This window comes from Petromyzon marinus, unplaced genomic scaffold, assembly GCF_048934315.1.
Source record: "Petromyzon marinus isolate PM22_M1 ecotype Great Lakes invasive population unplaced genomic scaffold, UKy_Petmar_22M1.pri1.0 PM_G_Scaffold_4, whole genome shotgun sequence".
Taxonomy (NCBI): Eukaryota; Metazoa; Chordata; class Hyperoartia; order Petromyzontiformes; family Petromyzontidae; genus Petromyzon; species Petromyzon marinus.
Window position 1 is genome coordinate 5,994,516 of NW_027422983.1, and position 288,358 is coordinate 6,282,873.

Consider the following 288,358-nt stretch of genomic DNA (forward strand, 5'->3'; position numbering starts at 1 on the left):
CTAAGTTGCTGAAATAAGCCTATTTAATAAGCCTATTTAATAAGCCGAAGTTGCTGAAATAAGCCTATTTAATAAGCCTATTTAATAAGCCTATTTAATAGGCCTATTTAATAAGTCTAAGTTGCTGAAATAAGCCTATTTAATAAGCCTAAGTTGCTGAATAAGCCTATTTGAAAGCCTAAGTTGCTGAAATAAGCCTATTTAATAAGGCTATTTAATGAGCCTAAGTTGCTGAAATAAGCCTATTTAATAAGCCTAAGTTTCTGAACTAAACCTATTTAAAAAGGTATACTTAATAAGTCTAAGTTGCTGAAATAAACCTATTTAAAAATGCTATTTAATAAGCCTAAGTTGCTGAAATAAACCTGTTTAATAAGGCTATTTAATAACATAAGTTGCTGAAATAAGCTTATTTAATAAGCCTAAGTTGCTGAAATAAGCCTATTTAATAAGGCTAGTTAATAAGTCTAAGTTGCTGAAATAAGCCTATTTAATAAGCCTAAGTTGCTGAAATAAGCCTGTTTAATAAGTGTAAGTTGCTGAAATAAGGCTATTTAATAAGACTAAGTTGCTGAAATAAGCCTATTTAATAAACCTAAGTTGCTGAAATAAGCCTATTTAATAAGCCAATTTATTGAGCCTATTTTATAAGCCTATTTATTGAGCCTATTTAATGAGCCTATTTATTGAGCCTATTTAATAAGCCTATTTAATGAGTCTATTTAATAAGCCTATTTAATAAGCCTATTTAATATGCCTATTTATTGAGCCTATTTAATAAGCCTATTTATTGAGCCTATTTAATAAGTCTATTTAATAAGCCTACTTAATAAGCCTATTTAATAAGTATTTAATGAGCCTATTTAATAAGTCTATTTAATAAGCCTATTTAATAAGGCTATTTAATAAGTCTAAGTTGCTGAAATAGGCCTATTTAATAAGCCTAAGTTTCTGAATGAGCCTATTTAATAAGCCTAAGTTGCTGAAATAAGCCTATTTAATAAGTCTAAGTTGCTGAAATAAGGCTATTTAATAAGCCTAAGTTGCTGAAATAAGCCTATTTAATAAGCCTAAGTTGCTGAAATAAGGCGATTTAATAAGTCTAAGTTGCTGAAATAAGCCTATTTAATAAGCCTAAGTTGCTGAAATAAGTATATTTAATAAGCATAAGTTGCTGAAATAAGCCTATTTAATGAGTCTAAGTTGCTGAAATAAGCCTATTTAATAAGCCTATTTAATAAGCCTATTTAATAGGCCTATTTAATAAGTCTAAGTTGCTGAAATAAGCCTATTTAATAAGCCTAAGTTGCTGAATAAGCCTATTTAATAAGCCTAAGTTGCGGAAATAAGCCTATTTAATAAGTCTAAGTTTCTGAAATAAGGCTATTTAATAAGCCTAACTTGCTGAAATAAGGCTATTTAATAAGTTTAAGTTGCTGAAATAAGCCTATTTAATAAGCCTAAGTTGCTGAAATAAGCCTATTTAATAAGGCTATTTAATGAGCCTAAGTTGCTGAAATAAGCCTATTTAATAAGCCTAAGTTTCTGAACTAAGCCTATTTAAAAAGGTATATTTAATAAGTCTAAGTTGCTGAAATAAAGCTATTTAAAAATGCTATTTAATAAGCCTAAGTTGCTGAAATAAGCCTACTTAATTAGGCTATTTAATAAGCCTAAGTTGCTGAAATAAGCCTGTTTAATAAGTGTAAGTTGCTGAAATAAGGCTATTTAATAAGACTAAGTTGCTGAAATAAGCCAATTTAATAAACCTAAGTTGCTGAAATAAGCCTATTTAATAAGCCTATTTAATAAGCCTAAGTTGCTGAAATAAACCTTTTTAATAAGCCTAAGTTGCTAAAATAAGCCTATTTAATGAGGCTATTTAATAAGTCTATTTAATAAGCCTAATTAATAAGCCTATTTAATAAGCCTATTTAATAAGCCTATTTAATATGCCTATTTATTGAGCCTATTTAATAAGCCTATTTATTGAGCCTATTTAATAAGCCTATTTATTGAGCCTATTTAATAAGCCTATTTATTGAGCCTATTTAATAAGCCTATTTAATAAGTCTATTTAATACGCCTATTTATTGAGCCTATTTAATAAGCCTATTTAATAAGTCTATTTAATAAGCCTATTTAATAAGCCTATTTAATAAGCCTATTTATTGAGCTTACTTAATAAGCCTATTTAATAAGCCTATTTATTGAGCCTATTTAATAAGTCTATTTAATAAGCCTATTTAATAAGCCTATTTAATAAGTATTTAATGAGCCTATTTAATAAGTCTATTTAATAAGCCTATTTAATAGGCCTATTTAATAAGTCTAAGTTGCTGAAATAAGCCTATTTAATAAGCCTATTTAATAGGCCTATTTAATAAGCATAAGTTGCTGAACTAAGCCTATTTAATAAGCCTAAGTTGCTGAATAAGCCTATTTAATAAGCCTAAGTTGCTGAAATAAGCCTATTTAATAAGCATAAGTTGCTGAAATAAGGCAATTTAATAAGCCTAAGTTGCTGAAATAAGCCTATTTAATATGCCTAAGTTGCTGAAATAAGGCTATTTAATAAGTCTAAGTTGCTGAAATAAGCCTATTTAATAAGCCTAAGTTGCTGAAATAAGTATTTTTAATAAGCATAAGTTGCTGAAATAAGCCTATTTAATGAGTCTAAGTTGCTGAAATAAGGCTATTTAATAAGTCTAAGTTGCTGAAATAAGCCTTTTTAATCAGTGTAAGTTGCTGAAATAAGCCTATTTAATAAGCCCAAGTTGCTGAAATAAGCCTACTTAATTAGGCTATTTAATAAGCCTAAGTTGCTGAAATAAGGCTATTTAATAAGCCTAAGTTGCTGAATAAGCCTATTTAATAAGCCTAAGTTGCTGAATAAGCCTATTTAATAAGCCTAAGTTGCTGAAATAAGCCTATTTAATAAGCCTAAGTTGCTGAATAAGCCTATTTAATAAGTCTAAGTTTCTGAAATAAGGCTATTTATTAAGCCTAAGTTGCTGAAATAAGGCTATTTAATTAGCCTAAGTTGCTGAAATAAGCCTATGTAATAAGGCTATTTAATGAGCCTAAGTTGCTGAAATAAGCCTATTTAATAAGCCTAAGTTTCTGAACTAAGCCTATTAAAAAAGGTATATTTAATAAGTCTAAGTTGCTGAAATAAACCTATTTAAAAATGCTATTTAATAAGCCTAAGTTGCTGAAATAAACCTGTTTAATAAGGCTATTTAATAAGCATAAGTTGCTGAAATAAGCTTATTTAATAAGACTAAGTTGCTGAAATAAGCATATTTAATAAGGCTATTTAATAAGTCTAAGTTGCTGAAATAAACCTTTTTAATAAGCCTAAGTTGCTAAAATAAGCCTATTTAATGAGGCTATTTAATAAGTCTATTTAATAAGCCTAATTAATAAGCCTATTCAATAAGTCTATTTAATAAGCCTATTTAATAAGTATTTAATGAGCCTATTTAATAAGCCTATTTATTGAGCCTATTTAATAAGCCTATTTATTGAGCCTATTTAATAAGCCTATTTATTGAGCCTATTTAATAAGCCTATTTATTGAGCCTATTTAATAAGCCTATTTAATAAGTCTATTTAATAAGCCCATTTAATAAGCCTATTTAATAAGCCTATTTATTGAGCCTATTTAATAAGCCTATTTAATAAGCCTATTTATTGAGCCTATTTAATAAGTCTATTTATTGAGCCTATTTAATAAGCCTAAGTTGCTGAAATAAGCCTATTTAATAAGCCTATTTAATAAGCCTATTTGATAGGCCTATTTAATAAGTCTAAGTTGCTGAAATAAGCCTATTTAATAGGCCTATTTAATAAGCATAAGTTGCTGAACTAAGCCTATTTAATAAGCCTAAGTTGCTGAATAAGCCTATTTAATAAGCCTAAGTTGCTGAAATAAGCCTATTTAATAAGCATAAGTTGCTGAAATAAGGCAATTTAATAAGCCTAAGTTGCTGAAATAAGCCTATTTAATATGCCTAAGTTGCTGAAATAAGGCTATTTAATAAGTCTAAGTTGCTGAAATAAGCCTATTTAATAAGCCTAAGTTGCTGAAATAAGTATTTTTAATAAGCATAAGTTGCTGAAATAAGCCTATTTAATGAGTCTAAGTTGCTGAAATAAGGCTATTTAATAAGTCTAAGTTGCTGAAATAAGCCTTTTTAATCAGCGTAAGTTGCTGAAATAAGCCTATTTAATAAGCCCAAGTTGCTGAAATAAGCCTACTTAATTAGGCTATTTAATAAGCCTAAGTTGCTGAAATAAGGCTATTTAATAAGCCTAAGTTGCTGAATAAGCCTATTTAATAAGCCTAAGTTGCTGAATAAGCCTATTTAATAAGCCTAAGTTGCTGAAATAAGATATTTAATAAGCCTAAGTTGCTGAAATAAGCCTATTTAATAAGCCTAAGTTGCTGAATAAGCCTATTTAATAAGTCTAAGTTTCTGAAATAAGGCTATTTATTAAGCCTAAGTTGCTGAAATAAGGCTATTTAATAAGTTTAAGTTGCTGAAATAAGCCTATTTGATAAGCGTAAGTTGCTGAAATAAGCCTATTTAATAAGGCTATTTAATGAGCCTAAGTTGCTGAAATAAGCCTATTTAATAAGCCTAAGTTTCTGAACTAAGCCTATTTAAAAAGGTATATTTAATAAGTCTAAGTTGCTGAAATAAACCTGTTTAAAAATGCTATTTAATAAGCCTACATTGCTGAAATAAACCTGTTTAATACGGCTATTTAATAAGCATAAGTTGCTGAAATAAGCTTATTTAATAAGCCTAAGTTGCTGAAATAAGCCTATTTAATGAGGCTATTTAATGAGCCTAAGTTGCTGAAATAAGCCTATTTAATAAGCGTAAGTTGCTGAAATAAGCCTATTTAATAAGGCTATTTAATGAGTCTAAGTTGCTGAAATAAAGCTATTTAATAAGTCTAAGTTGCTGAAATAAGCCTTTTTAATCAGCGTAAGTTGCTGAAATAAGCCTATTTAATAAGCCCAAGTTGCTGAAATAAGCCTACTTAATTAGGCTATTTAATAAGCCTAAGTTGCTGAAATAAGCCTATTTAATAAGCGTAAGTTGCTGAAATAAGGCTATTTAATAAGCCTAAGTTGCTGAAATAAGCCTATTTAATAAGCCTATTTAATAAACCTATTTGATAGGCCTATTTAATAAGTCTAAGTTGCTGAAATAAGCCTATTTAATAAGCCTAAGTTGCTGAATAAGCCTATTTAATAAGCCTAAGTTGCTGAAATAAGCCTATTTAATAAGTCTAAGTTTCTGAAATAAGGCTATTTAATAAGCCTAAGTTGCTGAAATAAGCCTATTTAATAAGTCTAAGTTTCTGAAATAAGCCTATGTAATAAGCCTAAGTTGCTGAAATAAGCCTATTTAATAAGGCTATTTAATGAGCCTAAGTTGCTGAAATAAGCCTATTTAATAAGCCTAAGTTTCTGAACTAAGCCTATTAAAAAAGGTATATTTAATAAGTCTAAGTTGCTGAAATAAACCTATTTAAAAATGCTATTTAATAAGCCTAAGTTGCTGAAATAAACCTGTTTTATAAGGCTATTTAATAAGCATAAGTTGCTGAAATAAGCATATTTAATAAGGCTATTTAATAAGTCTAAGTTGCTGAAATAAACCTTTTTAATAAGCCTAAGTTGCTAAAATAAGCCTATTTAATGAGGCTATTTAATAAGTCTATTTAATAAGCCTATTTAATAAGCCTATTTAATAAGCCTATTTAATAAGCCTATTTAATATGCCTATTTAATCAACATTATAATAAGCCTATTTAATAAGTCTATTCGCCTATTTAATAAGTCCATTTAATAAGCCTATTTAATAAGCCTATTTATTGAGCCTATTTAATAAGCCTATTTAATAAGCCTATTTATTGAGCCTATTTAATAAGTCTATTTAATGAGCCTATTTAATAAGCCTAAGTTGCTGAAATAAGCCTATTTAATAAGCCTATTTAATAAGCCTATTTGATAGGCCTATTTAATAAGTCTAAGTTGCTGAAATAAGCCTATTTAATAAGCCTAAGTTGCTGAATAAGCCTATTTAATAAGTCTAAGTTGCTGAAATAAGCCTATTTAATAAGTCTAAATTTCTGAAATAAGGCTATTTAATAAGCCTAAGTTGCTGAAATAAGCCTATTTAATAAGTCTAAGTTTCTGAAATAAGCCTATTTAATAAGCCTAAGTTGCTGAAATAAGCCTATTTAATAAGGCTATTTAATGAGCCTAAGTTGCTGAAATAAGCCTATTTAATAAGCCTAAGTTTCTGAACTAAGCCTATTAAAAAAGGTATATTTAATAAGTCTAAGTTGCTGAAATAAAACTATTTAAAAATGCTATTTAATAAGCCTAAGTTGCTGAAATAAACCTGTTTAATAAGGCTATTTAATAAGCATAAGTTGCTGAAATAAGCTTATTTAATAAGACTAAGTTGCTGAAATAAGCATATTTAATAAAGCTATTTAATAAGTCTAAGTTGCTGAAATAAACCTTTTTAATAAGCCTAAGTTGCTAAAATAAGCCTATTTAATGAGGCTATTTAATAAGTCTATTTAATAAGCCTATTTAATAAGCCTATTTAATAAGCCTATTTAATAAGCCTATTTAATATGCCTATTTATTGAGCCTATTTAATAAGCCTATTTATTGAGCCTATTTAATAAGCCTATTTATTGAGCCTATTTAATAAGCCTATTTATTGAGCCTATTTAATAAGCCTATTTAATAAGTCTATTTAATACGCCTATTTATTGAGCCTATTTAATAAGCCTATTTAATAAGTCTATTTAATAAGCCTATTTAATAGGCCTATTTAATAAGCCTATTTATTGAGCTTACTTAATAAGCCTATTTAATAAGCCTATTTATTGAGCCTATTTAATAAGTCTATTTAATAAGCCTATTTAATAAGCCTATTTAATAAGTATTTAATGAGCCTATTTAATAAGTCTATTTAATAAGCCTATTTAATAGGCCTATTTAATAAGTCTAAGTTGCTGAAATAAGCCTATTTAATAAGCCTATTTAATAGGCCTATTTAATAAGCATAAGTTGCTGAACTAAGCCTATTTAATAAGCCTAAGTTGCTGAATAAGCCTATTTAATAAGCCTAAGTTGCTGAAATAAGCCTATTTAATAAGCATAAGTTGCTGAAATAAGGCAATTTAATAAGCCTAAGTTGCTGAAATAAGCCTATTTAATACGCCTAAGTTGCTGAAATAAGGCTATCTAATAAGTCTAAGTTGCTGAAATAAGCCTATTTAATAAGCCTAAGTTGCTGAAATAAGTATTTTTAATAAGCATAAGTTGCTGAAATAAGCCTATTTAATGAGTCTAAGTTGCTGAAATAAGGCTATTTAATAAGTCTAAGTTGCTGAAATAAGCCTTTTTAATCAGCGTAAGTTGCTGAAATAAGCCTATTTAATAAGCCCAAGTTGCTGAAATAAGCCTACTTAATTAGGCTATTTAATAAGCCTAAGTTGCTGAAATAAGCCTATTTAATAAGCGTAAGTTGCTGAAATAAGGCTATTTAATAAGACTAATTTGCTGAAATAAGCCTATTTAATAAGCCTAAGTTGCTGAAATAAGCCTATTTAATAAGCCTATTTAATAAGCATAAGTTGCTGAAATAAGCCTATTTAATAAGTCTAAGTTTCTGAAATAAGGCTATTTATTAAGCCTAAGTTGCTGAAATAAGGCTATTTAATAAGTTTAAGTTGCTGAAATAAGCCTATTTAATAAGCGTAAGTTGCTGAAATAAGCCTATTTAATAAGGCTATTTAATGAGCCTAAGTTGCTGAAATAAGCCTATTTAATAAGCCTAAGTTTCTGAACTAAGCCTATTTAAAAAGGTATATTTAATAAGTCTAAGTTGCTGAAATAAACCTGTTTAAAAATGCTATTTAATAAGCCTACATTGCTGAAATAAACCTGTTTAATACGGCTATTTAATAAGCATACGTTGCTGAAATAAGCCTATTTAATGAGGCTATTTAATAAGTCTATTTAATAAGCCTATTTAATAAGCCTATTTAATAAGCATATTTAATAAGCCTATTTAATACGCCTAAGTTTCTGAACTAAGCCTATTTAAAAAGGTATATTTAATAAGTCTAAGTTGCTGAAATAAACCTGTTTAAAAATGCTATTTAATAAGCCTACATTGCTGAAATAAACCTGTTTAATACGGCTATTTAATAAGCATAAGTTGCTGAAATAAGCCTATTTAATGAGGCTATTTAATAAGTCTATTTAATAAGCCTATTTAATAAGCCTATTTAATAAGCCTATATAATAAGCCTATTTAATACGCCTAAGTTTCTGAACTAAGCCTATTTAAAAAGGTATATTTAATAAGTCTAAGTTGCTGAAATAAACCTGTTTAAAAATGCTATTTAATAAGCCTACATTGCTGAAATAAACCTGTTTAATACGGCTATTTAATAAGCATAAGTTGCTGAAATAAGCTTATTTAATAAGCCTAAGTTGCTGAAATAAGCCTATTTAATGAGGCTATTTAATAAGTCTATTTAATAAGCCTATTTAATAAGCCTATTTAATAAGCATATTTAATAAGCCTATTTAATACGCCTATTTAATAAACATATTTAATAAGTATTTAATGAGCCTATTTAATAAATCTATTTAATAAGCCTTTTTAATAAGCCTATTTAATAAGTCTATTTAATAAGCCTATTTAATAAGTCTATTTAATAAGCCTATTTAATAAGCCTATTTAATAAGTATTTAATGAGCCTATTTAATAAGTCTATTTAATAAGCCTATTTAATAGGCCTATTTAATAAGTCTAAGTTGCTGAAATAAGCCTATTTAATAGGCCTATTTAATAAGCCTAAGTTGCTGAAATAAGCCTATTTAATAAGCCTAAGTTGCTGAATAAGCCTATTTAATAAGTATTTAATGAGCCTATTTAATAAGTCTATTTAATAAGCCTATTTAATAGGCCTATTTAATAAGTCTAAGTTGCTGAAATAAGCCTATTTAATAAGCCTATTTAATAGGCCTATTTAATAAGCCTAAGTTGCTGAAATAAGCCTATTTAATAAGCCTAAGTTGCTGAAATAAGCATATTTAATAAGCCTAAGTTGCTGAAATAAGCCTATTTAATAAGTCTAAGTTTCTGAAATAAGGCTATTTAATAAGCCTAAGTTGCTGAAATAAGCCTATTTAATAAGTCTAAGTTTCTGAAATAAGCCTATGTAATAAGCCTAAGTTGCTGAAATAAGCCTATTTAATAAGGCTATTTAATGAGCCTAAGTTGCTGAAATAAGCCTATTTAATAAGCCTAAGTTTCTGAACTAAGCCTATTAAAAAAGGTATATTTAATAAGTCTAAGTTGCTGAAATAAACCTATTTAAAAATGCTATTTAATAAGCCTAAGTTGCTGAAATAAACCTGTTTTATAAGGCTATTTAATAAGCATAAGTTCCTGAAATAAGCTTATTTAATAAGCTTATTCAGCAACTTAGGCTTATTAAATGGGCTTATTAAATAGGCTTATTTCAGAAACTTAGGCTTATTAAATAGGCTTATTCACCAACTTAGCCTTATTAAATAGGCTCATTCAATACTTATTAAATAGGCTTATTAAACAGGCTTATTAAATAGACTCATTAAATAGGCTCAATAAATAGGCTTATTAAATAGGCTTATTAATTAGGCTTATTAAATAGGCTTATTAAATAGACTTATTAAATAGGCTTATTAAATAGGCTCAATAAATAGGCTTATTAAATAGGCTTATTAAATAGGCTTATTAAATAGGCTTATTAAATAGGCTCAATAAATAGGCTTATTAAATAGGCTTATTAAATATGCTTATTAAATAGACTTATTAAATAGGCGTATTAAATAGGCTTATTAAATAGACTTAGTAAATAGCCTCATTAAATAGGCTTATTTTGGCAACTTAGGCTTATTAAATAGGTTTATTTCAGCAACTTAGACTTATTAAATAGTCTTATTAAATAGGCTTATTAAACAGGCTTATTAAATAGACTCATTAAATAGGCTCAATAAATAGCCTTATTAAATAGGCTTATTAATTAGGCTTATTAAATAGGCTTATTAAATAGACTTATAAAATAGGCTTATTAAATTGGCTCAATAAATAGGCTTATTAAATAGGCTTATTAAATATGCTTATTAAATAGGGTCAATAAATAGGCTTATTAAATAGGCTTATTAAATATGCTTATTAAATAGACTTATTAAATAGGCGTATAAAATAGGCTTATTAAATAGACTTATTAAATAGCCTCATTAAATAGGCTTATTTTAGCAACTTAGGCTTATTAAGTAGGTTTATTCAGCAACTTAGGCTTATTAAATAGGCTTATTTCAGCAACTTAGGCTTATTAAATAGGCTTATTTCAGCAACTTAGACTTATTAAATAGGCCTATTAAATAGGCTTATTAAATAGGCTTATTTCAGCAACTTAGACTTATTAAATAGGCCTATTAAATAGGCTTATTAAATAGGCTTATTAAATAGGCTTATTTCAGCAACTTAGGCTTATTAAACAGGCTTATTAAATAGGCTTATTTCAGCAACTTAGGCTTATTAAATAGGCTTATTTCAGCAACTTAGACTTATTAAATAGTCTTATTTCAGCAACTTACGCTTATTAAATAGGCTTATTTCAGCAACTTAGGCTTATTAAATAGCCTAATTAAGTAGGCTTATTTCAGCAACTTGGGCTTATTAAATAGGCATATTTCAGCAACTTACGCTGATTAAAAAGGCTTATTTCAGCAACTTAGACTTATTAAATAGCCTTATTTCAGCAACTTAGACTCATTAAATAGGCTTATTTCAGCAACTTATGCTTATTAAATATACTTATTTCAGCAACTTAGGCTTATTAAATAGGCTTATTTCAGCAACTTAGGCTTATTAAATAGGCTTATCTCAGCAACTTAGGCTTATTAAATAGCCTTATTTCAGCAACTTAGACTTATTAAATAGGCTTATTTCAGCAACTTAGGCTTATTAAATAGGCTTATTCAGCAACTTAGGCTTATTAAATAGGCTTATTTCAGCAACTTAGGCTTATTAAATAGGCTCATTCAGAAACTTAGGCTTATTAAATAGGCTTATTTCAGCAACTTAGACGTATTAAATATGCCTATTAAATAGACTTATTAAATAGGCTTATTTCAGCAACTTAGACTTATTAAATAGGCCTATTAAATAGGCTTATTAAATAGACTTATTAAACAGGCTCATTAAATAATTATTAAATAGGCATATTAAATATGCTTATTAAATAGACTTATTAAATAGGCTCAATAAATAAGCTTATTAAATAGGCTTATTAAATAGGCAAAAAATAGGCTTATTAAATAGGCTTATTAAATAGGCTTATTAAATAGACTTATTAAATAGGCTTATTAAATATTTATTAAATAGACTTATTAAATAGACTTATTAAATAGGCTTATTAAATAGGCTCAATAAATAGGCTTATTAAATAGGCTCAATAAATAGGCGTATTAAATAGGCTCATTAAATATTTATTAAATAGACTTATTAAATAGACTTATTAAATAGGCTTATTAAATAGGCTTATTAAATAGGCTTATTAAATAGGCTTATTAAATAGACTTATTAAATAGCCTCATTAAATAGGCTTATTTTAGCAACTTAGGCTTATTAAATAGGTTTATTTCAGCAACTTAGACTTATTAAAGAGCCTTATTAAATAGGCTTATTTCAGCAACTTAGGCTTATTAAATAAGCTTATTTCAGCAACTTATTCTTATTAAATAGCCTTATTAAACAGGTTTATTTCAGCAACTTAGGCTTATTAAATAGCATTTTTAAATAGGTTTATTTCAGCAACTTAGACTTATTAAATATACCTTTTTAAATAGGCTTAGTTCAGCAACTTAGGCTCATTAAATAGCCTTATTAAATAGGCTTATTCAGCAACTTAGGCTTATTAAATAGCCTTATTAAATATGCTTATTTCAGCAACTTAGTCTTATTAAATAGGTTTATTCAGCAACATAGGCTTATTAAATAGGCTTATTCAGCAACTTAGGCTTATTTAATAGGCTTATTTCAGCAACTTAGGCTTATTAAATAGGCTCATTCAGAAACTTAGGCTTATTAAATAGGCTTATTTCAGCAACTTAGACTTATTAAATAGGCCTATTAAATAGGCTTATTAAATAGGCTTATTTCAGCAACTTAGATTCATTAAAAAGGCCTATTAAATAGGCTTATTAAATAGACTTATTAAATAGGCACATTAAATACTTATTAAATAGGCTTATTAAATAGACTTATTAAATAGGCACAATAAATAGGCTTATTAAATAGTCTTATTAAATAGACTTATTAAATAGGCTCAATAAATAGGCTTATTAAATAGGCTTATTAAATAGGCTCAATAAATAGGCTTATTAAACAGGCTTATTAAATAGGCTTATTAAATAGACTTATTAAATCGGCTTATTAAATAGGCTCAATAAATAGGCTTATTAAATAGGCTCAATAAATATGCTTATTAAATAGGCTCAATAAATAGGCTTATTAAATAGGCTCAATAAATAGGCTTATTAAATAGGCTCATTAAATACTGATTAAATAGGCTTATTAAATAGACTTATTAAATAGACTTATTAAATAGGTTTAATAAATAGACTTATTAAATAGTCTTATTAAAAAGGCTTATTAAATAGACTTATTAAACAGGCTCATTAAATACTTATTAAATATGTTTATTAAATAGGCATATTAAATAGGCTTATTAAATAGGCTTATTAAATAGTCTTATTAAATAGGCTTATTAAATAGGCTCAATAAATAGGCTTATTAAATAGGCTCAATAAATAGGTTTATTAAATAGGCTCAATAAATAGGCTTATTAAATAGGCTCATTAAATACTTATTAAATAGGCTTATTAAATAGACTTAATAAATAGACTTATTAAATAGGCTTATTAAATAGACTTATTAAATAGGCTTATTAAAAAGGCTTATTAAATAGACTTATTAAATAGGCTCATTAAATACTTATTAAATATGTTTATTAAATAGGCGTATTAAATAGGCTTATTAAATAGGCTTATTAAATAGGCTTATTAAATAGGCTTATTAAATAGACTTATTAAATAGCCTCATTAAATAGGTTTATTTCAGCAACTTAGACTTATTAAATAGCCTTATTAAATAGGCTTATTTCAGCAACTTAGGCTTATTAAATAAGCTTATTTCAGCAACTTATGCTTATTAAATAGCCTTATTAAACAGGTTTATTTCAGCAACTTAGGCTTATTAAATAGGCTTATTTCAGCAACTTAAACTTATTAAATAGCCTTATTTCAGCAACTTAGGCTTATTAAATAGCCTTATTTCAGCTACTTAGACTTATTAAATAGGCTTATTCAGCAACTTAGGCTTATTAAATAGCCTTATTAAATAGGCTTATTTCAGCAACTTAGACTTATTAAATAGGTTTATTCAGCAACTTAGGCTTATTAAATAGGCTTATTCAGCAACTTAGGCTCATTAAATAGGCTTATTTCAGCAACTTAGACTTATTAAATAGGCCTATTAAATAGGCTTATTAAATAGGCTTATTAAATAGGCTTATTTCAGCAACTTAGGCTTATTAAATAGGCTTATTAAATAGGCTTATTTCAGCAACTTAGGCTTATTAAATAGGCTTATTTCAGCAACTTAGACTTATTAAATAGCCTTATTTCAGCAACTTACACTTATTAAATAGGCTTATTTCAGCAACTTAGGCTTATTAAATAGCCTAATTAAGTAGGCTTATTTCAGCAACTTGGGCTTATTAAATAGGCTTATTTCAGCAACTTATGCTGATTAAAAAGGCTTATTTCAGCAACTTAGACTTATTAAATAGCCTTATTTCAGCAACTTAGACTTATTAAATAGGCTTATTTCAGTAACTTATGCTTATTAAATATACTTACTTCAGCAACTTAGGCTTATTAAATAGGCTTATTTCAGCAACTTAGACTTATTAAATAGCCTTATTTCAGCAACTTACACTTATTAAATAGGCTTATTTCAGCAACTTAGGCTTATTAAATAGGCTTATTCAGCAACTTACGCTTATTAAATAGGCTTATTAAATAGGCTTATTTCAGCAACTTAGGCTTATTAAATAGGCTTATTCAGCAACTTAGGCTTATTAAATAGGCTCATTCAATACTTATTAAATAGGCATATTAAACAGGCTTATTAAATAGACTCATTAAATAGGCTCAATAAATAGGCTAATTAAATAGGCTTATTAATTAGGCTTATTAAATAGGCTTATTAAATAGACTTATTAAATAGGCTTATTAAATAGGCTCAATAAAAAGGCTTATTAAATAGGCTTATTAAATAGGCTTATTAAATAGGCTTATTAAATAGGCTTATTAAATAGGCTCAATAAATAGGCTTATTAAATAGGCTTATTAAATATGCTTATTAAATAGACTTATTAAATAGGCGTATTAAATAGGCTTATTAAATAGACTTATTAAATAGCCTCATTAAATAGGCTTATTTTAGCAACTTAGGCTTATTAAATAGGCTTATTTCAGCAACTTATGCTTATTAAATAGCCTTATTAAACAGGTTTATTTCAGCAACTTAGGCTTATTAAATAGCATTTTTAAATATGTTTATTTCAGCAACTTAGACTTATTAAATATACCTTTTTAAATAGGCTTAGTTGAGAAACTTAGGCTTATTAAATAGGCTTATTTCAGCAACTTAGGCTCATTAAATAGCCTTATTAAATAGGCTTATTTCAGCAACTTAGGCTTATTAAATAGCCTTATTAAATAGGCTTATTTTAGCAACTTAGACTTATTAAAACGACTTATTAAATAGACATTTCAGCAACTTAGGCTCATTAAATATGCTTATGAAATATGCTTATTTCTGCAACTTAGACTTATTAGATAGGCCTATTAAATAGGCTTATTTCAGCAACTTAGGCTTATTAAATAGGCTTATTTCAGCAACTTGGGCTTATGAAATAGGCTTATTTCAGCAACTTAGACTTATTAAATAGCCTTATTTCAGCAACTTACGCTTATTAAATTGGCTTATTTCAGCAACTTAGGCTTATTAAATAGCCTTATTAAGTAGGCTTATTTCAGCAACTTGGACTTATTAAATAGGCTTATTTCAGCAACTTACGCTGATTAAAAAGGCTTATTTCAGCAACTTAGACTTATTAAATAGCCTTATTTCAGCAACTTATACTTATTAAATAGGCTTATTTCAGCAACTTATGCTTATTAAATATACTTATTTCAGCAACTTAGGCTTATTAAATAGGCTTATTTCAGCAACTTAGACTTATTAAATAGCCTTATTTCAGCAACTTAGGCTTATTAAATAGCCTTATTAAATAGGCTTATTTCAGCAACTTAGACTTATTAAATAGGTTTATTCAGCAACTTAGGCATATTAAATAGGCTCATTCAGCAACTTAGGCTCATTAAATAGGCTTATTTCAGCAACTTAAACTTATTAAATAGCCTTATTTCAGCAACTTAGGCTTATTAAATAGCCTTATTTCAGCTACTTAGACTTATTAAATAGGCTTATTCAGCAACTTAGGCTTATTAAATAGCCTTATTAAATAGGCTTATTTCAGCAACTTAGACTTATTAAATAGGTTTATTCAGCAACTTAGGCTTATTAAATAGGCTTATTCAGCAACTTAGGCTCATTAAATAGGCTTATTTCAGCAACTTAGACTTATTAAATAGGCCTATTAAATAGGCTTATTAAATAGGCTTATTAAATAGGCTTATTTCAGCAACTTAGGCTTATTAAATAGGCTTATTAAATAGGCTTATTTCAGCAACTTAGGCTTATTAAATAGGCTTATTTCAGCAACTTAGACTTATTAAATAGCCTTATTTCAGCAACTTACACTTATTAAATAGGCTTATTTCAGCAACTTAGGCTTATTAAATAGCCTAATTAAGTAGGCTTATTTCAGCAACTTGGGCTTATTAAATAGGCTTATTTTAGCAACTTATGCTGATTAAAAAGGCTTATTTCAGCAACTTAGACTTATTAAATAGCCTTATTTCAGCAACTTAGACTTATTAAATAGGCTTATTTCAGTAACTTATGCTTATTAAATATTCTTACTTCAGCAACTTAGGCTTATTAAATAGGCTTATTTCAGCAACTTAGACTTATTAAATAGCCTTATTTCAGCAACTTACACTTATTAAATAGGCTTATTTCAGCAACTTAGGCTTATTAAATAGGCTTATTCAGCAACTTAGGCTTATTAAATAGGCTTATTAAATAGGCTTATTTCAGCAACTTAGGCTTATTAAATAGGCGTATTCAGCAACTTAGGCTTATTAAATAGGCTTATTAAATAGGCTTATTTCAGCAACTTAGGCTTATTAAATAGGCTTATTCAGCAACTTAGGCTTATTAAATAGGCTCATTCAATACTTATTAAATAGGCTTATTAAACAGGCTTATTAAATAGACTCATTAAATAGGCTCAATAAATAGGCTTATTAAATAGGCTTATTAATTAGGCTTATTAAATAGGCTTATTAAATAGACTTATTAAATAGGCTTATTAAATAGGCTCAATAAAAGGCTTATTAAATAAGCTTATTAAATAGGCTTATTAAATAGGCTTATTAAATAGGCTTATTAAATAGGCTCAATAAATAGGCTTATTAAATAGGCTTATTAAATATGCTTATTAAATAGACTTATTAAATAGGCGTATTAAATAGGCTTATTAAATAGACTTATTAAATAGCCTCATTAAATAGGCTTATTTTAGCAACTTAGGCTTATTAAATAGGCTTATTTCAGCAACTTATGCTTATTAAATAGCCTTATTAAACAGGTTTATTTCAGCAACTTAGGCTTATTAAATAGCATTTTTAAATATGTTTATTTCAGCAACTTAGACTTATTAAATATACCTTTTTAAATAGGCTTAGTTGAGAAACTTAGGCTTATTAAATAGGCTTATTTCAGCAACTTAGGCTCATTAAATAGCCTTATTAAATAGGCTTATTTCAGCAACTTAGGCTTATTAAATAGCCTTATTAAATAGGCTTATTTTAGCAACTTAGACTTATTAAAACGACTTATTAAATAGACATTTCAGCAACTTAGGCTCATTAAATATGCTCATGAAATATGCTTATTTCTGCAACTTAGACTTATTAGATAGGCCTATTAAATAGGCTTATTTCAGCAACTTAGGCTTATTAAATAGGCTTATTTCAGCAACTTGGGCTTATGAAATAGGCTTATTTCAGCAACTTAGACTTATTAAATAGCCTTATTTCAGCAACTTACGCTTATTAAATAGGCTTATTTCAGCAACTTAGGCTTATTAAATAGCCTTATTAAATAGGCTTATTTCAGCAACTTAGACTTATTAAATAGGTTTATTCAGCAACTTAGGCATATTAAATAGGCTTATTCAGCAACTTAGGCTCATTAAATAGGCTTATTTCAGCAACTTAAACTTATTAAATAGCCTTATTTCAGCAACTTAGGCTTATTAAATAGCCTTATTTCAGCTACTTAGACTTATTAAATAGGCTTATTCAGCAACTTAGGCTTATTAAATAGCCTTATTAAATAGGCTTATTTCAGCAACTTAGACTTATTAAATAGGTTTATTCAGCAACTTAGGCTTATTAAATAGGCTTATTCAGCAACTTAGGCTCATTAAATAGGCTTATTTCAGCAACTTTGACTTATTAAATAGGCCTATTAAATAGGCTTATTAAATAGGCTTATTAAATAGGCTTATTTCAGCAACTTAGGCTTATTAAATAGGCTTATTAAATAGGCGTATTTCAGCAACTTAGGCTTATTAAATAGGCTTATTTCAGCAACTTAGACTTATTAAATAGCCTTATTTCAGCAACTTACACTTATTAAATAGGCTTATTTCAGCAACTTAGGCTTATTAAATAGCCTAATTAAGTAGGCTTATTTCAGCAACTTGGGCTTATTAAATAGGCTTATTTCAGCAACTTATGCTGATTAAAAAGGCTTATTTCAGCAACTTAGACTTATTAAATAGCCTTATTTCTGCAACTTAGACTTATTAAATAGGCTTATTTCAGTAACTTATGCTTATTAAATATACTTACTTCAGCAACTTAGGCTTATTAAATAGGCTTATTTCAGCAACTTAGACTTATTAAATAGCCTTATTTCAGCAACTTACACTTATTAAATAGGCTTATTTCAGCAACTTAGGCTTATTAAATAGGCTTATTCAGCAACTTAGGCTTATTAAATAGGCTTATTAAATAGGCTTATTTCAGCAACTTAGGCTTATTAAATAGGCGTATTCAGCAACTTAGGCTTATTAAATAGGCTTATTAAATAGGCTTATTTCAGCAACTTAGGCTTATTAAATAGGCTTATTCAGCAACTTAGGCTTATTAAATAGGCTCATTCAATACTTATTAAATAGGCTTATTAAACAGGCTTATTAAATAGACTCATTAAATAGGCTCAATAAATAGGCTTATTAAATAGGCTTATTAATTAGGCTTATTAAATAGGCTTATTAAATAGACTTATTAAATAGGCTTATTAAATAGGCTCAATAAAAGGCTTATTAAATAGGCTTATTAAATAGGCTTATTAAATAGGCTTATTAAATAGGCTTATTAAATAGGCTCAATAAATAGGCTTATTAAATAGGCTTATTAAATATGCTTATTAAATAGACTTATTAAATAGGCGTATTAAATAGGCTTATTAAATAGACTTATTAAATAGCCTCATTAAATAGGCTTATTTTAGCAACTTAGGCTTATTAAATAGGCTTATTTCAGCAACTTATGCTTATTAAATACCCTTATTAAACAGGTTTATTTCAGCAACTTAGGCTTATTAAATAGCATTTTTAAATATGTTTATTTCAGCAACTTAGACTTATTAAATATACCTTTTTAAATAGGCTTAGTTGAGAAACTTAGGCTTATTAAATAGGCTTATTTCAGCAACTTAGGCTCATTAAATAGCCTTATTAAATAGGCTTATTTCAGCAACTTAGGCTTATTAAATAGCCTTATTAAATAGGCTTATTTTAGCAACTTAGACTTATTAAAACGACTTATTAAATAGACATTTCAGCAACTTAGGCTCATTAAATATGCTCATGAAATATGCTTATTTCTGCAACTTAGACTTATTAGATAGGCCTATTAAATAGGCTTATTTCAGCAACTTAGGCTTATTAAATAGGCTTATTTCAGCAACTTGGGCTTATGAAATTGGCTTATTTCAGCAACTTAGACTTATTAAATAGCCTTATTTCAGCAACTTACGCTTATTAAATAGGCTTATTTCAGCAACTTAGGCTTATTAAATAGCCTTATTAAATAGGCTTATTTCAGCAACTTAGACTTATTAAATAGGTTTATTCAGCAACTTAGGCATATTAAATAGGCTTATTCAGCAACTTAGGCTCATTAAATAGGCTTATTTCAGCAACTTAAACTTATTAAATAGCCTTATTTCAGCAACGTAGGCTTATTAAATAGCCTTATTTCAGCTACTTAGACTTATTAAATAGGCTTATTCAGCAACTTAGGCTTATTAAATAGCCTTATTAAATAGGCTTATTTCAGCAACTTAGACTTATTAAATAGGTTTATTCAGCAACTTAGGCTTATTAAATAGGCTTATTCAGCAACTTAGGCTCATTAAATAGGCTTATTTCAGCAACTTAGACTTATTAAATAGGCCTATTAAATAGGCTTATTAAATAGGTTTATTAAATAGGCTTATTTCAGCAACTTAGGCTTATTAAATAGGCTTATTAAATAGGCTTATTTCAGCAACTTAGGCTTATTAAATAGGCTTATTTCAGCAACTTAGACTTATTAAATAGCCTTATTTCAGCAACTTACACTTATTAAATAGGCTTATTTCAGCAACTTAGGCTTATTAAATAGCCTAATTAAGTAGGCTTATTTCAGCAACTTGGGCTTATTAAATAGGCTTATTTCAGCAACTTATGCTGATTAAAAAGGCTTATTTCAGCAACTTAGACTTATTAAATAGCCTTATTTCAGCAACTTAGACTTATTAAATAGGCTTATTTCAGTAACTTATGCTTATTAAATATACTTACTTCAGCAACTTAGGCTTATTAAATAGGCTTATTTCAGCAACTTAGACTTATTAAATAGCCTTATTTCAGCAACTTACACTTATTAAATAGGCTTATTTCAGCAACTTAGGCTTATTAAATAGGCTTATTCAGCAACTTAGGCTTATTAAATAGGCTTATTAAATAGGCTTATTTCAGCAACTTAGGCTTATTAAATAGGCTTATTCAGCAACTTAGGCTTATTAAATAGGCTTATTCAGCAACTTAGGCTCATTAAATAGGCTTATTTCAGCAACTTAGACTTATTAAATAGGCCTATTAAATAGGCTTATTAAATAGGCTTATTAAATAGGCTTATTTCAGCAACTTAGGCTTATTAAATAGGCTTATTAACTAGGCTTATTTCAGCAACTTAGGCTTATTAAATAGGCTTATTTCAGCAACTTAGACTTATTAAATAGCCTTATTTCAGCAACTTACACTTATTAAATAGGCTTATTTCAGCAACTTAGGCTTATTAAATAGCCTAATTAAGTAGGCTTATTTCAGCAACTTGGGCTTATTAAATAGGCTTATTTCAGCAACTTATGCTGATTAAAAAGGCTTATTTCAGCAACTTAGACTTATTAAATAGCCTTATTTCAGCAACTTAGACTTATTAAATAGGCTTATTTCAGTAACTTATGCTTATTAAATATACTTACTTCAGCAACTTAGGCTTATTAAATAGGCTTATTTCAGCAACTTAGACTTATTAAATAGCCTTATTTCAGCAACTTACACTTATTAAATAGGCTTATTTCAGCAACTTAGGCTTATTAAATAGGCTTATTCAGCAACTTAGGCTTATTAAATAGGCTTATTAAATAGGCTTATTTCAGCAACTTAGGCTTATTAAATAGGCGTATTCAGCAACTTAGGCTTATTAAATAGGCTTATTAAATAGGCTTATTTCAGCAACTTAGGCTTATTAAATAGGCTTATTCAGCAACTTAGGCTTATTAAATAGGCTCATTCAATACTTATTAAATAGGCTTATTAAACAGGCTTATTAAATAGACTCATTAAATAGGCTCAATAAATAGGCTTATTAAATAGGCTTATTAATTAGGCTTATTAAATAGGCTTATTATTAAATAGGCTTATTATTAAATAGGCTTATTAAATAGGCTCAATAAATAGGCTTATTAAATAGGCTCAATAAATAGGCTTATTAAATAGGCTCAATAAATAGGCGTATTAAATAGGCTCAATAAATAGGCTTATTAAATAGGCTCATTAAATAGACTTATTAAATAGGCTTAATAAAAAGGCTTATTAAATAGACTTATTAAAAAGGCTCAATAAATACTTATTAAATATGTTTATTAAATAGGCGTATTAAATAGGCTTATTAAATAGGCTTATTAAATAGGCTTATTAAATAGACTTATTAAATAGCCTCATTAAATAGGCTTATTTTAGCAACTTAGACTTATTAAATAGGTTTATTTCAGCAACTTAGACTTATTAAATAGCCTTATTAAATAGGCTTATTTCAGCAACTTAGGCTTATTAAATAAGCTTATTTCAGCAACTTATGCTTATTAAATAGCCTTATTAAACAGATTCATTTCAGCAACTTAGGCTTATTAAATAGCATTTTTAAATCAGCAACTTAGGCTCATTAAATAGCCTTATTAAATAGGCTTATTTCAGCAACTTAGGCTTATTAAATAGGCTTATTTCAGCAACTTAAACTTATTAAATAGCCTTATTTCAGCAACTTAGGCTTATTAAATAGCCTTATTTCAGCAACTTAGACTTATTAAATAGGTTTATTCAGCAACTTAGGCTTATTAAATAGGCTTATTAAGCAACTTAGGCTTATTAAATAGGCTTATTTCAGCAACTTAGGCTTATTAAATAGGCTCATTCAGCAACTTAGGCTTATTAAATAGGCTTATTTCAGCAACTTAGACTTATTAAATAGGACTATTATATAGGCTTATTAAATAGGCTTATTTCAGCAACTTAGACTTATTAAATAGGCCTATTAAATAGGCTTATTAAATAGGCTTATTAAATAGGCTTATTTCAGCAACTTAGGCTTATTAAACAGGCTAATTAAATAGGCTTATTTCAGCAACTTAGGGTTATTAAATAGGCTTATTTCAGCAACTTAGACTTATTAAATAGCCTTATTTCAGCAAATTATGCTTATTAAATAGGCTTATTTCAGCAACTTAGGCTTATTAAATAGCCTAATTAAGTAGGCTTATTTCAGCAACTTGGGCTTATTAAATAGGCTTATTTCAGCAACTTACGCTGATTAAAAAGGCTTATTTCAGCAACTTAGGTTTATTAAATAGGCTTGTTCAGCAACTTAGGCTTATTAAATAGGCTTATTTCAGCAACTTAGGCTTATTAAATAGGCTCATTCAGAAACTTAGGCTTATTAAATAGGCTTATTTCAGCAAATTAGACTTATTAAATAGGCCTATTAAATAGGTTTATTAAATAGGCTTATTTCAGCAACTTAGACTTATTAAATAGGTCTATTAAATAGGCTTATTAAATAGACTTATTAAATAGGCTCATTAAATACTTATTAAATAGGCTTATTAAATAGGCGTATTAAATAGACTTATTAAATAGGCTCAATAAATAGGCTTATTAAATAGGCTTATTAAATAGGGTCAATAAATAGGCTTATTAAATAGGCTTATTAAATAGACTTATTAAATAGGCTTATTAAATAGGCTCAATAAATAGGCTTATTAAATAGGCTCAATAAATAGGCTTATTAAATAGGCTCAATAAATAGGCTTATTAAATAGGCTCAATAAATAGGCTTATTAAATAGGCTCATTAAATACTTATTAAATAGGCTTATCAAATAGACTTATTAAATATACTTATTAAAAAGGCTTATTAAATAGACTTATTAAATAGGCTCATTAAAAAGGCTTATTAAATAGCCTTATTTCAGCAACTTAGGCTTATTAAATAGCCTTATTAAATAGGCTTATTTCAGCAACTTAGGCGTATTAAATAGGCTTATTTCAGCAACTTAGACTTATTAAAAAGGCTTATTTCAGCAACTTAGGTTTATTAAATAGGCTTATTCAGCAACTTAGGCTTATTAAATAGGCTTTTTCCAGCAACTTAGACTTATTAAATAGGCCTATTAAATAGGCTTATTAAATAGACTTATTAAATAGGCTCATTAAATACATATTAAGTAGGCTTATTAACTAGACTTATTAAATAGACTTATTAAATAGGCTTATTAAATAGACTTATTAAATAGGCTTATTAAAAATGCTCATTAAATACTTATTAAATGTGTTTATTAAATAGGCGTATTAAATAGGCTTATTAAATAGGCTTATTAAATAGGCTTATTAAATAGGCTCAATAAATAGGCTTATTAAATAGGCTCAATAAATAGGCTTATTAAATAGGCTCAATAAATAGGCTTATTAAATAGGCTCAATAAATAGGCTTATTAAATAGGCTCATTAAATACTTATTAAATAGGCTTATCAAATAGACTTATTAAATAGCCTTATTAAATAGGCTTATTAAATAGACTTATTAAATAGGCTTAATAAAAAGGCTTATTAAATAGACTTATTAAAAAGGCTCATTAAATACTTATTAAATATGTTTATTAAATAGGCGTATTAAATAGGCTTATTAAATAGGCTTATTAAATAGGCTTATTAAATAGGCTTATTAAATAGACTTATTAAATAGCCTCATTAAATAGGCTTATTTTAGCAACTTAGACTTATTAAATAGGTTTATTTCAGCAACTTAGACTTATTAAATAGCCTTATTAAATAGGCTTATTTCAGCAACTTAGGCTTATTAAATAAGCTTATTTCAGCAACTTATGCTTATTAAATAGCCTTATTAAACAGATTTATTTCAGCAACTTAGGCTTATTAAATAGCATTTTTAAATCAGCAACTTAGGCTCATTAAATAGCCTTATTAAATAGGCTTATTCAGCAACTTAGGCTTATTAAATAGCCTTATTAAATAGGCTTATTTCAGCAACTTAGACTTATTAATTAGGTTTATTCAGCAACTTAGGCTTATTAAATAGGCTTATTAAGCAACTTAGGCTTATTAAATAGGCTTATTTCAGCAACTTAGGCTTATTAAATAGGCTCATTCAGCAACTTAGGCTTATTAAATAGGCTTATTTCAGCAACTTAGACTTATTAAATAGGACTATTATATAGGCTTATTAAATAGGCTTATTTCAGCAACTTAGACTTATTAAATAGGCCTATTAAATAGGCTTATTAAATAGGCTTATTAAATAGGCTTATTTCAGCAACTTAGGCTTATTAAACAGGCTAATTAAATAGGCTTATTTCAGCAACTTAGGCTTATTAAATAGGCTTATTTCAGCAACTTAGACTTATTAAATAGCCTTATTTCAGCAAATTACGCTTATTAAATAGGCTTATTTCAGCAACTTAGGCTTATTAAAAAGCCTAATTAAGTAGGCTTATTTCAGCAACTTGGGCTTATTAAATAGGCTTATTTCAGCAACTTACGCTGATTAAAAAGGCTTATTTCAGCAACTTAGGCTTATTAAATAGGCTTGTTCAGCAACTTAGGCTTATTAAATAGGCTTATTTTAGCAACTTAGGCTTATTAAATAGGCTAATTCAGAAACTTAGGCTTATTAAATAGGCTTATTTCAGCAAATTAGACTTATTAAATAGGCCTATTAAATAGGTTTATTAAATAGGCTTATTTCAGCAACTTAGACTTATTAAATAGGTCTATTAAATAGGCTTATTAAATAGACTTATTAAATAGGCTCACTAAATACTTATTAAGTAGGCTTATTAACTAGACTTATTAAATAGACTTATTAAATAGGCTTATTAAATAGACTTATTAAATAGGCTTATTAAATAGGCGTATTAAATAGACTTATTAAATAGGCTCAATAAATAGGCTTATTAAATAGGCTTATTAAATAGGTCAATAAATAGGCTTATTAAATAGGCTTATTAAATAGACTTATTAAATAGGCTTATTAAATAGGCTCAATAAATAGGCTTATTAAATAGGCTCAATAAATAGGCTTATTAAATAGGCTCAATAAATAGGCTTATTAAATAGGCTCAATAAATAGGCGTATTAAATAGGCTCATTAAATACTTATTAAATAGGCTTATTAAATAGACTTATAAAATAGACTTATTAAAAAGGCTTATTAAATAGACTTATTAAATAGGCTTATTAAAAAGGCTTATTAAATAGCCTTATTTCAGCAACTTAGACTTATTAAATAGGCTTATTTCAGCAACTTAGGCTTATTAAATAGGCTTATTCAGCAACTTAGGCTTATCAAATAGGCTTATTAAATAGGCTTATTTCAGCAACTTAGGCTTATTAAATAGGCTTATTCAGCAACTTAGGCTTATTAAATAGGCTCATTCAATACTTATTAAATAGGCTTATTAAACAGGCTTATTAAATAGACTCATTAAATAGGCTCAATAAATAGGCTTATTAAATAGGCTTATTAATTAGGCTTATTAATTAGGTTTATTAAATAGACTTATTAAATAGGCTTATTAAATAGGCTCAATAAATAGGCTCATTAAATAGGCTCAATAAATAGGCTTATTAAATAGGCTCAATAAATCGGCTTATTAAATAGGCTCATTAAATACTTATTAAATAGGCTTATTAAATAGACTTATTAAATAGACTTATTAAATAGGCTTATTAAATAGGCTTATTAAATAGGCTTATTAAAAAGGCTTATTAAATAGGCTTATTAAATAGGCTCATTAAATACTTATTAAATAGGTTTATTAAATAGGTGTATTAAATTGGCTTATTAAATAGGCTTATTAAATAGGCTTATTAAATAGACTTATTAAATTGCCTCATTAAAATAGCGTTATTTCAGCAACTTAGACTTATTAAATAGGCTTATTCAGCAACTTAGGCTTATTAAATAGCCTTATTAAATAGGATTATTTCAGCAACTTAGGCTTATTAAATAGGCTTATTTCAGCAACTTAGACTTATTAAAAAGGCTTATTTCAGCAACTTAGGCTTATTAAATAGGCTTATTCAGCAACTTAGGCTTATTAAATAGGCTTTTTTCAGCAACTTAGACTTATTAAATAGGCCTATTAAATAGGCTTATTAAATAGACTTATTAAATAGGCTCATTAAATACTTATTAAGTAGGCTTATTAACTAGACTTATTAAATAGACTTATTAAATAGGCTTATTAAATAGACTTATTAAATAGGCTTATTAAAAATGCTCATTAAATATTTATTAAATGTGTTTATTAAATAGGCGTATTAAATAGGCTTATTAAATAGGCTTATTAAATAGGCTTATTAAATAGGCTTATTAAATAGGCTCAATAAATAGGCTTATTAAATAGCCTCAATAAATAGGCTTATTAAATAGGCTCAATAAATAGGCTTATTAAATAGGCTCAATAAATAGGCTTATTAAATAGGCTCATTAAATACTTATTAAATAGGCTTATCAAATAGACTTATTAAATAGCCTTATTAAATAGGCTTATTAAATAGACTTATTAAATAGGCTTAAAAAAAAGGCTTATTAAATAGACTTATTAAAAAGGCTCATTAAATACTTATTAAATATGTTTATTAAATAGGCGTATTAAATAGGCTTATTAAATAGGCTTATTAAATAGGCTTATTAAATAGGCTTATTAAATAGACTTATTAAATAGCCTCATTAAATAGGCTTATTTTAGCAACTTAGACTTATTAAATAGGTTTATTTCAGCAACTTAGACTTATTAAATAGCCTTATTAAATAGGCTTATTTCAGCAACTTAGGCTTATTAAATAAGCTTATTTCAGCAACTTATGCTTATTAAATAGCCTTATTAAACAGATTTATTTCAGCAACTTAGGCTTATTAAATAGCATTTTTAAATCAGCAACTTAGGCTCATTAAATAGCCTTATTAAATAGGCTTATTTCAGCAACTTAGGCTTATTAAATAGGCTTATTTCAGCAACTTAAACTTATTAAATAGCCTTATTTCAGCAACTTAGGCTTATTAAATAGCCTTATTTCAGCAACTTAGACTTATTAAATAGGCTTATTCAGCAACTTAGGCTTATTAAATAGCCTTATTAAATAGGCTTATTTCAGCAACTTAGACTTATTAAATAGGTTTATTCAGCAACTTAGGCTTATTAAATAGGCTTATTAAGCAACTTAGGCTTATTAAATAGGCTTATTTCAGCAACTTAGGCTTATTAAATAGGCTCATTCAGCAACTTAGGCTTATTAAATAGGCTTATTTCAGCAACTTAGACTTATTAAATAGGACTATTATATAGGCTTATTAAATAGGCTTAATTCAGCAACTTAGACTTATTAAATAGGCCTATTAAATAGGCTTATTAAATAGGCTTATTAAATAGGCTTATTTCAGCAACTTAGGCTTATTAAACAGGCTAATTAAATAGGCTTATTTCAGCAACTTAGGCTTATTAAATAGGCTTATTTCAGCAACTTAGACTTATTAAATAGCCCTATTTCAGCAAATTACGCTTATTAAATAGGCTTATTTCAGCAACTTAGGCTTATTAAATAGCCTAATTAAGTAGGCTTATTTGAGCAACTTGGGCTTATTAAATAGGCTTATTTCAGCAACTTACGCTGATTAAAAAGGCTTATTTCAGCAACTTAGGCTTATTAAATAGGCTTGTTCAGCAACTTAGGCTTATTAAATAGGCTTATTTCAGCAACTTAGGCTTATTAAATAGGCTCATTCAGAAACTTAGGCTTATTAAATAGGCTTATTTCAGCAAATTAGACTTATTAAATAGGCCTATTAAATAGGTTTATTAAATAGGCTTATTTCAGCAACTTAGACTTATTAAATAGGTCTATTAAATAGGCTTATTAAATAGACTTATTAAATAGGCTCATTAAATACTTATTAAATAGGCTTATTAAATAGGCGTATTAAATAGACTTATTACATAGGCTCAATAAATAGGCTTATTAAATAGGCTTATTAAATAGGGTCAATAAATAGGCTTATTAAATAGGCTTATTAAATAGACTTATTAAATAGGCTTATTAAATAGGCTCAATAAATAGGCTTATTAAATAGGCTCAATAAATAGGCTTATTAAATAGGCTCAATAAATAGGCTTATTAAATAGGCTCAATAAATAGGCTTATTAAATAGGCTCATTAAATACTTATTAAATAGGCTTATTAAATAGACTTATTAAATAGACTTATTAAAAAGGCTTATTAAATAGACTTATTAAATAGGCTTATTAAAAAGACTTATTAAATAGCCTTATTTCAGCAACTTAGACTTATTAAATAGGCTTATTTCAGCAACTTAGGCTTATTAAATAGGCTTATTCAGCAACTTAGGCTTATCAAATAGGCTTATTAAATAGGCTTATTTCAGCAACTTAGGCTTATTAAATAGGCTTATTCAGCAACTTAGGCTTATTAAATAGGCTTATTTCAGCAACTTAGACTTATTAAATAGGCCTATTAAATAGGCTTATTAAATAGGCTTATTTCAGCAACTTAGGCTTATTAAACAGGCTAATTAAATAGGCTTATTTCAGCAACTTAGGCTTATTAAATAGGCTTATTTCAGCAACTTAGACTTATTAAATAGCCCTATTTCAGCAAATTACGCTTATTAAATAGGCTTATTTCAGCAACTTAGGCTTATTAAATAGCCTAATTAAGTAGGCTTATTTGAGCAACTTGGGCTTATTAAATAGGCTTATTTCAGCAACTTACGCTGATTAAAAAGGCTTATTTCAGCAACTTAGGCTTATTAAATAGGCTTGTTCAGCAACTTAGGCTTATTAAATAGGCTTATTTCAGCAACTTAGGCTTATTAAATAGGCTCATTCAGAAACTTAGGCTTATTAAATAGGCTTATTTCAGCAAATTAGACTTATTAAATAGGCCTATTAAATAGGTTTATTAAATAGGCTTATTTCAGCAACTTAGACTTATTAAATAGGTCTATTAAATAGGCTTATTAAATAGACTTATTAAATAGGCTCATTAAATACTTATTAAATAGGCTTATTAAATAGGCGTATTAAATAGACTTATTACATAGGCTCAATAAATAGGCTTATTAAATAGGCTTATTAAATAGGGTCAATAAATAGGCTTATTAAATAGGCTTATTAAATAGACTTATTAAATAGGCTTATTAAATAGGCTCAATAAATAGGCTTATTAAATAGGCTCAATAAATAGGCTTATTAAATAGGCTCAATAAATAGGCTTATTAAATAGGCTCAATAAATAGGCTTATTAAATAGGCTCATTAAATACTTATTAAATAGGCTTATTAAATAGACTTATTAAATAGACTTATTAAAAAGGCTTATTAAATAGACTTATTAAATAGGCTTATTAAAAAGACTTATTAAATAGCCTTATTTCAGCAACTTAGACTTATTAAATAGGCTTATTTCAGCAACTTAGGCTTATTAAATAGGCTTATTCAGCAACTTAGGCTTATCAAATAGGCTTATTAAATAGGCTTATTTCAGCAACTTAGGCTTATTAAATAGGCTTATTCAGCAACTTAGGCTTATTAAATAGGCTAATTCAATACTTATTAAATAGGCTTATTAAACAGGCTTATTAAATAGACTCATTAAATAGGCTCAATATATAGGCTTATTAAATAGGCTTATTAATTAGGCTTATTAAATAGGTTTATTAAATAGACTTATTAAATAGGCTTATTAAATAGGCTCAATAAATAGGCTCATTAAATAGGCTCAATAAATAGGCTCATTAAATAGGCTCAATAAATAGGCTTATTAAATAGGCTCAATAAATAGGCTTATTAAATAGGCTCATTAAATACTTATTAAATAGGCTTATTAAATAAACTTATTAAATAGACTTATTAAATAGGCTTATTAAATAGGCTTATTAAATAGGCTTATTAAAAAGGCTTATTAAATAGGCTTATTAAATAGGCTCATTAAATACTTATTAAATAGGTTTATTAAATAGGCGTATTAAATAGGCTTATTAAATAGGCTTATTAAATAGGCTTATTAAATAGACTTATTAAATAGGCTTATTAAATAGGCTCAATAAATAGGCTTATTAAATAGGCTCAATAAATAGGCTTATTAAATAGGCTCAATAAATAGGCTTATTAAATAGGCTCAATAAATAGGCTTATTAAATAGGCTCATTAAATACTTATTAAATAGGCTTATTAAATAGACTTATTAAATAGACTTATTAAAAAGGCTTATTAAATAGACTTATTAAATAGGCTTATTAAAAAGACTTATTAAATAGCCTTATTTCAGCAACTTAGACTTATTAAATAGGCTTATTTCAGCAACTTAGGCTTATTAAATAGGCTTATTCAGCAACTTAGGCTTATCAAATAGGCTTATTAAATAGGCTTATTTCAGCAACTTAGGCTTATTAAATAGGCTTATTCAGCAACTTAGGCTTATTAAATAGGCTTATTTCAGCAACTTAGACTTATTAAATAGGCCTATTAAATAGGCTTATTAAATAGGCTTATTTCAGCAACTTAGGCTTATTAAACAGGCTAATTAAATAGGCTTATTTCAGCAACTTAGGCTTATTAAATAGGCTTATTTCAGCAACTTAGACTTATTAAATAGCCCTATTTCAGCAAATTACGCTTATTAAATAGGCTTATTTCAGCAACTTAGGCTTATTAAATAGCCTAATTAAGTAGGCTTATTTGAGCAACTTGGGCTTATTAAATAGGCTTATTTCAGCAACTTACGCCGATTAAAAAGGCTTATTTCAGCAACTTAGGCTTATTAAATAGGCTTGTTCAGCAACTTAGGCTTATTAAATAGGCTTATTTCAGCAACTTAGGCTTATTAAATAGGCTCATTCAGAAACTTAGGCTTATTAAATAGGCTTATTTCAGCAAATTAGACTTATTAAATAGGCCTATTAAATAGGTTTATTAAATAGGCTTATTTCAGCAACTTAGACTTATTAAATAGGTCTATTAAATAGGCTTATTAAATAGACTTATTAAATAGGCTCATTAAATACTTATTAAATAGGCTTATTAAATAGGCGTATTAAATAGACTTATTACATAGGCTCAATAAATAGGCTTATTAAATAGGCTTATTAAATAGGGTCAATAAATAGGCTTATTAAATAGGCTTATTAAATAGACTTATTAAATAGGCTTATTAAATAGGCTCAATAAATAGGCTTATTAAATAGGCTCAATAAATAGGCTTATTAAATAGGCTCAATAAATAGGCTTATTAAATAGGCTCAATAAATAGGCTTATTAAATAGGCTCATTAAATACTTATTAAATAGGCTTATTAAATAGACTTATTAAATAGACTTATTAAAAAGGCTTATTAAATAGACTTATTAAATAGGCTTATTAAAAAGACTTATTAAATAGCCTTATTTCAGCAACTTAGACTTATTAAATAGGCTTATTTCAGCAACTTAGGCTTATTAAATAGGCTTATTCAGCAACTTAGGCTTATCAAATAGGCTTATTAAATAGGCTTATTTCAGCAACTTAGGCTTATTAAATAGGCTTATTCAGCAACTTAGGCTTATTAAATAGGCTAATTCAATACTTATTAAATAGGCTTATTAAACAGGCTTATTAAATAGACTCATTAAATAGGCTCAATATATAGGCTTATTAAATAGGCTTATTAATTAGGCTTATTAAATAGGTTTATTAAATAGACTTATTAAATAGGCTTATTAAATAGGCTCAATAAATAGGCTCATTAAATAGGCTCAATAAATAGGCTCATTAAATAGGCTCAATAAATAGGCTTATTAAATAGGCTCAATAAATAGGCTTATTAAATAGGCTCATTAAATACTTATTAAATAGGCTTATTAAATAAACTTATTAAATAGACTTATTAAATAGGCTTATTAAATAGGCTTATTAAATAGGCTTATTAAAAAGGCTTATTAAATAGGCTTATTAAATAGGCTCATTAAATACTTATTAAATAGGTTTATTAAATAGGCGTATTAAATAGGCTTATTAAATAGGCTTATTAAATAGGCTTATTAAATAGACTTATTAAATTGCCTCATTAAATAGGCTTATTTTAGCAACTTAGGCTTATTAAATAGGCTTATTTCAGCAACTTAGGCGTATTAAATAGCGTTATTTCAGCAACTTAGACTTATTAAATAGGCTTATTCAGCAACTTAGGCTTATTAAATAGCCTTATTAAATAGGCTTATTTCAGCAACTTAGGCTTATTAAATAGGCTTATTTCAGCAACTTAGACTTATTAAAAAGGCTTATTTCAGCAACTTAGGCTTATTAAATAGGCTTATTCAGCAACTTAGGCTTATTAAATAGGCTTATTTCAGCAACTTAGACTTATTAAATAGGCCTATTAAATAGGCTTATTAAATAGACTTATTAAATAGGCTCATTAAATACTTATTAAGTAGGCTTATTAACTAGACTTATTAAATAGACTTATTAAATAGGCTTATTAAATAGACTTATTAAATAGGCTTATTAAAAATGCTCATTAAATACTTATTAAATGTGTTTATTAAATAGGCATATTAAATAGGCTTATTAAATAGGCTTATTAAATAGGCTTATTAAATAGGCTTATTAAATAGGCTCAATAAATAGGATTATTAAATAGGCTCAATAAATAGGCTTATTAAATAGGCTCAATAAATAGGCTTATTAAATAGGCTCAATAAATAGGCTTATTAAATAGGCTCATTAAATACTTATTAAATAGGCTTATCAAATAGACTTATTAAATAGCCTTATTAAATAGGCTTATTAAATAGACTTATTAAATAGGCTTATTAAAAAGGCTTATTAAATAGACTTATTAAAAAGGCTTATTTTAGCAACTTAGGCTTATTAAATAGGTTTATTTCAGCAACTTAGACTTATTAAATAGCCTTATTAAATAGGCTTATTTCAGCAACTTAGGCTTATTAAATAAGCTTATTTCAGCAACTTATGCTTATTAAATAGCCTTATTAAACAGGTTTATTTCAGCAACTTAGGCTTATTAAATAGCATTTTTAAATCAGCAACTTAGGCTCATTGTATAGCCTTATTAAATAGGCTTATTTCAGCAACTTAGGCTTATTAAATCAGCTTATTTCAGCAACTTATGCTTATTAAATAGCATTATTAAACAGGTTTATTTCAGCAACTTAGGCTTATTAAATAGCATTTTTAAATCAGCAACTTAGGCTCATTATATAGCCTTATTAAATAGGCTTATTTCAGCAACTTAGACTTATTAAATAGGCTTATTCAGCAACTTAGACTTATTAAATAGGTTTATTCAGCAACTTACGCTTATTAAATAGGCTTATTGAGCAACTTAGGCTTATTAAATAGGTTTATTCAGCAACTTAGGCTTATTAAATAGGCTTATTCAGCATCTTAGGCTTATTAAATAGGCTTATTTCAGCAACTTAGGCTTATTAAATAGGCTCATTCAGCAACTTAGGCTTATTAAATAGGCTCATTCAGCAACTTAGGCTTATTAAATAGGCTTATTTCAGCAACTTAGACTTATTAAATAGGCCTATTATATAGGCTTATTAATTAGGCTTATTTCAGCAACTTAGACTTATTAAATAGGCCTATTAAATAGGCTTATTAAATAGGCTTATTAAATAGGCTTATTTCAGCAACTTAGGCTTATTAAACAGGCTTATTAAATAGGCTTATTTCAGCAACTTAGGCTTATTAAATAGGCTTATTTCAGCAACTTAGACTTATTAAATAGCCTTATTTCAGCAACTTACACTTATTAAATAGGCTTATTTCAGCAACTTAGGCTTATTAAATAGCCTAATTAAGTAGGCTTATTTCAGCAACTTGGGCTTATTAAATAGGCTTATTTCAGCAACTTACGCTGATTAAAAAGGCTTATTTCAGCAACTTAGACTTATTAAATAGGCTTATTTCAGCAACTTAGGCTTATTAAATAGGCTTATTCAGCAACTTAGGCTTATCAAATAGGTTTATTAAATAGGCTTATTTCAGCAACTTAGGCTTATTAAATAGGCATATTCAGCAACTTAGGCTTATTAAATAGGCTCATTCAATACTTATTAAATAGGCTTATTAAACAGGCTTATTAAATAGACTCATTAAATAAGCTCAATATATAGGCTTATTAAATAGGCTTATTAATTAGGTTTATTAAATAGGTTTATTAAATAGACTTATTAAATAGGCTTATTAAATAGGCTCAATAAATAGGCTCATTAAATAGGCTCAATAAATAGGCTTATTAAATAGGCTCAATAAATAGGTTTATTAAATAGGCTCATTAAATACTTATTAAATAGGCTTATTAAATAGACTTATTAAATAGACTTATTAAATAGGCTTATTAAATAGGCTTATCAAATAGGCTTATTAAAAAGGCTTATTAAATAGGCTTATTAAATAGGCTCATTAAATACTTATTAAATAGGTTTATTAAATAGGCGTATTAAATAGGCTTATTAAATAGGCTTATTAAATAGGCTTATTAAATAGACTTATTAAATAGCCTCATTAAATAGGCTTATTTTAGCAACTTAGGCTTATTAAATAGGCTTATTTCAGCAACTTACACTTATTAAATAGCGTTATTTCAGCAATTTAGACTTATTAAATAGGCTTATTCAGCAACTTAGGCTTATTAAATAGCCTTATTAAATAGGCTTATTTCAGCAACTTAGGCTTATTAAATAGGCTTATTTCAGCAACTTAGACTTATTAAATAGGCCTATTAAATAGGCTTATTAAATAGACTTATTAAATAGGCTCATTAAATACTTATTAAGTAGGCTTATAAACTAGACTTATTAAATAGACTTATTAAATAGGCTTATTAAATAGACTTATTAAATAGGCTTATTAAAAATGCTCATTAAATACTTATTAAATGTGTTTATTAAATAGGCGTATTAAATAGGCTTATTAAATAGGCTTATTAAATAGGCTTATTAAATAGACTTATTAAATATCCTCATTAAATAGGCTTATTTTAGCAACTTGGGCTTATTAAATAGGTTTATTTCAGCAACTTAGACTTATTAAAGAGCCTTATTAAATAGCCTTATTTCAGCAACTTAGACTTATTAAATAGGCTTATTCAGCAACTTAGGCTTATTAAATAGCCTTATTAAATAGGCTTATTTCAGCAACTTAGACTTATTAAATAGGTTTATTCAGCAACTTAGGCTTATTAAATAGGCTTATTAAGCAACTTAGGCTTATTAAATAGGCTATTTCAGCAACTTAGGCTTATTAAATAGGCTCATTCAGCAACTTAGGCTTATTAAATAGGCTTATTTCAGCAACTTAGACTTATTAAATAGGACTATTATATAGGCTTATTAAATAGGCTTATTTCAGCAACTTAGACTTATTAAATAGGCCTATTAAATAGGCTTATTAAATAGGCTTATTAATAGGCTTATTTCAGCAACTTAGGCTTATTAAATAGCCTAATTAAGTAGGCTTATTTGAGCAACTTGGGCTTATTAAATAGGCTCATTCAGCAACTTAGGCTTATTAAATAGGCTCATTCAGCAACTTAGGCTTATTAAATAGGCTTATTTCAGCAACTTAGACTTATTAAATAGGCCTATTATATAGGCTTATTAATTAGGCTTATTTCAGCAACTTAGACTTATTAAATAGGCCTATTAAATAGGCTTATTAAATAGGCTTATTAAATAGGCTTATTTCAGCAACTTAGGCTTATTAAACAGGCTTATTAAATAGGCTTATTTCAGCAACTTAGGCTTATTAAATAGGCTTATTTCAGCAACTTAGACTTATTAAATAGCCTTATTTCAGCAACTTACACTTATTAAATAGGCTTATTTCAGCAACTTAGGCTTATTAAATAGCCTAATTAAGTAGGCTTATTTCAGCAACTTGGGCTTATTAAATAGGCTTATTTCAGCAACTTACGCTGATTAAAAAGGCTTATTTCAGCAACTTAGACTTATTAAATAGCCTTATTTCAGCAACTTAGACTTATTAAATAGGCTTATTTCAGCAACTTATTCTTATTAAATATACTTATTTCAGCAACTTAGGCTTATTAAATAGGCTTATTTCAGCAACTTGGACTTATTAAATAGCCTTATTTCAAAAACTTAGGCTTATTAAATAGGCTTATTTCAGCAACTTAGGCTTATTAAATAGCGTTATTTCAGCAACTTAGACTTATTAAATAGGCTTATTTCAGCAACTTAGGCTTATTAAATAGGCTTATTCAGCAACTTAGGCTTATCAAATAGGTTTATTAAATAGGCTTATTTCAGCAACTTAGGCTTATTAAATAGGCATATTCAGCAACTTAGGCTTATTAAATAGGCTCATTCAATAGTTATTAAATAGGCTTATTAAACAGGCTTATTAAATAGACTCATTAAATAAGCTCAATATATAGGCTTATTAAATAGGCTTATTAATTAGGTTTATTAAATAGGTTTATTAAATAGACTTATTAAATAGGCTTATTAAATAGGCTCAATAAATAGGCTCATTAAATAGGCTCAATAAATAGGCTTATTAAATAGGCTCAATAAATAGGTTTATTAAATAGGCTCATTAAATACTTATTAAATAGGCTTATTAAATAGACTTATTAAATAGACTTATTAAATAGGCTTATTAAATAGGCTTATCAAATAGGCTTATTAAAAAGGCTTATTAAATAGGCTTATTAAATAGGCTCATTAAATACTTATTAAATAGGTTTATTAAATAGGCGTATTAAATAGGCTTATTAAATAGGCTTATTAAATAGGCTTATTAAATAGACTTATTAAATAGCCTCATTAAATAGGCTTATTTTAGCAACTTAGGCTTATTAAATAGGCTTATTTCAGCAACTTACGCTTATTAAATAGCGTTATTTCAGCAATTTAGACTTATTAAATAGGCTTATTCAGCAACTTAGGCTTATTAAATAGCCTTATTAAATAGGCTTATTTCAGCAACTTAGGCTTATTAAATAGGCTTATTTCAGCAACTTAGACTTATTAAATAGGCCTATTAAATAGGCTTATTAAATAGACTTATTAAATAGGCTCATTAAATACTTATTAAGTAGGCTTATAAACTAGACTTATTAAATAGACTTATTAAATAGGCTTATTAAATAGACTTATTAAATAGGCTTATTAAAAATGCTCATTAAATACTTATTAAATGTGTTTATTAAATAGGCGTATTAAATAGGCTTATTAAATAGGCTTATTAAATAGGCTTATTAAATAGACTTATTAAATATCCTCATTAAATAGGCTTATTTTAGCAACTTGGGCTTATTAAATAGGTTTATTTCAGCAACTTAGACTTATTAAAGAGCCTTATTAAATAGCCTTATTTCAGCAACTTAGACTTATTAAATAGGCTTATTCAGCAACTTAGGCTTATTAAATAGCCTTATTAAATAGGCTTATTTCAGCAACTTAGACTTATTAAATAGGTTTATTCAGCAACTTAGGCTTATTAAATAGGCTTATTAAGCAACTTAGGCTTATTAAATAGGCTATTTCAGCAACTTAGGCTTATTAAATAGGCTCATTCAGCAACTTAGGCTTATTAAATAGGCTTATTTCAGCAACTTAGACTTATTAAATAGGACTATTATATAGGCTTATTAAATAGGCTTATTTCAGCAACTTAGACTTATTAAATAGGCCTATTAAATAGGCTTATTAAATAGGCTTATTAATAGGCTTATTTCAGCAACTTAGGCTTATTAAATAGCCTAATTAAGTAGGCTTATTTGAGCAACTTGGGCTTATTAAATAGGCTTATTTCAGCAACTTACGCTGATTAAAAAGGCTTATTTCAGCAACTTAGGCTTATTAAATAGGCTTGTTCAGCAACTTAGGCTTATTAAATAGGCTTATTTCAGCAACTTAGGCTTATTAAATAGGCTCATTCAGAAACTTAGGCTTATTAAATAGGCTTATTTCAGCAAATTAGACTTATTAAATAGGCCTATTAAATAGGTTTATTAAATAGGCTTATTTCAGCAACTTAGACTTATTAAATAGGTCTATTAAATAGGCTTATTAAATAGACTTATTAAATAGGCTCATTAAATACTTATTAAATAGGCTTATTAAATAGGCGTATTAAATAGACTTATTAAATAGGCTCAATAAATAGGCTTATTAAATAGGCTTATTAAAAATGGTCAATAAATAGGCTTATTGAATAGGCTTATTAAATAGACTTATTAAATAGGCTTATTAAATAGGCTCAATAAATAGGCTTATTAAATAGGCTCAATAAATAGGCTCATTAAATAGGCTCAATAAATAGGCTTATTAAATAGGCTCAATAAATAGGCTTATTAAATAGGCTCATTAAATACTTATTAAATAGGCTTATTAAATAGACTTATTAAATAGACTTATTAAAAAGGCTTATTAAATAGACTTATTTCAGCAACTTAGACTTATTAAATAGGCTTATTTCAGCAACTTAGGCTTATTAAATAGGCTTATTCAGCAACTTAGGCTTATCAAATAGGCTTATTAAATAGGCTTATTTCAGCAACTTAGGCTTATTAAGTAGGCTTATTCAGCAACTTAGGCTTATTAAATAGGCTCATTCAATACTTATTAAATAGGCTTATTAAACAGTCTTATTAAATAGACTCATTAAATAGGCTCAATATATAGGCTTATTAAATAGGCTTATTAATTAGGCTTATTAAATAGGTTTATTAAATAGACTTATTAAATAGGCTTATTAAATAGGCTCAATAAATAGGCTCATTAAATAGGCTCAATAAATAGGCTCATTAAATAGGCTCAATAAATAGGCTTATTAAATAGGCTCAATAAATAGGCTTATTAAATAGGCTCATTAAATACTTATTAAATAGGCTTATTAAATAGACTTATTAAATAGACTTATTAAATAGGCTTATTAAATAGGCTTATTAAATAGGCTTATTAAAAAGGCTTATTAAATAGGCTTATTAAATAGGCTCATTAAATACTTATTAAATAGGTGTATTAAATAGGCGTATTAAATAGGCTTATTAAATAGGCTTATTAAATAGGCTTATTAAATAGACTTATTAAATTGCCTCATTAAATAGGCTTATTTTAGCAACTTAGGCTTATTAAATAGGCTTATTTCAGCAACTTAGGCGTATTAAATAGCGTTATTTCAGCAACTTAGACTTATTAAATAGGCTTATTCAGCAACTTAGGCTTATTAAATAGCCTTATTAAATAGGCTTATTTCAGCAACTTAGGCTTATTAAATAGGCTTATTTCAGCAACTTAAACTTATTAAAAAGGCTTATTTCAGCAACTTAGGCTTATTAAATAGGCTTATTCAGCAACTTAGGCTTATTAAATAGGCTTATTTCAGCAACTTAGACTTATTAAATAGGCCTATTAAATAGGCTTATTAAATAGACTTATTAAATAGGCTCATTAAATACTTATTAAGTAGGCTTATTAACTAGACTTATTAAATAGACTTATTAAATAGGCTTATTAAATAGACTTATTAAATAGGCTTATTAAAAATGCTCATTAAATACTTATTAAATGTGTTTATTAAATAGGCATATTAAATAGGCTTATTAAATAGGCTTATTAAATAGGCTTATTAAATAGGCTTATTAAATAGGCTCAATAAATAGGCTTATTAAATAGGCTCAATAAATAGGCTTATTAAATAGGCTCAATAAATAGGCTTATTAAATAGGCTCAATAAATAGGCTTATTAAATAGGCTCATTAAATACTTATTAAATAGGCTTATCAAATAGACTTATTAAATAGCCTTATTAAATAGGCTTATTAAATAGACTTATTAAATAGGCTTATTAAAAAGGCTTATTAAATAGACTTATTAAAAAGGCTTATTTTAGCAACTTAGGCTTATTAAATAGGTTTATTTCAGCAACTTAGACTTATTAAATAGCCTTATTAAATAGGCTTATTTCAGCAACTTAGGCTTATTAAATAAGCTTATTTCAGCAACTTATGCTTATTAAATAGCCTTATTAAACAGGTTTATTTCAGCAACTTAGGCTTATTAAATAGCATTTTTAAATCAGCAACTTAGGCTCATTGTATAGCCTTATTAAATAGGCTTATTTCAGCAACTTAGGCTTATTAAATCAGCTTATTTCAGCAACTTATGCTTATTAAATAGCATTATTAAACAGGTTTATTTCAGCAACTTAGGCTTATTAAATAGCATTTTTAAATCAGCAACTTAGGCTCATTATATAGCCTTATTAAATAGGCTTATTTCAGCAACTTAGACTTATTAAATAGGCTTATTCAGCAACTTAGACTTATTAAATAGGTTTATTCAGCAACTTAGGCTTATTAAATAGGCTTATTCAGCAACTTAGGCTTATTAAATAGGTTTATTCAGCAACTTAGGCTTATTAAATAGGCTTATTCAGCAACTTAGGCTTATTAAATAGGCTTATTTCAGCAACTTAGGCTTATTAAATAGGCTCATTCAGCAACTTAGGCTTATTAAATAGGCTCATTCAGCAACTTAGGCTTATTAAATAGGCTTATTTCAGCAACTTAGACTTATTAAATAGGCCTATTATATAGGCTTATTAATTAGGCTTATTTCAGCAACTTAGACTTATTAAATAGGCCTATTAAATAGGCTTATTAAATAGGCTTATTAAATAGGCTTATTTCAGCAACTTAGGCTTATTAAACAGGCTTATTAAATAGGCTTATTTCAGCAACTTAGGCTTATTAAATAGGCTTATTTCAGCAACTTAGACTTATTAAATAGCCTTATTTCAGCAACTTACACTTATTAAATAGGCTTATTTCAGCAACTTAGGCTTATTAAATAGCCTAATTAAGTAGGCTTATTTCAGCAACTTGGGCTTATTAAATAGGCTTATTTCAGCAACTTACGCTGATTAAAAAGGCTTATTTCAGCAACTTAGACTTATTAAATAGCCTTATTTCAGCAACTTAGACTTATTAAATAGGCTTATTTCAGCAACTTATTCTTATTAAATATACTTATTTCAGCAACTTAGGCTTATTAAATAGGCTTATTTCAGCAACTTGGACTTATTAAATAGCCTTATTTCAACAACTTAGGCTTATTAAATAGGCTTATTTCAGCAACTTAGGCTTATTAAATAGCGTTATTTCAGCAACTTAGACTTATTAAATAGGCTTATTTCAGCAACTTAGGCTTATTAAATAGGCTTATTCAGCAACTTAGGCTTATCAAATAGGTTTATTAAATAGGCTTATTTCAGCAACTTAGGCTTATTAAATAGGCATATTCAGCAACTTAGGCTTATTAAATAGGCTCATTCAATACTTATTAAATAGGCTTATTAAACAGGCTTATTAAATAGACTCATTAAATAAGCTCAATATATAGGCTTATTAAATAGGCTTATTAATTAGGTTTATTAAATAGGTTTATTAAATAGACTTATTAAATAGGCGTATTAAATAGGCTCAATAAATAGGCTCATTAAATAGGCTCAATAAATAGGCTTATTAAATAGGCTCAATAAATAGGTTTATTAAATAGGCTCATTAAATACTTATTAAATAGGCTTATTAAATAGACTTATTAAATAGACTTATTAAATAGGCTTATTAAATAGGCTTATTAAATAGGCTTATTAAAAAGGCTTATTAAATAGGCTTATTAAATAGGCTCATTAAATACTTATTAAATAGGTTTATTAAATAGGCGTATTAAATAGGCTTATTAAATAGGCTTATTAAATAGGCTTATTAAATAGACTTATTAAATAGCCTCATTAAATAGGCTTATTTTAGCAACTTAGGCTTATTAAATAGGCTTATTTCAGCAACTTACGCTTATTAAATAGCGTTATTTCAGCAATTTAGACTTATTAAATAGGCTTATTCAGCAACTTAGGCTTATTAAATAGCCTTATTAAATAGGCTTATTTCAGCAACTTAGGCTTATTAAATAGGCTTATTTCAGCAACTTAGACTTATTAAATAGGCCTATTAAATAGGCTTATTAAATAGACTTATTAAATAGGCTCATTAAATACTTATTACGTAGGCTTATAAACTAGACTTATTAAATAGACTTATTAAATAGGCTTATTAAATAGACTTATTAAATAGGCTTATTAAAAATGCTCATTAAATACTTATTAAATGTGTTTATTAAATAGGCGTATTAAATAGGCTTATTAAATAGGCTTATTAAATAGGCTTATTAAATAGACTTATTAAATATCCTCATTAAATAGGCTTATTTTAGCAACTTGGGCTTATTAAATAGGTTTATTTCAGCAACTTAGACTTATTAAAGAGCCTTATTAAATAGCCTTATTTCAGCAACTTAGACTTATTAAATAGGCTTATTCAGCAACTTAGGCTTATTAAATAGCCTTATTAAATAGGCTTATTTCAGCAACTTAGACTTATTAAATAGGTTTATTCAGCAACTTAGCTTATTAAATAGGCTTATTAAGCAACTTAGGCTTATTAAATAGGCTTATTTCAGCAACTTAGGCTTATTAAATAGGCTCATTCAGCAACTTAGGCTTATTAAATAGGCTTATTTCAGCAACTTAGACTTATTAAATAGGACTATTATATAGGCTTATTAAATAGGCTTATTTCAGCAACTTAGACTTATTAAATAGGCCTATTAAATAGGCTTATTAAATAGGCTTATTAATAGGCTTATTTCAGCAACTTAGGCTTATTAAATAGCCTAATTAAGTAGGCTTATTTGAGCAACTTGGGCTTATTAAATAGGCTTATTTCAGCAACTTACGCTGATTAAAAAGGCTTATTTCAGCAACTTAGGCTTATTAAATAGGCTTGTTCAGCAACTTAGGCTTATTAAATAGGCTTATTTCAGCAACTTAGGCTTATTAAATAGGCTCATTCAGAAACTTAGGCTTATTAAATAGGCTTATTTCAGCAAATTAGACTTATTAAATAGGCCTATTAAATAGGTTTATTAAATAGGCTTATTTCAGCAACTTAGACTTATTAAATAGGTCTATTAAATAGGCTTATTAAATAGACTTATTAAATAGGCTCATTAAATACTTATTAAATAGGCTTATTAAATAGGCGTATTAAATAGACTTATTAAATAGGCTCAATAAATAGGCTTATTAAATAGGCTTATTAAAAATGGTCAATAAATAGGCTTATTAAATAGGCGTATTAAATAGACTTATTAAATAGGCTTATTAAATAGGCTCAATAAATAGGCTTATTAAATAGGCTCAATAAATAGGCTTATTAAATAGGCTCAATAAATAGGCTTATTAAATAGGCTCAATAAATAGGCTTATTAAATAGGCTCATTAAATACTTATTAAATAGGCTTATTAAATAGACTTATTAAATAGACTTATTAAAAAGGCTTATTAAATAGACTTATTTCAGCAACTTAGACTTATTAAATAGGCTTATTTCAGCAACTTAGGCTTATTAAATAGGCTTATTCAGCAACTTAGGCTTATCAAATAGGCTTATTAAATAGGCTTATTTCAGCAACTTAGGCTTATTAAGTAGGCTTATTCAGCAACTTAGGCTTATTAAATAGGCTCATTCAATACTTATTAAATAGGCTTATTAAACAGGCTTATTAAATAGACTCATTAAATAGGCTCAATATATAGGCTTATTAAATAGTCTTATTAATTAGGCTTATTAAATAGGTTTATTAAATAGACTTATTAAATAGGCTTATTAAATAGGCTCAATAAATAGGCTCATTAAATAGGCTCAATAAATAGGCTCATTAAATAGGCTCAATAAAAAGGCTTATTAAATAGGCTCAATAAATAGGCTTATTAAATAGGCTCATTAAATACTTATTAAATAGGCTTATTAAATAGACTTATTAAATAGACTTATTAAATAGGCTTATTAAATAGGCTTATTAAATAGGCTTATTAAAAAGGCTTATTAAATAGGCTTATTAAATAGGCTCATTAAATACTTATTAAATAGGTTTATTAAATAGGCGTATTAAATAGGCTTATTAAATAGGCTTATTAAATAGGCTTATTAAATAGACTTATTAAATTGCCTCATTAAATAGGCTTATTTTAGCAACTTAGGCTTATTAAATAGGCTTATTTCAGCAACTTAGGCGTATTAAATAGCGTTATTTCAGCAACTTAGACTTATTAAATAGGCTTATTCAGCAACTTAGGCTTATTAAATAGCCTTATTAAATAGGCTTATTTCAGCAACTTAGGCTTATTAAATAGGCTTATTTCAGCAACTTAGACTTATTAAAAAGGCTTATTTCAGCAACTTAGGCTTATTAAATAGGCTTATTCAGCAACGTAGGCTTATTAAATAGGCTTATTTCAGCAACTTAGACTTATTAAATAGGCCTATTAAATAGGCTTATTAAATAGACTTATTAAATAGGCTCATTAAATACTTATTAAGTAGGCTTATTAACTAGACGTATTAAATAGACTTATTAAATAGGCTTATTAAATAGACTTATTAAATAGGCTTATTAAAAATGCTCATTAAATACTTATTAAATGTGTTTATTAAATAGGCATATTAAATAGGCTTATTAAATAGGCTTATTAAATAGGCTTATTAAATAGGCTTATTAAATAGGCTCAATAAATAGGCTTATTAAATAGGCTCAATAAATAGGCTTATTAAATAGGCTCAATTAATAGGCTTATTAAATAGGCTCAATAAATAGGCTTATTAAATAGGCTCATTAAATACTTATTAAATAGGCTTATCAAATAGACTTATTAAATAGACTTATTAAATAGGCTTATTAAATAGGCTTATTAAATAGGCTTATTAAAAAGGCTTATTAAATAGGCTTATTAAATAGGCTCATTAAATACTTATTAAATAGGTTTATTAAATAGGCGTATTAAATAGGCTTATTAAATAGGCTTATTAAATAGGCTTATTAAATAGACTTATTAAATAGCCTCATTAAATAGGCTTATTTTAGCAACTTAGGCTTATTAAATAGGCTTATTTCAGCAACTTACGCTTATTAAATAGCGTTATTTCAGCAATTTAGACTTATTAAATAGGCTTATTCAGCAACTTAGGCTTATTAAATAGCCTTATTAAATAGGCTTATTTCAGCAACTTAGGCTTATTAAATAGGCTTATTTCAGCAACTTAGACTTATTAAATAGGCCTATTAAATAGGCTTATTAAATAGACTTATTAAATAGGCTCATTAAATACTTATTAAGTAGGCTTATAAACTAGACTTATTAAATAGACTTATTAAATAGGCTTATTAAATAGACTTATTAAATAGGCTTATTAAAAATGCTCATTAAATACTTATTAAATGTGTTTATTAAATAGGCGTATTAAATAGGCTTATTAAATAGGCTTATTAAATAGGCTTATTAAATAGACTTATTAAATATCCTCATTAAATAGGCTTATTTTAGCAACTTGGGCTTATTAAATAGGTTTATTTCAGCAACTTAGACTTATTAAAGAGCCTTATTAAATAGCCTTATTTCAGCAACTTAGACTTATTAAATAGGCTTATTCAGCAACTTAGGCTTATTAAATAGCCTTATTAAATAGGCTTATTTCAGCAACTTAGACTTATTAAATAGGTTTATTCAGCAACTTAGCTTATTAAATAGGCTTATTAAGCAACTTAGGCTTATTAAATAGGCTTATTTCAGCAACTTAGGCTTATTAAATAGGCTCATTCAGCAACTTAGGCTTATTAAATAGGCTTATTTCAGCAACTTAGACTTATTAAATAGGACTATTATATAGGCTTATTAAATAGGCTTATTTCAGCAACTTAGACTTATTAAATAGGCCTATTAAATAGGCTTATTAAATAGGCTTATTAATAGGCTTATTTCAGCAACTTAGGCTTATTAAATAGCCAAATTAAGAAGGCTTTTTTGAGCAACTTGGGCTTATTAAATAGGCTTATTTCAGCAACTTACGCTGATTAAAAAGGCTTATTTCAGCAACTTAGGCTTATTAAATAGGCTTGTTCAGCAACTTAGGCTTATTAAATAGGCTTATTTCAGCAACTTAGGCTTATTAAATAGGCTCATTCAGAAACTTAGGCTTATTAAATAGGCTTATTTCAGCAAATTAGACTTATTAAATAGGCCTATTAAATAGGTTTATTAAATAGGCTTATTTCAGCAACTTAGACTTATTAAATAGGTCTATTAAATAGGCTTATTAAATAGACTTATTAAATAGGCTCATTAAATACTTATTAAATAGGCTTATTAAATAGGCGTATTAAATAGACTTATTAAATAGGCTCAATAAATAGGCTTATTAAATAGGCTTATTAAAAATGGTCAATAAATAGGCTTATTAAATAGGCGTATTAAATAGACTTATTAAATAGGCTTATTAAATAGGCTCAATAAATAGGCTTATTAAATAGGCTCAATAAATAGGCTTATTAAATAGGCTCAATAAATAGGCTTATTAAATAGGCTCAATAAATAGGCTTATTAAATAGGCTCATTAAATACTTATTAAATAGGCTTATTAAATAGACTTATTAAATAGACTTATTAAAAAGGCTTATTAAATAGACTTATTTCAGCAACTTAGACTTATTAAATAGGCTTATTTCAGCAACTTAGGCTTATTAAATAGGCTTATTCAGCAACTTAGGCTTATCAAATAGGCTTATTAAATAGGCTTATTTCAGCAACTTAGGCTTATTAAGTAGGCTTATTCAGCAACTTAGGCTTATTAAATAGGCTCATTCAATACTTATTAAATAGGCTTATTAAACAGGCTTATTAAATAGACTCATTAAATAGGCTCAATATATAGGCTTATTAAATAGTCTTATTAATTAGGCTTATTAAATAGGTTTATTAAATAGACTTATTAAATAGGCTTATTAAATAGGCTCAATAAATAGGCTCATTAAATAGGCCCAATAAATAGGCTCATTAAATAGGCTCAATAAAAAGGCTTATTAAATAGGCTCAATAAATAGGCTTATTAAATAGGCTCATTAAATACTTATTAAATAGGCTTATTAAATAGACTTATTAAATAGACTTATTAAATAGGCTTATTAAATAGGCTTATTAAATAGGCTTATTAAAAAGGCTTATTAAATAGGCTTATTAAATAGGCTCATTAAATACTTATTAAATAGGTTTATTAAATAGGCGTATTAAATAGGCTTATTAAATAGGCTTATTAAATAGGCTTATTAAATAGACTTATTAAATTGCCTCATTAAATAGGCTTATTTTAGCAACTTAGGCTTATTAAATAGGCTTATTTCAGCAACTTAGGCGTATTAAATAGCGTTATTTCAGCAACTTAGACTTATTAAATAGGCTTATTCAGCAACTTAGGCTTATTAAATAGCCTTATTAAATAGGCTTATTTCAGCAACTTAGGCTTATTAAATAGGCTTATTTCAGCAACTTAGACTTATTAAAAAGGCTTATTTCAGCAACTTAGGCTTATTAAATAGGCTTATTCAGCAACGTAGGCTTATTAAATAGGCTTATTTCAGCAACTTAGACTTATTAAATAGGCCTATTAAATAGGCTTATTAAATAGACTTATTAAATAGGCTCATTAAATACTTATTAAGTAGGCTTATTAACTAGACGTATTAAATAGACTTATTAAATAGGCTTATTAAATAGACTTATTAAATAGGCTTATTAAAAATGCTCATTAAATACTTATTAAATGTGTTTATTAAATAGGCATATTAAATAGGCTTATTAAATAGGCTTATTAAATAGGCTTATTAAATAGGCTCAATAAATAGGCTTATTAAATAGGCTCAATAAATAGGCTTATTAAATAGGCTCAATTAATAGGCTTATTAAATAGGCTCAATAAATAGGCTTATTAAATAGGCTCATTAAATACTTATTAAATAGGCTTATCAAATAGACTTATTAAATAGCCTTATTAAATAGGCTTATTAAATAGACTTATTAAATAGGCTTATTAAAAAGGCGTATTAAATAGACTTATTAAAAAGGCTTATTTTAGCAACTTAGGCTTATTAAATAGGTTTATTTCAGCAACTTAGACTTATTAAATAGCCTTATTAAATAGGCTTATTTCAGCAACTTAGGCTTATTAAATAAGCTTATTTCAGCAACTTATGCTTATTAAATAGCCTTATTAAACAGGTTTATTTCAGCAACTTAGGCTTATTAAATAGCATTTTTAAATCAGCAACTTAGGCTCATTATATAGCCTTATTAAATAGGCTTATTTCAGCAACTTAGGCTTATTAAATAAGCTTCTTTCAGCAACTTATGCTTATTAAATAGCATTATTAAACAGGTTTATTTCAGCAACTTAGGCTTATTAAATAGCATTTTAAATCAGCAACTTAGGCTCATTATATAGCCTTATTAAATAGGCTTATTTCAGCAACTTAGACTTATTAAATAGGCTTATTCAGCAACTTAGGCTTATTAAATAGCCTAATTAAATAGGCTTATTTCAGCAACTTAGACTTATTAAATAGGTTTATTCAGGAACTTAGGCTTATTAAATAGGCTTATTCAGCAACTTAGACTTATTAAATAGGTTTATTCAGCAACTTAGGCTTATTAAATAGGCTTATTTCAGCAACTTAGGCTTATTAAATAGGCTCATTCAGCAACTTAGGCTTATTAAATAGGCGTATTTCAGCAACTTAGACTTATTAAATAGGCCTATTATATAGGCTTATTAATTAGGCTTATTTCAGCAACTTAGACTTATTAAATAGGCCTATTAAATAGGCTTATTAAATAGGCTTATTAAATAGGCTTATTTCAGCAACTTAGGCTTATTAAACAGGCTTATTAAATAGGCTTATTTCAGCAACTTAGGCTTATTAAATAGGCTTATTTCAGCAACTTAGACTTATTAAATAGCCTTATTTCAGCAACTTACACTTATTAAATAGGCTTATTTCAGCAACTTAGGCTTATTAAATAGCCTAATTAAGTAGGCTTATTTCAGCAACTTGGGCTTATTAAATAGGCTTATTTCAGCAACTTACGCTGATTAAAAAGGCTTATTTCAGCAACTTAGACTTATTAAATAGCCTTATTTCAGCAACTTAGACTTATTAAATAGGCTTATTTCAGCAACGTATTCTTATTAAATATACTTATTTCAGCAACTTAGGCTTATTAAATAGGCTTATTTCAGCAACTTGGACTTATTAAATAGCCTTATTTCAACAACTTAGGCTTATTAAATAGGCTTATTTCAGCAACTTAGGCTTATTAAATAGCGTTATTTCAGCAACTTAGACTTATTAAATAGGCTTATTTCAGCAACTTAGGCTTATTAAATAGGCTTATTCAGCAACTTAGGCTTATCAAATAGGCTTATTAAATAGGCTTATTTCAGCAACTTAGGCTTATTAAATAGGCATATTCAGCAACTTAGGCTTATTAAATAGGCTCATTCAATACTTATTAAATAGGCTTATTAAACAGGCTTATTAAATAGACTCATTAAATAGGCTCAATAAATAGGCTCATTAAATAGGCTCAATAAATAGGCTTATTAAATAGGCTCAATAAATAGGTTTATTAAATAGGCTCATTAAATACTTATTAAATAGGCTTATTAAATAGACTTATTAAATAGACTTATTAAATAGGCTTATTAAATAGGCTTATTAAATAGGCTTATTAAAAAGGTTTATTAAATAGGCTTATTAAATAGGCTTATTAAATAGGCTTATTAAATATACTTATTAAATAGCCTCATTAAATAGGCTTATTTTAGCAACTTAGGCTTATTAAATAGGCTTATTTCAGCAACTTAGGCTTATTAAATAGCGTTATTTCAGCAATTTAGACTTATTAAATAGGCTTATTCAGCAACTTAGGCTTATTAAATAGCCTTATTAAATAGGCTTATTTCAGCAACTTAGGCTTATTAAATAGGCTTATTTCAGCAACTTAGACTTATTAAATAGGCCTATTAAATAGGCTTATTAAATAGACTTATTAAATAGGCTCATTAAATACTTATTACGTAGGCTTATAAACTAGACTTATTAAATAGACTTATTAAATAGGCTTATTAAATAGACTTATTAAATAGGCTTATTAAAAATGCTCATTAAATACTTATTAAATGTGTTTATTAAATAGGCGTATTAAATAGGCTTATTAAATAGGCTTATTAAATAGGCTTATTAAATAGACTTATTAAATATCCTCATTAAATAGGCTTATTTTAGCAACTTGGGCTTATTAAATAGGTTTATTTCAGCAACTTAGACTTATTAAAGAGCCTTATAAAATAGGCTTATTTCAGCAACTTAGGCTTATTAAATAAGCTTATTTCAGCAACTTATGCTTATTAAATAGCCTTATTAAACAGGTTTATTTCAGCAAATTAGGCTTATTTTAAATCGGTTTATTTCAGCAACTTAGACTTATTAAATAGGCTTATTTCAGCAACTTAGACTTATTAAATAGGCCTATTATATAGGCTTATTAAATAGGCTTATTTCAGCAACTTAGACTTATTAAATAGGCCTATTAAATAGGCTTATTAAATAGGCTTATTAAATAGGCTTATTTCAGCAACTTAGGCTTATTAAACAGGCTTATTAAATAGGCTTATTTCAGCAACTTAGGCTTATTAAATAGGCTTATTTCAGCAACTTAGACTTATTAAATAGCCTTATTTCAGCAACTTACACTTATTAAATAGGCTTATTTCAGCAACTTAGGCTTATTAAATAGCCTAATTAAGTAGGCTTATTTCAGCAACTTGGGCTTATTAAATAGGCTTATTTCAGCAACTTACGCTGATTAAAAAGGCTTATTTCAGCAACTTAGACTTATTAAATAGCCTTATTTCAGCAACTTAGACTTATTAAATAGGCTTATTTCAGCAACTTATTCTTATTAAATATACTTATTTCAGCAACTTAGGCTTTTTAAATAGGCTTATTTCAGCAACTTGGACTTATTAAATAGCCTTATTTCAGCAACTTAGGCTTATTAAATAGGCTTATTTCAGCAACTTAGGCTTATTAAATATAGTTATTTCAGCAACTTATACTTATTAAATAGGCTTATTTCAGCAACTTAGGCTTATTAAATAGGCTTATTCAGCAACTTAGGCTTATCAAATAGGCTTATTAAATAGGCTTATTTCAGCAACTTAGGCTTATTAAATAGGCTTATTCAGCAACTTAGACTTATTAAATAGGCCTATTAAATAGGCTTATTAAATAGACTTATTAAATAGGCTCATTAAATACTTATTAAGTAGGCTTATTAACTAGACTTATTAAATAGACTTATTAAATAGGCTTATTAAATAGACTTATTAAATAGGCTTATTAAAAATGCTCATTAAATACTTATTAAATGTGTTTATTAAATAGGCGTATTAAATAGGCTTATTAAATAGGCTTATTAAATAGGCTTATTAAATAGACTTATTAAATATCCTCATTAAATAGGCTTATTTTAGCAACTTGGGCTTATTAAATAGGTTTATTTCAGCAACTTAGACTTATTAAAGAGCCTTATAAAATAGGCTTATTTCAGCAACTTAGGCTTATTAAATAAGCTTATTTCAGCAACGTATGCTTATTAAATAGCCTTATTAAACAGGTTTATTTCAGCAACTTAGGCTTATTAAATAGCATTTTTAAATAGGTTTATTTCAGCAACTTAGACTTATTAAATATACCTTTTTAAATAGGCTTAGTTCAGAAACACAGGCTTATTAAATAGTCTTATTTCAGCAACTTAGGCTCATTAAATAGCCTTATTAAATAGGCTTATTTCAGCAACTTAGGCTTATTAAATAGGCTTATTTCAGCAACTTAGACTTATTAAATAGCCTTATTTCAGCAACTTAGGCTTATTAAATAGCCTTATTAAATAGGCTTATTTCAGCAACTTAGACTTATTAAATAGGTTTATTCAGCAACTTAGGCTTATTAAATAGGCTTATTCAGCAACTTAGGCTCATTAAATAGGCTTATTTCAGCAACTTAGACTTATTAAATAGGTTTATTCAGCAACTTAGGCTTATTAAATAGGCTCATTCAGAAACTTAGGCTTATTAAACAGGCTTATTTCAGCAACTTAGACTTATTAAATAGGCCTATTAAATAGACTGATTAAATAGGCTCATTAAATACTTATGAAATAGGCTTATTAAACAGACTTATTAAATAGGCTCAATAAAGAGGCTTATTAAATAGGCTTATTAAATAGATTTATTAAATAGGCTCAATAAATAGGCTTATTAAATAGGCTTATTAAATAGGCCTATTAAATAGGCCTATTAAATAGACTTATTAAATAGGCTCAATAAATAGGCTTATTAAATAGGCTTATTAAATAGGCTTATTAAATAGACTTATTAAATAGGCTTATTAAAATGCTCATTAAATACTTATTAAATGTGTTTATTAAATAGGCGTATTAAATAGGCTTATTAAATAGGCTTATTAAATAGGCTTATTAAATAGACTTATTAAATATCCTCATTAAATAGGCTTATTTTAGCAACTTGGGTTTATTAAATAGGTTTATTTCAGCAACTTAGACTTATTAAAGAGCCTTATAAAATAGGATTATTTCAGCAACTTAGGCTTATTAAATAAGCTTATTTCAGCAACTTATGCTTATTAAATAGCCTTATTAAACAGGTTTATTTCAGCAACTTAGGCTTATTAAATAGCATTTTTAAATAGGTTTATTTCAGCAACTTAGACTTATTAAATATACCTTTTTAAATAGGCTTAGTTCAGAAACACAGGCTTATTAAATAGTCTTATTTCAGCAACTTAGGCTCATTAAATAGCCTTATTAAATAGGCTTATTTCAGCAACTTAGGCTTATTAAATAGGCTTATTTCAGCAACTTAGACTTATTAAATAGCCTTATTTCAGCAACTTAGGCTTATTAAATAGCCTTATTAAATATGCTTATTTCAGCAACTTAGACTTATTAAATAGGTTTATTCAGCAACTTAGGCTTATTAAATAGGCTTATTCAGCAACTTAGGCTCATTAAATAGGCTTATTTCAAACAACTTAGACTTATTAAATAGGTTTATTCAGCAACTTAGGCTTATTAAATAGGCTCATTCAGAAACTTAGACTTATTAAACAGGCTTATGTCAGCAACTTAGACTTATTAAATAGGCCTATTAAATAGACTGATTAAATAGGCTCATTAAATACTTATGAAATAGGCTTATTAAATAGACTTATTAAATAGGCTCAATAAAGAGGCTTATTAAATAGGCTTATTAAATAGATTTATTAAATAGGCTCAATAAATAGGCTTATTAAATAGGCTTATTAAATAGGCCTATTAAATAGGCCTATTAAATAGACTTATTAAATAGGCTCAATAAATAGGCTTATTAAATAGGCTTATTAAATAGGCTTATTAAATAGGCTCAATAAATAGGCTTATTAAATAGGCTCAATAAATAGGCTTATTAAATAGGCTCATTAAATATTTATTAAATAGGCTGATTAAATAGGCTTATTAAATAGGCTTATTAAATAGGCTTATTAAATAGGCATATTAAATAGGCTTATTAAATAGGCTTATTAAATAGACTTATTAAATAGCCTCATTAAATAGGCTTATTTTAGCAACTTAGGCTTATTAAATAGGTTTATTTCAGCAACTTAGACTTATTAAATAGCCTTATTAAATAGGCTTATTTCAGCAACTCAGGCTTATTAAATAGGCTTATTTCAGCAACTTATGCTTATTAAATAGCCTCATTAAACAGGTTTATTTCAGCAACTTAGGCTTATTAAATAGTATTTTTAAATAGGCTTATTTCAGCAACTTAGGCTTATTAAATAGGCTTATTCAGCAACTTAGGCTCATTAAATAGGCTTATTTCAAACAACTTAGACTTATTAAATAGGTTTATTCAGCAACTTAGGCTTATTAAATAGGCTCATTCAGAAACTTAGACTTATTAAACAGGCTTATTTCAGCAACTTAGACTTATTAAATAGCCTTATTTCAGCAACTTAGACTTATTAAATAGGCTTATTTCAGCAACTTATTCTTATTAAATATACTTATTTCAGCAACTTAGGCTTTTTAAATAAGCTTATTTTAGCAACTTGGACTTATTAAATAGCCTTATTTCAGCAACTTAGGCTTATTAAATAGGCTTATTTCAGCAACTTAGGCTTATTAAATATAGTTATTTCAGCAACTTAGACTTATTAAATAGGCTTATTTCAGCAACTTAGGCTTATTAAATAGGCTTATTCAGAAACTTAGGCTTATCAAATATGCTTATTAAATAGGCTTATTTCAGCAACTTAGGCTTATTAAATAGGCATATTCAGCAACTTAGGCTTATTAAATAGGCTCATTCAATACTTATTAAATAGGCTTATTAAACAGGCTTATTAAATAGACTCATTAAATAGGCTCAATAAATAGGCTTATTAAATAGGCTTATTAATTAGGCTTATTAAATAGGTTTATTAAATAGACTTATTAAATAGGCTTATTAAATAGGCTCAATAAATAGGCTCATTAAATAGGCTCAATAAATAGGCTTATTAAATAGGCTCAATAAATAGGTTTATTAAATAGGCTCATTAAATACTTATTAAATAGGCTTATTAAATAGACTTATTAAATAGACTTATTAAATAGGCTTATTAAATAGGCTTATTAAATAGGCTTATTAAAAAGGCTTATTAAATAGGCTTATTAAATAGGCTCATTAAATACTTAATAAATAGGTTTATTAAATAGGCGTATTAAGTAGGCTTATTAAATAGGCTTATTAAATAGGCTTATTAAATAGACTTATTAAATAGCCTCATTAAATAGGCTTATTTTAGCAACTTAGGCTTATTAAATAGGCTTATTTCAGCAACTTAGGCTTATTAAATAGCGTTATTTCAGCAATTTAGACTTATTAAATAGGCTTATTCAGCAACTTAGGCTTATTAAATAGCCTTATTAAATAGGCTTATTTCAGCAACTTATGCTTATTAAATAGGCTTATTTCAGCAACTTAGACTTATTAAATAGGCCTATTAAATAGGCTTATTAAATAGACTTATTAAATAGGCTCATTAAATACTTATTAAGTAGGCTTATTAACTAGACTTATTAAATAGACTTATTAAATAGGTTTATTAAATAGACTTATTAAATAGGCTTATTAAAAATGCTCATTAAATACTTATTAAATGTGTTTATTAAATAGGCGTATTAAATAGGCTTATTAAATAGGCTTATTAAATAGGCTTATTAAATAGACTTATTAAATATCCTCATTAAATAGGCCTATTTTAGCAACTTGGGCTTATTAAATAGGTTTATTTCAGCAACTTAGACTTATTAAAGAGCCTTATAAAATAGGCTTATTTCAGCAACTTAGGCTTATTAAATAAGCTTATTTCAGCAACTTATGCTTATTAAATAGCCTTATTAAACAGGTTTATTTCAGCAACTTAGGCTTATTAAATAGCATTTTTAAATAGGTTTATTTCAGCAACTTAGACTTATTAAATATACCTTTTTAAATAGGCATAGTTCAGAAACACAGGCTTATTAAATAGTCTTATTTCAGCAACTTAGGCTCATTAAATAGCCTTATTAAATAGGCTTATTTCAGCAACTTAGGCTTATTAAATAGGCTTATTTCAGCAACTTAGACTTAATAAATAGCCTTATTTCAGCAACTTAGGCTTATTAAATAGCCTTATTAAATAGGCTTATTAAATAGGCTCATTAAATACTTAATAAATAGGTTTATTAAATAGGCGTATTAAGTAGGCTTATTAAATAGGCTTATTAAATAGGCTTATTAAATAGACTTATTAAATAGCCTCATTAAATAGGCTTATTTTAGCAACTTAGGCTTATTAAATAGGCTTATTTCAGCAACTTAGGCTTATTAAATAGCGTTATTTCAGCAATTTAGACTTATTAAATAGGCTTATTCAGCAACTTAGGCTTATTAAATAGCCTTATTAAATAGGCTTATTTCAGCAACTTATGCTTATTAAATAGGCTTATTTCAGCAACTTAGACTTATTAAATAGGCCTATTAAATAGGCTTATTAAATAGACTTATTAAATAGGCTCATTAAATACTTATTAAGTAGGCTTATTAACTAGACTTATTAAATAGACTTATTAAATAGGTTTATTAAATAGACTTATTAAATAGGCTTATTAAAAATGCTCATTAAATACTTATTAAATGTGTTTATTAAATAGGCGTATTAAATAGGCTTATTAAATAGGCTTATTAAATAGGCTTATTAAATAGACTTATTAAATATCCTCATTAAATAGGCTTATTTTAGCAACTTGGGCTTATTAAATAGGTTTATTTCAGCAACTTAGACTTATTAAAGAGCCTTATAAAATAGGCTTATTTCAGCAACTTAGGCTTATTAAATAAGCTTATTTCAGCAACTTATGCTTATTAAATAGCCTTATTAAACAGGTTTATTTCAGCAACTTAGGCTTATTAAATAGCATTTTTAAATAGGTTTATTTCAGCAACTTAGACTTATTAAATATACCTTTTTAAATAGGCATAGTTCAGAAACACAGGCTTATTAAATAGTCTTATTTCAGCAACTTAGGCTCATTAAATAGCCTTATTAAATAGGCTTATTTCAGCAACTTAGGCTTATTAAATAGGCTTATTTCAGCAACTTAGACTTATTAAATAGGTTTATTCAGCAACTTAGGCTTATTAAATAGGCTCATTCAGAAACTTAGGCTTATTAAACAGGCTTATTTCAGCAACTTAGACTTATTAAATAGGCCTATTAAATAGACTGATTAAATAGGCTCATTAAATACTCATGAAATAGGCTTATTAAATAGACTTATTAAAAAGGCTCAATAAAGAGGCTTATTAAATAGGCTTATTAAATAGATTTATTAAATAGGCTCAATAAATAGGCTTATTAAATAGGCTTATTAAATAGGCCTATTAAATAGGCCTATTAAATAGACTTTTTAAATAGGCTCAATAAATAGGCTTATTAAATAGGCTTATTAAATAGGCTTATTAAATAGACTTATTAAATAGGCTTATTAAAAATGCTCATTAAATACTTATTAAATGTGTTTATTAAATAGGCGTATTAAATAGGCTTATTAAATAGGCTTATTAAATAGGCTTATTAAATAGACTTATTAAATATCCTCATTAAATAGGCTTATTTTAGCAACTTGGGCTTATTAAATAGGTTTATTTCAGCAACTTAGACTTATTAAAGAGCCTTATAAAATAGGCTTATTTCAGCAACTTAGGCTTATTAAATAAGCTTATTTCAGCAACTTATGCTTATTAAATAGCCTTTTTAAATATGCTTAGTTCAGAAACACAGGCTTATTAAATAGTCTTATTTCAGCAACTTAGGCTCATTAAATAGCCTTATTAAATAGGCTTATTTCAGCAACTTAGACTTATTAAATAGCCTTATTTCAGCAACTTAGGCTTATTAAATAGCCTTATTAAATAGGCTTATTTCAAACAACTTAGACTTATTAAATAGGTTTATTCAGCAACTTAGGCTTATTAAATAGGCTCATTCAGAAACTTAGACTTATTAAACAGGCTTATTTCAGCAACTTAGAATTATTAAATAGGCCTATTAAATAGACTGATTAAATAGGCTCATTAAATACTTATGAAATAGGCTTATTAAATAGGCTTATTAAATAGGCCTATTAAATAGGCCTATTAAATAGACTTATTAAATAGGCTCAATAAATAGGCTTATTAAATAGGCTTATTAAATAGGCTTATTAAATAGGCTCAATAAATAGGCTTATTAAATAGGCTCAATAAATAGGCTTATTAAATAGGCTCATTAAATACTTATTAAATAAGCTGATTAAATAGGCTTATTAAATAGGCTTATTAAATAGGCTTATTAAATAGGCATATTAAATAGGCTTATTAAATAGGCTTATTAAATAGACTTATTAAATAGCCTCATTAAATAGGCTTATTTTAGCAACTTAGGCTTATTAAATAGGTTTATTTCAGCAACTTAGACTTATTAAATAGCCTTATTAAATAGGCTTATTTCAGCAACTCAGGCTTATTAAATAGGCTTATTTCAGCAACTTATGCTTATTAAATAGCCTCATTAAACAGGTTTATTTCAGCAACTTAGGCTTATTAAATAGTATTTTTAAATAGGCTTAGTTCAGAAACACAGGCTTATTAAATAGTCTTATTTCAGCAACTTAGGCTCATTAAATAGCCTTATTAAATAGGCTTATTTCAGCAACTTAGACTTATTAAATAGCCTTATTTCAGCAACTTAGGCTTATTAAATAGCCTTATTAAATAGGCTTATTTCAAACAACTTAGACTTATTAAATAGGTTTATTCAGCAACTTAGGCTTATTAAATAGGCTCATTCAGAAACTTAGACTTATTAAACAGGCTTATTTCAGCAACTTAGAATTATTAAATAGGCCTATTAAATAGACTGATTAAATAGGCTCATTAAATACTTATGAAATAGGCTTATTAAATAGGCTTATTAAATAGGCCTATTAAATAGGCCTATTAAATAGACTTATTAAATAGGCTCAATAAATAGGCTTATTAAATAGGCTTATTAAATAGGCTTATTAAATAGGCTCAATAAATAGGCTTATTAAATAGGCTCAATAAATAGGCTTATTAAATAGGCTCATTAAATACTTATTAAATAAGCTGATTAAATAGGCTTATTAAATAGGCTTATTAAATAGGCTTATTAAATAGGCATATTAAATAGGCTTATTAAATAGGCTTATTAAATAGACTTATTAAATAGCCTCATTAAATAGGCTTATTTTAGCAACTTAGGCTTATTAAATAGGTTTATTTCAGCAACTTAGACTTATTAAATAGCCTTATTAAATAGGCTTATTTCAGCAACTCAGGCTTATTAAATAGCCTTATTTCAGCAACTTATGCTTATTAAATAGCCTCATTAAACAGGTTTATTTCAGCAACTTAGGCTTATTAAATAGTATTTTTAAATAGGCTTAGTTCAGAAACTTAGGCTTATTAAATAGGCTTATTCAGCAACTTAGGCTTATTAAATAGGCTTATTTCAGCAACTTAGGCTTATTAAATAGGCTCATTCAGAAACTTAGGCTTATTAAATAGGCTTATTTCAGCAACTTAGACTTATTAAATAGGCCTATTAAATAGACTGATTAAATAGGCTCATTAAATACTTATGAAATAGGCTTATTAAATAGACTTATTAAATAGGCTCAATAAAGAGGCTTATTAAATAGGAATATTAAATTGGCTTATTAAATAGGCTCAATAAATAGGCTTATTAAATAGGCTTATTAAATAGGCTTATTAAATAGGCTTATCAAATAGGCTTATTAAATAGACTTATTAAATAGCCTCATTAAATAGGCTTATTTTAGCAACTTAGGCTTATTAAATAGGTTTATTTCAGCAACTTACACTTATTGAATAGCCTTATTAAATAGGCTTATTTCAGCAACTCAGGCTTATTAAATAGGCTTATTTCAGCAACTTATGCTTATTAAATAGCCTCATTAAACAGGTTTATTTCAGCAACTTAGGCTTATTAAATAGTATTTTAAATAGGCTTAGTTCAGAAACTTAGGCTTATTAAATAGGCTTATTTAAGCAACTTAGGCTCATTAAATAGCCTTATTAAATAGGCTTATTTCAGCAACTTAGGCTTATTAAATAGCCTTATTTCAGCAACTTAGGCTTATTAAATAGCCTTATTCAATAGGCTTATTTCATCAACTTAGACTTATTAAATAGGTTTATTCAGCAACTTAGGCTTGTTAAATAGGCTTATTCAGCAACTTAGGCTTATTAAATAGGCTTATTTCAGCAACTTAGGCTTATTAAATAGGCTCATTCAGAAACTTAGGCTTATTAAATAGGCTTATTTCAGCAACTTAGACTTATTAAATAGGCCTATTAAATAGACTGATTAAATAGGCTAATTAAATACTTATGAAATAGGCTTATTAAATAGACTTATTAAATAGGCTCAATAAAGAGGCTTATTAAATAGGCTTATTAAATAGGCTTATTAAATAGGCTCAATAAATAGGCTTATTAAATAGGCTTATTAAATAGGCTTATTAAATAGGCTCAATAAATAGGCTTATTAAATAGGCTCAATAAATAGGCTTATTAAATAGGCTCATTAAATACTTATTAAATAGGCTTATTAAATAGATGTATTAAATAGACTTATTAAATAGGCTTATTAAATAGACTTATTAAATAGGCTTATTAAAAAGGCTTATTAAATAGACTTAATGCATAGGCTAATTAAATACTTATTAAATAGGTGTATTAAATAGGTGTATTAAATAGGCTTATTAAATAGGCTTATTAAATAGACTTATTAAATAGCCTCATTAAATAGGCTTATTTTAGCAACTTAGGCTTATTAAATAGGTTTATTTCAGCAACTTAGACTTATTAAATAGCCTTATTAAATAGGCTTATTTCAGCAACTCAGGCTTATTAAATAGGCTTATTTCAGCAACTTATGCTTATTAAATAGCCTTATTAAACAGGTTTATTTCAGCAACTTAGGCTTATTAAATAGTATTTTTAAATAGGCTTAGTTCAGAAACTTAGGCTTATTAAATAGCCTTATTAAATAGGCTTATTTCAGCAACTTAGACTCATTAAATAGCTTATTAAATAGGCTTTTTTCAGCAACTTAGGCTCATTAAATAGCCTTATTAAATAGGCTTATTTCAGCAACTTAGGCTTATTAAATAGCCTTATTAAATAGGCTTATTTTAGCAACTTAGACTTATTAAATCGACTTATTAAATAGACATTTCAGCAACTTAGGCTCATTAAATATGCTTATGAAATATGCTTATTTCTGCAACTTAGACTTATTAGATAGGCCTATTAAATAGGCTTATTTTAGCAACTTAGGCTTATTAAATATGCTTATTTAAGCAAATTAGGCGTATTAAATAGCATTATTAAATAGGTTTATTTCTGCAACTTAGACTTATTAAATAGCCTTATTAAATAGGCTTATTTCAGCAACTTAGGCTTATTAAATAGGCTTATTTCAGCAACTTATGCTTATTAAATAGCCTTATTTCAGCAATTTAGACTTATTAAATAGGCTTATTCAGCAACATAGGCTTATTAAATAGCCTATTTAAATAGGCTTATTTCAGCAACTTAGGCTTATTAAATAGGCTTATTTCAGCAACTGAGACATATTAAAAAGGCTTATTTCAGCAACTTAGGCTTATGAAATAGGCTTATTCAGCAACTTAGGCTTATTAAATAGGCTTATTTCAGCAACTTATGCTTATTAAATAGCCTTATTAAACAGGTTTATTTCAGCAACTTAGGCTTATTAAATAGCATTTTTAAATAGGTTTATTTCAGCAACTTAGACTTATTAAATAAACCTTTTTAAATAGGCTTAGTTCAGAAACTTAGGCTTATTAAGTAGGCTTATTTCAGCAACTTAGGCTCATTAAATAGCCTTATTAAATAGGCTTATTTCAGCAACTTAGGCTTATTAAATAGGCTTATTTCAGCAACTTAAACTTATTAAATAGCCTTATTTCAGCAACTTAGGCTTATTAAATACCCTTATTTCAGCAACTTAGACTTATTAAATAGGCTTATTCAGCAACTTAGGCTTATTAAATAGCCTTATTAAATAGGCTTATTTCAGCAACTTAGACTTATTAAATAGGTTTATTCAGCAACTTAGGCTTATTAAATAGGCTTATTCAGCAACTTAGGCTTATTAAATAGGCTTATTTCAGCAACTTAGGCTTATTAAATATGCTCATTCAGCAACTTGGGCTTATTAAATAGCCTTATTAAATAGGCTTATTTCAGCAACTTAGACTTATTAAATAGGCCTATTAAATAGACTTATTAAATAGACTTATTAAATAGGCTCATTAAATACTTATTAAGTAGGCATATTAACTAGACATATTAAATAGACTTATTAAATAGACTTTTTAAATAGGCTGATTAAAAATGCTCATTAAATACTTATTAAATGTGTTTATTAAATAGGCGTATTAAATAGGCTTATTAAATAGGCTTATTAAATAGGCTTATTAAATAGACTTATTAAAGAGCCTTATTAAATAGGCTTATTTCAGCAACTTGGGCTTATTAAATAAGCTTATTTCAGCAACTTATGCTTATTAAATAGCCTTATTAAACAGGTTTATTTCAGCAACTTAGGCTTATTAAATAGCATTTTTAAATAGGTTTATTTCAGCAACTTAGACTTATTAAATATACCTTTTTAAATAGGCTTAGTTCAGAAACTCAGGTTTATTAAATAGTCTTATTTCAGCAACTTAGGCTCATTAAATAGCCTTATTAAATAGGCTTATTTCAGCAACTTAGGCTTATTAAATAGGCTTATTTCAGCAACTTAGACTTATTAAATAGTCTTATTTCAGCAACTTAGGCTTATTAAATAGCCTTATTTCAGAAACTTAGACTTATTAAATAGGCTTATTCAGCAACTTAGGCTTATTAAATAGCCTTATTAAATAGGCTTATTTCAGCAAATTAGACTTATTAAATAGGTTTATTCAGCAACTTAGGCTTATTAAATAGGCTTATTCAGCAACTTAGGCTTATTAAATAGGCTTATTTCAGCAACTTAGGCTTATTAAATAGGCTCATTCAGAAACTTAGGCTTATTAAATAGGCTTATTTCAGCAACTTAGACTTATTAAATAGGCCTATTAAATAGACTGATTAAATAGGCTCATTAAATACTTATTAAATAGGCTTATTAAATAGACTTATTAAATAGGCTCAATAAAGAGGCATATTAAATAGGCTTATTAAATAGACTTATTAAATAGGCTCAATAAATAGGCTTATTAAATAGGCTTATTAAATAGGCTTATTAAATAGGCGTATTAAATAGACTTATTAAATAGGCTCAATAAATAGGCTTATTAAATAGGCTTATTAAATAGTCTTATTAAATAGGCTCAATAAATAGGCTTATTAAATAGGCTCAATAAATAGGCTTATTAAATAGGTTCATTAAATACTTATTAAATAGGTTTATTAAAATGGCTTATTAAATAGACTTAATACATAGGCTCATTAAATACTTATTAAATAGGTGTATTAAATAGGCGTATTAAATAAGCTTATTAATAGGCATATTAAATAGGCTTATTAAATAGGCTTATTAAATAGACTTATTAAATAGGCTTATTAAAAAGGCTTATTAAATAGACTTAATACATAGGCTCATTAAATACTTATTAAATAGGTGTATTAAATAGGCGTATTAAATAGGCTTATTAATAGGCGTATTAAATAGGCTTATTAAATAGGCTTATTAAATAGACTTATTAAATAGCCTCATTAAATAGGCTTATTTTAGCAACTTAGGCTTATTAAATAGGGTTATTTCAGCAACTTAGACTTATTAAATAGCCTTATTAAATAGGCTTATTTCAGCAACTCAGGCTTATTAAATAGGCTTATTTCAGCAACTTATGCTTATTAAATAGCCTTATTAAACAGGTTTATTTCAGCAACTTAGGCTTATTAAATAGTAATTTTAAATAGGCTTAGTTCAGAAACTTAGGCTTATTAAATAGGCTTATTTCAGCAACTTAGGCTCATTAAATAGCCTTATTAAATAGGCTTTTTTCAGCAACTTAGGCTCATTAAATAGCCTTATTAAATAGGCTTATTTCAGCAACTTAGGCTTATTAAATAGCCTTATTAAATAGGCTTATTTTAGCAACTTAGACTTATTAAACCGACTTATTAAATAGACATTTCAGCAACTTAGGCTCATTAAATATGCTTATGAAATATGCTTATTTCTGCAACTTAGACTTATTAGATAGGCCTATTAAATAGGCTTATTTTAGCAACTTAGGCTTATTAAATATGCTTATTTAAGCAAATTAGGCGTATTAAATAGCATTATTAAATAGGTTCATTTCTGCAACTTAGACTTATTAAATAGCCTTATTAAATAGGCTTATTTCAGCAACTTAGGCTTATTAAATAGGCTTATTTCAGCAACTTATGCTTATTAAATAGCCTTATTAAACAGGTTTATTTCTAGCAATTTAGGCTTATTAAATAGCATTTTTAAATAGGTTTTTTTCAGCAACTTAGACTTATTAAATAGACCTTTTTATATAGGCTTAGTTCACCAACGTAGGCTTATTAAATAGGCTTATTTCAGCAACTTAGGCTTATTAAATATCCTTATTTCAGCAACTTAGACTTATTAAATAGGCTTATTCAGCAACTTAGGCTTATTAAATAGCCTTATTAAATAGGATTATTTCAGCAACTTAGGCTTATTAAATAGCCTTATTAAATAGGCTTATTTTAGCAACTTAGATTTATTAAACCGACTTATTAAATAGACATTTCAGCAACTTAGGCTCATTAAATATGCTTTTGAAATATGCTTATTTCTGCAACTTAGACTTATTAGATAGGCCTATTAAATAGGCTTATTTTAGCAACTTAGGCTTATTAAATATGCTTATTTAAGCAAATTAGGCGTATTAAATAGCATTATTAAATAGGTTCATTTCTGCATCTTAGACTTATTAAATAGCCTTATTAAATAGGCTTATTTCAGCAACTTAGGCTTATTAAATAGGCTTATTTCAGCAACTTATGCTTATTAAATAGCCTTATTAAACAGGTTTATTTCTAGCAATAGGTTTTTTTTAGCAACTTAGACTTATTAAATAGACCTTTTTATATAGGCTTAGTTCACCAACGTAGGCTTATTAAATAGGCTTATTTCAGCAACTTAGGCCTATTAAATAGCCTTATTTCAGCAACTTAGACTTATTAAATAGGCTTATTCAGCAACTTAGGCTTATTAAATAGCCTATTTAAATAGGCTTATTTCAGCAACTTAGGCTTATTAAATAGGCTTATTTCAGCAACTGAGACATATTAAAAAGGCTTATTTCAGCAACTTAGGCTCATGAAATAGGCTTATTCAGCAACTTAGGCTTATTAAATAAGCTTATTTCCGCAACTTATTCTTATTAAATAGCCTTATTAAACAGGTTTATTTCAGCAACTTAGGCTTATTAAATAGCATTTTAAATAGGTTTATTTCAGCAACTTAGACTTATTAAATATACCTTTTTAAATAGGCTTAGTTCAGAAACTTAGGCTTATTAAATAGTCTTATTTCAGCAACTTAGACTCATTAAATAGCCTTATTAAATAGGCATATTCAGCAACTTAGGCTTATTAAATAGCCTTATTAAATATGCTTATTCAGCAACTTAGACTTATTAAATAGGTTTATCAGCAACTTAGGCTTATTAAATAGGCATATTCAGCAACTTAGGCTTATTTAATAGGCTTATTTCAGCAACTTAGGCTTATTAAATAGGCTCATTCAGAAACTTAGGCTTATTAAATAGGCTTATTTCAGCAACTTAGACTTATTCAATAGGCCTATTAAATAGCCTTATTAAATATGCTTATTTCAGCAACTTAGACTTATTAAAAAGGCCTATTAAATAGCCTATTAAATAGACTTATTAAATAGGCTCATTAAATAGGCTTATTAAATAGGCTTATTAAATAGACTTATTAAATAGGCTCAATAAATAGGCTTTTAAATAGGCTTATTAAATAGGCTTATTAAATAGACTTATTAAATAGGCTTATTAAATAGACTTATTAAATAGACTTATTAAATAGGCTTATTAAATAGACTTATTAAATAGGCTTATTAAAAAGGCTTATTAAATAGGCTTATTAAATAGGCTCATTAAATACTTATTAAATATGTTTATTAAATAGGCGTATTAAATAGGCTTATTAAATAGGCTTATTAAATAGGCTTATTAAATAGACTTATTAAATAGCCTCATTAAATAGGCTTATTTTAGCAACTTAGACTTATTAAATAGGTTTATTTCAGCAACTTAGACTTATTAAATAGCCTTATTAAATAGGCTTATTTCAGCAACTTAGGCTTATTAAATAAGCTTATTTCAGCAACTTATGCTTATTAAATAGGCTTATTAAACAGGTTTATTTCAGCAACTTAGGCTTATTAAATAGCATGTTTAAATAGGTTTATTTCAGCTGCTTAGACTTATTAAATATACCTTTTTAAATAGGCTTAGTTGAGCAACTTAGACTTATTAAATAGCCTTATTAAATAGGCTTATTTTAGCAACTTAGACTTATTAAACCGACTTATTAAATAGACATTTCAGCAACTTAGGCTCATTAAATATGCTTATGAAATATGCTTATTTCTGCAACTTAGACTTATTAGATAGGCCTATTAAATAGGCTTATTTTAGCAACTTAGGCTTATTAAATATGCTTATTTAAGAAAATTAGGCGTATTAAATAGCATTATTAAATAGGTTCATTTCTGCATCTTAGACTTATTAAATAGCCTTATTAAATAGGCTTATTTCAGCAACTTAGGCTTATTAAATAGGCTTATTTCAGCAACTTATGCTTATTAAATAGCCTTATTAAACAGGTTTATTTCTAGCAATAGGTTTTTTTCAGCAACTTAGACTTATTAAATAGACCTTTTTATATAGGCTTAGTTCACCAACGTAGGCTTATTAAATAGGCTTATTTCAGCAACTTAGGCTTATTAAATAGCCTTATTTCAGCAACTTAGACTTATTAAATAGGCTTATTCAGCAACTTAGGCTTATTAAATAGCCTATTTAAATAGGCTTATTTCAGCAACTTAGGCTTATTAAATAGGCTTATTTCAGCAACTGAGACATATTAAAAAGGCTTATTTCAGCAACTTAGGCTCATGAAATAGGCTTATTCAGCAACTTAGGCTTATTAAATAAGCTTATTTCCGCAACTTATTCTTATTAAATAGCCTTATTAAACAGGTTTATTTCAGCAACTTAGGCTTATTAAATAGCATTTTAAATAGGTTTATTTCAGCAACTTAGACTTATTAAATATACCTTTTTAAATAGGCTTAGTTCAGAAACTTAGGCTTATTAAATTATCTTATTTCAGCAACTTAGACTCATTAAATAGCCTTATTAAATAGGCATATTCAGCAACTTAGGCTTATTAAATAGCCTTATTAAATAGGCTTATTTCAGCAACTTAGACTTATTAAATAGGCATATTCAGCAACTTAGGCTTATTTAATAGGCTTATTTCAGCAACTTAGGCTTATTAAATAGGCTCATTCAGAAACTTAGGCTTATTAAATAGGCTTATTTCAGCAACTTAGACTTATTCAATAGGCCTATTAAATAGGCTTATTAAATATGCTTATTTCAGCAACTTAGACTTATTAAAAAGGCCTATTAAATAGGCTTATTAAATAGACTTATTAAATAGGCTCATTAAATAGGCTTATTAAATAGGCTTATTAAATAGACTTATTAAATAGGCTCAATAAATAGGCTTTTAAATAGGCTTATTAAATAGGCTTATTAAATAGACTTATTAAATCGGCTTATTAAATACTTATTAAATAGGCTTATTAAATAGACTTATTAAATAGACTTATTAAATAGGCTTATTAAATAGACTTATTAAATAGGCTTATTAAAAAGGCTTATTAAATAGACTTATTAAATAGGCTCATTAAATACTTATTAAATATGTTTATTAAATAGGCGTATTAAATAGGCTTATTAAATAGGCTTATTAAATAGGCTTATTAAATAGACTTATTAAATAGCCTCATTAAATAGGCTTATTTTAGCAACTTAGACTTATTAAATAGGTTTATTTCAGCAACTTAGACTTATTAAATAGCCTTATTAAATAGGCTTATTTCAGCAACTTAGGCTTATTAAATAAGCTTATTTCAGCAACTTATGCTTATTAAATAGGCTTATTAAACAGGTTTATTTCAGCAACTTAGGCTTATTAAATAGCATGTTTAAATAGGTTTATTTCAGCTGCTTAGACTTATTAAATATACCTTTTTAAATAGGCTTAGTTCAGCAACTTAGACTTATTAAATAGCCTTATTAAATAGGCTTATTTTAGCAACTTAGACTTATTAAACCGACTTATTAAATAGACATTTCAGCAACTTAGGCTCATTAAATATGCTTATGAAATATGCTTATTTCTGCAACTTAGACTTATTAGATAGGCCTATTAAATAGGCTTATTTTAGCAACTTAGGCTTATTAAATATGCTTATTTAAGCAAATTAGGCGTATTAAATAGCATTATTAAATAGGTTCATTTCTGCAACTTAGACTTATTAAATAGCCTTATTAAATAGGCTTATTTCAGCAACTTAGGCTTATTAAATAGGCTTATTTCAGCAACTTATGCTTATTAAATAGCCTTATTAAACAGTTTTATTTCTAGCAATTTAGGCTTATTAAATAGCATTTTTAAATAGGTTTTTTTCAGCAACTTAGACTTATTAAATAGACCTTTTTATATAGGCTTAGTTCACCAACGTAGGCTTTTTAAATAGGCTTATTTCAGCAACTTAGGCTTATTAAATAGCCTTATTTCAGCAACTTAGACTTATTAAATAGGCTTATTCAGCAACTTAGGCTTATTAAATAGCCTATTTAAATAGGCTTATTTCAGAAACTTAGGCTTATTAAATAAGCTTATTTCAGCAACTGAGACATATTAAAAAGGCTTATTTCAGCAACTTAGGCTTATGAAATAGGCTTATTCAGCAACTTAGGCTTATTAAATAGGCTTATTTCAGCAACTTATGCTTATTAAATAGCGTTATTAAACAGGTTTATTTCAGCAACTTAGGCTTATTAAATAGCATTTTTAAATACGTTTATTTCAGCAACTTAGACTTATTAAATATACCATTTTAAATAGGCTTAGTTCAGAAACTTAGGCTTATTAAATAGGCTTATTTCAGCAACTTAGGCTCATTAAATAGCCTTATTAAATTGGCTTATTTCAGCAACTTAGGCTTATTAAATAGGCTTATTTCAGCAACTTAAACTTATTAAATAGCCTTATTTCAGCAACTTAGGCTTATTAAATAGCCTTATTTCAGCAACTTAGACTTATTAAATAGGCTTATTCAGCAACTTAGGCTTATTAAATAGCCTTATTAAATAGGCTTATTTCAGCAACTTAGACTTATTAAATAGGTTTATTCAGCAACTTAGGCTTATTAAACAGGCTTATTAAATAGGCTTATTTCAGCAACTTAGGCTTATTAAATAGGCTTATTTCAGCAACTTAGATCATTAAATAGCCTTATTTCAGCAACTTACGCTTATTAAATAGGCTTATTTCAGCAACTTAGGCTTATTAAATAGCCTAAATAAGTACGCTTATTTCAGCAGCTTGGGCTTATTAAATAGGCTTATTTCAGCAACTTACGCTGATTAAAAAGGCTTATTTCAGCAACTTAGACTTATTAAATAGCCTTATTTCAGCAACTTAGACTTATTAAATAGGCTTATTTCAGCAACTTATGCTTATTAAATATACTTATTTCAGCAACTTAGGCTTATTAAATAGGCTTATTTCAGCAACTTGGACTTATTAAATAGCCTTATTTCAGCAACTTAGGCTTATTAAATAGGTTTATTTCAGCAACTTAGGCTTATTAAATAGGCTTATTTCAGCAACTTAGGCTTATTAAATAGCCTTATTTCAGCAACTTAGACTTATTAAATAGGCTTATTTCAGCAACTTAGGCTTATAAAATAGGCTTATTCAGCAACGTAGGCTTATTAAATAGGCTTATTAAATAGCCTTATTTCAGTAACTTACGCTTATTAAATAGGCTTATTTCAGCAACTTAGGCTTATTAAATAGCCTAATTAAGTAAGCTTATTTCAGCAACTTGGGCTTATTAAATATACCTTTTTAAATAGGCTTAGTTCAGAAACTTAGGCTTATTAAATAGGCTTATTTCAGCAACTTAGGCTCATTAAATAGCCTTATTAAATAGGCTTATTTCAGCAACTTAGGCTTATTAAATAGGCTTATTTCAGCAACTTAAACTTATTAAATAGCCTTATTTCAGCAACTTAGGCTTATTAAATAGCCTTATTTCAGCAACTTAGACTTATTAAATAGGCTTATTCAGCAACTTAGGCTTATTAAATAGCCTTATTAAATAGGCTTATTTCAGCAACTTAGACTTATTAAATAGGTTTATTCAGCAACTTAGGCTTATTAAACAGGCTTATTAAATAGGCTTATTTCAGCAACTTAGGCTTATTAAATAGGCTTATTTCAGCAACTTAGATCATTAAATAGCCTTATTTCAGCAACTTACGCTTATTAAATAGGCTTATTTCAGCAACTTAGGCTTATTAAATAGCCTAAATAAGTACGCTTATTTCAGCAGTTTGGGCTTATTAAATAGGCTTATTTCAGCAACTTACGCTGATTAAAAAGGCTTATTTCAGCAACTTAGACTTATTAAATAGCCTTATTTCAGCAACTTAGACTTATTAAATAGGTTTATTTCAGCAACTTATGCTTATTAAATATACTTATTTCAGCAACTTAGGCTTATTAAATAGGCTTATATCAGCAACTTGGACTTATTAAATAGCCTTATTTCAGCAACTTAGGCTTATTAAATAGGTTTATTTCAGCAACTTAGGCTTATTAAATAGGCTTATTTCAGCAACTTAGGCTTATTAAATAGCCTTATTTCAGCAACTTAGACTTATTAAATAGGCTTATTTCAGCAACTTAGGCTTATAAAATAGGCTTATTCAGCAACGTAGGCTTATTAAATAGGCTTATTAAATAGCCTTATTTCAGTAACTTACGCTTATTAAATAGGCTTATTTCAGCAACTTAGGCTTATTAAATAGCCTAATTAAGTAGGCTTATTTCAGCAACTTGGGCTTATTAAATATACCTTTTTAAATAGGCTTAGTTCAGAAACTTAGGCTTATTAAATAGGCTTATTTCAGCAACTTAGGCTCATTAAATAGCCTTATTAAATAGGCTTATTTCAGCAACTTAGGCTTATTAAATAGGCTTATTTCAGCAACTTAAACTTATTAAATAGCCTTATTTCAGCAACTTAGGCTTATTAAATAGCCTTATTTCAGCAACTTAGACTTATTAAATAAGCTTATTCAGCAACTTAGGCTTATTAAATAGCCTTATTAAATAGGCTTATTTCAGCAACTTAGACTTATTAAATAGGTTTATTCAGCAACTTAGGCTTATTAAACAGGCTTATTAAATAGGCTTATTTCAGCAACTTAGGCTTATTAAATAGGCTTATTTCAGCAACTTAGATCATTAAATAGCCTTATTTCAGCAACTTACGCTTATTAAATAGGCTTATTTCAGCAACTTAGGCTTATTAAATAGCCTAAATAAGTACGCTTATTTCAGCAGTTTGGGCTTATTAAATAGGCTTATTTCAGCAACTTACGCTGATTAAAAAGGCTTATTTCAGCAACTTAGACTTATTAAATAGCCTTATTTCAGCAACTTAGACTTATTAAATAGGTTTATTTCAGCAACTTATGCTTATTAAATATACTTATTTCAGCAACTTAGGCTTATTAAATAGGCTTATTTCAGCAACTTGGACTTATTAAATAGCCTTATTTCAGCAACTTAGGCTTATTAAATAGGTTTATTTCAGCAACTTAGGCTTATTAAATAGGCTTATTTCAGCAACTTAGGCTTATTAAATAGCCTTATTTCAGCAACTTAGACTTATTAAATAGGCTTATTTCAGCAACTTAGGCTTATAAAATAGGCTTATTCAGCAACGTAGGCTTATTAAATAGGCTTATTAAATAGCCTTATTTCAGTAACTTACGCTTATTAAATAGGCTTATTTCAGCAACTTAGGCTTATTAAATAGCCTAATTAAGTAGGCTTATTTCAGCAACTTGGGCTTATTAAATAGGCTTATTTCAGCAACTTAGGCTTATTAAATAGCCTTATTTCAGCAACTTAGACTTATTAAATAGGCTTATTTCAGCAACTTAGGCTTATTAAATAGGCTTATTCAGCAACGTAGGCTTATTAAATAGCCTTATTTCAGTAACTTATGCTTATTTAATAGGCTTATTTCAGCAATTTAGGCTTATTAAATAGTATTTTTAAATAGGCTTAGTTCAGAAACTTAGGCGTATTAAATAGGCTTATTTCAGCAACTTAGGCTCATTAAATAACCTTATTAAATAGGCTTTTTTCAGCAACTTAGGCTCATTAAATAACCTTATTAAATAGGCTTATTTCAGCAACTTAGGCTTATTAAATAGCCTTATTAAATAGGCTTATTTTAGCAACTTAGACTTATTAAACCGACTTATTAAATAGACATTCAGCAACTTAGGCTCATTAAATATGCTTATGAAATATGCTTTTTTCTGCAACTTAGACTTATTAGATAGGCCTATTAAATAGGCTTATTTTAGCAACTTAGGCTTATTAAATATGCTTATTTAAGCAAATTAGGCGTATTAAATAGCATTATTAAATAGGTTCATTTCTGCAACTTAGACTTATTAAATAGCCTTATTAAATAGGCTTATTTCAGCAACTTAGGCTTATTAAATAGGCTTATTACAGCAAATTATGCTTATTAAATAGCCTTATTAAACAGGTTTATTTCTAGCAATTTAGGCTTATTAAATAGCATTTTTAAATAGGTTTTTTTCAGCAACTTAGACTTATTAAATATACCTTTTTATATAGGCTTAGTTCACCAATGTAGGCTTATTAAATAGGCTTATTTCAGCAACTTAGGCTTATTAAATAGCCTTATTTCAGCAACTTAGACTTATTAAATAGGCTTATTCAGCAACTTAGGCTTATTAAATAGCCTATTTAAATAGGCTTATTTCAGCAACTTAGGCTTATTAAATAGGCTTATTTCAGCAACTGAGACATATTAAAAAGGCTTATTTCAGCAACTTAGGCTTATGAAATACGCTTATTCAGCAACTTAGGCTTATTAAATAGGCTTATTTCAGCAACTTATGCTTATTAAATAGCCTTATTAAACAGGTTTATTTCAGCAACTTAGGCATATTAAATAGCATTTTTAAATAGGTTTATTTCAGCAACTTAGACTTATTAAATATACCTTTTTAAATAGGCTTAGTTCAGAAACTTAGGCTTATTAAATAGGCTTATTTCAGCAACTTAGGCTCATTAAATAGCCTTATTAAATAGGCTTATTTCAGCAACTTAGGCTTATTAAATAGGCTTATTTCAGCAACTTAAACTTATTAAATAGCCTTATTTTAGCAACTTAGGCTTATTAAATACCCTTATTTCAGCAACTTAGACTTATTAAATAGGCTTATTCAGCAACTTAGGCTTATTAAAAAGGCTTATTTCAGCAACTTAGGCTTATGAAATAGGCTTATTCAGCAACTTAGGCTTATTAAATAGGCTTATTTCAGCAACTTATGCTTATTAAATAGCGTTATTAAACAGGTTTATTTCAGCAACTTAGGCTTATTAAATAGCATTTTTAAATACGTTTATTTCAGCAACTTAGACTTATTAAATATACCTTTTTAAATAGGCTTAGTTCAGAAACTTAGGCTTATTAAATAGGCTTATTTCAGGAACTTAGGCTCATTAAATAGCCTTATTAAATAGGCTTATTTCAGCAACTTAGGCTTATTAAATAGGCTTATTTCAGCAACTTAAACTTATTAAATAGCCTTATTTCAGCAACTTAGGCTTATTAAATAGCCTTATTTCAGCAACTTAGACTTATTAAATAGGCTTATTCAGCAACTTAGGCTTATTAAATAGCCTTATTAAATAGGCTTATTTCAGCAACTTAGACTTATTAAATAGGTTTATTCAGCAACTTAGGCTTATTAAACAGGCTTATTAAATAGGCTTATTTCAGCAACTTAGGCTTATTAAATAGGCTTATTTCAGCAACTTAGATCATTAAATAGCCTTATTTCAGCAACTTACGCTTATTAAATAGGCTTATTTCAGCAACTTAGGCTTATTAAATAGCCTAAATAAGTACGCTTATTTCAGCAGCTTGGGCTTATTAAATAGGCTTATTTCAGCAACTTACGCTGATTAAAAAGGCTTATTTCAGCAACTTAGACTTATTAAATAGCCTTATTTCAGCAACTTAGACTTATTAAATAGGCTTATTTCAGCAACTTATGCTTATTAAATATACTTATTTCAGCAACTTAGGCTTATTAAATGGGCTTATTTCAGCAACTTGGACTTATTAAATAGCCTTATTTCAGCAACTTAGGCTTATTAAATAGGTTTATTTCAGCAACTTAGGCTTATTAAATAGGCTTATTTCAGCAACTTAGGCTTATTAAATAGCCTTATTTCAGCAACTTAGACTTATTAAATAGGCTTATTTCAGCAACTTAGGCTTATAAAATAGGCTTATTCAGCAACGTAGGCTTATTAAATAGGCTTATTAAATAGCCTTATTTCAGTAACTTACGCTTATTAAATAGGCTTATTTCAGCAACTTAGGCTTATTAAATAGCCTAATTAAGTAGGCTTATTTCAGCAACTTGGGCTTATTAAATATACCTTTTTAAATAGGCTTAGTTCAGAAACTTAGGCTTATTAAATAGGCTTATTTCAGCAACTTAGGCTCATTAAATAGCCTTATTAAATAGGCTTATTTCAGCAACTTAGGCTTATTAAATAGGCTTATTTCAGCAACTTAAACTTATTAAATAGCCTTATTTCAGCAACTTAGGCTTATTAAATAGCCTTATTTCAGCAACTTAGACTTATTAAATAGGCTTATTCAGCAACTTAGGCTTATTAAATAGCCTTATTAAATAGGCTTATTTCAGCAACTTAGACTTATTAAATAGGTTTATTCAGCAACTTAGGCTTATTAAACAGGCTTATTAAATAGGCTTATTTCAGCAACTTAGGCTTATTAAATAGGCTTATTTCAGCAACTTAGATCATTAAATAGCCTTATTTCAGCAACTTACGCTTATTAAATAGGCTTATTTCAGCAACTTAGGCTTATTAAATAGCCTAAATAAGTACGCTTATTTCAGCAGCTTGGGCTTATTAAATAGGCTTATTTCAGCAACTTACGCTGATTAAAAAGGCTTATTTCAGCAACTTAGACTTATTAAATAGCCTTATTTCAGCAACTTAGACTTATTAAATAGGCTTATTTCAGCAACTTATGCTTATTAAATATACTTATTTCAGCAACTTAGGCTTATTAAATAGGCTTATTTCAGCAACTTGGACTTATTAAATAGCCTTATTTCAGCAACTTAGGCTTATTAAATAGGTTTATTTCAGCAACTTAGGCTTATTAAATAGGCTTATTTCAGCAACTTAGGCTTATTAAATAGCCTTATTTCAGCAACTTAGACTTATTAAATAGGCTTATTTCAGCAACTTAGGCTTATAAAATAGGCTTATTCAGCAACGTAGGCTTATTAAATAGGCTTATTAAATAGCCTTATTTCAGTAACTTACGCTTATTAAATAGGCTTATTTCAGCAACTTAGGCTTATTAAATAGCCTAATTAAGTAGGCTTATTTCAGCAACTTGGGCTTATTAAATAGGCTTATTTCAGCAACTTAGGCTTATTAAATAGCCTTATTTCAGCAACTTAGACTTATTAAATAGGCTTATTTCAGCAACTTAGGCTTATTAAATAGGCTTATTCAGCAACGTAGGCTTATTAAATAGCCTTATTTCAGTAACTTATGCTTATTTAATAGGCTTATTTCAGCAACTTAGGCTTATTAAATAGTATTTTTAAATAGGCTTAGTTCAGAAACTTAGGCGTATTAAATAGGCTTATTTCAGCAACTTAGGCTCATTAAATAACCTTATTAAATAGGCTTTTTTCAGCAACTTAGGCTCATTAAATAACCTTATTAAATAGGCTTATTTCAGCAACTTAGGCTTATTAAATAGCTTTATTAAATAGGCTTATTTTAGCAACTTAGACTTATTAAACCGACTTATTAAATAGACATTTCAGCAACTTAGGCTCATTAAATATGCTTATGAAATATGCTTATTTCTGCAACTTAGACTTATTAGATAGGCCTATTAAATAGGCTTATTTTAGCAACTTAGGCTTATTAAATATGCTTTTTTAGGCAAATTAGGCGTATTAAATAGCATTATTAAATAGGTTCATTTCTGCAACTTAGACTTATTAAATAGCCTTATTAAATAGGCTTATTTCAGCAACTTAGGCTTATTAAATAGGCTTATTACAGCAAATTATGCTTATTAAATAGCCTTATTAAACAGGTTTATTTCTAGCAATTTAGGCTTATTAAATAGCATTTTTAAATAGGTTTTTTTCAGCAACTTAGACTTATTAAATATACCTTTTTATATAGGCTTAGTTCACCAATGTAGGCTTATTAAATAGGCTTATTTCAGCAACTTAGGCTTATTAAATAGCCTTATTTCAGCAACTTAGACTTATTAAATAGGCTTATTCAGCAACTTAGGCTTATTAAATAGCCTATTTAAATAGGCTTATTTCAGCAACTTAGGCTTATTAAATAGGCTTATTTCAGCAACTGAGACATATTAAAAAGGCTTATTTCAGCAACTTAGGCTTATGAAATACGCTTATTCAGCAACTTAGGCTTATTAAATAGGCTTATTTCAGCAACTTATGCTTATTAAATAGCCTTATTAAACAGGTTTATTTCAGCAACTTAGGCATATTAAATAGCATTTTTAAATAGGTTTATTTCAGCAACTTAGACTTATTAAATATACCTTTTTAAATAGGCTTAGTTCAGAAACTTAGGCTTATTAAATAGGCTTATTTCAGCAACTTAGGCTCATTAAATAGCCTTATTAAATAGGCTTATTTCAGCAACTTAGGCTTATTAAATAGGCTTATTTCAGCAACTTAAACTTATTAAATAGCCTTATTTTAGCAACTTAGGCTTATTAAATACCCTTATTTCAGCAACTTAGACTTATTAAATAGGCTTATTCAGCAACTTAGGCTTATTAAATAGCCTTATTTCAGCAACTTAGGCTTATTAAATAGGTTTATTCAGCAACTTAGGCTTATTAAATAGGCTTATTCAGCAACTTAGACTTATTAAATAGGCCTATTAAATAGGCTTATTAAATAGGCTTATTAAATAGGCTTATTTCAGCAACTTAGGCTTATTAAACAGGCTTATTAAATAGGCTTATTTCAGCAACTTAGGCTTATTAAATAGGCTTATTTCAGCAACTTAGACTTATTAAATAGCCTTATTTCAGTAACTTACGCTTATTAAATAGGCTTATTTCAGCAACTTGGGCTTATTAAATAGGCGTATTTCAGCAACTTACGCTGATTAAAAAGGCTTATTTCAGCAACTTAGACTTATTAAATAGCCTTATTTCAGCAACTTAGACTTATTAAATAGGCTTATTTCAGCAACTTATGCTTATTAAATATACTTATTTCAGCAACTTAGGCTTATTAAATCGGCTTATTTCAGCAACTTGGACTCATTAAATAGCCTTATTTCAACAACTTAGGCTTATTAAATAGGCTTATTTCAGCAACTTAGGCTTATTAAATAGCCTTATTTCAGCAACTTAGACTTATTAAATAGGCTTATTTCAGCAACTTAGGCTTATTAAATAGGCTTATTCAGCAACGTAGGCTTATTAAATAGGCTTATTAAATAGCCTTATTTCAGTAACTTACGCTTATTAAATAGGCTTATTTTAGCAACTTAGGCTTATTATATAGCCTAATTAAGTAGGCTTATTTCACCAACTTACGCTGATTAAAAAGACTTATTTCAGCAACTTAGACTTATTAAATAGCCTTATTTCAGCAACTTAGACTCATTAAATAGGCTTATTTCAGCAACTTATGCTTATTAAATATACTTATTTCAGCAACTTAGGCTTATTAAATAGGCTTATTTCAGCAATTAGACTTATTAAATAGCCTTATTTCAGCAACTTAGGCTTATTAAACAGGCTTATTTCAGCAACTTAGGCTTATTAAATAGCCTTATTTCAGCAACTTAGTCTTATTAAATAGGCTTATTTCAGCAACTTAGGCTTATTAAATAGGCTTATTCAGCAACTTAGGCTTATTAAATAGGCTTATTTCAGCAACTTAGGCTTATTAAATAGGCTCATTCAGAAACTTAGGCTTATTAAATAGGCTTATTTCAGCAACTTAGACTTATTAAATAGGCCTATTAAATAGGCGTATTAAATAGACTTATTAAATAGGCTCATTAAATACTTATTAAATAGGCTTATTAAATAGGCTTATTAAATAGACATATTAAATAGGCTGAATAAATAGGCTTATTAAATAGGCTTATTAAATAGGCTCAATAAATAGGCTTATTAAATAGGCTTATTAAATAGACTTATTAAATAGGCTTATTAAATAGGCTCAATAAATAGGCTTATTAAATAGGCTCAGTAAATAGGCTTATTAAATAGGCTCAATAAATAGGCTTATTAAATAGGCTCATTAAATACTTATTAAATAGACTTATTAAATAGGCTTATTAAATAGACTTATTAAATAGCTCATTAAATAGGCTTATTTCAGCAACTTAGGCTTATTAAATAGCCTAATTAAGTAGGCTTATTTCAGCAACTTGGGCTTATTAAATAAGCTTATTTCAGCAACTTACGCTGATTAAAAAGGCTTATTTCAGCAACTTAGACTTATTAAATAGCCTTATTTCAGAAACCTAGACTCATTAAATAGGCTTATTTCAGCAACTTATGCTTATTAAATATACTTATTTCAGCAACTTAGGCTTATTAAATAGGCTTATTTCAGCAACTTAGACTTATTAAATAGCCTTATTTCAGCAACTTAGGCTTATTAAATAGGATTATTTCAGCAACTTAGGCTTATTAAATAGGCTTATTTCAGCAACTTAGACTTACTAAATAGGCTTATTTCAGCAACTTAGGCTTATTAAATAGGCTTATTCAGCAACTTAGGCTTATTAAATAGGCTTATTTCGGCAACTTAGGCTTATTAAATAGGCTCATTCAGAAACTTAGGCTTATTAAATAGGCTTATTTCAGCAACTTAGACTTATTAAATAGGCCTGTTAAATAGGCTTATTAAATAGACTTATTAAACAGGCTCATTAAATAATTATTAAATAGGCTTGTTAAATAGGCGTATTAAATAGACTTATTAAATAGGCTTATTAAATAGGCTTATTAAATAGGCTCAATAAATAGGCTTATTAAATAGGCTTATTAAATAGGCTTATTAAATAGACTTGTTAAATAGGCTTATTAAATAGGCTCAATAAATAGGCTTATTAAATAGGCTCAATAAATAGGCTTATTAAATAGGCTCAATAAATAGGCTTATTAAATAGGCTCAATAAATAGGCTTATTAAATAGGCTCATTAAATACTTATTAAATAGACTTATTAAATAGACTCATTAAATAGGCTTATTAAATAGGCTTATTAAATAGGCTTATTAAATAGGCTTATTAAATAGGCGTATTAAATACCCTCATTAAATAGGCTTATTTTAGCAACTTAGGCTTATTAAATAGGTTTATTTCAGCAACTTAGACTTATTAAAGAGCCTTATTAAATAGGCTTATTTCAGCAACTTAGGCTTATTAAATAAGCTTATTTCAGCAACTTATTCTTATTAAATAGCCTTATTAAACAGGTTTATTTCAGCAACTTAGGCTTATTAAATAGCATTTTTAAATAGGTTTATTTCAGCAACTTAGACTTATTAAATATACCTTTTAAAATAGGCTTAGTTCAGAAACTTAGGCTTATTAAATAGTCTTATTTCAGCAACTTAGGCTCATTAAATAGCCTTATTAAATAGGCTTATTCAGCAACTTAGGCTTATTAAATAGCCTTATTAAATATGCTTATTTCAGCAACTTAGACTTATTAAATAGGTTTATTCAGCAACTTAGGCTTATTAAATAGGCTTATTCAGCAACTTAGGCTTATTTAATAGGCTTATTTCAGCAACTTAGGCTTATTAAATAGGCTCATTCAGAAACTTAGGCTTATTAAATAAGCTTATTTCAGCAACTTAGACTTATTAAATAGGCCTATTAAATAGGCTTATTAAATAGGCTTATTTCAGCAACTTAGATTTATTTAAAAAAGCCTATTAAATAGGCTTATTAAATAGACTTATTAAATAGGCTCATTAAATACTTATTAAATAGGCTTATTAAATAGGCTTATTAAATAGACTTATTAAATAGGCTTATTAAATAGACTTATTAAATAGTCTTATTAAAAAGGCTTATTAAGTAGACTTATTAAATAGGCTCATTAAATACTCATTAAATATGTTTATTAAATAGGTGTATTAATCAGGCTTATTAAATAGGCTTATTAAATAGGCTTATTAAATAGACTTATTAAATAGACTTATTAAATAGACTTATTAAATAGACTTATTAAATAGCCTCATGAAATAGGCTTATTTTAGCAACTTAGGCTTATTAAATAGGTTTATTTCAGCAACTTAGACTTATTAAAGAGCCTTATTAAATAGGCTTATTTCAGCAACTTAGGCTTATTAAATAAGCTTATTTCAGCAACTTATGCTTATTAAATAGCCTTATTAAACAGGTTTATTTCAGCAACTTAGGCTTATTAAATAGCATTTTTAAATAGGTTTATTTCAGCAACTTAGACTTATTAAATATACCTTTTTAAATAGGCTTAGTTCAGAAACTTAGGCTTATTAAATAGTCTTATTTCAGCAACTTAGGCTCATTAAATAGCCTTATGAAATAGGCTTATTTCAGCAACTTAGACTTATTAAATAGGTTTATTCAGCAACTTAGGCTTATTAAATAGGCTTATTCAGCAACTTAGGCTTATTAAATAGGCTTATTTCAGCAACTTAGACTTATTAAATAGGCCTATTAAATAGGCTTATTAAATAGGCTTATTTCAGCAACTTAGACGTATTAAATAGGCCTATTAAATAGGCTTATTAAATAGACATATTAAATAGGCTCATTAAATACTTATTAAATAGACTTATTAAATAGACTCATTAAATAGGCTTATTAAATAGGCTTATTAAATAGGCTTATTAAATAGGCTTATTAAATAGGCGTATTAAATACCCTCATTAAATAGGCTTATTTTAGCAACTTAGGCTTATTAAATAGGTTTATTTCAGCAACTTAGACTTATTAAAGAGCCTTATTAAATAGGCTTATTTCAGCAACTTAGGCTTATTAAATAAGCTTATTTCAGCAACTTATTCTTATTAAATAGCCTTATTAAACAGGTTTATTTCAGCAACTTAGGCTTATTAAATAGCATTTTTAAATAGGTTTATTTCAGCAACTTAGACTTATTAAATATACCTTTTAAAATAGGCTTAGTTCAGAAACTTAGGCTTATTAAATAGTCTTATTTCAGCAACTTAGGCACATTAAATAGCCTTATTAAATAGGCTTATTCAGCAACTTAGGCTTATTAAATAGCCTTATTAAATATGCTTATTTCAGCAACTTAGACTTATTAAATAGGTTTATTCAGCAACTTAGGCTTATTAAATAGGCTTATTCAGCAACTTAGGCTTATTTAATAGGCTTATTTCAGCAACTTAGGCTTATTAAATAGGCTCATTCAGAAACTTAGGCTTATTAAATAAGCTTATTTCAGCAACTTAGACTTATTAAATAGGCCTATTAAATAGGCTTATTAAATAGGCTTATTTCAGCAACTTAGATTTATTAAAAAAAGCCTATTAAATAGGCTTATTAAATAGACTTATTAAATAGGCTCATTAAATACTTATTAAATAGGCTTATTAAATAGGCTTATTAAATAGACTTATTAAATAGGCTTATTAAATAGACTTATTAAATAGTCTTATTAAAAAGGCTTATTAAGTAGACTTATTAAATAGGCTCATTAAATACTCATTAAATATGTTTATTAAATAGGTGTATTAATCAGGCTTATTAAATAGGCTTATTAAATAGGCTTATTAAATAGACTTATTAAATAGACTTATTAAATAGACTTATTAAATAGACTTATTAAATAGCCTCATGAAATAGGCTTATTTTAGCAACTTAGGCTTATTAAATAGGTTTATTTCAGCAACTTAGACTTATTAAAGAGCCTTATTAAATAGGCTTATTTCAGCAACTTAGGCTTATTAAATAAGCTTATTTCAGCAACTTATGCTTATTAAATAGCCTTATTAAACAGGTTTATTTCAGCAACTTAGGCTTATTAAATAGCATTTTTAAATAGGTTTATTTCAGCAACTTAGACTTATTAAATATACCTTTTTAAATAGGCTTAGTTCAGAAACTTAGGCTTATTAAATAGTCTTATTTCAGCAACTTAGGCTCATTAAATAGCCTTATGAAATAGGCTTATTTCAGCAACTTAGGCTTATTAAATAGCCGTATTAAATAGGCTTATTTTAGCAACTTAGACTTATTAAATAGGTTTATTCAGCAACTTAGGCTTATTAAATAGGCTTATTCAGCAACTTAGGCTTATTAAATAGGCTTATTTCAGCAACTTAGACTTATTAAATAGGCCTATTAAATAGGCTTATTAAATAGGCTTATTTCAGCAACTTAGACGTATTAAATAGGCCTATTAAATAGGCTTATTAAATAGACATATTAAATAGGCTCATTAAATACTTATTAAATAGGTTTATTAAATAGGCTTATTAAATAGACTTATTAAATAGGCTCAATAAATCGGCTTATTAAATAGGCTTATTAAATAGGCTCAATAAATAGGCATATTAAATAGGCTTAATAAATCGGCTTATTAAATAGGCTCAATAAATAGGCTTATTAAATAGGCTCAATAAATATGCTTATTAAATAGGCTCAATAAATAGGCTTATTAAATAGGCTCAATAAATAGGCTTATTAAATAGGCTCATTAAATACTTATTAAATAGGCTTATTAAATAGACTTATTAAATAGACTTATTAAATAGTCTTATTAAATAGACTTATTAAATAGTCTTATTAAAAAGGCTTATTAAATAGACTTATTAAATAGGCTCATTAAATACTTATTAAATATGTTTATTAAATAGGTGTATTAATTAGGCTTATTAAATAGGCTTATTAAATAGGCTTATTAAATAGACTTATTAAATAGACTTATTAAATAGACTTATTAAATAGCCTCATGAAATAGGCTTATTTTAGCAACTTAGGCTTATTAAATAGGTTTATTTCAGCAACTTAGACTTATTAAAGAGCCTTATTAAATAGGCTTATTTCAGCAACTTAGGCTTATTAAATATACTTATTTCAGCAACTTAGGCTTATTAAATAGGCTTATTTCAGCAACTTAGACTTATTAAATAGCCTTATTTCAGCAACTTAGGCTTATTAAATAGGCTTATTTCAGCAACTTAGGCTTATTATATAGTCTTATTTCAGCAACTTAGACTTATTAAATAGGCTTATTTCAGCAACTTAGGCTTATTAAATAGGCTTATTCAGCAACTTAGGCTTATTAAATAGGCTTATTTCAGCAAATTAGGCTTATTGAATAGGCTCATTCAGAAACTTAGGCTTATTAAATAGGCTTATTTCAGCAACTTAGACTTATTAAATAGGCCTATTAAATAGGCTTATTAAATAGACTTATTAAATAGGCTCATTAAATACTTATTAAATAGGTGTATTAAATAGGCTTATTAAATAGACTTATTAAATAGGCTCAATAAATAGGCTTATTAAATAGGCTTATTAAATAGACTTATTACATAGGCTTATTAAATAGGCTCAATAAATAGGCTTATTAAATAGGCTCAATAAATAGGCTTATTAAATAGGCTCAATAAATAGGCTTATTAAATAGGCTCATTAAATACTTATTAAATAGACTTATTAAATAGACTTATTACATAGGCTTATTAAATAGGCTTATTAAATAGGCTTATTAAATAGGCTTATTAAATAGACTTATTAAATAGCTCATTAAATAGGCGTATTTCAGCAACTTAGGCTTATTAAATAGCCTTATTTCAGCAACTTACGCTTATTAAATAGGCTTATTTCAGCAACTTAGGCTTATTAAATAGCCTAATTAAGTAGGCTTATTTCAGCAACTTGGGCTTATTAAATAGGCTTATTTCAGCAACTTACGCTGATTAAAAAGGCTTATTTCAGCAACTTAGACTTATTAAATAGCCTTATTTCAGCAACCTAGACTCATTAAATAGACTTATTTCAGCAACTTATGCTTATTAAATATACTTATTTCAGCAACTTAGGCTTATTACATAGGCTTATTTCAGCAACTTAGACTTAGTAAATAGCCTTATTTCAGCAACTTAGGCTTATTAAATAGGCTTATTTCAGCAACTTAGGCTTATTAAATAGGCTTATTTCAGCAACTTAGACTTACTAAATAGGCTTATTTCAGCAACTTAGCCTTATTAAATAAGCTTATTCAGCAACTTAGGCTTATTAAATAGGCTTATTTCGGCAACTTAGGCTTATTAAATAGGCTCATTCAGAAACTTAGGCTTATTAAATAGGCTTATTTCAGCAACTTAGACTTATTAAATAGGCCTATTAAATAGACTTATTAAATAGGCTTATTTCAGCAACTTAGACTTATTAAATAGGCCTATTAAATAGGCTTATTAAATAGACTTATTAAACAGGCTCATTAAATAATTATTAAATAGGCTTGTTAAATAGGCTTATTAAATAGACTTATTAAATAGGCTCAATAAATAGGCTTATTAAATAGGCTTATTAAATAGGCTCAATAAATAGGCTTATTAAATAGGCTTATTAAATAGGCTTATTAAATAGACTTATTAAATAGGCTTATTAAATAGGCTCAATAAATAGGGTTATTAAATAGGCTCAATAAATAGGCTTATTAAATAGGCTCAATAAATAGGCTTATTAAATAGGCTCAATAAATAGGCTTATTAAATAGGCTCATTAAATACTTATTAAATAGACTTATTAAATAGACTCATTAAATAGGCGTATTAAATAGGCTTATTAAATATGCTTATTAAATAGACGTATTAAATAGCCTCATTAAATAGGCTTATTTTAGCAACTTAGGCTTATTAAATAGGTTTATTTCAGCAACTTAGACTTATTAAAGAGCCTTTTTAAATAGGCTTATTTCAGCAACTTAGGCTTATTTAATACGCTTATTTCAGCAACTTATTCTTATTAAATAGCCTTATTAAACAGGTTTATTTCAGCAACTTAGGCTTATTAAATAGCATTTTTAAATAGGTTTATTTCAGCAACTTAGACTTATTAAATATACCTTTTAAAATAGGCTTAGTTCAGAAACTTAGGCTTATTAAATAGTCTTATTTCAGCAACTTAGGCTTATTAAATAGCCTTATTAAATAGGCTTATTCCGCAACTTAGGCTTATTAAATAGCCTTATTAAATATGCTTATTTCAGCAACTAGGACTTATTAAATAGGTTTATTCAGCAACTTAGGCTTATTAAATAGGCTTATTGAGCAACTTAGGCTTATTTAATAGGCTTATTTCAGCAACTTAGGCTTATTAAATAGGCTCATTCAGAAACTTAGGCTTATTAAATAAGCTTATTTCAGCAACTTAGACTTATTAAATAGGCCTATTAAATAGGCTTATTAAATAGGCTTATTTCAGCAACTTAGATTTATTAAAAAAGGCCTATTAAATAGGCTTATTAAATAGACTTATTAAATAGGCTCATTAAATACTTATTAAATAGGCTTATTAAATAGGCTTATTAAATAGACTTATTAAATAGGCTCAATAAATAGGCTTATTAAATAGGCTTATTAAATAGACTTATTAAATAGGCTCAATAAATCAGCTTATTAAATAGGCTTATTAAATAGGCTCAATAAATAGGCTTATTAAATAGGCTTATTAAATAGGCTTATTAAATAGACTTATTAAATCGGCTTATTAAATAGGCTCAATAAATAGGCTTATTAAATAGGCTCAATAAATATGCTTATTAAATAGGCTCAATAAATAGGCTTATTAAATAGGCCCAATAAATAGGCTTATTAAATAGGCTCATTAAATACTTATTAAATAGGCTCATTAAATAGGCTTATTAAATAGACTTATTAAATAGGCTTATTAAATAGACTTATTAAATAGTCTTATTAAAAAGGCTTATTAAATAGACTTATTAAATAGGCTCATTAAATACTCATTAAATATGTTTATTAAATAGGTGTATTAATTAGGCTTATTAAATAGGCTTATTAAATAGGCTTATTAAATAGACTTATTAAATAGACTTATTAAATAGACTTATTAAATAGACTTATTAAATAGCCTCATGAAATAGGCTTATTTTAGCAACTTAGGCTTATTAAATAGGTTTATTTCAGCAACTTAGACTTATTAAAGAGCCTTATTAAATAGGGTTATTTCAGCAACTTAGGCTTATTAAATAAGCTTATTTCAGCAACTTATGCTTATTTAATAGCCTTATTAAACAGGTTTATTTCAGCAACTTAGGCTTATTAAATAGCATTTTTAAATAGGTTTATTTCAGCAACTTAGACTTATTAAATATACCTTTTTAAATAGGCTTAGTTCAGAAACTTAGGCTTATTAAATAGTCTTATTTCAGCAACTTAGGCTCATTAAAAAGCCTTATGAAATAGGCTTATTTCAGCAACTTAGGCTTATTAAATAGCCGTATTAAATAGGCTTATTTCAGCAATTTAGACTTATTAAATAGGTTTATTCAGCAACTTAGGCTTATTAAATAGACTTATTCAGCAACTTAGGCTTATTAAATAGGCTTATTTCAGCAACTTAGACTTATTAAATAGGCCTATTAAATAGGCTTATTAAATAGGCTTATTTCAGCAACTTAGACTTATTAAATAGGCCTATTAAATAGGCTTATTAAATAGACTTATTAAATAGGCTCATTAAATACTTAATAAATAGGCTTATTAAATAGGCTTATTAAATAGACTTATTAAATAGGCTCAATAAATCGGCTTATTAAATAGGCTTATTAAATAGGCTCAATAAATAGGCTTATTAAATAGGCTCAATAAATAGGCTTATTAAATAGGCTCAATAAATAGGCTTATTAAATAGGCTCATTAAATACTTATTAAATAGACTTATTAAATAGACTTATTACATAGGCTTATTAAATAGGCTTATTAAATAGGCTTATTAAATAGGCTTATTAAATAGACTTATTAAATAGCTCATTAAATAGGCGTATTTCAGCAACTTAGGCTTATTAAATAGCCTTATTTCAGCAACTTACGCTTATTAAATAGGCTTATTTCAGCAACTTAGGCTTATTAAATAGCCTAATTAAGTAGGCTTATTTCAGCAACTTGGGCTTATTAAATAGGCTTATTTCAGCAACTTACGCTGATTAAAAAGGCTTATTTCAGCAACTTAGACTTATTAAATAGCCTTATTTCAGCAACCTAGACTCATTAAATAGACTTATTTCAGCAACTTATGCTTATTAAATATACTTATTTCAGCAACTTAGGCTTATTACATAGGCTTATTTCAGCAACTTAGACTTAGTAAATAGCCTTATTTCAGCAACTTAGGCTTATTAAATAGGCTTATTTCAGCAACTTAGGCTTATTAAATAGGCTTATTTCAGCAACTTAGACTTACTAAATAGGCTTATTTCAGCAACTTAGCCTTATTAAATAAGCTTATTCAGCAACTTAGGCTTATTAAATAGGCTTATTTCGGCAACTTAGGCTTATTAAATAGGCTCATTCAGAAACTTAGGCTTATTAAATAGGCTTATTTCAGCAACTTAGACTTATTAAATAGGCCTATTAAATAGACTTATTAAATAGGCTTATTTCAGCAACTTAGACTTATTAAATAGGCCTATTAAATAGGCTTATTAAATAGACTTATTAAACATTAAATAATTATTAAATAGGCTTGTTAAATAGGCTTATTAAATAGACTTATTAAATAGGCTCAATAAATAGGCTTATTAAATAGGCTTATTAAATAGGCTCAATAAATAGGCTTATTAAATAGGCTTATTAAATAGGCTTATTAAATAGACTTATTAAATAGGCTTATTAAATAGGCTCAATAAATAGGGTTATTAAATAGGCTCAATAAATAGGCTTATTAAATAGGCTCAATAAATAGGCTTATTAAATAGGCTCAATAAATAGGCTTATTAAATAGGCTCATTAAATACTTATTAAATAGACTTATTAAATAGACTCATTAAATAGGCGTATTAAATAGGCTTATTAAATATGCTTATTAAATAGACGTATTAAATAGCCTCATTAAATAGGCTTATTTTAGCAACTTAGGCTTATTAAATAGGTTTATTTCAGCAACTTAGACTTATTAAAGAGCCTTTTTAAATAGGCTTATTTCAGCAACTTAGGCTTATTTAATACGCTTATTTCAGCAACTTATTCTTATTAAATAGCCTTATTAAACAGGTTTATTTCAGCAACTTAGGCTTATTAAATAGCATTTTTAAATAGGTTTATTTCAGCAACTTAGACTTATTAAATATACCTTTTAAAATAGGCTTAGTTCAGAAACTTAGGCTTATTAAATAGTCTTATTTCAGCAACTTAGGCTTATTAAATAGCCTTATTAAATAGGCTTATTCCGCAACTTAGGCTTATTAAATAGCCTTATTAAATATGCTTATTTCAGCAACTAGGACTTATTAAATAGGTTTATTCAGCAACTTAGGCTTATTAAATAGGCTTATTGAGCAACTTAGGCTTATTTAATAGGCTTATTTCAGCAACTTAGGCTTATTAAATAGGCTCATTCAGAAACTTAGGCTTATTAAATAAGCTTATTTCAGCAACTTAGACTTATTAAATAGGCCTATTAAATAGGCTTATTAAATAGGCTTATTTCAGCAACTTAGATTTATTAAAAAAGGCCTATTAAATAGGCTTATTAAATAGACTTATTAAATAGGCTCATTAAATACTTATTAAATAGGCTTATTAAATAGGCTTATTAAATAGACTTATTAAATAGGCTCAATAAATAGGCTTATTAAATAGGCTTATTAAATAGACTTATTAAATAGGCTCAATAAATCAGCTTATTAAATAGGCTTATTAAATAGGCTCAATAAATAGGCTTATTAAATAGGCTTATTAAATAGGCTTATTAAATAGACTTATTAAATCGGCTTATTAAATAGGCTCAATAAATAGGCTTATTAAATAGGCTCAATAAATATGCTTATTAAATAGGCTCAATAAATAGGCTTATTAAATAGGCCCAATAAATAGGCTTATTAAATAGGCTCATTAAATACTTATTAAATAGGCTCATTAAATAGGCTTATTAAATAGACTTATTAAATAGGCTTATTAAATAGACTTATTAAATAGTCTTATTAAAAAGGCTTATTAAATAGACTTATTAAATAGGCTCATTAAATACTCATTAAATATGTTTATTAAATAGGTGTATTAATTAGGCTTATTAAATAGGCTTATTAAATAGGCTTATTAAATAGACTTATTAAATAGACTTATTAAATAGACTTATTAAATAGACTTATTAAATAGCCTCATGAAGTAGGCTTATTTTAGCAACTTAGGCTTATTAAATAGGTTTATTTCAGCAACTTAGACTTATTAAAGAGCCTTATTAAATAGGGTTATTTCAGCAACTTAGGCTTATTAAATAAGCTTATTTCAGCAACTTATGCTTATTTAATAGCCTTATTAAACAGGTTTATTTCAGCAACTTAGGCTTATTAAATAGCATTTTTAAATAGGTTTATTTCAGCAACTTAGACTTATTAAATATACCTTTTTAAATAGGCTTAGTTCAGAAACTTAGGCTTATTAAATAGTCTTATTTCAGCAAACTTAGGCTCATTAAAAAGCCTTATGAAATAGGCTTATTTCAGCAACTTAGGCTTATTAAATAGCCGTATTAAATAGGCTTATTTCAGCAATTTAGACTTATTAAATAGGTTTATTCAGCAACTTAGGCTTATTAAATAGACTTATTCAGCAACTTAGGCTTATTAAATAGGCTTATTTCAGCAACTTAGACTTATTAAATAGGCCTATTAAATAGGCTTATTAAATAGGCTTATTTCAGCAACTTAGACTTATTAAATAGGCCTATTAAATAGGCTTATTAAATAGACTTATTAAATAGGCTCATTAAATACTTAATAAATAGGCTTATTAAATAGGCTTATTAAATAGACTTATTAAATAGGCTCAATAAATCGGCTTATTAAATAGGCTTATTAAATAGGCTCAATAAATAGGCTTATTAAATAGGCTTATTAAATAGGCTTATTAAATAGACTTATTAAATCGGCTTATTAAATAGGCTCAATAAATAGGCTCAATAAATATGCTCATTAAATAGGCTCAATAAATAGGCTTATTAAATAGGCTCAATAAATAGGCTTATTAAATAGGCTCATTAAATACTTATTAAATAGGCTTATTAAATAGACTTATTAAATAGACTTATTAAATAGTCTTATTAAATAGACTTATTAAATAGTCTTATTAAAAAGGCTTATTAAATAGACTTATTAAATAGGCTCATTAAATACTTATTAAATATGTTTATTAAATAGGTGTATTAATTAGGCTTATTAAATAGGCTTATTAAATAGGCTTATTAAATAGACTTATTAAATAGACTTATTAAATAGACTTATTAAATAGGCTCAATAAATAGGCTTATTAAATAGGCTCAATAAATAGGCTTATTAAATAGGCTCAATAAATAGGCTTATTAAATAGGCTCAATAAATAGGATTATTAAATAGGCTCATTAAATACTTATTAAATAAACTTATTAAATAGACTCATTAAATAGGCTTATTAAATAGGCTTATTAAATAGGCTTATTAAATAGGCTTTTTAAATAGGCTTATTAAATAGACTCATTAAATCGGCTTATTAAATAGGCTCAATAAATAGGCTTATTAAATAGGCTCAATAAATATGCTTATTAAATAGGCTCAATAAATATGCTTATTAAATAGGCTCATTAAATAGGCTTATTAAATAGGCTCATTAAATACTTATTAAATAGGCTTATTAAATAGACTTATTAAATATACTTATTAAATAGGCTTATTAAATAGACTTATTAAATAGTCTTATTAAAAAGGCTTATTAAATAGACTTATTAAATAGGCTCATTAAATACTCATTAAATATGTTTATTAAATAGGTGTATTAATTAGGCTTATTAAATAGGCTTATTAAATAGGCTTTTTAAATAGACTTATTAAATAGACGTATTAAATAGAATTATTAAATAGACTTATTAAATAGCCTCATGAAATAGGCTTATTTTAGCAACTTAGGCTTATTAAATAGGTTTATTTCAGCAACTTAGACTTATTAAAGAGCCTTATTAAATAGGCTTATTTCAGCAACTTAGGCTTATTAAATAAGCTTATTTCAGCAACTTATGCTTATTAAATAGCCTTATTAAACAGGTTTATTTAAGCAACTTAGGCTTATTAAATAGCATTTTTAAATAGTCTTATTTCAGCAACTTAGGCTCATTAAATAGCCGTATTAAATAGGCTTATTTCAGCAACTTAGACTTATTAAATAGGTTTATTCAGCAACTTAGGCTAATTAAATAGGCTTATTCAGCAACTTAGGCTTATTAAATAGGCTTATTTCAGTAACTTAGACTTATTAAATAGGCCTATTAAATAGGCTTATTAAATAGGCTTATTTCAGCAACTTAGACTTATTAAATAGGCCTATTAAATAGGCTTATTAAATAGACTTATTAAATAGGCTCATTAAATACTTATTAAATAGGGTTATTAAATAGGCTTATTAAATAGACTTATTATAAGGCTCAATAAATCGGCTTATTAAATAGGCTTATTAAATAGGCTCAATAAATAGGCTTATTAAATAGGCTTATTAAATAGGCTTATTAAATATACTTATTAAATCAGCTTATTAAATAGGCTCAATAAATATGTTTATTAAATAGGCTCAATAAATAGGCTTATTAAATAGGCTCAATAAATAGGCTTATTAAATAGGCTCATTAAATACTTATTTAATAGGCTTATTAAATAGACTTATTAAATAGACTTTTTAAATAGTCTTATTAAATAGACGTATTAAATAGCCTCATTAAATAGGCTTATTTTAGCAACTTAGGCTTATTAAATAGGTTTATTTCAGCAACTTAGACTTATTAAAGAGCCTTATTAAATAGGCTTATTTCAGCAACTTATGCTTATTAAATAAGCTTATTTCAGCAACTTATGCTTATTAAATAGCCTTATTAAACAGGTTTATTTCAGCAACTTAGGCTTATTAAATAGCATTTTTAAATAGGTTTATTTCAGCAACTTAGACTTATTAAATATACCTTTTTAAATAGGCTTAGTTCAGAAACTTAGGCTTATTAAATAGTCTTATTTCAGCAACTTAGGCTCATTAAATAGCCTTATGAAATAGGCTTATTTCAGCAACTTAGGCTTATTAAATAGCCGTATTAAATAGGCTTATTTCAGCAACTTAGACTTATTAAATAGGTTTATTCAGCAACTTAGGCTTATTAAATAGGCTTATTCAGCAACTTAGGCTTATTAAATAGGCTTATTTCAGCAACTTAGACTTATTAAATAGGCCTATTAAATAGGCTTATTAAATAGGCTTATTTCAGCAACTTAGACTTATTAAATAGGCCTATTAAATAGGCTTATTAAATAGACTTATTAAATAGGCTCATTAAATACTTATTAAATAGGGTTATTAAATAGGCTTATTAAATAGACTTATTAAATAGGCTCAATAAATCGGCTTATTAAATAGGCTTATTAAATAGGCTCAATAAATAGGCTTATTAAATAGGCTTATTAAATAGGCTTATTAAATAGACTTATTAAATCAGCTTATTAAATAGGCTCAATAAATAGGCTCAATAAATATGCTTATTAAATAGGCTCAATAAATAGGCTTATTAAATAGGCTCAATAAATAGGCTTATTAAATAGGCTCATTTAATACTTATTTAATAGGCTTATTAAATAGACTTATTAAATAGACTTTTTAAATAGTCTTATTAAATAGACTTATTAAATAGTCTTATTAAAAAGGCTTATTAAATAGACTTATTAAATAGGCTCATTAAATAGACTTATTAAATAGGCTCAATAAATAGGCTTATTAAATAGGCTCAATAAATAGGCTTATTAAATAGGCTCAATAAATAGGCTTATTAAATAGGCTCAATAAATAGGCTTATTAAATAGGCTCATTAAATACTTATTAAATAGACTTATTAAATAGACTCATTAAATAGGCTCATTAAATAGGCTTATTAAATAGGCTTATTAAATAGGCTTATTAAATAGACGTATTAAATAGCCTCATTAAATAGGCTTATTTTAGCAACTTAGGCTTATTAAATAGGTTTATTTCAGCAACTTAGATTTATTAAAGAGCCTTATTAAATAGGCTTATTTCAGCAACTTAGGCTTATTAAATAAGCTTATTTCAGCAACTTATTCTTATTAAATAGCCTTATTAAACAGGTTTATTTCAGCAACTTAGGCTTATTAAATAGCATTTTTAAATAGGTTTATTTCAGCAAAACTTAGACTTATTAAATATACCTTTTAAAATAGGCTTAGTTCAGAAACTTAGGCTTATTAAATAGTCTTATTTCAGCAACTTAGGCTCATTAAATAGCCTTATTAAATAGGCTTATTCAGCAACTTAGGCTTATTAAATAACCTTATTAAATATGCTTATTTCAGCAACTTAGACTTATTAAATAGGTTTATTCAGCAACTTAGGCTTATTAAATAGGCTTATTCAGCAACTTAGGCTTATTTAATAGGCTTATTTCAGCAACTTAGGCTTATTAAATAGGCTCATTCAGAAACTTAGGCTTATTAAATAAGCTTATTTCAGCAACTTAGACTTATTAAATAGGCCTATTAAATAGGCTTATTAAATAGGCTTATTTCAGCAACTTAGATTTATTAAAAAAGGCCTATTAAATAGGCTTATTAAATAGACTTATTAAATAGGCTCATTAAATACTTATTAAATAGGCTTATTAAATAGGCTTATTAAATAGACTTATTAAATAGGCTCAATAAATAGGCTTATTAAATAGGCTTATTAAATAGACTTATTAAATAGGCTCAATAAATCGGTTTATTAAATAGGCTTATTAAATAGGCTCAATAAATAGGCTTATTAAATCGGCTTATTAATTAGGCTTATTAAATAGACTTATTAAATCGGCTTATTAAATAGGCTCAATAAATAGGCTTATTAAATAGGCTCAATAAATATGCTTATTAAATAGGCTCAATAAATAGGCTTATTAAATAGGCTCAATAAATTGGCTTATTAAATAGGCTCATTAAATACTTATTAAATAGGCTTATTAAATAGACTTATTAAATAGACTTATTAAATAGGCTTATTAAATAGACTTATTAAATAGTCTTATTAAAAAGGCTTATTAAATAGACTTATTAAATAGGCTCAGTAAATACTCATTAAATATGTTTATTAAATAGGTGTATTAATTAGGCTTATTAAATAGGTTTATTAAATAGACTTATTAAATAGGCTCATTAAATACTTATTAAATAGGCTTATTAAATAGACTTATTAAATAGGCTCAATAAATAGGCTTATTAAATAGGCTTATTAAATAGACTTATTAAATAGGCTCAATAAATCGGCTTATTAAATAGGCTTATTAAATAGGCTCAATAAATAGCCTTATTAAATAGGCTTATTAAATAGGCTTATTAAATAGACTTATTAAATCGGCTTATTAAATAGGCTCAATAAATAGGCTTATTAAATAGGCTCAATAAATAGGCTTATTAAATAGGCTCATTAAATACTTATTAAATAGGCTTATTAAATAGACTTATTAAATAGACTTATTAAATAGGCTTATTAAATATACTTATTAAATAGTCTTATTAAAAAAGCTTATTAAATAGACTTATTAAATAGGCTCATTAAATGCTCATTAAATATGTTTATTAAATAGGTGTATTAATTAGGCTTATTAAATAGGCTTATTAAATAGGCTTATTAAATAGACTTATTAAATAGACTTATTAAATAGACTTATTAAATAGACTTATTAAATAGGCTCATTAAATACTTATTAAATAGGCTTATTAAATAGGCTTATTAAATAGACTTATTAAATAGGCTCAATAAATAGGCTTATTAAATAGGCTTATTAAATAGACTTATTAAATAGGCTCAATAAATCGGCTTATTAAATAGGCTTATTAAATAGGCTCAATAAATAGGCTTATTAAATAGGCTTATTAAATAGGCTTATTAAATAGACTTATTAAATCGGCTTATTAAATAGGCTCAATAAATAGGCTTATTAAATAGGCTCAATAAATATGCTTATTAAATAGGCTCAATAAATAGGCTTATTAAATAGGCTCAATAAATAGGCTTATTAAATAGGCTTATTAAATAGGCTCATTAAATACTTATTAAATAGGCTTATTAAATAGACTTATTAAATAGACTTATTAAATAGGCTTATTAAATAGACTTATTAAATAGTCTTATTAAAAAGGCTTATTAAATAGACTTATTAAATAGGCTCATTAAATACTCATTAAATATGTTTATTAAATAGGTTTATTAATTAGGCTTATTAAATAGACTTATTAAATAGGCTCAATAAATCAGCTTATTAAATAGGCTTATTAAATAGGCTCAATAAATAGGCTTATTAAATAGGCTTATTAAATAGGCTTATTAAATAGACTTATTAAATCGGCTTATTAAATAGGCTCAATAAATAGGCTTATTAAATAGGCTCAATAAATATGCTTATTAAATAGGCTCAATAAATAGGCTTATTAAATAGGCTCAATAAATAGGCTTATTAAAAGGGCTCATTAAATACTTATTAAATAGGCTTATTAAATAGACTTATTAAATAGACTTATTAAATAGGCTTATTAAATAGACTTATTAAATAGTCTTATTAAAAAGGCTTATTAAATAGACTTATTAAATAGGCTCATTAAATACTCATTAAATATGTTTATTAAATAGGTGTATTAATTAGGCTTATTAAATAGGCTTATTAAATAGGCTTATTAAATAGACTTATTAAATAGCCTCATGAAATAGGCTTATTTTAGCAACTTAGGCTTATTAAATAGGTTTATTTCAGCAACTTAGACTTATTAAAGAGCCTTATTAAATAGGCTTATTTCAGCAACTTATGCTTATTAAATAGCCTTATTAAACAGGTTTATTTCAGCAACTTAGGCTTATTAAATAGCATTTTTAAATAGGTTTATTTCAGCAACTTAGACTTATTAAATATACCTTTTTAAAAAGGCTTAGTTCAGAAACTTAGGCTTATTAAATAGTCTTATTTCAGCAACTTAGGCTCATTAAATAGCCTTATGAAATAGGCTTATTTCATCAACTTAGGCTTATTAAATAGCCGTATTAAATAGGCTTATTTCAGCAACTTAGACTTATTAAATAGGTTTACTCAGCAACTTAGGCTTATTAAATAGGCTTATTCAGCAACTTAGGCTTATTAAATAGGCTTATTTCAGCAACTTAGACTTATTAAATAGGCCTATTAAATAGGCTTTTAAATAGGCTTATTAAATAGGCTTATTAAATAGACTTATTAAATCGGCTTATTAAATACTTATTAAATAGGCTTATTAAATAGACTTATTAAATAGACTTATTAAATAGGCTTATTAAATAGACTTATTAAATAGGCTTATTAAAAAGGCTTATTAAATAGACTTATTAAATAGGCTCAATAAATAGGCTTATTAAATAGGCTTATTAAATAGGCTTATTAAATAGACTTATTAAATCGGCTTATTAAATAGGCTCAATAAATAGGCTCAATAAATATGCTTATTAAATAGGCTCAATAAATAGGCTTATTAAATAGGCTCAATAAATAGGCTTATTAAATAGGCTCATTAAATACTTATTAAATATGTTTATTAAATAGGTGTATTAATTAGGCTTATTAAATAGGCTTATTAAATAGGCTTATTAAATAGACTTATTAAATAGACTTATTAAATAGACTTATTAAATAGGCTCAATAAATAGGCTTATTAAATAGGCTCAATAAATAGGCTTATTAAATAGGCTCAATAAATAGGCTTATTAAATAGGCTCAATAAATAGGCTTATTAAATAGGCTCATTAAATACTTATTAAATAGACTTATTAAATAGACTCATTAAATAGGCTTATTAAATAAGCTTATTAAATAGGCTTATTAAATAGGCTTATTAAATAGACGTATTAAATAGCCTCATTAAATAGGCTTATTTTAGCAACTTAGGCTTATTAAATAGGTTTATTTCAGCAACTTAGACTTATTAAATAGCCTTATTAAATAGGCTTATTTCAGCAACTTAGGCTTATTAAATAAGCTTATTTCAGCAACTTATGCTTATTAAATAGGCTTATTAAACAGGTTTATTTCAGCAACTTAGGCTTATTAAATAGCATGTTTAAATAGGTTTATTTCAGCTGCTTAGACTTATTAAATATACCTTTTTAAATAGGCTTAGTTCAGCAACTTAGACTTATTAAATAGCCTTATTAAATAGGCTTATTTTAGCAACTTAGACTTATTAAACCGACGTATTAAATAGACATTTCAGCAACTTAGGCTCATTAAATATGCTTATGAAATATGCTTATTTCTGCAACTTAGACTTATTAGATAGGCCTATTAAATAGGCTTATTTTAGCAACTTAGGCTTATTAAATATGCTTATTTAAGCAAATTAGGCGTATTAAATAGCATTATTAAATAGGTTCATTTCTGCATCTTAGACTTATTAAATAGCCTTATTAAATAGGCTTATTTCAGCAACTTAGGCTTATTAAATAGGCTTATTTCAGCAACTTATGCTTATTAAATAGCCTTATTAAACAGGTTTATTTCTAGCAATAGGTTTTTTTCAGCAACTTAGACTTATTAAATAGACCTTTTTATATAGGCTTAGTTCACCAACGTAGGCTTATTAAATAGGCTTATTTCAGCAACTTAGGCTTATTAAATAGCCTTATTTCAGCAACTTAGACTTATTAAATAGGCTTATTCAGCAACTTAGGCTTATTAAATAGCCTATTTAAATAGGCTTATTTCAGCAACTTAGGCTTATTAAATAAGCTTATTTCAGCAACTGAGACATATTAAAAAGGCTTATTTCAGCAACTTAGGCTTATGAAATAGGCTTATTCAGCAACTTAGGCTTATTAAATAGGCTTATTTCAGCAACTTATGCTTATTAAATAGCGTTATTAAACAGGTTTATTTCAGCAACTTAGGCTTATTAATAGCATTTTTAAATACGTTTATTTCAGCAACTTAGACTTATTAAATATACCTTTTTAAATAGGCTTAGTTCAGAAACTTAGGCTTATTAAATAGGCTTATTTCAGCAACTTAGGCTCATTAAATAGCCTTATTAAATAGGCTTATTTCAGCAACTTAGGCTTATTAAATAGGCTTATTTCAGCAACTTAAACTTATTAAATAGCCTTATTTCAGCAACTTAGGCTTATTACATAGCCTTATTTCAGCAACTTAGACTTATTAAATAGGCTTATTCAGCAACTTAGGCTTATTAAATAGCCTTATTAAATAGGCTTATTTCAGCAACTTAGGCTTATTAAATAGGCTTATTTCAGCAACTTAGATCATTAAATAGCCTTATTTCAGCAACTTACGCTTATTAAATAGGCTTATTTCAGCAACTTAGGCTTATTAAATAGCCTAAATAAGTACGCTTATTTCAGCAGCTTGGGCTTATTAAATAGGCTTATTTCAGCAACTTACGCTGATTAAAAAGGCTTATTTCAGCAACTTAGACTTATTAAATAGCCTTATTTCAGCAACTTAGACTTATTAAATAGGCTTATTTCAGCAACTTATGCTTATTAAATATACTTATTTCAGCAACTTAGGCTTATTAAATAGGCTTATTTCAGCAACTTGGACTTATTAAATAGCCTTATTTCAGCAACTTAGGCTTATTAAATAGGTTTATTTCAGCAACTTAGGCTTATTAAATAGGCTTATTTCAGCAACTTAGGCTTATTAAATAGCCTTATTTCAGCAACTTAGACTTATTAAATAGGCTTATTTCAGCAACTTAGGCTTATAAAATAGGCTTATTCAGCAACGTAGGCTTATTAAATAGGCTTATTAAATAGCCTTATTTCAGTAACTTACGCTTATTAAATAGGCTTATTTCAGCAACTTAGGCTTATTAAATAGCCTAATTAAGTAGGCTTATTTCAGCAACTTGGGCTTATTAAATAGGCTTATTTCAGCAACTTAGGCTTATTAAATAGCCTTATTTCAGCAACTTAGACTTATTAAATAGGCTTATTTGAGCAACTTAGGCTTATTAAATAGGCTTATTCAGCAACGTAGGCTTATTAAATAGCCTTATTTCAGTAACTTATGCTTATTTAATAGGCTTATTTCAGCAACTTAGGCTTATTAAATAGTATTTTTAAATAGGCTTAGTTCAGAAACTTAGGCGTATTAAATAGGCTTATTTCAGCAACTTAGGCTCATTAAATAACCTTATTAAATAGGCTTTTTTCAGCAACTTAGGCTCATTAAATAACCTTATTAAATAGGCTTATTTCAGCAACTTAGGCTTATTAAATAGCCTTATTAAATAGGCTTATTTTAGCAACTTAGACTTATTAAACCGACTTATTAAATAGACATTTCAGCAACTTAGGCTCATTAAATATGCTTATGAAATATGCTTATTTCTGCAACTTAGACTTATTAGATAGGCCTATTAAATAGGCTTATTTTAGCAACTTAGGCTTATTAAATATGCTTTTTTAGGCAAATTAGGCGTATTAAATAGCATTATTAAATAGGTTCATTTCTGCAACTTAGACTTATTAAATAGCCTTATTAAATAGGCTTATTTCAGCAACTTAGGCTTATTAAATAGGCTTATTACAGCAAATTATGCTTATTAAATAGCCTTATTAAACAGGTTTTTTTCAGCAACTTAGACTTATTAAATATACCTTTTTATATAGGCTTAGTTCACCAATGTAGGCTTATTAAATAGGCTTATTTCAGCAACTTAGGCTTATTAAATAGCCTTATTTCAGCAACTTAGACTTATTAAATAGGCTTATTCAGCAACTTAGGCTTATTAAATAGCCTATTTAAATAGGCTTATTTCAGCAACTTAGGCTTATTAAATAGGCTTATTTCAGCAACTGAGACATATTAAAAAGGCTTATTTCAGCAACTTAGGCTTATGAAATACGCTTATTCAGCAACTTAGGCTTATTAAATAGGCTTATTTCAGCAACTTATGCTTATTAAATAGCCTTATTAAACAGGTTTATTTCAGCAACTTAGGCATATTAAATAGCATTTTTAAATAGGTTTATTTCAGCAACTTAGACTTATTAAATATACCTTTTTAAATAGGCTTAGTTCAGAAACTTAGGCTTATTAAATAGGCTTATTTCAGCAACTTAGGCTCATTAAATAGCCTTATTAAATAGGCTTATTTCAGCAACTTAGGCTTATTAAATAGGCTTATTTCAGCAACTTAAACTTATTAAATAGCCTTATTTTAGCAACTTAGGCTTATTAAATACCCTTATTTCAGCAACTTAGACTTATTAAATCGGCTTATTCAGCAACTTAGGCTTATTAAATAGCCTTATTTCAGCAACTTAGGCTTATTAAATAGGTTTATTCAGCAACTTAGGCTTATTAAATAGGCTTATTCCGCAACTTAGACTTATTAAATAGGCCTATTAAATAGGCTTATTAAATAGGCTTATTAAATAGGCTTATTTCAGCAACTTAGGCTTATTAAACAGGCTTATTAAATAGGCTTATTTCAGCAACTTAGGCTTATTAAATAGGCTTATTTCAGCAACTTAGACTTATTAAATAGCCTTATTTCAGTAACTTACGCTTATTAAATAGGCTTATTTCAGCAACTTAGGCTTATTAAATAGCCTAATTAAGTAGGCTTATTTCAGCAACTTGGGCTTATTAAATAGGCGTATTTCAGCAACTTACGCTGATTAAAAAGGCTTATTTCAGCAACTTAGACTTATTAAATAGGTTTATCAGCAACTTAGGCTTATTAAATAGGCATATTCAGCAACTTAGGCTTATTTAATAGGCTTATTTCAGCAACTTAGGCTTATTAAATAGGCTCATTCAGAAACTTAGGCTTATTAAATAGGCTTATTTCAGCAACTTAGACTTATTCAATAGGCCTATTAAATAGGCTTATTAAATATGCTTATTTCAGCAACTTAGACTTATTAAAAAGGCCTATTAAATAGGCTTATTAAATAGACTTATTAAATAGGCTCATTAAATAGGCTTATTAAATAGGCTTATTAAATAGACTTATTAAATAGGCTCAATAAATAGACTTATTAAATAGGCTTATTAAAAAGGCTTATTAAATAGACTTATTAAATAGGCTCATTAAATACTTATTAAATATGTTTATTAAATAGGCGTATTAAATAGGCTTATTAAATAGGCTTATTAAATAGGCTTATTAAATAGACTTATTAAATAGCCTCATTAAATAGGCTTATTTTAGCAACTTAGACTTATTAAATAGGTTTATTTAAGCAACTTAGACTTATTAAATAGCCTTATTAAATAGGCTTATTTCAGCAACTTAGGCTTATTAAATAAGCTTATTTCAGCAACTTATGCTTATTAAATAGGCTTATTAAACAGGTTTATTTCAGCAACTTAGGCTTATTAAATAGCATGTTTAAATAGGTTTATTTCAGCTGCTTAGACTTATTAAATATACCTTTTTAAATAGGCTTAGTTCAGCAACTTAGACTTATTAAATAGCCTTATTAAATAGGCTTATTTTAGCAACTTAGACTTATTAAACCGACTTATTAAATAGACATTTCAGCAACTTAGGCTCATTAAATATGCTTATGAAATATGCTTATTTCTGCAACTTAGACTTATTAGATAGGCCTATTAAATAGGCTTATTTTAGCAACTTAGGCTTATTAAATATGCTTATTTAAGCAAATTAGGCGTATTAAATAGCATTATTAAATAGGTTCATTTCTGCAACTTAGACTTATTAAATAGCCTTATTAAATAGGCTTATTTCAGCAACTTAGGCTTATTAAATAGGCTTATTTCAGCAACTTATGCTTATTAAATAGCCTTATTAAACAGTTTTATTTCTAGCAATTTAGGCTTATTAAATAGCATTTTTAAATAGGTTTTTTTCAGCAACTTAGACTTATTAAATAGACCTTTTTATATAGGCTTAGTTCACCAACGTAGGCTTTTTAAATAGGCTTATTTCAGCAACTTACGCTTATTAAATAGCCTTATTTCAGCAACTTAGACTTATTAAATAGGCTTATTCAGCAACTTAGGCTTATTAAATAGCCTATTTAAATAGGCTTATTTCAGAAACTTAGGCTTATTAAATAAGCTTATTTCAGCAACTGAGACATATTAAAAAGGCTTATTTCAGCAACTTAGGCTTATGAATTAGGCTTATTCAGCAACTTAGGCTTATTAAATAGGCTTATTTCAGCAACTTATGCTTATTAAATAGCGTTATTAAACAGGTTTATTTCAGCAACTTAGGCTTATTAAATAGCATTTTTAAATACGTTTATTTCAGCAACTTAGACTTATTAAATATACCTTTTTAAATAGGCTTAGTTCAGAAACTTAGGCTTATTAAATAGGCTTATTTCAGCAACTTAGGCTCATTAAATAGCCTTATTAAATAGGCTTATTTCAGCAACTTAGGCTTATTAAATAGGCTTATTTCAGCAACTTAAACTTATTAAATAGCCTTATTTCAGCAACTTAGGCTTATTAAATAGCCTTATTTCAGCAACTTAGACTTATTAAATAGGCTTATTCAGCAACTTAGGCTTATTAAATAGCCTTATTAAATAGGCTTATTTCAGCAACTTAGACTTATTAAATAGGTTTATTCAGCAACTTAGGCTTATTAAACAGGCTTATTAAATAGGCTTATTTCAGCAACTTAGGCTTATTAAATAGGCTTATTTCAGCAACTTAGATCATTAAATAGCCTTATTTCAGCAACTTACGCTTATTAAATAGGCTTATTTCAGCAACTTAGGCTTATTAAATAGCCTAAATAAGTACGCTTATTTCAGCAGCTTGGGCTTATTAAATAGGCTTATTTCAGCAACTTACGCTGATTAAAAAGGCTTATTTCAGCAACTTAGACTTATTAAATAGCCTTATTTCAGCAACTTAGACTTATTAAATAGGCTTATTTCAGCAACTTATGCTTATTAAATATACTTATTTCAGCAACTTAGGCTTATTAAATAGGCTTATTTCAGCAACTTGGACTTATTAAATAGCCTTATTTCAGCAACTTAGGCTTATTAAATAGGTTTATTTCAGCAACTTAGGCTTATTAAATAGGCTTATTTCAGCAACTTAGGCTTATTAAATAGCCTTATTTCAGCAACTTAGACTTATTAAATAGGCTTATTTCAGCAACTTAGGCTTATAAAATAGGCTTATTCAGCAACGTAGGCTTATTAAATAGGCTTATTAAATAGCCTTATTTCAGTAACTTACGCTTATTAAATAGGCTTATTTCAGCAACTTAGGCTTATTAAATAGCCTAATTAAGTAGGCTTATTTCAGCAACTTGGGCTTATTAAATAGGCTTATTTCAGCAACTTAGGCTTATTAAATAGCCTTATTTCAGCAACTTAGACTTATTAAATAGGCTTATTTCAGCAACTTAGGCTTATTAAATAGGCTTATTCAGCAACGTAGGCTTATTAAATAGCGTTATTTCAGTAACTTATGCTTATTTAATAGGCTTATTTCAGCAACTTAGGCTTATTAAATAGTATTTTTAAATAGGCTTAGTTCAGAAACTTAGGCTTATTAAATAGGCTTATTACAGCAAATTATGCTTATTAAATAGCCTTATTAAACAGGTTTATTTCTAGCAATTTAGGCTTATTAAATAGCATTTTTAAATAGGTTTTTTTCAGCAACTTAGACTTATTAAATATACCTTTTTATATAGGCTTAGTTCACCAATGTAGGCTTATTAAATAGGCTTATTTCAGCAACTTAGGCTTATTAAATAGCCTTATTTCAGCAACTTAGACTTATTAAATAGGCTTATTCAGCAACTTAGGCTTATTAAATAACCTATTTAAATAGGCTTATTTCAGCAACTTAGGCTTATTAAATAGGCTTATTTCAGCAACTGAGACATATTAAAAAGGCTTATTTCAGCAACTTAGGCTTATGAAATACGCTTATTCAGCAACTTAGGCTTATTAAATAGGCTTATTTCAGCAACTTATGCTTATTAAATAGCCTTATTAAACAGGTTTATTTCAGCAACTTAGGCATATTAAATAGCATTTTTAAATAGGTTTATTTCAGCAACTTAGACTTATTAAATATACCTTTTTAAATAGGCTTAGTTCAGAAACTTAGGCTTATTAAATAGGCTTATTTCAGCAACTTAGGCTCATTAAATAGCCTTATTAAATAGGCTTATTTCAGCAACTTAGGCTTATTAAATAGGCTTATTTCAGCAACTTAAACTTATTAAATAGCCTTATTTTAGCAACTTAGGCTTATTAAATACCCTTATTTCAGCAACTTAGACTTATTAAATAGGCTTATTCAGCAACTTAGGCTTATTAAATAGCCTTATTTCAGCAACTTAGGCTTATTAAATAGGTTTATTCAGCAACTTAGGCTTATTAAATAGGCTTATTCAGCAACTTAGACTTATTAAATAGGCCTATTAAATAGGCTTATTAAATAGGCTTATTAAATAGGCTTATTTCAGCAACTTAGGCTTATTAAACAGGCTTATTAAATAGGCTTATTTCAGCAACTTAGGCTTATTAAATAGGCTTATTTCAGCAACTTAGACTTATTAAATAGCCTTATTTCAGTAACTTACGCTTATTAAATAGGCTTATTTCAGCAACTTAGGCTTATTAAATAGCCTAATTAAGTAGGCTTATTTCAGCAACTTGGGCTTATTAAATAGGCGTATTTCAGCAACTTACGCTGATTAAAAAGGCTTATTTCAGCAACTTAGACTTATTAAATAGCCTTATTTCAGCAACTTAGACTTATTAAATAGGCTTATTTCAGCAACTTATGCTTATTAAATATACTTATTTCAGCAACTTAGGCTTATTAAATCGGCTTATTTCAGCAACTTGGACTCATTAAATAGCCTTATTTCAACAACTTAGGCTTATTAAATAGGCTTATTTCAGCAACTTAGGCTTATTAAATAGCCTTATTTCAGCAACTTAGACTTATTAAATAGGCTTATTTCAGCAACTTAGGCTTATTAAATAGGCTTATTCAGCAACGTAGGCTTATTAAATAGGCTTATTAAATAGCCTTATTTCAGTAACTTACGCTTATTAAATAGGCTTATTTTAGCAACTTAGACTTATTAAATAGCCTTATTTCAGCAACTTTGACTCATTAAATAGGCTTATTTCAGCAACTTATGCTTATTAAATATACTTATTTCAGCAACTTAGGCTTATTAAATAGGCTTATTTCAGCAATTAGACTTATTAAATAGCCTTATTTCAGCAACTTAGGCTTATTAAACAGGCTTATTTCAGCAACTTAGGCTTATTAAATAGCCTTATTTCAGCAACTTAGTCTTATTAAATAGGCTTATTTCAGCAACTTAGGCTTATTAAATAGGCTTATTCAGCAACTTAGGCTTATTAAATAGGCTTATTTCAGCAACTTAGGCTTATTAAATAGGCTCATTCAGAAACTTAGGCTTATTAAATAGGCTTATTTCAGCAACTTAGACTTATTAAATAGGCCTATTAAATAGGCGTATTAAATAGACTTATTAAATAGGCTCATTAAATACTTATTAAATAGGCTTATTAAATAGGCTTATTAAATAGACATATTAAATAGGCTGAATAAATAGGCTTATTAAATAGGCTTATTAAATAGGCTCAATAAATAGGCTTATTAAATAGGCTTATTAAATAGACTTATTAAATAGGCTTATTAAATAGGCTCAATAAATAGGCTTATTAAATAGGCTCAGTAAATAGGCTTATTAAATAGGCTCAATAAATAGGCTTATTAAATAGGCTCATTAAATACTTATTAAATAGACTTATTAAATAGACTTATTACATAGGCTTATTAAATAGGCTTATTAAATAGGCTTATTAAATAGGCTTATTAAATAGACTTATTAAATAGCTCATTAAATAGGCTTATTTCAGCAACTTAGGCTTATTAAATAGCCTAATTAAGTAGGCTTATTTCAGCAACTTGGGCTTATTAAATAAGCTTATTTCAGCAACTTACGCTGATTAAAAAGGCTTATTTCAGCAACTTAGACTTATTAAATAGCCTTATTTCAGCAACCTAGACTCATTAAATAGGCTTATTTCAGCAACTTATGCTTATTAAATATACTTATTTCAGCAACTTAGGCTTATTAAATAGGCTTATTTCAGCAACTTAGACTTACTAAATAGGCTTATTTCAGCAACTTAGGCTTATTAAATAGGCTTATTCAGCAACTTAGGCTTATTAAATAGGCTTATTTCGGCAACTTAGGCTTATTAAATAGGCTCATTCAGAAACTTAGGCTTATTAAATAGGCTTATTTCAGCAACTTAGACTTACTAAATAGGCTTATTTCAGCAACTTAGGCTTATTAAATAGGCTTATTCAGCAACTTAGGCTTATTAAATAGGCTTATTTCGGCAACTTAGGTTTATTAAATAGGCTCATTCAGAAACTTAGGCTTATTAAATAGGCTTATTTCAGCAACTTAGACTTATTAAATAGGCCTGTTAAATAGGCTTATTAAATAGACTTATTAAACAGGCTCATTAAATAATTATTAAATAGGCTTGTTAAATAGGCGTATTAAATAGACTTATTAAATAGGCTTATTAAATAGGCTTATTAAATAGGCTCAATAAATAGGCTTATTAAATAGGCTTATTAAATAGGCTTATTAAATAGACTTATTTCAGCAACTTAGTCTTATTAAATAGCCTTATTAAATAGGCTTATTTCAGCAACTTAGACTTATTAAATAGGCTTATTCAGCAACTTAGGCTTATTAAATAGCCTTATTTCAGCAACTTAGGCTTATTAAATAGGTTTATTCAGCAACTTAGGCTTATTAAATAGGCTTATTCAGCAACTTAGACTTATTAAATAGGCCTATTAAATAGGCTTATTAAATAGGCTTATTAAATAGGCTTATTTCAGCAACTTAGGCTTATTAAACAGGCTTATTAAATAGGCTTATTTCAGCAACTTAGGCTTATTAAATAGGCTTATTTCAGCAACTTAGACTTATTAAATAGCCTTATTTCAGTAACTTACGCTTATTAAATAGGCTTATTTCAGCAACTTAGGCTTATTAAATAGCCTAATTAAGTAGGCTTATTTCAGCAACTTGGGCTTATTAAATAGGCGTATTTCAGCAACTTACGCTGATTAAAAAGGCTTATTTCAGCAACTTAGACTTATTAAATAGCCTTATTTCAGCAACTTAGACTTATTAAATAGGCTTATTTCAGCAACTTATGCTTATTAAATATACTTATTTCAGCAACTTAGGCTTATTAAATCGGCTTATTTCAGCAACTTGGACTCATTAAATAGCCTTATTTCAACAATTTAGGCTTATTAAATAGGCTTATTTCAGCAACTTAGGCTTATTAAATAGCCTTATTTCAGCAACTTAGACTTATTAAATAGGCTTATTTCAGCAACTTAGGCTTATTAAGTAGGCTTATTCAGCAACGTAGGCTTATTAAATAGGCTTATTAAATAGCCTTATTTCAGTAACTTACGCTTATTAAATAGGCTTATTTTAGCAACTTAGGCTTATTAAATAGCCTAATTAAGTAGACTTATTTCACCAACTTACGCTGATTAAAAAGACTTATTTCAGCAACTTAGACTTATTAAATAGCCTTATTTCAGCAACTTTGACTCATTAAATAGGCTTATTTCAGCAACTTATGCTTATTAAATATACTTATTTCAGCAACTTAGGCTTATTAAATAGGCTTATTTCAGCAATTAGACTTATTAAATAGCCTTATTTCAGCAACTTAGGCTTATTAAACAGGCTTATTTCAGCAACTTAGGCTTATTAAATAGCCTTATTTCAGCAACTTAGTCTTATTAAATAGGCTTATTTCAGCAACTTAGGCTTATTAAATAGGCTTATTCAGCAACTTAGGCTTATTAAATAGGCTTATTTCAGCAACTTAGGCTTATTAAATAGGCTCATTCAGAAACTTAGGCTTATTAAATAGGCTTATTTCAGCAACTTAGACTTATTAAATAGGCCTATTAAATAGGCGTATTAAATAGACTTATTAAATAGGCTCATTAAATACTTATTAAATAGGCTTATTAAATAGGCTTATTAAATAGACATATTAAATAGGCTGAATAAATAGGCTTATTAAATAGGCTTATTAAATAGGCTCAATAAATAGGCTTATTAAATAGGCTTATTAAATAGACTTATTAAATAGGCTTATTAAATAGGCTCAATAAATAGGCTTATTAAATAGGCTCAGTAAATAGGCTTATTAAATAGGCTCAATAAATAGGCTTATTAAATAGGCTCATTAAATACTTATTAAATAGACTTATTAAATAGACTTATTACATAGGCTTATTAAATAGGCTTATTAAATAGGCTTATTAAATAGGCTTATTAAATAGACTTATTAAATAGCTCATTAAATAGGCTTATTTCAGCAACTTAGGCTTATTAAATAGCCTAATTAAGTAGGCTTATTTCAGCAACTTGGGCTTATTAAATAAGCTTATTTCAGCAACTTACGCTGATTAAAAAGGCTTATTTCAGCAACTTAGACTTATTAAATAGCCTTATTTCAGCAACCTAGACTCATTAAATAGGCTTATTTCAGCAACTTATGCTTATTAAATATACTTATTTCAGCAACTTAGGCTTATTAAATAGGCTTATTTCAGCAACTTAGACTTACTAAATAGGCTTATTTCAGCAACTTAGGCTTATTAAATAGGCTTATTCAGCAACTTAGGCTTATTAAATAGGCTTATTTCGGCAACTTAGGCTTATTAAATAGGCTCATTCAGAAACTTAGGCTTATTAAATAGGCTTATTTCAGCAACTTAGACTTACTAAATAGGCTTATTTCAGCAACTTAGGCTTATTAAATAGGCTTATTCAGCAACTTAGGCTTATTAAATAGGCTTATTTCGGCAACTTAGGCTTATTAAATAGGCTCATTCAGAAACTTAGGCTTATTAAATAGGCTTATTTCAGCAACTTAGACTTATTAAATAGGCCTGTTAAATAGGCTTATTAAATAGACTTATTAAACAGGCTCATTAAATAATTATTAAATAGGCTTGTTAAATAGGCGTATTAAATAGACTTATTAAATAGGCTTATTAAATAGGCTTATTAAATAGGCTCAATAAATAGGCTTATTAAATAGGCTTATTAAATAGGCTTATTAAATAGACTTATTAAATAGGCTTATTAAATAGGCTCAATAAATAGGCTTATTAAATAGGCTCAATAAATAGGCTTATTAAATAGGCTCAATAAATAGGCTTATTAAATAGGCTCAATAAATAGGCTTATTAAATAGGCTCATTAAATACTTATTAAATAGACTTATTAAATAGACTCATTAAATAGGCTTATTAAATAGGCTTATTAAATAGGTTTATTAAATAGGCTTATTAAATAGGCGTATTAAATACCCTCATTAAATAGGCTTATTTTAGCAACTTAGGCTTATTAAATAGGTTTATTTCAGCAACTTAGACTTATTAAAGAGCCTTATTAAATAGGCTTATTTCAGCAACTTAGGCTTATTAAATAAGCTTATTTCAGCAACTTATTCTTATTAAATAGCCTTATTAAACAGGTTTATTTCAGCAACTTAGGCTTATTAAATAGCATTTTTAAATAGGTTTATTTCAGCAACTTAGACTTATTAAATATACCTTTTAAAATAGGCTTAGTTCAGAAACTTAGGCTTATTAAATAGTCTTATTTCAGCAACTTAGGCTCATTAAATAGCCTTATTAAATAGGCTTATTCAGCAACTTAGGCTTATTAAATAGCCTTATTAAATATGCTTATTTCAGCAACTTAGACTTATTAAATAGGTTTATTCAGCAACTTAGGCTTATTAAATAGGCTTATTCAGCAACTTAGGCTTATTTAATAGGCTTATTTCAGCAACTTAGGCTTATTAAATAGGCTCATTCAGAAACTTAGGCTTATTAAATAAGCTTATTTCAGCAACTTAGACTTATTAAATAGGCCTATTAAATAGGCTTATTAAATAGGCTTATTTCAGCAACTTAGATTTATTAAAAAAGGCCTATTAAATAGGCTTATTAAATAGACTTATTAAATAGGCTCATTAAATACTTATTAAATAGGCTTATTAAATAGGCTTATTAAATAGACTTATTAAATAGGCTTATTAAATAGACTTATTAAATAGTCTTATTAAAAAGGCTTATTAAGTAGACTTATTAAATAGGCTCATTAAATACTCATTAAATATGTTTATTAAATAGGTGTATTAATCAGGCTTATTAAATAGGCTTATTAAATAGGCTTATTAAATAGACTTATTAAATAGACTTATTAAATAGACTTATTAAATAGACTTATTAAATAGCCTCATGAAATAGGCTTATTTTAGCAACTTAGGCTTATTAAATAGGTTTATTTCAGCAACTTAGACTTATTAAAGAGCCTTATTAAATAGGCTTATTTCAGCAACTTAGGCTTATTAAATAAGCTTATTTCAGCAACTTATGCTTATTAAATAGCCTTATTAAACAGGTTTATTTCAGCAACTTAGGCTTATTAAATAGCATTTTTAAATACGTTTATTTCAGCAACTTAGACTTATTAAATATACCTTTTTAAATAGGCTTAGTTCAGAAACTTAGGCTTATTAAATAGTCTTATTTCAGCAACTTAGGCTCATTAAATAGCCTTATGAAATAGGCTTATTTCAGCAACTTAGGCTTATTAAATAGCCGTATTAAATAGGCTTATTTTAGCAACTTAGACTTATTAAATAGGCCTATTAAATAGGCCTATTAAATAGGCTTATTAAATAGGCTTATTTCAGCAACTTAGACGTATTAAATAGGCCTATTAAATAGGCTTATTAAATAGACATATTAAATAGGCTCATTAAATACTTATTAAATAGGTTTATTAAATAGGCTTATTAAATAGACTTATTAAATAGGCTCAATAAATCGGCTTATTAAATAGGCTTATTAAATAGGCTCAATAAATAGGCATATTAAATAGGCTTAATAAATCGGCTTATTAAATAGGCTCAATAAATAGTCTTATTAAATAGGCTCAATAAATATGCTTATTAAATAGGCTCAATAAATAGGCTTATTAAATAGGCTCAATAAATAGGCTTATTAAATAGGCTCATTAAATACTTATTAAATAGGCTTATTAAATAGACTTATTAAATAGACTTATTAAATAGTCTTATTAAATAGACTTATTAAATAGTCTTATTAAAAAGGCTTATTAAATAGACTTATTAAATAGGCTCATTAAATACTTATTAAATATGTTCATTAAATAGGTGTATTAATTAGGCTTATTAAATAGGCTTATTAAATAGGCTTATTAAATAGACTTATTAAATAGACTTATTAAATAGACTTATTAAATAGACTTCTTAAATAGCCTCATGAAATAGGCTTATTTTAGCAACTTAGGCTTATTAAATAGGTTTATTTCAGCATCTTAGACTTATTAAAGAGCCTTATTAAATAGGCTTATTTCAGCAACTTAGGCTTATTAAATATACTTATTTCAGCAACTTAGGCTTATTAAATAGGCTTATTTCAGCAACTTAGACTTATTAAATAGCCTTATTTCAGCAACTTAGGCTTATTAAATAGGCTTATTTCAGCAACTTAGGCTTATTATATAGCCTTATTTCAGCAACTTAGACTTATTAAATAGGCTTATTTCAGCAACTTAGGCTTATTAAATAGGCTTATTCAGCAACTTAGGCTTATTAAATAGGCTTATTTCAGCAAATTAGGCTTATTGAATAGGCTCATTCAGAAACTTAGGCTTATTAAATAGGCTTATTTCAGCAACTTAGACTTATTAAATAGGCCTATTAAATAGGCTTATTAAATAGACTTATTAAATAGGCTCATTAAATACTTATTAAATAGGTGTATTAAATAGGCTTATTAAATAGACTTATTAAATAGGCTCAATAAATAGGCTTATTAAATAGGCTTATTAAATAGACTTATTACATAGGCTTATTAAATAGGCTCAATAAATAGGCTTATTAAATAGGCTCAATAAATAGGCTTATTAAATAGGCTCAATAAATAGGCTTATTAAATAGGCTCATTAAATACTTATTAAATAGACTTATTAAATAGACTTATTACATAGGCTTATTAAATAGGCTTATTAAATAGGCTTATTAAATAGGCTTATTAAATAGACTTATTAAATAGCTCATTAAATAGGCGTATTTCAGCAACTTAGGCTTATTAAATAGGCTTATTTCAGCAACTTAGGCTTATTAAATAGCCTAATTAAGTAGGCTTATTTCAGCAACTTGGGCTTATTAAATAGGCTTATTTCAGCAACTTAGGCTTATTAAATAGGCTTATTTCAGCAACTTAAACTTATTAAATAGCCTTATTTCAGCAACTTAGGCTTATTAAATAGCCTTATTTCAGCAACTTAGACTTATTAAATAGGCTTATTCAGCAACTTAGGCTTATTAAATAGCCTTATTAAATAGGCTTATTTCAGCAACTTAGACTTATTAAATAGGTTTATTCAGCAACTTAGGCTTATTAAACAGGCTTATTAAATAGGCTTATTTCAGCAACTTAGGCTTATTAAATAGGCTTATTTCAGCAACTTAGATCATTAAATAGCCTTATTTCAGCAACTTACGCTTATTAAATAGGCTTATTTCAGCAACTTAGGCTTATTAAATAGCCTAAATAAGTACGCTTATTTTAGCAGCTTGGGCTTATTAAATAGGCTTATTTCAGCAACTTACGCTGATTAAAAAGGCTTATTTCAGCAACTTAGACTTATTAAATAGCCTTATTTCAGCAACTTAGACTTATTAAATAGGCTTATTTCAGCAACTTATGCTTATTAAATATACTTATTTCAGCAACTTAGGCTTATTAAATAGGCTTATTTCAGCAACTTGGACTTATTAAATAGCCTTATTTCAGCAACTTAGGCTTATTAAATAGGTTTATTTCAGCAACTTAGGCTTATTAAATAGCCTTATTTCAGCAACTTAGACTTATTAAATAGGCTTATTTCAGCAACTTAGGCTTATAAAATAGGCTTATTCAGCAACGTAGGCTTATTAAATAGGCTTATTAAATAGCCTTATTTCAGTAACTTACGCTTATTAAATAGGCTTATTTCAGCAACTTAGGCTTATTAAATAGCCTAATTAAGTAGGCTTATTTCAGCAACTTGGTCTTATTAAATAGGCTTATTTCAGCAACTTAGGCTTATTAAATAGCCTTATTTCAGCAACTTAGACTTATTAAATAGGCTTATTTCAGCAACTTATGCTTATTAAATATACTTATTTCAGCAACTTAGGCTTATTAAATAGCCTTATTTCAGCAACTTAGACTTATTAAATAGGCTTATTTCAGCAACTTAGGCTTATTAAATAGGCTTATTCAGCAACGTAGGCTTATTAAATAGGCTTATTAAATAGCCTTATTTCAGTAACTTACGCTTATTAAATAGGCTTATTTTAGCAACTTAGGCTTATTAAATAGCCTAATTAAGTAGGCTTATTTCACCAACTTACGCTGATTAAAAAGACTTATTTCAGCAACTTAGACTTATTAAATAGCCTTATTTCAGCAACTTTGACTCATTAAATAGGCTTATTTCAGCAACTTATGCTTATTAAATATACTTATTTCAGCAACTTAGGCTTATTAAATAGGCTTATTTCAGCAATTAGACTTATTAAATAGCCTTATTTCAGCAACTTAGGCTTATTAAACAGGCTTATTTCAGCAACTTAGGCTTATTAAATAGCCTTATTTCAGCAACTTAGTCTTATTAAATAGGCTTATTTCAGCAACTTAGGCTTATTAAATAGGCTTATTCAGCAACTTAGGCTTATTAAATAGGCTTATTTCAGCAACTTAGGCTTATTAAATAGGCTCATTCAGAAACTTAGGCTTATTAAATAGGCTTATTTCAGCAACTTAGACTTATTAAATAGGCCTATTAAATAGGCGTATTAAATAGACTTATTAAATAGGCTCATTAAATACTTATTAAATAGGCTTATTAAATAGGCTTATTAAATAGACATATTAAATAGGCTGAATAAATAGGCTTATTAAATAGGCTTATTAAATAGGCTCAATAAATAGGCTTATTAAATAGGCTTATTAAATAGACTTATTAAATAGGCTTATTAAATAGGCTCAATAAATAGGCTTATTAAATAGGCTCAGTAAATAGGCTTATTAAATAGGCTCAATAAATAGGCTTATTAAATAGGCTCATTAAATACTTATTAAATAGACTTATTAAATAGACTTATTACATAGGCTTATTAAATAGGCTTATTAAATAGGCTTATTAAATAGGCTTATTAAATAGACTTATTAAATAGCTCATTAAATAGGCTTATTTCAGCAACTTAGGCTTATTAAATAGCCTAATTAAGTAGGCTTATTTCAGCAACTTGGGCTTATTAAATAAGCTTATTTCAGCAACTTACGCTGATTAAAAAGGCTTATTTCAGCAACTTAGACTTATTAAATAGCCTTATTTCAGCAACCTAGACTCATTAAATAGGCTTATTTCAGCAACTTATGCTTATTAAATATACTTATTTCAGCAACTTAGGCTTATTAAATAGGCTTATTTCAGCAACTTAGACTTACTAAATAGGCTTATTTCAGCAACTTAGGCTTATTAAATAGGCTTATTCAGCAACTTAGGCTTATTAAATAGGCTTATTTCGGCAACTTAGGCTTATTAAATAGGCTCATTCAGAAACTTAGGCTTATTAAATAGGTTTATTTCAGCAACTTAGACTTACTAAATAGGCTTATTTCAGCAACTTAGGCTTATTAAATAGGCTTATTCAGCAACTTAGGCTTATTAAATAGGCTTATTTCGGCAACTTAGGCTTATTAAATAGGCTCATTCAGAAACTTAGGCTTATTAAATAGGCTTATTTCAGCAACTTAGACTTATTAAATAGGCCTGTTAAATAGGCTTATTAAATAGACTTATTAAACAGGCTCATTAAATAATTATTAAATAGGCTTGTTAAATAGGCGTATTAAATAGACTTATTAAATAGGCTTATTAAATAGGCTTATTAAATAGGCTCAATAAATAGGCTTATTAAATAGGCTTATTGAATAGGCTTATTAAATAGACTTATTAAATAGGCTTATTAAATAGGCTCAATAAATAGGCTTATTAAATAGGCTCAATAAATAGGCTTATTAAATAGGCTCAATAAATAGGCTTATTAAATAGGCTCAATAAATAGGCTTATTAAATAGGCTCATTAAATACTTATTAAATAGACTTTTTAAATAGACTCATTAAATAGGCTTATTAAATAGGCTTATTAAATAGGCTTATTAAATAGGCATATTAAATAGGCGTATTAAATACCCTCATTAAATAGGCTTATTTTAGCAACTTAGGCTTATTAAATAGGTTTATTTCAGCAACTTAGACTTATTAAAGAGCCTTATTAAATAGGCTTATTTCAGCAACTTAGGCTTATTAAATAAGCTTATTTCAGCAACTTATTCTTATTAAATAGCCTTATTAAACAGGTTTATTTCAGCAACTTAGGCTTATTAAATAGCATTTTTAAATAGGTTTATTTCAGCAACTTAGACTTATTAAATATACCTTTTAAAATAGGCTTAGTTCAGAAACTTAGGCTTATTAAATAGTCTTATTTCAGCAACTTAGGCTCATTAAATAGCCTTATTAAATAGGCTTATTCAGCAACTTAGGCTTATTAAATAGCCTTATTAAATATGCTTATTTCAGCAACTTAGACTTATTAAATAGGTTTATTCAGCAACTTAGGCTTATTAAATAGGCTTATTCAGCAACTTAGGCTTATTTAATAGGCTTATTTCAGCAACTTAGGCTTATTAAATAGGCTCATTCAGAAACTTAGGCTTATTAAATAAGCTTATTTCAGCAACTTAGACTTATTAAATAGGCCTATTAAATAGGCTTATTAAATAGGCTTATTTCAGCAACTTAGATTTATTAAAAAAGGCCTATTAAATAGGCTTATTAAATAGACTTATTAAATAGGCTCATTAAATACTTATTAAATAGGCTTATTAAATAGGCTTATTAAATAGACTTATTAAATAGGCTTATTAAATAGACTTATTAAATAGTCTTATTAAAAAGGCTTATTAAGTAGACTTATTAAATAGGCTCATTAAATACTCATTAAATATGTTTATTAAATAGGTGTATTAATCAGGCTTATTAAATAGGCTTATTAAATAGGCTTATTAAATAGACTTATTAAATAGACTTATTAAATAGACTTATTAAATAGACTTATTAAATAGCCTCATGAAATAGGCTTATTTTAGCAACTTAGGCTTATTAAATAAGCTTATTTCAGCAACTTATGCTTATTAAATAGCCTTATTAAACAGGTTTATTTCAGCAACTTAGGCTTATTAAATAGCATTTTTAAATAGGTTTATTTCAGCAACTTAGACTTATTAAATATACCTTTTTAAATAGGCTTAGTTCAGAAACTTAGGCTTATTAAATAGTCTTATTTCAGCAACTTAGGCTCATTAAATAGCCTTATGAAATAGGCTTATTTCAGCAACTTAGGCTTATTAAATAGCCGTATTAAATAGGCTTATTTTAGCAACTTAGACTTATTAAATAGGTTTATTCAGCAACTTAGGCTTATTAAATAGGCTTATTCAGCAACTTAGGCTTATTAAATAGGCCTATTAAATAGGCCTATTAAATAGGCTTATTAAATAGGCTTATTTCAGCAACTTAGACGTATTAAATAGGCCTATTAAATAGGCTTATTAAATAGACATATTAAATAGGCTCATTAAATACTTATTAAATAGGTTTATTAAATAGGCTTATTAAATAGACTTATTAAATAGGCTCAATAAATCGGCTTATTAAATAGGCTTATTAAATAGGCTCAATAAATAGGCATATTAAATAGGCTTAATAAATCGGCTTATTAAATAGGCTCAATAAGTAGTCTTATTAAATAGGCTCAATAAATATGCTTATTAAATAGGCTCAATAAATAGGCTTATTAAATAGGCTCAATAAATAGGCTTATTAAATAGGCTCATTAAATACTTATTAAATAGACTTATTAAATAGGCTCAATAGATAGGCTTATTAAATAGGCTTATTAAATAGGCTCAATAAATAGGCTTATCACATAGGCTTATTAAATAGGCTTATTAAATAGACTTATTAAATAGGCTTATTAAATAGGCTCAATAAATAGGCTTCTTAAATAGGCTCAATAAATAGGCTTATTAAATAGGCTCAATAAATAGGCTTATTAAATAGGCTCAATAAATAGGCTTATTAAATAGGCTCATTAAATACTTATTAAATTGACTTATTAAATAGACTCATTAAATAGGCTTATTAAATAGGCTTATTAAATAGGCTTATTAAATAGGCTTATTAAATAGACGTATTAAATAGCCTCATTAAATAGGCTTATTTTAGCAACTTAGGCTTATTAAATAGGTTTATTTCAGCAACTTAGACTTATTAAAGAGCCTTATTAAATAGGCTTATTTCAGCAACTTAGGCTTATTAAATAAGCTTATTTCAGCAACTTATTCTTATTAAATAGCCTTATTAAACATGTTTATTTCAGCAACTTAGGCTTATTAAATAGCATTTTTAAATAGGTTTATTTCAGCAACTTAGACTTATTAAATATACCTTTTATTTAGGCTTAGTTCAGAAACTTAGGCTTATTAAATAGTCTTATTTCAGCAACTTAGGCTCATTAAATAGCCTTATGAAATAGGCTTATTTCAGCAACTTAGGCTTATTAAATAGCCGTATTAAATAGGCTTATTTTAGCAACTTAGACTTATTAAATAGGTTTATTCAGCAACTTAGGCTTATTAAATAGGCTTATTCAGCAACTTAGGCTTATTAAATAGGCCTATTAAATAGGCCTATTAAATAGGCTTATTAAATAGGCTTATTTCAGCAACTTAGACGTATTAAATAGGCCTATTAAATAGGCTTATTAAATAGACATATTAAATAGGCTCATTAAATACTTATTAAATAGGTTTATTAAATAGGCTTATTAAATAGACTTATTAAATAGGCTCAATAAATCGGCTTATTAAATAGGCTTATTAAATAGGCTCAATAAATAGGCATATTAAATAGGCTTAATAAATCGGCTTATTAAATAGGCTCAATAAGTAGTCTTATTAAATAGGCTCAATAAATATGCTTATTAAATAGGCTCAATAAATAGGCTTATTAAATAGGCTCAATAAATAGGCTTATTAAATAGGCTCATTAAATACTTATTAAATAGACTTATTAAATAGGCTCAATAGATAGGCTTATTAAATAGGCTTATTAAATAGGCTCAATAAATAGGCTTATCACATAGGCTTATTAAATAGGCTTATTAAATAGACTTATTAAATAGGCTTATTAAATAGGCTCAATAAATAGGCTTCTTAAATAGGCTCAATAAATAGGCTTATTAAATAGGCTCAATAAATAGGCTTATTAAATAGGCTCAATAAATAGGCTTATTAAATAGGCTCATTAAATACTTATTAAATTGACTTATTAAATAGACTCATTAAATAGGCTTATTAAATAGGCTTATTAAATAGGCTTATTAAATAGGCTTATTAAATAGACGTATTAAATAGCCTCATTAAATAGGCTTATTTTAGCAACTTAGGCTTATTAAATAGGTTTATTTCAGCAACTTAGACTTATTAAAGAGCCTTATTAAATAGGCTTATTTCAGCAACTTAGGCTTATTAAATAAGCTTATTTCAGCAACTTATTCTTATTAAATAGCCTTATTAAACATGTTTATTTCAGCAACTTAGGCTTATTAAATAGCATTTTTAAATAGGTTTATTTCAGCAACTTAGACTTATTAAATATACCTTTTATTTAGGCTTAGTTCAGAAACTTAGGCTTATTAAATAGTCTTATTTCAGCAACTTAGGCTCATTAAATAGCCTTATTAAATAGGCTTATTCAGCAACTTAGGCTTATTAAATAGCCTTATTAAATATGCTTATTTCAGCAACTTAGACTTATTAAATAGGTTTATTCAGCAACTTAGGCTTATTAAATAGGCTTATTCAGCAACTTAGGCTTATTTAATAGGCTTATTTCAGCAACTTAGGCTTATTAAATAGGCTCATTCAGAAACTTAGGCTTATTAAATAAGCTTATTTCAGCAACTTAGACTTATTAAATAGGCCTATTAAATAGGCTTATTAAATAGGCTTATTTCAGCAACTTAGATTTATTAAAAAAGGCCTATTAAATAGGCTTATTAAATAGACTTATTAAATAGGCTCATTAAATACTTATTAAATAGGCTTATTAAATAGGCTTATTAAATAGACTTATTAAATAGGCTTATTAAATAGACTTATTAAATAGTCTTATTAAAAAGGCTTATTAAGTAGACTTATTAAATAGGCTCATTAAATACTCATTAAATATGTTTATTAAATAGGTGTATTAATCAGGCTTATTAAATAGGCTTATTAAATAGGCTTATTAAATAGACTTATTAAATAGACTTATTAAATAGACTTATTAAATAGACTTATTAAATAGCCTCATGAAATAGGCTTATTTTAGCAACTTAGGCTTATTAAATAGGTTTATTTCAGCAACTTAGACTTATTAAAGAGCCTTATTAAATAGGCTTATTTCAGCAACTTAGGCTTATTAAATAAGCTTATTTCAGCAACTTATGCTTATTAAATAGCCTTATTAAACAGGTTTATTTCAGCAACTTAGGCTTATTAAATAGCATTTTTAAATAGGTTTATTTCAGCAACTTAGACTTATTAAATATACCTTTTTAAATAGGCTTAGTTCAGAAACTTAGGCTTATTAAATAGTTTTATTTCAGCAACTTAGGCTCATTAAATAGCCTTATGAAATAGGCTTATTTCAGCAACTTAGGCTTATTAAATAGCCGTATTAAATAGGCTTATTTTAGCAACTTAGACTTATTAAATAGGTTTATTCAGCAACTTAGGCTTATTAAATAGGCTTATTCAGCAACTTAGGCTTATTAAATAGGCCTATTAAATAGGCCTATTAAATAGGCTTATTAAATAGGCTTATTTCAGCAACTTAGACGTATTAAATAGGCCTATTAAATAGGCTTATTAAATAGACATATTAAATAGGCTCATTAAATACTTATTAAATAGGTTTATTAAATAGGCTTATTAAATAGACTTATTAAATAGGCTCAATAAATCGGCTTATTAAATAGGCTTATTAAATAGGCTCAATAAATAGGCATATTAAATAGGCTTAATAAATCGGCTTATTAAATAGGCTCAATAAGTAGTCTTATTAAATAGGCTCAATAAATATGCTTATTAAATAGGCTCAATAAATAGGCTTATTAAATAGGCTCAATAAATAGGCTTATTAAATAGGCTCATTAAATACTTATTAAATAGGCTTATTAAATAGACTTATTAAATAGACTTATTAAATAGTCTTATTAAATAGACTTATTAAATAGTCTTATTAAAAAGGCTTATTAAATAGACTTATTAAATAGGCTCATTAAATACTTATTAAATATGTTTATTAAATAGGTGTATTAATTAGGCTTATTAAATAGGCTTATTAAATAGGCTTATTAAATAGACTTATTAAATAGACTTATTAAATAGACTTATTAAATAGACTTATTAAATAGCCTCATGAAATAGGCTTATTTTAGCAACTTAGGCTTATTAAATAGGTTTATTTCAGCAACTTAGACTTATTAAAGAGCCTTATTAAATAGGCTTATTTCAGCAACTTAGGCTTATTAAATATACTTATTTCAGCAACTTAGGCTTATTAAATAGGCTTATTTCAGCAACTTAGACTTATTAAATAGCCTTATTTCAGCAACTTAGGCTTATTAAATAGGCTTATTTCAGCAACTTAGGCTTATTATATAGCCTTATTTCAGCAACTTAGACTTATTAAATAGGCTTATTTCAGCAACTTAGGCTTATTAAATAGGCTTATTCAGCAACTTAGGCTTATTAAATAGGCTTATTTCAGCAAATTAGGCTTATTGAATAGGCTCATTCAGAAACTTAGGCTTATTAAATAGGCTTATTTCAGCAACTTAGACTTATTAAATAGGCCTATTAAATAGGCTTATTAAATAGACTTATTAAATAGGCTCATTAAATACTTATTAAATAGGTGTATTAAATAGGCTTATTAAATAGACTTATTAAATAGGCTCAATAAATAGGCTTATTAAATAGGCTTATTAAATAGACTTATTACATAGGCTTATTAAATAGGCTCAATAAATAGGCTTATTAAATAGGCTCAATAAATAGGCTTATTAAATAGGCTCAATAAATAGGCTTATTAAATAGGCTCATTAAATACTTATTAAATAGACTTATTAAATAGACTTATTACATAGGCTTATTAAATAGGCTTATTAAATAGGCTTATTAAATAGGCTTATTAAATAGACTTATTAAATAGCTCATTAAATAGGCGTATTTCAGCAACTTAGGCTTATTAAATAGGCTTATTTCAGCAACTTAGGCTTATTAAATAGCCTAATTAAGTAGGCTTATTTCAGCAACTTGGGCTTATTAAATAGGCTTATTTCAGCAACTTACGCTGATTAAAAAGGCTTATTTCAGCAACTTATGCTTATTAAATATACTTATTTTAGCAACTTAGGCTTATTACATAGGCTTATTTCAGCAACTTAGACTTAGTAAATAGCCTTATTTCAGCAACTTAGGCTTATTAAATAGGCTTATTTCAGCAACTTAGGCTTATTAAATAGGCTTATTTCAGCAACTTAGACTTACTAAATAGGCTTATTTCAGCAACTTAGGCTTATTAAATAGGCTTATTCAGCAACTTAGGCTTATTAAATAGGCTTATTTCGGCAACTTAGGCTTATTAAATAGGCTCATTCAGAAACTTAGGCTTATTAAATAGGCTTATTTCAGCAACTTAGACTTATTAAATAGGCCTATTAAATAGACTTATTAAATAGGCTTATTTCAGCAACTTAGACTTATTAAATAGGCCTATTAAATAGGCTTATTAAATAGACTTATTAAACAGGCTCATTAAATAATTATTAAATAGGCTTGTTAAATAGGCTTATTAAATAGACTTATTAAATAGGCGCAATAAATAGGCTTATTAAATAGGCTTATTAAATAGGCTCAATAAATAGGCTTATTAAATAGGCTTATTAAATAGGCTTATTAAATTGACTTATTAAATAGGCTTATTAAATAGGCTCAATAAATAGGGTTATTAAATAGGCTCAATAAATAGGCTTATTAAATAGGCTCAATAAATAGGCTTATTAAATAGGCTCAATAAATAGGCTTATTAAATAGGCTCATTAAATACTTATTAAATAGACTTATTAAATAGACTCATTAAATAGGCGTATTAAATAGGCTTATTAAATAGGCTTATTAAATAGGCTTATAAATAGACGTATTAAATAGCCTCATTAAATAGGCTTATTTTAGCAACTTAGGCTTATTAAATAGGCTTATTTCAGCAACTTAGGCTTATTTAATAAGCTTATTTCAGCAACTTATTCTTATTAAATAGCCTTATTAAACAGGTTTATTTCAGCAACTTAGGCTTATTAAATAGCATTTTTAAATAGGTTTATTTCAGCAACTTAGACTTATTAAATATACCTTTTAAAATAGGCTTAGTTCAGAAACTTAGGCTTATTAAATAGTCTTATTTCAGCAACTTAGGCTTATTTCAGCAACTTGGGCTTATTAAATAGGCTTATTTCAGCAACTTACGCTGATTAAAAAGGCTTATTTCAGCAACTTAGGCTTATTAAATAGGCTTGTTCAGCAACTTAGTCTTATTAAATAGGCTTATTTCAGCAACTTAGGCTTATTAAATAGGCTCATTCAGAAACTTAGGCTTATTAAATAGGCTTATTTCAGCAACTTAGACTTATTAAATAGGCCTATTAAATAGGTTTATTAAATAGGATTATTTCAGCAACTTAGACTTATTAAATAGGTCTATTAAATAGACTTATTAAATAGACTTATTAAATAGGCTTATTAAATAGACTTATTAAATAGGCTCAATAAATAGGCTTATTAAATAGGCTTATTAAATAGGCTCAATAAATAGGCTTATTAAATAGGCTTATTAAATAGATTTATTAAATAGGCTTATTAAATAGGCTCAATAAATAGGCTTATTAAATAGGCTCAATAAATAGGCATATTAAATAGGCTCAATAAATAGGCTTATTAAATAGGCTCAATAAATAGGCGTATTAAATAGGCTCATTAAATACTTATTAAATAGGCTTATTAAATAGACTTATTAAATAGACTTATTAAATAGGCTTATTAAATAGACTTATTAAATAGGCTTATTAAAAAGGCTTATTAAATAGACTTATTAAAAGGCTCATTAAATACTTATTAAATATGCTTATTAAATAGGCGTATTAAATAGGCTTATTAAATAGCCTCATTAAATAGGCTTATTAAATAGGCTTATTAAATAGACTTATTAAATAGCCTCATTAAATAGGCTTATTTTAGCAACGTAAGGTTATTAAATAGGTTTATTTCAGCAACTTAGGCTTATTAAATAGCCTTATTAAATAGGCTTATTTCAGCAACTTAGGCTTATTAAATAAGCTTATTTCAGCAACTTATGCTTATTAAATAGCCTTATTAAACAGGTTTATTTCAGCAACTTAGGCTTATTAAATAGCATTTTAAATCAGCAACTTAGGCTCATTAAATAGCCTTATTAAATAGGCTTATTTCAGCAACTTAGGCTTATTAAATAGGTTTATTCAGCAACTTAGGCGTATTAAATAGCCTTATTTCAGCAACTTAGGCTTATTAAATAGACTTATTTCAGCAACTTAGACTTATTAAATAGGCTCATTCAGCAACTTAGGCTTATTAAATAGGCTTATTTCAGCAACTTAGACTTATTAAATAGGCCTATTATATAGGCTTATTAAATAGGCTTATTTCAGCAACTAGACTTATTAAATAGGCCTATTAAAAAGGCTTATTAAATAGGCTTATTAAATAGGCTTATTTCAGCAACTTAGTCTTATTAAACAGGCTCATTAAATAGGCTTATTTCAGCAACTTAGGCTTATTAAATAGGCTTATTTCAGCAACTTAGACTTATTAAATAGCCTTATTTCAGCAACTTACACTTATTAAATAGGCTTATTTCAGCAACTTAGGCTTATTAAATAGCCTAATTAAGTAGGCTTATTTCAGCAACTTGGGCTTATTAAATAGGCTTATTTCAGCAACTTACGCTGATTAAAAAGGCTTATTTCAGCAACTTAGACTTATTAAATAGCCTTATTTCAGCAACTTAGACTTATTAAATAGGCTTATTTCAGGAACTTATTCTTATTAAATATACTTATTTCAGCAACTTAGGCTTATTAAATAGGCTTATTTCAGCAACTTGCACTTATTAAATAGCCTTATTTCAGCAACTTAGGCTTATTAAATAGGCTTATTTCAGCAACTTAGGCTTATTAAATAGCCTTATTTCAGCAACTTAGACTTATTAAATAGGCTTATTTCAGCAACTTAGGCTTATAAAATAGGCTTATTCAGCAACTTAGGCTTATCAAATAGGCTTATTAAATAGGCTTATTTCAGCAACTTAGGCTTATTAAATAGGCTTATTCAGCAACTTAGGCTTATTAAATAGGCTCATTCAATACTTATTAAATAGGCTTATTAATTAGGCTTATTAAATAGGTTTATTAAATAGACGTATTAAATAGGCTTATTAAATAGGCTCAATAAATAGGCTCATTAAATAGGCTCAATAAATAGGCTTATTAAATAGGCTCAATAAATAGGCTTATTAAATAGGCACATTAAATACTTATTAAATAGGCTTATTAAATAGACTTATTAAATAGACTTATTAAATAGGCTTATTAAATAGGCTTATTAAATAGGCTTATTAAAAAGGCTTATTAAATAGCTTATTAAATAGGCTCATTAAATACTTATTAAATAGGTTTATTAAATAGGCGTATTAAATAGGCTTATTAAATAGGCTTATTAAATAGGCTTATTAAATAGAATTATTAAATAGCCTCTTTAAATAGGCTTATTTTAGCAAATTACGCTTATTAAATAGGCTTATTTCAGCAACTTAGGCTTATTAAATAGTCTAATTAAGTAGGCTTATTTCAGCAACTTGGGCTTATTAAATAGGCTTATTTCAGCAACTTACGCTGATTAAAAAGGCTTATTTCAGCAACTTAGGCTTATTAAATAGGCTTGTTCAGCAACTTAGGCTTATTAAATAGGCTTATTTCAGCAACTTAGGCTTATTAAATAGGCTCATTCAGAAACTTAGGCTTATTAAATAGGCTTATTTCAGCAACTTAGACTTATTAAATAGGCCTATTAAATAGGCTTATTAAATAGGCTTATTTCAGCAACTTAGACTTATTAAATAGGTCTATTAAATAGGCTTATTAAATAGACTTATTAAATAGGCTCATTAAATACTTATTAAATAGGCTTATTAAATAGGCTCAATAAATAGGGTTATTAAATAGGCTCAATAAATAGGCTTATTAAATAGGCTCAATAAATAGGCTTATTAAATAGGCTCAATAAATAGGCTTATTAAATAGGCTCATTAAATACTTATTAAATAGACTTATTAAATAGACTCATTAAATAGGCGTATTAAATAGGCTTATTAAATAGGCTTATTAAATAGGCTTATAAATAGACGTATTAAATAGCCTCATTAAATAGGCTTATTTTAGCAACTTAGGCTTATTAAATAGGCTTATTTCAGCAACTTAGGCTTATTTAATAAGCTTATTTCAGCAACTTATTCTTATTAAATAGCCTTATTAAACAGGTTTATTTCAGCAACTTAGGCTTATTAAATAGCATTTTTAAATAGGTTTATTTCAGCAACTTAGACTTATTAAATATACCTTTTAAAATAGGCTTAGTTCAGAAACTTAGGCTTATTAAATAGTCTTATTTCAGCAACTTAGGCTTATTTCAGCAACTTGGGCTTATTAAATAGGCTTATTTCAGCAACTTACGCTGATTAAAAAGGCTTATTTCAGCAACTTAGGCTTATTAAATAGGCTTGTTCAGCAACTTAGTCTTATTAAATAGGCTTATTTCAGCAACTTAGGCTTATTAAATAGGCTCATTCAGAAACTTAGGCTTATTAAATAGGCTTATTTCAGCAACTTAGACTTATTAAATAGGCCTATTAAATAGGTTTATTAAATAGGATTATTTCAGCAACTTAGACTTATTAAATAGGTCTATTAAATAGACTTATTAAATAGACTTATTAAATAGGCTCATTAAATACGCTTATTAAATAGGCTTATTAAATAGATTTATTAAATAGGCTTATTAAATAGGCTCAATAAATAGGCTTATTAAATAGGCTCAATAAATAGGCATATTAAATAGGCTCAATAAATAGGCTTATTAAATAGGCTCAATAAATAGGCGTATTAAATAGGCTCATTAAATACTTATTAAATAGGCTTATTAAATAGACTTATTAAATAGACTTATTAAATAGGCTTATTAAATAGACTTATTAAATAGGCTTATTAAAAAGGCTTATTAAATAGACTTATTAAAAGGCTCATTAAATACTTATTAAATATGCTTATTAAATAGGCGTATTAAATAGGCTTATTAAATAGCCTCATTAAATAGGCTTATTAAATAGGCTTATTAAATAGACTTATTAAATAGCCTCATTAAATAGGCTTATTTTAGCAACGTAAGGTTATTAAATAGGTTTATTTCAGCAACTTAGGCTTATTAAATAGCCTTATTAAATAGGCTTATTTCAGCAACTTAGGCTTATTAAATAAGCTTATTTCAGCAACTTATGCTTATTAAATAGCCTTATTAAACAGGTTTATTTCAGCAACTTAGGCTTATTAAATAGCATTTTAAATCAGCAACTTAGGCTCATTAAATAGCCTTATTAAATAGGCTTATTTCAGCAACTTAGGCTTATTAAATAGGTTTATTCAGCAACTTAGGCGTATTAAATAGCCTTATTTCAGCAACTTAGGCTTATTAAATAGACTTATTTCAGCAACTTAGACTTATTAAATAGGCTCATTCAGCAACTTAGGCTTATTAAATAGGCTTATTTCAGCAACTTAGACTTATTAAATAGGCCTATTATATAGGCTTATTAAATAGGCTTATTTCAGCAACTAGACTTATTAAATAGGCCTATTAAAAAGGCTTATTAAATAGGCTTATTAAATAGGCTTATTTCAGCAACTTAGTCTTATTAAACAGGCTCATTAAATAGGCTTATTTCAGCAACTTAGGCTTATTAAATAGGCTTATTTCAGCAACTTAGACTTATTAAATAGCCTTATTTCAGCAACTTACACTTATTAAATAGGCTTATTTCAGCAACTTAGGCTTATTAAATAGCCTAATTAAGTAGGCTTATTTCAGCAACTTGGGCTTATTAAATAGGCTTATTTCAGCAACTTACGCTGATTAAAAAGGCTTATTTCAGCAACTTAGACTTATTAAATAGCCTTATTTCAGCAACTTAGACTTATTAAATAGGCTTATTTCAGGAACTTATTCTTATTAAATATACTTATTTCAGCAACTTAGGCTTATTAAATAGGCTTATTTCAGCAACTTGCACTTATTAAATAGCCTTATTTCAGCAACTTAGGCTTATTAAATAGGCTTATTTCAGCAACTTAGGCTTATTAAATAGCCTTATTTCAGCAACTTAGACTTATTAAATAGGCTTATTTCAGCAACTTAGGCTTATAAAATAGGCTTATTCAGCAACTTAGGCTTATCAAATAGGCTTATTAAATAGGCTTATTTCAGCAACTTAGGCTTATTAAATAGGCTTATTCAGCAACTTAGGCTTATTAAATAGGCTCATTCAATACTTATTAAATAGGCTTATTAATTAGGCTTATTAAATAGGTTTATTAAATAGACGTATTAAATAGGCTTATTAAATAGGCTCAATAAATAGGCTCATTAAATAGGCTCAATAAATAGGCTTATTAAATAGGCTCAATAAATAGGCTTATTAAATAGGCACATTAAATACTTATTAAATAGGCTTATTAAATAGACTTATTAAATAGACTTATTAAATAGGCTTATTAAATAGGCTTATTAAATAGGCTTATTAAAAAGGCTTATTAAATAGCTTATTAAATAGGCTCATTAAATACTTATTAAATAGGTTTATTAAATAGGCGTATTAAATAGGCTTATTAAATAGGCTTATTAAATAGGCTTATTAAATAGAATTATTAAATAGCCTCTTTAAATAGGCTTATTTTAGCAAATTACGCTTATTAAATAGGCTTATTTCAGCAACTTAGGCTTATTAAATAGTCTAATTAAGTAGGCTTATTTCAGCAACTTGGGCTTATTAAATAGGCTTATTTCAGCAACTTACGCTGATTAAAAAGGCTTATTTCAGCAACTTAGGCTTATTAAATAGGCTTGTTCAGCAACTTAGGCTTATTAAATAGGCTTATTTCAGCAACTTAGGCTTATTAAATAGGCTCATTCAGAAACTTAGGCTTATTAAATAGGCTTATTTCAGCAACTTAGACTTATTAAATAGGCCTATTAAATAGGCTTATTAAATAGGCTTATTTCAGCAACTTAGACTTATTAAATAGGTCTATTAAATAGGCTTATTAAATAGACTTATTAAATAGGCTCATTAAATACTTATTAAATAGGCTTATTAAATAGACTTATTAAATAGGCTTATTAAATAGGCTCAATAAATAGGCTTATTAAATAGGCTCAATAAATAGGCTTATTAAATAGGCTCAATAAATAGGCTTATTAAATAGGCTCATTAAATACTTATTAAATAGGCTTATTAAATAGACTTATTAAATAGGCTTATTAAATAGGCTCAATAAATAGGCTTATTAAATAGGCTCAATAAATAGGCTTATTAAATAGGCTCAATAAATAGGCTTATTAAATAGGCTCAATAAACAGGCTTATTAAATAGGCTCATTAAATACTTATTAAATAGGCTTATTAAATAGACTTATTAAATAGACTTATTAAATAGGCTTATTAAATAGACTTATTAAATAGGCTTATTAAAAAGGCTTATTAAATAGACTTATTAAAAAGGCTCATTAAATACTTATTAAATATGTTTATTAAATAGGCGTATTAAATAGGCTTATTAAATAGGCGTATTAAATAGGCTTATTAAATAGGCTTATTAAATAGACTTATTAAATAGCCTCATTAAATAGGCTTATTTTAGCAACTTAGGCTTATTAAATAGGTTTATTTCAGCAACTTAGACTTATTAAATAGCCTTATTAAATAGGCTTATTTCAGCAACTTAGACTTATTAAATAGGTCTATTAAATAGGCTTATTAAATAGACTTATTAAATAGGCTCATTAAATACTTATTAAATAGGCTTATTAAATAGACTTATTAAATAGGCTTATTAAATAGGCTCAATAAATAGGCTTATTAAATAGGCTCAATAAATAGGCTTATTAAATAGGCTCAATAAATAGGCTTATTAAATAGGCTCAATAAATAGGCTTATTAAATAGGCTCATTAAATACTTATTAAATAGGCTTATTAAATAGACTTATTAAATAGGCTTATTAAATAGGCTCAATAAATAGGCTTATTAAATAGGCTCAATAAATAGGCTTATTAAATAGGCTCAATAAATAGGCTTATTAAATAGGCTCAATAAACAGGCTTATTAAATAGGCTCATTAAATACTTATTAAATAGGCTTATTAAATAGACTTATTAAATAGACTTATTAAATAGGCTTATTAAATAGACTTATTAAATAGGCTTATTAAAAAGGCTTATTAAATAGACTTATTAAAAAGGCTCATTAAATACTTATTAAATATGTTTATTAAATAGGCGTATTAAATAGGCTTATTAAATAGGCTTATTAAATAGGCTTATTAAATAGGCTTATTAAATAGACTTATTAAATAGCCTCATTAAATAGGCTTATTTTAGCAACTTAGGCTTATTAAATAGGTTTATTTCAGCAACTTAGACTTATTAAATAGCCTTATTAAATAGGCTTATTTCAGCAACTTAGGCTTATTAAATAAGCTTATTTCAGCAACTTATGCTTATTAAATAGCCTTTTTAAACAGGTTTATTTCAGCAATTTAGGCTTATTAAATAGCATTTTTAAATCAGCAACTTAGGCTCATTAAATAGCCTTATTAAATAGGCTTATTTCAGCAACTTAGGCTTATTAAATAGGCTTATTTCAGCAACTTAAACTTATTAAATAGCCTTATTTCAGCAACTTAGGCTTATTAAATAGCCTTATTTCAGCAACTTAGACTTATTAAATAGGCTTATTCAGCAACTTAGGCTTATTAAATAGCCTTATTATATAGGCTTATTTCAGCAACTTAGACTTATTAAATAGGTTTATTCAGCAACTTAGGCTTATTAAATAGGCTTATTCAGCAACTTAGGCTTATTAAATAGGCTTATTTCAGCAACTTAGGCTTATTAAATAGGCTCATTCAGCAACTTAGGCTTATTAAATAGGCTTATTTCAGCAACTTAGACTTATTAAATAGGCCTATTATATAGGCTTATTAAATAGGCTTATTTCAGCAACTTACACTTATTAAATAGGCTTATTTCAGCAACTTAGGCTTATTAAATAGCCTAATTAAGTAGGCTTATTTCAGCAACTTGGGCTTATTAAATAGGCTTATTTCAGCAACTTACGATGATTAAAAAGGCTTATTTCAGCAACTTAGACTTATTAAATAGCGTTATTTCAGCAACTTAGACTTATGAAATAGGCTTATTTCAGGAACTTATTCTTATTAAATATACTTATTTCAGCAACTTAGGCTTATTAAATAGGCTTATTTCCGCAACTTGCACTTATTAAATAGCCTTATTTCAGCAACTTAGGCTTATTAAATAGGCTTATTTCAGCAACTTAGGCTTATTAAATAGCCTTATTTCAGCAACTTAGACTTATTAAATAGGCTTATTTCAGCAACTTAGGCTTATAAAATAGGCTTATTCAGCAACTTAGGCTTATCAAATAGGCTTATTAAATAGGCTTATTTCAGCAACTTAGGCTTATTAAATAGGCTTATTCAGCAACTTAGGCTTATTAAATAGGCTCATTCAATACTTATTAAATAGGCTTATTAAACAGGCTTATTAAATAGACTCATTAAATAGGCTCAATAAATAGGCTTATTAAATAGGCTTATTAATTAGGCTTATTAAATAGGTTTATTAAATAGACGTATTAAATAGGCTTATTAAATAGGCTCAATAAATAGGCTCATTAAATAGGCACATTAAATACTTATTAAATAGGCTTATTAAATAGACTTATTAAATAGACTTATTAAATAGGCTTATTAAATAGGCTCAATAAATAGGCTTATTAAATAGGCTTATTAAATAGGCTTATTAAATAGGCTCAATAAATAGGCTTATTAAATAGGCTCAATAAATAGGCTTATTAAATAGGCTCATTAAATACTTATTAAATAGGCTTATTAAATAGACTTATTAAATAGGCTTATTAAATAGGCTCAATAAATAGGCTTATTAAATAGGCTCATTAAATACTTATTAAATATGTTTATTAAATAGGCGTATTAAATAGGCTTATTAAATAGGCTTATTAAATAGGCTTATTAAATAGGCATATTAAATAGACTTATTAAATAGCCTCATTAAATAGGCTTATTTTAGCAACTTAGGCTTATTAAATAGGTTTATTTCAGCAACTTAGACTTATTAAATAGCCTTATTAAATAGGCTTATTTCAGCAACTTAGGCTTATTAAATAAGCTTATTTCAGCAACTTAGACTTATTAAATATGCTTATTCAGCAACTTAGACTTATTAAAAAGGCTTATTTCAGCAACTTAGGCTTATTAAATAGGCTTATTCAGCAACTTAGGCTTATTAAATAGGCTTATTTCAGCAACTTAGACTTATTAAATAGGCCTATTAAATAGGCTTATTAAATAGACTTATTAAATAGGCTCATTAAATACTTATTAAGTAGGCTTATTAACTAGACTTATTAAATAGACTTATTAAATAGGCTTATTAAATAGACTTATTAAATAGGCTTATTAAAAATGCTCATTAAATACTTATTAAATGTGTTTATTAAATAGGCGTATTAAATAGGCTTATTAAATAGGCTTATTAAATAGGCTTATTAAATAGGCTTATTAAATAGGCTCAATAAATAGGCTTATTAAATAGGCTCAATAAATAGGCTTATTAAATAGGCTCATTAAATACTTATTAAATAGGCTTATCAAATAGACTTATTAAATAGCCTTATTAAATAGGCTTATTAAATAGACTTATTAAATAGGCTTATTAAAAAGGCTCATTAAATACTTATTAAATATGTTTATTAAATAGGCATATTAAATAGGCTTGTTAAATAGGCTTATTAAATAGGCTTATTAAATAGGCATATTAAATAGACTTATTAAATAGCCTCATTAAATAGGCTTATTTTAGCAACTTAGGCTTATTAAATAGGTTTATTTCAGCAACTTAGACTTATTAAATAGACTTATTAAATAGGCTTATTTCAGCAACTTAGGCTTATTAAATAAGCTTATTTCAGCAACTTATGCTTATTAAATAGCCTTATTAAACAGGTTTATTTCAGAAACTTAGGCTTATTAAATAGCATTTTTAAATCAGCAACTTAGGCTCATTATATAGCCTTATTAAATAGGCTTATTTCAGCAACTTCGGCTTATTAAATAGGCTTATTTCAGCAACTTAAACTTATTAAATAGCCTTATTTAAGCAACTTAGGCTTATTAAATAGCCTTATTTCAGCAACTTAGACTTATTAAATAGGCTTATTCAGCAACTTAGGCTTATTAAATAGCCTTATTAAATAGGCTTATTTCAGCAACTTAGACTTATTAAATAGGTTTATTCAGCAACTTAGGCTTATTAAATAGGCTTATTCAGCAATTTAGGCTTATTAAATAGGCTTATTTCAGCAACTTAGGCTTATTAAATAGGCTCATTCAGCAACTTAGGCTTATTAAATAGGCAAATTTCAGCAACTTAGGCTTATTAAACAGGCTTATTAAATAGGCTTATTTCAGCAACTTAGGCTTATTAAATAGGCTTATTTCAGCAACTTAGACTTATTAAATAGCCTTATTTCAGCAACTTACACTTATTAAATAGGCTTATTTCAGCAACTTAGGCTTATTAAATAGCCTAATTAAGTAGGCTTATTTCAGCAACTTGGGCTTATTAAATAGGCTTATTTCAGCAACTTACGCTGATTAAAAAGGCTTATTTCAGCAACTTAGACTTATTAAATAGCCTTATTTCAGCAACTTATTCTTATTAAATATACTTCGTTTAGCAACTTAGGCTTATTAAATAGGCTTATTTCAGCAACTTGGACTTATTAAATAGCCTTATTTCAGCAACTTAGGCTTATTAAATAGGCTTATTTCAACAACTTAGGCTTATTAAATAGCCTTATTTCAGCAACTTAGACTTATTAAATAGGCTTATTTCAGCAACTTAGGCTTATTAAATAGGCTTATTCAGCAACTTTGGCTTATCAAATAGGCTTATTAAATAGGCTTATTTCAGCAACTTAGGCTTATTAAATAGGCTTATTCAGCAACTTAGGCTTATTAAATAGGCTCATTCAATACTTATTAAATAGGCTCATTAAATACTTATTAAATAGGTTTATTAAATAGGCGTATTAAATAGGCTTATTAAATAGGCTTATTAAATAGGCTTATTAAAAAAATTTATTAAATAGCCTCATTAAATAGGCTTATTTGAGCAACTTAGGCTTATTAAATATGCTTATTTCAGCAACTTAGGCTTATTAAACAGCATTATTTCAGCAACTTAGACTTATTAAATAGGCTTATTCAGCAACTTAGGCTTATTAAATAGCCTTATTAAATAGGCTTATTTCAGCAACTTAGGCTTATTAAATAGGCTTATTTCAGCAACTTAGACTTATTAAATAGGCCTATTAAATAGGCTTTTTAAATAGACTTATTAAATAGGCTCATTAAATACTTATTAAGTAGGCTTATTAACTAGACTTATTAAATAGACTTATTAAATAGGCTTATTAAATAGACTTATTAAATAGGCTTATTAAAAATGCTCATTAAATACTTATTAAATGTGTTTATTAAATAGGCGTATTAAATAGGCTTATTAAATAGGCTTATTAAATAGGCTTATTAAATAGACTTATTAAATATCCTCATTAAATAGGCTTATTTTAGCAACTTGGGCTTATTAAATAGGTTTATTTCAGCAACTTAGACTTATTAAAGAGCCTTATAAAATAGGCTTATTTCAGCAACTTAGGCTTATTAAATAAGCTTATTTCAGCAACTTATGCTTATTAAATAGCCTTATTAAACAGGTTTATTTCAGCAACTTAGGCTTATTAAATAGCATTTTTAAATAGGTTTATTTCAGCAACTTAGACTTATTAAATATACCTTTTTAAATATGCTTAGTTCAGAAACACAGGCTTATTAAATAGTCTTATTTCTGCAACTTAGGCTCATTAAATAGCCTTATTAAATAGGCTTATTTCAGCAACTTAGGCTTATTAAATAGGCTTATTTCAGCAACTTAGACTTATTAAATAGCCTTATTTCAGCAACTTAGCCTTATTAAATTGCCTTATTAAATAGGCTTATTTCAGCAACTTAGACTTATTAAATAGGTTTATTCAGCAACTTAGGCTTATTAAATAGGCTTATTCAGCAACTTAGGCTTATTAAATAGGCTTATTTCAGCAACTTAGGCGTATTAAATAGGCTCATTCAGAAACTTAGGCTTATTAAATAGGCTTATTCAGCAACTTAGGCTTATTAAATAGGCTCGTTCAATACTTATTAAATAGGCTTATTAAAATAGACTCATTAAATAGGCTCAATAAATAGGCTTATTAAATAGGCTTATTAATTATGCTTATTAAATAGGTTTTTTAAAAAGACTTATTAAATAGGCTTATTAAATAGGCTCATTAAATAGGCTCATTAAATAGGCTCAATAAATAGGCTTATTAAATAGGCTCAATAAATAGGCTTATTAAATAGGCTCATTAAATACTTATTAAATAGGCTTATTAAATAGACTTATTAAATAGACTTATTAAATAGGCTTATTAAATAGGCTTATTAAATAGGCTTATTAAAAAGGCTTATTAAATAGGCTTATTAAATAGGCTCATTAAATACTTATTAAATAGCTTTATTAAATAGGCGTATTAAATAGGCTTATTAAATAGGCTTATTAAATAGGCTTATTAAATAGACTTATTAAATAGCCTCATTAAATAGGCTTATTTTAGCAACTTAGGCTTATTAAATAGGCTTATTTCAGCAACTTAGGCTTATTAAATAGCGCTATTTCAGCAACTTAGACTTATTAAATAGGCTTATTCAGCAACTTAGGCTTATTAAATAGCCTTATTAAATAGGCTTATTTCAGCAACTTAGGCTTATTAAATAGGCTTATTTCAGCAACTTAGACTTATTAAAAAGGCTTATTTCAGCAACTTAGGCTTATTAAATAGGCTTATTCAGCAACTTAGGCTTATTAAATAGGCTTATTTCAGCAACTTAGACTTATTAAATAGGCCTATTAAATAGGCTTATGAAATACACTTATTAAATAGGCTCATTAAATACTTATTAAGTAGGCTTATTAACTAGACTGATTAAATAGACTTATTAAATAGGCTTATTAAATAGACTTATTAAATATCCTCATTAAATAGGCTTATTCTAGCAACTTGGGCTTATTAAATAGGTTTATTTCAGCAACTTAGACTTATTAAAGAGCCTTATAAAATAGGCTTATTTCAGCAACTTAGGCTTATTAAATAAGCTTATTTCAGCAACTTATGCTTATTAAATAGCCTTATTAAACAGGTTTATTTCAGCAACTTAGGCTTATTAAATAGCATTTTTAAATAGGTTTATTTCAGCAACTTAGACTTATTAAATATACCTTTTTAAATATGCTTAGTTCAGAAACACAGGCTTATTAAATAGTCTTATTTCTGCAACTTAGGCTCATTAAATAGCCTTATTAAATAGGCTTATTTCAGCAACTTAGGCTTATTAAATAGGCTTATTTCAGCAACTTAGACTTATTAAATAGCCTTATTTCAGCAACTTAGGCTTATTAAATTGCCTTATTAAATAGGCTTATTTCAGCAACTTAGACTTATTAAATAGGTTTATTCAGCAACTTAGGCTTATTAAATAGGCTTATTCAGCAACTTAGGCTTATTAAATAGGCTTATTTCAACAACTTAGGTGTATTAAATAGGCTCATTCAGAAACTTAGGCTTATTAAATAGGCTTATTCAGCAACTTAGGCTTATTAAATAGGCTCATTCAATACTTATTAAATAGGCTTATTAAACAGGCTTATTAAATAGACTCATTAAATAGGCTCAATAAATAGGCTTATTAAAAAGGCTTATTAATTAGGCTTATTAAATAGGTTTATTAAATAGACTTATTAAATAGGCTTATTAAATAGGCTCAATAAATAGGCTCATTAAATAGGCTCAATAAATAGGCTTATTAAATAGGCTCAATAAATAGGCTTATTAAATAGGCTCATTAAATACTTATTAAATAGGCTTATTAAATAGACTTATTAAATAGACTTATTAAATAGGCTTATTAAATAGGCTTATTAAATAGGCTTATTAAAAAGGCTTATTAAATAGGCTTATTAAATAGGCTCATTAAATACTTATTAAATAGCTTTATTAAATAGGCGTATTAAATAGGCTTATTAAATAGGCTTATTAAATAGGCTTATTAAATAGACTTATTAAATAGCCTCATTAAATAGGCTTATTTTAGCAACTTAGGCTTATTAAATAGGCTTATTTCAGCAACTTAGGCTAATTAAATAGCGTAATTTCAGCAACTTAGACTTATTAAATAGGCTTATTCAGCAACTTAGGCTTATTAAATAGCCTTATTAAATAGGCTTATTTCAGCAACTTAGGCTTATTAAATAGGCTTATTCAGCAACTTAGGCTTATTAAATAGGCTTATTTCAGCAACTTAGACTTATTAAATAGGCCTATTAAATAGGCTTATTAAATAGACTTATTAAATAGGCTCATTAAATACTTATTAAGTAGGCTTATTAACTAGACTGATTAAATAGACTTATTAAATAGGCTTATTAAATAGACTTATTAAATAGGCTTATTAAAAATGCTCATTAATACTTATTAAATGTGTTTATTAAATAGGCATATTAAATAGGCTTATTAAATAGGCTTATTAAATAGGCTTATTAAATAGGCTCAATAAATAGGCTTATTAAATAGGCTCAATAAATAGGCTTATTAAATAGGCTCAATAAATAGGCTTATTGAATAGGCTCTATAAATAGGCTTATTAAATAGGCTCATTAAATACTTATTAAATAGGCTTATCAAATAGACTTATTAAATAGCCTTATTAAATAGGCTTATTAAATAGACTTATTAAATAGGCTTATTAAAAAGGCTTATTAAATAGACTTATTAAAAAGGCTCATTAAATACTTATTAAATATGTTTATTAAATAGGCGTATTAAATAGGCTTATTAAATAGGCTTATTAAATAGGCTTATTAAATAGGCTTATTTCAGCAACTTAGGCTTATTAAATAGGCTTATTCAGCAACTTTGGCTTATCAAATAGGCTTATTAAATAGGCTTATTTCAGCAACTTAGGCTTATTAAATAGGCTTATTCAGCAACTTAGGCTTATTAAATAGGCTCATTCAATACTTATTAAATAGGCTTATTAAACAGGCTTATTAAATAGACTCATTAAATAGGCTCAATAAATAGGCTTATTAAATAGGCTTATTAATTAGGCTTATTAAATAGGCTTATTAAAAAGGCTTATTAAATAGGCTTATTAAATAGGCTCATTAAATACTTATTAAATAGGTTTATTAAATAGGCGTATTAAATAGGCTTATTAAATAGGCTTATTAAATAGGCTTATTAAATAGACTTATTAAATAGCCTCATTAAATAGGCTTATTTGAGCAACTTAGGCTTATTAAATATGCTTATTTCAGCAACTTAGGCTTATTAAACAGCATTATTTCAGCAACTTAGACTTATTAAATAGGCTTATTCAGCAACTTAGGCTTATTAAATAGCCTTATTAAATAGGCTTATTTCAGCAACTTAGGCTTATTAAATAGGCTTATTTCAGCAACTTAGACTTATTAAATAGGCCTATTAAATAGGCTTTTTAAATAGACTTATTAAATAGGCTCATTAAATACTTATTAAGTAGGCTTATTAACTAGACTTATTAAATAGACTTATTAAATAGGCTTATTAAATAGACTTATTAAATAGGCTTATTAAAAATGCTCATTAAATACTTATTAAATGTGTTTATTAAATAGGCGTATTAAATAGGCTTATTAAATAGGCTTATTAAATAGGCTTATTAAATAGACTTATTAAATATCCTCATTAAATAGGCTTATTTTAGCAACTTGGGCTTATTAAATAGGTTTATTTCAGCAACTTAGACTTATTAAAGAGCCTTATAAAATAGGCTTATTTCAGCAACTTAGGCTTATTAAATAAGCTTATTTCAGCAACTTATGCTTATTAAATAGCCTTATTAAACAGGTTTATTTCAGCAACTTAGGCTTATTAAATAGCATTTTTAAATAGGTTTATTTCAGCAACTTAGACTTATTAAATATACCTTTTTAAATATGCTTAGTTCAGAAACACAGGCTTATTAAATAGTCTTATTTCTGCAACTTAGGCTCATTAAATAGCCTTATTAAATAGGATTATTTCAGCAACTTAGGCTTATTAAATAGGCTTATTTCAGCAACTTAGACTTATTAAATAGCCTTATTTCAGCAACTTAGGCTTATTAAATTGCCTTATTAAATAGGCTTATTTCAGCAACTTAGACTTATTAAATAGGTTTATTCAGCAACTTAGGCTTATTAAATAGGTTTATTCAGCAACTTAGGCTTATTAAATAGGCTTATTTCAGCAACTTAGGCGTATTAAATAGGCTCATTCAGAAACTTAGGCTTATTAAATAGGCTTATTCAGCAACTTAGGCTTATTAAATAGGCTCATTCAATACTTATTAAATAGGCTTATTAAACAGGCTTATTAAATAGACTCATTAAATAGGCTCAATAAATAGGCTTATTAAATAGGCTTATTAATTATGCTTATTAAATAGGTTTTTTAAAAAGACTTATTAAATAGGCTTATTAAATAGGCTCATTAAATAGGCTCATTAAATAGGCTCAATAAATAGGCTTATTAAATAGGCTCAATAAATAGGCTTATTAAATAGGCTCATTAAATACTTATTAAATAGGCTTATTAAATAGACTTATTAAATAGACTTATTAAATAGGCTTATTAAATAGGCTTATTAAATAGGCTTATTAAAAAGGCTTATTAAATAGGCTTATTAAATAGGCTCATTAAATACTTATTAAATAGCTTTATTAAATAGGCGTATTAAATAGGCTTATTAAATAGGCTTATTAAATAGGCTTATTAAATAGACTTATTAAATAGCCTCATTAAATAGGCTTATTTTAGCAACTTAGGCTTATTAAATAGGCTTATTTCAGCAACTTAGGCTTATTAAATAGCGTTATTTCAGCAACTTAGACTTATTAAATAGGCTTATTCAGCAACTTAGGCTTATTAAATAGCCTTATTAAATAGGCTTATTTCAGCAACTTAGGCTTATTAAATAGGCTTATTTCAGCAACTTAGACTTATTAAAAAGGCTTATTTCAGCAACTTAGGCTTATTAAATAGGCTTATTCAGCAACTTAGGCTTATTAAATAGGCTTATTTCAGCAACTTAGACTTATTAAATAGGCCTATTAAATAGGCTTATGAAATACACTTATTAAATAGGCTCATTAAATACTTATTAAGTAGGCTTATTAACTAGACTGATTAAATAGACTTATTAAATAGGCTTATTAAATAGACTTATTAAATATCCTCATTAAATAGGCTTATTCTAGCAACTTGGGCTTATTAAATAGGTTTATTTCAGCAACTTAGACTTATTAAAGAGCCTTATAAAATAGGCTTATTTCAGCAACTTAGGCTTATTAAATAAGCTTATTTCAGCAACTTATGCTTATTAAATAGCCTTATTAAACAGGTTTATTTCAGCAACTTAGGCTTATTAAATAGCATTTTTAAATAGGTTTATTTCAGCAACTTAGACTTATTAAATATACCTTTTTAAATATGCTTAGTTCAGAAACACAGGCTTATTAAATAGTCTTATTTCTGCAACTTAGGCTCATTAAATAGCCTTATTAAATAGGCTTATTTCAGCAACTTAGGCTTATTAAATAGGCTTATTTCAGCAACTTAGACTTATTAAATAGCCTTATTTCAGCAACTTAGGCTTATTAAATTGCCTTATTAAATAGGCTTATTTCAGCAACTTAGACTTATTAAATAGGTTTATTCAGCAACTTAGGCTTATTAAATAGGCTTATTCAGCAACTTAGGCTTATTAAATAGGCTTATTTCAACAACTTAGGCGTATTAAATAGGCTCATTCAGAAACTTAGGCTTATTAAATAGGCTTATTCAGCAACTTAGGCTTATTAAATAGGCTCATTCAATACTTATTAAATAGGCTTATTAAACAGGCTTATTAAATAGACTCATTAAATAGGCTCAATAAATAGGCTTATTAAATAGGCTTATTAATTAGGCTTATTAAATAGGTTTATTAAATAGACTTATTAAATAGGCTTATTAAATAGGCTCAATAAATAGGCTCATTAAATAGGCTCAATAAATAGGCTTATTAAATAGGCTCAATAAATAGGCTTATTAAATAGGCTCATTAAATACTTATTAAATAGGCTTATTAAATAGACTTATTAAATAGACTTATTAAATAGGCTTATTAAATAGGCTTATTAAATAGGCTTATTAATAAGGCTTATTAAATAGGCTTATTAAATAGGCTCATTAAATACTTATTAAATAGCTTTATTAAATAGGCGTATTAAATAGGCTTATTAAATAGGCTTATTAAATAGGCTTATTAAATAGACTTATTAAATAGCCTCATTAAATAGGCTTATTTTAGCAACTTAGGCTTATTAAATAGGCTTATTTCAGCAACTTAGGCTTATTAAATAGCGTTATTTCAGCAACTTAGACTTATTAAATAGGCTTATTCAGCAACTTAGGCTTATTAAATAGCCTTATTAAATAGGCTTATTTCAGCAACTTAGGCTTATTAAATAGGCTTATTTCAGCAACTTAGACTTATTAAAAAGGCTTATTTCAGCAACTTAGGCTTATTAAATAGGCTTATTCAGCAACTTAGGCTTATTAAATAGGCTTATTTCAGCAACTTAGACTTATTAAATAGGCCTATTAAATAGGCTTATGAAATACACTTATTAAATAGGCTCATTAAATACTTATTAAGTAGGCTTATTAACTAGACTGATTAAATAGACTTATTAAATAGGCTTATTAAATAGACTTATTAAATATCCTCATTAAATAGGCTTATTCTAGCAACTTGGGCTTATTAAATAGGTTTATTTCAGCAACTTAGACTTATTAAAGAGCCTTATAAAATAGGCTTATTTCAGCAACTTAGGCTTATTAAATAAGCTTATTTCAGCAACTTATGCTTATTAAATAGCCTTATTAAACAGGTTTATTTCAGCAACTTAGGCTTATTAAATAGCATTTTTAAATAGGTTTATTTCAGCAACTTAGACTTATTAAATATACCTTTTTAAATATGCTTAGTTCAGAAACACAGGCTTATTAAATAGTCTTATTTCTGCAACTTAGGCTCATTAAATAGCCTTATTAAATAGGCTTATTTCAGCAACTTAGGCTTATTAAATAGGCTTATTTCAGCAACTTAGACTTATTAAATAGCCTTATTTCAGCAACTTAGGCTTATTAAATTGCCTTATTTAATAGGCTTATTTCAGCAACTTAGACTTATTAAATAGGTTTATTCAGCAACTTAGGCTTATTAAATAGGCTTATTCAGCAACTTAGGCTTATTAAATAGGCTTATTTCAACAACTTAGGCGTATTAAATAGGCTCATTCAGAAACTTAGGCTTATTAAATAGGCTTATTCAGCAACTTAGGCTAATTAAATAGGCTTATTTCAGCAACTTAGACTTATTAAATAGGCCTATTAAATAGGCTTATTAAATAGACTTATTAAATAGGCTCATTAAATACTTATTAAGTAGGCTTATTAACTAGACTGATTAAATAGACTTATTAAATAGGCTTATTAAATAGACTTATTAAATAGGCTTATTAAAAATGCTCATTAATACTTATTAAATGTGTTTATTAAATAGGCATATTAAATAGGCTTATTAAATAGGCTTATTAAATAGGCTTATTAAATAGGTTCAATAAATAGGCTTATTAAATAGGCTCAATAAATAGGCTTATTAAATAGGCTCAATAAATAGGCTTATTGAATAGGCTCAATAAATAGGCTTATTAAATAGGCTCATTAAATACTTATTAAATAGGCTTATCAAATAGACTTATTAAATAGCCTTATTAAATAGGCTTATTAAATAGACTTATTAAATAGGCTTATTAAAAAGGCTTATTAAATAGACTTATTAAAAAGGCTCATTAAATACTTATTAAATATGTTTATTAAATAGGCGTATTAAATAGGCTTATTAAATAGGCTTATTAAATAGGCTTATTAAATAGGCTTATTAAATAGACTTATTAAATAGCCTCATTAAATAGGCTTATTTTAGCAACTTAGGCTTATTAAATAGGTTTATTTCAGCAACTTAGACTTATTAAATACCCTTATTAAATAGGCTTATTTCAGCAACTTAGGCTTATTAAATAAGCTTATTTCAGCAACTTATGCTTATTAAATAGCCTTATTAAACAGGTTTATTTCAGCAACTTAGGCTTATTAAATAGCATTTTTAAATCAGCAACTTAGGCTCATTATATAGCCTTATTAAATAGGCTTATTTCAGCAACTTAGGCTTATTAAATAGGCTTATTTCAGCAACTTAAACTTATTAAATAGCCTTATTTCAGCAACTTAGGCTTATTAAATAGCCTTATTTCAGCAACTTAGACTTATTAAATAGGCTTATTCAGCAACTTAGGCTTATTAAATAGCCTTATTAAATATGCTTATTTCAGCAACTTAGACTTATTGAATAGGTTTATTCAGCAACTTAGGCTTATTAAATAGGCTTATTCAGCAACTTAGGCTTATTAAATAGGCTTATTTCAGCAACTTAGGCTTATTAAATAGGCTCATTCAGCAACTTAGGCTTATTAAATAGGCGTATTTCAGCAACTTAGACTTATTAAATAGGCCTTTTAAATAGGCTTATTAAATAGGCTTATTAAATAGGCTTATTTCAGCAACTTAGGCTTATTAAACAGGCTTATTAAATAGGCTTATTTCAGCAACTTAGGCTTATTAAATAGGCTTATTTCAGCAACTTAGACTTATTAAATAGCCTTATTTCAGCAACTTACACTTATTAAATAGGCTTATTTCAGCAACTTAGACTTATTAAATAGGCTTATTCAGCAACTTAGGCTTATTAAATAGCCTTATTAAATAGGCTTATTTCAGCAACTTAGGCTTATTAAATAGGCTTATTCAGCAACTTAGGCTTATTAAATAGGCTTATTTCAGCAACTTAGACTTATTAAATAGGCCTATTAAATAGGCTTATTAAATAGACTTATTAAATAGGCTCATTAAATACTTATTAAGTAGGCTTATTAACTAGACTGATTAAATAGACTTATTAAATAGGCTTATTAAATAGACTTATTAAATAGGCTTATTAAAAATGCTCATTAATACTTATTAAATGTGTTTATTAAATAGGCGTATTAAATAGGCTTATTAAATAGGCTTATTAAATAGGTTTATTAAATAGGCTTATTAAATAGGCTCAATAAATAGGCTTATTAAATAGGCTCAATAAATAGGCTTATTAAATAGGCTCAATAAATAGGCTTATTAAATAGGCTCAATAAATAGGCTTATTAAATAGGCTCATTAAATACTTATTAAATAGGCTTATCAAATAGACTTATTAAATAGCCTTATTAAATAGGCTTATTAAATAGACTTATTAAATAGGCTTATTAAAAAGGCTTATTAAATAGACTTATTAAAAAGGCTCATTAAATACTTATTAAATATGTTTATTAAATAGGCGTATTAAATAGGCTTATTAAATAGGCTTATTAAATAGGCTTATTAAAAAGACTTATTAAATAGCCTCATTAAATAGGCTTATTTTAGCAACTTAGGCTTATTAAATAGGTTTATTTCAGCAACTTAGACTTATTAAATAGCCTTATTAAATAGGCTTATTTCAGCAACTTAGGCTTATTAAATAGCATTTTTAAATCAGCAACTTAGGCTCATTATATAGCCTTATTAAATAGGCTTATTTCAGCAACTTAGGCTTATTAAATAGGCTTATTTCAGCAACTTAAACTTATTAAATAGCCTTATTTCAGCAACTTAGGCTTATTAAATAGCCTTATTTCAGCAACTTAGACTTATTAAATAGGCTTATTCAGCAACTTAGGCTTATTAAATAGCCTTATTAAATATGCTTATTTCAGCAACTTAGACTTATTGAATAGGTTTATTCAGCAACTTAGGCTTATTAAATAGGCTTATTCAGCAACTTAGGCTTATTAAATAGGCTTATTTCAGCAACTTAGGCTTATTAAATAGGCTCATTCAGCAACTTAGGCTTATTAAATAGGCGTATTTCAGCAACTTAGACTTATTAAATAGGCCTATTAAATAGGCTTATTAAATAGGCTTATTAAATAGGCTTATTTCAGCAACTTAGGCTTATTAAACAGGCTTATTAAATAGGCTTATTCAGCAACTTAGGCTTATTAAATAGCCTTATTAAATATGCTTATTTCAGCAACTTAGACTTATTGAATAGGTTTATTCAGCAACTTAGGCTTATTAAATAGGCTTATTCAGCAACTTAGGCTTATTAAATAGGCTTATTTCAGCAACTTAGGCTTATTAAATAGGCTCATTCAGCAACTTAGGCTTATTAAATAGGCGTATTTCAGCAACTTAGACTTATTAAATAGGCCTATTAAATAGGCCTATTAAATAGGCTTATTAAATAGGCTTATTAAATAGGCTTATTTCAGCAACTTAGGCTTATTAAACAGGCTTATTAAATAGGCTTATTTCAGCAACTTAGGCTTATTAAATAGGCTTATTTCAGCAACTTAGACTTATTAAATAGCCTTATTTCAGCAACTTACACTTATTAAATAGGCTTATTTCAGCAACTTAGGCTTATTATATAGCCTAATTAAGTAGGCTTATTTCAGCAACTTGGGCTTATTAAATAGGCTTATTTCAGCAACTTACGCTGATTAAAAAGGCTTATTTCAGCAACTTAGACTTATTAAATAGCCTTATTTCAGCAACTTAGACTTATTAAATAGGCTTATTTCAGCAACTTATTCTTATTAAATATACTTATTTCAGCAACTTAGGCTTATTAAATAGGCTTATTTCAGCAACTTGGACTTATTAAATAGCCTTATTTCAGCAACTTAGGCTTATTAAATAGGCTTATTTCAGCAACTTAGGCTTATTAAATAGCCTTATTTCAGCAACTTAGACTTATTAAATAGGCTTATTTCAGCAACTTAGGCTTATTAAATAGGCTTATTCAGCAACTTAGGCTTATCAAATAGGCTTATTAAATAGGCTTATTTCAGCAACTTAGGCTTATTAAATAGGCTTATTCAGCAACTTAGGCTTATTAAATAGGCTCATTCAATACTTATTAAATAGGCTTATTAAACAGGCTTATTAAATAGACTCATTAAATAGGCTCAATAAATAGGCTTATTAAATAGGCTTATTAATTAGGCTTATTAAATAGGTTTATTAAATAGACTTATTAAATAGGCTTACTAAATAGGCTCAATAAATAGGCTCATTAAATAGGCTCAATAAATAGGCTTATTAAATAGGCTCAATAAATAGGTTTATTAAATAGGCTCATTAAATACTTATTAAATAGCCTTATTAAATAGACATTAAATAGGCTTATTAAATAGGCTTATTAAATAGGCTTATTAAAAAGGCTTATTAAATAGGCTTATTAAATAGGCTCATTAAATACTTATTAAATAGGTTTATTAAATAGGCGTATTAAATAGACTTATTAAATAGGCTTATTCAATAGGCTTTATAAATAGACTTATTAAATAGCCTCATTAAATAGGCTTATTTGAGCAACTTAGGCTTATTAAATATGCTTATTTCAGCAACTTAGGCTTATTAAATAGCGTTATTTCAGCAACTTAGACTTATTAAATAGGCTTATTCAGCAACTTAGGCTTATTAAATAGCCTTATTAAATAGGCTTATTTCAGCAACTTAGGCTTATTAAATAGGCTTATTTCAGCAATTTAGACTTATTAAATAGGCTCATTAAATACTTATTAAGTAGGCTTATTAACTAGACTTATTAAATAGACTTATTAAATAGGCTTATTAAATAGACTTATTAAATAGGCTTATTAAAAATGCTCATTAAATACTTATTAAATGTGTTTATTAAATAGGCGTATTAAATAGGCTTATTAAATAGGCTTATTAAATAGGCTTATTAAATAGACTTATTAAATATCCTCATTAAATAGGCTTATTTTAGCAACTTGGGCTTATTAAATAGGTTTATTTCAGCAACTTATGCTTATTAAATAGCCTTATTAAACAGGTTTATTTCAGCAACTTAGGCTTATTAAATAGCATTTTTAAATAGGTTTATTTCAGCAACTTAGACTTATTAAATATACCTTTTTAAATATGCTTAGTTCAGAAACACAGGCTTATTAAATAGTCTTATTTCAGCAACTTAGGCTCATTAAATAGCCTTATTAAATAGGCTTATTTCAGCAACTTAGGCTTATTAAATAGGCTTATTTCAGCAACTTAGACTTATTAAATAGCCTTATTTCAGCAACTTAGGCTTATTAAATAGCCTTATTAAATAGGCTTATTTCAGCAACTTAGACTTATTAAATAGGTTTATTCAGCAACTTAGGCTTATTAAATAGGCTTATTCAGCAACTTAGGCTTATTAAATAGGCTTATTTCAGCAACTTAGACTTATTAAATAGGCCTATTAAATAGACTGATTAAATAGGCTCATTAAATACTTATGAAATAGGCTTATTAAATAGTCTTATTAAATAGGCTCAATAAAGAGGCTCATTAAATAGGCTTATTAAATAGGCTCAATAAATAGGCTTATTAAATAGGCTTATTAAATAGGCTCATTAAATACGTATTAAATAGGCTTATTAAATAGGCTTATTAAATAGGCTTATTAAATAGGCTTATTAAATAGGCATATTAAATAGGCTTATTAAATAGGCTTATTAAATAGACTTATTAAATAGCCTCATTAAATAGGCTTATTTTAGCAACTTAGGCTTATTAAATAGGTTTATTTCAGCAACTTAGACTTATTAAATAGCCTTATTAAATAGGCTTATTTCAGCAACTCAGGCTTATTAAATAGGCTTATTTCAGCAACTTATGCTAATTAAATAGCCTCATTAAACAGGTTTATTTCAGCAACTTAGGCTTATTAAATAGTATTTTTAAATAGGCTTAGTTCAGAAACTTAGGCTTATTAAATAGGCTTATTCAGCAACTTAGGCTTATTAAATAGGCTTATTTCAGCAACTTAGGCTTATTAAATAGGCACATTCAGAAACTTAGGCTTATTAAATAGGCTTATTTCAGCAACTTAGGCTTATTAAATAGGCCTATTAAATAGACTGATTAAATAGGCTCAATAAAGAGGCTTATTAAATAGGCTTATTAAATTGGCTTATTAAATAGGCTCAATAAATAAGCTTATTAAATAGGCGTATTAAATAGGCTTATTAAATAGGCATATTAAATAGACTTATTAAATAGGCTCAATAAATAGGCTTATTAAATAGGCTTATTAAATAGGCTTATTAAATAGGCTCAATAAATAGGCTTATTAAATAGGCTCAATAAATAGGCTTATTAAATAGGCTCATTAAATACTTATTAAATAGGCTTATTAAATAGACTTATTAAATAGGCTCAATAAATAGGCTTATTAAATAGACTTATTAAATAGGCTCAATAAAGAGGCTTATTAAATAGGCTTATTAAATAGGCTCAATAAATAGGCTTATTAAATAGGCTTATTAATTAGGCTTATTAAATAGGTTTATTAAACAGACTTATTAAATAGGCTTACTAAATAGGCTCAATAAATAGGCTCATTAAATAGGCTCAATAAATAGGCTTATTAAATAGGCTCAATAAATAGGTTTATTAAATAGGCTCATTAAATACTTATTAAATAGCCTTATTAAATAGACTTATTAAATAGGCTTATTAAATAGGCTTATTAAATAGGCTTATTAAAAAGGCTTATTAAATAGGCTTATTAAATAGGCTCATTAAATACTTATTAAATATGTTTATTAAATAGGCGTATTAAATAGACTTATTAAATAGGCTTATTCAATAGGCTTTATAAATAGACTTATTAAATAGCCTCATTAAATAGGCTTATTTGAGCAACTTAGGCTTATTAAATATGCTTATTTCAGCAACTTAGGCTTATTAAATAGCGTTATTTCAGCAACTTAGACTTATTAAATAGGCTTATTCAGCAACTTAGGCTTATTAAATAGCCTTATTAAATAGGCTTATTTCAGCAACTTAGGCTTATTAAATAGGCTTATTTCAGCAACTTAGACTTATTAAATAGGCTCATTAAATACTTATTAAGTAGGCTTATTAAAAATGCTCATTAAATACTTATTAAATGTGTTTATTAAATAGGCGTATTAAATAGGCTTATTAAATAGGCTTATTAAATAGGCTTATTAAATAGACTTATTAAATATCCTCATTAAATAGGCTTATTTTAGCAACTTGGGCTTATTAAATAGGTTTATTTCAGCAACTTATGCTTATTAAATAGCCTTATTAAACAGGTTTATTTCAGAAACACAGGCTTATTAAATAGTCTTATTTCAGCAACTTAGGCTCATTAAATAGCCTTATTAAATAGGCTTATTTCAGCAACTTAGGCTTATTAAATAGGCTTATTTCAGCAACTTAGACTTATTAAATAGCCTTATTTCAGCAACTTAGGCTTATTAAATAGCCTTATTAAATAGGCTTATTTCAGCAACTTAGACTTATTAAATAGGTTTATTCAGCAACTTAGGCTTATTAAATAGGCTTATTCAGCAACTTAGGATTATTAAATAGGCTTTTTTCAGTAACTTAGGCGTATTAAATAGGCTCATTCACAAACTTAGGCTTATTAAATAGGCTTATTTCAGCAACTTAGACTTATTAAATAGGCCTATTAAATAGACTGATTAAATAGGCTCATTAAATACTTATGAAATAGGCTTATTAAATAGTCTTATTAAATAGGCTCAATAAAGAGGCTCATTAAATAGGCTTATTAAATAGGCTCAATAAATAGGCTTATTAAATAGGCTTATTAAATAGGCCTATTAAATAGGCCTATTAAATAGACTTATTAAATAGGCTCAATAAATAGGCTTATTAAATAGGCTTATTAAATAGGCTCAATAAATAGGCTTATTAAATAGGCTCAATAAATAGGCTTATTAAATAGGCTCATTAAATACGTATTAAATAGGCTTATTAAATAGGCTTATTAAATAGGCTTATTAAATAGGCTTATTAAATAGGCATATTAAATAGGCTTATTAAATAGGCTTATTAAATAGACTTATTAAATAGCCTCATTAAATAGGCTTATTTTAGCAACTTAGGCTTATTAAATAGGTTTATTTCAGCAACTTAGACTTATTAAATAGCCTTATTAAATAGGCTTATTTCAGCAACTCAGGCTTATTAAATAGTCTTATTTCAGCAACTTATGCTTATTAAATAGCCTCATTAAACAGGTTTATTTCAGCAACTTAGGCTTATTAAATAGTATTTTAAAATGGGCTTAGTTCAGAAACTTAGGCTTATTAAATAGGCTTATTCAGCAACTTAGGCTTATTAAATAGGCTTATTTCAGCAACTTAGGCTTATTAAATAGGCTCATTCAGAAACTTAGGCTTATTAAATAGGCTTATTTCAGCAACTTAGGCTTATTAAATAGGCCTATTAAATAGACTGATTAAATAGGCTCAATAAAGAGGCTTATTAAATAGGCTTATTAAATTGGCTTATTAAATAGGCTCAATAAATAAGCTTATTAAATAGGCTTATTAAATAGGCTTATTAAATAGGCATATTAAATAGACTTATTAAATAGGCTCAATAAATAGGCTTATTAAATAGGCTTATTAAATAGGCTTATTAAATAGGCTCAATAAATAGGCTTATTAAATAGGCTCAATAAATAGGCTTATTAAATAGGCTCATTAAATACTTATTAAATAGGCTTATTAAATAGACTTATTAAATAGGCTCAATAAATAGGCTTATTAAATAGACTTATTAAATAGGCTCAATAAAGAAGCTTATTAAATAGGCTTATTAAATAGGCTCAATAAATAGGCTTATTAAATAGGCTTATTAAATAGGCCTATTAAATAGGCCTATTAAATAGACTTATTAAATAGGCTCAATAAATAGGCTTATTAAATAGGCTTATTAAATAGGCTCAAAAAATTGGCTTATTAAATAGGCTCAATAAATAGGCTTATTAAATAGGCTCATTAAATACGTATTAAATAGGCTTATTAAATAGGCTTATTAAATAGGCTTATTAAATAGGCTTATTAAATAGGCATATTAAATAGGCTTATTAAATAGGCTTATTAAATAGACTTATTAAATAGCCTCATTAAATAGGCTTATTTTAGCAACTTAGGCTTATTAAATAGGTTTATTTCAGCAACTTAGACTTATTAAATAGCCTTATTAAATAGGCTTATTTCAGCAACTCAGGCTTATTAAATAGTCTTATTTCAGCAACTTATGCTTATTAAATAGCCTCATTAAACAGGTTTATTTCAGCAACTTAGGCTTATTAAATAGTATTTTTAAATAGGCTTAGTTCAGAAACTTAGGCTTATTAAATAGGCTTATTCAGCAACTTAGGCTTATTAAATAGGCTTATTTCAGCAACATAGGCTTATTAAATAGGCTCATTCAGAAACTTAGGCTTATTAAATAGGCTTATTTCAGCAACTTAGACTTATTAAATAGGCCTATTAAATAGACTGATTAAATAGGCTCAATAAAGAGGCTTATTAAATAGGTTTATTAAATTGGCTTATTAAATAGGCTCAATAAATAAGCTTATTAAATAGGCTTATTAAATAGGCTTATTAAATAGGCATATTAAATAGACTTATTAAATAGGCTCAATAAATAGGCTTATTAAATAGGCTTATTAAATAGGCTCAATAAATAGGCTTATTAAATAGACTTATTAAATAGGCTCAATAAAGAGGCTTATTAAATAGGCTTATTAAATAGGCTCAATAAATAGGCTTATTAAATAGGCTTATTAAATAGGCCTATTAAATAGGCCTATTAAATAGACTTATTAAATAGGCTCAATAAATAGGCTTATTAAATAGGCTTATTAAATAGGCTCAATAAATAGGCTTATTAAATAGGCTCAATAAATAGGCTTATTAAATAGGCTCATTAAATACGTATTAAATAGGCTTATTAAATAGGCTTATTAAATAGGCTTATTAAATAGGCTTATTAAATAGGCATATTAAATAGGCTTATTAAATAGGCTTATTAAATAGACTTATTAAATAGCCTCATTAAATAGGCTTATTTTAGCAACTTAGGCTTATTAAATAGGTTTATTTCAGCAACTTAGACTTATTAAATAGCCTTATTAAATAGGCGTATTTCAGCAACTCAGGCTTATTAAATAGTCTTATTTCAGCAACTTATGCTTATTAAATAGCCTCATTAAACAGGTTTATTTCAGCAACTTAGGCTTATTAAATAGTATTTTTAAATAGGCTTAGTTCAGAAACTTAGGCTTATTAAATAGGCTTATTCAGCAACTTAGGCTTATTAAATAGGCTTATTTCAGCAACATAGGCTTATTAAATAGGCTCATTCAGAAACTTAGGCTTATTAAATAGGCTTATTTCTGCAACTTAGACTCATTAAATAGGCCTATTAAATAGACTGATTAAATAGGCTCAATAAAGAGGCTTATTAAATAGGCTTATTAAATTGGCTTATTAAATAGGCTCAATAAATACTTATTAAATAGGCTTATTAAATAGGCTTATTAAATAGGCATATTAAATAGACTTATTAAATAGGCTCAATAAATAGGCTTATTAAATAGGCTTATTAAATATGCTTATTAAATAGGCTCAATAAATAGGCTTATTAAATAGGCTCAATAAATAGGCTTATTAAATAGGCTCATTAAATACTTATTAAATAGGCTTATTAAATAGACTTATTAAATAGACTTATTAAATAGGCTTATTAAATAGACTTATTAAATAGGCTTATTAAAAAGGCTTATTAAATAGACTTAATACATAGGCTCATTAAATACTTATTAAATAGGTGTATTAAATAGGCGTATTAAATAGGCTTATTAAATAGGCTTATTAAATAGACTTATTAAATAGCCTCATTAAATAGGCTTATTTTAGCAACTTAGGTTTATTAAATAGGTTTATTTCAGCAACTTAGACTTATTAAATAGCCTTATTAAATAGGCTTATTTCAGCAACTCAGGCTTATTAAATATGCTTATTTCAGCAACTTATGCTAATTAAATAGCCTCATTAAACAGGTTTATTTCAGCAACTTAGGCTTATTAAATAGTATTTTTAAATAGGCTTAGTTCAGAAACTTAGGCTTATTAAATAGGCTTATTTCAGCAACTTAGGCTTATTAAATAGCCTTATTCAATAGGCTTATTTCAGCAACTTAGACTTATTAAATAGGTTTATTCAGCAACTTAGGCTTATTAAATAGGCTTATTCAGCAACTTAGGCTTATTAAATAGGCTTATTTCAGCAACTTAGGCTTATTAAATAGGCTCATTCAGAAACTTAGCCTTATTAAATAGGCTTATTTCAGCAACTTAGACTTATTAAATAGGCCTATTAAATAGACTGATTAAATAGGCTAATTAAATACTTATGAAATAGGCTTATTAAATAGACTTATTAAATAGGCTCAATAAAGAGGCTTATTAAATAGGCTTATTAAATAGGCTTATTAAATAGGCTCAATAAATAGGCTTATTAAATAGGCTGATTAAATAGGCTCATTAAATAGGCCTATTAAATAGACTTATTAAATAGGCTCAATAAACAGGCTTATTAAATAGGCTTATTAAATAGGCTCAATAAATAGGCTTATTAAATAGACTTATTAAATAGACTTATTAAATAGGCTTATTAAATAGACTTATTAAATAGGCTTATTAAAAAGGCTTATTAAATAGACTTAATACATAGGCTCATTAAATACTTATTAAATAGGTGTATTAAATAGGTGTATTAAATAGGCTTATTAAATAGGCTTATTAAATAGACTTATTAAATAGCCTCATTAAATAGGCTTATTTTAGCAACTTAGGTTTATTAAATAGGTTTATTTCAGCAACTTAGACTTATTAAATAGCCTTATTAAATAGGCTTATTTCAGCAACTCAGGCTTATTAAATAGGCTTATTTCAGCAACTTATGCTAATTAAATAGCCTCATTAAACAGGTTTATTTCAGCAACTTAGGCTTATTAAATAGTATTTTTAAATAGGCTTAGTTCAGAAACTTAGGCTTATTAAATAGGCTTATTTCAGCAACTTAGGCTCATTAAATAGCCTTATTAAATAGGCTTATTTCAGCAACTTAGGCTTATTAAATAGCCTTATTTCAGCAACTTAGGCTTATTAAATAGCCTTATTCAATAGGCTTATTTCAGCAACTTAGACTTATTAAATAGGTTTATTCAGCAACTTAGGCTTATTAAATAGGCTTATTCAGCAACTTAGGCTTATTAAATAGGCTTATTTCAGCAACTTAGGCTTATTAAATAGGCTCATTCAGAAACTTAGCCTTATTAAATAGGCTTATTTCAGCAACTTAGACTTATTACATAGGCCTATTAAATAGACTGATTAAATAGGCTAATTAAATACTTATGAAATAGGCTTATTAAATAGACTTATTAAATAGGCTCAATAAAGAGGCTTATTAAATAGGCTTATTAAATAGGCTTATTAAATAGGCTCAATAAATAGGCTTATTAAATAGGCTGATTAAATAGGCTCATTAAATAGGCCTATTAAATAGACTTATTAAATAGGCTCAATAAAGAGGCTTATTAAATAGGCTTATTAAATAGGCTTATTAAATAGGCTCAATAAATAGGCTTATTAAATAGGCTTATTAAATAGGCTCAATAAATAGGCTTATTAAATAGGCTCAATAAATAGGCTTATTAAATAGGCTCATTAAATACTTATTAAATAGGCTTATTAAATAGACGTATTAAATAGACTTATTAAATAGGCTTATTAAATAGACTTATTAAATAGGCTTATTAAAAAGGCTTATTAAATAGACTTAATGCATAGGCTCATTAAATAGGCTTATTTTAGCAACTTAGGCTTATTAAATAGGTTTATTTCAGCAACTTAGACTTATTAAATAGCCTTATTAAACAGGTTTATTTCAGCAACTTAGGCTTATTAAATAGTATTTTTAAATAGGCTTAGTTCAGAAACTTATGCTTATTAAATAGCCTTATTAAACAGGTTTATTTCAGCAACTTAGGCTTATTAAATAGCATTTTTAAATAGGTTTATTTCAGCAACTTAGACTTATTAAATAAACCTTTTTAAATAGGCTTAGTTCAGAAACTTAGGCTTATTAAGTAGGCTTATTTCAGCAACTTAGGCTCATTAAATAGCCTTATTAAATAGGCTTATTTCAGCAACTTAGGCTTATTAAATAGGCTTATTTCAGCAACTTAAACTTATTAAATAGCCTTATTTCAGCAACTTAGGCTTATTAAATACCCTTATTTCACCAACTCAGACTTATTAAATAGGCTTATTCAGCAACTTAGGCTTATTAAATAGCCTTATTAAATAGGCTTATTTCAGCAACTTAGACTTATTAAATAGGTTTATTCAGCAACTTAGGCTTATTAAATAGGCTTATTCAGCAACTTAGGCTTATTAAATAGGCTTATTTCAGCAACTTAGGCTTATTAAATATGCTCATTCAGCAACTTGGGCTTATTAAATAGCCTTATTAAATAGGCTTATTTCAGCAACTTAGACTTATTAAATAGGCCTATTAAATAGGCTTATTAAATAGACTTATTAAATAGGCTCATTAAATACTTATTAAGTAGGCTTATTAACTAGACATATTAAATAGACTTATTAAATAGGCTTATTAAATAGACTTTTTAAATAGACTTATTAAAGAGCCTTATTAAATAGGCTTATTTCAGCAACTTAGGCTTATTAAATAAGCTTACTTCAGCAACTTATGCTTATTAAATAGCCTTATTAAACAGGCTTATTTCATCAACTTAGGCTTATTAAATAGGCTTATTCAGCAACTTAGGCTTATTAAATAGACTTATTTCAGCAACTTAGGCTTATTAAATAGGCTCATTCAGAAACTTAGGCTTATTAAATAGGCTTATTTCAGCAACTTAGACTTATTAAATAGGCCTTTTAAATAGACTGATTAAATAGGCTCATTAAATACTTATTAAATAGGCTTATTAAATAGACTTATTAAATAGGCTCAATAAAGAGGCTTATTAAATAGGCTTATTAAATAGACTTATTAAATAGGCTCAATAAATAGGCTTATTAAATAGGCTTATTAAATAGGCTTATTAAATAGGCGTATTAAATAGACTTATTAAATAGGCTCAATAAATAGGCTTATTAAATAGGCTTATTAAATAGTCTTATTAAATAGGCTCAATAAATAGGCTTATTAATAGGCATATTAAATAGGCTTATTAAATAGGCTTATTAAATAGACTTATTAAATAGGCTTATTAAAAAGGCTTATTAAATAGACTTAATACATAGGCTCATGAAATACTTATTAAATAGGTGTATTAAATAGGCGTATTAAATAGGCTTATTAATAGGCGTATTAAATAGGCTTATTAAATAGGCTTATTAAATAGACTTATTAAATAGCCTCATTAAATAGGCTTATTTTAGCAACTTAGGCTTATTAAATAGGTTTATTTCAGCAACTTAGACTTATTAAATAGCCTTATTAAATAGACTTATTTCAGCAACTCAGGCTTATTAAATAGGCTTATTTCAGCAACTTATGCTTATTAAATAGCCTTATTAAACAGGTTTATTTCAGCAACTTAGGCTTATTAAATAGTATTTTTAAATAGGCTTAGTTCAGAAACTTAGGCTTATTAAATAGGCTTATTTCAGCAACTTAGGCTCATTAAATAGCCTTATTAAATAGGCTTTTTTCAGCAACTTAGGCTCATTAAATAGCCTTATTAAATAGGCTTATTTCAGCAACTTAGGCTTATTAAATAGCCTTATTAAATAGGCTTATTTTAGCAACTTAGACTTATTAAACCGACTTATTAAATAGACATTTCAGCAACTTAGGCTCATTAAATATGCTTATGAAATATGCTTATTTCTGCAACTTAGACTTATTAGATAGGCCTATTAAATAGGCTTATTTTAGCAACTTAGGCTTATTAAATATGCTTATTTAAGCAAATTAGGCGTATTAAATAGCATTATTAAATAGGTTCATTTCTGCAACTTAGACTTATTAAATAGCCTTATTAAATAGGCTTATTTCACCAACGTAGGCTTATTAAATAGGCTTATTTCAGCAACTTAGGCTTATTAAATAGCCTTATTTCAGCAACTTAGACTTATTAAATAGGCATATTCAGCAACTTAGGCTTATTAAATAGCCTATTTAAATAGGCTTATTTCAGCAACTTAGGCTTATTAAATAGGCTTATTTCAGCAACTGAGACATATTAAAAAGGCTTATTTCAGCAACTTAGGCTTATGAAATAGGCTTATTCAGCAACTTAGGCTTATTAAATAAGCTTATTTCAGCAACTTATTCTTATTAAATAGCCTTATTAAACAGGTTTATTTCAGCAAATTAGGCTTATTAAATAGCATTTTAAATAGGTTTATTTCAGCAACTTAGACTTATTAAATATACCTTTTTAAATAGGCTTAGTTCAGAAACTTAGGGTTATTAAATAGTCTCATTTCAGCAACTTAGGCTCATTAAATAGCCTTATTAAATAGGCTTATTCAGCAACTTAGGCTTATTAAATAGCCTTATTAAATATGCTTAATTCAGCAATTTAGACTTATTAAATACGTTTATTCAGCAACTTAGGCTTATTAAATAGGCTTATTCAGCAACTTAGGCTTATTTAATAGGCTTATTTCAGCAACTTAGGCTTATTAAATAGGCTCATTCAGAAACTTAAGCTTATTAAATAGGCTTATTTCAGCAACTTAGATTTATTCAATAGGCCTATTAAATAGGCTTATTAAATAGGCTTATTTCAGCAACTTAGACTTATTAAAAAGGCCTATTAAATAGGCTTATTAAATAGACTTATTAAATAGGCTCATTAAATAGGCTTATTAAATAGGCTTATTAAATAGACTTATTAAATAGTCTCAATAAATAGGCTTATTAAATAGGCTTATTAAATAGGCTTATTAAATAGACTTATTAAATCGGCTTATTAAATACTTATTAAATAGGCTTATTAAATAGACTTATTAAATAGACTTATTAAATAGGCTTATTAAATAGACTTATTAAATAGACTTATTAAATAGGCTTATTAAATAGGCTTATTAAATAGACTTATTAAATCGGCTTATTAAATACTTATTAAATAGGCTTATTAAATAGACTTATTAAATAGACTTATTAAATAGGCTTATTAAATAGACTTATTAAATAGGCTTATTAAAAAGGCTTATTAAATAGACTTATTAAATAGCCTCATTAAATAGGCTTATTTCAGCAACTTAGGCTTATTAAATAAGCTTATTTCAGCAACTTATGCTTATTAAATAGCCTTATTAAACAGGTTTATTTCAGCAACTTAGGCTTATTAAATAGCATTTTTAAATAGGTTTATTTCAGCAACTTAGACTTATTAAATATACCTTTTTAAATAGGCTTAGTTCAGAAACTCAGGCTTATTAAATAGTCTTATTTCAGCAACTTAGGCTCATTAAATAGCCTTATTAAATAGGCTTATTTCAGCAACTTAGGCTTATTAAATAGGCTTATTTCAGCAACTTAGACTTATTCAATAGCCTTATTTCAGCAACTTAGGCTTATTAAATAGCCTTACTTTAGAAACTTAGACTTAATAAATAGGCTTATTCAGCAACTTAGGCTTATTAAATAGCTTTATTAAATAGGCTTATTTCAGCAACTTAGACTTATTAAATAGGTTTATTCAGCAACTTAGGCTTATTAAATAGGCTTATTCAGCAACTTAGGCTTATTAAATAGGCTTATTTCAGCAACTTAGGCTTATTAAATAGGCTCATTCAGAAACTTAGGCTTATTAAATAGGCTTATTTCAGCAACTTAGACTTATTAAATAGGCCTATTAAATAGACTTATTAAATAGGCTTATTAAATAGGCTTATTAAATAGACTTATTAAATCGGCTTATTAAATACTTATTAAATAGGCTTATTAAATAGACTTATTAAATAGACTTATTAAATAGACTTATTAAATAGGCTTATTAAATAGACTTATTAAATAGGCTTATTAAATAGGCTTATTAAATAGACTTATTAAATCGGCTTATTAAATACTTATTAAATAGGCTTATTAAATAGACTTATTAAATAGACTTATTAAATAGGCTTATTAAATAGACTTATTAAATAGGCTTATTAAAAAGGCTTATTAAATAGACTTATTAAATAGCCTCATTAAATAGGCTTATTTCAGCAACTTAGGCTTATTAAATAAGCTTATTTCAGCAACTTATGCTTATTAAATAGCCTTATTAAACAGGTTTATTTCAGCAACTTAGGCTTATTAAATAGCATTTTTAAATAGGTTTATTTCAGCAACTTAGACTTATTAAATATACCTTTTTAAATAGGCTTAGTTCAGAAACTCAGGCTTATTAAATAGTCTTATTTCAGCAACTTAGGCTCATTAAATAGCCTTATTAAATAGGCTTATTTCAGCAACTTAGGCTTATTAAATAGGCTTATTTCAGCAACTTAGACTTATTCAATAGCCTTATTTCAGCAACTTAGGCTTATTAAATAGCCTTACTTTAGAAACTTAGACTTAATAAATAGGCTTATTCAGCAACTTAGGCTTATTAAATAGCTTTATTAAATAGGCTTATTTCAGCAACTTAGACTTATTAAATAGGTTTATTCAGCAACTTAGGCTTATTAAATAGGCTTATTCAGCAACTTAGGCTTATTAAATAGGCTTATTTCAGCAACTTAGGCTTATTAAATAGGCTCATTCAGAAACTTAGGCTTATTAAATAGGCTTATTTCAGCAACTTAGACTTATTAAATAGGCCTATTAAATAGACTTATTAAATAGGCTCAATAAAGAGGCTTATTAAATAGGCTTATTAAATAGACTTATTAAATAGGCTCAATAAATAGGCTTATTAAATAGGCTTATTAAATAGGCTCATTAAATAGGCGTATTAAATAGACTTATTAAATAGGCTCAATAAATAGGCTTATTAAATAGGCTTATTAAATAGTCTTATTAAATTGGCTCAATAAATAGGCTTATTAAATAAGCTCAATAAATAGGCTTATTAAATAGGCTCATTAAATACTCATTAAATAGGCTTATTAAAATGGCTTATTAAATAGACTTAATACATAGGCTCATTAAATACTTATTAAATAGGTGTATTAAATAGGCGTATTAAATAAGCTTATTAATAGGCATATTAAATAGGCTTATTAAATAGGCTTATTAAATAGACTTATTAAATAGGCTTATTAAAAAGGCTTATTAAATAGACTTAATACATAGGCTCATTAAATACTTATTAAATAGGTGTATTAAATAGGCGTATTAAATAGGCTTATTAATAGGCGTATTAAATAGGCTTATTAAATAGGCTTATTAAATAGACTTATTAAATAGCCTCATTAAATAGGCTTATTTTAGCAACTTAGGCTTATTAAATAGGTTTATTTCAGCAACTCAGGCTTATTAAATAGGCTTATTTCAGCAACTTATGCTTATTAAATAGCCTTATTAAACAGGTTTATTTCAGCAACTTAGGCTTATTAAATAGTATTTTTAAATAGGCTTAGTTCAGAAACTTAGGCTTATTAAATAGGCTTATTTCAGCAACTTAGGCTCATTAAATAGCCTTATTAAATAGGCTTTTTTCAGCAACTTAGGCTCATTAAATAGCCTTATTAAATAGGCTTATTTCAGCAACTTAGGCTTATTAAATAGCCTTATTAAATAGGCTTATTTTAGCAACTTAGACTTATTAAACCGACTTATTAAATAGACATTTCAGCAACTTAGGCTCATTAAATATGCTTATGAAATATGCTTATTTCTGCAACTTAGACTTATTAGATAGGCCTATTAAATAGGCTTATTTTAGCAACTTAGGCTTATTAAATATGCTTATTTAAGCAAATTAGGCGTATTAAATAGCATTATTAAACAGTTTTATTTCTAGCAATTTAGGCTTATTAAATAGCATTTTTAAATAGGTTTTTTTCAGCAACTTAGACTTATTAAATAGACCTTTTTATATAGGCTTAGTTCACCAACGTAGGCTTATTAAATAGGCTTATTTCAGCAACTTAGGCTTATTAAATAGCCTTATTTCAGCAACTTAGACTTATTAAATAGGCTTATTTCAGCAACTGAGACATATTAAAAAGGCTTATTTCAGCAACTTAGGCTTAAGAAATAGGCTTATTCAGCAACTTAGGCTTATTACATAGGCTTATTTCAGCAACTTATGCTTATTAAATAGCCTTATTAAACAGGTTTATTTCAGCAACTTAGGCTTATTAAATAGCATTTTTAAATAGGTTTATTTCAGCAACTTAGACTTATTAAATATACCTTTTTAAATAGGCTTAGTTCAGAAACTTAGGCTTATTAAATAGGCTTATTTCAGCAACTTAGGCTCATTAAATAGCCTTATTAAATAGGCTTATTTCAGCAACTTAGGCTTATTAAATAGGCTTATTTCAGCAACTTAAACTTATTAAATAGCCTTATTTCAGCAACTTAGGCTTATTAAATAGCCTTATTTCAGCAACTTAGACTTATTAAATAGGCTTATTCAGCAACTTAGGCTTATTAAATAGCCTTATTAAATAGGCTTATTTCAGCAACTTAGACTTAATAAATAGGTTTATTCAGCAACTTAGGCTTATTAAATAGGCTTATTCAGCAACTTAGACTTCTTAAATAGGCCTATTAAATAGGCTTATTAAATAGGCTTATTAAATAGGCTTATTTCAGCAACTTAGGCTTATTAAACAGGCTTATTAAATAGGCTTATTTCAGCAACTTAGACTTATTAAATAGCCTTATTTCAGTGACATACGCTTATTAAATAGGTTTATTTCAGCAACTTAGGCTTATTAAATAGCCTAATTAAGTAGGCTTATTTCAGCAACTTAGACTTATTAAATAGCCTTATTTCAGCAACTTAGACTTATTAAATAGGCTTATTTCAGCAACTTATGCTTATTAAATATACTTATTTCAGCAACTTAGGCTTATTAAATAGGCTTATTTCAGCAACTTAGGCTTATTAAATAGCCTTATTAAATAGGCTTATTTCAGCAACTTAGACTTATTAAATAGGTTTATTCAGCAACTTAGGCTTATTAAATAGGCTTATTCAGCAACTTAGACTTCTTAAATAGGCCTATTAAATAGGCTTATTAAATAGGCTTATTAAATAGGCTTATTTCAGCAACTTAGGCTTATTAAACAGGCTTATTAAATAGGCTTATTTCAGCAACTTAGACTTATTAAATAGCCTTATTTCAGCGACATACGCTTATTAAATAGGTTTATTTCAGCAACTTAGGCTTATTAAATAGCCTAATTAAGTAGGTTTATTCAGCAACTTAGGCTTATTAAATAGGCTTATTCAGCAACTTAGACTTCTTAAATAGGCCTATTAAATAGGCTTATTAAATAGGCTTATTAAATAGGCTTATTTCAGCAACTTAGGCTTATTAAACAGGCTTATTAAATAGGCTTATTTCAGCAACTTAGACTTATTAAATAGCCTTATTTCAGCGACATACGCTTATTAAATAGGTTTATTTCAGCAACTTAGGCTTATTAAATAGCCTAATTAAGTAGGCTTATTTCAGCAACTTAGACTTATTAAATAGCCTTATTTCAGCAACTTAGACTTATTAAATAGGCTTATTTCAGCAACTTATGCTTATTAAATATACTTATTTCAGCAACTTAGGCTTATTATATAGGCTTATTTCAGCAACTTGGACTTATTAAATAGCCTTATTTCAGCAACTTAGGCTTATTAAATAGGCTTATTTCAGCAACTTAGCCTTATTAAATAGGCTTATTTCAGCAACTTAGGCTTATTAAATAGCCTTATTTCAGCAACTTAGACTTATTAAATACGCTTATTTCAGCAACTTAGGCTTATTAAATAGGCTTATTCAGCAACGTAGGGTTATTAAATAGGCTTATTAAATAGCCTTATTTCAGTAACTTACGCTTATTAAATAGGCTTATTTCAGCAACTTAGGCTTATTAAATAGCCTAATTAAGTAGGCTTATTTCAGCAACTTGGGCTTATTAAATAGGCTTATTTCAGCAACTTACGCTGATTAAAAAGGCTTATTTCAGCAACTTAGACTTATTAAATAGGCTTATTTCAGCAACTTATGCTTATTAAATATACTTATTTCAGCAACTTAGGCTTATTAAATCTGCTTATTTCAGCAACTTGGACTTATTAAATAGCCTTATTTCAGCAACTTAGATTTATTAAATAGGCTTATTTCAGTAACTTAGGCTTATTAAATAGGCTTATTCAGCAACGTAGGCTTATTAAATAGGCTTATTAAATAGCCTTATTTCAGTAACTTACGCTTATTTAATAGGCTTATTTCAGCAACTTAGGCTTATTAAATAGTATTTTTAAATAGGCTTAGTTCAGAAACTTAGGCTTATTAAATAGGCTTATTTCAGCAACTTAGGCTCATTAAATAGCCTTATTAAATAGGCTTTTTTCAGCAACTTAGGCTCATTAAATAACTTTATTAAATAGGCTTATTTCAGCAACTTAGGCTTATTAAATAGCCTTATTAATTAGGCTTATTTTAGCAACTTAGACTTATTAAACCGACTTATTAAATAGACATTTCAGCAACTTAGGCTCATTAAATATGCTTATGAAATATGCTTATTTCTGCAACTTAGACTTATTAGATAGGCCTATTAAATAGGCTTATTTTAGCAACTTAGGCTTATTAAATATGCTTATTTAGGCAAATTAGGCGTATTAAATAGCATTATTAAATAGGTTCATTTCTGCAACTTAGACCTATTAAATAGCCTTATTAAATAGGCTTATTTCAGCAACTTAGGCTTATTAAATAGGCTTATTTCAGCAACTTATGCTTATTAAATAGCCTTTATAAACAGTTTTATTTCTAGCAATTTAGGCTTATTAAATAGCATTTTTAAATAGGCTTATTTCAGCAACTTAGGCTTATTAAATAGTCTTATTTCAGCAACTTAGACTTATTAAATAGGCTTATTCAGCAACTTAGGCTTATTAAATAGCCTATTTAAATAGGCTTATTTCAGCAACTTAGGCTTATTAAATAGGCTTATTTCAGCAACTGAGACATATTAAAAAGGCTTATTTCAGCAACTTAGGCTTATTAAATAGCCTAATTAAGTAGGCTTATTTCAGCAACTTAGACTTATTAAATAGCCTTATTTCAGCAACTTAGACTTATTAAATAGGCTTATTTCAGCAACTTATGCTTATTAAATATACTTATTTCAGCAACTTAGGCTTATTATATAGGCTTATTTCAGCAACTTGGACTTATTAAATAGCCTTATTTCAGCAACTTAGGCTTATTAAATAGGCTTATTTCAGCAACTTAGCCTTATTAAATAGGCTTATTTCAGCAACTTAGGCTTATTAAATAGCCTTATTTCAGCAACTTAGACTTATTAAATACGCTTATTTCAGCAACTTAGGCTTATTAAATAGGCTTATTCAGCAACGTAGGGTTATTAAATAGGCTTATTAAATAGCCTTATTTCAGTAACTTACGCTTATTAAATAGGCTTATTTCAGCAACTTAGGCTTATTAAATAGCCTAATTAAGTAGGCTTATTTCAGCAACTTGGGCTTATTAAATAGGCTTATTTCAGCAACTTACGCTGATTAAAAAGGCTTATTTCAGCAACTTAGACTTATTAAATAGGCTTATTTCAGCAACTTATGCTTATTAAATATACTTATTTCAGCAACTTAGGCTTATTAAATCTGCTTATTTCAGCAACTTGGACTTATTAAATAGCCTTATTTCAGCAACTTAGATTTATTAAATAGGCTTATTTCAGTAACTTAGGCTTATTAAATAGGCTTATTCAGCAACGTAGGCTTATTAAATAGGCTTATTAAATAGCCTTATTTCAGTAACTTACGCTTATTTAATAGGCTTATTTCAGCAACTTAGGCTTATTAAATAGTATTTTTAAATAGGCTTAGTTCAGAAACTTAGGCTTATTAAATAGGCTTATTTCAGCAACTTAGGCTCATTAAATAGCCTTATTAAATAGGCTTTTTTCAGCAACTTAGGCTCATTAAATAACTTTATTAAATAGGCTTATTTCAGCAACTTAGGCTTATTAAATAGCCTTATTAATTAGGCTTATTTTAGCAACTTAGACTTATTAAACCGACTTATTAAATAGACATTTCAGCAACTTAGGCTCATTAAATATGCTTATGAAATATGCTTATTTCTGCAACTTAGACTTATTAGATAGGCCTATTAAATAGGCTTATTTTAGCAACTTAGGCTTATTAAATATGCTTATTTAGGCAAATTAGGCGTATTAAATAGCATTATTAAATAGGTTCATTTCTGCAACTTAGACCTATTAAATAGCCTTATTAAATAGGCTTATTTCAGCAACTTAGGCTTATTAAATAGGCTTATTTCAGCAACTTATGCTTATTAAATAGCCTTTATAAACAGTTTTATTTCTAGCAATTTAGGCTTATTAAATAGCATTTTTAAATAGGCTTATTTCAGCAACTTAGGCTTATTAAATAGTCTTATTTCAGCAACTTAGACTTATTAAATAGGCTTATTCAGCAACTTAGGCTTATTAAATAGCCTATTTAAATAGGCTTATTTCAGCAACTTAGGCTTATTAAATAGGCTTATTTCAGCAACTGAGACATATTAAAAAGGCTTATTTCAGCAACTTAGGCTTATGAAATACGCTTATTCAGCAACTTAGGCTTATTAAATAGGCTTATTTCAGCAACTTATGCTTATTAAATAGCCTTATTAAACAGGTTTATTTCAGCAACTTAGGCTTATTAAATAGAATTTTAAATAGGTTTATTTCAGCAACTTAGACTTATTAAATATACCTTTTTAAATAGGCTTAGTTCAGAAACTTAGGCTTATTAAATAGGCTTATTTCAGCAAATTAGGCTCATTAAATAGCCTTATTAAATAGGCTTATTTCAGCAACTTAGGCTTATTAAATAGGCTTATTTCAGCAAATTAGGCTCATTAAATAGCCTTATTAAATACCCTTATTTCAGCAACTTAGACTTATTAAATAGGCTTATTCAGCAACTTAGGCTTATTAAATAGCCTTATTAAATAGGCTTATTTCAGCAACTTAGACTTATTAAATAGGTTTATTCAGCAACTTAGGTTTATTAAATAGGCTTATTCAGCAACTTAGACTTATTAAATAGGCCTATTAAATAGGCTTATTAAATAGGCTTATTAAATAGGCTTATTTCAGCAACTTAGGCTTATTAAACAGGCTTATTTCAGCAACTTAGGCTTATTAAATAGCCTAATTGAGTAGGCTTATTTCAACAACTTGGGCTTATTAAATAGGCGTATTTCAGCAACTTACGCTGATTAAAAAGGCTTATTTCAGCAACTTAGACTTATTAAATAGCCTTATTTCAGCAACTTAGACTTATTAAATAGGCTTATTTCAGCAACTTATGCTTATTAAATATACTTATTTCAGCAACTTAGGCTTATTAAATCGGCTTATTTCAGCAACTTGGACTCATTAAATAGCCTTATTTCAGCAACTTAGGCTTATTAAATAGGCTTATTTCAGCAACATAGGCTTATTAAATAGCCTTATTTCAGCAACTTAGACTTATTAAATAGGCTTATTTCAGCAACTTAGGCTTATTAAATAGGCTTATTCAGCAACGTAGGCTTATTAAATAGCCTTATTTCAGCAACTTAGACTTATTAAATAGGCTTATTTCAGCAACTTAGGCTTATTAAATAGGCTTATTCAGCAACGTAGGCTTATTAAATAGCCTTATTTCAGCAACTTAGACTTATTAAATAGGCTTATTTCAGCAACTTAGGCTTATTAAATAGGCTTATTCAGCAACGTAGGCTTATTAAATAGGCTTATTAAATAGCCTTATTTCAGTAACTTACGCTTATTTAATAGGCTTATTTCAGCAACTTAGGCTTATTAAATAGTATTTTTAAATAGGCTTAGTTCAGAAACTTAGGCTTATTAAATAGGCTTATTTCAGCAACTTAGGCTCATTAAATAGCCTTATTAAATAGGCTTTTTTCAGCAACTTAGGCTCATTAAATAACTTTATTAAATAGGCTTATTTCAGCAACTTAGGCATATTAAATAGCCTTATTAAATAGGCTTATTTTAGCAACTTAGACTTATTAAACCGACTTATTAAATAGACATTTCAGCAACTTAGGCTCATTAACTATGCTTATGAAATATGCTTATTTCTGCAACTTAGACTTATTAGATAGGCCTTTTAAATAGGCTTATTTTAGCAACTTAGGCTTATTAAATATGCTTATTTAGGCAAATTAGGCGTATTAAATAGCATTATTAAATAGGTTCATTTCTGCAACTTAGACTTATTAAATAGCCTTATTAAATAGGCTTATTTCAGCAACTTAGGCTTATTAAATAGGCTTATTTCAGCAACTTATGCTTATTAAATAGCCTTTATAAACAGTTTTATTTCTAGCAATTTAGGCTTATTAAATAGCATTTTTAAATAGGCTTATTTCAGCAACTTAGGCTTATTAAATAGCCTTATTTCAGCAACTTAGACTTATTAAATAGGCTTATTCAGCAACTTAGGCTTATTAAATAGCCTATTTAAATAGGCTTATTTCAGCAACTTAGGCTTATTAAATACGCTTATTTCAGCAACTGAGACATATTAAAAAGGCTTATTTCAGCAACTTAGGCTTATGAAATACGCTTATTCAGCAACTTAGGCTTATTAAATAGGCTTATTTCAGCAACTTGGACTTATTAAATAGCCTTATTTCAGCAACTTAGGCTTATTAAATAGGCTTATTTCAGCAACTTAGGCTTATTAAATAGGCTTATTCAGCAACGTAGGCTTATTAAATAGCCTTATTTCAGCAACTTAGACTTATTAAATAGGCTTATTTCAGCAACTTAGGCTTATTAAATAGGCTTATTCAGCAACGTAGGCTTATTAAATAGCCTTATTTCAGCAACTTAGACTTATTAAATAGGCTTATTTCAGCAACTTAGGCTTATTAAATAGGCTTATTCAGCAACGTAGGCTTATTAAATAGGCTTATTAAATAGCCTTATTTCAGTAACTTACGCTTATTTAATAGGCTTATTTCAGCAACTTAGGCTTATTAAATAGTATTTTTAAATAGGCTTAGTTCAGAAACTTAGGCTTATTAAATAGGCTTATTTCAGCAACTTAGGCTCATTAAACAGCCTTATTAAATAGGATTTTTTCAGCAACTTAGGCTCATTAAATAACTTTATTAAATAGGCTTATTCAGCAACTTAGGCTTATTAAATAGCCTATTTAAATAGGCTTATTTCAGCAACTTAGGCTTATTAAATAGGCTTATTTCAGCAACTGAGACATATTAAAAAGGCTTATTTCAGCAACTTAGGCTTATGAAATACGCTTATTCAGCAACTTAGGCTTATTAAATAGGCTTATTTCAGCAACTTGGACTTATTAAATAGCCTTATTTCAGCAACTTAGGCTTATTAAATAGGCTTATTTCAGCAACTTAGGCTTATTAAATAGGCTTATTCAGCAACGTAGGCTTATTAAATAGCCTTATTTCAGCAACTTAGCCTTATTAAATAGGCTTATTTCAGCAACTTAGGCTTATTAAATAGGCTTATTCAGCAACGTAGGCTTATTAAATAGCCTTATTTCAGCAACTTAGACTTATTAAATAGGCTTATTTCAGCAACTTAGGCTTATTAAATAGGCTTATTCAGCAACGTAGGCTTATTAAATAGGCTTATTAAATAGCCTTATTTCAGTAACTTACGCTTATTTAATAGGCTTATTTCAGCAACTTAGGCTTATTAAATAGTATTTTTAAATAGGCTTAGTTCAGAAACTTAGGCTTATTAAATAGGCTTATTTCAGCAACTTAGGCTCATTAAACAGCCTTATTAAATAGGATTTTTTCAGCAACTTAGGCTCATTAAATAACTTTATTAAATAGGCTTATTTCAGCAACTTAGGCATATTAAATAGCCTTATTAAATAGGCTTATTTTAGCAACTTAGACTTATTAAACCGACTTATTAAATAGACATTTCAGCAACTTAGGCTCATTAACTATGCTTATGAAATATGCTTATTTCTGCAACTTAGACTTATTAGATAGGCCTATTAAATAGGCTTATTTTAGCAACTTAGGCTTATTAAATATGCTTATTTAGGCAAATTAGGCGTATTAAATAGCATTATTAAATAGGTTCATTTCTGCAACTTAGACTTATTAAATAGCCTTATTAAATAGGCTTATTTCAGCAACTTAGGCTTATTAAATAGGCTTATTTCAGCAACTTATGCTTATTAAATAGCCTTTATAAACAGTTTTATTTCTAGCAATTTAGGCTTATTAAATAGCATTTTTAAATAGGCTTATTTCAGCAACTTAGGCTTATTAAATAGCCTTATTTCAGCAACTTAGACTTATTAAATAGGCTTATTCAGCAACTTAGGCTTATTAAATAGCCTATTTAAATAGGCTTATTTCAGCAACTTAGGCTTATTAAATAGGCTTATTTCAGCAACTGAGACATATTAAAAAGGCTTATTTCAGCAACTTAGGCTTATGAAATACGCTTATTCAGCAACTTAGGCTTATTAAATAGGCTTATTTCAGCAACTTGGACTTATTAAATAGCCTTATTTCAGCAACTTAGGCTTATTAAATAGGCTTATTTCAGCAACTTAGGCTTATTAAATAGGCTTATTCAGCAACGTAGGCTTATTAAATAGCCTTATTTCAGCAACTTAGACTTATTAAATAGGCTTATTTCAGCAACTTAGGCTTATTAAATAGGCTTATTCAGCAACGTAGGGTTATTAAATAGGCTTATTAAATAGCCTTATTTCAGTAACTTACGCTTATTAAATAGGCTTATTTCAGCAACTTAGGCTTATTAAATAGCCTAATTAAGTAGGCTTATTTCAGCAACTTGGGCTTATTAAATAGGTTTATTTCAGCAACTTACGCTGATTAAAAAGGCTTATTTCAGCAACTTAGGCTTATTAAATCTGCTTATTTCAGCAACTTGGACTTATTAAATAGCCTTATTTCAGCAACTTAGGCTTATTAAAAAGGCTTATTTCAGCAACTTAGGCTTATTAAATAGGCTTATTCAGCAACGTAGGCTTATTAAATAGGCTTATTAAATAGCCTTATTTCAGTAACTTACGCTTATTTAATAGGCTTATTTCAGCAACTTAGGCTTATTAAATAGTATTTTTAAATAGGCTTAGTTCAGAAACTTAGGCTTATTAAATAGGCTTATTTCAGCAACTTAGGCTCATTAAATAACTTTATTAAATAGGCTTATTTCAGCAACTTAGGCTTATTAAATAGCCTTATTAAATAGGCTTATTTTAGCAACTTAGACTTATTAAACCGACTTATTAAATAGACATTTCAGCAACTTAGGCTCATTAAATATGCTTATGAAATATGCTTATTTCTGCAACTTAGACTTATTAGATAGGCCTATTAAATAGGCTTATTTTAGCAACTTAGGCTTATTAAATATGCTTATTTAGGCAAATTAGGCATATTAAATAGCATTATTAAATAGGTTCATTTCTGCAACTTAGACTTATTAAATAGCCTTATTAAATAGGCTTATTTCAGCAACTTAGGCTTATTAAATAGGCTTATTTCAGCAACTTATGCTTATTAAATAGCCTTTATAAACAGTTTTATTTCTAGCAATTTAGGCTTATTAAATAGCATTTTAAATAGGCTTTTTTCAGCAACTTAGGCTTATTAAATAGCCTTATTTCAGCAACTTAGACTTATTAAATAGGCTTATTCAGCAACTTAGGCTTATTAAATAGCCTATTTAAATAGGCTTATTTCAGCAACTTAGGCTTATTAAATAGGCTTATTTCAGCAACTGAGACATATTAAAAAGGCTTATTTCAGCAACTTAGGCATATGAAATACGCTTATTCAGCAACTTAGGCTTATTAAATAGGCTTATTTCAGCAACTTATGCTTATTAAATAGCCTTATTAAACAGGTTTATTTCAGCAACTTAGGCTTATTAAATAGAATTTTAAATAGGTTTATTTCAGCAACTTAGACTTATTAAATATACCTTTTTAAATAGGCTTAGTTCAGAAACTTAGGCTTATTAAATAGGCTTATTTCAGCAACTTAGGCTCATTAAATAGCCTTATTAAATAGGCTTATTTCAGCAACTTAGGCTTATTAAATTGGCTTATTTCAGCAACTTAAACTTATTAAATAGCCTTATTTTAGCAACTTAGGCTTATTAAATACCCTTATTTCAGCAACTTAGACTTATTAAATAGGCTTATTCAGCAACTTAGGCTTATTAAATAGCCTTATTAAATAGGCTTATTTCAGCAACTTAGACTTATTAAATAGGTTTATTCAGCAACTTAGGCTTATTAAATAGGCTTATTCAGCAACTTAGACTTATTAAATAGGCCTATTAAATAGGCTTATTAAATAGTCTTATTAAATAGGCTTATTTCAGCAACTTAGGCTTATTAAACAGGCTTATTTCAGCAACTTAGGCTTATTAAATAGCCTAATTAAGTAGGCTTATTTCAGCAACTTGGGCTTATTAAATAGGCGTATTTCAGCAACTTACGCTGATTAAAAAGGCTTATTTCAGCAACTTAGACTTATTAAATAGCCTTATTTCAGCAACTTAGACTTATTAAATAGGCTTATTTCAGCAACTTATGCTTATTAAATATACTTATTTCAGCAACTTAGGCTTATTAAATCGGCTTATTTCAGCAACTTGGACTCATTAAATAGCCTTATTTCAGCAACTTAGGCTTATTAAATAGGCTTATTTCAGCAACATAGGCTTATTAAATAGCCTTATTTCAGCAACTTAGACTTATTAAATAGGCTTATTTCAGCAACTTAGGCTTATTAAATAGGCTTATTCAGCAACGTAGGCTTATTAAATAGCCTTATTTCAGCAACTTAGACTTATTAAATAGGCTTATTTCAGCAACTTAGGCTTATTAAATAGGCTTATTCAGCAACGTAGGCTTATTAAATAGGCTTATTAAATAGCCTTATTTCAGTAACTTACGCTTATTTAATAGGCTTATTTCAGCAACTTAGGCTTATTAAATAGTATTTTTAAATAGGCTTAGTTCAGAAACTTAGGCTTATTAAATAGGCTTATTTCAGCAACTTAGGCTCATTAAACAGCCTTATTAAATAGGATTTTTTCAGCAACTTAGGCTCATTAAATAACTTTATTAAATAGGCTTATTCAGCAACTTAGGCTTATTAAATAGCCTATTTAAATAGGCTTATTTCAGCAACTTAGGCTTATTAAATAGGCTTATTTCAGCAACTGAGACATATTAAAAAGGCTTATTTCAGCAACTTAGGCTTATGAAATACGCTTATTCAGCAACTTAGGCTTATTAAATAGGCTTATTTCAGCAACTTGGACTTATTAAATAGCCTTATTTCAGCAACTTAGGCTTATTAAATAGGCTTATTTCAGCAACTTAGGCTTATTAAATAGGCTTATTCAGCAACGTAGGCTTATTAAATAGCCTTATTTCAGCAACTTAGACTTATTAAATAGGCTTATTTCAGCAACTTAGGCTTATTAAATAGGCTTATTCAGCAACGTAGGCTTATTAAATAGCCTTATTTCAGCAACTTAGACTTATTAAATAGGCTTATTTCAGCAACTTAGGCTTATTAAATAGGCTTATTCAGCAACGTAGGCTTATTAAATAGGCTTATTAAATAGCCTTATTTCAGTAACTTACGCTTATTTAATAGGCTTATTTCAGCAACTTAGGCTTATTAAATAGTATTTTTAAATAGGCTTAGTTCAGAAACTTAGGCTTATTAAATAGGCTTATTTCAGCAACTTAGGCTCATTAAACAGCCTTATTAAATAGGATTTTTTCAGCAACTTAGGCTCATTAAATAACTTTATTAAATAGGCTTATTTCAGCAACTTAGGCATATTAAATAGCCTTATTAAATAGGCTTATTTTAGCAACTTAGACTTATTAAACCGACTTATTAAATAGACATTTCAGCAACTTAGGCTCATTAACTATGCTTATGAAATATGCTTATTTCTGCAACTTAGACTTATTAGATAGGCCTATTAAATAGGCTTATTTTAGCAACTTAGGCTTATTAAATATGCTTATTTAGGCAAATTAGGCGTATTAAATAGCATTATTAAATAGGTTCATTTCTGCAACTTAGACTTATTAAATAGCCTTATTAAATAGGCTTATTTCAGCAACTTAGGCTTATTAAATAGGCTTATTTCAGCAACTTATGCTTATTAAATAGCCTTTATAAACAGTTTTATTTCTAGCAATTTAGGCTTATTAAATAGCATTTTTAAATAGGCTTATTTCAGCAACTTAGGCTTATTAAATAGCCTTATTTCAGCAACTTAGACTTATTAAATAGGCTTATTCAGCAACTTAGGCTTATTAAATAGCCTATTTAAATAGGCTTATTTCAGCAACTTAGGCTTATTAAATAGGCTTATTTCAGCAACTGAGACATATTAAAAAGGCTTATTTCAGCAACTTAGGCTTATGAAATACGCTTATTCAGCAACTTAGGCTTATTAAATAGGCTTATTTCAGCAACTTGGACTTATTAAATAGCCTTATTTCAGCAACTTAGGCTTATTAAATAGGCTTATTTCAGCAACTTAGGCTTATTAAATAGGCTTATTCAGCAACGTAGGCTTATTAAATAGCCTTATTTCAGCAACTTAGACTTATTAAATAGGCTTATTTCAGCAACTTAGGCTTATTAAATAGGCTTATTCAGCAACGTAGGGTTATTAAATAGGCTTATTAAATAGCCTTATTTCAGTAACTTACGCTTATTAAATAGGCTTATTTCAGCAACTTAGGCTTATTAAATAGCCTAATTAAGTAGGCTTATTTCAGCAACTTGGGCTTATTAAATAGGTTTATTTCAGCAACTTACGCTGATTAAAAAGGCTTATTTCAGCAACTTAGGCTTATTAAATCTGCTTATTTCAGCAACTTGGACTTATTAAATAGCCTTATTTCAGCAACTTAGGCTTATTAAAAAGGCTTATTTCAGCAACTTAGGCTTATTAAATAGGCTTATTCAGCAACGTAGGCTTATTAAATAGGCTTATTAAATAGCCTTATTTCAGTAACTTACGCTTATTTAATAGGCTTATTTCAGCAACTTAGGCTTATTAAATAGTATTTTTAAATAGGCTTAGTTCAGAAACTTAGGCTTATTAAATAGGCTTATTTCAGCAACTTAGGCTCATTAAATAACTTTATTAAATAGGCTTATTTCAGCAACTTAGGCTTATTAAATAGCCTTATTAAATAGGCTTATTTTAGCAACTTAGACTTATTAAACCGACTTATTAAATAGACATTTCAGCAACTTAGGCTCATTAAATATGCTTATGAAATATGCTTATTTCTGCAACTTAGACTTATTAGATAGGCCTATTAAATAGGCTTATTTTAGCAACTTAGGCTTATTAAATATGCTTATTTAGGCAAATTAGGCATATTAAATAGCATTATTAAATAGGTTCATTTCTGCAACTTAGACTTATTAAATAGCCTTATTAAATAGGCTTATTTCAGCAACTTAGGCTTATTAAATAGGCTTATTTCAGCAACTTATGCTTATTAAATAGCCTTTATAAACAGTTTTATTTCTAGCAATTTAGGCTTATTAAATAGCATTTTAAATAGGCTTTTTTCAGCAACTTAGGCTTATTAAATAGCCTTATTTCAGCAACTTAGACTTATTAAATAGGCTTATTCAGCAACTTAGGCTTATTAAATAGCCTTTTTAAATAGGCTTATTTCAGCAACTTAGGCTTATTAAATAGGCTTATTTCAGCAACTGAGACATATTAAAAAGGCTTATTTCAGCAACTTAGGCATATGAAATACGCTTATTCAGCAACTTAGGCTTATTAAATAGGCTTATTTCAGCAACTTATGCTTATTAAATAGCCTTATTAAACAGGTTTATTTCAGCAACTTAGGCTTATTAAATAGAATTTTAAATAGGTTTATTTCAGCAACTTAGACTTATTAAATGTACCTTTTTAAATAGGCTTAGTTCAGAAACTTAGGCTTATTAAATAGGCTTATTTCAGCAACTTAGGCTCATTAAATAGCCTTATTAAATAGGCTTATTTCAGCAACTTAGGCTTATTAAATTGGCTTATTTCAGCAACTTAAACTTATTAAATAGCCTTATTTTAGCAACTTAGGCTTATTAAATACCCTTATTTCAGCAACTTAGACTTATTAAATAGGCTTATTCAGCAACTTAGGCTTATTAAATAGCCTTATTAAATAGGCTTATTTCAGCAACTTAGACTTATTAAATAGGTTTATTCAGCAACTTAGGCTTATTAAATAGGCTTATTCAGCAACTTAGACTTATTAAATAGGCCTATTAAATAGGCTTATTAAATAGTCTTATTAAATAGGCTTATTTCAGCAACTTAGGCTTATTAAACAGGCTTATTTCAGCAACTTAGGCTTATTAAATAGCCTAATTAAGTAGGCTTATTTCAGCAACTTGGGCTTATTAAATAGGCGTATTTCAGCAACTTACGCTGATTAAAAAGGCTTATTTCAGCAACTTAGACTTATTAAATAGCCTTATTTCAGCAACTTAGACTTATTAAATAGGCTTATTTCAGCAACTTATGCTTATTAAATATACTTATTTCAGCAACTTAGGCTTATTAAATCGGCTTATTTCAGCAACTTGGACTCATTAAATAGCCTTATTTCAGCAACTTAGGCTTATTAAATAGGCTTATTTCAGCAACATAGGCTTATTAAATAGCCTTATTTCAGCAACTTAGACTTATTAAATAGGATTATTTCAGCAACTTAGGCTTATTAAATAGGCTTATTCAGCAACGTAGGCTTATTAAATAGGCTTATTAAATAGCCTTATTTCAGTAACTTACGCTTATTAAATAGGCTTATTTCAGCAACTTAGGCTTATTAAATAGCCTAATTAAGTAGGCTTATTTCAGCAACCTACGCTAATTAAAAATACTTATTTCAGCAACTTAGACTTATTAAATAGCCTTATTTCAGCAACTTAGACTCATTAAATAGGCTTATTTCAGCAACTTATGCTTATTAAATATACTTATTTCAGCAACTTAGGCTTATTAAATAGGCTTATTTCAGCAACTTAGACTTATTAAATAGCCTTATTTCAGCAACTTAGGCTTATTAAATAGGCTTATTTCAGCAACTTAGGCTTATTAAATAGCCTTATTTCAGCAACTTAGACTTATTAAATAGGCTTATTTCAGCAACTTAGGCTTATTAAATAGGCTTATTCAGCAACTTAGGCTTATTAAATAGGCTTATTTCAGCAACTTAGGCTTATTAAATAGGCTCATTCAGAAACTTAGGCTTATTAAATAGGCTTATTTCAGCAACTTAGACTTATTAAATAGGCCTATTAAATAGGCTTATTAAATAGGCTTATTTCAGCAACTTAGACTTATTAAATAGGCCTATTAAATAGGCTTATTAAATAGACTTATTAAATAGGCTCATTAAATACTTATTAAATAGGCTTATTAAATAGGCTTATTAAATAGACTTATTAAATAGGCTCAATAAATAGGCTTATTAAATAGGCTTATTAAATAGGCTCAATAAATAGGCTTATTAAATAGGCTTATTAAATAGACTTATTAAATAGGCTCAATAAATAGGCTTATTAAATAGGCTCAATAAATAGGCTTATTAAATAGACTCAATAAATAGGCTTATTAAATAGGCTCATTAAATACTTATTAAATAGACTTATTAAATAGACTTATTACATAGGCTTATTAAATAGGCTTATTAAATAGGCTTATTAAATAGGCTTATTAAATAGACTTATTAAATAGCTCATTAAATAGGCTTATTTCAGCAACTTAGGCTTATTAAATAGCCTTATTTCGGCAACTTACGCTTATTAAATAGGCTTATTTAAGCAACTTAGGCTTATTAAATAGCCTAATTAAGTAGGCTTATTTCAGCAACTTGGGCTTATTAAATAGGCTTATTTCAGCAACTTACGCTGATTAAAAAGGCTTATTTCAGCAACTTAGACTTATTAAATAGCCTTATTTCAGCAACCTAGACTCATTAAATAGGCTTATTTCAGCAACTTATGCTTATTAAATATACTTATTTCAGCAACTTAGGCTTATTAAATAGGCTTATTTCAGCAACTTAGACTTATTAAATAGCCTTATTTCAGCAAATTAGGCTTATTAAATAGGCTTATTTCAGCAACTTAGGCTTATTAAATAGGCTTATTTCAGCAACTTAGACTTACTAAATAGGCTTATTTCAGCAACTTAGGCTTATTAAATAGGCTTATTCAGCAACTTAGGCTTATTAAATAGGCTTATTTCGGCAACTTAGGCTTATTAAATAGGCTCATTCAGAAACTTAGGCTTATTAAATAGGCTTATTTCAGCAACTTAGACTTATTAAATAGGCCTATTAAATAGACTTATTAAATAGGCTTATTTCAGCAACTTAGATTTATTAAATAGGCCTATTAAATAGGCTTATTAAATAGACTTATTAAACAGGCTCATTAAATAATTATTAAATAGGCTTGTTAAATAGGCTTATTAAATAGACTTATTAAATAGGCTCAATAAATAGGCTTATTAAATAGGCTTATTAAATAGGCTCAATAAATAGGCTTATCAAATAGGCTTATTAAATAGGCTTATTAAATAGACTTATTAAATAGGCTTATTAAATAGGCACAATAAATAGGCTTATTAAATAGGCTCAATAAATAGGCTTATTAAATAGGCTCAATAAATAGGCTTATTAAATAGGCTCAATAAATAGGCTTATTAAATAGGCTCATTAAATACTTATTAAATTGACTTATTAAATAGACTCATTAAATAGGCTTATTAAATAGGCTTATTAAATAGGCTTATTAAATAGGCTTATTAAATAGACGTATTAAATAGCCTCATTAAATAGGCTTATTTTAGCAACTTAGGCTTATTAAATAGGTTTATTTCAGCAACTTAGACTTATTAAAGAGCCTTATTAAATAGTCTTATTTCAGCAACTTAGGCTTATTAAATAAGCTTATTTCAGCAACTTATTCTTATTAAATAGCCTTATTAAACATGTTTATTTCAGCAACTTAGACTTATTAAATAGGTTTATTCAGCAACTTAGGCTTATTAAATAGGCTTATATCAGCAACTTAGGCTTATTAAACAGGCTTATTTCAGCAACTTAGGCTTATTAAATAGCCTAATTAAGTAGGCTTATTTCAGCAACTTGGGCTTATTAAATAGGCGTATTTCAGCAACTTACGCTGATTAAAAAGGCTTATTTCAGCAACTTAGACTTATTAAATAGCCTTATTTCAGCAACTTAGACTTATTAAATAGGCTTATTTCAGCAACTTATGCTTATTAAATAGGCTTATTTCAGCAACTTAGGCTTATTAAATAGGCTTATTCAGCAACTTAGGCTTATTAAATAGGCTTATTTCGGCAACTTAGGCTTATTAAATAGGCTCATTCAGCAACTTAGGCTTATTAAATAGGCTTATTTCAGCAACTTAGACTTATTAAATAGGCTTATTAAATAGACTTATTAAATAGGCTTATTTCAGCAACTTAGACTTATTAAATAGGCCTATTAAATAGGCTTATTAAATAGACTTATTAAACAGGCTCATTAAATAATTATTAAATAGGCTTGTTAAATAGGCTTATTAAATAGACTTATTAAATAGGCTCAATAAATAGGCTTATTAAATAGGCTTATTAAATAGGCTCAATAAATAGGCTTATCAAATAGGCTTATTAAATAGGCTTATTAAATAGACTTATTAAATAGGCTTATTAAATAGGCACAATAAATAGGCTTATTAAATAGGCACAATAAATAGGCTTATTAAATAGGCTCAATAAATAGGCTTATTAAATAGGCTCAATAAATAGGCTTATTAAATAGGCTCAATAAATAGGCTTATTAAATAGGCTCATTAAATACTTATTAAATTGACTTATTAAATAGACTCATTAAATAGGCTTATTAAATAGGCTTATTAAATAGGCTTATTAAATAGGCTTATTAAATAGACGTATTAAATAGCCTCATTAAATAGGCTTATTTTAGCAACTTAGGCTTATTAAATAGGTTTATTTCAGCAACTTAGACTTATTAAAGAGCCTTATTAAATAGTCTTATTTCAGCAACTTAGGCTTATTAAATAAGCTTATTTCAGCAACTTATTCTTATTAAATAGCCTTATTAAACATGTTTATTTCAGCAACTTAGACTTATTAAATAGGTTTATTCAGCAACTTAGGCTTATTAAATAGGCTTATATCAGCAACTTAGGCTTATTAAACAGGCTTATTTCAGCAACTTAGGCTTATTAAATAGCCTAATTAAGTAGGCTTATTTCAGCAACTTGGGCTTATTAAATAGGCGTATTTCAGCAACTTACGCTGATTAAAAAGGCTTATTTCAGCAACTTAGACTTATTAAATAGCCTTATTTCAGCAACTTAGACTTATTAAATAGGCTTATTTCAGCAACTTATGCTTATTAAATATACTTATTTCAGCAACTTAGGCTTATTAAATCGGCTTATTTCAGCAACTTGGACTCATTAAATAGCCTTATTTCAGCAACTTAGGCTTATTAAATAGGCTTATTTCAACAACATAGGCTTATTAAATAGCCTTATTTCAGCAACTTAGACTTATTAAATAAGCTTATTTCAGCAACTTAGGCTTATTAAATAGGCTTATTCAGCAACGTAGGCTTATTAAATAGGCTTATTAAATAGCCTTATTTCAGTAACTTACGCTTATTAAATAGGCTTATTTCAGCAACTTAGGCTTATTAAATAGCCTAATTAAGTAGGCTTATTTCAGCAACTTACGCTGATTAAAAAGACTTATTTCAGCAACTTAGACTTATTAAATAGCCTTATTTCAGCAACTTAGACTCATTAAATAGGCTTATTTCAGCAACTTATGCTTATTAAATATACTTATTTCAGCAACTTAGGCTTATTAAATAGGCTTATTTCAGCAACTTAGGCTTATTAAATAGCCTTATTTCAGCAACTTAGACTTATTAAATAGGCTTATTTGAGCAACTTAGGCTTATTAAATAGGCTTATTTCAGCAACTTAGGCTTATTAAATAGCCTTATTTCAGCAACTTAGACTTATTAAATAGGCTTATTTCAACAACTTAGGCTTATTAAATAGGCTTATTCAGCAACTTAGGCTTATTAAATAGGCTTATTTCAGCAACTTAGGCTTATTAAATAGGCTCATTCAGAAACTTAGGCTTATTAAATAGGCTTATTTCAGCAACTTAGACTTATTAAATAGGCCTATTAAATAGGCTTATTAAATAGGCTTATTTCAGCAACTTAGACTTATTAAATAGGCCTATTAAATAGGCTTATTAAATAGACTTATTAAATAGGCTCATTAAATACTTATTAAATAGGCTTATTAAATAGGCTTATTAAATAGACTTATTAAATAGGCTCAATAAATAGGCTTATTAAATAGGCTTATTAAATAGGCTCAATAAATAGGCTTATTAAATAGGCTTATTAAATAGACTTATTAAATAGGCTCAATAAATAGGCTTATTAAATAGGCTCAATAAATAGGCTTATTAAATAGACTCAATAAATAGGCTTATTAAATAGGCTCATTAAATACTTATTAAATAGACTTATTAAATAGACTTATTACATAGGCTTATTAAATAGGCTTATTAAATAGGCTTATTAAATAGGCTTATTAAATAGACTTATTAAATAGCTCATTAAATAGGCTTATTTCAGCAACTTAGGCTTATTAAATAGCCTTATTTAGGCAACTTACGCTTATTAAATAGGCTTATTTCAGCAACTTAGGCGTATTAAATAGCCTAATTAAGTAGGCTTATTTCAGCAACTTGGGCATATTAAATAGGCTTATTTCAGCAACTTACGCTGATTAAAAAGGCTTATTTCAGCAACTTAGACTTATTAAATAGCCTTATTTCAGCAACCTAGACTCATTAAATAGGCTTATTTCAGCAACTTATGCTTATTAAATATACTTATTTCAGCAACTTAGGCTTATTAAATAGGCTTATTTCAGCAACTTAGACTTATTAAATAGCCTTATTTCAGCAAATTAGGCTTATTAAATAGGCTTATTTCAGCAACTTAGGCTTTTTAAATAGGCTTATTTCAGCAACTTAGACTTACTAAATAGGCTTATTTCAGCAACTTAGGCTTATTAAATAGGCTTATTCAGCAACTTAGGCTTATTAAATAGGCTTATTTCGGCAACTTAGGCTTATTAAATAGGCTCATTCAGAAACTTAGGCTTATTAAATAGGCTTATTTCAGCAACTTAGACTTATTAAATAGGCCTATTAAATAGACTTATTAAATAGGCTTATTTCAGCAACTTAGACGTATTAAATAGGCCTATTAAATAGGCTTATTAAATAGACTTATTAAATAGGCTCATTAAATACTTATTAAATAGGCTTATTAAATAGGCTTATTAAATAGACTTATTAAATGGGCTCAATAAATAGGCTTATTAAATAGGCTTATTAAATAGGCTCAATAAAAAGGCTTATTAAATAGGCTTATTAAATAGATTTATTAAATAGGCTCAATAAATAGGCTTATTAAATAGGCTCAATAAATAGGCTTATTAAATAGACTCAATAAATAGGCTTATTAAATAGGCTCATTAAATACTTATTAAATAGACTTATTAAATAGACTTATTACATAGGCTTATTAAATAGGCTTATTAAATAGGCTTATTAAATAGGCTTATTAAATAGACTTATTAAATAGCTCATTAAATAGGCTTATTTCAGCAACTTAGGCTTATTAAATAGCCTTATTTCAGCAACTTACGCTTATTAAATAGGCTTATTTCAGCAACTTAGGCTTATTAAATAGCCTAATTAAGTAGGCTTATTTCAGCAACTTGGGCTTATTAAATAGGCTTATTTCAGCAACTTACGCTGATTAAAAAGGCTTATTTCAGCAACTTAGACTTATTAAATAGCCTTATTTCAGCAACCTAGACTCATTAAATAGGCTTATTTCAGCAACTTATGCTTATTAAATATACTTATTTCAGCAACTTAGGCTTATTAAATAGGCTTATTTCAGCAACTTAGACTTATTAAATAGCCTTATTTCAGCAAATTAGGCTTATTAAATAGGCTTATTTCAGCAACATAGGCTTATTAAATAGGCTTATTTCAGCAACTTAGACTTACTAAATAGGCTTATTTCAGCAACTTAGGCTTATTAAATAGGCTTATTCAGCAACTTAGGCTTATTAAATAGGCTTATTTCGGCAACTTAGGCTTATTAAATAGCCTCATTCAGAAACTTAGGCTTATTAAATAGGCTTATTTCAGCAACTTAGACTTATTAAATAGGCCTATTAAATAGACTTATTAAATAGGCTTATTTCAGCAACTTAGACTTATTAAATAGGCCTATTAAATAGGCTTATTAAATAGACTTATTAAACAGGCTCATTAAATAATTATTAAATAGGCTTGTTAAATAGGCTTATTAAATAGACTTATTAAATAGGCTCAATAAATAGGCTTATTAAATAGGCGTATTAAATAGGCTCAATAAATAGGCTTATCAAATAGGCTTATTAAATAGGCTTATTAAATAGACTTATTAAATAGGCTTATTAAATAGGCACAATAAATAGGCTTATTAAATAGGCTCAATAAATAGGCTTATTAAATAGGCTCAATAAATAGGCTTATTAAATAGGCTCATTAAATACTTATTAAATTGACTTATTAAATAGACTCATTAAATAGGCTTATTAAATAGGCTTATTAAATAGGCTTATTAAATAGGCTTATTAAATAGACGTATTAAATAGCCTCATTAAATAGGCTTATTTTAGCAACTTAGGCTTATTAAATAGGTTTATTTCAGCAACTTAGACTTATTAAAGAGCCTTATTAAATAGTCTTATTTCAGCAACTTAGGCTTATTAAATAAGCTTATTTCAGCAACTTATTCTTATTAAATAGCCTTATTAAACATGTTTATTTCAGCAACTTAGGCTTATTAAATAGCATTTTTAAATAGGTTTATTTCAGCAACTTAGACTTATTAAATATACCTTTTAAAATAGGCTTAGTTCAGAAACTTAGGCTTATTAAATAGTCTTATTTCAGCAACTTAGGCTCATTAAATAGCCTTATTAAATAGGCTTATTCAGCAACTTAGGCTTATTAAATAGCCTTATTAAATATGCTTATTTCAGCAACTTAGACTTATTAAATAGGTTTATTCAGCAACTTAGGCTTATTAAATAGGCTTATTCAGCAACTTAGGCTTATTTAATAGGCTTATTTCAGCAACTTAGGCTTATTAAATAGGCTCATTCAGAAACTTAGGCTTATTAAATAAGCTTATTTCAGCAACTTAGACTTATTAAATAGGCCTATTAAATAGGCTTATTAAATAGGCTTATTTCAGCAACTTAGATTTATTAAAAAAGGCCTATTAAATAGGCTTATTAAATAGACTTATTAAATAGGCTCATTAAATGCTTATTAAATAGTCTTATTAAATAGGCTTATTAAATAGACTTATTAATTAGGCTCAATAAATAGGCTTATTAAATAGGCTTATTAAATAGACTCAATAAATAGGCTTATTAAATAGGCTCAATAAATAGGCTTATTAAATAGGCTCATTAAATACTTATTAAATAGGCTTATTAAATAGACTTATTAAATAGACTTATTAAATAGGCTTATTAAATAGACTTATTAAATAGGCTCAATAAATAGGCTTATTAAATAGACTTATTAAACAGGCTCATTAAATAATTATTAAATAGGCTTGTTAAATAGGCTTATTAAATAGACTTATTAAATAGGCTCAATAAATAGGCTTATCAAATAGGATTATTAAATAGGCTTATTAAATAGACTTATTAAATAGGCTTATTAAATAGGCTCAATAAATAGGCTTATTAAATAGGCTCAATAAATAGGCTTATTAAATAGGCTCAATAAATAGGCTTATTAAATAGGCTCAATAAATAGGCTTATTAAATAGGCTCAATAAATAGGCTTATTAAATAGGCTCAATAAATAGGCTTATTAAATAGGCTCAATAAATAGGCTTATTAAATAGGCTCATTAAATACTTATTAAATTGACTTATTAAATAGAATCATTAAATAGGCTTATTAAATAGGCTTATTAAATAGGCTTATTAAATAGACGTATTAATTAGCCTCATTAAATAGGCTTATTTTAGCAACTTAGGCTTATTAAATAGGTTTATTTCAGCAACTTAGACTTATTAAAGAGCCTTATTAAATAGGCTTATTTCAGCAACTTAGGCTTATTAAATAAGCTTATTTCAGCAACTTATTCTTATTAAATAGCCTTATTAAACATGTTTATTTCAGCAACTTAGGCTTATTAAATAGCATTTTTAAATAGGTTTATTTCAGCAACTTAGACTTATTAAATATACCTTTTAAAATAGGCTTAGTTCAGAAACTTAGGCTTATTAAATAGTCTTATTTCAGCAACTTAGGCTCATTAAATAGCCTTATTAAATAGGCTTATTCAGCAACTTAGGCTTATTAAATAGCCTTATTAAATATGCTTATTTCAGCAACTTAGACTTATTAAATAGGTTTATTCAGCAACTTAGGCTTATTAAATAGGCTTATTCAGCAACTTAGGCTTATTTAATAGGCTTATTTCAGCAACTTAGGCTTATTAAATAGGCTCATTCAGAAACTTAGGCTTATTAAATAAGCTTATTTCAGCAACTTAGACTTATTAAATAGGCCTATTAAATAGGCTTATTAAATAGGCTTATTTCAGCAACTTAGATTTATTAAAAAGGCCTATTAAATAGGCTTATTAAATAGACTTATTAAATAGGCTCATTAAATGCTTATTAAATAGGCTTATTAAATAGGCTTATTAAATAGACTTATTAAATAGGCTCAATAAATAGGCTTATTAAATAGGCTTATTAAATAGACTTATTAAATAGGCTCAATAAATCGGCTTATTAAATAGGCTTATTAAATAGGCTCAATAAATAGGCTTATTAAATAGGCTTATTAAATAGGCTTATTAAATAGACTTATTAAATAGGCTTATTAAATAGGCTCAATAAATAGGCTTATTAAATAGGCTCAATAAATAGGCTTATTAAATAGGCTCAATAAATTGACTTATTAAATAGACTCATTAAATAGGCTTATTAAATAGGCTTATTAAATAGGCTTATTAAATAGGCTTATTAAATAGACGTATTAATTAGCCTCATTAAAGAGGCTTATTTTAGCAACTTAGGCTTATTAAATACCCTTATTTCAGCAACTTAGACTTATTAAATAGGCTTATTCAGCAATGTAGGCTTATTAAATAGCCTTATTAAATAGGCTTATTTCAGCAACTTAGACTTATTAAATAGGTTTATTCAGCAACTTAGGCTTATTAAATAGGCTTATTCAGCAACTTAGACTTATTAAATAGGCTTATTAAATAGGCTTATTAAATAGGCTTATTAAATAGGCTTATTTCAGCAACTTAGGCTTATTAAACAGGCTTATTTCAGCAACTTAGGCTTATTAAATAGCCTAATTAAGTAGGCTTATTTCAACAACTTGGGCTTATTAAATAGGCGTATTTCAGCAACTTACGCTGATTAAAAAGGCTTATTTCAGCAACTTAGACTTATTACATAGCCTTATTTCAGCAACTTAGACTTATTAAATAGGCTTATTTCAGCAACTTATGCTTATTAAATATACTTATTTCAGCAACTTAGGCTTATTAAATCGGCTTATTTCAGCAACTTGGACTCATTAAATAGCCTTATTTCAGCAACTTACGCTGATTAAAAAGACTTATTTCAGCAACTTAGACTTATTAAATAGCCTTATTTCAGCAACTTAGACTCATTAAATAGGCTTATTTCAGCAACTTATGCTTATTAAATTTACTTATTTCAGCAACTTAGGCTTATTAAATAGGCTTATTTCAGCAACTTAGACTTATTAAATAGCCTTATTTCAGCAACTTAGGCTTATTAAATAGGCTTATTTCAGCAACTTAGGCTTATTAAATAGCCTTATTTCAGCAACTTAGACTTATTAAATAGGCTTATTTCAGCAACTTAGGCTTATTAAATAGGCTTATTCAGCAACTTAGGCTTATTAAATAGGCTTATTTCAGCAACTTAGGCTTATTAAATAGGCTCATTCAGAAACTTAGGCTTATTAAATAGGCTTATTTCAGCAACTTAGACTTATTAAATAGGCCTATTAAATAGGCTTATTAATTGGCTTATTTCAGCAACTTAGACTTATTAAATAGGCCTATTAAATAGGCTTATTAAATAGACTTATTAAATAGGCTCATTAAATACTTATTAAATAGGCTTATTAAATAGGCTTATTAAATAGACTTATTAAATAGGCTCAATAAATAGGCTTATTAAATAGGCTTATTAAATAGGCTCAATAAATAGGCTTATTAAATAGGCTTATTAAATAGATTTATTAAATAGGCTCCATAAATAGGCTTATTAAATAGGCTCAATAAATAGGCTTATTAAATAGACTCAATAAATAGGCTTATTAAATAGGCTCATTAAATACTTATTAAATAGACTTATTAAATAGACTTATTACATAGGCTTATTAAATAGGCTTATTAAATAGGCTTATTAAATAGGCTTATTAAATAGCCTTATTTCAGCAACTTACGCTTATTAAATAGGCTTATTTCAGCAACTTAGGCTTATTAAATAGCCTAATTAAGTAGGCTTATTTCAGCAACTTGGGCTTATTAAATAGGCTTATTTCAGCAACTTACGCTGATTAAAAAGGCTTATTTCAGCAACTTAGACTTATTAAATAGCCTTATTTCAGCAACCTAGACTCATTAAATAGGCTTATTTCAGCAACTTATGCTTATTAAATATACTTATTTCAGCAACTTAGGCTTATTAAATAGGCTTATTTCAGCAACTTAGACTTATTAAATAGCCTTATTTCAGCAAATTAGGCTTATTAAATAGGCTTATTTCAGCAACTTAGGCTTATTAAATAGGCTTATTTCAGCAACTTAGACTTACTAAATAGGCTTATTTCAGCAACTTAGGCTTATTAAATAGGCTTATTCAGCAACTTAGGCTTATTAAATAGGCTTATTTCGGCAACTTAGGCTTATTAAATAGCCTCATTCAGAAACTTAGGCTTATTAAATAGGCTTATTTCAGCAACTTAGACTTATTAAATAGGCCTATTAAATAGACTTATTAAATAGGCTTATTTCAGCAACTTAGACTTATTAAATAGGTCTATTAAATAGGCTTATTAAATAGACTTATTAAACAGGCTCATTAAATAATTATTAAATAGGCTTGTTAAATAGGCTTATTAAATAGATTTATTAAATAGGCTCAATAAATAGGCTTATTAAATAGGCGTATTAAATAGGCTCAATAAATAGGCTTATCAAATAGGCTTATTAAATAGGCTTATTAAATAGACTTATTAAATAGGCTTATTAAATAGGCACAATAAATAGGCTTATTAAATAGGCTCAATAAATAGGCTTATTAAATAGGCTCAATAAATAGGCTTATTAAATAGGCTCAATAAATAGGCTTATTAAATAGGCTCATTAAATACTTATTAAATTGACTTATTAAATAGACTCATTAAATAGGCTTATTAAATAGGCTTATTAAATAGGCTTATTAAATAGGCTTATTAAATAGACGTATTAAATAGCCTCATTAAATAGGCTTATTTTAGCAACTTAGGCTTATTAAATAGGTTTATTTCAGCAACTTAGACTTATTAAAGAGCCTTATTAAATAGTCTTATTTCAGCAACTTAGGCTTATTAAATAAGCTTATTTCAGCAACTTATTCTTATTAAATAGCCTTATTAAACATGTTTATTTCAGCAACTTAGGCTTATTAAATAGCATTTTTAAATAGGTTTATTTCAGCAACTTAGACTTATTAAATATACCTTTTAAAATAGGCTTAGTTCAGAAACTTAGGCTTATTAAATAGTCTTATTTCAGCAACTTAGGCTCATTAAATAGCCTTATTAAATAGGCTTATTCAGCAACTTAGGCTTATTAAATAGCCTTATTAAATATGCTTATTTCAGCAACTTAGACTTATTAAATAGGTTTATTCAGCAACTTAGGCTTATTAAATAGGCTTATTCAGCAACTTAGGCTTATTTAATAGGCTTATTTCAGCAACTTAGGCTTATTAAATAGGCTCATTCAGAAACTTAGGCTTATTAAATAAGCTTATTTCAGCAACTTAGACTTATTAAATAGGCCTATTAAATAGGCTTATTAAATAGGCTTATTTCAGCAACTTAGATTTATTAAAAAAGGCCTATTAAATAGGCTTATTAAATAGACTTATTAAATAGGCTCATTAAATGCTTATTAAATAGTCTTATTAAATAGGCTTATTAAATAGACTTATTAATTAGGCTCAATAAATAGGCTTATTAAATAGGCTTATTAAATAGACTCAATAAATAGGCTTATTAAATAGGCTCAATAAATAGGCTTATTAAATAGGCTCATTAAATACTTATTAAATAGGCTTATTAAATAGACTTATTAAATAGACTTATTAAATAGGCTTATTAAATAGACTTATTAAATAGGCTCAATAAATAGGCTTATTAAATAGACTTATTAAACAGGCTCATTAAATAATTATTAAATAGGCTTGTTAAATAGGCTTATTAAATAGACTTATTAAATAGGCTCAATAAATAGGCTTATCAAATAGGATTATTAAATAGGCTTATTAAATAGACTTATTAAATAGGCTTATTAAATAGGCTCAATAAATAGGCTTATTAAATAGGCTCAATAAATATGCTTATTAAATAGGCTCAATAAATAGGCTTATTAAATAGGCTCAATAAATAGGCTTATTAAATAGGCTCAATAAATAGGCTTATTAAATAGGCTCAATAAATAGGCTTATTAAATAGGCTCAATAAATAGGCTTATTAAATAGGCTCATTAAATACTTATTAAATTGACTTATTAAATAGAATCATTAAATAGGCTTATTAAATAGGCTTATTAAATAGGCTTATTAAATAGACGTATTAATTAGCCTCATTAAATAGGCTTATTTTAGCAACTTAGGCTTATTAAATAGGTTTATTTCAGCAACTTAGACTTATTAAAGAGCCTTATTAAATAGGCTTATTTCAGCAACTTAGGCTTATTAAATAAGCTTATTTCAGCAACTTATTCTTATTAAATAGCCTTATTAAACATGTTTATTTCAGCAACTTAGGCTTATTAAATAGCATTTTTAAATAGGTTTATTTCAGCAACTTAGACTTATTAAATATACCTTTTAAAATAGGCTTAGTTCAGAAACTTAGGCTTATTAAATAGTCTTATTTCAGCAACTTAGGCTCATTAAATAGCCTTATTAAATAGGCTTATTCAGCAACTTAGGCTTATTAAATAGCCTTATTAAATATGCTTATTTCAGCAACTTAGACTTATTAAATAGGTTTATTCAGCAACTTAGGCTTATTAAATAGGCTTATTCAGCAACTTAGGCTTATTTAATAGGCTTATTTCAGCAACTTAGGCTTATTAAATAGGCTCATTCAGAAACTTAGGCTTATTAAATAAGCTTATTTCAGCAACTTAGACTTATTAAATAGGCCTATTAAATAGGCTTATTAAATAGGCTTATTTCAGCAACTTAGATTTATTAAAAAAGGCCTATTAAATAGGCTTATTAAATAGACTTATTAAATAGGCTCATTAAATGCTTATTAAATAGTCTTATTAAATAGGCTTATTAAATAGACTTATTAATTAGGCTCAATAAATAGGCTTATTAAATAGGCTTATTAAATAGACTCAATAAATAGGCTTATTAAATAGGCTCAATAAATAGGCTTATTAAATACGCTCATTAAATACTTATTAAATAGGCTTATTAAATAGACTTATTAAATAGACTTATTAAATAGGCTTATTAAATAGACTTATTAAATAGGCTCAATAAATAGGCTTATTAAATAGACTTATTAAACAGGCTCATTAAATAATTATTAAATAGGCTTGTTAAATAGGCTTATTAAATAGACTTATTAAATAGGCTCAATAAATAGGCTTATCAAATAGGATTATTAAATAGGCTTATTAAATAGACTTATTAAATAGGCTTATTAAATAGGCTCAATAAATAGGCTTATTAAATAGGCTCAATAAATAGGCTTATTAAATAGGCTCAATAAATAGGCTTATTAAATAGGCTCAATAAATAGGCTTATTAAATAGGCTCAATAAATAGGCTTATTAAATAGGCTCAATAAATAGGCTTATTAAATAGGCTCAATAAATAGGCTTATTAAATAGGCTCATTAAATACTTATTAAATTGACTTATTAAATAGAATCATTAAATAGGCTTATTAAATAGGCTTATTAAATAGGCTTATTAAATAGACGTATTAATTAGCCTCATTAAATAGGCTTATTTTAGCAACTTAGGCTTATTAAATAGGTTTATTTCAGCAACTTAGACTTATTAAAGAGCCTTATTAAATAGGCTTATTTCAGCAACTTAGGCTTATTAAATAAGCTTATTTCAGCAACTTATTCTTATTAAATAGCCTTATTAAACATGTTTATTTCAGCAACTTAGGCTTATTAAATAGCATTTTTAAATAGGTTTATTTCAGCAACTTAGACTTATTAAATATACCTTTTAAAATAGGCTTAGTTCAGAAACTTAGGCTTATTAAATAGTCTTATTTCAGCAACTTAGGCTCATTAAATAGCCTTATTAAATAGGCTTATTCAGCAACTTAGGCTTATTAAATAGCCTTATTAAATATGCTTATTTCAGCAACTTAGACTTATTAAATAGGTTTATTCAGCAACTTAGGCTTATTAAATAGGCTTATTCAGCAACTTAGGCTTATTTAATAGGCTTATTTCAGCAACTTAGGCTTATTAAACAGGCTCATTCAGAAACTTAGGCTTATTAAATAAGCTTATTTCAGCAACTTAGACTTATTAAATAGGCCTATTAAATAGGCTTATTAAATAGGCTTATTTCAGCAACTTAGATTTATTAAAAAGGCCTATTAAATAGGCTTATTAAATAGACTTATTAAATAGGCTCATTAAATGCTTATTAAATAGGCTTATTAAATAGGCTTATTAAATAGACTTATTAAATAGGCTCAATAAATAGGCTTATTAAATAGGCTTATTAAATAGACTTATTAAATAGGCTCAATAAATCGGCTTATTAAATAGGCTTATTAAATAGGCTCAATAAATAGGCTTATTAAATAGGCTTATTAAATAGGCTTATTAAATAGACTTATTAAATAGGCTTATTAAATAGGCTCAATAAATAGGCTTATTAAATAGGCTCAATAAATAGGCTTATTAAATAGGCTCAATAAATTGACTTATTAAATAGACTCATTAAATAGGCTTATTAAATAGGCTTATTAAATAGGCTTATTAAATAGGCTTATTAAATAGACGTATTAATTAGCCTCATTAAAGAGGCTTATTTTAGCAACTTAGGCTTATTAAATACCCTTATTTCAGCAACTTAGACTTATTAAATTGGCTTATTCAGCAACTTAGGCTTATTAAATAGCCTTATTAAATAGGCTTATTTCAGCAACTTAGAATTATTAAATAGGTTTATTCAGCAACTTAGGCTTATTAAATAGGCTTATTCAGCAACTTAGACTTATTAAATAGGCTTATTAAATAGGCTTATTAAATAGGCTTATTAAATAGGCTTATTTCAGCAACTTAGGCTTATTAAACAGGCTTATTTCAGCAACTTAGGCTTATTAAATAGCCTAATTAAGTAGGCTTATTTCAGCAACTTGGGCTTATTAAATAGGCGTATTTCAGCAACTTACGCTGATTAAAAAGGCTTATTTCAGCAACTTAGACTTATTAAATAGCCTTATTTCAGCAACTTAGACTTATTAAATAGGCTTATTTCAGCAACTTATGCTTATTAAATATACTTATTTCAGCAACTTAGGCTTATTAAATCGGCTTATTTCAGCAACTTGGACTCATTAAATAGCCTTATTTCAGCAACTTACGCTGATTAAAAAGACTTATTTCAGCAACTTAGACTTATTAAATAGCCTTATTTCAGCAACTTAGACTCATTAAATAGGCTTATTTCAGCAACTTATGCTTATTAAATTTACTTATTTCAGCAACTTAGGCTTATTAAATAGGCTTATTTCAGCAACTTAGACTTATTAAATAGCCTTATTTCAGCAACTTAGGCTTATTAAATAGGCTTATTTCAGCAACTTAGGCTTATTAAATAGCCTTATTTCAGCAACTTAGACTTATTAAATAGGCTTATTTCAGCAACTTAGGCTTATTAAATAGGCTTATTCAGCAACTTAGGCTTATTAAATAGGCTTATTTCAGCAACTTAGGCTTATTAAATAGGCTCATTCAGAAACTTAGGCTTATTAAATAGGCTTATTTCAGCAACTTAGACTTATTAAATAGGCCTATTAAATAGGCTTATTAAATAGGCTTATTTCAGCAACTTAGACTTATTAAATAGGCCTATTAAATAGGCTTATTAAATAGACTTATTAAATAGGCTCATTAAATACTTATTAAATAGGCTTATTAAATAGGCTTATTAAATAGACTTATTAAATAGGCTCAATAAATAGGCTTATTAAATAGGCTTATTAAATAGGCTCAATAAATAGGCTTATTAAATAGGCTTATTAAATAGATTTATTAAATAGGCTCCATAAATAGGCTTATTAAATAGGCTCAATAAATAGGCTTATTAAATAGACTCAATAAATAGGCTTATTAAATAGGCTCATTAAATACTTATTAAATAGACTTATTAAATAGACTTATTACATAGGCTTATTAAATAGGCTTATTAAATAGGCTTATTAAATAGGCTTATTAAATAGCCTTATTTCAGCAACTTACGCTTATTAAATAGGCTTATTTCAGCAACTTAGGCTTATTAAATAGCCTAATTAAGTAGGCTTATTTCAGCAACTTGGGCTTATTAAATAGGCTTATTTCAGCAACTTACGCTGATTAAAAAGGCTTATTTCAGCAACTTAGACTTATTAAATAGCCTTATTTCAGCAACCTAGACTCATTAAATAGGCTTATTTCAGCAACTTATGCTTATTAAATATACTTATTTCAGCAACTTAGGCTTATTAAATAGGCTTATTTCAGCAACTTAGACTTATTAAATAGCCTTATTTCAGCAAATTAGGCTTATTAAATAGGCTTATTTCAGCAACTTAGGCTTATTAAATAGGCTTATTTCAGCAACTTAGACTTACTAAATAGGCTTATTTCAGCAACTTAGGCTTATTAAATAGGCTTATTCAGCAACTTAGGCTTATTAAATAGGCTTATTTCGGCAACTTAGGCTTATTAAATAGCCTCATTCAGAAACTTAGGCTTATTAAATAGGCTTATTTCAGCAACTTAGACTTATTAAATAGGCCTATTAAATAGACTTATTAAATAGGCTTATTTCAGCAACTTAGACTTATTAAATAGGCCTATTAAATAGGCTTATTAAATAGACTTATTAAACAGGCTCATTAAATAATTATTAAATAGGCTTGTTAAATAGGCTTATTAAATAGACTTATTAAATAGGCTCAATAAATAGGCTTATTAAATAGGCGTATTAAATAGGCTCAATAAATAGGCTTATCAAATAGGCTTATTAAATAGGCTTATTAAATAGACTTATTAAATAGGCTTATTAAATAGGCACAATAAATAGGCTTATTAAATAGGCTCAATAAATAGGCTTATTAAATAGGCTCAATAAATAGGCTTATTAAATAGGCTCAATAAATAGGCTTATTAAATAGGCTCATTAAATACTTATTAAATTGACTTATTAAATAGACTCATTAAATAGGCTTATTAAATAGGCTTATTAAATAGGCTTATTAAATAGGCTTATTAAATAGACGTATTAAATAGCCTCATTAAATAGGCTTATTTCAGCAACTTAGGCTTATTAAATCGGCTTATTTCAGCAACTTGGACTCATTAAATAGCCTTATTTCAGCAACTTACGCTGATTAAAAAGACTTATTTCAGCAACTTAGACTTATTAAATAGCCTTATTTCAGCAACTTAGACTCATTAAATAGGCTTATTTCAGCAACTTATGCTTATTAAATTTACTTATTTCAGCAACTTAGGCTTATTAAATAGGCTTATTTCAGCAACTTAGACTTATTAAATAGCCTTATTTCAGCAACTTAGGCTTATTAAATAGGCTTATTTCAGCAACTTAGGCTTATTAAATAGCCTTATTTCAGCAACTTAGACTTATTAAATAGGCTTATTTCAGCAACTTAGGCTTATTAAATAGGCTTATTCAGCAACTTAGGCTTATTAAATAGGTTTATTTCAGCAACTTAGGCTTATTAAATAGGCTCATTCAGAAACTTAGGCTTATTAAATAGGCTTATTTCAGCAACTTAGACTTATTAAATAGGCCTATTAAATAGGCTTATTAAATAGGCTTATTTCAGCAACTTAGACTTATTAAATAGGCCTATTAAATAGGCTTATTAAATAGACTTATTAAATAGGCTCATTAAATACTTATTAAATAGGCTTATTAAATAGGCTTATTAAATAGACTTATTAAATAGGCTCAATAAATAGGCTTATTAAATAGGCTTATTAAATAGGCTCAATAAATAGGCTTATTAAATAGGCTTATTAAATAGATTTATTAAATAGGCTCCATAAATAGGCTTATTAAATAGGCTCAATAAATAGGCTTATTAAATAGACTCAATAAATAGGCTTATTAAATAGGCTCATTAAATACTTATTAAATAGACTTATTAAATAGACTTATTACATAGGCTTATTAAATAGGCTTATTAAATAGGCTTATTAAATAGGCTTATTAAATAGCCTTATTTCAGCAACTTACGCTTATTAAATAGGCTTATTTCAGCAACTTAGGCTTATTAAATAGCCTAATTAAGTAGGCTTATTTCAGCAACTTGGGCTTATTAAATAGGCTTATTTCAGCAACTTACGCTGATTAAAAAGGCTTATTTCAGCAACTTAGACTTATTAAATAGCCTTATTTCAGCAACCTAGACTCATTAAATAGGCTTATTTCAGCAACTTATGCTTATTAAATATACTTATTTCAGCAACTTAGGCTTATTAAATAGGCTTATTTCAGCAACTTAGACTTATTAAATAGCCTTATTTCAGCAAATTAGGCTTATTAAATAGGCTTATTTCAGCAACTTAGGCTTATTAAATAGGCTTATTTCAGCAACTTAGACTTACTAAATAGGCTTATTTCAGCAACTTAGGCTTATTAAATAGGCTTATTCAGCAACTTAGGCTTATTAAATAGGCTTATTTCGGCAACTTAGGCTTATTAAATAGCCTCATTCAGAAACTTAGGCTTATTAAATAGGCTTATTTCAGCAACTTAGACTTATTAAATAGGCCTATTAAATAGACTTATTAAATAGGCTTATTTCAGCAACTTAGACTTATTAAATAGGCCTATTAAATAGGCTTATTAAATAGACTTATTAAACAGGCTCATTAAATAATTATTAAATAGGCATGTTAAATAGGCTTATTAAATAGACTTATAAAAAAGGCTCAATAAATAGGCTTATTAAATAGGCGTATTAAATAGGCTCAATAAATAGGCTTATCAAATAGGCTTATTAAATAGGCTTATTAAATAGACTTATTAAATAGGCTTATTAAATAGGCACAATAAATAGGCTTATTAAATAGGCTCAATAAATAGGCTTATTAAATAGGCTCAATAAATAGGCTTATTAAATAGGCTCAATAAATAGGCTTATTAAATAGGCTCATTAAATACTTATTAAATTGACTTATTAAATAGACTCATTAAATAGGCTTATTAAATAGGCTTATTAAATAGGCTTATTAAATAGGCTTATTAAATAGACGTATTAAATAGCCTCATTAAATAGGCTTATTTTAGCAACTTAGGCTTATTAAATAGGTTTATTTCAGCAACTTAGACTTATTAAAGAGCCTTATTAAATAGTCTTATTTCAGCAACTTAGGCTTATTAAATAAGCTTATTTCAGCAACTTATTCTTATTAAATAGCCTTATTAAACATGTTTATTTCAGCAACTTAGGCTTATTAAATAGCATTTTTAAATAGGTTTATTTCAGCAACTTAGACTTATTAAATATACCTTTTAAAATAGGCTTAGTTCAGAAACTTAGGCTTATTAAATAGTCTTATTTCAGCAACTTAGGCTCATTAAATAGCCTTATTAAATAGGCTTATTCAGCAACTTAGGCTTATTAAATAGCCTTATTAAATATGCTTATTTCAGCAACTTAGACTTATTAAATAGGTTTATTCAGCAACTTAGGCTTATTAAATAGGCTTATTCAGCAACTTAGGCTTATTTAATAGGCTTATTTCAGCAACTTAGGCTTATTAAATAGGCTCATTCAGAAACTTAGGCTTATTAAATAAGCTTATTTCAGCAACTTAGACTTATTAAATAGGCCTATTAAATAGGCTTATTAAATAGGCTTATTTCAGCAACTTAGATTTATTAAAAAAGGCCTATTAAATAGGCTTATTAAATAGACTTATTAAATAGGCTCATTAAATGCTTATTAAATAGTCTTATTAAATAGGCTTATTAAATAGACTTATTAAATAGGCTCAATAAATAGGCTTATTAAATAGGCTTATTAAATAGACTCAATAAATAGGCTTATTAAATAGACTCAATAAATAGGCTTATTAAATAGGCTCATTAAATACTTATTAAATAGGCTTATTAAATAGACTTATTAAATAGACTTATTAAATAGGCTTATTAAATAGACTTATTAAATAGGCTCAATAAATAGTCTTATTAAATAGACTTATTAAACAGGCTCATTAAATAATTATTAAATAGGCTTGTTAAATAGGCTTATTAAATAGACTTATTAAATAGGCTCAATAAATAGGCTTATCAAATAGGATTATTAAATAGGCTTATTAAATAGACTTATTAAATAGGCTTATTAAATAGGCTCAATAAATAGGCTTATTAAATAGGCTCAATAAATAGGCTTATTAAAAAGGCTCAATAAATAGGCTTATTAAATAGGCTCAATAAATAGGCTTATTAAATAGGCTCATTAAATACTTATTAAATTGACTTATTAAATAGACTCATTAAATAGGCTTATTAAATAGGCTTATTAAATAGGCTTATTAAATAGACGTATTAATTAGCCTCATTAAATAGGCTTATTTTAGCAACTTAGGCTTATTAAATAGGTTTATTTCAGCAACTTAGACTTATTAAAGAGCCTTATTAAATAGGCTTATTTCAGCAACTTAGGCTTATTAAATAAGCTTATTTCAGCAACTTATTCTTATTAAATAGCCTTATTAAACATGTTTATTTCAGCAACTTAGGCTTATTAAATAGCATTTTTAAATAGGTTTATTTCAGCAACTTAGACTTATTAAATATACCTTTTAAAATAGGCTTAGTTCAGAAACTTAGGCTTATTAAATAGTCTTATTTCAGCAACTTAGGCTCATTAAATAGCCTTATTAAATAGGCTTATTCAGCAACTTAGGCTTATTAAATAGCCTTATTAAATATGCTTATTTCAGCAACTTGGACTTATTAAATAGGTTTATTCAGCAACTTAGGCTTATTAAATAGGCTTATTCAGCAACTTAGGCTTATTTAATAGGCTTATTTCAGCAACTTAGGCTTATTAAATAGGCTCATTCAGAAACTTAGGCTTATTAAATAAGCTTATTTCAGCAACTTAGACTTATTAAATAGGCCTATTAAATAGGCTTATTAAATAGGCTTATTTCAGCAACTTAGATTTATTAAAAAGGCCTATTAAATAGGCTTATTAAATAGACTTATTAAATAGGCTCATTAAATGCTTATTAAATAGGCTTATTAAATAGGCTTATTAAATAGACTTATTAAATAGGCTCAATAAATAGGCTTATTAAATAGGCTTATTAAATAGACTTATTAAATAGGCTCAATAAATCGGCTTATTAAATAGGCTTATTAAATAGGCTCAATAAATAGGCTTATTAAATAGGCTTATTAAATAGGCTTATTAAATAGACTTATTAAATCGGCTTATTAAATAGGCTCAATAAATAGGCTTATTAAATAGGCTCAATAAATATGCTTATTAAATAGGCTCAATAAATAGCCTTATTAAATAGGCTCAATAAATAGGCTTATTAAATACGCTCATTAAATACTTATTAAATAGGCTTATTAAATAGACTTATTAAATAGACTTATTAAATAGGCTTATTAAATAGACTTATTAAATAGGCTCAATAAATAGGCTTATTAAATAGACTTATTAATCAGGCTCATTAAATAATTATTAAATAGGCTGGTTAAATAGGCTTATTAAATAGACTTATTAAATAGGCTCAATAAATAGGCTTATTAAATAGGCTTATTAAATAGGCTCAATAAATAGGCTTATTAAATAGGCTCAATAAATAGGCTTATTAAATAGGCTCAATAAATAGGCTTATTAAATAGGCTCAATAAATAGGCTTATTAAATAGGCTCATTAAATACTTATTAAATTGACTTATTAAATAGACTCATTAAATAGGCTTATTAAATAGGCTTATTAAATAGGCTTATTAAATAGGCTTATTAAATAGATGTATTAAATAGCCTCATTAAATAGGCTTATTTTAGCAACTTAGGCTTATTAAATAGGTTTATTTCAGCAACTTAGACTTATTAAAGAGCCTTATTAAATAGGCTTATTTCAGCAACTTAGGCTTATTAAATAAGCTTATTTCAGCAACTTATTCTTATTAAATAGCCTTATTAAACATGTTTATTTCAGCAACTTAGGCTTATTAAATAGCATTTTTAAATAGGTTTATTTCAGCAACTTAGACTTATTAAATATACCTTTTAAAATAGGCTTAGTTCAGAAACTTAGGCTTATTAAATATTCTTATTTCAGCAACTTAGGCTCATTAAATAGCCTTATTAAATAGGCTTATTCAGCAACTTAGGCTTATTAAATAGCCTTATTAAATATGCTTATTTCAGCAACTTAGACTTATTAAATAGGTTTATTCAGCAACTTAGGCTTATTAAATAGGCTTATTCAGCAACTTAGGCTTATTTAGTAGGCTTATTTCAGCAACTTAGGCTTATTAAATAGGCTCATTCAGAAACTTAGGCTTATTAAATAAGCTTATTTCAGCAACTTAGACTTATTAAATAGGCCTATTAAATAGGCTTATTAAATAGGCTTATTTCAGCAACTTAGATTTATTAAAAAGGCCTATTAAATAGGCTTATTAAATAGACTTATTAAATAGGCTCATTAAATGCTTATTAAATAGGCTTATTAAATAGGCTTATTAAATAGACTTATTAAATAGGCTCAATAAATAGGCTTATTAAATAGGCTTATTAAATAGACTTATTAAATAGGCTCAATAAATCGGCTTATTAAATAGGCTTATTAAATAGGCTCAATAAATAGGCTTATTAAATAGGCTTATTAAATAGACTTATTAAATCGGCTTATTAAATAGGCTCAATAAATAGGCTTATTAAATAGGCTCAAAAAATATGCTTATTAAATAGGCTCAATAAATAGGCTCATTAAATAGGCTCAATAAATAGGCTTATTAAATACGCTCATTAAATACTTATTAAATAGGCTTATTAAATAGTCTTATTAAATAAACTTATTAAATAGGCTTATTAAATAGACTTATTAAATAGGCTCAATAAATAAGCTTATTAAATAGACTTATTAAACAGGCTCATTAAATAATTATTAAATAGGCTTGTTAAATAGGCTTATTAAATAGACTTATTAAATAGGCTCAATAAATAGGCTTATTAAATAGGCTTATTAAATAGGCTCAATAAATAGGCTTATCACATAGGCTTATTAAATAGGCTTATTAAATAGACTTATTAAATAGGCTTATTAAATAGGCTCAATAAATAGGCTTCTTAAATAGGCTCAATAAATAGGCTTATTAAATAGGCTCAATAAATAGGCTTATTAAATAGGCTCAATAAATAGGCTTATTAAATAGGCTCATTAAATACTTATTAAATTGACTTATAAAAATAGACTCATTAAATAGGCTTATTAAATAGGCTTATTAAATAGGCTTATTAAATAGGCTTATTAAATAGACGTATTAAATAGCCTCATTAAATAGGCTTATTTTAGCAACTTAGGCTTATTAAATAGGTTTATTTCAGCAACTTAGACTTATTAAAGAGCCTTATTAAATAGGCTTATTTCAGCAACTTAGGCTTATTAAATAAGCTTATTTCAGCAACTTATTCTTATTAAATAGCCTTATTAAACATGTTTATTTCAGCAACTTAGGCTTATTAAATAGCATTTTTAAATAGGTTTATTTCAGCAACTTAGACTTATTAAATATACCTTTTATTTAGGCTTAGTTCAGAAACTTAGGCTTATTAAATAGTCTTATTTCAGCAACTTAGGCTCATTAAATAGCCTTATTAAATAGGCTTATTCAGCAACTTAGGCTTATTAAATAGCCTTATTAAATATGCTTATTTCAGCAACTTAGACTTATTAAATAGGTTTATTCAGCAACTTAGGCTTATTAAATAGGCTTATTCAGCAACTTAGGCTTATTTAATAGGCTTATTTCAGCAACTTAGGCTTATTAAATAGGCTCATTCAGAAACTTAGGCTTATTAAATAAGCTTATTTCAGCAACTTAGACTTATTAAATAGGCCTATTAAATAGGCTTATTAAATAGGCTTATTTCAGCAACTTAGATTTATTAAAAAAGGTCTATTAAATAGGCGTATTAAATAGACTTATTAAATAGGCTCATTAAATGCTTATTAAATAGGCTTATTAAATAGGCTTATTAAATAGACTTATTAAATAGGCTCAATAAATAGGCTTATTAAATAGGCTTATTAAATAGACTTATTAAATAGGCTCAATAAATCGGCTTATTAAATAGGCTTATTAAATAGGCTCAATAAATAGGCTTATTAAATAGGCTTATTAAATAGGCTTATTAAATAGACTTATTAAATCGGCTTATTAAATAGGCTCAGTAAATAGGCTTATTAAAGAGGCTCAATAAATATGCTTATTAAATAGGCTCAATAAATAGGCTTATTAAATAGGCTCAATAAATAGGCTTATTAAATAGGCTCATTAAATACTTATTAAATAGGCTTATTAAATAGACTTATTAAATAGACTTATTAAATAGGCTTATTAAATAGACTTATTAAATAGTCTTATTAAAAAGGCTTATTAAATAGACGTATTAAATAGGCTCATTAAATACTTATTAAATATGTTTATTAAATAGGTGTATTAAATAGACTTATTAAATAGGCTTATTAAATAGGCTCAATAAATATGCTTATTAAATAGGCTCAATAAATAGGCTTATTAAATAGGCTCAATAAATAGGCTTATTAAATAGGCTCATTAAATACTTATTAAATAGGCTTATTAAATAGACTTATTAAATAGACTTATTAAATAGTCTTATTAAATAGACTTATTAAATAGTCTTATTAAAAAGGCTTATTAAATAGACTTATTAAATAGGCTCATTAAATACTTATTAAATATGTTTATTAAATAGGTGTATTAATTAGGCTTATTAAATAGGCTTATTAAATAGGCTTATTAAATAGACTTATTAAATAGACTTATTAAATAGACTTATTAAATAGCCTCATGAAATAGGCTCATGAAATAGGCTTATTTTACCAACTTAGGCTTATTAAATAGGTTTATTTCAGCAACTTAGACTTATTAAAGAGCCTTATTAAATAGGCTTATTTCAGCAACTTAGGCTTATTAAATAAGCTTCTTTCAGCAACTTATGCTTATTAAATAGCCTTATTAAACAGGTTTATTTCAGCAACTTAGGCTTATTAAATAGCATTTTTAAATAGGTTTATTTCAGCAACTTAGACTTATTAAATATACCTTTTTAAATAGGCTTAGTTCAGAAACTTAGGCTTATTAAATAGTCTTATTTCAGCAACTTAGGCTCATTAAATAGCCTTATTAAATAGGCTTATTTCAGCAACTTAGGCTTATTAAATAGCCTTATTAAATAGGCTTATTTCAGCAACTTAGACTTATTAAATAGGTTTATTCAGCAACTTAGGCTTATTAAATAGCCTTATTCAGCAACTTAGGCTTATAAAATAGGCTTATTTCAGCAACTTAGACTTATTAAATAGGCCTATTAAATAGGCTTATTAAATAGGCTTATTTCAGCAACTTAGACTTATTAAATAGGCCTATTAAATAGGCTTATTAAATAGACTTATTAAATAGGCTTATTAAATAGGCTTATTAAATAGACTTATTAAATAGGCTCAATAAATAGGCTTATTAAATAGGCTTATTAAATAGGCTCAATAAATAGGCTTATTAAATAGGCTCAATAAATAGGCTTATTAAATAGGCTCAATAAATAGGCTTATTAAATAGGCTCAATAAATAGGCTTATTAAATAGGCTCATTAAATACTTATTAAATAGGCTTATTAAATAGACTTATTAAATAGACTTATTAAATAGGCTTATTAAATAGACTTATTAAATAGGCTTATTAAAAAGGCTTATTAAATAGACTTATTAAATAGGCTCATTAAATACTTATTAAATATGTTTATTAAATAGGCGTATTAAATAGGCTTATTAAATAGGCTTATTAAATAGGCATATTAAATAGGCTCATTAAATGTTTATTAAATAGGCTTATTAAATAGGCTTATTAAATAGACTTATTAAATAGGCTCAATAAATAGGCTTATTAAATAGGCTTATTAAATAGACTTATTAAATAGGCTCAATAAATCGGCTTATTAAATAGGCTTATTAAATAGGCTCAATAAATAGGCTTATTAAATAGGCTTATTAAATAGACTTATTAAATCGGCTTATTAAATAGGCTCAATAAATAGGCTTATTAAATAGGCTCAAAAAATATGCTTATTAAATAGGCTCAATAAATAGGCTTATTAAATAGGCTCAATAAATAGGCTTATTAAATACGCTCATTAAATACTTATTAAATAGGCTTATTAAATAGTCTTATTAAATAAACTTATTAAATAGGCTTATTAAATAGACTTATTAAATAGGCTCAATAAATAGGCTTATTAAATAGACTTATTAAACAGGCTCATTAAATAATTATTAAATAGGCTTGTTAAATAGGCTTATTAAATAGACTTATTAAATAGGCTCAATAGATAGGCTTATTAAATAGGCTTATTAAATAGGCTCAATAAATAGGCTTATCACATAGGCTTATTAAATAGGCTTATTAAATAGACTTATTAAATAGGCTTATTAAATAGGCTCAATAAATAGGCTTCTTAAATAGGCTCAATAAATAGGCTTATTAAATAGGCTCAATAAATAGGCTTATTAAATAGGCTCAATAAATAGGCTTATTAAATAGGCTCATTAAATACTTATTAAATTGACTTATTAAATAGACTCATTAAATAGGCTTATTAAATAGGCTTATTAAATAGGCTTATTAAATAGGCTTATTAAATAGACGTATTAAATAGCCTCATTAAATAGGCTTATTTTAGCAACTTAGGCTTATTAAATAGGTTTATTTCAGCAACTTAGACTTATTAAAGAGCCTTATTAAATAGGCTTATTTCAGCAACTTAGGCTTATTAAATAAGCTTATTTCAGCAACTTATTCTTATTAAATAGCCTTATTAAACATGTTTATTTCAGCAACTTAGGCTTATTAAATAGCATTTTTAAATAGGTTTATTTCAGCAACTTAGACTTATTAAATATACCTTTTATTTAGGCTTAGTTCAGAAACTTAGGCTTATTAAATAGTCTTATTTCAGCAACTTAGGCTCATTAAATAGCCTTATTAAATAGGCTTATTCAGCAACTTAGGCTTATTAAATAGCCTTATTAAATATGCTTATTTCAGCAACTTAGACTTATTAAATAGGTTTATTCAGCAACTTAGGCTTATTAAATAGGCTTATTCAGCAACTTAGGCTTATTTAATAGGCTTATTTCAGCAACTTAGGCTTATTAAATAGGCTCATTCAGAAACTTAGGCTTATTAAATAAGCTTATTTCAGCAACATAGACTTATTAAATAGGCCTATTAAATAGGCTTATTAAATAGGCTTATTTCAGCAACTTAGATTTATTAAAAAAGGCCTATTAAATAGGCTTATTAAATAGACTTATTAAATAGGCTCATTAAATGCTTATTAAATAGGCTTATTAAATAGGCTTATTAAATAGACTTATTAAATAGGCTCAATAAATAGGCTTATTAAATAGGCTTATTAAATAGACTTATTAAATAGGCTCAATAAATCGGCTTATTAAATAGGCTTATTAAATAGGCTCAATAAATAGGCTTATTAAATAGGCTTATTAAATAGGCTTATTAAATAGACTTATTAAATCGGCTTATTAAATAGGCTCAGTAAATAGGCTTATTAAAGAGGCTCAATAAATATGCTTATTAAATAGGCTCAATAAATAGGCTTATTAAATAGGCTCAATAAATAGGCTTATTAAATAGGCTCATTAAATACTTATTAAATAGGCTTATTAAATAGACTTATTAAATAGACTTATTAAATAGGCGTATTAAATAGACTTATTAAATAGTCTTATTAAAAAGGCTTATTAAATAGACTTATTAAATAGGCTCATTAAATACTTATTAAATATGTTTATTAAATAGGTGTATTAAATAGACTTATTAAATAGGCTTATTAAATAGGCTCAATAAATATGCTTATTAAATAGGCTCAATAAATAGGCTTATTAAATAGGCTCAATAAATAGGCTTATTAAATAGGCTCATTAAATACTTATTAAATAGGCTTATTAAATAGACTTATTAAATAGACTTATTAAATAGTCTTATTAAATAGACTTATTAAATAGTCTTATTAAAAAGGCTTATTAAATAGACTTATTAAATAGGCTCATTAAATACTTATTAAATATGTTTATTAAATAGGTGTATTAATTAGGCTTATTAAATAGGCTTATTAAATAGGCTTATTAAATAGACTTATTAAATAGACTTATTAAATAGACTTATTAAATAGCCTCATGAAATAGCCTCATGAAATAGGCTTATTTTAGCAACTTAGGCTTATTAAATAGGTTTATTTCAGCAACTTAGACTTATTAAAGAGCCTTATTAAATAGGCTTATTTCAGCAACTTAGGCTTATTAAATAAGCTTATTTCAGCAACTTATGCTTATTAAATAGCCTTATTAAACAGGTTTATTTCAGCAACTTAGGCTTATTAAATAGCATTTTTAAATAGGTTTATTTCAGCAACTTAGACTTATTAAATATACCTTTTTAAATAGGCTTAGTTCAGAAACTTAGGCTTATTAAATAGTCTTATTTCAGCAACTTAGGCTCATTAAATAGCCTTATTAAATAGGCTTATTTCAGCAACTTAGGCTTATTAAATAGCCTTATTAAATAGGCTTATTTCAGCAACTTAGACTTGTTAAATAGGTTTATTCAGCAACTTAGGCTTATTAAATAGCCTTATTCAGCAACTTAGGCTTATAAAATAGGCTTATTTCAGCAACTTAGACTTATTAAATAGGCCTATTAAATAGGCTTATTAAATAGGCTTATTTCAGCAACTTAGACTTATTAAATAGGCCTATTAAATAGGCTTATTAAATAGACTTATTAAATAGGCTTATTAAATAGGTTTATTAAATAGACTTATTAAATAGGCTCAATAAATAGGCTTATTAAATAGGCTTATTAAATAGGCTCAATAAATAGGCTTATTAAATAGGCTCAATAAATAGGCTTATTAAATAGGCTCAATAAATAGGCTTATTAAATAGGCTCAATAAATAGGCTTATTAAATAGGCTCATTAAATACTTATTAAATAGGCTTATTAAATAGACTTATTAAATAGACTTATTAAATAGGCTTATTAAATAGACTTATTAAATAGGCTTATTAAAAAGGCTTATTAAATAGACTTATTAAATAGGCTCATTAAATACTTATTAAATATGTTTATTAAATAGGCGTATTAAATAGGCTTATTAAATAGGCTTATTAAATAGGCTTATTAAATAGGCTTATTAAATAGACTTATTAAATAGCCTAATTAAATAGGCTTATTTTAGCAACTTAGGCTTATTTAATAGGTTTATTTCAGCAACTTAGACTTATTAAATAGGCTTATTTCAGCAACTTAGACTTATTAAATAAGCCTATTAAATAGGCTTATTAAATAGGCTTATTTCAGCAACTTAGACTTATTAAATAGGCCTATTAAATAGGCTTATTAAATAGACTTATTAAATAGGCTCATTAAATACTTATTAAATAGGCTTATTAAATAGGCTTATTAAATAGACTTATTAAATAGGCTTAATAAATCGGCTTATTAAATAGGCTTATTAAATAGGCTCAATAAATAGGCGTATTAAATAGGCTTATTAAATAGGCTTATTAAATAGACTTATTAAATCGGCTTATTAAATAGGCTCAATAAATAGGCTTATTAAATAGGCTCAATAAATATGCTTATTAAATAGGCTCAATAAATAGGCTTATTAAATAGGCTCAATAAATAGGATTATTAAATAGGCTCATTAAATACTTATTAAATACGCTTATTAAATAGACTTATTAAATAGACTTATTAAATAGTCTTATTAAATAGACTTATTAAATAGTCTTATTAAAAAGGCTTATTAAATAGACTTATTAAATAGGCTCATTAAATACTTATTAAATATGTTTATTAAATAGGTGTATTAATTAGGCTTATTAAATAGGCTTATTAAATAGGCTTATTAAATAGACTTATTAAATAGACTTATTAAATAGACTTATTAAAGAGCCTTATTAAATAGGCTTATTTCAGCAACTTAGGCTTATTAAATAAGCTTATTTCAGCAACTTATGCTTATTAAATAGCCTTATTAAACAGGTTTATTTCAGCAACTTAGGCTTATTAAATAGCATTTTTAAATAGGTTTATTTCAGCAACTTAGACTTATTAAATATACCTTTTTAAATAGGCTTAGTTCAGAAACTTAGGCTTATTAAATAGTCTTATTTCAGCAACTTAGGCTCATTAAATAGCCTTATTAAATAGGCTTATTTCAGCAACTTAGGCTTATTAAATAGCCTTATTAAATAGGCTTATTTCAGCAACTTAGACTTATTAAATAGGTTTATTCAGCAACTTAGGCTTATTAAATAGCCTTATTCAGCAACTTAGGCTTATTTAATAGGCTTATTTCAGCAACTTAGACTTATTAAATAGGCCTATTAAATAGGCTTATTAAATAGGCTTATTTCAGCAACTTAGACTTATTAAATAGGCCTATTAAATAGGCTTATTAAATAGACTTATTAAATAGGCTCATTAAATACTTATTAAATAGGCTTATTAAATAGGCTTATTAAATAGACTTATTAAATAGGCTCAATAAATAGGCTTATTAAATAGGCTTATTAAATAGGCTTATTAAATAGACTTATTAAATAGCCTAATTAAATAGGCTTATTTTAGCAACTTAGGCTTATTTAATAGGTTTATTTCAGCAACTTAGACTTATTAAATAGGCTTATTTCAGCAACTTAGACTTATTAAATAAGCCTATTAAATAGGCTTATTAAATAGGCTTATTTCAGCAACTTAGACTTATTAAATAGGCCTATTAAATAGGCTTATTAAATAGACTTATTAAATAGGCTCATTAAATACTTATTAAATAGGCTTATTAAATAGGCTTATTAAATAGACTTATTAAATAGGCTCAATAAATCGGCTTATTAAATAGGCTTATTAAATAGGCTCAATAAATAGGCTTATTAAATAGGCTTATTAAATAGGCTTATTAAATAGACTTATTAAATCGGCTTATTAAAAGGGCTCAATAAATACGCTTATTAAATAGGCTCAATAAATATGCTTATTAAATAGGCTCAATAAATAGGCTTATTAAATAGGCTCAATAAATAGGATTAATAAATAGGCTCATTAAATATTTATTAAATACGCTTATTAAATAGACTTATTAAATAGACGTATTAAATAGTCTTATTAAATAGACTTATTAAATAGTCTTATTAAAAAGGCTTATTAAATAGACTTATTAAATAGGCTCATTAAATACTTATTAAATATGTTTATTAAATAGGTGTATTAATTAGGCTTATTAAATAGGCTTATTAAATAGGCTTATTAAATAGACTTATTAAATAGACTTATTAAATAGACTTATTAAATAGACTTATTAAATAGCCTCATGAAATAGGCTTATTTTAGCAACTTAGGCTTATTAAATAGGTTTATTTCAGCAACTTAGACTTATTAAAGAGCCTTATTAAATAGGCTTATTTCAGCAACTTAGGCTTATTAAATAAGCTTATTTCAGCAACTTATGCTTATTAAATAGCCTTATTAAACAGGTTTATTTCAGCAATTTAGGCTTATTAAATAGCATTTTTAAATAGGTTTATTTCAGCAACTTAGACTTATTAAATATAGAATGAGAATAAAATAATAAATTGATAAAATAAAATAACACAATAATATTCTCACGACGTTTCGGCCACAACACAAGCGGCCTTCATCAGGTGAAGGGGGCGAGACTGTCTGGTAGGACAGCGCTGGAGTGAGAGAGCCACGTTCAGATCACGGCTTTTAAGCTGTGTGAGAGGAACAAAGAGCCTTGACACAGGAATTAGCATAAAATTTAGCATTGAAATGGCTGAATGATTAGCTTGTGACTGGTCACAGAAATAGCTATGTTAAAAGTTAAAGCATACACATCCGCAGAGGCACCCATTGTTAAAAGGAATTAGCATAGAATTTAGCATTGAAATAGCTAAGTTAAGGCATACACATCCGCAGAGGCACCCCTTGACAATGGGATTAGCATAGAATTTAGCATTGAAATGGCTGAGTGATTCGCTTGTAACTGCTACAGAAATAGCTACGTTGAAGTCAGAGCATACACATTCACCGAGGCACTTAGTACAAATCAAACAGGAGAATTTAGCATTGAAATAACTAGGCGAATTTAGCATTGAAATAACTGGGTGATTTGCTAGTGACTGGTCACAGAAATGACTACACATCTGAGCTATTCACAGTACTATATAGTGAACCAATAAAAACTAAAATATAAATTACCTTCATGTTATCAATAAACTCTATATTCTCCAATCAGCTAAGCTACCAACCATAAGTCGTTATATATCACAATGCTATATGGCGAAAAAATGGGTGGATTCTTACCCTCAAATTTCCGTACCACGGATAGCTATGGGCCCCGTTCAGACGGACGAGTTCGTCCATGGTCGGAACAGAGGAGGGGGAGAGAGACAGCTGCGAGGCCCTAGTATGCTCCATGTTGTAAACCATACCATTAACCGTGGTGTGAGAGGTATTAAGAGGCAATGCTGGCGAAAGAGCTGCGGTCTGAAGGACATCGTAAAATTACAATTAATTAAGAACAGAAATGATTTAACACATCTTTCCAGTGGTTACTAAGCCTGAATCCATCTTCTCGGTTGAAATTGTCTCTGTGCTTGTATATGTGAATGGCCTCATGAACGAATCTCTCATGGTAGCCGGTTGGTTTGCAAAGAACCTCCGTCTTGGAGAAGTCAATGTCATGTGAGCCCACTGAATTGTAACAGTGGTCTGCCACGGCAGAGGAGTTCGTCTTACCGTGTTTCAAGTCTGCTTTATGTTCGCGGATGCGGTCCGAGATATGTCTTTTGGTTTCTCCAATGTAGCTACTACCACAGAGGCACTTTAGTTTGTAAATGCCCGGGTACTGTATGTCTGGAAGAGCATCTTTTACAGATGGAACTAAATCACGGATTTTGTGTACTGTGTTGAATCGGACCTGGATCTTGTGTTTATTCAGGATTTTGGAGATCTTTTTAGTGACCCCTGCAATGTAGGGTAAGGTGATGGTTTTGAGTGGCTCCACAAGAGGATCCTTCTTCATGACTGGAGTGATGGCTTTGAGGATTGTGTAGTCGGAGTAGCCATTAGCCCTGAGAGCCTGGTGTACGTGCTTGAGTTCACTGGTAATGTGTTCCTGGTCGGAAATGCATTACCAGTGAACTCAAGCACGTACACCAGGCTCTCAGGGCTAATGGCTACTCCGACTACACAATCCGCAAAGCCATCACTCCAGTCATGAAGAAGGATCCTCTTGTGGAGCCACTCAAAACCATCACCTTACCCTACATTGCAGGGGTCACTAAAAAGATCTCCAAAATCCTGAATAAACACAAGATCCAGGTCCGATTCAACACAGTACACAAAATCCGTGATTTAGTTCCATCTGTAAAAGATGCTCTTCCAGACATACAGTACCCGGGCGTTTACAAACTAAAGTGCCTCTGTGGTAGTAGCTACATTGGAGAAACCAAAAGACATATCTCGGACCGCATCCGCGAACATAAAGCAGACTTGAAACACGGTAAGACGAACTCCTCTGCCGTGGCAGATCACTGTTACAATTCAGTGGGCTCACATGACATTGACTTCTCCAAGACGGAGGTTCTTTGCAAACCAACTGGCTACCATGAGAGATTCGTTCATGAGGCCATTCACATATACAAGCACAGAGACAATTTCAACCGAGAAGATGGATTCAGGCTTAGTAACCACTGGAAAGATGTGTTAAATCATTTCTGTTCTTAATTAATTGTAATTTTACGATGACCTTCAGACCGCAGCTCTTTCGCCAGCATTGCCTCTTAATACCTCTCACACCACGGTTAATGGTATGGTTTACAACATGGAGTATACTAGGGCTTCGCAGCTGTCTCTCTCCCCCTCCTCTGTTCCGACCATGGACGAACTCGTCCGTCTGAACGGGGCCCGTAGCTATCCGTGGTACGGAAATTTGAGGGTAAGAATCCACCCATTTTTTCGCCATATAGCATTGTGATATATAACGACTTATGGTTGGTAGCTTAGCTGATTGGAGAATATAGAGTTTATTGATAACATGAAGGTAATTTATATTTTAGTTTTTATTGGTTCACTATATAGTATATAGTATTCTGTGACCAGTCACCAGCAAATCACCCAGTTATTTCAATGCTAAATTCGCCTAGTTATTTCAATGCTAAATTCTCCTGTTTTGATTTGTACTAAGTGCCTCGGTGAATGTGTATGCTCTGACTTCAACGTAACTATTTCTGTAGCAGTTACAAGCGAATGCCTTAATTTAGCTATTTCAATGCTAAATTCTATGCTAATTCCTTTTAACAATGGGTGACTCTGCGGATGTGTATGCTTTAACTTTTAACATAGCTATTTCTGTGACCAGTCACAAGCTAATCATTCAGCCTTTTCAATGCTAAATTTTATGCTAATTCCTTCGTCAAGGCTCTTTGTTCCTCTCACACAGCTTAAAAGCCGTGATCTGAACGTGGCTCTCTCACTCCAGCGCTGTCCTACCAGACAGTCTCGCTCCCTTCACCTGATGAAGGCCGCTTGTGTTGTGGCCGAAACGTCGTGAGAATATTATTGTGTTATTTTATTTTATCAATTTATTATTTTATTCTCATTCTACGTGACTTTACCGAAAGAACCAAAGAAGATGAATCATTGCAGTCACGAAAGCTTTAAATCGAAATTTATTAAATATACCTTTTTAAATAGGCTTAGTTCAGAAACTTAGGCTTATTAAATAGTCTTATTTTAGCAACTTAGGCTCATTAAATAGCCTTATTAAATAGGCTTATTTCAGCAACTTAGGCTTATTAAATAGCCTTATTAAATATGCTTATTTCAGCAACTTAGACTTATTAAATAGGTTTATTCAGCAACTTAGGCTTATTAAATAGCCGTATTCAGCAACTTATGGCATATTAAATAGGCTTATTTCAGCAGCTTAGACTTATTAAATAGGCCTATTAAATAGGCTTATTAAATTGGCGTCTTTCAGCAACTTAGACTTATTAAATAGGCCTATTAAATAGGCTTATTAAATAGACTTATTAAATAGGCTCATTAAATACTTATTAAATAGGCTTATTAAATAGACTTATTAAATAGGCTCAATAAATAGGCTTATTAAATAGGCTTATTAAATAGGCTCAATAAATAGGCTTATTAAATATGCTTATTAAATAGGCTTATTAAATAGACTTATTAAATAGGCTGATTAAATAGGCTCAATAAATAGGCTTATTAAATAGGCTCAATAAATAGGCTTATTAAATAGGCTCAATAAATAGGCTTATTAAATAGGCTCAATAAATACGCTTATTAAATAGACTTATTAAATAGGCTGATTAAATAGGCTCAATAAATAGGCTCATTAAATAGACTTATTAAATAGACTTATTAAATAGGCTTATTAAATAGACTTATTAAATAGGCTTATTAAAAAGGCTTATTAAATAGACTTATTAAATAGGCTCATTAAATACTTATTAAATATGTTTATTAAATAGGCGTATTAAATAGGCTTATTAAATAGGCTTATTAAATAGGCTTATTAAATAGGCTTATTTCAGCAACTTAGACTTATTAAATAGGCCTATTAAATAGGCTTATTAAATAGACTTATTAAATAGGCTCATTAAATACTTATTAAATAGGCTTATTAAATAGGCTTATTAAATAGACTTATTAAATAGGCTCAATAAATCGGCTTATTAAATAGGCTTATTAAATAGGCTCAATAAATAGGCTTATTAAATAGGCTTATTAAAAAGGCTTATTAAATAGACTTATTAAATCGGCTTATTAAATAGGCTCAATAAATAGGCTTATTAAAGAGGCTCAATAAATATGCTTATTAAATAGGCTCAATAAATAGGCTTATTAAATAGGCTCAATAAATAGGCTTATTAAATAGGCTCATTAAATACTTATTAAATACGCTTTTTAAATAGACTTATTAAATAGACTTATTAAATAGTCTTATTAAATAGACTTATTAAATAGTCTTATTAAAAAGGCTTATTAAATAGACTTATTAAATAGGCTCATTAAATACTTATTAAATATGTTTATTAAATAGGTGTATTAATTAGGCTTATTAAATAGGCTTATTAAATAGGCTTATTAAATAGACTTATTAAATAGACTTATTAAATAGACTTATTAAATAGACTTATTAAATAGCCTCATGAAATAGGCTTATTTTAGCAACTTAGGCTTATTAAATAGGTTTATTTCAGCAACTTATGTTTATTAAATAGCCTTATTAAACAGGTTTATTTCAGCAACTTAGGCTTATTAAATAGCATTTTTAAATAGGTTTATTTCAGCAACTTAGACTTATTAAATATATCTTTTTAAATAGGCTTAGTTCAGAAACTTAGGCTTATTAAATAGTCTTATTTCAGCAACTTAGGCTCATTAAATAGCCTTATTAAATAGGCTTATTTCAGCAACTTAGGCTTATTAAATAGCCTTATTAAATAGGCTTATTTCAGCAACTTAGACTTATTAAATAGGTTTATTCAGCAACTTAGGCTTATTAAATAGCCTTATTCAGCAACTTAGACTTATTAAATAGGCTTATTTCAGCAACTTAGACTTATTAAATAGGCCTATTAAATAGGCTTATTAAATAGGCTTATTTCAGCAACTTAGACTTATTAAATAGGCCTATTAAATAGGCTTATTAAATAGACTTATTAAATAGGCTCATTAAATACTTATTAAATAGGCTTATTAAATAGGCTTATTAAATAGACTTATTAAATAGGCTCAATAAATAGGCTTATTAAATAGGTTTATTAAATAGGGTCAATAAATAGGCTTATTAAATAGGCTTATTAAATAGGCTTATTAAATAGACTTATTAAATAGGCTTATTAAATAGGCTCAATAAATAGGCTTATTAAATAGGCTCAATAAATAGGCTTATTAAATAGGCTCAATAAATACGCTTATTAAATAGGCTCAATAAATAGGCTTATTAAATAGGCTCATTAAATACTTATTAAATAGGCTTATTAAATAGACTTCTAAATAGACTTATTAAATAGGCTTATTAAATAGACTTATTAAATAGGCTTATAAAAAAGGCTTATTAAATAAACTTATTAAATAGGCTCATTAAATACTTATTAAATATGTTTATTAAATAGGCGTATTAAATAGGCTTATTAAATAGGCTTATTAAATAGGCTTATTAAATAGGCTTATTAAATAGACTTATTAAATAGCCTAATTAAATAGGCTTATTTTAGCAACTTAGGCGTATTTAATAGGTTTATTTCAGCAACTTAGACTTATTAAATAGCCTTATTAAATAGGCTTATTTCAGCAACTTAGGCTTATTAAATAAGCTTATTTCAGCAACTTATGCTTATTAAATAGCCTTATTAAACAGGTTTATTTCAGCAACTTAGGCTTATTAAATAGCATTTTAAATAGGTTTATCTCAGCAACTTAGACTTATTAAATAGGCTTATTAAATAGGTTTAGTTCAGAAACTTAGGCTTATTAAATAGCCTTATTCAGCAACTTAGGCTTATTAAATAGCCTTATTCAGCAACTTAGACTCATTAAATAGGCTTATTTCAGCAACCGAGGCTTATTAAATAGGCTCATTCAGAAACTTAGGCTTATTAAATAGGCTTATTTCAGCAACTTAGACTTATTAAATAGGCCTATTAAATAGGCTTATTAAATAAGCTTATTTCAGCAACTTAGATTTATTAAAAAACGCCTATTAAATAGGCGTATTGAATAGACTTATTAAATAGGCTCATTAAATACTTATTAAATAGGCTTATTAAATAGGCTTATTAAATAGACTTATTAAATAGGCTCAATAAATAGGCTTATTAAATAGGCTCATTAAATACTTATTAAATAGGCTTATTAAATAGACTTATTAAATAGACTTATTAAATAGGCTTATTAAATAGACTTATTAAATAGGCTTATTAAAAAGGCTTATTAAATAGACTTATTAAATAGGCTCATTAAATACTTATTAAATATGTTTATTAAATAGGCGTATTAAATAGGCTTATTAAATAGGCTTTTTAAATAGGCTTATTAAATAGGCTTATTAAATAGACTTATTAAATAGCCTAATTAAATAGGCTTATTTTAGCAACTTAGGCTTATTTAATAGGTTTATTTCAGCAACTTAGACTTATTAAATAGCCTTATTAAATAGGCTTATTTCAGCAACTTAGGCTTATTAAATAAGCTTATTTCAGCAACTTATGCTTATTAAATAGCCTTATTAAACAGGTTTATTTCAGCAACTTAGGCTTATTAAATAGCATTTTAAATAGGTTTATTTCAGCAACTTAGACTTATTAAATAGGCTTATTAAATAGGCTTAGTTCAGAAACTTAGGCTTATTAAATAGGCTTATTTCAGCAACTTAGGCTCATTAAATAGCCTTATTAAATAGGCTTATTTCAGCAACTTAGGCTTATTAAATAGCCTTATTCAGCAACTTAGGCTTATTAAATAGCCTTATTCAGCAACTTAGGCTCATTAAATAGGCTTATTTCAGCAACTTAGGCTTATTAAATAGGCTCATTCAGAAACTTAGGCTTATTAAATAGGCTTATTTCAGCAACTTAGACTTATTAAATAGGCCTATTAAATAGGCTTATTAAATAGGCTTATTTCAGCAACTTAGATTTATTAAAAAAGGCCTATTAAATAGGCGTATTGAATAGACTTATTAAATAGGCTCATTAAATACTTATTAAATAGGCTTATTAAATAGGCTTATTAAATAGACTTATTAAATAGGCTCAATAAATAGGCTTATTAAATAGGCTTATTAAATAGACTTATTAGACTTATTAAATAGGCTTATTAAATAGACTTATTAAATAGTCTTATTAAATAGGCTTATTAAATAGACTTATTAAATAGACTTATTAAATAGACTTATTAAATAGACTTATTAAATAGTCTCATGAAATAGGCTTATTTTAGCAACTTAAGCTTATTAAATAGGTTTATTTCAGCAACTTAGACTTATTAAAGAGCCTTATTAAATAGGCTTATTTCAGCAACTTAGGCTTATTAAATAAGCTTATTTCAGCAACTTATGCTTATTAAATAGCCTTATTAAACAGGTTTATTTCAGCAACTTAGGCTTATTAAATAGCATTTTTAAATAGGTTTATTTCAGCAACTTAGACTTATTAAATATACCTTTTTAAATAGGCTTAGTTCAGAAACTTAGGCTTATTAAATAGTCTTATTTCAGCAACTTAGGCTCATTAAATAGCCTTATTAAATAGGCTTATTTCAGCAACTTAGGCTTATTAAATAGCCTTATTAAATAGGCTTTTTTCAGCAACTTAGACTTATTAAATAGGTTTATTCAGCAACTTAGGCTTATTAAATAGGCTTATTCAGCAACTTAGGCTTATTAAATAGGCTTATTTCAGCAACTTAGACTTATTAAATAGGCCTATTAAATAGGCTTATTAAATAGGCTTATTTCAGCAACTTAGACTTATTAAATAAGCCTATTAAATAGGCTTATTAAATAGACTTATTAAATAGGCTCATTAAATACTTATTAAATAGGCTTATTAAATAGGCTTATTAAATAGACTTATTAAATAGGCTCAATAAATAGGCTTATTAAATAGGCTTATTAAATAGGCTCAATAAATAGGCTTATTAAATAGGCTTATTAAATAGGCTTATTAAATAGACTTATTAAATAGGCTTATTAAATAGGCTCAATAAATAGGCTTATTAAATAAGCTCAATAAATAGGCTTATTAAATAGGCTCAATAAATAGGCTCATTAAATAGGCTCAAAAAATAGGCTTATTAAATAGGCTCATTAAATACTTATTAAATAGGCTTATTAAATAGACTTATTAAATAGGCTCAATAAATAGGCTTATTAAATAGGCTTATTAAATAGACTTATTAAATAGGCTCAATAAATCGGCTTATTAAATAGGCTTATTAAATAGACTTATTAAATCGGCTTATTAAATAGGCTCAATAAATAGTCTTATTAAATAGGCTTATTAAATAGGCTTATTAAATAGACTTATTAAATGGCCTAATTAAATAGGCTTATTTTAGCAACTTAGGCTTATTAAATAGGTTTATTTCAGCAACTTAGACTTATTAAATAGCCTTATTAAATAGGCTTATTTCAGCAACTTAGGCTTATTAAATAAGCTTATTTCAGCAACTTATGCTTATTAAATAGCCTTATTAAACAGGTTTATTTCAGCAACTTAGGCTTATTAAATAGCATTTTAAATAGGTTTATTTCAGCAACTTAGACTTATTAAATAGGCTTATTAAATAGGCTTAGTTCAGAAACTTAGGCTTATTAAATAGGCTTATTTCAGCAACTTAGGCTCATTAAATAGCCTTACTAAATAGGCTTATTTCAGCAACTTAGGCTTATTAAACAGGCTTATTTCAGCAACTTCAACTCATTAAATAGCCTTATTTCAGCAACTTAGGCTTATTAAATAGCCTTATTTCAGCAACTTAGACTTATTAAATAGGCTTATTCAGCAACTTAGGCTTATTAAATAGCCTTATTTAATAGGCTTATTTCAGCAACTTAGACTTATTAAATAGGTTTATTCAGCAACTTAGGCTTATTAAATAGGCTTATTCAGCAACTTAGGCTCATTAAATAGGCTTATTTCAGCAACTTAGGCTTATTAAATAGGCTCATTCAGCAACTTAGGCTTATTAAATAGGCTTATTTCAGCAACTTAGACTTATTAAATAGGCCTATTAAATAGGCTTATTAAATAGGCTTATTTCATCAACTTAGACTTATTAAATAGGCCTATTAAATAGGCTTGTTAAATAGGCTTATTAAATAGGCTTATTTCAGCAACTTAGGCTTATTAAATAGCCTAATTAAGTAGGCTTATTTCAGCAACTTTGGCTTATTAAATAGGCTTATTTCAGCAACTTACGCTGATTAAAAAGGCTTATTTCAGCAACTTAGACTTATTAAATTGCCTTATTTCAGCAAATTAGACTTATTAAATAGGCTTATTTCAGCAACTTAGACTTATTAAATAGGCTTATTAAATAGGCTTAGTTCAGAAACTTAGGCTTATTAAATAGGCTTATTTCAGCAACTTAGGCTCATTAAATAGCCTTATTAAATAGGCTTATTTCAGCAACTTAGGCTTATTAAATAGCCGTATTCAGAAACTTAGGCTTATTAAATAGGCTCATTCAGAAACTTAGGCTTATTAAATAGGCTTATTTCAGCAACTTAGACTTATTAAATAGGCTTATTAAATAGGCTTAGTTCAGAAACTTAGGCTTATTAAATAGGCTTATTTCAGCAACTTAGGCTCATTAAATAGCCTTATTAAATAGGCTTATTTCAGCAACTTAGACTTATTAAATAGGTTTATTCAGCAACTTAGGCTTATTAAATAGGCTTATTCAGCAACTTAGGCTCATTAAATAGGCTTATTTCAGCAACTTAGGCTTATTAAATAGGCTCATTCAGCAACTTAGGCTTATTAAATAGGCTTATTTCAGCAACTTAGACTTATTAAATAGGCCTATTAAATAGGCTTATTAAATAGGCTTATTTCAGCAACTTAGGCTTATTAAATAGCCTAATTAAGTAGGCTTATTTCAGCAACTTTGGCTTATTAAATAGGCTTATTTCAGCAACTTACGCTGATTAAAAAGGCTTATTTCAGCAACTTAGACTTATTAAATTGCCTTATTTCAGCAAATTAGACTTATTAAATAGGCTTATTTCAGCAACTTAGACTTATTAAATAGGCTTATTAAATAGGCTTAGTTCAGAAACTTAGGCTTATTAAATAGGCTTATTTCAGCAACTTAGGCTCATTAAATAGCCTTATTAAATAGGCTTATTTCAGCAACTTAGGCTTATTAAATAGCCGTATTCAGAAACTTAGGCTTATTAAATAGGCTCATTCAGAAACTTAGGCTTATTAAATAGGCTTATTTCAGCAACTTAGACTTATTAAATAGGCTTATTAAATAGGCTTAGTTCAGAAACTTAGGCTTATTAAATAGGCTTATTTCAGCAACTTAGGCTCATTAAATAGCCTTATTAAATAGGCTTATTTCAGCAACTTAGACTTATTAAATAGGTTTATTCAGCAACTTAGGCTTATTAAATAGGCTTATTCAGCAACTTAGGCTCATTAAATAGGCTTATTTCAGCAACTTAGGCTTATTAAATAGGCTCATTCAGCAACTTAGGCTTATTAAATAGGCTTATTTCAGCAACTTAGACTTATTAAATAGGCCTATTAAATAGGCTTATTAAATAGGCTTATTTCATCAACTTAGACTTATTAAATAGGCCTATTAAATAGGCTTGTTAAATAGGCTTATTAAATAGGCTTATTTCAGCAACTTAGGCTTATTAAATAGCCTAATTAAGTAGGCTTATTTCAGCAACTTTGGCTTATTAAATAGGCTTATTTCAGCAACTTACGCTGATTAAAAAGGCTTATTTCAGCAACTTAGACTTATTAAATTGCCTTATTTCAGCAAATTAGACTTATTAAATAGGCTTATTTCAGCAACTTAGACTTATTAAATAGGCTTATTAAATAGGCTTAGTTCAGAAACTTAGGCTTATTAAATAGGCTTATTTCAGCAACTTAGGCTCATTAAATAGCCTTATTAAATAGGCTTATTTCAGCAACTTAGGCTTATTAAATAGCCGTATTCAGAAACTTAGGCTTATTAAATAGGCTCATTCAGAAACTTAGGCTTATTAAATAGGCTTATTTCAGGACCTTAGACTTATTAAATAGGCTTATTAAATAGGCTTAGTTCAGAAACTTAGGCTTATTAAATAGGCTTATTTCAGCAACTTAGGCTCATTAAATAGCCTTATTAAATAGGCTTATTTCAGCAACTTAGACTTATTAAATAGGTTTATTCAGCAACTTAGGCTTATTAAATAGGCTTATTCAGCAACTTAGGCTCATTAAATAGGCTTATTTCAGCAACTTAGGCTTATTAAATAGGCTCATTCAGCAACTTAGGCTTATTAAATAGGCTTATTTCAGCAACTTAGACTTATTAAATAGGCCTATTAAATAGGCTTATTAAATAGGCTTATTTCATCAACTTAGACTTATTAAATAGGCCTATTAAATAGGCTTGTTAAATAGGCTTATTTCAGCAACTTAGACTTATTAAATAGGCCTATTAAATAGGCTTATTAAATAGACTTATTAAATAGGCTCATTAAATACTTATTAAATAGGCTTATTAAATAGGCTTATTAAATAGACTTATTAAATAGGCTCAATAAATAGGCTTATTAAATAGGCTTATTAAATAGGCTCAATAAATAGGCTTATTAAATAGGCTTATTAAATAGGCTTATTAAATAGACTTATTAAATAGGCTTATTAAATAGGCTCAATAAATAGGCTTATTAAATAGGCTCAATAAATAGGCTTATTAAATAGGCTCAATAAATAGGCTCATTAAATAGGCTCAAAAAATAGGCTTATTAAATAGGCTCATTAAATACTTATTAAATAGGCTTATTAAATAGACTTATTAAATAGGCTCAATAAATAGGCTTATTAAATAGGCTTATTAAATAGACTTATTAAATAGGCTCAATAAATCGGCTTATTAAATAGGCTTATTAAATAGACTTATTAAATCGGCTTATTAAATAGGCTCAATAAATAGTCTTATTAAATAGGCTTATTAAATAGGCTTATTAAATAGACTTATTAAATGGCCTAATTAAATAGGCTTATTTTAGCAACTTAGGCTTATTAAATAGGTTTATTTCAGCAACTTAGACTTATTAAATAGCCTTATTAAATAGGCTTATTTCAGCAACTTAGGCTTATTAAATAAGCTTATTTCAGCAACTTATGCTTATTAAATAGCCTTATTAAACAGGTTTATTTCAGCAACTTAGGCTTATTAAATAGCATTTTAAATAGGTTTATTTCAGCAACTTAGACTTATTAAATAGGCTTATTAAATAGGCTTAGTTCAGAAACTTAGGCTTATTAAATAGGCTTATTTCAGCAACTTAGGCTCATTAAATAGCCTTACTAAATAGGCTTATTTCAGCAACTTAGGCTTATTAAACAGGCTTATTTCAGCAACTTCAACTCATTAAATAGCCTTATTTCAGCAACTTAGGCTTATTAAATAGCCTTATTTCAGCAACTTAGACTTATTAAATAGGCTTATTCAGCAACTTAGGCTTATTAAATAGCCTTATTTAATAGGCTTATTTCAGCAACTTAGACTTATTAAATAGGTTTATTCAGCAACTTAGGCTTATTAAATAGGCTTATTCAGCAACTTAGGCTCATTAAATAGGCTTATTTCAGCAACTTAGGCTTATTAAATAGGCTCATTCAGCAACTTAGGCTTATTAAATAGGCTTATTTCAGCAACTTAGACTTATTAAATAGGCCTATTAAATAGGCTTATTAAATAGGCTTATTTCATCAACTTAGACTTATTAAATAGGCCTATTAAATAGGCTTGTTAAATAGGCTTATTAAATAGGCTTATTTCAGCAACTTAGGCTTATTAAATAGCCTAATTAAGTAGGCTTATTTCAGCAACTTTGGCTTATTAAATAGGCTTATTTCAGCAACTTACGCTGATTAAAAAGGCTTATTTCAGCAACTTAGACTTATTAAATTGCCTTATTTCAGCAAATTAGACTTATTAAATAGGCTTATTTCAGCAACTTAGACTTATTAAATAGGCTTATTAAATAGGCTTAGTTCAGAAACTTAGGCTTATTAAATAGGCTTATTTCAGCAACTTAGGCTCGTTAAATAGCCTTATTAAATAGGCTTATTTCAGCAACTTAGGCGTATTAAATAGCCGTATTCAGCAACTTAGGCTTATTAAATAGGCTCATTCAGAAACTTAGGCTTATTAAATAGGCTTATTTCAGCAACTTAGACTTATTAAATAGGCTTATTAAATAGGCTTAGTTCAGAAACTTAGGCTTATTAAATAGGCTTATTTCAGCAACTTAGGCTCATTAAATAGCCTTATTAAATAGGCTTATTTCAGCAACTTAGGCTTATTAAATAGCCTTATTAAATAGGCTTATTTCAGCAACTTAGACTTATTAAATAGGTTTATTCAGCAACTTAGGCTTATTAAATAGCCTTATTCAGCAACTTAGGCTTATTAAATAGGCTTATTTCAGCAACTTAGACTTATTAAATAGGCCTATTAAATAGGCTTATTAAATAGGCTTATTTCAGCAACTTAGACTTATTAAATAGGCCTATTAAATAGGCTTATTAAATAGACTTATTAAATAGGCTGATTAAATACTTATTGAATAGGCTTATTAAATAGGCTTATTAAATAGACTTATTAAATAGGCTCAATAAATAGGCTTATTAAATAGGCTTATTAAATATGCTCAATAAATAGGCTTATTAAATAGGCTTATTAAATAGGCTCATTAAATAGACTTATTAAATAGGCTTATTAAATAGGCTCAATAAATAGGCTTATTAAATAGGCTCAATAAATAGGCTTATTAAATAGGCTCAATAAATAGGCTTATTAAATAGGCTCAATAAATAGGCTTATTAAATAGGCTCATTAAATACTTATTAAATAGGCTTATTAAATAGATTTATTAAATAGACTTATTAAATAGGCTTATTAAATAGACTTATTAAATAGGCTTATTAAATAGACTTATTAAATAGGCTCAATAAATAGGCTTATTAAATAGGCTTATTAAATAGGCTCATTAAATAGGCTCATTAAATACTTATTAAATAGGCTTATTAAATAGGCTTATTAAATAGACTTATTAAATAGGCTCAATAAATAGGCTTATTAAATAGGCTTATTAAATAGGCTCAATAAATAGGCTTATTAAATAGGCTTATTAAATAGGCTTATTAAATAGACTTATTAAATAGGCTTATTAAATAGGCTCAATAAATAGGCTTATTAAATAGGCTCAATAAATAGGCTTATTAAATAGGCTCAATAAATAGGCTCATTAAATAGGCTCAATAAATAGGCTTATTAAATAGGCTCATTAAATACTTATTAAATAGGCTTATTAAATAGACTTATTAAATAGGCTCAATAAATAGGCTTATTAAATAGGCTTATTAAATAGACTTATTAAATAGGCTCAATAAATCGGCTTATTAAATAGGCTTATTAAATAGACTTATTAAATCGGCTTATTAAATAGGCTCAATAAATAGGCTTATTAAATAGGCTTATTAAATAGGCTTATTAAATAGACTTATTAAATGGCCTAATTAAATAGGCTTATTTTAGCAACTAAGGCTAATTAAATAGGTTTATTTCAGCAACTTAGACTTATTAAATAGCCTTATTTAAATAGGCTTATTTCAGCAACTTAGGCTTATTAAATAAGCTTATTTCAGCAACTTAGGCTTATTAAATAGCATTTTAAATAGGTTTATTTCAGCAACTTAGACTTATTAAATAGGCTTATTAAATAGGCTTAGTTCAGAAACTTAGGCTTATTAAATAGGCTTATTTCAGCAACTTAGGCTCATTAAATAGCCTTACTAAATAGGCTTATTTCAGCAACTTAGGCTTATTAAACAGGCTTATTTCAGCAATTTCAACTCATTAAATAGCCTTATTTCAGCAACTTAGGCTTATTAAATAGCCTTATTTCAGCAACTTAGACTTATTAAATAGGCTTATTCAGCAACTTAGGCTTATTAAATAGCCTTATTAAATAGGCTTATTTCAGCAACTTAGACTTATTAAATAGGTTTATTCAGCAACTTAGGCTTATTAAATAGGCTTATTCAGCAACTTAGGCTCATTAAATAGGCTTATTTCAGCAACTTAGGCTTATTAAATAGGCTCATTCAGCAACTTAGGCTTATTAAATAGGCTTATTTCAGCAACTTGGACTTATTAAATAGGCCTATTAAATAGGCTTATTAAATAGGCTTATTTCATCAACTTAGACTTATTAAATAGGCCTATTAAATAGGCTTGTTAAATAGGCTTATTAAATAGGCTTATTTCAGCAACTTAGGCTTATTAAATAGCCTAATTAAGTAGGCTTATTACAGCAACTTTGGCTTATTAAATAGGCTTATTTCAGCAACTTACGCTGATTAAAAAGGCTTATTTCAGCAACTTAGACTTATTAAATTGCCTTATTTCAGCAAATTAGAATTATTATATAGGCTTATTTCAGCAACTTAGACTTATTAAATAGGCTTATTAAATAGGCTTAGTTCAGAAACTTAGGCTTATTAAATAGGCTTATTTCAGCAACTTAGGCTCATTAAATAGCCTTATTAAATAGGCCTATTTCAGCAACTTAGGCTTATTAAATAGCCTTATTCAGCAACTTAGGCTTATTAAATAGGCTCATTCAGAAACTTAGGCTTATTAAATAGGCTTATTTCAGCAACTTAGACTTATTAAATAGGCTTATTAAATAGGCTTAGTTCAGAAACTTAGGCTTATTAAATAGGCTTATTTCAGCAACTTCGGCTCATTAAATAGCCTTATTAAATAGGCTTATTTCAGCAACTTAGGCTTATTAAATAGCCTTATTAAATAGGCTTATTTCAGCAACTTAGACTTATTAAATAGGCCTATTAAATAGGCTTATTAAATAGGCTTATTTCAGCAACTTAGACTTATTAAATAGACTTATTAAATAGGCTCATTAAATACTTATTAAATAGGCTTATTAAATAGGCTTATTAAATAGACTTATTAAATAGGCTCAATAAATAGGCTTATTAAATAGGCTTATTAAATATGCTCAATAAATAGGCTTATTAAATAGGCTTATTAAATAGGCTCATTTAATAGACTTATTAAATAGGCTCATTTAATAGACTTATTAAATAGGCTTATTAAATAGGCTCAATAAATAGGCTTATTAAATAGGCTCAATAAATAGGCTTATTAAATAGGCTCAATAAATAGGCTTATTAAATTGGCTCAATAAATAGGCTTATTAAATAGGCTCATTAAATACTTATTAAATAGGCTTATTAAATAGACTTATTAAATAGACTTATTAAATAGGCTTATTAAATAGACTTATTAAATAGGCTTATTAAAAAGGCTTATTAAATAGACTTATTAAATAGGCTCATTAAATACTTATTAAATATGTTTATTAAATAGGCGTATTAAATAGGCTTATTAAATAGGCTTATTAAATAGGCTTATTAAATAGGCTTATTAAATAGACTTATTAAATAGCCTAATTAAATAGGCTTATTTTAGCAACTTAGGCTTATTTAATAGGTTTATTTCAGCAACTTAGACTTATTAAATAGCCTTATTAAATAGGCTTATTTCAGCAACTTAGGCTTATTAAATAAGCTTATTTCAGCAACTTATGCTTATTAAATAGCCTTATTAAACAGGTTTATTTCAGCAACTTAGGCTTATTAAATAGCATTTTAAATAGGTTTATTTCAGCAACTTAGACTTATTAAATAGGCTTATTAAATAGGCTTAGTTCAGAAACTTAGGCTTATTAAATAGGCTTATTTCAGCAACTTAGGCTCATTAAATAGCCTTATTAAATAGGCTTATTTCAGCAACTTAGGCTTATTAAATAGCCTTATTAAATAGGCTTATTTCAGCAACTTAGACTTATTAAATAGGTTTATTCAGCAACTTAGGCTTATTAAATAGACTTATTCAGCAACTTAGGCTTATTAAATAGGCTTATTTCAGCAACTTAGACTTGTTAAATAGGCCTATTAAATAGGCTTATTAAATAGGCTTATTTCAGCAACTTAGACTTATTAAATAGGCCTATTAAATAGGCTTATTAAATAGACTTATTAAATAGGCTCATTAAATACTTATTAAATAGGCTTATTAAATAGGCTTATTAAATAGACTTATTAAATTGGCTCAATAAATAGGCTTATTAAATAGGCTTATTAAATAGGCTCAATAAATAGGCTTATTAAATAGGCTTATTAAATAGGCTTATTAAATAGACTTATTAAATAGGCTTATTAAATAGGCTCAATAAATAGGCTTATTAAATAGGCTCAATAAATAGGCTTATTAAATAGGCTCATTAAATACTTATTAAATAGGCTTATAAAATAGACTTATTAAATAGACTTATTAAATAGGCTTATTAAATAGACTTATTAAATAGGCTTATTAAAAAGGCTTATTAAATAGACTTATTAAATAGGCTCATTAAATACTTATTAAATATGTTTATTAAATAGGCGTATTAAATAGGCTTATTAAATAGGCTTATTAAATAGGCTTATTAAATAGGCTTATTAAATAGACTTATTAAATAGCCTAATTAAATAGGCTTATTTTAGCAACTTAGGCTTATTTAATAGGTTTATTTCAGCAACTTAGACTTATTAAATAGCCTTATTAAATAGGCTTAGTTCAGAAACTTAGGCTTATTAAATAGGCTTATTTCAGCAACTTAGGCTCATTAAATAGCCTTATTAAATAGGCTTATTTCAGCAACTTAGGCTTATTAAATAGCCTTATTAAATAGGCTTATTTCAGCAACTTAGACTTATTAAATAGGTTTATTCAGCAACTTAGGCTTATTAAATAGCCTTATTCAGCAACTTAGGCTTATTAAATAGGCTTATTTCAGCAACTTAGACTTATTAAATAGGCCTATTAAATAGGCTTATTAAATAGGCTTATTTCAGCAACTTAGACTTATTAAATAGGCCTATTAAATAGGCTTATTAAATAGACTTATTAAATAGGCTCATTAAATACTTATTAAATAGGCTTATTAAATAGGCTTATTAAATAGACTTATTAAATAGGCTCAATAAATAGGCTTATTAAATAGGCTTATTAAATAGGCTCAATAAATAGGCTTATTAAATAGGCTTATTAAATAGGCTTATTAAATAGACTTATTAAATAGGCTTATTAAATAGGCTCAATAAATAGGCTTATTAAATAGGCTCAATAAATAGGATTATTAAATAGGCTCAAGAAATAGGCTTATTAAATAGGCTCAATAAATAGGCTTATTAAATAGGCTCATTAAATAGACTTATTAAATAGGCTTATTAAATAGACTTATTAAATAGGCTTATTAAAAAGGCTTATTAAATAGACTTATTAAATAGGCTCATTAAATACTTATTAAATATGTTTATTAAATAGGCGTATTAAATAGGCTTGTTAAATAGGCTTATTAAATAGGCTTATTAAATAGGCTTATTAAATAGACTTATTAAATAGCCTAATTAAATAGGCTTATTTTAGCAACTTAGGCTTATTTAATAGGTTTATTTCAGCAACTTAGACTTATTAAATAGCCTTATTAAATAGGCTTATTTCAGCAACTTAGGCTTATTAAATAAGCTTATTTCAGCAACTTATGCTTATTAAATAGCCTTATTAAACAGGTTTATTTCAGCAACTTAGGCTTATTAAAAAGCATTTTAAATAGGTTTATTTCAGCAACTTAGACTTATTAAATAGGCTTATTAAATAGGCTTAGTTCAGAAACTTAGGCTTATTAAATAGGCTTATTTCAGCAACTTAGGCTCATTAAATAGCCTTATTAAATAGGCTTATTTCAGAAACTTAGGCTTATTAAATAGCCTTATTCAGCAACTTAGGCTTATTAAATAGCCTTATTCAGCAACTTAGGCTCATTAAATAGGCTTATTTCAGCAACTTAGGCTTATTAAATAGGCTCATTCAGAAACTTAGGCTTATTAAATAGGCTTATTTCAGCAACTTAGACTTATTAAATAGGCCTATTAAATAGGCTTATTAAATAGACTTATTAAATAGGCTCATTAAATACTTATTAAATAGGCTTATTAAATAGGCTTATTAAATAGACTAATTAAATAGGCTCAATAAATAGGCTTATTAAATAGGCTTATTAAATATGCTCAATAAATAGGCTTATTAAATAGGCTTATTAAATAGGCTCATTTAATAGACTTATTAAATAGGCTTATTAAATAGGCTCAATAAATAGGCTTATTAAATAGGCTCAATAAATAGGCTTATTAAATAGGCTCAATAAATAGGCTTATTAAATTGGCTCAATAAATAGGCTTATTAAATAGGCTCATTAAATACTTATTAAATAGGCTTATTAAATAGACTTATTAAATAGACTTATTAAATAGGCTTATTAAATAGACTTATTAAATAGGCTTATTAAAAAGGCTTATTAAATAGACTTATTAAATAGGCTCATTAAATACTTATTAAATATGTTTATTAAATAGGCGTATTAAATAGGCTTATTAAATAGGCTTATTAAATAGGCTTATTAAATAGGCTTATTAAATAGACTTATTAAATAGCCTAATTAAATAGGCTTATTTTAGCAACTTAGGCTTATTTAATAGGTTTATTTCAGCAACTTAGACTTATTAAATAGCCTTATTAAATAGGCTTATTTCAGCAACTTAGGCTTATTAAATAAGCTTATTTCAGCAACTTATGCTTATTAAATAGCCTTATTAAACAGGTTTATTTCAGCAACTTAGGCTTATTAAATAGCATTTTAAATAGGTTTATTTCAGCAACTTAGACTTATTAAATAGGCTTATTAAATAGGCTTAGTTCAGAAACTTAGGCTTATTAAATAGGCTTATTTCAGCAACTTAGGCTCATTAAATAGCCTTATTAAATAGGCTTATTTCAGCAACTTAGGCTTATTAAATAGCCTTATTAAATAGGCTTATTTCAGCAACTTAGACTTATTAAATAGGTTTATTCAGCAACTTAGGCTTATTAAATAGACTTATTCAGCAACTTAGGCTTATTAAATAGGCTTATTTCAGCAACTTAGACTTGTTAAATAGGCCTATTAAATAGGCTTATTAAATAGGCTTATTTCAGCAACTTAGACTTATTAAATAGGCCTATTAAATAGGCTTATTAAATAGACTTATTAAATAGGCTCATTAAATACTTATTAAATAGGCTTATTAAATAGGCTTATTAAATAGACTTATTAAATTGGCTCAATAAATAGGCTTATTAAATAGGCTTATTAAATAGGCTCAATAAATAGGCTTATTAAATAGGCTTATTAAATAGGCTTATTAAATAGACTTATTAAATAGGCTTATTAAATAGGCTCAATAAATAGGCTTATTAAATAGGCTCAATAAATAGGCTTATTAAATAGGCTCATTAAATACTTATTAAATAGGCTTATAAAATAGACTTATTAAATAGACTTATTAAATAGGCTTATTAAATAGACTTATTAAATAGGCTTATTAAAAAGGCTTATTAAATAGACTTATTAAATAGGCTCATTAAATACTTATTAAATATGTTTATTAAATAGGCGTATTAAATAGGCTTATTAAATAGGCTTATTAAATAGGCTTATTAAATAGGCTTATTAAATAGACTTATTAAATAGCCTAATTAAATAGGCTTATTTTAGCAACTTAGGCTTATTTAATAGGTTTATTTCAGCAACTTAGATTTATTAAATAGCCTTATTAAATAGGCTTAGTTCAGAAACTTAGGCTTATTAAATAGGCTTATTTCAGCAACTTAGGCTCATTAAATAGCCTTATTAAATAGGCTTATTTCAGCAACTTAGGCTTATTAAATAGCCTTATTAAATAGGCTTATTTCAGCAACTTAGACTTATTAAATAGGTTTATTCAGCAACTTAGGCTTATTAAATAGCCTTATTCAGCAACTTAGGCTTATTAAATAGGCTTATTTCAGCAACTTAGACTTATTAAATAGGCCTATTAAATAGGCTTATTAAATAGGCTTATTTCAGCAACTTAGACTTATTAAATAGGCCTATTAAATAGGCTTATTAAATAGACTTATTAAATAGGCTCATTAAATACTTATTAAATAGGCTTATTAAATAGGCTTATTAAATAGACTTATTAAATAGGCTCAATAAATAGGCTTATTAAATAGGCTTATTAAATAGGCTCAATAAATAGGCTTATTAAATAGGCTTATTAAATAGGCTTATTAAATAGACTTATTAAATAGGCTTATTAAATAGGCTCAATAAATAGGCTTATTAAATAGGCTCAATAAATAGGCTTATTAAATAGGCTCAAGAAATAGGCTTATTAAATAGGCTCAATAAATAGGCTTATTAAATAGGCTCATTAAATAGACTTATTAAATAGGCTTATTAAATAGACTTATTAAATAGGCTTATTAAAAAGGCTTATTAAATAGACTTATTAAATAGGCTCATTAAATACTTATTAAATATGTTTATTAAATAGGCGTATTAAATAGGCTTGTTAAATAGGCTTATTAAATAGGCTTATTAAATAGGCTTATTAAATAGACTTATTAAATAGCCTAATTAAATAGGCTTATTTTAGCAACTTAGGCTTATTTAATAGGTTTATTTCAGCAACTTAGACTTATTAAATAGCCTTATTAAATAGGCTTATTTCAGCAACTTAGGCTTATTAAATAAGCTTATTTCAGCAACTTATGCTTATTAAATAGCCTTATTAAACAGGTTTATTTCAGCAACTTAGGCTTATTAAAAAGCATTTTAAATAGGTTTATTTCAGCAACTTAGACTTATTAAATAGGCTTATTAAATAGGCTTAGTTCAGAAACTTAGGCTTATTAAATAGGCTTATTTCAGCAACTTAGGCTCATTAAATAGCCTTATTAAATAGGCTTATTTCAGAAACTTAGGCTTATTAAATAGCCTTATTCAGCAACTTAGGCTTATTAAATAGCCTTATTCAGCAACTTAGGCTCATTAAATAGGCTTATTTCAGCAACTTAGGCTTATTAAATAGGCTCATTCAGAAACTTAGGCTTATTAAATAGGCTTATTTCAGCAACTTAGACTTATTAAATAGGCCTATTAAATAGGCTTATTAAATAGGCTTATTTCAGCAACTTAGATTTATTAAAAAAGGCCTATTAAATAGGCGTATTGAATAGACTTATTAAATATGCTCATTAAATACTTATTAAATAGGCTTATTAAATAGACTTATTAAATAGGCTCAATAAATAGCCTTATTAAATAGGCTTATTAAATCGGCTTATTAAATAGGCTCAATAAATAGGCTTATTAAATAGGCTCAATAAATAGGCTTATTAAATAGGCTCATTAAATACTTATTAAATAGGCCTATTAAATAGACTTATTAAATAGACTTATTAAATAGGCTTATTAAATAGGCTTAGTTCAGAAACTTAGGCTTATTAAATAGGCTTCTTTCAGCAACTTATGCTCATTAAATAGCCTTATTAAATAGGCTTATTTCAGCAACTTATGCTTATTAAATAGCCTTATTAAATAGGCTTATTTCAGCAACTTAGACTTATTAAATAGGTTTATTCAGCAACTTAGGCTTATTAAATAGCCTTATTCAGCAACTTAGGCTTACTAAATAGGCTTATTTCAGCAACTTAGACTTATTAAATAGGCCTATTAAATAGGCTTATTAAATAGGCTTATTTCAGCAACTTAGACTTATTAAATAGGCCTATTAAATAGGCTTATTAAATAGACTTATTAAATAGGCTCAATAAATAGGCTTATTAAATAGGCTTATTAAATAGGCTCAATAAATAGGCTTATTAAATAGGCTTATTAAATAGGCTTATTAAATAGACTTATTAAATAGGCTTATTAAATAGGCTCAATAAATAGGCTTATTAAATAGGCTCAATAAATAGGCTTATTAAATGGGCTCAATAAATAGGCTTATTAAATAGGCTCAATAAATAGGCTTATTAAATAGGCTCATTAAATACTTATTAAATAGGCTTATTAAATAGACTTATTAAATAGACTTATTAAATAGGCTTATTAAATAGACTTATTAAATAGGCTTATTAAAAAGGCTTATTAAATAGACTTATTAAATAGGCTCATTAAATACTTATTAAATATGTTTATTAAATAGGCGTATTAAATAGGCTTGTTAAATAGGCTTATTAAATAGGCTTATTAAATAGGCTTATTAAATAGACTTATTAAATAGCCTAATTAAATAGGCTTATTTTAGCAACTTAGGCTTATTTAATAGGTTTATTTCAGCAACTTAGACTTATTAAATAGCCTTATTAAATAGGCTTATTTCAGCAACTTAGGCTTATTAAATAAGCTTATTTCAGCAACTTATGCTTATTAAATAGCCTTATTAAACAGGTTTATTTCAGCAACTTAGGCTTATTAAATAGCATTTTAAATAGGTTTATTTCAGCAACTTAGACTTATTAAATAGGCTTATTAAATAGGCTTAGTTCAGAAACTTAGGCTTATTAAATAGGCTTATTTCAGCAACTTAGGCTCATTAAATAGCCTTATTAAATAGGCTTATTTCAGCAACTTAGGCTTATTAAATAGCCTTATTCAGCAACTTAGGCTTATTAAATAGCCTTATTCAGCAACTTAGGCTCATTAAATAGGCTTATTTCAGCAACTTAGGCTTATTAAATAGGCTCATTCAGAAACTTAGGCTTATTAAATAGGCTTATTTCAGCAACTTAGACTTATTAAATAGGCCTATTAAATAGGCTTATTAAATAGGCTTATTTCAGCAACTTAGATTTATTAAAAAAGGCCTATTAAATAGGCATATTGAATAGACTTATTAAATAGGCTCATTAAATACTTATTAAATAGGCTTATTAAATAGGCTTATTAAATAGGCTTATTAAATAGGCTCAATAAATAGGCTTATTAAATAGGCTCATTAAATAATTATTAAATAGGCTTATTAAATAGACTTATTAAATAGACTTATTAAATAGGCTTATTAAATAGGCTTAGTTCAGAAACTTAGGCTTATTAAATAGGCTTATTTCAGCAACTTAGGCTCATTAAATAGCCTTATTAAATAGGCTTATTTCAGCAACTTAGGCTTATTAAATAGCCTTATTAAATAGGCTTATTTCAGCAACTTAGACTTATTAAATAGGTTTATTCAGCAACTTAGGCTTATTAAATAGCCTTATTCAGCAACTTAGGCTTATTAAATAGGCCTATTAAATAGGCTTATTAAATAGGCTTATTTCAGCAACTTAGACTTATTAAATAGGCCTATTAAATAGGCTTATTAAATAGACTTATTAAATAGGCTCAATAAATAGGCTTATTAAATAGGCTTATTAAATAGGCTCAATAAATAGGCTTATTAAATAGGCTTATTAAATAGGCTTATTAAATAGACTTATTAAATAGGCTTATTAAATAGGCTCAATAAATAGGCTTATTAAATAGGCTCAATAAATAGGCTTATTAAATAGGCTCAATAAATAGGCTTATTAAATAGGCTCAATAAATAGGCTTATTAAATAGGCTCATTAAATACTTATTAAATAGGCTTATTAAATAGACTTATTAAATAGACTTATTAAATAGGCTTATTAAATAGACTTATTAAATAGGCTTATTAAAAAGGCTTATTAAATAGACTTATTAAATAGGCTCATTAAATACTTATTAAATATGTTTATTAAATAGGCGTATTAAATAGGCTTGTTAAATAGGCTTATTAAATAGGCTTATTAAATAGGCTTATTAAATACACTTATTAAATAGCCTGATTAAATAGGCTTATTTTAGCAACTTAGGCTTATTTAATAGGTTTATTTCAGCAACTTAGACTTATTAAATAGCCTTATTAAATAGGCTTATTTCAGCAACTTAGGCTTATTAAATAAGCTTATTTCAGCAACTTATGCTTATTAAATAGCCTTATTAAACAGGTTTATTTCAGCAACTTAGGCTTATTAAATAGCATTTTAAATAGGTTTATTTCAGCAACTTAGACTTATTAAATAGGCTTATTAAATAGGCTTAGTTCAGAAACTTAGGCTTATTAAATAGCCTTATTAAATAGGCTTATTTCAGCAACTTAGGCTTATTAAATAGCCTTATTCAGCAACTTAGGCTTATTAAATAGCCTTATTCAGCAACTTAGGCTCATTAAATAGGCTTATTTCAGCAACTTAGGCTTATTAAATAGGCTCATTCAGAAACTTAGGCTTATTAAATAGGCTTATTTCAGCAACTTAGACTTATTAAATAGGCCTATTAAATAGGCTTATTAAATAGGCTTATTTCAGCAACTTAGATTTATTAAAAAAGGCCTATTAAATAGGCGTATTGAATAGACTTATTAAATAGGCTCATTAAATACTTATTAAATAGGCTTATTAAATAGGCTTATTAAATAGACTTATTAAATAGGCTCAATAAATAGCCTTATTAAATAGGCTTATTAAATAGACTTATTAAATAGGCTCAATAAATCGGCTTATTAAATCGGCTTATTAAATAGGCTCAATAAATAGGCTTATTAAATAGGCTCAATAAATATGCTTATTAAATAGGCTCAATAAATAGGCTTATTAAATAGGCTCAATAAATAGGCTTATTAAATAGGCTCATTAAATACTTATTAAATAGGCTTATTAAATAGACTTATTAAATAGACTTATTAAATAGGCTTATTAAATAGACTTATTAAATAGGCTTATTAAAAAGGCTTATTAAATAGACTTATTAAATAGGCTCATTAAATACTTATTAAATATGTTTATTAAATAGGCGTATTAAATAGTCTTATTAAATAGGCTTATTAAATAGGCTTATTAAATAGACTTATTAAATAGCCTAATTAAATAGGCTTATTTTAGCAACTTAGGCTTATTTAATAGGTTTATTTCAGCAACTTAGACTTATTAAATAGCCTTATTAAATAGGCTTATTTCAGCAACTTAGGCTTATTAAATAAGCTTATTTCAGCAACTTATGCTTATTAAATAGCCTTATTAAACAGGTTTATTTCAGCAACTTAGGCTTATTAAATAGCATTTTAAATAGGTTTATTTCAGCAACTTATGCTTATTAAATAGCCTTATTAAACAGGTTTATTTCAGCAACTTAGGCTTATTAAATAGCATTTTAAATAGGCTTATTTCAGCAACTTAGGCTTATTAAATAGCCTTATTCAGCAACTTAGGCTTATTAAATAGCCTTATTCAGCAACTTAGGCTCATTAAATAGGCTTATTTCAGCAACTTATGCTTATTAAATAGGCTCATTCAGAAACTTAGGCTTATTAAATAGGCTTATTTCAGCAACTTAGACTTATTAAATAGGCCTATTAAATAGGCTTATTAAATAGGCTTATTTCAGCAACTTAGACTTATTAAATAGGCCTATTAAATAGGCTTATTAAATAGGCTTATTTCAGCAACTTAGATTTATTAAAAAAGGCCTTTTAAATAGGCGTATTGAATAGACTTATTAAATAGGCTCATTAAATACTTATTAAATAGGCTTATTAAATAGGCTTATTAAATAGACTTATTAAATAGGCTCAATAAATAGCCTTATTAAATAGGCTTATTAAATAGACTTATTAAATAGGCTCAATAAATCGGCTTATTAAATAGGCTTATTAAATAGACTTATTAAATCGGCTTATTAAATAGGCTCAATAAATAGGCTTATTAAATAGGCTCAATAAATATGCTTATTAAATAGGCTCAATAAATAGGCTTATTAAATAGGCTCAAAAAATAGGCTTATTAAATAGGCTCATTAAATACTTATTAAATAGACTTATTAAATAGACTTATTAAATAGACTTATTAAATAGACTTATTAAATAGACTTATTAAATAGGCTTATTAAAAAGGCTTATTAAATAGACTTATTAAATAGGCTCATTAAATACTTATTAAATATGTTTATTAAATAGGCATATTAAATAGGCTTATTAAATAGGCTTATTAAATAGGCTTATTAAATAGGCTTATTAAATAGACTTATTAAATAGCCTAATTAAATAGGCTTATTTTAGCAACTTAGGCTTATTTAATAGGTTTATTTCAGCAACTTAGACTTATTAAATAGCCTTATTAAATAGGCTTATTTCAGCAAATTAGGCTTATTAAATAAGCTTATTTCAGCAACTTATGCTTATTAAATAGCCTTATTAAACAGGTTTATTTCAGCAACTTAGGCTTATTAAATAGCATTTTAAATAGGTTTATTTCAGCAACTTATGCTTATTAAATAGCCTTACTAAACAGGTTTATTTCAGCAACTTAGGCTTATTAAATAGCATTTTAAATAGGCTTATTTCAGCAACTTAGGCTTATTAAATAGCCTTATTCAGCAACTTAGGCTTATTAAATAGCCTTATTCAGCAACTTAGGCTCATTAAATAGGCTTATTTCAGCAACTTATGCTTATTAAATAGGCTCATTCAGAAACTTAGGCTTATTAAATAGGCTTATTTCAGCAACTTAGACTTATTAAATAGGCCTATTAAATAGGCTTATTAAATAGGCTTATTTCAGCAACTTAGATTTATTAAAAAAGGCCTATTAAATAGGCGTATTGAATAGACTTATTAAATATGCTCATTAAATACTTATTAAATAGGCTTATTAAATAGGCTTATTAAATAGACTTATTAAATAGGCTCAATAAATAGCCTTATTAAATAGGCTTATTAAATAGACTTATTAAATAGGCTCAATAAATCGGCTTATTAAATAGGCTTATTAAATAGACTTATTAAATCGGCTTATTAAATAGGCTCAATAAATAGGCTTATTAAATAGGCTCAATAAATATGCTTATTAAATAGGCTCAATAAATAGGCTTATTAAATAGGCTCAATAAATAGGCTTATTAAATAGGCTTATTAAATAGACTTATTAGACTTATTAAATAGGCTTATTAAATAGACTTATTAAATAGTCTTATTAAATAGGCTTATTAAATATACTTATTAAATAGACTTATTAAATAGACTTATTAAATAGACTTATTAAATAGCCTCATGAAATAGGCTTATTTTAGCAACTTAAGCTTATTAAATAGGTTTATTTCAGCAACTTAGACTTATTAAAGAGCCTTATTAAATAGGCTTATTTCAGCAACTTAGGCTTATTAAATAAGCTTATTTCAGCAACTTATGCTTATTAAATAGCCTTATTAAACAGGTTTATTTCAGCAACTTAGGCTTATTAAATAGCATTTTTAAATAGGTTTATTTCAGCAACTTAGACTTATTAAATATACCTTTTTAAATAGGCTTAGTTCGGAAACTTAGGCTTATTAAATAGTCTTATTTCAGCAACTTAGGCTCATTAAATAGCCTTATTAAATAGGCTTATTTCAGCAACTTAGGCTTATTAAATAGCCTTATTAAATAGGCTTTTTTCAGCAACTTAGACTTATTAAATAGGTTTATTCAGCAACTTAGGCTTATTAAATAGGCTTATTCAGCAACTTAGGCTTATTAAATAGGCTTATTTCAGCAACTTAGATTTATTAAATAGGCCTATTAAATAGGCTTATTAAATAGGCTTATTTCAGCAACTTAGACTTATTAAATAGGCCTATTAAATAGGCTTATTAAATAGACTTATTAAATAGGCTCATTAAATACTTATTAAATAGGCTTATTAAATAGGCTTATTAAATAGACTTATTAAATAGGCTCAATAAATAGGCTTATTAAATAGGCTTATTAAATAGGCTCAATAAATAGGCTTATTAAATAGGCTTATTAAATAGGCTTATTAAATAGACTTATTAAATAGGCTTATTAAATAGGCTCAATAAATAGGCTTATTAAATAGGCTCAATAAATAGGCTTATTAAATAGGCTCAATAAATAGGCTTATTAAATAGGCTCAATAAATAGGCTTATTAAATAGGCTCATTAAATACTTATTAAATAGGCTTATTAAATAGACTTATTAAATAGGCTCAATAAATAGGCTTATTAAATAGGCTTATTAAATAGACTTATTAAATAGGCTCAATAAATCGGCTTATTAAATAGGCTTATTAAATAGACTTATTAAATCGGCTTATTAAATAGGCTCAATAAATAGGCTTATTAAATAGGCTTATTAAATAGGCTTATTAAATAGGCTTATTAAATAGACTTATTAAATAGCCTAATTAAATAGGCTTATTTTAGCAACTTAGGCTTATTAAATAGGTTTATTTCAGCAACTTAGACTTATTAAATAGCCTTATTAAATAGGCTTATTTCAGCAACTTAGGCTTATTAAATAAGCTTATTTCAGCAACTTATGCTTATTAAATAGCCTTATTAAACCGGTTTATTTCAGCAACTTAGGCTTATTAAATAGCATTTTAAATAGGTTTATTTCAGCAACTTAGACTTATTAAATAGGCTTATTAAATAGGCTTAGTTCAGAAACTTAGGCTTATTAAATAGGCTTATTTCAGCAACTTAGGCTCATTAAATAGCCTTACTAAATAGGCTTATTTCAGCAACTTAGGCTTATTAAACAGGCTTATTTCAGCAACTTAAACTTATTAAATAGCCTTATTTCAGCAACTTAGGCTTATTAAATAGCCTTATTTCAGCAACTTAGACTTATTAAATAGGCTTATTCAGCAACTTAGGCTTATTAAATAGCCTTATTAAATAGGCTTATTTCAGCAACTTAGACTTATTAAATAGGTTTTTTCATCAACTTAGGCTTATTAAATAGGCTTATTCAGCAACTTAGGCTCATTAAATAGGCTTATTTCAGCAACTTAGGCTTATTAAATAGGCTCATTCAGCAACTTAGGCTTATTAAATAGGCTTATTTCAGCAACTTAGACTTATTAAATAGGCCTATTAAATAGGTTTATTAAATAGGCTTATTTCATCAACTTAGACTTATTAAATAGGCCTATTAAATAGGCTTGTTAAATAGGCTTATTAAATAGGCTTATTTCAGCAACTTATGCTGATTAAAAAGGCTTATTTCAGCAACTTAGACTTATTAAATAGCCTTATTTCAGCAAATTAGACTTATTAAATAGGCTTATTTCAGCAACTTATGCCTATTAAATATACTTATTTCAGCAACTTAGGCTTATTAAATAGGCTTATTTCAGCAACTTAGACTTATTAAATAGCCTTATTTCATAATAAAGGTTCTTGGGTTAGATCGCGTTTATTTATAAATGTGTCGTAACCCTCCACCACCCGACACGGCCAATCAGCAAAAAAGTGTCACGTTGACAAAGACAAATAATTCACTACTTCAGCCCACCGGTGTGTTGAAGAGTTAATCCCCATTTACAGTTTGAGTACGACGTTTCGCTGGTAAATACTTCCAGCATCATCGGGCAATTCGCCAGAATGGTAAAGCCCTCGCTTGCTCCCGGTTTTATATAGGGCAGCAGGGTGACGTCATCACTTAACTCATCAGGTGCAGTGATTAGAGGCGGAGGGGGGGGGGTGTAATGTAATTATATAATCGATTAGTAATCAGTCATTGGTTATGATTAGTAATGAGTTGTAGATTAGTAATTCTTTAAATCAAAATGTAATGTGTATTATTTAATAATACGCTTCCAGGCCGCACTAAGCCGGTAGCTGTCAGAGCGATTAAAGTTATTCTTGTTCCTCTCAATTTCAATGGATTCTCTAATTAGTCTTTGCCAGTAATAATTAGTTTTACACACCACTGCAACATTGTCAAAATCAATTGAGTGTCCTTGTTGACAAGCATGTTCTGCCACTGCCGACAGTTGTGTTTGAGATAATTTAATATTTCTCTGATGTTCTTTTAGTCTTACGCTGATGTTACGTCCCGTCTGCCCAATGTAGCAGCTGCCACATGAACAATTAATCCGATATACACCTTCTGTTGATAGTTTAGGTAATGCGTCTTTAGTGCAATATACTAGTTTTTGAATTTTGTGTACTGTACCAAATCTTACTGTAATGTTTTGCTTTTGCAAAACACGGGCTAATTTGTCAGTTACTCCTGAGATATATGGAATTTTTATTGTTTTAACAATCTGGTCGCTTTCAGTAGTATTGCTTTGCGATCGTGATTTGGCATTCAGTGCTCTGTTAATTTGAGCATTATTGTAGCCATTCTGTCGTAGTGCGTCTTTAACGTGTTTAATCTCTCTCACTAGACTCTCACCATCTGACACTGTTTTTGCCCGATGTACGAGCGTCTTGATAAGAGAGGATTTTTGAGCTGGATGATGATGTGATTCTGCATTCAGATAGGCATCAGTGTGCGTTTGCTTTCTGTAAACGCTGTGTGTTATTTTACCGTTTAGGCCATGTCCAAGCAAAATATCTAGGAATGGGAGTGTGTTATTCACCTCCATTTCCATGGTGAACTGGATGGCCGGGTTTTGTGCATTGAGATGATTTAGAAAATCATTAAGTGTATCTTTACCATGTGGCCAGACAACCAAAGTGTCATCCACATACCTAAACCAAAAGGATGGTTTTAATGTGCTCGAGGCAAGTGCTCTTATTTCAAAGTTTTCCATGTACAAATTTGCTATAGCAGGGGATAAAGGAGAACCCATTGCTGCTCCTTCCTTTTGTTTAAAGAAATCCCCTCTCCATAAGAAGTAAGTGTTATTTAAACAATGGCCAGCAAGTTTCGGAATATCTTTTTGTAAACCGGTATTCTTTACTAGTGTATCAAGTAATTTAAGCGATTCGTCCACTGGAACCTTAGTGAATAGAGAAATCACATCAAAACTTACCAGAATATCATCAGGAGTAAGTTTAATATCTTTAATCACATTCACAAGATGTTCTGAATTTTTTATGAATGAAGATGTCTTACCGATGTAGGGCTGTATTTGTTTGGTTATATATTTTGCTAATTGATATGTGGCAGAGCCAATTGTACTGACTATGGGTCGTAATGGGATGCCGATTTTATGGATCTTTGGTAGCCCATAGAGTCTAGGTGGTTTTGAGGCCCTTGGCTTAATTAGGTATTGCTCATTTTTAGGGATTAATGAATTTGCAATTATTGCAGTGGTCTTACGTTCTAAAGTATTAGTGGGATCTCGTTTAATTTTAATGTAGGTACTTTCCTCTAGTAAATTTCTAATTTTATTATCATAATCGGCTCGTGACATCACTACAGTAGTGCGGCCTTTATCAGCTGCTAGGATTTGGATATCCTTATTTACACGCAGCTCTCTTAAGGCTTTTGCCTCGTTAGAGCTAATATTTACTTTTGGAACTTTGCTATTCTCAATTATTTTAGCAACCTCATGTCTAGTCATCTCTGCCTCATTATGTGGAAGGAGTCTAACTGCTGATTCTACCTCAGCAATTATCTCATCCATTGGAATTGTGCGTGGGGTAACGGCAAAGTTAAGGCCTTTAGAAAGGATAGAGACCATGTCACCGGTTAATACAGTGTTGGTCAAGTTCAGTACAGTTTTGTTTTTACATTTTTGGTTTTCAGTAGGGATTTGTTTATTATGTAGTCTAGAAAATTTATTAATTTGGTTAGTTTTTGTTAGTTTAAACACATTATCAGCCGATTGTTGTGTTATGTTGTCGATTATATTCCAATAATGCATAGATACACTATTGCTTATATCTAAGTGTAACTGCTTTAGTGATTCCGAAATGTAAGATAATTCACTCCTATTGTGCTGTATTCTCTCTATTAATAATAATTCGCTAGCTTTGTGTAGTATTTGGTTAGCTTTAGAAGACTTTATGTGATGTGTTATTTTAACTGCGTTTGGTATTACCTTTGAATCTCTGCACCTTTTGAGGAACGCCAGTGAAGATATCAATTTCATCCGCTTAATGCGAAGCTTCTCCAATTTTCTGGTTTTAAGAAAAGTATCCTCCCCATAGAGGTTAGTCAGTTTAACACGTAGGCTTTCGCGACCAATATTATTCATAATAAAGGTTCTTGGGTTAGATCGCGTTTATTTATAAATGTGTCGTATTTATTTTTATTTATTTCAGCAACTTAGGCTTATTAAATAGGCTTATTTCAGCAACTTAGGCTTATTAAATAGCCTTATATCAGCAACTTAGACTTATTAAATAGGCTTATTTCAGCAACTTAGGCTTATTAAATAGGCTTATTCAGCAACTTAGGCGTATTAAATAGGCTTATTAAATAGGCTTATTTCAGCAACTTAGGCTTATTAAATAGGCTTATTCTGCAACTTAGGCTTATTAAATAATCTCATTCAATACTTATTAAATAGGCTTATTAAACACGCTTATTAAATAGACTCATTAAATAGGCTCAATAAATAGGCTTATTGAATAGGCTTTTTAATTAGGCTTATTAAATAGGCTTATTAAATAGACTTATTAAATAGGCATATTAAATAGGCTCAATAAATAGGCTTATTAAATAGGCTTATTAAATAGGCTTATTAAATAGGCTTATTAAATAGGCTCAATAAATAGGCTTATTAAATAGGCTTATTAAATATGCTTATTAAATAGACGTATTAAATAGGCATATTAAATAGGCTTATTAAATAGACTTATTAAATAGCCTCATTAAATAGGCTTATTTTAGCAACTTAGGCTTATAAAATAGGCTTATTTCATCAACTTATGCTTATTAAATAGCCTTATTAAACAGGTTTATTTCAGCAACTTAGGCTTATTAAATAGCATTTTTAAATATGTTTATTTCAGCAACTTAGACTTATTAAATATACCTTTTTAAATAGGCTTAGTTCAGAAACTTAGGCTTATTAAATAGGCTTATTTCAGCAACTTAGGCTCATTAAATAGCCTTATTAAATAGGCTTATTTCAGCTACTTAGGCTTATTAAATAGCCTTATTAAATAGGCTTATTTTAGCAACTTAGACTTATTAAAACGACTTATTAAATAGACATTTCAGCAACTTAGGCTCATCAAATATGCTTATGAAACAAGCTTATTTCTGCAACTTAGACTTATTAGATAGGCCTATTAAATAGGCTTATTTCAGCAACTTAGGCTTATTAAATAGGCTTATTTCAGCAATTTGGGCTTATTAAATAGGCTTATTTCAGCAACTTAGACTTATTAAATAGCCTTATTTCAGCAACTTACGCTTATTAAATAGGCTTATTTCAGCAACTTAGGCTTATTAAATAGCCTTATTAAGTAGGCTTATTTCAGCAACTTGGGCTTATTAAATAGGCTTATTTCAGCAACTTACGCTGATTAAAAAGGCTTATTTCAGCAACTTAGACTTATTAAATAGCCTTATTTCAGCAACTTAGACTTATTAAATAAGCTTATTTCAGCAACTTATGCTTATTAAATATACTTATTTCAGCAACTTAGGCTTATTAAATAGGCTTATTTCAGCAACTTAGACTTATTAAATAGCCTTATTTCAGCAACTTATGCTTATTAAATAGGCTTATTTCAGCAACTTAGGCTTATTAAATAGCCTTATTTCAGCAACTTAGACTTATTAAATAGGCTTATTTCAGCAACTTAGGCTTATTAAATAGGCTCATTCAATACTTGTTAAATAGGCTTATTAAACAGGCTTATTAAATAGACTCATTAAATAGACTCATTAAATAGGCTTATTAAATAGGCTTATTAATTAGGCTTATTAAATAGGCTTATTAAATAGACTTAATAAATAGGCTTATTAAATAGGCTCAATAAATAGGCTTATTAAATAGGCTCAATGAATAGGCTTATTAAATAGGCTCAATAAATAGGCTTATTAAATAGGCTCATTAAATACTTATTAAATAGGCTTAACAAATAGACTTATTAAATAGACTTATTAAATAGGCTTATTAAATAGGTTTATTAAATAGGCTTATTAAAAAGGCTTATTAAATAGACTTATTAAATAGGCTCATTAAATACTTATTAAATAGTTTTATTAAATAGGCGTATTAAATAGGCTTATTAAATAGGCTTATTTAATAGGCTTATTAAATAGACTTATTAAATAGCCTCATTAAATAGGCTTATTTTAGCAACTTAGGCTTATTAAATAGGCTTATTAAATAGACTTATTAAATAGGCTCAATAAATAGGCTTATTAAATAGGCTTATTAAATAGGCTTATTAAATAGACTTATTAAATAGGCTTATTAAATAGGCTCAATAAATAGGCTTATTAAATAGGCTCAATAAATAGGCTTATTAAATAGGGTCAATAAATAGGCTTATTAAATAGGCTCAATAAATAGGCTTATTAAATAGGCTCATTAAATACTTATTAAATAGGCTTATTAAATAGACTTATTAAATAGACTTATTAAATAGGCTTATTAAATAGATTTATTAAATAGGCTTATTAAAAAGGCTTATTAAATAGACTTATTAAATAGGCTCATTAAATACTTATTAAATAGGCGTATTAAATAGGCGTATTAAATAGGCTTATTAAATAGGCTTATTAAATAGGCTTATTAAATAGGCTTATTAAATAGACTTATTAAATAGCCTAATTAAATAGGCTTATTTTAGCAACTTAGGCTTATTAAATAGGTTTATTTCAGCAACTTAGACTTATTGAATAGCCTTATTAAATAGGCTTATTTCAGCAACTTAGGCTTATTAAATAAGCTTATTTCAGCAAATTATGCTTATAAAATAGCCTTATTAAACAGGTTTATTTCAGCAACTTAGGCTTATTAAATAGCATTTTAAATAGGTTTATTTCAGCAACTTAGACTTATTAAATAGGCTTATTAAATAGGCTTAGTTCAGAAACTTAGGCTTATTAAATAGGCTTATTTCAGCATCTTAGGCTCATTAAATAGCCTTATTAAATAGGCTTATTTCAGCAACTTAGGCTTATTAAACAGGCTTATTTCAGCAACTTAAACTTATTAAATTGCCTTATTTCAGCAACTTAGGCTTATTAAATAGCCTTATTCAGCAACTTAGGCTCATTAAATAGGCTTATTTCAGCAACTTAGGCTTATTAAATAGGCTCATTCAGAAACTTAGGCTTATTAAATAGGCTTATTTCAGCAACTTAGATTTATTAAAAAAGGCCTATTAAATAGGCATATTGAATAGACTTATTAAATAGGCTCATTAAATACTTATTAAATAGGCTTATTAAATAGGCTTATTAAATAGACTTATTAAATAGGCTCAATAAATAGGCTTTTTAAATAGGCTTATTAAATAGACTTATTAAATAGGCTCAATAAATCGGCTTATTAAATAGGCTTATTAAATAGACTTATTAAATCGGCGTATTAAATAAGCTCAAAAAATAGGCTTATTAAATAGGCTCAATAAATATGCTTATTAAATAGGCTCAATAAATAGGCTTATTAAATATGCTCAATAAATAGGCTTATTAAATAGGCTTATTAAATAGACTTATTAGACTTATTAAATAGGCTTATTAAATAGACTTATTAAATAGTCTTATTAAATAGGCTTATTAAATAGACTTATTAAATAGACTTATTAAATAGACTTATTAAATAGACTTATTAAATATCCTCATGAAATAGGCTTATTTGAGCAACTTAAGCTTATTAAATAGGTTTATTTCAGCAACTTAGACTTATTAAAGAGCCTTATTAAATAGGCTTATTTCAGCAACTTAGGCTTATTAAATAAGCTTATTTCAGCAACTTATGCTTATTAAATAGCCTTATTAAACAGGTTTATTTCAGCAACTTAGGCTTATTAAATAGCATTTTTAAATAGGTTTATTTCAGCAACTTAGACTTATTAAATATACCTTTTTAAATAGGCTTAGTTCAGAAACTTAGGCTTATTAAATAGTCTTATTTCAGCAACTTAGGCTCATTAAATAGCCTTATTAAATAGGCTTATTTCAGCAACTTAGGCTTACTAAATAGCCTTATTAAATAGGCTTATTTCAGCAACTTAGACTTATTAAATAGGTTTATTAAGCAACTTAGGCTTATTAAATAGGCTTATTCAGCAACTTAGGCTTATTAAATAGGCTTATTTCAGCAACTTAGACTTATTAAATAGGCCTATTAAATAGGCTTATTAAATAGGCTTATTTCAGCAACTTAGACTTATTAAATAGGCCTATTAAATAGGCTTATTAAATAGGCTTATTAAATAGACTTATTAAATAGGCTCAATAAATAGGCTTATTAAATAGGCGTATTAAATAGGCTCAATAAATAGGCTTATTAAATAGGCTTATTAAATAGGCCTATTAAATAGACTTATTAAATAGGCTTATTAAATAGGCTCAATAAATAGGCTTATTAAATAGGCTCAATAAATAGGCTTATTAAATAGGCTCAATAAATAGGCTTATTAAATAGGCTCAATAAATAGGCTTATTAAATAGGCTCATTAAATACTTATTAAATAGGCTTATTAAATAGACTTATTAAATAGGCTCAATAAATAGGCTTATTAAATTGGCTTATTAAATAGACTTATTAAATAGGCTCAATAAATCGGCTTATTAAATAGGCTTATTAAATAGACTTATTAAATCGGCTTATTAAATAGGCTCAATAAATAGGCGTATTAAATAGGCTTATTAAATAGGCTTATTAAATAGGCTTATTAAATAGACTTATTAAATAGCCTCATTAAATAGGCTTATTTTAGCAACTTAGGCTTATTAAATAGGCTTATTAAATAGACTTATTAAATAGGCTCAATAAATAGGCTTATTAAATAGGCTTATTAAATAGGCTTATTAAATAGACTTATTAAATAGGCTTATTAAATAGGCTCAATAAATAGGCTTATTAAATAGGCTCAATAAATAGGCTTATTAAATAGGGTCAATAAATAGGCTTATTAAATAGGCTCAATAAATAGGCTTATTAAATAGGCTCATTAAATACTTATTAAATAGGCTTATTAAATAGACTTATTAAATAGACTTATTAAATAGGCTTATTAAATAGATTTATTAAATAGGCTTATTAAAAAGGCTTATTAAATAGACTTATTAAATAGGCTCATTAAATACTTATTAAATAGGCGTATTAAATAGGCGTATTAAATAGGCTTATTAAATAGGCTTATTAAATAGGCTTATTAAATAGGCTTATTAAATAGACTTATTAAATAGCCTAATTAAATAGGCTTATTTTAGCAACTTAGGCTTATTAAATAGGTTTATTTCAGCAACTTAGACTTATTAAATAGCCTTATTAAATAGGCTTATTTCAGCAACTTAGGCTTATTAAATAAGCTTATTTCAGCAACTTATGCTTATAAAATAGCCTTATTAAACAGGTTTATTTCAGCAACTTAGGCTTATTAAATAGCATTTTAAATAGGTTTATTTCAGCAACTTAGACTTATTAAATAGGCTTATTAAATAGGCTTAGTTCAGAAACTTAGGCTTATTAAATAGGCTTATTTCAGCAACTTAGGCTCATTAAATAGCCTTATTAAATAGGCTTATTTCAGCAACTTAGGCTTATTAAACAGGCTTATTTCAGCAACTTAAACTTATTAAATTGCCTTATTTCAGCAACTTAGGCTTATTAAATAGCCTTATTCAGCAACTTAGGCTCATTAAATAGGCTTATTTCAGCAACTTAGGCTTATTAAATAGGCTCATTCAGAAACTTAGGCTTATTAAATAGGCTTATTTCAGCAACTTAGATTTATTAAAAAAGGCCTATTAAATAGGCGTATTGAATAGACTTATTAAATAGGCCCATTAAATACTTATTAAATAGGCTTATTAAATAGGCTTATTAAATAGACTTATTAAATAGGCTCAATAAATCGGCTTATTAAATAGGCTTATTAAATAGACTTATTAAATTGGCGTATTAAATAGGCTAAAAAAATAGGCTTATTAAATAGGCTCAATAAATATGCTTATTAAATAGGCTCAATAAATAGGCTTATTAAATATGCTCAATAAATAGGCTTATTAAATAGGCTTATTAAATAGACTTATTAGACTTATTAAATAGGCTTATTAAATAGACTTATTAAATAGTCTTATTAAATAGGCTTATTAAATAGACTTATTAAATAGACTTATTAAATAGACTTATTAAATAGACTTATTAAATAGCCTCATGAAATAGGCTTATTTGAGCAACTTAAGCTTATTAAATAGGTTTATTTCAGCAACTTAGACTTATTAAAGAGCCTTATTAAATAGGCTTATTTCAGCAACTTAGGCTTATTAAATAAGCTTATTTCAGCAACTTATGCTTATTAAATAGCCTTATTAAACAGGTTTATTTCAGCAACTTAGGCTTATTAAATAGCATTTTTAAATAGGTTTATTTCAGCAACTTAGACTTATTAAATATACCTTTTTAAATAGGCTTAGTTCAGAAACTTAGGCTTATTAAATAGTCTTATTTCAGCAACTTAGGCTCATTAAATAGCCTTATTAAATAGGCTTATTTCAGCAACTTAGGCTTATTAAATAGCCTTATTAAATAGGCTTATTTCAGCAACTTAGACTTATTAAATAGGTTTATTCAGCAACTTAGGCTTATTAAATAGGCTTATTCAGCAACTTAGGCTTATTAAATAGGCTTATTTCAGCAACTTAGACTTATTAAATAGGCCTATTAAATAGGCTTATTAAATAGGCTTATTTCAGCAACTTAGACTTATTAAATAGGCCTATTAAATAGGCTTATTAAATAGGCTTATTAAATAGACTTATTAAATAGGCTCAATAAATCGGCTTATTAAATAGGCTCATTAAATAGACTTATTAAATCGGCGTATTAAATAGGCTCAAAAAATAGGCTTATTAAATAGGCTCAATAAATATGCTTATTAAATAGGCTCAATAAATAGGCTTATTAAATATGCTCAATAAATAGGCTTATTAAATAGGCTTATTAAATAGACTTATTAGACTTATTAAATAGGCTTATTAAATAGACTTATTAAATAGTCTTATTAAATAGGCTTATTAAATAGACTTATTAAATAGACTTATTAAATAGACTTATTAAATAGACTTATTAAATAGCCTCATGAAATAGGCTTATTTGAGCAACTTAAGCTTATTAAATAGGTTTATTTCAGCAACTTAGGCTTATTAAATAGGCTTATTCAGCAACTTAGGCTTATTAAATAGGCTTATTTCAGCAACTTAGACTTATTAAATAGGCCTATTAAATAGGCTTATTAAATAGTCTTATTTCAGCAACTTAGACTTATTAAATAGGCCTATTAAATAGGCTTATTAAATAGGCTTATTAAATAGACTTATTAAATAGGCTCAATAAATCGGCTTATTAAATAGGCTTATTAAATAGACTTATTAAATCGGCGTATTAAATAGGCTAAAAAAATAGGCTTATTAAATAGGCTCAATAAATATGCTTATTAAATAGGCTCAATAAATAGGCTTATTAAATATGCACAATAAATAGGCTTATTAAATAGGCTTATTAAATAGACTTATTAGACTTATTAAATAGGCTTATTAAATAGACTTATTAAATAGTCTTATTAAATAGGCTTATTAAATAGACTTATTAAATAGACTTATTAAATAGACTTATTAAATAGACTTATTAAATAGCCTCATGAAATAGGCTTATTTGAGCAACTTAAGCTTATTAAATAGGTTTATTTCAGCAACTTAGACTTATTAAAGAGCCTTATTAAATAGGCTTATTTCAGCAACTTAGGCTTATTAAATAAGCTTATTTCAGCAACTTATGCTTATTAAATAGCCTTATTAAACAGGTTTATTTCAGCAACTTAGGCTTATTAAATAGCATTTTTAAATAGGTTTATTTCAGCAACTTAGACTTATTAAATATACCTTTTAAATAGGCTTAGTTCAGAAACTTAGGCTTATTAAATAGTCTTATTTCAGCAACTTAGGCTCATTAAATAGCCTTATTAAATAGGCTTATTTCAGCAACTTAGGCTTATTAAATAGCCTTATTAAATAGGCTTATTTCAGCAACTTAGACTTATTAAATAGGTTTATTCAGCAACTTAGGCTTATTAAATAGGCTTATTCAGCAACTTAGGCTTATTAAATAGGCTTATTTCAGCAACTTAGACTTATTAAATAGGCCTATTAAATAGGCTTATTAAATAGGCTTATTTCAGCAACTTAGACTTATTAAATAGGCCTATTAAATAGGCTTATTAAATAGGCTTATTAAATAGACTTATTAAATAGGCTCAATAAATAGGCTTATTAAATAGGCGTATTAAATAGGCTCAATAAATAGGCTTATTAAATAGGCTTATTAAATAGGCCTATTAAATAGACTTATTAAATAGGCTTATTAAATAGGCTCAATAAATAGGCTCATTAAATAGGCTCAATAAATAGGCTTATTAAATAGGCTCAATAAATAGGCTTATTAAATAGGCTCAATAAATAGGCTTATTAAATAGGCTCATTAAATACTTATTAAATAGGCTTATTAAATAGACTTATTAAATAGGCTCAATTAATAGGCTTATTAAATAGGCTTATTAAATAGACTTATTAAATAGGCTCAATAAATCGGCTTATTAAATAGGCTTATTAAATAGACTTATTAAATCGGCTTATTAAATAGGCTCAATAAATAGGCTTATTAAATAGGCTTATTAAATAGGCTTATTAAATAGGCTTATTAAATAGACTTATTAAATAGCCTAATTAAATAGGCTTATTTTAGCAACTTAGGCTTATTAAATAGGCTTATTTCAGCAACTTAGGCTTATTAAATAAGCTTATTTCAGCAACTTATGCATATTAAATAGCCTTATTAAACAGGTTTATTTCAGCAACTTAGGCATATTAAATAGCATTTTAAATAGGTTTATTTCAGCAACTTAGGCTTATTAAATAGCATTATTAAATAGGCTTATTTCAGCTTCTTAGGCTTATTAAATAAGTTTATTTCAGCAACTTATGCTTATTAAATAGCCTTATTAAACAGGTTTATTTCAGCAACTTAGGCTTATTAAATAGCATTTTAAATAGGTTTATTTCAGCAACTTAGACTTATTAAATAGGCTTATTAAATAGGCTTAGTTCAGAAACTTAGGCTTATTAAATAGGCTTATTTCAGCAACTTAGGCTCATTAAATAGCCTTACTAAATAGGCTTATTTCAGCAACTTAGGCTTATTAAACAGGCTTATTTCAGCAACTTAAACTTATTAAATAGCCTTATTTCAGCAACTTAGGCTTATTAAATAGCCTTATTTCAGCAACTTAGACTTATTAAATAGGCTTATTCAGCAACTTAGGCTTATTAAATAGCCTTATTAAATAGGCTTATTTCAGCAACTTAGACTTATTAAATAGGTTTATTCAGCAACTTACGCTTATTAAATAGGCTTATTCAGCAACTTAGGCTCATTAAAAAGGCTTATTTCAGCAACTTAGGCTTATTAAATAGGCTCATACAGCAACTTAGGCTTATTAAATAGGCTTATTTCAGCAACTTAGACTTATTAAATAGGCCTATTAAATAGGCTTATTAAATAGGCTTATTTCATCAACTTAGACTTATTAAATAGGCCTATTAAATAGGCTTGTTAAATAGGCTTATTAAATAGGCTTATTTCAGCAACTTAGGCTTATTAAATAGCCTAATTAAGTATGCTTATTTCAGCAACTTTGGCTTATTAAATAGGCTTATTTCAGCAACTTAGGCTTATTAAATAGCCTTATTTCAGCAACTTAGACTTATTAAATAGGCTTATTTCAGCAACTTAGGCTTATTAAATAGGCTTATTCAGCAACTTAGGCTTATTAAATAGGCTTATTAAATAGGCTTATTTCAGCAACTTAGGCTTATTAAATGGGCTTATTCTGCAACTTAGGCTTATTAAATAGGCTCATTCAATACTTATTAAATAGGCTTATTAAACAGGCTTATTAAATAGACTCATTAAATAGGCTCAATACATAGGCTTATTGAATAGGCTTTTTAATTAGGCTTATTAAATAGGCTTATTAAATAGACTTATTAAATAGGCATATTAAATAGCCTCAATAAATAGGCTTATTAAATAGGCTTATTAAATAGGCTTATTAAATAGGCTTATTAAATAGGCTCAATAAATAGGCTTATTAAATAGGCTTATTAAATATGCTTATTAAATAGACGTATTAAATAGGCGTATTAAATAGGCTTATTAAATAGACTTATTAAATAGCCTCATTAAATAGGCTTATTTTAGCAACTTAGGCTTATAAAATAGGCTTATTTCATCAACTTATGCTTATTAAATAGCCTTATTAAACAGGTTTATTTCAGCAACTTAGGCTTGTTAAATAGCATTTTTAAATATGTTTATTTCAGCAACTTAGACTTATTAAATATACCTTTTTAAATAGGCTTAGTTCAGAAACTTAGGCTTATTAAATAGGCTTATTTCAGCAACTTAGGCTCATTAAATAGCCTTATTAAATAGGCTTATTTCAGCAACTTAGGCTTATTAAATAGCCTTATTAAATAGGCTTATTTTAGCAACTTAGACTTATTAAAACGACTTATTAAATAGACATTTCAGCAACTTAGGCTCATCAAATATGCTTATGAAATATGCTTATTTCTGCAACTTAGACTTATTAGATAGGCCTATTAAATAGGCTTATTTCAGCAACTTAGGCTTATTAAATAGGCTTATTTCAGCAACTTGGGCTTATTAAATAGGCTTATTTCAGCAACTTAGACTTATTAAATAGCCTTATTTCAGCAACTTACGCTTATTAAATATGCGTATTTCAGCAACTTAGGCTTATTAAATAGCCTTATTAAGTAGGCTTATTTCAGCAACTTGGGCTTATTAAATAGGCTTATTTAAGCAACTTACGCTGATTAAAAAGGCTTATTTCAGCAACTTAGACTTATTAAATAAGCTTATTTCAGCAACTTATGCTTATTAAATATACTTATTTCAGCAACTTAGGCTTATTAAATAGGCTTATTTCAGCAACTTAGACTTATTAAATAGCCTTATTTCAGCAACTTATGCTTATTAAATAGCCTTATTAAATAGGCTTATTTTAGCAACTTAGACTTATTAAAACGACTTATTAAATAGACATTTCAGCAACTTAGGCTCATCAAATATGCTTATGAAATATGCTTATTTCTGCAACTTAGACTTATTAGATAGGCCTATTAAATAGGCTTATTTCAGCAACTTAGGCTTATTAAATAGGCTTATTTCAGCAACTTGGGCTTATTAAATAGGCTTATTTCAGCAACTTAGACTTATTAAATAGCCTTATTTCAGCAACTTACGCTTATTAAATATGCGTATTTCAGCAACTTAGGCTTATTAAATAGCCTTATTAAGTAGGCTTATTTCAGCAACTTGGGCTTATTAAATAGGCTTATTTAAGCAACTTACGCTGATTAAAAAGGCTTATTTCAGCAACTTAGACTTATTAAATAAGCTTATTTCAGCAACTTATGCTTATTAAATATACTTATTTCAGCAACTTAGGCTTATTAAATAGGCTTATTTCAGCAACTTAGACTTATTAAATAGCCTTATTTCAGCAACTTATGCTTATTAAATAGGCTTATTTCAGCAACTTAGGCTTATTAAATAGCCTTATTTCAGCAACTTAGACTTATTAAATAGGCTTATTTCAGCAACTTAGGCTTATTAAATAGGCTCATTCAATACTTGTTAAATAGGCTTATTAAACAGGCTTATTAAATAGACTCATTAAATAGGCTCATTAAATAGGCTTATTAAATAGGCTTATTAATTAGGCTTATTAAATAGGCTTATTAAATAGACTTAATAAATAGGCTTATTAAATAGGCTCAATAAATAGGCTTATTAAATAGGCTCAATGAATAGGCTTATTAAATAGGCTCAATAAATAGGCTTATTAAATAGGCTCATTAAATACTTATTAAATAGGCTTAACAAATAGACTTATTAAATAGACTTATTAAATAGGCTTATTAAATAGGTTTATTAAACAGGCTTATTAAAAAGGCTTATTAAATAGACTTATTAAATAGGCTCATTAAATACTTATTAAATAGGTTTATTAAATAGGCATATTAAATAGGCTTATTAAATAGGCTTATTAAATAGGCTTATTAAATAGACTTATTAAATAGCCTCATTAAATAGGCTTATTTTAGCAACTTAGGCTTATTAAATAGGCTTATTAAATAGACTTATTAAATATGCTCAATAAATAGGCTTATTAAATAGGCTTATTAAATAGGCTTATTAAATAGACTTATTAAATAGGCTTATTAAATAGGCTCAATAAATAGGCTTATTAAATAGGCTCAATAAATAGGATTATTAAATAGGCTCAATAAATAGGCTTATTAAATAGGCTCAATAAATAGGCTTATTAAATAGGCTCATTAAATACTTATTAAATAGGCTTATTAAATAGACTTATTAAATAGACTAATTAAATAGGCTTATTAAATAGATTTATTAAATAGGCTTATTAAAAAGGCTTATTAAATAGACTTATTAAATAGGCTCATTAAATACTTATTAAATATGTTTATTAAATAGGCGTATTAAATAGGCTTATTAAATAGGCTTATTAAATAGGCTTATTAAATAGGCTTATTAAATAGACTTATTAAATAGCCTAATTAAATGGGCTTATTTTAGCAACTTAGGCTTATTTAATAGGTTTATTTCAGCAACTTAGACTTATTAAATAGCCTTATTAAATAGGCTTTTTTCAGCAACTTAGGCTTATTAAATAAGCTTATTTCAGCAACTTATGCTTATTAAATAGCCTTATAAACAGGTTTATATCAGCAACTTAGGCTTATTAAATAGCATTTTAAATAGGTTTATTTCAGCAACTTAGACTTATTAAATAGGCTTATTAAATAGGCTTAGTTCAGAAACTTAGGCTTATTAAATAGGCTTATTTCAGCAACTTGGGCTCATTAAATAGCCTTATTAAATAGGCTTATTTCAGCAACTTAGTCTTATTAAACAGGCTTATTTCAGCAACTTAAACTTATTAAATAGCCTTATTTCAGCAACTTAGGCGTATTAAATAGCCTTATTCAGCAACTTAGGCTCATTAAATAGGCTTATTTCAGCAACTTAGGCTTATTAAATAGGCTCATTCAGAAACTTAGGCTTATTAAATAGGCTTATTTCAGCAACTTAGATTTATTAAAAAAGGCCTATTAAATAGGCGTATTGAATAGACTTATTAAATAGGCTCATTAAATACTTATTAAATAGGCTTATTAAATAGGCTTATTAAATAGACTTATTAAATAGGCTCAATAAATAGGCCTATTAAATATGCTTATTAAATAGGCTTATTTCAGCAACTTAGATTTATTTAAAAAGGCCTATTAAATAGGCGTATTGAATAGACTTATTAAATAGGCTGAATAAATAGGCTTATTAAATAGGCTTATTAAATAGACTTATTAAATAGGCTCAATAAATCGGCTTAATAAATAGGCTTATTAAATAGACTTATTAAATCAGCTTATTAAATAGGCTCAAAAAATAGGCTTATTAAATAGGCTCAATAAATATGCTTATTAAATAGGCTCAATAAATAGGCTTATTAAATATGCTCAATAAATAGGCTTATTAAAAAGGCTTATTAAATAGACTTATTAGACTTATTAAATAGGCTTATTAAATAGACTTATTAAATAGTCTTATTAAATAGGCTTATTAAATAGACTTATTAAATAGACTTATTAAATAGACTTATTAAATAGACTTATTAAATAGCCTCATGAAATAGGCTTATTTGAGCAACTTAAGCTTATTAAATAGGTTTATTTCAGCAACTTAGACTTATTAAAGAGCCTTATTAAATAGGCTTATTTCAGCAACTTAGGCTTATTAAATAAGCTTATTTCAGCAACTTATGCTTATTAAATAGCCTTATTAAACAGGTTTATTTCAGCAACTTAGGCTTATTAAATAGCATTTTTAAATAGGTTTATTTCAGCAACTTAGACTTATTAAATATACCTTTTAAATAGGCTTAGTTCAGAAACTTAGGCTTATTAAATAGTCTTATTTCAGCAACTTAGGCTCATTAAATAGCCTTATTAAATAGGCTTATTTCAGCAACTTAGGCTTATTAAATAGCCTTATTAAATAGGCTTATTTCAGCAACTTAGACTTATTAAATAGGTTTATTCAGCAACTTAGGCTTATTAAATAGGCTTATTCAGCAACTTAGGCTTATTAAATAGGCTTATTTCAGCAACTTAAACTTATTAAATAGGCCTATTAAATAGGCTTATTAAATAGGCTTATTTCAGCAACTTAGACTTATTAAATAGGCCTATTAAATAGGCTTATTAAATAGACTTATTAAATAGGCTCATTAAATACTTATTAAATAGGCTTATTAAATAGGCTTATTAAATAGACTCATTAAATAGGCTCAATAAATAGGCTTATTAAATAGGCTCAATAAATAGGCTTATTAAATAGGCTCAATAAATAGGCTTATTAAATAGGCTCAATAAATAGGCTTATTAAATAGGCTCATTAAATACTTATTAAATAGGCTTATTAAATAGGCTCAATAAATAGGCTTATTAAATAGGCTCAATAAATAGGCTTATTAAATAGGCTCAATAAATAGGCTTATTAAATAGGCTCATTAAATACTTATTAAATAGGCTTATTAAATAGACTTATTAAATAGGCTCAATAAATAGGCTTATTAAATAGGCTTATTAAATAGACTTATTAAATAGGCTCAATAAATCGGCTTATTAAATAGCCTAATTAAATAGGCTTATTTTAGCAACTTAGGCTTATTAAATAGGCTTATTTCAGCAACTTAGGCTTATTAAATAAGCTTATTTCAGCAACTTATGCATATTAAATAGCCTTATTAAACAGGTTTATTTCAGCAACTTAGGCATATTAAATAGCATTTTAAATAGGTTTATTTCAGCAACTTAGGCTTATTAAATAGCATTATTAAATAGGCTTATTTCAGCTTCTTAGGCTTATTAAATAAGCTTATTTCAGCAACTTATGCTTATTAAATAGCCTTATTAAACAGGTTTATTTCAGCAACTTAGGCTTATTAAATAGCATTTTAAATAGGTTTATTTCAGCAACTTAGACTTATTAAATAGGCTTATTAAATAGGCTTAGTTCAGAAACTTAGGCTTATTAAATAGGCTTATTTCAGCAACTTAGGCTCATTAAATAGCCTTACTAAATAGGCTTATTTCAGCAACTTAGGCTTATTAAACAGGCTTATTTCAGCAACTTAAACTTATTAAATAGCCTTATTTCAGCAACTTAGGCTTATTAAATAGCCTTATTTCAGCAACTTAGACTTATTAAATAGGCTTATTCAGCAACTTAGGCTTATTAAATAGCCTTATTAAATAGGCTTATTTCAGCAACTTAGACTTATTAAATAGGTTTATTCAGCAACTTACGCTTATTAAATAGGCTTATTCAGCAACTTAGGCTCATTAAAAAGGCTTATTTCAGCAACTTAGGCTTATTAAATAGGCTCATACAGCAACTTAGGCTTATTAAATAGGCTTATTTCAGCAACTTAGACTTATTAAATAGGCCTATTAAATAGGCTTATTAAATAGGCTTATTTCATCAACTTAGACTTATTAAATAGGCCTATTAAATAGGCTTGTTAAATAGGCTTATTAAATAGGCTTATTTCAGCAACTTAGGCTTATTAAATAGCCTAATTAAGTATGCTTATTTCAGCAACTTTGGCTTATTAAATAGGCTTATTTCAGCAACTTAGGCTTATTAAATAGCCTTATTTCAGCAACTTAGACTTATTAAATAGGCTTATTTCAGCAACTTAGGCTTATTAAATAGGCTTATTCAGCAACTTAGGCTTATTAAATAGGCTTATTAAATAGGCTTATTTCAGCAACTTAGGCTTATTAAATGGGCTTATTCTGCAACTTAGGCTTATTAAATAGGCTCATTCAATACTTATTAAATAGGCTTATTAAACAGGCTTATTAAATAGACTCATTAAATAGGCTCAATACATAGGCTTATTGAATAGGCTTTTTAATTAGGCTTATTAAGTAGGCTTATTAAATAGACTTATTAAATAGGCATATTAAATAGCCTCAATAAATAGGCTTATTAAATAGGCTTATTAAATAGGCTTATTAAATAGGCTTATTAAATAGGCTCAATAAATAGGCTTATTAAATAGGCTTATTAAATATGCTTATTAAATAGACGTATTAAATAGGCATATTAAATAGGCTTATTAAATAGACTTATTAAATAGCCTCATTAAATAGGCTTATTTTAGCAACTTAGGCTTATAAAATAGGCTTATTTCATCAACTTATGCTTATTAAATAGCCTTATTAAACAGGTTTATTTCAGCAACTTAGGCTTGTTAAATAGCATTTTTAAATATGTTTATTTCAGCAACTTAGACTTATTAAATATACCTTTTTAAATAGGCTTAGTTCAGAAACTTAGGCTTATTAAATAGGCTTATTTCAGCAACTTAGGCTCATTAAATAGCCTTATTAAATAGGCTTATTTCAGCAACTTAGGCTTATTAAATAGCCTTATTAAATAGGCTTATTTTAGCAACTTAGACTTATTAAAACGACTTATTAAATAGACATTTCAGCAACTTAGGCTCATCAAATATGCTTATGAAATATGCTTATTTCTGCAACTTAGACTTATTAGATAGGCCTATTAAATAGGCTTATTTCAGCAACTTAGGCTTATTAAATAGGCTTATTTCAGCAACTTGGGCTTATTAAATAGGCTTATTTCAGCAACTTAGACTTATTAAATAGCCTTATTTCAGCAACTTACGCTTATTAAATATGCGTATTTCAGCAACTTAGGCTTATTAAATAGCCTTATTAAGTAGGCTTATTTCAGCAACTTGGGCTTATTAAATAGGCTTATTTAAGCAACTTACGCTGATTAAAAAGGCTTATTTCAGCAACTTAGACTTATTAAATAAGCTTATTTCAGCAACTTATGCTTATTAAATATACTTATTTCAGCAACTTAGGCTTATTAAATAGGCTTATTTCAGCAACTTAGACTTATTAAATAGCCTTATTTCAGCAACTTATGCTTATTAAATAGCCTTATTAAATAGGCTTATTTTAGCAACTTAGACTTATTAAAACGACTTATTAAATAGACATTTCAGCAACTTAGGCTCATCAAATATGCTTATGAAATATGCTTATTTCTGCAACTTAGACTTATTAGATAGGCCTATTAAATAGGCTTATTTCAGCAACTTAGGCTTATTAAATAGGCTTATTTCAGCAACTTGGGCTTATTAAATAGGCTTATTTCAGCAACTTAGACTTATTAAATAGCCTTATTTCAGCAACTTACGCTTATTAAATATGCGTATTTCAGCAACTTAGGCTTATTAAATAGCCTTATTAAGTAGGCTTATTTCAGCAACTTGGGCTTATTAAATAGGCTTATTTAAGCAACTTACGCTGATTAAAAAGGCTTATTTCAGCAACTTAGACTTATTAAATAAGCTTATTTCAGCAACTTATGCTTATTAAATATACTTATTTCAGCAACTTAGGCTTATTAAATAGGCTTATTTCAGCAACTTAGACTTATTAAATAGCCTTATTTCAGCAACTTATGCTTATTAAATAGGCTTATTTCAGCAACTTAGGCTTATTAAATAGCCTTATTTCAGCAACTTAGACTTATTAAATAGGCTTATTTCAGCAACTTAGGCTTATTAAATAGGCTCATTCAATACTTGTTAAATAGGCTTATTAAACAGGCTTATTAAATAGACTCATTAAATAGGCTCATTAAATAGGCTTATTAAATAGGCTTATTAATTAGGCTTATTAAATAGGCTTATTAAATAGACTTAATAAATAGGCTTATTAAATAGGCTCAATAAATAGGCTTATTAAATAGGCTCAATGAATAGGCTTATTAAATAGGCTCAATAAATAGGCTTATTAAATAGGCTCATTAAATACTTATTAAATAGGCTTAACAAATAGACTTATTAAATAGACTTATTAAATAGGCTTATTAAATAGGTTTATTAAACAGGCTTATTAAAAAGGCTTATTAAATAGACTTATTAAATAGGCTCATTAAATACTTATTAAATAGGTTTATTAAATAGGCATATTAAATAGGCTTATTAAATAGGCTTATTAAATAGGCTTATTAAATAGACTTATTAAATAGCCTCATTAAATAGGCTTATTTTAGCAACTTAGGCTTATTAAATAGGCTTATTAAATAGACTTATTAAATATGCTCAATAAATAGGCTTATTAAATAGGCTTATTAAATAGGCTTATTAAATAGACTTATTAAATAGGCTTATTAAATAGGCTCAATAAATAGGCTTATTAAATAGGCTCAATAAATAGGATTATTAAATAGGCTCAATAAATAGGCTTATTAAATAGGCTCAATAAATAGGCTTATTAAATAGGCTCATTAAATACTTATTAAATAGGCTTATTAAATAGACTTATTAAATAGACTAATTAAATAGGCTTATTAAATAGATTTATTAAATAGGCTTATTAAAAAGGCTTATTAAATAGACTTATTAAATAGGCTCATTAAATACTTATTAAATATGTTTATTAAATAGGCGTATTAAATAGGCTTATTAAATAGGCTTATTAAATAGGCTTATTAAATAGGCTTGTTAAATAGACTTATTAAATAGCCTAATTAAATGGGCTTATTTTAGCAACTTAGGCTTATTTAATAGGTTTATTTCAGCAACTTAGACTTATTAAATAGCCTTATTAAATAGGCTTTTTTCAGCAACTTAGGCTTATTAAATAAGCTTATTTCAGCAACTTATGCTTATTAAATAGCCTTATAAACAGGTTTATATCAGCAACTTAGGCTTATTAAATAGCATTTTAAATAGGTTTATTTCAGCAACTTAGACTTATTAAATAGGCTTATTAAATAGGCTTAGTTCAGAAACTTAGGCTTATTAAATAGGCTTATTTCAGCAACTTGGGCTCATTAAATAGCCTTATTAAATAGGCTTATTTCAGCAACTTAGTCTTATTAAACAGGCTTATTTCAGCAACTTAAACTTATTAAATAGCCTTATTTCAGCAACTTAGGCGTATTAAATAGCCTTATTCAGCAACTTAGGCTCATTAAATAGGCTTATTTCAGCAACTTAGGCTTATTAAATAGGCTCATTCAGAAACTTAGGCTTATTAAATAGGCTTATTTCAGCAACTTAGATTTATTAAAAAAGGCCTATTAAATAGGCGTATTGAATAGACTTATTAAATAGGCTCATTAAATACTTATTAAATAGGCTTATTAAATAGGCTTATTAAATAGACTTATTAAATAGGCTCAATAAATAGGCCTATTAAATATGCTTATTAAATAGGCTTATTTCAGCAACTTAGATTTATTTAAAAAGGCCTATTAAATAGGCGTATTGAATAGACTTATTAAATAGGCTGAATAAATAGGCTTATTAAATAGGCTTATTAAATAGACTTATTAAATAGGCTCAATAAATCGGCTTATTAAATAGGCTTATTAAATAGACTTATTAAATCAGCTTATTAAATAGGCTCAAAAAATAGGCTTATTAAATAGGCTCAATAAATATGCTTATTAAATAGGCTCAATAAATAGGCTTATTAAATATGCTCAATAAATAGGCTTATTAAAAAGGCTTATTAAATAGACTTATTAGACTTATTAAATAGGCTTATTAAATAGACTTATTAAATAGTCTTATTAAATAGGCTTATTAAATAGACTTATTAAATAGACTTATTAAATAGACTTATTAAATAGACTTATTAAATAGCCTCATGAAATAGGCTTATTTGAGCAACTTAAGCTTATTAAATAGGTTTATTTCAGCAACTTAGACTTATTAAAGAGCCTTATTAAATAGGCTTATTTCAGCAACTTAGGCTTATTAAATAAGCTTATTTCAGCAACTTATGCTTATTAAATAGCCTTATTAAACAGGTTTATTTCAGCAACTTAGGCTTATTAAATAGCATTTTTAAATAGGTTTATTTCAGCAACTTAGACTTATTAAATATACCTTTTTAAATAGGCTTAGTTCAGAAACTTAGGCTTATTAAATAGTCTTATTTCAGCAACTTAGGCTCATTAAATAGCCTTATTAAATAGGCTTATTTCAGCAACTTAGGCTTATTAAATAGCCTTATTAAATAGGCTTATTTCAGCAACTTAGACTTATTAAATAGGTTTATTCAGCAACTTAGGCTTGTTAAATAGGCTTATTCAGCAACTTAGGCTTATTAAATAGGCTTATTTCAGCAACTTAAACTTATTAAATAGGCCTATTAAATAGGCTTATTAAATAGGCTTATTTCAGCAACTTAGACTTATTAAATAGGCCTATTAAATAGGCTTATTAAATAGACTTATTAAATAGGCTCATTAAATACTTATTAAATAGGCTTATTAAATAGGCTTATTAAATAGACTCATTAAATAGGCTCAATAAATAGGCTTATTAAATAGGCTTATTAAATAGGCTCAATAAATAGGCTTATTAAATAGGCTCATTAAATAGGCTTATTAAATAGACTTATTAAATAGGCTTATTAAATAGGCTCAATAAATAGGCTTATTAAATAGGCTCAATAAATAGGCTTATTAAATAGGCTCAATAAATAGGCTTATTAAATAGGCTCAATAAATAGGCTTATTAAATAGGCTCATTAAATACTTATTAAATAGGCTTATTAAATAGACTTATTAAATAGGCTCAATAAATAGGCTTATTAAATAGGCTTATTAAATAGACTTATTAAATAGGCTCAATAAATCGGCTTATTAAATAGGCTTATTAAATAGACTTATTAAATCGGCTTATTAAATAGGCTCAATAAATAGGCTTATTAAATAGGCTTATTAAATAGGCTTATTAAATAGGCTTATTAAATAGACTTATTAAATAGCCTAATTAAATAGGCTTATTTTAGCAACTTAGGCTTATTAAATAGGTTTATTTCAGCAACTTAGACTTATTAAATATCCTTATTAAATAGGATTATTTCAGCAACTTAGGCTTATTAAATAAGCTTATTTCAGCAACTTATGCATATTAAATAGCCTTATTAAACAGGTTTATTTCAGCAACTTAGGCATATTAAATAGCATTTTAAATAGGTTTATTTCAGCAACTTAGACTTATTAAATAGGCTTATTAAATAGGCTTATTTCAGCAACTTAGGCTCATTAAATAGCCTTAATAAATAGGCTTATTTCAGCAACTTAGGCTTATTAAACAGGCTTATTTCAGCAACTTAGGCTTATTAAATAGCCTTATTTCAGCAACTTAGACTTATTAAATAGGCTTATTCAGCAACTTAGGCTTATTAAATAGCCTTATTAAATAGGCTTATTTCAGCAACTTAGACTTATTAAATAGGTTTATTCAGCAACTTAGGCTTATTAAATAGGCTTATTCAGCAACTTAGGCTCATTAAATAGGCTTATTTCAGCAACTTAGGCTTATTAAATAGGCTCTTTCAGCAACTTAGGCTTATTAAATAGGCTTATTTCAGCAACTTAGACTTATTAAATAGGCCTATTAAATAGGCTTATTAAATAGGCTTATTTCATCAACTTAGACTTATTAAATAGGCCTATTAAATAGGCTTGTTAAATAGGCTTATTAAATAGGCTTATTTCAGCAACTTAGGCTTATTAAATAGCCTAATTAAGTAGACTTATTTCAGCAACTTTGGCTTATTAAATAGGCTTATTTCAGCAACTTACGCTGATTAAAAAGGCTTATTTCAGCAACTTAGACTTATTAAATAGCCTTATTTCAGCAAATTAGACTTATTAAATAGGCTTATTTCAGCAACTTATGCTTATTAAATATACTTATTTCAGCAACTTAGGCTTATTAAATAGGTTTATTTCAGCAACTTAGACTTATTAAATATCCTTATTAAATAGGATTATTTCAGCAACTTAGGCTTATTAAATAAGCTTATTTCAGCAACTTATGCATATTAAATAGCCTTATTAAACAGGTTTATTTCAGCAACTTAGGCATATTAAATAGCATTTTAAATAGGTTTATTTCAGCAACTTAGACTTATTAAATAGGCTTATTAAATAGGCTTATTTCAGCAACTTAGGCTCATTAAATAGCCTTAATAAATAGGCTTATTTCAGCAACTTAGGCTTATTAAACAGGCTTATTTCAGCAACTTAGGCTTATTAAATAGCCTTATTTCAGCAACTTAGACTTATTAAATAGGCTTATTCAGCAACTTAGGCTTATTAAATAGCCTTATTAAATAGGCTTATTTCAGCAACTTAGACTTATTAAATAGGTTTATTCAGCAACTTAGGCTTATTAAATAGGCTTATTCAGCAACTTAGGCTCATTAAATAGGCTTATTTCAGCAACTTAGGCTTATTAAATAGGCTCTTTCAGCAACTTAGGCTTATTAAATAGGCTTATTTCAGCAACTTAGACTTATTAAATAGGCCTATTAAATAGGCTTATTAAATAGGCTTATTTCATCAACTTAGACTTATTAAATAGGCCTATTAAATAGGCTTGTTAAATAGGCTTATTAAATAGGCTTATTTCAGCAACTTAGGCTTATTAAATAGCCTAATTAAGTAGGCTTATTTCAGCAACTTTGGCTTATTAAATAGGCTTATTTCAGCAACTTACGCTGATTAAAAAGGCTTATTTCAGCAACTTAGACTTATTAAATAGCCTTATTTCAGCAAATTAGACTTATTAAATAGGCTTATTTCAGCAACTTATGCTTATTAAATATACTTATTTCAGCAACTTAGGCTTATTAAATAGGCTTATTTCAGCAACTTAGACTTATTAAATAGCCTTATTTCAGCAACTTAGGCTTATTAAATAGGCTTATTTCAGCAACTTAGGCTTATTAAATAGCCTTATTTCAGCAACTTAGACTTATTAAATAGGCTTATTTCAGCAACTTAGGCTTATTAAATAGGCTTATTCAGCAACTTAGGCTTATTAAACAGGCTTATTAAATAGGCTTATTTCAGCAACTTAGGCTTATTAAATAGGCTTATTCTGCAACTTAGGCGTATTAAATAGGCTCATTCAATACTTATTAAATAGGTTTATTAAACAGGCTTATTAAATAGACTCATTAAATAGGCTCAATAAATAGGCTTATTAAATAGGCTTATTAATTAGGCTTATTAAATAGGCTTATTAAATAGACTCATTAAATAGGCATATTAAATAGGCTCAATAAATAGGCTTATTAAATAGGCTTATTAAATAGGCTTATTTAATAGGCTCATTAAATAGGCTCAATAAATAGGCTTATTAAATAGGCGTATTAAATATGCTTATTAAATAGACTTATTAAATAGGCGTATTAAATAGGCTTATTAAATAGACTTATTAAATAGCCTCATTAAATAGGCTTATTTTAGCAACTTAGGCTTATAAAATAGGCTTATTTCATCAACTTATGCTTATTAAATAGCCTTATTAAACAGGTTTATTTCAGCAACTTAGGCTTATTAAATAGCATTTTTAAATATGTTTATTTCAGCAACTTAGACTTATTAAATATACCTTTTTAAATAGGCTTAGTTCAGAAACTTAGGCTTATTAAATAGGCTTATTTCAGCAACTTAGGCTTATTAAATAGCCTTATTAAATAGGCTTATTTTAGCAACTTAGACTTATTAAAACGACTTATTAAATAGAGATTTCAGCAACTTAGGCTCATCAAATATGCTTATGAAATATGCTTATTTCTGCAACTTAGACTTATTAGATAGGCCTATTAAATAGGCTTATTTCAGCAACTTAGGCTTATTAAATAGGCTTATTTCAGCAACTTGGGCTTATTAAATAGGCTTATTTCAGCAACTTAGACTTATTAAACAGCCTTATTTCAGCAACTTAGACTTATTAAATAGGCTTATTTCAGCAACTTATGCTTATTAAATATCCTTATTAAATAGGATTATTTCAGCAACTTAGGCTTATTAAATAAGCTTATTTCAGCAACTTATGCATATTAAATAGCCTTATTAAACAGGTTTATTTCAGCAACTTAGTCATATTAAATAGCATTTTAAATAGGTTTATTTCAGCAACTTAGACTTATTAAATAGGCTTATTAAATAGGCTTATTTCAGCAACTTAGGCTCATTAAATAGCCTTAATAAATAGGCTTATTTCAGCAACTTAGGCTTATTAAACAGGCTTATTTCAGCAACTTAGGCTTATTAAATAGCCTTATTTCAGCAACTTAGACTTATTAAATAGGCTTATTCAGCAACTTAGGCTTATTAAATAGCCTTATTAAATAGGCTTATTTCAGCAACTTAGACTTATTAAATAGGTTTATTCAGCAACTTAGGCTTATTAAATAGGCTTATTCAGCAACTTAGGCTCATTAAATAGGCTTATTTCAGCAACTTAGGCTTATTAAATAGGCTCTTTCAGCAACTTAGGCTTATTAAATAGGCTTATTTCAGCAACTTAGACTTATTAAATAGGCCTATTAAATAGGCTTATTAAATAGGCTTATTTCATCAACTTAGACTTATTAAATAGGCCTATTAAATAGGCTTGTTAAATCGGCTTATTAAATAGGCTTATTTCAGCAACTTAGGCTTATTAAATAGCCTAATTAAGTAGGCTTATTTCAGCAACTTTGGCTTATTAAATAGGCTTATTTCAGCAACTTACGCTGATTAAAAATGCTTATTTCAGCAACTTATGCTTATTAAATATACTTATTTCAGCAACTTAGGCTTATTAAATAGGCTTATTTCAGCAAGTTAGACTTATTAAATAGCCTTATTTCAGCAACTTAGACTTATTAAATAGGCTTATTTCAGCAACTTAGGCTTATTAAATAGGCTTATTCAGCAACTTAGGCTTATTAAATAGGCTTATTAAATAGGATTATTTCAGCAACTTAGGCTTATTAAATAGGCTTATTCTGCAACTTAGGCGTATTAAATAGGCTCATTCAATACTTATTAAATAGGTTTATTAAACAGGCTTATTAAATAGACTCATTAAATAGGCTCAATAAATAGGCTTATTAAATAGGCTTATTAATTAGGCTTATTAAATAGGCTTATTAAATAGACTTATTAAATAGCCTCATTAAATAGGCTTATTTTAGCAACTTAGGCTTATAAAATAGGCTTATTTCATCAACTTATGCTTATTAAATAGCCTTATTAAACAGGTTTATTTCAGCAACTTAGGCTTATTAAATAGCATTTTTAAATATGTTTATTTCAGCAACTTAGACTTATTAAATATACCTTTTTAAATAGGCTTAGTTCAGAAACTTAGGCTTATTAAATAGGCTTATTTCAGCAACTTAGGCTTATTAAATAGCCTTATTAAATAGGCTTATTTTAGCAACTTAGACTTATTAAAACGACTTATTAAATAGAGATTTCAGCAACTTAGGCTCATCAAATATGCTTATGAAATATGCTTATTTCTGCAACTTAGACTTATTAGATAGGCCTATTAAATAGGCTTATTTCAGCAACTTAGGCTTATTAAATAGGCTTATTTCAGCAACTTGGGCTTATTAAATAGGCTTATTTCAGCAACTTAGACTTATTAAACAGCCTTATTTCAGCAACTTAGACTTATTAAATAGGCTTATTTCAGCAACTTATGCTTATTAAATATACTTATTTCAGCAACTTAGGCTTATTAAATAGGCTTATTTCAGCAACTTAGACTTATTAAATAGCCTTATTTCAGCAACTTATGCTTATTAAATAGGCTTATTTCAGCAACTTAGGCTTATTAAATAGCCTTATTTCAGCAACTTAGACTTATTAAATAGGCTTATTTCAGCAACTTAGGCTTATTAAATAGGCTCATTGAATACTTGTTAAATAGGCTTATTAAACAGGCTTATTAAATAGACTCATTAAATAGGCTCATTAAATAGGCTTATTAAATAGGCTTATTAATTAGGCTTATTAAATAGGCTTATTAAATAGACTTAATAAATAGGCTTATTAAATAGGCTCAATAAATAGGCTTATTAAATAGGCTCAATGAATAAGCTTATTAAATAGGCTCAATAAATAGGCTTATTAAATAGGCTCATTAAATACTTATTAAATAGGCTTAACAAATAGACTTATTAAATAGACTTATTAAATAGGCTTATTAAATAGGTTTATTAAATAGGCTTATTAAAAAGGCTTATTAAATAGACTTATTAAATAGGCTCATTAAATACTTATTAAATAGGTTTATTAAATAGGCATATTAAATAGGCTTATTAAATAGGATTATTAAATAGGCTTATTAAATAGACTTATTAAATAGCCTCATTAAATAGGCTTATTTTAGCAACTTAGGCTTATTAAATAGGCTTATTAAATAGACTTATTAAATAGGCTCAATAAATAGGCTTATTAAATAGGCTTATTAAATAGGCTCATTAAATAGACTTATTAAATAGGCTTATTAAATAGGCTCAATAAATAGGCTTATTGAATAGGCTCAATAAATAGGCTTATTAAATAGGCTCAATAAATAGGCTTATTAAATAGGCTCAATAAATAGGCTTATTAAATAGGCTCATTAAATACTTATTAAATAGGCTTATTAAATAGACTTATTAAATAGACTTATTAAATAGGCTTATTAAATAGATTTATTAAATAGGCTTATTAAAAAGGCTTATTAAATAGACTTATTAAATAGGCTCATTAAATACTTATTAAATATGTTTATTAAATAGGCGTATTAAATAGGCTTATTAAATAGGCTTATTAAATAGGCTTATTAAATAGACTTATTAAATAGCCTAATTAAATAGGCTTATTTTAGCAACTTAGGCTTATTAAATAGGTTTATTTCAGCAACTTAGACTTATTAAATGGCCTTATTAAATAGGCTTATTTCAGCAACTTAGGCTTATTAAATAAGCTTATTTCAGCAACTTATGCTTATTAAATAGCCTTATTAAACAGGTTTATTTCAGCAACTTAGGCTTATTAAATAGCATTTTAAATAGGTTTATTTCAGCAACGTAGACTTATTAAATAGGCTTATTAAATAGGCTTAGTTCAGAAACTTAGGCTTATTAAATAGGCTTATTTCAGCAACTTAGGCTCATTAAATAGCCTTACTAAATAGGCTTATTTCAGCAACTTAGGCTTATTAAACAGGCTTATTTCAGCAACTTAAACTTATTAAATAGCCTTATTTCATCAACTTAGGCTTATTAAATAGCCTTATTTCAGCAACTTAGACTTATTAAATAGGCTTATTCAGCAACTTAGGCTTATTAAATAGCCTTATTAAATAGGCTTATTTCTGCAACTTAGACTTATTAAATAAGTTTATTCAGCAACTTAGGCTTATTAAATAGGCTTATTCAGCAACTTAGGCTCATTAAATAGGCTTATTTCAGCAACTTAGGCTTATTAAATAGGCTCATTCAGCAACTTAGGCTTATTAAATAGGCTTATTTCAGCAACTTAGACTTATTAAATAGGCCTATTAAATAGGCTTATTAAATAGGCTTATTTCATCAACTTAGACTTATTAAATAGGCCTATTAAATAGGCTTGTTAAATAGGCTTATTAAATAGGCTTATTTCAGCAACTTAGGCTTATTAAATAGCCTAATTAAGTAGGCTTATTTCAGCAACTTTGGCTTATTAAATAGGCTTATTTCAGCAACTTATGCTGATTAAAAAGGCTTATTTCAGCAACTTAGACTTATTAAATAGCCTTATTTCAGCAAATTAGACTTATTAAATAGGCTTATTTCAGCAACTTATGCTTATTAAATATACTTATTTCAGCAACTTAGGCTTATTAAATAGGCTTATTTCAGCAACTTAGACTTATTAAATAGCCTTATTTCAGCAACTTAGGCTTATTAAATAGGCTTATTTCAGCAACTTATGCTTATTAAATAGCCTTATTTCAGCAACTTAGACTTATTAAATAGGCTAATTTCAGCAACTTAGGCTTATTAAATAGGCTTATTCAGCAACTTAGGCTTATTAAATAGGCTTATTAAATAGGCTTATTTCAGCAACTTAGGCTTATTAAATAGGCTTATTCAGCAACTTAGGCTTATTAAATAGGCTCATTCAATACTTATTAAATAGGCTTATTAAACAGGCTTATTAAATAGACTCATTAAATAGGCTCAATAAATAGGCTTATTAAATAGGCTTATTAATTAGGCTTATTAAATAGGCTTATTAAATAGACTTATTAAATAGGCTTATTAAATAGGCTCAATAAATAGACTTATTAAATAGGCTTATTAAATAGGCTTATTAAATAGGCTTATTAAATAGGCTCAATAAATAGGCTTATTAAATAGGCTTATTAAATTTGCTTATTAAATAGACTTATTAAATAGGCGTATTAAATAGGCTTATTAAATAGACTTATTAAATAGCCTCATTAAATAGGCTTATTTTAGCAACTTAGGCTTATAAAATAGGCTTATTTCATCAACTTATGCTTATTAAATAGCCTTATTAAACAGGTTTATTTCAGCAACTTAGGCTTATTAAATAGCATTTTTAAATATGTTTATTTCAGCAACTTAGACTTATTAAATATACCTTTTTAAATAGGCTTAGTTCAGAAACTTAGGCTTATTAAATAGGCTTATTTCAGCAACTTAGGCTCATTAAATAGCCTTATTAAATAGGCTTATTTCAGCAACTTAGGCTTATTAAATAGCCTTATTAAATAGGCTTATTTTAGCAACTTAGACTTATTAAAACGACTTATTAAATAGACATTTCAGCAACTTAGGCTCATAAAATATGCTTATGAAATATGCTTATTTCTGCAACTTAGACTTATTAGATAGGCCTATTAAATAGGCTTATTTCAGCAACTTAGGCTTATTAAATAGGCTTATTTCAGCAACGTGGGCTTATTAAATAGGCTTATTTCAGCAACTTAGACTTATTAAATAGCCTTATTTCAGCAACTTACGCTTATTAAATAGGCTTATTTCAGCAACTTAGACTTATTAAATAGCCTTATTTCAGCAACTTATGCTTATTAAATAGGCTTATTTCAGCAACTTAGGCTTATTAAATAGCCTTATTTCAGCAACTTAGACTTATTAAATGGGCTTATTTCAGCAACTTAGGCTTATTAAATAGGCTCATTCAATACTTGTTAAATAGGCTTATTAAACAGGCTTATTAAATAGACTCATTAAATAGGCTCATTAAATAGGCTTATTAAATAGGCTTATTAATTATGCTTATTAAATAGGCTTATTAAATAGACTTATTAAATAGGCTTATTAAATAGGCTCAATAAATAGGCTTATTAAATAGGCTCAATGAATAGGCTTATTAAATAGGCTCAATAAATAGGCTTATTAAATAGGCTCATTAAATACTTATTAAATAGGCTTAACAAATAGACTTATTAAATAGACTTATTAAATAGGCTTATTAAATAGGTTTATTAAATAGGCTTATTAAAAAGGCTTATAAAATAGACTTATTAAATAGGCTCATTAAATACTTATTAAATAGGTTTATTAAATAGGCATATTAAATAGGCTTATTAAATAGGCTTATTAAATAGGCTTATTAAATAGACTTATTAAATAGCCTCATTAAATAGGCTTATTTTAGCAATTTAGGCTTATTAAATAGGCTTATTTAAATAGACTTATTAAATAGGCTCAATAAATAGTCTTATTAAATAGGCTTATTAAATAGGCTTATTAAATAGACTTATTAAATAGGCTTATTAAATAGGCTCAATAAATAGGCTTATTAAATAGGCTCAATAAATAGGCTTATTAAATAGGCTCAATAAATAGGCTTATTAAATAGGCTCAATAAATAGGCTTATTAAATAGGCTCATTAAATACTTATTAAATAGGCTTATTAAATAGACTTATTAAAAACACTTATTAAATAGACTTATTAAATAGCCTCATTAAATAGGCTTATTTTAGCAACTTAGGCTTATAAATTAGGCTTATTTCATCAACTTATGCTTATTAAATAGCCTTATTAAACAGGTTTATTTCAGCAACTTAGGCTTATTAAATAGCCTTTTTAAATATGTTTATTTCAGCAACTTAGACTTAATAAATAGACCTTTTTTAAATAGGCTTAGTTCAGAAACTTAGGCTTATTAAATAGGCTTATTTCAGCAACTTAGGCTCATTAAATAGCCTTATTAAACAGGCTTATTTCAGCAACTTAAACTTATTAAATAGCCTTATTTCATCAACTTAGGCTTATTAAATAGCCTTATTCAGCAACTTAGGCTCATTAAATAGGCTTATTTCAGCAACTTAGGCTTATTAAATAGGCTCATTCAGAAACTTAGGCTTATTAAATAGGCTTATTTCAGCAACTTAGATTTATTAAAAAAGGCCTATTAAATAGGCGTATTGAATAGACTTATTAAATAGGCTCATTAAATACTTATTAAATAGGCTTATTAAATAGGCTTATTAAATAGACTTATTAAATAGGCTCAATAAATAGGCCTATTAAATATGCTTATTAAATAGGCTTATTTCAGCAACTTAGATTTATTTAAAAAGGCCTATTAAATAGGCGTATTGAATAGACTTATTAAATAGGCTCATTAAATACTTATTAAATAGGCTTATTAAATAGGCTTATTAAATAGACTTATTAAATAGGCTCAATAAATAGGCTTATTAAATAGGCTTATTAAATAGACTTATTAAATAGGCTCAATAAATCGGCTTATTAAATAGGCTTATTAAATAGACTTATTAAATCAGCTTATTAAATAGGCTCAAAAAATAGGCTTATTAAATAGGCTCAATAAATATGCTTATTAAATAGGCTCAATAAATAGGCTTATTAAATATGCTCAATAAATAGGCTTATTAAATAGGCTTATTAAATAGACTTATTAGACTTATTAAATAGGCTTATTAAATAGACTTATTAAATAGTCTTATTAAATAGGCTTATTAAATAGACTTATTAAATAGACTTATTAAATAGACTTATTAAATAGCCTCATGAAATAGGCTTATTTGAGCAACTTAAGCTTATTAAATAGGTTTATTTCAGCAACTTAGACTTATTAAAGAGCCTTATTAAATAGGCTTATTTCAGCAACTTAGGCTTATTAAATAAGCTTATTTCAGCAACTTATGCTTATTAAATAGCCTTATTAAACAGGTTTATTTCAGCAACTTAGGCTTATTAAATAGTATTTTTAAATAGGTTTATTTCAGCAACTTAGACTTATTAAATATACCTTTTTAAATAGGCTTAGTTCAGAAACTTAGGCTTATTAAATAGTCTTATTTCAGCAACTTAGGCTCATTAAATAGCCTTATTAAATAGGCTTATTTCAGCAACTTAGGCTTATTAAATAGCCTTATTAAATAGGCTTATTTCAGCAACTTAGACTTATTAAATAGGTTTATTCAGCAGCTTAGGCTTATTAAATAGGCTTATTCAGCAACTTAGGCTTATTAAATAGGCTTATTTCAGCAACTTAGACTTATTAAATAGGCCTATTAAATAGGCTTATTAAATAGGCTTATTTCAGCAACTTAGACTTATTAAATAGGCCTATTAAATAGGCTTATTAAATAGACGTATTAAATAGGCTCATTAAATACTTATTAAATAGGCTTATTAAATAGGCTTATTAAATAGACTCATTAAATAGGCTCAATAAATAGGCTTATTAAATAGGCTTATTAAATAGGCTCAATAAATAGGCTTATTAAATAGGCTTATTAAATAGGCTTATTAAATAGACTTATTAAATAGGCTTATTAAATAGGCTCAATAAATAGGCTTATTAAATAGGCTCAATAAATAGGCTTATTAAATAGGCTCAATAAATAGGCTTATTAAATAGGCTCAATAAATAGGCTTATTAAATAGGCTCATTAAATACTTATTAAATAGGCTTATTAAATAGACTTATTAAATAGGCTCAATAAATAGGCTTATTAAATAGGCTTATTAAATAGACTTATTAAATAGGCTCAATAAATCGGCTTATTAAATAGGCTTATTAAATAGACTTATTAAATCGGCTTATTAAATAGGCTCAATAAATAGGCTTATTAAATAGGCTTATTAAATAGGCTTATTAAATAGGCATATTAAATAGACTTATTAAATAGCCTAATTAAATAGGCTTATTTTAGCAACTTAGGCTTATTAAATAGGTTTATTTCAGCAACTTAGACTTATTAAATATCCTTATTAAATAGGATTATTTCAGCAACTTAGGCTTATTAAATAAGCTTATTTCAGCAACTTATGCATATTAAATAGGCTTATTAAACAGGTTTATTTCAGCAACTTAGGCATATTAAATAGCATTTTAAATAGGTTTATTACAGCAACTTAGACTTATTAAATATGCTTATTAAATAGGCTTATTTCAGCAACTTAGGCTCATTAAATAGCCTTAATAAATAGGCTTATTTCAGCAACTTAGGCTTATTAAACAGGCTTATTTCAGCAACTTAAACTTATTAAATAGCCTTATTTCAGCAACTTAGGCTTATTAAATAGCCTTATTTCAGCAACTTAGACTTATTAAATAGGCTTATTCAGCAACTTAGGCTTATTAAATAGCCTTATTAAATAGGCTTATTTCAGCAACTTAGACTTATTAAATAGGTCTATTCAGCAACTTAGGCTTATTAAATAGGCTTATTCAGCAACTTAGGCTCATTAAATAGGCTTATTTCAGCAACTTAGGCTTATTAAATAGGCTCTTTCAGCAACTTAGGCTTATTAAATAGGCTTATTTCAGCAACTTAGACTTATTAAATAGGCCTATTAAATAGTCTTATTAAATAGGCTTATTTCATCAACTTAGACTTATTAAATAGGCCTATTAAATAGGCTTGTTAAATAGGCTTATTAAATAGGCTTATTTCAGCAACTTAGGCTTATTAAATAGCCTAATTAAGTAGGCTTATTTCAGCAACTTTGGCTTATTAAATAGGCATATTTCAGCAACTTACGCTGATTAAAAAGGCTTATTTCAGCAACTTAGACTTATTAAATAGCCTTATTTCAGCAAATTAGACTTATTAAATAGGCTTATTTCAGCAACTTATGCTTATTAAATATACTTATTTCAGCAACTTAGGCTTATTAAATAGGCTTATTTCAGCAACTTAGACTTATTAAATAGCCTTATTTCAGCAACTTAGGCTTATTAAAAAGGCTTATTTCAGCAACTTAGGCTTATTAAATAGCCTTATTTCAGCAACTTAGACTTATTAAATAGGCTTATTTCAGCAACTTAGGCTTATTAAATAGGCTTATTCAGCAACTTAGGCTTATTAAATAGGCTTATTAAATAGGCTTATTTCAGCAACTTAGGCTTATTAAATAGGCTTATTCTGCAACTTAGGCTTATTAAATAGGCTCATTCAATACTTATTAAATAGGTTTATTAAACAGGCTTATTAAATAGACTCATTAAATAGGCTCAATAAATAGGCTTATTAAATAGGCTTATTAATTAGGCTTATTAAATAGGCTTATTAAATAGACTTATTAAATAGGCATATTAAATAGGCTCAATAAATAGGCTTATTAAATAGGCTTATTAAATAGGATTATTAAATAGGCTCATTAAATAGGTTCAATAAATAGGCTTATTAAATAGGCTTATTAAATATGCTTATTAAATAGACTTATTAAATAGCCTCATTAAATAGGCTTATTTTAGCAACTTAGGCTTATAAAATAGGCTTATTTCATCAACTTATGCTTATTAAATAGCCTTATTAAACAGGTTTATTTCAGCAACTTAGGCTTATTAAATAGCATTTTTAAATATGTTTATTTCAGCAACTTAGACTTATTAAATATACCTTTTTAAATAGGCTTAGTTCAGAAACTTAGCCTTATTAAATAGGCTTATTTCAGCAACTTAGGCTCATTAAATAGCCTTATTAAATAGTCTTATTTCAGCAACTTAGGCTTATTAAATAGCCTTATTAAATAGGCTTATTTTAGCAACTTAGACTTATTAAAACGACTTATTAAATAGACATTTCAGCAACTTAGGCTCATCAAATATGCTTATGAAATATGCTTATTTCTGCAACTTAGACTTATTAGATAGGCCTATTAAATAGGCTTATTTCAGCAACTTAGGCTTATTAAATAGGCTTATTTCAGCAACTTAGGCTTATTAAATAGGCTTATTAAATAGACTTATTAAATAGGCTCAATAAATAGGCTTATTAAATAGGCTTATTAAATAGGCTTATTAAATAGACTTATTAAATAGGCTTATTAAATAGGCTCAATAAATAGGCTTATTAAATAGGCTCAATAAATAGGCTTATTAAATAGGCTCAATAAATAGGCTTATTAAATAGGCTCAATAAATAGGCTTATTAAATAGGCTCATTAAATACTTATTAAATAGGCTTATTAAATAGACTTATTAAATAGACTTATTAAATAGGCTTATTAAATAGACTTATTAAATAGGCTTATTAAAAAGGCTTATTAAATAGACTTATAAAATATGCTCATTAAATACTTATTAAATATGTTTATTAAATAGGCGTATTAAATAGGCTTATTAAATAGGCTTATTAAATAGGCTTATTAAATAGGCTTATTAAATAGACTTATTAAATAGCCTAATTAAATAGGCTTATTTTAGCAACTTAGGCTTATTAAATCGGTTTATTTCAGCAACTTAGACTTATTAAATAGCCTTATTAAATAGGCTTATTTCAGCAACTTAGGCTTATTAAATAAGCTTATTTCAGCAACTTATGCTTATTAAATAGCCTTATTAAACAGGTTTATTTCAGCAACTTAGGCTTATTAAATAGCATTTTAAATAGGTTTATTTCAGCAACGTAGACTTATTAAATAGGCTTATTAAATAGGCTTAGTTCAGAAACTTAGGCTTATTAAATAGGCTTATTTCAGCAACTTAGGCTCATTAAATAGCCTTACTAAATAGGCTTATTTCAGCAACTTAGGCTTATTAAACAGGCTTATTTCAGCAACTTAAACTTATTAAATAGCCTTATTTCATCAACTTAGGCTTATTAAATAGCCTTATTTCAGCAACTTAGACTTATTAAATAGGCTTATTCAGCAACTTAGGCTTATTAAATAGCCTTATTAAATAGGCTTATTTCTGCAACTTAGACTTATTAAATAGGTTTATTCAGCAACTTAGGCTTATTAAATAGGCTTATTCAGCAACTTAGGCTCATTAAATAGGCTTATTTCAGCAACTTAGGCTTATTAAATAGGCTCATTCAGCAACTTAGGCTTATTAAATAGGCTTATTTCAGCAACTTAGACTTATTAAATAGGCCTATTAAATAGGCTTATTAAATAGGCTTATTTCATCAACTTGGACTTATTAAATAGGCCTATTAAATAGGCTTGTTAAATAGGCTTATTAAATAGGCTTATTTCAGCAACTTAGGCTTATTAAATAGCCTAATTAAGTAGGCTTATTTCTGCAACTTTGGCTTATTAAATAGGCTTATTTCAGCAGCTTACGCTGATTAAAAAGGCTTATTTCAGCAACTTAGACTTATTAAATAGCCTTATTTCAGCAAATTAGACTTATTAAATAGGCTTACTTCAGCAACTTATGCTTATTAAATATACTTATTTCAGCAACTTAGGCTTATTAAATAGGCTTATTTCAGCAACTTAGACTTATTAAATAGCCTTATTTCAGCAACTTAGGCTTATTAAATAGGCTTATTTCAGCAACTTATGCTTATTAAATAGCCTTATTTCAGCAACTTAGACTTATTAAATAGGCTAATTTCAGCAACTTAGGCTTATTAAATAGGCTTATTCAGCAACTTAGGCTTATTAAATAGGCTTATTAAATAGGCTTATTTCAGCAAATTAGGCTTATTAAATAGGCTTATTCAGCAACTTAGGCTTATTAAATAGGCTCATTCAATACTTATTAAATAGGCTTATTAAACAGGCTTATTAAATAGACTCATTAAATAGGCTCAATAAATAGGCTTATTAAATAGGCTTATTAATTAGGCTTATTAAATAGGCTTATTAAATAGACTTATTAAATAGGCTTATTAAATAGGCTCAATAAATAGGCTTATTAAATAGGCTTATTAAATAGGCTTATTAAATTGGCTTATTAAATAGGCTCAATAAATAGGCTTATTAAATAGGCTTATTAAATTTGCTTATTAAATAGACTTATTAAATAGGCGTATTAAATAGGCTTATTAAATAGACTTATTAAATAGCCTCATTAAATAGGCTTATTTTAGCAACTTAGGCTTATAAAATAGGCTTATTTCATCAACTTATGCTTATTAAATAGCCTTATTAAACAGGTTTATTTCAGCAACTTAGGCTTATTAAATAGCATTTTTAAATATGTTTATTTCAGCAACTTAGACTTATTAAATATACCTTTTTAAATAGGCTTAGTTCAGAAACTTAGGCTTATTAAATAGGCTTATTTCAGCAACTTAGGCTCATTAAATAGCCTTATTAAATAGGCTTATTTCAGCAACTTAGGCTTATTAAATAGCCTTATTAAATAGGCTTATTTTAGCAACTTAGACTTATTAAAACAACTTATTAAATAGACATTTCAGCAACTTAGGCTCATAAAATATGCTTATGAAATATGCTTATTTCTGCAACTTAGACTTATTAGATAGGCCTATTAAATAGGCTTATTTCAGCAACTTAGGCTTATTAAATAGGCTTATTTCAGCAACTTGGGCTTATTAAATAGGCTTATTTCAGCAACTTAGAATTATTAAATAGCCTTATTTCAGCAACTTACGCTTATTAAATAGGCTTATTTCAGCAACTTAGACTTATTAAATAGCCTTATTTCAGCAACTTAGACTTATTAAATAGGCTTATTTCAGCAACTTATGCTTATTAAATATACTTATTTCAGCAACTTAGGCTTATTAAATAGGCTTATTTCAGCAACTTAGACTTATTAAATAGCCTTATTTCAGCAACTTAGACTTATTAAATAGGCTTATTTCAGCAACTTATGCTTATTAAATATACTTATTTCAGCAACTTAGACTTATTAAATAGGCTAATTTCAGCAACTTAGGCTTATTAAATAGGCTTATTCAGCAACTTAGGCTTATTAAATAGGCTTATTAAATAGGCTTATTTCAGCAAATTAGGCTTATTAAATAGGCTTATTCAGCAACTTAGGCTTATTAAATAGGCTCATTCAATACTTATTAAATAGGCTTATTAAACAGGCTTATTAAATAGACTCATTAAATAGGCTCAATAAATAGGCTTATTAAATAGGCTTATTAATTAGGCTTATTAAATAGGCTTATTAAATAGACTTATTAAATAGGCTTATTAAATAGGCTCAATAAATAGGCTTATTAAATAGGCTTATTAAATAGGCTTATTAAATTGGCTTATTTTAGCAACTTAGACTTATTAAAACGACTTATTAAATAGACATTTCAGCAACTTAGGCTCATAAAATATGCTTATGAAATACGCTTATTTCTGCAACTTAGACTTATTAGATAGACCTATTAAATAGGCTTATTTCAGCAACTTAGGCTTATTAAATAGGCTTATTTCAGCAACTTGGGCTTATTAAATAGGCTTATTTCAGCAACTTAGACTTATTAAATAGCCTTATTTCAGCAACTTACGCTTATTAAATAGGCTTATTTCAGCAACTTAGACTTATTAAATAGCCTTATTTCAGCAACTAAGACTTATTAAATAGGCTTATTTCAGCAACTTATGCTTATTAAATATACTTATTTCAGCAACTTAGGCTTATTAAATAGGCTTATTTCAGCAACTTAGACTTATTAAATAGCCTTATTTCAGCAACTTATGCTTATTAAATAGGCTTATTTCAGCAACTTAGGCTTATTAAATAGCCTTATTTCAGCAACTTAGACTTATTAAATGGGCTTATTTCAGCAACTTAGGCTTATTAAATAGGCTCATTCAATACTTGTTAAATAGGCTTATTAAACAGGCTTATTAAATAGACTCATTAAATAGGCTCATTAAATAGGCTTATTAAATAGGCTTATTAATTAGGCTTATTAAATAGGCTTATTAAATAGACTTATTAAATAGGCTTATTAAATAGGCTCAATAAATAGGCTTATTAAATAGGCTCAATGAATAGGCTTATTAAATAGGCTCAATAAATAGGCTTATTAAATAGGCTCATTAAATACTTATTAAATAGGCTTAACAAATAGACTTATTAAATAGACTTATTAAATAGGCTTATTAAATAGGTTTATTAAATAGGCTTATTAAAAAGGCTTATTAAATAGACTTATTAAATAGGCTCATTAAATACTTATTAAATAGGTTTATTAAATAGGCGTATTAAATAGGCTTATTAAATAGGCTTATTAAATAGGCTTATTAAATAGACTTATTAAATAGCCTCATTAAATAGGCTTATTTTAGCAATTTAGGCTTATTAAATAGGCTTATTTAAATAGACTTATGAAATAGGCTCAATAAATAGTCTTATTAAATAGGCTTATTAAATAGGCTTATTAAATAGACTTATTAAATAGGCTTATTAAATAGGCTCAATAAATAGGCTTATTAAATAGGCTCAATAAATAGGCTTATTAAATAGGCTCAATAAATAGGCTTATTAAATAGGCTCAATAAATAGGCTTATTAAATAGGCTCATTAAATACTTATTAAATAGTCTTATTAAATAGACTTATTAAATAGCCTCATTTAATAGGCTTATTTCATCAACTTATGCTTATTAAATAGCCTTATTAAACAGGTTTATTTCAGCAACTTAGGCTTATTAAATAGCATTTTTAAATATGTTTATTTCAGCAACTTAGACTTATTAAATATACCTTTTTAAATAGGCTTAGTTCAGAAACTTAGGCTTATTAAATAGGCTTATTTCAGCAACTTAGGCTCATTAAATAGCCTTATTAAATAGGCTTATTTCAGCAACTTAGGCTTATTAAATAGCCTTATTAAATAGGCTTATTTTAGCAACTTAGACTTATTAAAACGACTTATTAAATAGACATTTCAGCAACTTAGGCTCATCAAATATGCTTATGAAATATGCTTATTTCTGCAACTTAGACTTATTAGATAGGCCTATTAAATAGGCTTATTTCAGCAACTTAGGCTTATTAAATAGGCTTATTTCAGCAACTTAGGCTTATTAAATAGGCTTATTAAATAGACTTATTAAATAGGCTCAATAAATAGGCTTATTAAATAGGCTTATTAAATAGGCTTATTAAATAGACTTATTAAATAGGCTTATTAAATAGGCTCAATAAATAGGCTTATTAAATAGGCTCAATAAATAGGCTTATTAAATAGGCTCAATAAATAGGCTTATTAAATAGGCTCAATAAATAGGCTTATTAAATAGGCTCAATAAATAGGCTTATTAAATAGGCTCATTAAATACTTATTAAATAGGCTTATTAAATAGACTTATTAAATAGACTTATTAAATAGGCTTATTAAATAGACTTATTAAATAGGCTTATTAAAAAGGCTTATTAAATAGACTTATAAAATATGCTCATTAAATACTTATTAAATATGTTTATTAAATAGGCGTATTAAATAGGCTTATTAAATAGGCTTATTAAATAGGCTTATTAAATAGGCTTATTAAATAGACTTATTAAATAGCCTAATTAAATAGGCTTATTTTAGCAACTTAGGCTTATTAAATCGGTTTATTTCAGCAACTTAGACTTATTAAATAGCCTTATTAAATAGGCTTATTTCAGCAACTTAGGCTTATTAAATAAGCTTATTTCAGCAACTTATGCTTATTAAATAGCCTTATTAAACAGGTTTATTTCAGCAACTTAGGCTTATTAAATAGCATTTTAAATAGGTTTATTTCAGCAACGTAGACTTATTAAATAGGCTTATTAAATAGGCTTAGTTCAGAAACTTAGGCTTATTAAATAGGCTTATTTCAGCAACTTAGGCTCATTAAATAGCCTTACTAAATAGGCTTATTTCAGCAACTTAGGTTTATTAAACAGGCTTATTTCAGCAACTTAAACTTATTAAATAGCCTTATTTCATCAACTTAGGCTTATTAAATAGCCTTATTTCAGCAACTTAGACTTATTAAATAGGCTTATTCAGCAACTTAGGCTTATTAAATAGCCTTATTAAATAGGCTTATTTCTGCAACTTAGACTTATTAAATAGGTTTATTCAGCAACTTAGGCTTATTAAATAGGCTTATTCAGCAACTTAGGCTCATTAAATAGGCTTATTTCAGCAACTTAGGCTTATTAAATAGGCTCATTCAGCAACTTAGGCTTATTAAATAGGCTTATTTCAGCAACTTAGACTTATTAAATAGGCCTATTAAATAGGCTTATTAAATAGGCTTATTTCATCAACTTAGACTTATTAAATAGGCCTATTAAATAGGCTTGTTAAATAGGCTTATTAAATAGGCTTATTTCAGCAACTTAGGCTTATTAAATAGCCTAATTAAGTAGGCTTATTTCTGCAACTTTGGCTTATTAAATAGGCTTATTTCAGCAGCTTACGCTGATTAAAAAGGCTTATTTCAGCAACTTAGACTTATTAAATAGCCTTATTTCAGCAAATTAGACTTATTAAATAGGCTTACTTCAGCAACTTATGCTTATTAAATATACTTATTTCAGCAACTTAGGCTTATTAAATAGGCTTATTTCAGCAACTTAGACTTATTAAATAGCCTTATTTCAGCAACTTAGGCTTATTAAATAGGCTTATTTCAGCAACTTATGCTTATTAAATAGCCTTATTTCAGCAACTTAGACTTATTAAATAGGCTAATTTCAGCAACTTAGGCTTATTAAATAGGCTTATTCAGCAACTTAGGCTTATTAAATAGGCTTATTAAATAGGCTTATTTCAGCAAATTAGGCTTATTAAATAGGCTTATTCAGCAACTTAGGCTTATTAAATAGGCTCATTCAATACTTATTAAATAGGCTTATTAAACAGGCTTATTAAATAGACTCATTAAATAGGCTCAATAAATAGGCTTATTAAATAGGCTTATTAATTAGGCTTATTAAATAGGCTTATTAAATAGACTTATTAAATAGGCTTATTAAATAGGCTCAATAAATAGGCTTATTAAATAGGCTTATTAAATAGGCTTATTAAATTGGCTTATTAAATAGGCTCAATAAATAGGCTTATTAAATAGGCTTATTAAATTTGCTTATTAAATAGACTTATTAAATAGGCGTATTAAATAGGCTTATTAAATAGACTTATTAAATAGCCTCATTAAATAGGCTTATTTTAGCAACTTAGGCTTATAAAATAGGCTTATTTCATCAACTTATGCTTATTAAATAGCCTTATTAAACAGGTTTATTTCAGCAACTTAGGCTTATTAAATAGCATTTTTAAATATGTTTATTTCAGCAACTTAGACTTATTAAATATACCTTTTTAAATAGGCTTAGTTCAGAAACTTAGGCTTATTAAATAGGCTTATTTCAGCAACTTAGGCTCATTAAATAGCCTTATTAAATAGGCTTATTTCAGCAACTTAGGCTTATTAAATAGCCTTATTAAATAGGCTTATTTTAGCAACTTAGACTTATTAAAACAACTTATTAAATAGACATTTCAGCAACTTAGGCTCATAAAATATGCTTATGAAATATGCTTATTTCTGCAACTTAGACTTATTAGATAGGCCTATTAAATAGGCTTATTTCAGCAACTTAGGCTTATTAAATAGGCTTATTTCAGCAACTTGGGCTTATTAAATAGGCTTATTTCAGCAACTTAGAATTATTAAATAGCCTTATTTCAGCAACTTACGCTTATTAAATAGGCTTATTTCAGCAACTTAGACTTATTAAATAGCCTTATTTCAGCAACTTAGACTTATTAAATAGGCTTATTTCAGCAACTTATGCTTATTAAATATACTTATTTCAGCAACTTAGGCTTATTAAATAGGCTTATTTCAGCAACTTAGACTTATTAAATAGCCTTATTTCAGCAACTTAGACTTATTAAATAGGCTTATTTCAGCAACTTATGCTTATTAAATATACTTATTTCAGCAACTTAGACTTATTAAATAGGCTAATTTCAGCAACTTAGGCTTATTAAATAGGCTTATTCAGCAACTTAGGCTTATTAAATAGGCTTATTAAATAGGCTTATTTCAGCAAATTAGGCTTATTAAATAGGCTTATTCAGCAACTTAGGCTTATTAAATAGGCTCATTCAATACTTATTAAATAGGCTTATTAAACAGGCTTATTAAATAGACTCATTAAATAGGCTCAATAAATAGGCTTATTAAATAGGCTTATTAAATAGGCTCAATAAATAGGCTTATTAAATAGGCTTATTAAATAGGCTTATTAAATTGGCTTATTTTAGCAACTTAGACTTATTAAAACGACTTATTAAATAGACATTTCAGCAACTTAGGCTCATAAAATATGCTTATGAAATACGCTTATTTCTGCAACTTAGACTTATTAGATAGACCTATTAAATAGGCTTATTTCAGCAACTTAGGCTTATTAAATAGGCTTATTTCAGCAACTTGGGCTTATTAAATAGGCTTATTTCAGCAACTTAGACTTATTAAATAGCCTTATTTCAGCAACTTACGCTTATTAAATAGGCTTATTTCAGCAACTTAGACTTATTAAATAGCCTTATTTCAGCAACTAAGACTTATTAAATAGGCTTATTTCAGCAACTTATGCTTATTAAATATACTTATTTCAGCAACTTAGGCTTATTAAATAGGCTTATTTCAGCAACTTAGACTTATTAAATAGCCTTATTTCAGCAACTTATGCTTATTAAATAGGCTTATTTCAGCAACTTAGGCTTATTAAATAGCCTTATTTCAGCAACTTAGACTTATTAAATGGGCTTATTTCAGCAACTTAGGCTTATTAAATAGGCTCATTCAATACTTGTTAAATAGGCTTATTAAACAGGCTTATTAAATAGACTCATTAAATAGGCTCATTAAATAGGCTTATTAAATAGGCTTATTAATTAGGCTTATTAAATAGGCTTATTAAATAGACTTATTAAATAGGCTTATTAAATAGGCTCAATAAATAGGCTTATTAAATAGGCTCAATGAATAGGCTTATTAAATAGGCTCAATAAATAGGCTTATTAAATAGGCTCATTAAATACTTATTAAATAGGCTTAACAAATAGACTTATTAAATAGACTTATTAAATAGGCTTATTAAATAGGTTTATTAAATAGGCTTATTAAAAAGGCTTATTAAATAGACTTATTAAATAGGCTCATTAAATACTTATTAAATAGGTTTATTAAATAGGCGTATTAAATAGGCTTATTAAATAGGCTTATTAAATAGGCTTATTAAATAGACTTATTAAATAGCCTCATTAAATAGGCTTATTTTAGCAATTTAGGCTTATTAAATAGGCTTATTTAAATAGACTTATGAAATAGGCTCAATAAATAGTCTTATTAAATAGGCTTATTAAATAGGCTTATTAAATAGACTTATTAAATAGGCTTATTAAATAGGCTCAATAAATAGGCTTATTAAATAGGCTCAATAAATAGGCTTATTAAATAGGCTCAATAAATAGGCTTATTAAATAGGCTCAATAAATAGGCTTATTAAATAGGCTCATTAAATACTTATTAAATAGTCTTATTAAATAGACTTATTAAATAGCCTCATTTAATAGGCTTATTTCATCAACTTATGCTTATTAAATAGCCTTATTAAACAGGTTTATTTCAGCAACTTAGGCTTATTAAATAGCATTTTTAAATATGTTTATTTCAGCAACTTAGACTTATTAAATATACCTTTTTAAATAGGCTTAGTTCAGAAACTTAGGCTTATTAAATAGGCTTATTTCAGCAACTTAGGCTCATTAAATAGCCTTATTAAATAGGCTTATTTCAGCAACTTAGGCTTATTAAATAGCCTTATTAAATAGGCTTATTTTAGCAACTTAGACTTATTAAAACGACTTATTAAATAGACATTTCAGCAACTTAGGCTCATCAAATATGCTTATGAAATATGCTTATTTCTGCAACTTAGACTTATTAGATAGGCCTATTAAATAGGCTTATTTCAGCAACTTAGGCTTATTAAATAGGCTTATTTCAGCAACTTGGGCTTATTAAATAGGCTTATTTCAGCAACTTAGACATATTAAATAGCCTTATTTCAGCAACTTACGCTTATTAAATAGGCTTATTTCAGCAAATTAGGCTTATTAAATAGCCTTATTAAGTAGGCCTATTTCATCAACTTGGGCTTATTAAATAGGCTTATTTCAGCAACTTACGCTGAATAAAAAGGCTTATTTCAGCAACTTAGGCTTATTAAATAGGCTTATTTCAGCAACTTGGGCTTATTAAATAGGCTTATTTCAGCAAATTAGACTTATTAAATAGCCTTATTTCAGCAACTTAGACTTATTAAATAGGCTTATTTCAGCGACTTATGCTTATTAAATATACTTATTTCAGCAACTTAGGCTTATTAAATAGGCTTATTTCAGCAACTTAGACTTATTAAATAGCCTTATTTCAGCAACTTATGCTTATTAAATAGGCTTATTTCAGCAACTTAGGCTTATTAAATAGCCTTATTTCAGCAACTTAGACTTATTAAATAGGCTTATTTCAGCAACTTAGGCTTATTAAATAGGCTCATTCAATACTTGTTAAATAGGCTTATTAAACAGGCTTATTAAATAGACTCATTAAATAGGCTCATTAAATAGGCTTATTAAATAGGCTTATTAATTAGGCTTATTAAATAGGCTTATTAAATAGACTTATTAAATAGGCTTATTAAATAGGCTCAATAAATAGGCTTATTAAATAGGCTCAATGAATAGGCTTATTAAATAGGCTCAATAAATAGGCTTATTAAATAGGCTCATTAAATACTTATTAAATAGGCTTAACAAATATACTTATTAAATAGACTTATTAAATAGGCTTATTAAATAGGTTTATTAAATAGCCTTATTAAAAAGGCTTATTAAATAGACTTATTAAATAGCCTCATTAAATACTTATTAAATAGGTTTATTAAATAGGCATATTAAATAGGCTTATTAAATAGGCTTATTAAATAGGCTTATTAAATAGACTTATTAAATAGCCTCATTAAATAGGCTTATTTTAGCAACTTAGGCTTATTAAATAGGCTTATTAAATAGACTTATTAAATAGGCTCAATAAATAGGCTTATTAAATAGGCTTATTAAATAGGCTTATTAAATAGACTTATTAAATAGGCTTATTAAAAAGGCTTATTAAATAGACTTATTAAATAGGCTCATTAAATACTTATTAAATATGTTTATAAAATAGGCGTATTAAATAGGCCTATTAAATAGGCTTGTTAAATAGGCTTATTAAATAGACTTATTTCAGCAACTTAGGCTTATTAAATAGCCTAA